The sequence below is a fragment of the Triturus cristatus genome, chromosome 7 (genome assembly GCF_964204655.1).
Source record: "Triturus cristatus chromosome 7, aTriCri1.1, whole genome shotgun sequence".
Lineage (NCBI taxonomy): Eukaryota > Metazoa > Chordata > Amphibia > Caudata > Salamandridae > Triturus > Triturus cristatus.
Genome location: NC_140590.1, coordinates 1,114,737,861 through 1,115,026,218, shown reverse-complemented (window position 1 = coordinate 1,115,026,218; position 288,358 = coordinate 1,114,737,861). Strand labels below are relative to the sequence as shown.

The following is a 288,358-nucleotide window of genomic DNA, read 5'->3' as shown; positions in this document are numbered from 1 at the left end:
AATCCCTGTCTGGCTCTTCTAATCCCCGTCTCAACTATCTATTGGTTCACACTATTCTCTTTTGACTTTATCTTATCGTCTGGCCTTCACTGTCCTCTGCTAGCATTCTCTCGTTTCACAACTGTCCTCCAAAATACACACACATATCTCGTCACCTGCGAGTCGGTCACAAACCTGTTAATGAATTAGTTCTTGGGGAGGGGTGACAAACACAGTTGGAGGAGAGGTCTCTTCGAGTTACCTGATACTTTGTTTTCAAACCTTTTCTATTGGTTCTGTCCTGTTTTCCAACTTTTCTTATTGGCTCTTTCTTATATGTTCTGTGTGTATTTGGTTAATGTATATGTCACCTATGTAGTATAAAAGATTGTGCGCCACGGAGTGAATTGGCAGTCTCCTGAGAACATACCGTGTGTACTTCTAGGACAACTGTACTAGCTGCTGCTAATAAAATCCGATCTTTTACGCCGACAGAGTGTCCCCGTGTCTCTGTGTAGCTGAGCAGGAGAACCTGCTCAGCTACACAGGCGTACCCTGCGCCGCCAGACCCATAAGGTTCTGGTTCTTCACTGCGCTTGCGGGATTAACAAAGACCTGGGGACTGCCATTTCCCTGGGGCACTTTCCATATTAATACAGGCGGGCCCACTGGGCCTGCCTGCAGCCCTGGGTCTGCCATCTCCCCGGGACTATTGAAACAATATGGAGTGGCCTCGCAGACCCCCCCTGCCCTGGAGAATGCAAATGATGCTAGGGGCATCCTCTGACCAGGTCATCAGTGATGTAATATGTGCAATCATAAGCAGTGCACTGGAAGAGTGTGAATTATAGTTAGCTCAAGAGAAACTTAAGCTGAAAGTTATAGTGATATCTCTGGCCGCGGATAATTCTATGTAGTTTCGCAATTGTTCCCCTAAATCCATGCCAACGGGAATGCTCTGATTAGAAGGACATAACCTGAACAGAAAGTTGCAGCCACCATTTTATGCTCGGGAACAGTTCCCAGGGCTGAAAATGTCTCAAAAAGCTAACATGAGGGGTCAGAGTAGAGGTACTCTGACCCCATGTTTGAAGAATTGGGTGTTAGTGACACAAGTTATGTGTCCAAAATAATTTTTGGGGGAGGCGTGCAATATTCATAATGATGCAGCAACCATCAGCGTGGCACCCCATGTGTCATCACGGGTAAATCGCAACTTTCGATCTCATGAAAATTGGTAGAAATATTAAAAAATATATCAGTGAATCATTAATACTCATTGTTATAGAGATATTGAGATTTTGATCAGTGTTTTAATAGAGTTATTTATATAGTGAGTTGTCTACTTTGTTAGAATTAATTATATAGTTATAATTTGTTTATGTGGTGGTGGATTTTCAATTCCTGCTTTTGTTTTCCATTTTCACAATATGTCTGGGGTTAGAGATGGTACTTATACAACTCCCTAGATAAACATGAGTTTAGAGAATAGTGTAATAAACCCCTAGTGAGTAAAATACAGAACTATGTATGGAAATAGGTGTTTTAGACTTTATGGAAAAAGGCACGATCGTTGCAACTACCAACGTTATCGTGATTTCCTCTGTCTTCATAGAAACAAAAAATAGTATTTGAAGACAATTATTCTGGAAAAAACTACAAAAATATGAGTTTGAAAACTACAATAATAAAGCTCTACTGTTAAATATACTGTAGAATATGTCTATATAAATGTTTTACACTTTGATAAAAACCATGCGCGCTTCACGACTGCCAATGTCACTGCAATTATGTTGTTATTCGCGAATATACATTTTTTTGTAAAGGTGGTTTTGTCCTAAATTGATCACAGAAAGAAAAGTTAAAACAATATTTTACTAAATATTTAGACTTAAATTTCATTGAAAAGATTTAAGTGTACTTTTCAGTATGGGAAATACATTTACTGATCACAGATTCTCCACAGTAAATGCGACAACGTTGTGCCAACTCACAAAATTGTTAAAAATAAAACCAGTTATTAATGTACTTTCTGAAAAACACATATAAAATCAAAAAGTGAGTGACATACAATATAAATATAATACAGAATATCCAATTATAGAAAGAAAATACACAAATATTAGAGGTTCACTGAAAAACAAAAAATGTACGGCTCAATTAAGAAATAGATTTTAAAAAAGATGGAATCTGAAAAACCCAAAGGTTACAGGAACATTATAGTTAAGAATTATCTTTTTCAACAAAACATTTGAAATTCACAGAAAAACCCAATCTTACAGGGACATTATAATTAAGAAACATATTTTAAAAACGTCATAGCTAAGCTGGCATTTCACTTGTACAAAACCAGGGAAATTCAGCAGCTATATTTAGCTGAGCTAACTATAACTCATTCCCATGCAATGCACTGGTTATGACCTCACATATTACATCACTCATGACATGGTCAGTGAAATTAATGATGACATCACTGATGACTTCTCAAGTGACATCAGTGATGACATCACTGATGACATCATCCAGTGTCTGTGAGTGTTTCATAAAAGTTTATGAGTGTTAAAGATATATACACCAAAGTATATTGGTGAATCATTGGGTTTATGAATGCCTGTATGGATGATTCAGTGGGTGCGTGATTTACTTTATAAGTGAGTGATTAGGTGCCCCGGTGAATGTATGGGGGAGTGACTATGTTGTGCAAATGTCTGTATTCGTCTGTCAGTTGGAGTCTACGTGGCTGTATGAGTTGGTGAGTAGGTACATGAGTGGTTGTGTGGGTGATTGATTGATTGTCTGAGTACCTGAATGAGTGTCTTAATATCATTCACCCCATGTTTTATATGCTGTTGACGTTTATATCCATTGCAGTATGGTTGATGTAGAAACAGCAATGTGGGCTGTGTTATTCAGGGTTATCAAAACTGAATAACCAGCTCTAATATTTAAGTTGTCCTTTGTGTAATGTTACTTACAATTCAATATTTGTGTTTAGTTATATAATCAATTAAATATATTATTTTTATCAGGTGAACAATTTTATACTCCCCAGCCTTGGCTAATGACATCAATCTAGAATCTACACAATGAAGGTCAAAAGAAATATAATTTGGTATTAACAAAGATGGGAAATCATTGAATGGACATTTTTAATATTTGATACCAGTTTTATATGGTTGCCTCAATCAAGATCGTGTGCAAAATAATTGCAGTATTTGGTACTCATCATAATATTGCTGTCAGAGATCTCTGTTAATGGAGTTACAGCTGAGTGCTTAAAATTTTGATAATTATATAGATTCTAGGGAGGACATGTGTGAAGAAATTACTTTGTTTAAATGTTTTATCCGATTCATAAAGGGTTATCATTTCATTGACGACATTTATATATTTCCAAAGCATATTAATGAACTATGATATGAATGATTTGTAATAAAATATATTGTTCAATATATGTAGCTGATCATTTCTATTAGAGGACATTATAATTTCCCCCTATTTCATTGTTGTGTCTGAAGACAGACACATAGCTGGCTGTTTTTATGTTCATATTTGCAGACCTCATTTGTGGTAACTATTTTGAGAATCATTTGTTTATGTGGTAAATAGTAAAACATATTTGTAGATAAAACTAATGCACCCAGCTCCTATTATGTGTCACTTAATATTTTTATGTAAGATAAAAGGGTGTTTAGCCAAAATATCGAGTTTTAAATTTCGACCTACAATAATATCGTGTTTTTAATATCGTAGGTACAAAATATCGAAGTCAAGAATATCGATGGACAGAATATCGATCCCAAGGTAAGTAATATCGAAGTTAATAATATCGAAGTAATTAATATCGATGTAAGTAATATCGTAAGTAAAAATTTCGATGTCAATAATATCGATATTTATTTAGTGTAATGTCATTTAATATGTATTTTATTTGTATGTTAAAGATTATTGTAATGTATTTTAATACATTTAAAAATAAATGTTTAGAGATTTATAATTATTTTACATTTAATTTAGCGTTTTAGTATCAGAGCGGGTTGTGGGTTTATAGGGGAATAGGGTGGGAAGTAATTTAATTATAATTAATGACTTAATATGTATTGTTTAATTGGTATTTATGATTAATTAATTGGTAATTAATTAATAATTGGTAATTAATTGATTAATTAATTGTTAATTACTTATTAATTGTACAATTATTTTATTAATTGGTTAATTATATACATTATAATTAGTTTATTATTAATATTTATTTATTGTTATTGTTAATTAATTAATTGTTAATTAGTAATTAATTGGTGATTTAATTTTATTAAGTGATTAATTGATAATTAAATTAATTATGTGAATTTTTATGTGTAGTGGGTTGTGGGTTTATAGGGGAATATGGTGGGAAGTAATGTAATTATAATTAATGAATTAATATGTATTGTTTCATTGGTATTTATAATTAATTAATTGGTAATCAATTAATAATTGGTAATTAATTTGATTAATAGATTAATTATTTTTTAATTAATTATTAATTGTAAAATTAATTTATTATTTGGTTAATTATATAAATTATAATTAGTTTATTAATAATATTTCTTTATTGGTATAGTTAATTAATTAATTGTTAATTAGTAATTAATTGGTGATTTAATTTTATTAAGTGATTAATTCATAATTAAATTAATTATGTGAATTTGTATGTGTAGTGGGTTGTGGGTTTAGAGGGGAATAGGGTTGGATGTAATTAAAATAAAATAAATAATGATATATTTTATTTTTTTGTAATTATTAATAATTAATTGTTATTAGTTAGTTAAATATAGTAAATATAAATAATTGATTATTTTATTTTATTTGTTGTTATTGCTAATTAATGTATTGTTAATTAATAATTAATAGGTGAATATTTGTAATTTCGTAGTTAATATGTATTAATTAGTGAATTAATAACTATATTAATTATAAAGAATGTATTATTAATTGTAAATAAGAGATAAATTGATATTTAAATCTATTGTGTATTTTGTATGTGTAGTGTGTAGTGTGTTAAAGGGGGAATAGTGTGGGATGTAATTTAAATTTATTTATTTAAATATTTATTTTACATAATTTGTATTTAATAATATTTTTTTTTTTTAAAACATTCTTAACATGCAATTTTTTTATAAGAAATTATTGAATTGGTTATAATGTTAATAGAATCACTATGCTATCTAGTGCTTTCCCAACTGTTTTACTATCTGGAGTGGGAATAGTAATTTTTACCCCTACGCTATCCAGCGCTTTCCCTACTGTTGCACTCTCTGGAGTTGGAATAGTAATTTTTACCCCTACGCTATCCAGCGCTTTCCCTACTGTTGCACTCTTTGGAGTTGGAATAGTAATTTTTACCCCTACGCTATCCAACCTTTTCTCTACTGTTGCACTGTCTGGAGTGGGAATAGTGAATTTTACCCTTACGCTATCCAACACTTTCCCTACTATTGCACTCTCTGGAGTTGGAATAGTAATTTTTACCCTTAGGCTATCCAACACTTTCCCTACTATTGCATTCTCTGGAGTGGGAATAGTAAATTTGACCCTTACGCTATCCAACACTTTCCCTACTATTGCACTCTCTGGAGTTGGAATAGTAATTTTTACCCCTACGCTATCCAATGTTTTCCCTACTGTTGCACTCTTTGGAGTTGGAATAGTTATTTTTACCCCTACGCTATCCAAAGTTTTCTATACTGTTGCACTCTCTGAAGTGGGAATAGTAAATGTTACCCTTACGCTATCCAACACTTTCCCTACTATTGCACTCTCTGGAGTGGGAATAGTAATTTTTACCATTACGCTATCCAACACTTTCCCTACTATTGCACTCTCTGGAGTTGGAATAGTAATTTTTACCCCTACGCTATCCAACGCTTTCCCTACTGTTGCACTCTTTGGAGTTGGAATAGTAATTTTTACCCCTACGCTATCCAATGTTTTCCCTACTGTTGCACTCTCGGGAGTTGGAATAGATATTTTTACCCCTACGCTATCCAACATTTTCCTTACTGTTGTTTTTGTTGAAGTTGGACTAGTAGTTTTATTGTGTCTGATATTAAATATGTTTTGTAATATTTTAGCTATTGTAATATATAATTAATAATAAAAATTATTCAAATTAAAATTATTGATTATTATTTGCTATATGTAATTATTTATTATTTATTTATGTTATTGTCTTATGTGTATAGATGTATTGGTAATTTAAATAAATATTTAATAATTTATATGTTACAGAAATTATTATTAAAAGTAATTATTAAGTAAGTGTATATATTATATATTATATATATATGTTTAATTAAAGTTTCAGTTAATTATATATATTTATTATAAATTTTACATATTATACAATATATTTAATTATGTTTCTTTGATTTATAAGTATTATTTGGTTTATTTTACATATATTTTTAAACTTAAAAAAAAACGATATTTTTGAATTACGATATTTTTGACATCGATATTAAATTATCGATATTTTTGTACTTACCATGTTGTAGATAGGATGTCGATATTCTTGACCACGATATTTTTGTTGCGATATTTTTGTAGGTCGAATTTTTGTCTTTCGAAATTATGTCATACAATCAGATAAAAGTAATGTAAATACTGAGGCAGATTATTACATCAAACACAATTTTAATAAAAATAAGAGCTATAAATAATTACTAAATAATGTAATATAAATAAATATTCTGCCTTACTAGAACTATATATAACTGTTACCTAAAAAAAACTATGTTTGCCTACTTCATCATTTAATAAAATACTATTACATATCTCTAAAATATTTAAACATTAACACCCCTCTAATCCACATACACATTAACAATATTTAATACGTAGTTATTCTACAACTAGTATAAACTACCCTAATCATAAAAATGCATATGTAAGTACAAAAAAGTAACATAGCTATAAATATACAATGTTATAATAATAAAACAAGAAAGCTAAAATCCGATAATTTAAGGTATTCCATTATTGATGTTGAGCCATTGTATACAATGCTACTTGACAGCCACATAAAATTATCATAATCTGTCTCAATTGTTTTGTAAAACTGTGAATGAATAGCTAAAAATGAATAATTTGCAGAGAGTTTCTCTTTAGCATGAGCTGTTGATTGTGTGACAGATGTGTTTGGGGTGCTAACGTGGGCATGGATGCTCAAGCAGATTGATATGCTCTCCGCTCCACTCTGGTTTTCTGATGTATGGATCCCATGCACATGAATACTCAAGCTACAGATTGAATGCTTGCATACCTGGTTGCTGGATCCCTCTCAGTTGTCTTTCATCTGTTTTCATATTATCTGAAAATAAGTAATATTCCTTTAAAACAATTTGCTTAATTTTCTAATCAACATACAACGTGCATATTGTAGAATATAATATACCTTAATCAGTAATTAAACTGTTCATCCATTTGGTACAGGGCGGCAACACATATGTGTCGCTGTAAGACTCAGCATCTTTAAAATTTGGACCAAATATTGCTTTAAATCACCTGATGATGTTTTCACCAAAATCTATACTACATCTAACAATTGGCTGTTGCATGGAGTTTTTACTGACTCTTACTAGTAATGTCCAAATATATATTCATAGTTGTTGAGAAACCAACATACCTCAGCAATATGAATTAGTTGTGTTTTATATAGCTGCAGAATTTGATTAAGAGCCATCTCTAGGAAGTTGGATTGCTGTGCTAAACAGACTACTGTATATGCTTTTTAATTGGATTCAAACAGTTTATAATATTTCTAGAGGCTGCAGTAATGATTTTAATATTTTTTAATTATTACACATTTTAAATTTTTACAAACTCTAAATAACAGTATATGAACAATAAATTCAAAATCAGACCCATTATTTAAATAAATACGTGTTTTTATACGCATTAGCTTGCCTCTAGAAAACAGAGGTTCGAAGTATGCTGGCCTGTGCATATGAAAAATAAAAATATGATGCTTTTATACATTTTGGCCCTCATTATGATGTTGGGCAGAATCTCTTCTTATCGACAGCCAGTCAGCGGTCCTGACCGCCTTATTAGGAAGTGACTGAGCAATGTTCGTAATTCATGCTCCTATAGTAAAATGGGAGGTGCGGTTCATCCCTGCACCCCGTGGCAAGCACCTCAACGTGCCTGCTACAAGGTGCAGGAATCAACAGGGGTGGCATCATAGGTGTCTCCTCGGCCTCTAACCAGAGGCTGTGCACCCAAGGGGGCCTTGCTGGTGTCCTCCAAAGACGCTTATCGACATGGTTTCTATGTCAGAGAGACCCGCATGGAAACCATGTCAGAAACGTTCATCATAATCACAAGGCGGAATGGCCTGCCCTTGATATTATTTTCTGCATTCTGACTGGCAGACCGGCTCTCAAGGACTGTCAGAAGCCAGGCTGAATGACTGATCAGATTACTTTCCGATCGCCTTCATCAAAATTAGATGGTAAGAAAGGAATCTGACCGGCCCAGTATGATGCAGCTCAGAAGGCTCTGACGATTGGTTGAAGCCTTCCAATCCGCACAGTAATTGGCCCCTTTGTAATATTATCACAGTCAATCACTATAAACAACTTATATGACTTGAAAACAAATGTTAATGTTAATGTTTTAAAGTAGTGCAGGCCTCTTTGAGGAGCCTAGTGTGAATACACACATGGGGCTCAATTCACAAACAGCCTCCACAGTTGTGGGGGAGGCCTCACAGTCACGACAGCAGTCCCACACATTTAATAACAACGTTGGTATATGGCAGTTTAACCCCTTCTATGCTCATGACTGAGCGGTTCCATCATGAGCCATGTTGTGTGCTAATGACCGAACCGCTCTGTCATGGCACCCCCCCATGGGGGAAGCGATGGCGCTCCCCCCATGGGCAGCCCATCTAGCCTCCACGAAGGGGGATGGCAGAGGAAGAGTTTCCGCTGTCACCCCCAACCCCCGGGGCAATCCCATGACATCAGCGTGCACAACATGCGTCAACGTGCTCAGGAGCAGCTTGAGGTTATGGAAGCCATTTGCTTCCAGGCGTCCAGCAGGAAACAGGCGAGTTTCCTTGCTCTGGTGGGGCTAGGGGGGGCAAATCTCTATGCATTGAGGCAAGAGGAAGTGGAAAGAGTTTTTCCTCTCCCCTGTTGTCTTTTGCAGGGCATTTCTGCTGCACAATCGTGCATGACATTGTGATCGTGCAGCAGGGATGCCCCCACTAGATGCAAGGGGTTTCTTTGTCTGTAATGGAAGCGACGCCTTGGGCAACGGTCACTTCCTAAAGGGGAAATATTTTGTAGACTTTTCTGCTGTGTTTTTTTGGCCTTTCTGCCCCCACCAGGGATCTATTTATATTAGGATTGAGGGCAAAGCCTTGGGCTAGGATCGCACTCCATTTATTTTAGGCAGTAGTGGTTGATTTCTGCTTACCCTAGAGGCAGTTTGGCCCATTTTTTAGGCCAATATGCCCCCGGATTTGCTTTTATAGTGTATGGAGGTGATACTTTAGGGAAGGATTTCCCCCTAATTTTTTTATACTTGTGGCAAATTTCTGCCCCTCCTACCCCCACCGGGGGCGGGTCAGCCCTTTTTGAAGACCCATCTGCCTGGGGGGAGTAGAAAATCCACTTGCACCAGGGATGTTTATATATTTATGTTTCGGCGTGGCCTCTTGGATAAGAATTGCCCCAATGGGATGGGGCATTAGTTATTATTTACTTTTGGCCGTTTTTCCATCCCCCTTGGTGGTAGATTGGTCATTTGAGTAGTGACATAGCCTGTTATATTGTTAATTGTTTTATTTCTTGTGAATTGCGATTGTAATGTTTTACTTCTCCCTTTTATTCTAGTTTGAGGCTTTTGATTGATGTTCCAGGGTGCAGTTTCATCACTGGTGGTTCTGCAGTTTGTGGAGTTGCATGTGTTTGGTAAGAAAATGTTTTTTGTACTATTTACTCTAAATAAGTTTCATTTCCCTGCATGAATGTCTTTTTGTAAATGATGTACTAACCGCTGAATAATTAGCTTCTGCTCTATTGACTGTGAAAAACGTTTTGCATGTGTGCTTGATGTGTATTTTGTTGTCTTGTGAGTATTTGGTTTTGTTTTTTTCTTTCAAGTGGAATATTGTTGGTTTTTGCTGTGTCGCTGCAGAGTAGGTGCTGGTGAGTGTAGTTGTCTTTTGCAAGTGAATCATATTGTTTTTGAGTATATAGAATAGTGTAGACCTTTGTTAAAAAGTCCTCTACTAAGTTTCCACACAATTTTCGCAGTCACTCTAAAAGTGGACGGACAACCAGGGGGCTCAATTCTGGAATCTGTACCGGTGTGCACCTTAAAATTAGAGGCACATCCAGTCCAACTGTTACACAGCATATGCATTTTAATCCCATTGCGTGCCCTCTTACTAGGAATGTATTGCCTAAAAACCAAGCGGCCCTTGAACAAGATCAAAGACTCATCCACTGCTATTACTTTTCCTGAAGCATAGATCTCAGAAAATCGATCTACAAAGTGATCAATGACAGGCCAAATCTTAAAAAGACGGTCACAATCAGGGTGATCTTGTGGCAACGCTAAACCATTATCAACAAAATGCAGCATCTGAAGCATAAGCAAATACTTATCATAACTTATGACTGCTTTGAATGTAGCTGTTGCCATCAAGGGACTAGTAGACCAATATGAAACATTGATGGCTTCCTCAGCAAAATGTGAGGTTTGCAAGGGATTCTGGGTAGGGAAAAGTTGGAGGATCCATGCAAACCATACCTCCCTGGACTCCCCCGGGTGTCTAGTTTTCAGAAATGTATGGGCTTGGAAGGTTTCCCTAGATGGCTGCCGACCCCGGGACCAAAACTTCAGATGCCAACAATGTATCCGAAAACAACATGGTTTTGCAAAGGGGGTCACATGAGTTTTTTATTCCCGGGCTTGGCGGCCACCTAGGGAAGCTTACAAAACCCACACATTTCTGAAAACTACACAACTGGGGGAGTCCTGGGAGGTATGGCTTGAGTGGATCCCCCAATGTTTCCCTACCCAGAATCCCCTGCTAACCTCAAATTTTGATGAAGAAATCACATTTTTCACAAATGTCTGTGTGGGAAGGATCACTGGGCTGACACAATCCTAACACCCAGTGTTACCCAGGCCTCCTAAAAAAATGGTACCTCACTTGCCTGGGTGGGTCAAGTACACGCGACAGGCAAGGGTCCAAAACGTATTGAGGAGACATCAAAATGTCCTATTACAAAACAACCTGGCTTTGCTAGGACGGGTTACCTGGGTTTTTGGCCCCAGGCACGGCTGCCATCTTGGGAAACTACCAAACCCACACGTTTCTGGAAACTAGACACCCAGGGGAGTCCAGCGAGGTATGGTTGCGTGGATCCCCCAACATTTTCCTTCCCAGGATCCCCTACAAACCTCAAAATTAACTACAAAAACTAAATAATTCACATATTTTCGTGTGGAATCACCGTGCCAACACAAATGTCCTACCCCACAGGGTTCCCCTCAGTCTCCAGAGTAAAATGGTACATCACTTGTGTGGTTGGGGCAAGGGCCTGTGACTGAGAAGAGCCAAAAACATAGGGATTAAGGGTATAGCACCAAGAATTTTAAGCGCAATTTTTTAAAAATACAATATGTTTTTAGCCAATTCTGCATTGGACACCCACACAAGTGAGGTATTATTTTACTCAAAAGACTAAGGGGAATGCTGTAGGGTAGGACATAAGTGCCGGCACAGTTATTCCACACCAAATATGTGGAAAATGTGTTTTTTTCAGCTAATTTTGAGGTGTGCAGGGCATTCTGGGTAGAAAAACTTTGGGGGATCCACGCAAGCCATACCTTGCTGGAATCCCCTGGGTGTCTAGTTTTCAGAAATGTGTGGGTTTGGTAGTATCCCAAGATGAACCGCTGATCCCGGGGAACAAAACCCGGGTGACCCCCCCTTCCAAAACCATGTTGTTTTGTTATAGGTAATTTTGATGTTTTGGGCCCTTGTCTGACGCGGGTACTTGACCCACCCATGCGAGTGAGGTATCATTTTTATCGAGAGACCTAGGGGAATTCTGGGTGGTAGGAAATTTGTGGATGACTTTCCCACATAGAAATTTGAGAAAAATTTGATTTTTTTCAGCTAAATTTGAGGTTTGCAGGGAATTCTGTGTAGGAAAACTTTGGGTGGTCCACGCAAGCCATACCTCACTGGACTACCCCAGGTGTCTAGTTTTCAGAAATGTGTGGGTTTGGTAGGTTTCAGAAGATGGCCGCCGAGCCTGGGGCCAGAAACACATGGGACCCCCCTTGCAAAACCCGTTTGTTTTTGTGATAGGTAATTTTGATGTCTCCTCAATACGTTTTGGGCTCTAGCCTGTTCCAGGTACTTGACCCACCATCACAAATGACTGCCATTTTTCTCAGAAGACTTTGGGAAATGCGGGGTGGGTGGAATTTTTTAGATCCACGCAGATTCCAGAACTTTCCACCACAGAAATGTGAGAAAAATTTGTTTTGTTTCTTTATACAAAGTTTGAGGTTTGCAAGTGATTTTGGATAACAGAACCTGGTGAAAGCCAGACAATTCACCCCATCCTGGATTTCTCTGGGTGTCTAGTTTTCAAACATGTATAAGTTTGCTAGGTTTCCCTAGGTGCCGGCAGAGCTAGGGTTCAAAATCAATGGCTAAGCACTTTGTTAAACAAGAGCCAGTTTTCACTGTGAAAATGTGGTGTGTCAACATTGCGTTTTGGGCCGTTTCCCGTTGCGGCACTAGGCCTACCCACACAAGTGAGGTACCATTTTTCTCAGAAGACTTTGGGGAATGTGGGGTGGGTGGAATTCTGTGGATCCAGACAGATTCCAGAAGTTGCCACCACAGAAAAGTGAGGATTTTCTATTTTTTTAATAAAGTTTGAGGTTTGCAAGGGATTCTGGGTAACAGAACCTGGTGAGAGCGAGATAAGTCACCCCATCATGCATTCCCCTGGGAGTCTAGTTTTCAAAATTATATAGGTTTTCTAGGCTTCCCTAGGTGCCGGCAGAGCTTGGGGTCAAATTCTACAGCTAGGTACTTTGCAAAAAAAGGTCAGTTTTCACTGTGAAAATGTGATGTGTCTATGTTGCATTTTGCGCTGTTACCTGTTGCGGGTGCTAGGCCTATGCACATAAATGAGGTACAGTTTTTCTCAGAAAATTTTGAACACTTTGGGATGGGTCATATTTTGTGGATCCATACGGAATCCAGAACTTTTCACCACAGAAATATGAGGGGAATATGTTTTTTTTACAAAGTTTGAGGTTTGCAAGGGATTCTGTATAACAGAACCTGGTGAGAGCCAGACAAGTCACCCAATATTGGATTCCCCTGGGTGTCTACTTTAAAAAAATGTATAGGTTTGCTAGGTTTCTCTAGGTGCCGGCAGAGCTAGGGTTCAAAATCTGCAGCTAGGCCTTTTGCAAAAAAAGGGTCAGTTTCGACTATGAAAATGTGATGTCTCCATGTTGCGTTTTGGGCCATTTCCTGTCACGGGCACTAGGCCTACCCACATAAGTGAGGTACCATTTTTCTCGGAAGGCTTTGGGGAATGCTGGGTGGGTAGAATTTTGTGGATCCACGCAGATTCTAGAACTTTCCATCACAGAAACCTGAGGAAAATGTGGGGTTTTTTCACAAAGTTTGAGGTTTGCAAGGTATTCTGGGTAACAGAACCTGGTGAGAGCCAGACAAGTAACACAATCCTGGAATTTCCTGAGTGTCTAGTTGTATAGGTTTACTAGGTTTCCCTAGGTGCCAACAGAGCTAGGGTTCAAAATGTACAGCTAGGCACTTTGCAAAAAAAGGGTTAGTTTTCAATGTGGAAATGTGGTGTGTCTACATTGCGTTTTGGGCCATTTCCTGTTACGGGCACTAGGCCTACCCACACAAGTGAGGTACCATTTTTCTTGGGAGACGTTGGGGAATGCAGGATGGGTGTAATTTTGTGGATCCATGCAGATTCTAGAACTTTCCACCACAGAAATATGAGGAAAATGTGTATTTGTAATAAGTGTTGAGGTTTGCAAGGGATTCTGGGTATTAGAACCTGGTGAGAGCCAGACAAGTCACCCCATCCTGGATTCCCGTCAGTGTCTAAATTAAAAAAATGTATAGGTTTGCTAGGTTTCTCTAGGTGCCAGCAGACCTAGGGTTCAAAATCTACAGCTAGGCACTTTGCAAAAGAAGGGTCAGTTTTCACTGTGGGAATGTGGTGTGTCCACGTTGCGTTTTGGCCCGTTTCCTCTCGTGGGCACCAGGCGTACCCATGCAAGTGAGGTAATATTTTTCTCAGGAGACTAAGGGGAACACAAAATTGTAGAGCAACTGTTATTATATATTGACTTTCAAAGCATGTCTGCCTTCCAAATGCAAGACAATGTGTCAATTTGAAAAATGAGCTATAATTCACATGCTGGTATGAATACCCACAGTTTCGGAGATGTTCAAAAAGCTACTGCTTCTAAACTCCATATTTTGTTTCCATCTCAGAAATACATAGGTGACTTTCATACCAATTCTTCCCTTTTCATTTTTTCCCAAATCAGTTGCTACATACCCGGTACATAATAAAAAACCATTGCAAGACGCTGCTCAGTTAAGGGCGCTGGGTTCCTCGGGTTCTTGGTGAACCTACACGTCCTATATATCCCCACAACCAGAAGAGTCCAGTGGATGTAACAGTATATTGTTTTTAAACATCTGTCATACTTAGTAGAAGTACCAAGTGAAAACGGTGGCACAAATAACAGTTTTTCAACTCATTTCCATTTTTTTCTATTTTCAACTGTTAGTTTCTATACAAAAACCTTGAAGAATCTACACAAATGATCGCTTGCTGAATTAATTTAAAATGTTCTCTATTTTTTAGAAATGCATAGCTTTCCAGGATCCATCATTGCTTTCATATCCATTTGTACCATTAACTGGAATGAGGTTGAAAGCATATCAAATTGCAAAAATAGGATATTTCCCAGAGAATTGCCAAAACTGTGTAAACATTTTTGGTTTTCTGCCAAAAGTCTGCTTGTCCCTGAAAGCTGGAAATATGGTGATTCAGTACTATAACCCCTTTGGGGAAACAAAAGATGTTTTTATCTGTAGACCTTTTTCCCCATTGTTCCCCCCAAAAATTGTGGCTGTATTTTGACTAATTTATGGGTCCCCTCCAGGGGAATCAACAAACCCTGGGTACTTATAAAATCCCCATGGTGTTGGAAGAAAAGGATGCACATTTGGAATGGATACCTTGTGTGGTCAAACAGTTACAGGGGCCTAAGAATGAACTACTCCCAAATAACAAAAAAAAGTCTTAGCACAGGTGGAGGGGGGAGGCCTAGCAATGTAGGGGTTAAACAGCAACATTACACTCTGCAGTGCAACAATGCTTTTCAAAATAAACAATATACACATATCTCTATTTTAAACAATTTAATTTACATAACACATCACACAAATCTTTTTAAAAAATATATTTGTATTGTCATTTGCAAAGTCTTAATACCAGATAGAAAAAATACATTAGACCTTGATTTTCTCTCCACCCTCAATACACCATTAGAACTACAAGAAAACAGACAAAAACAAAAAAGAGAAACAAAAAACAAAAAAAAAAAAGAGCTTAGAGTGCAGTGCCATGCCGTCAAATGTATACAATTCATTTCAATTACTACCAATAAAAGCCATAAAAAATAAGCAGAAAAGAGAGATAAAGAAGATATTCAATATTGCACTACCAACAAACAGAATAGCGAAGTGCATTATATCTTGGTGTGCCTTGTGCCAAACATCAACCACATCTGACTTTCATCCAACCCAGTAGTGAACCCCGCCGCCTCCATCCTTTCTTTTTGTTACGTATCCCCTTCTTTGGAAAAAGTGCCTTCTCTAAGTAAGCAGCAGCCGGTACCCTGGCTAGCCACTGCTGGAACACTGGTGGATTACAATCTTGCCAGGCTGAGGCAATACCTAACGGAAAAACATTCATAGCAATAAAAATCAGCTCTTTGCCTCTTGCTTGCCTCGCATGTTCAAATACTCCCAGGAGAATCACTGCATGGGTTAGCTGTACCTGGATCTTCATTTTTTTTAATAAGAATTCAGTTATCCTAAGCTCGATATTAGATAAGGATGGACAGGTAGCATAAATATGTACACTGTCGGCGCCCCTCAGATGATATCTGGGGCAGCGTGTTCCGTTCCCAACTCCCCATTTAATGATCTTACTTGGGGTATAATATATATTGAAGCATGTTTTGTAATATTGAACATGTAGTTTAGATTGTATAAATGGGGTCTGAGCCAGAGCAAATGATTCCTGGAAGCAGGCATCTGAGATGGACAGCTGTTTTTGTCATCTCTGCGAGTGTTTGTCTATATTGTCCCTCATATGTTTGTTGAGGAAGGAATAGATAAATCCTAATGCGGGTTTATGCTCGGCTATCAACGCGTCCACCAGATTGCACTGCTGAAATCCAATTGTAGGAATTTGAAAAAATCCTTATGACTGAAACCATAATTTTCTCTAATTTCTTGAAACAAATTTATCCCCCAGTGGTAAACAACAGGCCTACCTTATTTAAGCCAGTAATAATCCACCCTGACATATGTTGATCTGAAAAGATGCCTGGGAGAATTGGGTTATCCTTCAAAGGAGTGTAAAAGTTGAGGAGACCTATACACATCAGCTTGCGGACTATAGACCAGATTTCAAATGCATTCCTCAGGGTCTTAAAATGTACACACTTGCAGTAACGTAATTCGATTAGTCTCCACAAATTTCTCCACACCCCCTCACCAATCAGTAACTCATAAAGAGAGGGAAAATAAACTACATCTGCAGGCCACAGAATCCTTTCTTGCAGTATAGGGCCAACGTTCTGAAGCACAGTAGGACAGTAGTATAGCTTTAAATTTGGGAGCCACCACCTTCCCTGATCTTTGGGGAGCATCAGAAATGTCATTGCATGCCTAGGCTTAGAATAGGCCCACACACATCAGGAAATTAAGGGATGGCCCTAAAAAATAAAGAATTTTAGGAAAAAAGTCATTTTAATGAAGTTGCATTGACCTGCCAGAGATAAATGCAGACTATTTAGCCTCATCAGTTCTTTTTTAGATTTTTCAATTAGAGGATCAAATTTGTCCCTAATAATACAATCCACCTCAGGCATGATAACTCCTCCAAAATAGGTTGCATTAGTAGCCGCCAGTGAGTCCTGCCAGGATATCTTGCTAATAATTAAGATTACAGTTTTATCTTTATTTAATTAATATAGCCCAAGATATGAAGAAATGTCCCTGCTTCTTTCTCAATCTCCACCATTGCCAATACGGTCTCGAGCGTCACTACCACAATGTCGTCCGCATATGCAAGCATTTTAGTATCCCACCCTCTATATGTCATCGTACAGATCTTTTCATTGGCTTCTAGCCTATGAATAAACGGGTCAAAATAGAGGGAAAAGAGCAATGGGGAGCAGGGGCAAACCTGTCTTGTCCCTCTTGAAATTGGATATGAGTCTGTAAGGTCCCCAGCCACAAACACCCTAACTTCAGGTTTGTAATAAAGTGTCTTACACGCTTGTCTAAATTCGGGCCCTATATTTACTTGCTCAAGCACGTTCCACAGGTAGCCCCAGGAGACCCTATCAAAAGCCTTCTCAGCATCTAACAGAATTAAGGCCATAGGGTCCCCTGGTACCTGGACAGTATCAAACAGTGTTATTAACTGCCTAATGTGGTCTGTAGTGCTCTTCCCATGTACAAATCCATGTTGCCGCTTGCTTACCACTTTCCTAATTACAGGGGACAGCCAAAAAGCTAAGATTATAGAATATATTTTGGTGTCCCTGTTAATAAGCGTGATTGGCCTATATGATCCAAGTTCCCTGAAAGATTTTTTTTTTTTAGGAAAAACTACTATCTTCGCTTGAGACCAAGAGGGAGGGGGTTTATTACCTTCAAAAAAATGTTTGACTAATCTCACAAGGCAGTCCATAAGCTCCGGAGCAAATGTCCTATATAACTCTGTTGGGATGCCGTCCCAGTCACCATAGATAAAATTGTGGTTAGAATCGCTTCCCATGGGGGGATCCCTTCTAGTTCTGCCTGGTCGTCTTCATCAAATTTCAAAATTTTACTGTCATCTATATAGTTATCAATATCTTCCTGATCTCCCGTAGCAGTTTTAAGATATCATTTCTGGTAACATGTTTTAAATGCAGCTCTTATCCTCTTTGGATCTGAAACAATACCCAGGTCAGGATCCATAATTTCCATAATTTCGTTCTGGGCAATCCTATGCTTTGTCTTATAGCTAATGTGCTCCCCTCATGTTCCCCATATTAGTAGGCTTGCTCCCTGTAGGCTAAACATTTTGCAGCTGTTTTCTTTATAGCAATATCATTAATGGTTGCTTTAACCCTCATAACTCCTACCTGCTCTTCCTGGCAATCACCCCCCTGTTGTGCAGCTTAACTTTTCTCCTTCCTGAGCTAATAAGATATATAGTTCTCGCATATTTTGCTTCTCCTTCCTTACGCTAGTCAACGAAAACTGGAGGGTTTCCCCAAAAATACCAGCCTTTAGCATATCCCAAATTATTTCCAGGGAAGTACTACCCAGATTCTCATGAAGAAACATTCCAATCCAGTTTTTCATATGGGTTACATATTCTTCATTTACCAATTGTGCCCGCTCCAAGCTCCATTGCCTGCCACTACTACGGGGCAACCCCACCTTGATCACCAAAACTAGAGGGTTGTGGTCAGACATGACCTGTGAGAAAAGTTCGATGTCACAGTCTTGTATTATAGCATGTGAGACAAAAAAATATTGGAGACGGGCATGTGATTGATGGGGTGAGGGGAAAAACATGTAGCCATGTTCGGTTGGCTTCCACACGTCCATCAGGGTATGATCTTTGCACAAATCTTTAAGAGACCAAAATACCCGGGGATTCCGACCATGATATTTAAAATGTTCCTCACATGACCAATTGTTGGCTAAATTGATGTTTTAATCTCCTCATAAAATAATGGGTGTTGGCCAAGACACAAGCTCATTGTTCAACCAGTCAAATAGCCCGCTTCATCTAGAATCGGTCCATATAACGAACATAAAGTGAAATTGCACACATTGGACTGATATTCCATCAAGGCCCATCTCCCCCGACTATCGGTATGCATTTGCGAGAAAAACTGATCCCGATCCCTTCTACCTAACACAGGCATCCCACAAATCTGCATATTTTAACATGTGCCCGCAATTAGTTTAAAACCTAATGTGTCCAGTAAAGACTGCTGCGTTCCCTCAATATGGGTCTCTTGAAGACATACAATGTTTGCCTCTCATGCTTGCAACTCCTGGGCTACCCTGGCCCTTTTTTCCTATCATTGAAACCACAGATGTTCACCATGGTATTTCTTAGTTTAGACATTCACCTAGTCTCCTACCTCCCTTACTACACATCTCGCAATTAACCCCTTGCCTAACTACCAATAAGCAATCAGGCCAACAGCCTGAATGATAGCTCCTAACCCATGCCCCCCATAAATGAAGAAAAACATAGAAAATAGAAAAAGAACCGCAAAACAGAAATAAAGTCTCCCAGAGTCCTAAAATCCCCACTAACCCCATTCAGTGAGCACTAAATCATCCTTAGAGCCCCAAGAATGTTTAACTATCTAGTGATTGGTACCACTGATCATTAACCAGGAGTCATTGAGTGGTTATCCCTAACTATTTACAGCTCATATTTACTCCACCTATTTCTTTCAAATACTCCTGTGCTCTGATTTCCAAAGTGAATCTTCATGTTTGTCCTTTATAAGTCACTTTTAGGTAAGCAGGATTTAGGAGAAAAACTTCTGCTCCAAGCTTCTGAAAAGGATTGAACAGCTGTCGCATCCACCACAGCCTCTCCACTGACTTAAGGTCTTGCTCTGCCCAACGCTGCTATTATTCACAGTCCCCAATGTCAAAACAGTCTCTTAGGAGGGAGTATCCTGTTTTCCCACAATTCCTTTTCAGACTTGACAGCTAGAGCTCCCCCTTCCCCCTAACTTGTTTTCTGGTCCATTACCTTGCTGCCACCTGAAAACAATGTAGTGATTAGGGACTGTCCTCGTGCCTCATGTGTCCGAGTCTTCCCTGGCTGGGTCCTGGTTCCATTCTCCATGCTTTTAATATTGGTCCTCCCTTTATCGACAGCCTCTTCCTGGTTTGGAATTTCCCCCCACTCTCCCCCTTACCGGCATCCTGAGAGGAGGAAGGAGGTCCCCCGCACTGCTGTGCTCGGGCCGATTTTCCATGATCCACGGCCAGGCATACTGATGTTCTGGAGCGCGCCGCCGGCTTCTTAGCAACAATGTTTCAGGAAACGTTGAAGCTGTAGTAACAGCGCCGGAAGCAGCACATCATTGAGGAAGCTGCCAGTCAGTGTCTGCGGTCCTCGCTTTGTTGGCAGAGTGGTTTTCAATGCAGGGTGCCTTTTCTGTACTAGCGTGTGAGTTAGGTGCCATTTTGCATTTTTTTTGATCAGTGGAACTCCTGTGTGACATATTTCCTAATCACACAATATACAAATCTAAGTAAGAGATAAAATGCAAAAATGAATGCTACTTGCTTTATATGAGATAAATTGTATTTTCAATGATTTTTCTTGTCGCAATCCATATTAAAATTTGACTGCAGACACAAATGCTTGAATATTTTGTGTGTTTTGACATACATACATTTCTCAGTGTAATATACTGTTCCTGCTTAAAATATTGCCTTGAATATCTATCCTATGTAAGATGTGTTTTTAGATGTCTTTGACTCAAATTGTAACCAAATGTGTAGTCATCATTTTTTATATAAGTAATGAACACTTTTAAGAATACACTCTAAAAATGCAATCTTAAATGCGTGGATCAATATTTAGGTCAATATTAATATTAAAATATAAAGTTATTGTGCATATTAAATATTAAAAAGTAAACACTAATATTACATAATCTCATTCTATCATTTGTAATATTTCTGCACTAACAAAAGTGGCATAATGAATACATGACCATTCCTAGCTATCCATCCATGTGATTTCAGAATAATGCATTCTTCATTATGATTTGCACTTCCATTCCTTTCCTTTGACAGAAGACACCGTCTGCTGTGTAAAGCAATAATATTCATTGCAAAAACAATTATTTTTTAAAAGAATTGCTTATTTTATAAATGGAGCATGATGTAAGAAATGGTAATTACATATATTACTTAACAAGTTTAATTTTTTCAAAACCTTTTTAGGGAGCAATTCCACACACTTATAATAATATTGTATATGGTGACCTTTTTAGATGTGTTGAAAAACATTGGAAAATTTAAATTTCAAGATTATTTTGTAATGCAACTTACCATACGATGCAGGTGTGTCATCTAGATTGGCAGTATGTGTCCTAAATGCCAGCAATCATCTACGGTTCTATGAGTGCTGCCATCTATTTCTCAATTGGTATATATTTCTCATGGATATCTGACACTCTGCTACTTTGAATTGCAGCTGTCTCATTCCTTTCAATGTAATTATCCCACCTGGGAGAGATTGGGTTGTTGGTTGACTGGGGTGTTAGCCCTGATCAAGCAACATCCACAATCCCTGACAGGGCGTAAAGTATTTGTGCAGCCCTTAAAAATTAATAAAGTGAGAATACAACACAGGGAAAATTCCACACTTATGTAGAAAAATAGAGTACATTTTACTGAATTATTCAACATCAACATGACAAACATTCAATTAGTCGAACCGAAGTTATTAATTTTTAATGATCAAAAGGGCGGACAGTGGGCATCCAGTCACGTTAGACCAAGTCAAAGTCAAAGAATATGGCCGACCACAATGGAGCACAAGAAGTGGTTTGGGCAATGTCGATGCTGGAGGACCTGACCTGGCAGTTTGGACTGGACTGTTTCCATGACAAACAGGGTCAAGATTGATTTGCATATGGCTGGGTCCAAATTGAGGTGGCATGCTTGGTAAAAATGATGAACTAGGATGCAGCCTGAGTGATTGCCAGTGGATGAGATTAATTCAACCATTCCATCCATTACATTTACTTTTAGAAACTTTATATTTTCCTACCCTTAGCCATTTGGTGCCTGAAGTCCCCTTTGGGTCACATGATTTGGTGTGGTTGGCAGTTGGGACTGTGTGAATTCCTCCCAGATAGTCACACAATAGCAGCATTAGGTGTGCTTAAATGGAAATCTGGTGACAGGTTGGGGGTGGATCTGGTCACAATTCTACTCACAGCTGAATAGGCTATGCTCTACCTTCACTCAAAGGGCTTGCCACCTCTACATTGTCTTTGCAGCCAGCTTGGAGCTAGAGAAGGGTAATTAGGATGTTGCAAGCATTTCAAAGAGAAACCTCTAGAAAATTCTCCTAAATTCAAAGAAGGTACCAGGGATAAAGATAGAGCCCTCAGACCCACACTTTAGTTTCCTTTGTGGACCTGAGGAAAGACTCTCAGAAGACTGCCTGCCTCTGTTACCTGCTGTGTGCTCAACAAGATTGCTTTACTGCACCTGGAAGGACTGTTTTGCTACCTGGAGCCTGCCTTGAACGCTCAGAGACCAGCCCTGCTGTTTGAGCCCTGCTTTGTCACCTAAACCAAGGAATAGCTGGGTGACTCTGAGGGCTAGTTTTCTAGGCCTGCTATTGAGTGTCACAGGAACATAAAAGGCTCCTACCATCTTAAACCCACACCTGGACCTGGCATGAGTGAGTCCTGAACCCCTATGTGATGTTCCACCAGTATTGGACCCTTGGTTGTGTTTGGTGCTAAAGGTGCCCAGATAGCCAAAATCCAAAATGTTTAGCTCCAAACTGCTCTGAGAACCAAAAGAAGATGAGGACCAACCATCTATTTCATCCACTCAACGTGAATCGCCGGTCGGCCTGTGTACGCAGCTGATTTCACTAAGTTCTTCTCTGCATCAGGAAATCATGTTCAACGGTCCTTCAACAAAGGCGTATCTGACTTCCCCGAACTGTCTTTGGCTACAGCTTCCTGTCTCCAGCCACTGGATAAGTTTGACTTCCCAAAAAGTGATTAAGTATGAACATAGAAACCTTCACCGCAACTTGGTCCCGTACATCGATGACGAGGACACTCCTTCATTGGACTCTGCCTGCAGTCTTGCTTCTCTGAACCTTTGCCTTCTCAAAACATTTTTCTTGAACATTCTTCTAAGTTTGAAAGTAAGCTCTGATTGGCCCCAGTCAACTTCTTGTATGTGACCCATGCTCCATTTCAGTCAGTCATACTTTGACCTCATCTTTGGCAACCAGACTCCACAGTTGGAACTTTGATCTTTAGGTTTTAGTTTTTAGTAAAAAATGTAGATCGTCATAACTCCTTTTCTACTGATTGTATTTCTGTCATATTGTTGCCAAATAGTTTATGACAACTTACTCTATGATTTTTAATTAGTGTGGGATTTTCCTGTTCAGTGTTTTTACTTTTTTGCTGTTGGTGTGCTGCATAACTTCTTTACATGTTGCCTCTTAGTTACGCCTGACTGCTATTTGTACCAAGCTACTCAGAATTAAGCACAGGTTAATTTAGTTGCTTTTTGTGGTTCACCCTGCCAGTGATTGTGGTTGTTACTTGACCATGGCTCACACCCCAGTCAACCAACACCCAATTTCTAATTAGGCGGTTGATATTGAGTACCTTTAAAGGGAATATGGGGGTCTTGTGATCCATGGGGTAGGTGGTCTTCCCCTTCATTGCAACTATCACATAGGGCCCAGTCCAACAGTCCGCTGGCTCCATCATCCACACTTTCTGGCCAGGTTGAAATACTAATATGGTAGCCGTTTGGTCATACCATTGCTTCATGACTTCACGGCTGGCTTCCAGAATTCTCAGAAGCTCACTTTCAGAACTTAGCAATCTGGTTCCTAAGGGCTAGCATATAGCTAACTGTATCCTGAGGAGAATATCGTGGGAGCCTGCTCCCACCCCTCCTTAACCCGACTAAGAGGTCCACTCACAGGGTGACCATACAGAGGTTAAAATGGGCTAAACTCAACACTTTTTTGTGGCTCATCCCAGTAGGCAAAAGCAGGCATGGCAAGAGGTCATCCCACTTCTGCATCATGGTCTCAGGCAGGGCAATAATCTTACCTTTTAGGGTCTTGTTGAATCTTTCAACAAGCCCATTTGTTTGTGGATGGTAGGTTGTGGAGAGCTTGTAAATCACACCGGACTGCCTGCTCATTGACTTCATGTACGCAGGCGTGAAATGCTTATCTGTCCCCAATCAAATGGTAGCACTTAATACATGTAATAGGGCAGCCAAATCCTAATGTTATTCTATAGGACAGGTAGGCCTCACAGTAGTGAAAAACAAAGTTAGGAATTTGTCACTACGAGGACATGAAAAAGTTGAAAGTGCATGTCCGAACCTTTTAATTATCATGAACCCTGCTCAATGGGCTGCCTAGGGCCTTCCTTAGTGTGACTAATATGCAATAAAAGGGAAGCTTAAGGCTTGGAAAGGGAGTTAGGCAGCCAAGTCAAATGGGCAAATTAAACTTTATTCAAGCTTTTCCCTGCTGCCCCAGCAGCTTTGAATGTCAAACATGTCATGCAGAATGCATCTGAGTATATCTTATTCTCAGGCCATTAGAAGTGAGAGACAAGCATGCCAAATGTCTTGTACTGCCACAGATGTCCTGCCAGGGGAGTATCATGAAATGGTCCCAGTAGGATGTCCCAGTAGCACTGGTGCACTACCAAAGCACCATAAAGGAGTTAATTCTCCTAGCATATAAGGTTATCTTGAGCAGTATCAGAATCTGTCTGAGGTTCATCCTGATGCCTTCTGTGCCTTACAGAACTCTTTCCTGGTAGGTCCTCCCTCGACTGGCTATCCGGCAAGTTCAGGTAGGTCACCAAGGGAAGCAATGTCTTCCCTGTAGGCTCCTTGTTCCACTTCTCTGGTGCTCCATTCACCTGCACCATTGGGCATCATTCAGGTGCTAGTTTCCCACTTCCCTTGCTTTTACCTTTCATGCAGGTGTCTGGGCCATAATGCCAGGCTCCAGACTAGTCCTGGGTTTAAAACTCTAACCTGCTCATGAAGTTTGCATAATTCAGTAACTCCAAGTTCTGAAGAGAACCCAGAATTACGGATAAACTCAACACTCCGAAAGGAGCGGAGGTTTTTTTTCGTTAGTGCACTTGAACTGTTATTTTGACTGTGCGGGGTACAATGGAAGTCTTGTCCAGCACTTGCGGGCACCCATTAGATTTTCTAGCTGCCCGGGAGCTCCCGCAAGATTTGTGGCTTTAGGCAATGCCAGCGAATTTTGGCGCTTCTTTTGTTACGTATGCAACTGACAGTAAGTGTAAATGCCACAGTTGCAACCTGGGGAAGATTCACTCCTCAAGACCCTTCTCAAATTAACAGTTTGCGTTGTATTTCGGAGCAAGGAGTCATTTTGTTAAACTTTTTTCCAGGAAGGTAGTGACCAAGAGACTGTAACTTCCTGTTCCTGTCCAGCAGGCTCATACCAGTGCTTTGTCCATTTCCCGGTCACTTTTCTTTTGGATATGGAGCTGGAAGGATCACACTCCTTGTCTGCTGCATATATACCATTGGATTTAAGGATATTGTATTTGAGATTTCACAAGTAAGTTATATAAGAGTGCTGTGTGTTTGATAGAGGGCATGCACAAGGATTTATTTGTATTTTTATTTGATTTTTAAAATGTTTTTCTTCTTTTATGAAGGAAAAATGTTGCACAGTTCAATACATTTTCTTCATGGTATTTTAATAAATTAGCAATATTTATTTAACACACTATGTGGCCTAGTCTGCCAATAGGCCTTCAGGCACGAAGTAGACCAGTACTAATCATAGGTGCATGAAACAACTGTTCCTTGGTGCTTCTTGAATTGAAAAATCAATTAGGCTGTGAATGGCATCGGATTAAATTACACATTGTGTCTTTTTTCCTGCAAACAGTGTATAGGTAGGGTAACATATTTTATGCTTTTGGAAGATGTGTGTTTTAGCCTATTTAATTGTCATTTTGATCATTGCTGAATTAATATTGCTTTTTCTGTTTTACCATGCCTCCTTTGCCTGGCCTGGCCAGTGTGTGAGTGTGATTACCATAGGCCACTGTTTGTCTTTGTTCCCCATACCATATGGCCAGGGGCCATTTTGGTTAGTCAGTGCTCATAATCTTTAAAGTGTTCTTTGTTTTCCATGCCTCCTGCTTGTTGTTTGACCATTTAGCTGGCAACCATTTTGTGTAGGCAGTCAGTGTGCTTCTGCCAAAGGCCTGTACGTGTTCTTTGTTTGTGGCCATGCCTCCTTGCTCCCTGTCTGACCATGTGGTTGGTGGTCATTTTTGTAACCAGCCATTGTGCTTTTGCCACAGACCTACATGTGTTCATCTTGGTTATGGCCATGCCTCTTTCTTGTTGTTTTACTTTGTGGTTGGTCACCAGCCAGTGTGCTTTTGCCATAGGCCTGCATGTGTTCTTTGTTTGTGGCCATGCCTCCTTGCTGGTTGTTGTGACCATGTGGCTGGCAGCCATTTTGTGTAGGCTGCCAGTATGATTTTGCCATATGCCCGCATGTGTTCTTTGTTTGTAGCCATGCCTCCTTGTTGCCAGTTTGACCATGTGGTCGGTGGTCATTTTTGTAGCCAGCCTGTGTGCCTTTGTCATAGACCTGCATGTGTTCTTCTTTGTTCTGGCCATGCCTCCTTCTTCTTGTTCGACCATGTGGTCAATGGCCATTTTTTGTAGCCAGCCAGTGTGTTTCTGCCATAGGCCTGCATGTGTTCTTTGTTTGTGGCCATGCTTTCTTGTTGGTTGTTGTTGTTGTAACCATGTGGATGGCAGCCATTTTGTGTAGTCAGCCAGTGTGCTTTTTCCATAGGTCTGAATGTGTTCTTCGTTTGTGGCCATGCCTTCTTGCTGGTTGTTGTTTTTGTGATCATGTGGCTGGTGGTCATTGTGTGTAGAAAGTCAGTATGATTTTGCTACAGGATTGCATGTGTTCTCTGCTTGTGGCCATGCCTCCTTGCTTCCTGTTAGACCATGTGGTCGGTGGTCATTTTTATTGCCAGACAGTGTGCTTTTGCCAGAGGCCTGTATGTGGTCTTTGTTGTGGCCAGGAGCCGGTTGTATTACAATGTGGCCTTTTTGTGTGGTATGCTTGAGGCCTAGTAGCTCAATGCTCATACTAAAAGTACCGTAGGAAGTGTTTTATATATTATTATATAATTTTTTTGCATTTTTCATCTGCATCCTCCTTGCCTCCCAAAGCCCTGCAGGGTTTTAATTCTCACGGTAGTCCCATTTTCCTAGTACATCAGCAACTATAACTTTTTAATTTTTATTTTGTTGATAATTTATCACATTTTCTTATTTAATGGTATTTTTTTCCAATTGCTTTTTGATTTCTTGCTATTTTTTTAAATCAGTGTTCTTTTCCATTTGTTCCATTTTTTTACTTTTTATCAATTTTGTAATTTTCTTTTATTTTTTTCTATTTTATTCCCCATTTCCCTAACATCCGGCATCAACCCCATGTCTGCCATAGTTGCAAAGCCGCACAACAGCATTCATTTTCTGAGGATTACTCCATTGTCACCTGCACCCCGAAGCACCACATCCTAACTTGATGCACATAAAGAAAACCGCTATATCTGACTGTTGCTGTTGCTCTTTCTTAGCTTTCCTGAATGTGTACATGTAGTTTATGTTTGGTGTGGTTTTACGATTGGATACACAATGTGTTGTTAGTTATTTTTAACTTAATTGACCACATTAAATAACATTGTTTGCACTACTAATTGAAATGCAACAATGCCATGTTTCACTGCTGTTCTTCTTGCTCGTTTGCTTTTAAGTGAACAAGAAAAGAGGCATTACCCACAGTACTGCCAGTCAGAAGCCTATGCATAACGTGATGCGTGACCACACTATAAGGACATATCTTCTCTAGCTTGTGAAGCTAAGTGCCACTGCCAACTGCCAACTTCAAGATAGCAGCAAAGAAAGGTGCTGCCAAGAAAGTGTCCAATTGGGAGGAGAATAAGAATTTGATTTCCACAACTGGCATTCTGACCAGGACTTATTTCAGCAAATGTTTGTCTGGCGTGCCAGCCTCCAGGGAGCAGGTTGGGAGCAGCGCTTCCACATCAATAGCCATACCTCAAGCTCGGCCCAAGCACTCTAATCATGGTAACGCCGATGAGCAGTGACATTGAATTGGACAGCTGCAAACAACAATAGTTATTCTGTCTAAAATAGAAGCACTTCAGAAGATTGAGCTTCATGCTGAGGAAGTAGAAGACACCCCTCTTTCGGAAGATCCATTGTCTTCCACTTTTCCATCAAGAACAAGGAGGGGTAGGGGTATCTCCCGCCTGATGATCAAGACTCCATGCGGATGTTGCTCCACGCAGATGCTACCTAAGTCTGAGACACACCAGGAGAGGCTACTGAAAAGGATGGTTCCTGAAAGCCTTAGAGTTATGGATGAAGAAGAAGAGCATGACGATGAGCTAGTCATCATGGGTATTAGCCCACCCCTGTGGAGATTGACGTTGCCACAGCTTAACCTACTCTGAGAGATGAGGCAGAGGTACCACCACTGCCAGCTTCCATTTTGCAAGGCCCCAGCAGTGACCGACATCCTCAACCACCTCAGTAGAAGTAGGTACTGCAGAGAGGCAAACTTCAAAATGCCCATTTACCGCCACTTTGTTTGACTTTGGCGCTAGTGCCAGAAAGTAGACCTCCCCAGTTTGGGACTTCTTTACGGTTAGCAATAAGGAGCCAAACATTGACACATGCCCATTTGCAGACCAAGTTTTAGTTGGGGTAAGCTTGGTACAAATATTGGACTGGAGCCTAAACAACCCATTTGAGAAAAGAAAAGAAAATCCACTGGAAGGAGCACCTTAGCAGCCAAACAACTGCAACTGGTGCTGGTGAAGGGGGTGGGAGCGGAGAATCTGATCTGATCATGTTGGAAGGTGAAAGTGAAAAAGAGGGTGCCATTTCTGTTACTCAATCTTCCCTGTCCCCAGCAGAGCAGTTGTTTTGCCCACATCAGCAACATCATAATGGCACAAGACTCAGATCGAGCACCAAGACAAGACCATACAGTGACTGCCCCGCTGAGACGCACATTGAGCGTACCACCTTCTGCTCTCTAGAAGTCACCTGCATCAGTGGCACCAGAAAAGAAAAAAATCCAGGCTATTAATCCTGGAATGTTTAGGCAGGAAGGGTAGTGTGAACACAACCACCTAATGGCACGTGTTTTACAATGCGAAGCAGTCTAAAATGTTAGTGCTGGACCTCCTCACTTTTTCTTTTGTGCAAGGAGTAGGCTTTCTTGAATTTGTGATGGCCATCTGCCTGAAATGGAAGGTTCCCAGCCAGACCCATTTTGCTAGAGTTCCTGTTCCAGCACTACATCATCATGTGCTGGAATTGATTGGCTAAGACTTGTAGCAGATTGCTGTTCACATTATCCACCTGAAGACAAATGTGGACCAGTTGCCAAGCCAGTGATTTCATGTGCATCACTGCACACTGGATCTCTTTTGTGGGCATTACAGAAATGATATATGCAGGTGTTGACACTGCTGAAATTATTAACGGCGCTTGGAGGCATGCAACATTAGCCATGTTCGCCATGGAGGAATTTGATTTTGCTGCAAACAGCTTGGATGACTTTAACAACAAGGTCTTTGATTGGCTGCAACCATTTGGGCTTAACATTGGATTTGTTGCCACAGACAATGTTAATAATATAGTTATGTCCATTGCAGATGGTGTGTATTTTAGAGTCTTGTGATTGGTGCACTGCATCTACTTCATTGTACAGGACTTTCTCAGAAAAGAAGACTGAGTAAGCAACTTACTGTCCAACTGCAGAACAATATGCATTCATTTCAGCCATTCTTTTAAAGCCCAGAAGCAGCTGGGGATCATTCAGTGTGATAATAGAATGGCAGTTAAAGCACTTATACAGGTTGTAGCTCAACTTATTACATATTGCATCATCTGTTTGAGCCATACAAAGATGGGTTCCAACAGTGAAAGCATGATCATTCAGATTCACCAATGGTGCCTAGTCAAATGCCTAACAGAGATACTGCTTCCTTTTGAGGTTTTCACATAGGAAGTCAGCATGGAGGACAGTACCATTGGCCAAGCTATCCCATATTTGCATATGCTACAGAAACAGCTAAAGGAGGTGTCTCAAATGAACATATGTGTGAATCAAAGAAAAGATGTGCATTAGTTGGTGGAGAGCTTAATCCTTTGCTTATCTCATAATACAAGGGTGCAAAGAGACATTGTGTCTTTCAAAAATTACATCTGTGCAACAATTCTTGATCCACTGTACAAATAATTGCTGGCTACTTTCATTCCCTTTTCAGATAGAGATGTTTCAAACTAGAAGGTGTGGCTTCTTGAGCAAGCCAGCTACCTAGAAGAAGAATGGCTTGGAATTAGAGTCCCACTCCAGGGCACAAGTTCTGCGGTGCAGCCTTCAACCTCAGAGCCTGAAAGCACTGTTGCTGGCTCACAGCTGCCAAAGCCAACAACAAGAACACAAGCAACAACAGGAACAAGACTATCAGACCCAAAATCTGCATTTGATTTGTTTCTAAAGGAAGTGCTTTAGTCCAGCGCAGAGGCTAAGACAAAATAGTTTGAGCAAGGAGAAGCACCAATGACTATGGAGAGGATAGTCCAGGCCTATCTGGATGATGCAACAGAGCTCTATCTTGATCAAAACCTATTAGAGTATTGGTATGAGAATAGGTGCCAATGGCCAGTGCTCAGCAGGCTGTCAATAAATTATTGCGCTTGCCCGATAGCCAGTGTTTCTACTGAGCATTTGTTGAGTGCAGATGGTGCAGTTGTCAAGTTGAGAAGGACCAGGCTCTCATCCCAAAATGTGGTGATTAACCATGATCAAAATGAGTCAGCACTTTATACAATCAAATTACACCATATTTCAAGTACGACTGGTGGAGGATGAGGGTAATTGGTCAGATTTAGGTTATGGTATTGTGCTAGCTGACCATCTTCTGGGAAAGCACCTGAGTTTGAGGATGAACTCTACCACCATGACTACTGAGCAAGCCTGGGCAACCATAGAACTTTCTATTGTCGAACTTTGGGAACAAAAAGCAAGAAAAAAGGATATAGCTAGGGGAAAATGAAAATTATGATTTTTAGCTTGTTTGTGTCACAGTTACTAATGCAGTGCCAACATTGTAGATACATATATGAATGTATGAGCTGATTGAATTTGGACAAGTGTGTAGTGAAGAATCCTACCCCTTTCCATTCAAGGGCATTGGAGAGCTAACACCTGCCTCCATCGCGTGACTATTCTTTTTTTAATCCCCTAGCAGGACTGCCCTAGAACAGTTGATATACAGGACTGGCCAATGTGCCTTTTGTGAATCAAAGATGATATGCAATGTACCACAATGATTGAATTGGGACAGGTAAGGAATGCACCAATGAGTGATATCATATTGTTTGTGAGTGTTAAGATGATTCACTTGGTGGTAGACAGTGAAAGTGAGTGTTTAACAATCCTTTTTAAGGTTGATTGTGTTTGTGAGGATTTACAATGTTGGTGGCCTAATGGGTGAACTGTTAATTTTTTTCCTGAAGATGAATGTTTCTTTCCCCTTCGACACTTAGTGAGATTTGTTTGCCGGGTCCACACTGCTTTATTTTCTGGTTCACACTCCTTGAAGACCCGATCAGTCTCTTTAGCTAACAAACACAAATCTAGTCTACACAAAAAAGACTCAATTTTTCTATTGTTGTTCATCAATGGCATTGCACTACTGTTCGATCTCTCACACCACAGAAACACGGGACACCATTACAACCTACACACCTGACGTGATGATCATCACTAAAATCTGGCTCACCCACTCATCGGCACCCAACATCACTATTGTGACGCCAGCAGGATACAAGGTGATCTACCACAACCGCCCCTGGAAATGCAGTGGAGGCATCGCCATCATTCACAAAGTCACCCTCCAAGGCTCCACCCAGATGATGACCCTATGCCAATAATGGAACACCTCAACTTTCAGCTTAGATCGGATGCCCAAACAACCATCAGAGGAACCCTCACCTACACACCTCCAGCACCCTGTTCTAGCTTCAGCAAATCGATCCCTGACTTCATCTACCCCCTAGCAATTCACTCCAATAACTATATCTTCCTGGGAGACCAAAACTCCCACCTCAACAAATCCAACGATGCTGACTCTGCCAACTTCCTGGAGAACATGAGCAACTTCAGCCTCTCACAGCTGGACACCACTCAAATATACAGCGCAGGACACACGCTGGACCCTATCTTCTCTACCAGTGACAGAGTCAGGTTCTCCCATGTAACTGAACTGACCTAAATGAACCCTTCATGGCCCACTAGAACCTCTGACCAGACCTCCCACCCACCCTTGCCCAACTGGAACAGAGTCCTGGAACCCCTCTAGATCACAGCACTCAAAGATACCAGGCCCATCTTCTCTGAAACCATTAAACTCAGTGTCCAGAACTTCTCCAATTGGATGTACATAGCTTCCGACACCATTGCCCCCTTGATGAACCCCATCAGCAACAGACCTACCAAACAAGTAATCTGTTCACACCGAACTACTGACGCTCAAACACCACTACAAGAGACTAGAAAGATACTGGCACTCTAGCAAGGACCCCACCAACCTCAGCACCCTCAGAGCCACCCTCAAATCCTATTACCACTACCTCAGAGAGACCTAGAAGGACACCCTCACCAACAGCTTAGAGGCGAGCACCAACCACACCAAGGATCTCTTGAGCATCACCAGGAAATTATCGTGCCCCCTCACCTCCGAAAACATGATCCACACCTTCCAAAACCTCTGAGACTCTCCAGCTGTCTACTTCCCCCACAATATCTCCAACATCTATAGCAAATTTGACTCCTAACCAACTGACTTCATCCTCTACTGCACTCAAACCGATGCTAAATTATCACACCCACAGGCTCACTGACTGGAAGTAGCCCTCAGCTCCACACACCATCAACATCATGAACTCCACCCACTCCGGAGCACCCTTGGGCCCCTGCCCCACCAAATATACAACCTAGGAAAGGAAGATATCAGCAGCATCCTCACAGAAATTCTCAACGTATCCATCACTACAGGCACTATTCCCAATGCACAAGCGAATTCAAGAACTTCCAGACCATTTCACTACTTCCTTTTCCTGCCAAGGTCCTGGAAAAAGCCATCAAGCACCAGCTCACAGATTACCTCAAAGAAAACAACATGCTCAACACCTCTTAATCAGGCCTTTGGCCCAACCAAAGCACAGAGACCACCCTGATCGAAGCAACAGATAATATGAGACACCTCCACGACCTAATAATAATAATAATAATACTGCATTTTATAAAGCGCGAACAGCTACCTCGCTAGGAGGTGTCCCGGCGCTAGGAGAACACAGTTGACCTGGAGGCCAGAAAAGGAGAGCTAGCGGGGTTGGGTGAAGAGCCACGTTTTCAGCAGTTTCTTAAAGCAAGGTTCAGAAGGGGCCTGCTGGATTTCTTGTGGTAAAGTGTTCCAAAGAGAGGTAACGTTTGCCGAAAAAGTCCGTCCGCCTAGTCGAGCCTTTTTCGTACGCGGGACGGCCAGTTGAACGCGGCAATTGGACCGCAGTGCGCGGGTTTGGGAGTATCTCGGGAGGCGGTTTTTCAAGTACTCTGGGCAGGAGCCATGCAGAGATCTGAACGCCAGCGTAAGTGCTTTAAATTTTATTCTGCTAGCAACTGGCAGCCAGTGCAGTGATCAAAGATGCGGAGAGACTGACTGCTTGAGAGGGATTCGCAGTAGCAGTCTCGCAGCCGCATTTTGAATTACCTGAAGTTTTTGTGTCAGGTATTTTGGTAGGCCTAGGTAGAGTCCGTGGCGTAAGCCAGCCGTGATGTAACAGTGGCATGGATAACCGTTTTCCGTCAGCTCTCCGGGAGGAGTCTCAGGATTTTACGGAGATTTCTCAGTTTGCTCAAGCAGCAGCCGGCGACTTGTTGGATGTGGGAGGTGAAGGACATGCTATCGTCCCACCTCACTCCAAGATTTTTTGCCGTGCGGCTGGGTGAGGGGGCTAGGCCCATCAACGTCGGCCACCAAAGTTCTGAGGCGGGGGTGGGGCCTCTGCCAAAGAAGATTACTTCGGTCTTATTGGCGTTTAATTTTAATTTATTCGTGTTCATCCAATGGTCTATATCATGGAGACAGCCTTTGAAGTTCGAAAAGGACTCCTGCGTCATCTCTGAGTACGGAAATACCAACTGGGTGTCGTCGGCATAGGAAATTGCCTTGACATCCCAGTTGGCAATCAACGTAAAGAGAGGAGCGAGGTAGATGTTGAACAAAAGGGGGCTGAGAGCCGACCCTTGCGGGACTCCGCAGCTGAGGACCTTGGGTGCTGAAGAGACCGTCCCTAGTGCCACCTTTTGAGTTCTCTGGGACAGATAGGAGTGTATCCATCCCAGTGCCTTATCCTGGATACCTATCTCGGCCAGGCGGCTGAGTAGTCTGGCATGGTCCACCGTGTCGAAGGCGGCCGACAGATCCAGGCCGACTGATCCTAGGCGAAACAGCTGCCCTTATACTTCACAACCTCTCTGCTGCTTTTGACACTGTCTCCCACCACATCCTCATCACCAGACTTTACAACATTGGCATCAAGGCAATGCTCTCAACTGGATCTCCTCCTACCTCTACTGCCAAACACAAAGGACCCATCCTCCACCCTTCACCGCCGCACCAAAAACCTAATTTGTAGCATAGCCCAGGGCTCCTACCTTAGCCCCACCTTTTTCAATGTCTACATGTTGGAACTTGCTGACATCGCCCGCACTCATGGAGTCAACATCATCTCATATGCCGGTGATACATAGCTCATACTATCCCTCCTAGAAGACACTGACACCACCAGATCAAACTTGCTAAACTCCATGTCCACCATCACCACCTTGATGAGGTCCAACTGCCTGAAGCTCATCTTGGACAAAACAGAGGTACTCATCTTTGGAAACAAGCCTTCCCCCTGGAATGACACCTGACGGCCTACCGCAATCAGGCCTGCACTAACCCCCACTGACCACGCATGGATGCTTGGAATTGTCCTGGACAGCTAACTGACCATGAAGCAACAAATAAATGTCATCTCCTCCATCTGCTTCCACTGTTATATTCCAAATAGGTATCCTGATATAGGCCCAGGTAACATTGTGACCCTTTACCTATATTCTTTCCTACATTACACTTATAACGGTTTACAGGGACTGACCTTTTACCTAGATACGACACTGCATTCAGAATGCAGATTTTACCTAGTCGAAATCTAATACATTATGCATGAGGATTTTTGGAAGCGCAGCAGGACTTCTATCCCCTGTGTAATATCTATGTATAAAGTTCATGCCCAACGCCACCCTAATTCTGAAACAGAAATACAGCAAGGTAGGACCGCTGGGGAGACCTATGGGTATACATACAACATATCTTGCTAAGATATGCAGAGGAGACCAGGACTTCCCGGCCAACACACTGACCAGAGACGCTGAGGTTCCTGCATGCAGATACTACTGCTCGCAGTAATCTAAACACATTCCTCGCAGGGTGTCCAACTCTAGACCAGGACGGGGTCCCACAGTCTCTCACTTCAGGTAATGGGGTTGACTTTATCCTAGTGGAATTCTTGGCTTAACACCTAAACACATGCTAGGTACACTTAGGTACGTCTAGTTAGGGAGGCATTGTAGAAGCACGCATCTTTTTATTGTCATTTATTTTATAGACTCGTATGTATCCATAATCATCACAAAATGGTAGAACTTCACCATCCATTTACTTTTATGTACGACTAATCATTTATATCTTTTACTGTCTAACAGTTGTTGCAGCTCATCTATTTTACACCAGAATAACAACTGTTTAATAATTACTTATTGAAAACGCCCAGCCTGTTTGTTCTCTGTATCTCTCTAAGACAGACTAAATAAGCATGGGTGACTGAGCGAAAAGTAGTATATTGTTTCCACGTCCTCAGGGCTCAGGGTTATCATGTTCGATGGCTGCCAAGAACTATTCTTTCCTTGGTAAGAGGAGATTACAGTGGCACTGCTAGCTAGCTGATACAAGAGGCCAACATACTCGGTGGGGTTGTTCAGAATCAGTTTGACACCAATCCTACAGTGTATGCTGCCCAAACGTGCAGATATTATATAGTTTTTTAGGAACTACACCACACCACACCCTCCGCATGCGCCGTAAGATCTTCTGATGGAGCACCATCTCCACCAGGAACATAGCCTCCCAAGCCCTCGTCTCCATCTGCCTTGACTACGGCAACACACTCTATGCAGAGACCACCAAAAAGCTCCTAAACTGCCTTCAGGTCATACAGAACTCAGCACCAAGACCCATCCTCAACTTCCCCAGAAGAACCAGCATCACTTCTCACCTCAAAGATCACCACTGTCTTATCGTCCAAGAAAAATGCCTCTTCAAACTCTTCAAACTCTTCAAACTCCTCACACATGCCTACAAGTCCCTCCACAATCATGTTCCCACCTACATCAACCATTGAATGACATTCTACCAACCAACCAGAGAGCTCTGCTTCTACTCCCTTGCCCTGGCTCACATTCCCTGCATACATCAGAGCCACTGCAGATGGTGTTCCTTCTCCTACGTCACCCCCAAATCCTGTAACAACCTCCTGCTCCACTAATGCACCTCCCCATCACTTGAAGACTCCAGAAAAAAAGCTCAAGAGTTGACTCTTCGGCCAAGGCTCACAGAAACCTGGAGAACCCCCCGGGTGAAAAGCAGCACTCTACAAAAACCCACTGATTGATTGATTGATTTGAGTAGGGACTGGAATCGTTAAGGAGTTGGACATATCTTGACTCGGAATCAAGAGGATGATGAAAGGACTCAGGGAGTGACTACTTCAATCACTCCAAGAAGTGAGTACAAAGTTCCTCAGTGGGTCAAAGAACACAGTAAGAAAGTTTATGTGATGTCGCATGGATAGGTTGTCCTCCAAGGAGGAGGGTGAATTCCTCCTTTTGGAACTAGGGCCCTCATACACCCAGCAAGCTAGGTGTCATACTTCATCATATGTGCCTGCTCCTCATCGGGTCAGCACTGCAATACCAGACGGGCACCCATAAAGGGGCTCTTTACCGGAGAGCTTTAGTTCCTTGCCGTATAGGTGCCGTGGGTGTAAGGGGCCTAGTAGGTGTAGATGTAATGGTGGATGTGCAAGATAAAACAGGGGAGGGAATCCTCTAAATTAATTGTATTCTGTAAGGATCCCAGCCTGGTTAAAATAATGATAAGGAGAGGTGATTACCTGGCTGTTATGTGTCAAAAAAGTGCTCTACTCCTAAATGGTCGACATGTTTCTCGCCTAGTAGTCAACAATGATCTGTGGCGATTCCGCAGGACCATATGAAAAGAAAAACTATCTACACCTAATGGTGAGGTGAAAAACTACCTACCACGTAGTGTACCTATAGGAACGGTACTCACAGGTATAGAGACCAACCTGTGAAAGAAACAAATATATTTGATAACATAATACATTATTTATGCATTTGTGATCACACATAAGTTCAATCCATAATTCAAGATCTATATGTGATGAAAAGGTGACCCACTCAATACAAGGTGATACCAGTAGTTATCACTCAATAAAATAATAGATATTCAGTGCTATAAATGTGGTAATTATCACACCTGTGACTCTCAATTAAAAGCAACTATTAAAAACAACATCAGTGATGAATACGCTGTGACAACGGTGGTGAAAAGAGTTATCCAAACCTCACCTAATGTTTGTAAGATCGTGCCTCATCAGTTACAGCGGGATACTAGACACATGTAGTGGTGTGTCTAAGAAATTAATAAAGATAAATTAAGGGCAGTGATTAGCTGGTATGTATTAAAACTGCTTGTTGAATAGTCTAGAAACCCAGTTAGTCAATTACAAGACAGTGGCGATCGGTAGGGCAAGGCAATAAGTAAGATAGAATGCCCATCCTCCTTGTATTATTAAAAAAACCCTGCTTCTCTTAGCTTGGAGTAATGGGAGGAAATCACATAGTACTACAGACTAACGAGGTGCCCAGCACAGTCAAGCCCGGAGCTGCAGAACAGGTGAAAATCCCACAGGACCCAGGGGAGTAAGCAACGTGGTTAATCTCGATCACGGTAGGGACTGAGTAGTTCTTAACCCAACCTGAACAGCCCTTGATACCGCTTACCTCCGCCGTTTCTGAAGACTGGGGGAGATTGTCAAAGCATCTTCAATACTAACCTGCTCCAATTAGAAGCTCAGTGGTAGACCTACCCCGCACCACTGCAACCCGGATGGTAATGTCCTTCGCTGTGGGCTCGCTCTTATACCAGCCACAGCTGCAGGCAGGGTGGGGCGGGAAGCCAAATGGTTTCAGCTGTGGGAGAGTGTGTCATGTGTTATTTCTGTCAGGACAGCCGAAATGCTAGTAAATGATGTTGGCCATCTTGGAGTGTCTGGGATGCTCATTAAAGATATGTCAGAGCAAAGAAACAATATGGTGTGACGTATGCCATGGTCTAGAATGGGGCAAAAATGTCCCGAATTTATGAATGCTATGATATATATAGTCATTCATCATAGAAGTCCGAGGTGTGTGACTGGGTTTGTAATGTGATTCTGTTATATTAATCTTTCAATAATTAAATCTGGCAGCCTAGGGTGCGTGTATATGTTTTGATTTAGGCCTACTCGATTTCTCTCAACCCATCGGTTTGAAAATAGTGTGTTGACGTGTGTACATGGAGGATGCAGTCATTATTTGGAATAGATGCTGCCTCATCAATGACAAGGTGGTCTGGCGTTAGTAGCATTATAGTATGGAGCAGTTTTCTCAAACGTGGGGTAATCTCCAATTTCCTTCAGTAAAAAGATTTCTGTCAGTGTGATCAACCCCGCTAGGGGACACTGTGTAAAGCTTGGTTTATTTCTCAGTTATTGGCAAGTGACCCCCAAGGGATTTCATCATTCAGTCCCTGATGGTCTGAGTCCAAACGATGCACCCATCTTTGTTCCATCCTAAAGAGGGCGAAGTGTGTGACCTGAGGGTGACCTTCTAGGGTCACCCACCTTAAGCTTTCTGGAGGATGTTTACAATTTTTTATTTGTGTGTACAATTTTGAGGTGGTTTTTTTGGCAACGAATGTTGCTCTTATGTTCTGTAATTCTTGTCTTTTTATTCCTTATCGTCAGGCCTATGTATTTTTTATTGCATGGCCATATAATCAAATACACACATCGAGTTGTGTTACAATTAGTATGTTTGGTAGTCTTCCAGGTGAAGGAGTCAGATAGAGTTAACTCGTTTGTGGGTTTTGTTTGAGGGTACACCGCACATGAGCCACAGGGGTAATGGCTCTGGACCGGGGGAAGGTCACATAATGATCTCTGTTCAATGGTACTTGCTGGTTTAGGTCTGGTGTGAATGAGCATATCTCTAATATTCTGCTGCGTTTAAAATGCAAAATAGGGTCTGGGTCTCTAGGGATCCTGTGTTTAGAATCCTCCAATATTTGTTGATAACCCTCCTTATTTTATTAGATTCTGGTGTGAATGTGACACATGTTAATGCATCTGAGGATTCGTTTGGTTTGACCTCTAGCAAAGTCTCCCGGTGATTGTTCCTGGCTCTTTTTATTGATAGTGCTACTTGTTTTTGTGGGTACTGCCTTTCCAACAGATTCTTGGATAAGGACTCTGCCTCCTTCTTGTAGTCATTAATAGAGCTGCAATTTCGCCTTACGCACAAAAATTGCCCAAAAGGTAGATTGTCTCTAAGGGCTCGTGGGAGGTGGCTACTGTATAGTAATGAACTATTCCTGTCAGTTGGTTTCTTGTAGATGGTCGTACTTAACTGACCATGGTCGAGTCTGATGGTAAGCTCCAAAAACGGAATGTTAGTGGATGAAATGGTATGAGTCAATTTCAGATATTCGTTCTTTGCATTAATCCACTGGCAAAAGTTATTGCATGTGGGTAAATCACCACTCCAGAAGATGAGGATATCATCAAAGAACCTCTTTCACAATCTCAGGTTATCATTGAAGGGGTTATTGAGATGTAAAATCACCTCTTCTTCAAATGCGCCTGATACAGATCAGGGTATCAGATATATGCCCACTACCACAGATAGAGTAATCTTTACAGTTACACGCACATACATTCATCATACACTAGGGCCCATTTCACTCCATATGCTCCGAAACTCTACCAGCAGCAAACCTGTGGGAAGAAAACTCCTAAACACCCTGCATCTATATCTAGGCGATAGGACCAGTTTTAGTGGCTGTCTAACATAATATAAACAATCTATAAACAATAATCAATAAGTCATCAATAAACAACAAGGAAAGAAACAACCAACACCATATTTGAAAGTTATATTGCTTTATCCGAAATTAGTCAGAATAAAATCAGAATAAATCATTTCTCATAGTTACCTATTCTAACTAGTGTCAGAACGGGTCAGGACCAGTCTCTTGAAAAGTTTTTTCAGGATAAAGTCCTCAGCATCGGTCCTCTGCAACGCAAGTTCATGCAGCAAGGCGACGAAAGAAAGAGTGGGGAGAGCCCTCCCTAAGCTAACATTTTATAATGCAAAATACAATGGAAACCCACATGAATTAATTGTATCACTGAGCAGAACGAGAAGGAAGGGATGTAACTTAGCAACATCCTGAAATCTCCGCTCAAGAAAAGTCATAATACGCAATCCTCGGAAAAGGAATCAAGTTTTGAAACATTTGAGGTTCACTTCCCTCGGCAAACCAGCCTTTGCACAGAGTTCTTTCTTAGGCTCTATTGTTCATCAAGGACGAACATTTCTTTTGGAGATCCTCCAAGCTTGCTGATGTCCTCCCGGAAACTTCCATATAAGGACTACCGTCAGTTTTTCTTTTAACTGAACTCCAGCAGGGGTCTCCCTTGTTACACCATAGATTTCGCCTGCACCACAGCTCAGCCAGGCTTCAAATTATTCTCAGTTATTTTCATAAAGGCCTCCATAGGCCACAATAGACCATCTTCAATTAAAGAGACAAAATAAAGATTACTACATCATAATGATTAGACAGTGTTAACCCCACTAATACCCTTATGTGTATGCATTTATCTAGCTTTGCGACATATAGAGCATTAATTCAGACAGCGTTTTGTGCTCAAAATAAATAGCACACAGCAACGTTTAAATATGGAAAACTTGCACGTTATTGTAAATACAAATACAGCACATACATGCTAACCCTTATGTAACCTTCTCTTGTGTTAAGACAAACAGATTGGTTAATGTGACGCACTTGCACAAAACAAATAATTAGTTGTTCATTATTAATAAATTAATAAAACGCATAGACATGCCAGAGCTTCAAAAGCCCCAGAATTTTCTAACAGAAAACTCTGCTCCAGCAATCCCCCCTTTGGTGATTTTATCACCAAATAAACCCAAAAAAAAAAAATTAGTGAAAATTTAGTCCCATTTTAGGAGAAATCAGAAATGTCTTTTCCCCTTACACAACATTAAACACCAGTCTCTCTTTCATCATCTCTCTTAGTCTCTAAATAAACACTCTCCCTCAATTCTTCTAATTCAATTTCTTCTGGTTCTCTTTTCGAATTTTTCAAATTCTTATTTTTCTTTTCATTTTTCAAAATTTTCTCTTTCCCTCTCCTGTTTTTATAACACACACACACTAATCTCAGTATCAGCACAGCAACAATTATACAAGACAAAGGAAACAATATTCTACCTACAATAGTACTACCTATCTTTGTAATAAAATCCTTAACAGCTATCATCTTATTAGCTAGTTTAGTCCATAAGCTCCCAGTTTCAAGTGGTACTAAATCTTCATGCAAATCAGTAATATTTTTGATATAGACCTTCAGGTCTCTGCTTTCATCAGGAATGTAAGTGCAACAATGTTGAACTTTCAAAATTCCACAAACTCCACCCTCCTTAGCCAAAAGAATATCAAGGGCAAGTCGATTTTGCATAGACATGGCACGTACGGCACTTAACTCCGTATTTACCAAAAGAAATCCTCCTGCGGTATTTGTCGATAAACGATCAACCACTGTGGACAATTTCCGAATTCCATAAGCATTTAAAGAAATTCCCACTGCTGGAATCAAAACCCCAAAAATATCACCCACTATTTCAGACCAAGTTTCTCTCTTAAAACGTTTTAGTACATTAATATCTTCTACATCACTTATTTTATCTGTATGAAAAATCTTAGGAAAAACTAAACCCACATAACATGTGCCATACCAATGGTCAGGCAACCTGTAATAAGCCTTGTTCCCACACACATAGTACACTCCTGGAAAAATAGTATCTTCTCCACCTCTGAAACCCCAACCAGTCGCAACGAAGTATGTATCATGGCACTCACTAGTCCCCACAAAGTATGTATCATATTGGGATTTCCTTCTGGTAATGCATAGTTTACCCTTCTGCGGTGCATCCAAAGCTAAAGTTGGACTAACCCCATTCCTCAACTCTTTTCCCATCTCAATGTCCCAAATTGTCTCACTCACTTCATATTTTCCCGCTTTCTCTTGCATGTTCACTCTCCTTTCCTCTACCATATCCAGGAAAGCTTTCTCCTCTTCTTTCAAACTACAAGTTAAATTATTCTTAAAAATGTAATCTAATGTTAGTCCTTTTTCTTCAATAAAAATCTCACCAAAAGTGTTAGCTTCTTTAGCTGGATTCAGCTCTTTGTTCATTGGCAAGTGCCCAAAAATACTATCTCTGTTAGACATCTTATAATCTACTTTCCCTAACAAATAAAAAACACTACTTAAAATACTACAAGAAATACCATATGTAGCTGGTAAATGGTGATAAGTAACACCTTCTGAAACAGATGCAGGTAATTGCATGCAGACATAGCAATCCCTCACTTCCATTGTTTTCACATATTCATATAACAGTTTAGAAAAAACATTACTTGAAAAATTGTTAATTGACCTATCTTTGTGTATGTAACTACCACTTTTAATTGGGACTACTTTTTGTGAATTCTTCTCTATATCAGTCATGTTTTCTGTATCCATCCCAAATTCAACTTTAAAAGTAACTAATAAAACTAAAACACCCCATAGAAGCATTAATATTCCAGTACAACAGCAGCACATCTTGCACCACCTTTTAAAGAAGGCACATCTATTTGGGTTATTCTCTATGTTAGCCATTCTGCTTTAACTTCTACTCCACTACAGTAATTAGAACTTCAAATCTCCAACGTTTGTTCCAAATTCTTCAGCTTTGTTCAAAGATCTTTCTGTTCACTCAGTCCAAGTGAATCCTTCTTTACTCAGTTTGGATACTCATCACTTTTCACTCCAATTTCTTCAACATCAAATTGTATCAGATCTCCAACACTTGAATCCTCAGTATCTGACTCTTCTCTGATGTCAGTCAAGAGTACTTTCAGGATTTCACCAGTTTCTTCCTCAACCACTTCTCTCAAGACCACTTCCGGATTATCTTGAGTCACTGTTTCTTCTTTTCCTTCTTCAGACAGTGTCACATAAGACCATTCCGGTGATCTGTACTTTTGGTTGGGTCTTTTAACTCTTTTTATTTCCACTGGTTCTTTTGATTTCTTTGTTTCTTCTTCTTCAGCCTTTGAAGTTTGACTGGATACCTCATTCACTTGTTCAGCTTCCGATGTATTTGCTCTTATTATCCTGTATCTCAGTCTTTTCACTCTGTTGTTAGGCCAACGATCTCCTTTCACAACCTTTTTCGGCTTCACTTCTTTAACACTCTTTTCTCCAATCGAAGTTCTCTTTCTCAAAACTCGACCTTCTGTTTGTTCATTTTCATCATCCGATTCTGTTTCAATTGCCTTTTGCTTTCGTTTCTTAGCAGTTTTCTTTTCTTTCACAGATTCTTTCACCACTGTTTGAGACTTCCCTACTTCTGTCCCTCCTCGGGTCTCCGACACGCAATCTTCTTGCTGTCTATTTGTCCCTTTACCTAGCTCCTCATCAATGTTCCCTACTCCTCCTCGGGTCTTCCGCAATCTGTCCCTCTCTATCTTCTTCTGACCCTGTTTCTTCAAGAATAATCTCAAGTGGTTCTTCAATCTCCTCCTCTTCTGATTCAGGAGTAGTCTCTATGTGTTTTCTCTTTTCCTTTCTTTTTCCTCCACTGCTACTTGAAACTTCAGGCTCTTTCACAGAATCAGAATCTGCTCTTCCTTCTGATACTCGCAGTGAATCTCTTGAAGCTCTCTCTGCTTCTTTTCTCACTGATTCTGTATCTTCAGGATCTTCACCATCACTGGAATCTGACTCTTCATAATACTCTTCACCAGTTCCCTCTCTCGGGCTTGGAATTCTCAGAGTATGACTTGCATGTACCCAGTGTCTTACTCCAGCACACTTTACTGCAGTCGTTGTAGTCAGAATAACTTGTCTTGGCCTTCCCCACCTTGGAACCAAGCAATTTCTTCTTCTGTGCACCTTAATCCTCACCCAGTCTCCTGGACTTAGATCATGGGCTTGCTTCTTCTCAAGTGTGGTAGCTTCTTCTCCAACCTGGTGAAACACAGAATGAACTGCGTCAGCCAGGCCTTTACAGTAATCCAAAATCATGTCATCAGTTATTGCCATCAATTTATTCACAGGCACGAATGCATGGCGCATTGCACGTCCCATAATGATTTCATGTGGACTCAAACCTGTAGTTCTATCTGGAGTAGCTCTCATAGTCATCAAGACTAGAGGAAGAACATCTGGCCATTTCATGCCAGTGGCTAAGCACATCTTCCCAATTCTGTTCTTGATTGTGCCATTAATCTGCTCAACCACACCAGAAGCCTCTGGTCGGTATGCACAATGTAGCTTCTGTTGTATTTTTAATGCTTCACAAATTAAACCAATCAGTTCATTTTGAAAGTGTCTACCTCTGTCAGATTCAACTGTGACTGGAAACCCAAACCTAGGAATCAATTCCCTCAACAGTAATTTTGCCACTGTTAATCCATCATTCCTCCTTGTTGGGTAGGCCTCCACCCACCTTGAAAACAAACAGACTACCACTAGGACATACCTTAGTCTGTTCACCTGGGGCATTTCAATGAAATCAATTTGCATTCTTGTGAAAGGACCTCCTTCTCTGCCAATTGTCCCTAGACTCACCACTGTCTTTTTCCCAGTGTTAAACTGCTGACAAATTAAACACCTCTGACAGATGCTCTCCGCAATTGCCCTAAACTTTGCATTGTACCAGGTTTGTTTAAAGGACCTAATCATCGCGTCCCTCCCCAGATGTCCCTGACCATGATACATCCTTGCCATTGACGACAAAATTGAGTTTGGCATCACTGGTCTGCCATCTCTGTAGACCCAAACATGGTCTGTTTCTCTTGGAGCACATCCTGCCTTAACCCAATCCTGTTTCTCCTCTTCTCCTGCCTCATCTTGTAACTGTTTCACTTCATCCCACGTATCGCCTCAAGCAATTTTCCAATCAGCTCAGCATTCTTTATCGGAGTTCCACCCGATGTCAAGAAACCTCTTTGTAGCCACAGTTGGCCAAAATCATGCACCACTCCAAACCCATACTGACTATCAGTCAACACAGTTGTTCTCAAATCTTTCCCAATCTCACAAGCTCTTGTAAATGCCACCAATTCAGCAACTTGCGCAGATTTCACTCCTTTCAATGGTGATGCTTCCATCACCTCTGAAACTTTGCACACTGCATATGCTGCACATAACACACCATTATCATTTCTCAGGCATGATCCATCCACAAACAGCACATGATCATTCTCAGGCAAAGGAACATCTTTGATATCTGGTCTTGGTTTCGTACAGTATTCCAGCACATCCAAACAATCATGATCATCTTCCATTCTTATACCCACATTCTCAATGTCTGGCAAAAGAGTCGCTGGATTCACATTTGTACATCTTTCAAGAGTCACATTCGATGCTCCCAGAATCACTTTCTCATACTTCGTCAGCCTACTATTTGACATATGCTGAGTTCTGCTTCTTGTCAAAAGAATTGCCACATTGTGAGGTACGAATACCCTTACAGGATACCCCATTATGATCCCCTCACTTTGTTCCAGGCTTCTGCATGTTGCAGCCACAGATTTTAGACAACCTGGTAAACCCACAGCTACAGGGTCAAGTGTCGATGAGAAGTATGCAATAGGCCTTCTCAATTGTCCATGTTTCTGGATTAACACTGAAAGTGCACATCCATTTCTCTCACTGCAGTACAGTTCAAATTCTTTTTCATAATCTGGCATACCCAGAGCTGGAGCTTCACACATTTTTGTTTTGAGCTCTTCAAATGCTGCCAATTGTTCTGCATCCAGATCCAATGGATCTGTCATGTCACTTTTTGTCAATTTAATCAATGGCTTTGCTATCAGGGAAAAATTAATTATCCACTGACGACAATATCCCACCATACCCAGGAACATTCTCACTTCTCTCTGAGTTTTTGGAGCTTTCATTTCTCTGATTATTTTGATCCTGTCAGTAGTCACTTTTCTCAGACCTTTCTCAATATTATGTCCAAGATAATGCACCTCTTTCTTGCAAAACTGCAATTTAGCTGGAGATACCTTTAATCCTCCATCTGCCAGATGATTCAGTAAAGCTATGGTATCCACTTCACAAGCTTCACGTGTCTTTGATGCCACAAGTAGGTCATCAATGTATTGCACTAGCACTGAGCTTTCAGGCATGATCAGACTTTCCAACGATCTTTTCAATAACTGATTGAATATCGAAGGACTCTCCGTATACCCCTGTGGGATACGACACCATGCTAAAATACGCTGGCCAAACCTAAATGCAAAAATTGGCTGGCTGTCATGATGCAATGGAATTGAAAAGAATGCATGACACAAATCAATCACTGTATACCACTCAGCATCATGTGGAATTTGATACAGAATCACTGATGGATTTGGCACGATGGGACAACATGCCACCACAATCTGATTAACCTTTCTCAGGTCCTGTACGATCCTGAACTTACCATTAGGCTTTTTCAGTCCCATTATCGGTGAATTACACGGACTACTCAATAATTCTCTCAGGACTCCTTGCTGAATCATTTTCTCAATTATAGGAGTTATCCCTTCAATTATTTCTGGTGTCATTTTGTACTGAGGAATGTTAGGATATGCAATTCCCTCTTTTACTGCAATTTTCACTGGATCTACATTATTCATCAATCCCACATCCTCTCCTGTAAAATCCCAAACTGCTCTTTTCACTGTGTCTCTCAACACTTGAGGCAAATCCTCCGGATTGAACACTGGAAATGTACCAATTAACTCACTTTCTCTATTTTCTAAAGTCATTCTATAGAAAACATCATCATCTGGTGTCTCAAAAGCTATTCCATCTGGTGTACAGAAAATCGTGCAATTCATTTTACATAATAGGTCCCTACCTAACAGGTTCACTGGACTCGTGTCACAGACAATAAATCTGTGCATGTCTGAAAATTTCCCTATCTGTACTTTCACTGGTTCAGTAAGACGTGTTCTGATTTGTGTATTGGCTACACCAACTACTTGGATTGCTTCATCCGAGAGAGGAAGATTTCTAACATCTGTTGACCTGACAGTTGATCTTGTCGCACCTGTGTCTACTAAAAAAGTAACACCCTCTTCATTTATTTTCCCATCCACAAATGGTCCTGCCTGGTCTATTTCTAGAGTTGCACCAAGTATGCACTCTTCTTCCTCTCCTCGGCACCGTCAGTAATCACCTTCAGACTCACTCCCTTCACTTTTTAACAAGTACTGTTGTACCTTGTTAGTACGTCTTTGTTTGTTTACCTGCTCATCATTGAAGAATCCCGAATCCTGACTGTACTTTTGTACCCCTCTATTCTGCGGTAAAGGTGGTTTTGGCTCTTGACTCTGCTGCTGTCTCACAACTTTCTGCTGTTGTTGTTGTTGCTGCTGGTGGTTATTCCCTTCATTCTGCACCTGTTGATTCAAGGATTTACCCTCATTTAATGGTGGATTAGGACATTCAGACCTCCAATGTCCCAGTTGGCCACAGTTGTGACATGGGAACTTTTTCTTTGCTTCCTCAAGACTTCCCCTTCCCTTTCCTGCAAATCTTGGTCTATTTCCTGTATTATTTCCTGGATTATTTGCCTGTTCCACCAACTGTGCCTCCTGTCTTTCTGCAACTTTCACCTGTGCCCACATTGCTTTTTCCTTCAGCTTTCTTTGCTTTGCTTCAATTTCATCACTGAAATATTTTGCATGTCTCAGAATCTCATCTACTTTCTTACTCTGCCAATCCACTGTGTTTCACGAATTCTCTCACCAATTTCAGGTCTAAGTCCATATACAAATCTGTATACAAAATGACTCAAATCCTTGTCACCCAAGTGTTCATCTCCACTGAATTGTTTAAAAGCCAGTATCAGCCTTTCGTAAAAAGCATGAACTGATTCTTTTGCTTCCTGTTGTGTTCGATCTATCTTAACCCAGTCTGTCTCTTTTGGGGGAACTTTACTCTTCAGGTATACCATCACCTGATCGTATTTCCTCATCACTTCTGGATCTGGTGCCCCTGTTCTCGGATCTCTTGGATATTCCTCACTAGGCCAACTCACAACTATTTTACACTCAGTCCACAAGTCTGCTGGAACAATTATATCAAACAGACTATTCAGGTCAACCCACAGCACTTTTGACAATTTCACAAACCTGTCTACCTGCCTATACCACTCGACGGGCTTTTCTCTCAATCGAGGAAAATCATTCGTAAATAATAAAATATCCTGTCTGGTCCATGGAACATGTACATATCCTCCTCCAGGTATTTCTCTCATGGGAAACTGCTCCACTGGTTTCTCTTTTTCTCTCACTGGAAATGCTGAGTAAGTTGTTCTATCTTCAGATTCATCTCTCTTTTTATACCACCTATCCTTCCACTTTTCTACATCACCCCATCTACGCAATAATGCCACCATTTCTTTAATCTGTCCTGTTCTACCAGAATTATTCAAATTCTCTATATCTTTCTCTGTGAAATCCATTCTGTACGTTTTCTGCAAAGCCTTTACTTTATCAATGTCAACTCCTTGCTCATTTGCTATCGCTCTCAGTCTATCATGTGTATTTCTCGCTCTCCATGTTATGCTTTTGCACATAAACAATAATTCACCATCATGGTGACTTTTCAGGATTTCTGTCGGGATTGTTCCTGTCACAAGCTCTTCTAATTCTATGCGTAATTTAACCACATCAACAATTGGTGCATCTTTGTCTTTTTTCTGAAGAACTTTCATCCAGTCATTTAAGTCTTCAACTGTTATTTCTGTTGTCTTTCTCACTGGAACCCCTTTTCTTTGTGGTTCTAAAATTGGCATTCCTGGACTACTAGAATCACTAACATCCATTAATTCACTACCTGTGTCATGTCTTGTTTGTCTCAGGTCATTTCTCCCTGTTCTTTTACCTGATTCTCCTGAAGGACCAGCTGAATTATTTGGAATATATGGAACTACCAGCCCATTTTCACCTGCTCTCTGTCCGTCAATCATAGGAATTATTGGACCTATAGTAACTGGCACTGTAACAGCTTCCATATTCATCGTTAACTCTCTAATTTTCTCAGTCAGTTCTGTTGTCGTCTTTGCTAATTGTCTGGCATTTCTGGCATTTTCCTCTCTAAAAGAATCACTATTTCTTGATTCAGGTGTCATTTTTCCCTTCTCAACTGTATCTCTTGTCGGAGAAACAATTGGTGTACTCTCTTCCGATTCTGATCTATATGGAGGTGGTCTCTTGTACATCATATCATTCAAGACCTCATCCTCATACTCTCCATATCTTCTCCTATCTGTCTCAGAAACCCTTTCTTCTGAAGGAGCAGAAGCTTCAACTGTTCTCATAGGATATAATCCCTCTGTCATACAAGCATCTCGCCATCTTTTCATTCTTTCTTGATGTGTCTCACTATCATGTCTCCTCCCAAACATGTACCTATAGTACCCTCTAGACCTTTGCTTTTCTCTGTCATGAACTTCTTCTTCCCATTCCACTAAAGCCTCGAACTGTGTAGGTCTCGGCTTCGGGTCCAAGCATAACATCTTTTCCCGTAAATTTCTCAACACGGCCATATTAAATGAACCATGTTCTGGGAATGCTAAAACACCATCTTCTTTAGTATACTTAACCCAATTCTGCAACCATATACAGGTATGTAATCCATATTTTGCAACCATGAAGGATGCAGGTGTTTTCGTTGGAGGTAGCAACTCACCCTCTCTTGTCTTAACCTCTTTATCCTTACTAAACCATTTCTTAACCTTTCCAAAGAACGTCTTTTTCTTTTTCTCCTCTTGATAATACATTTTTGCTAACACTTATTAAACTCTCTACTTTTTTTAAAGGTTTGAAAACTTAATTCTCGTTAACGCACCAGTCCTGGAGCGTCTACGTCACTAAGCAGCTCTTCCAATCCCTGCGCGACTCACACTAACGCACCAATCCTAGCGCGAACCCTTCTCTGAGTCACTATCCAATCAGTGCGCGAACCTCCTGACGTCAGCAGCCGCTGCAGTCTCTGTCTCCTGTCTCTGTCAGTCGTCTACCCCTCCTTTACAAAACTCTCAGTAGACTTCGTGTGTCAAAATTTCTACAAAATCTATTAGTCACAACATTAAAACATTTCCATTGTCTGCTTCGCTAACCACAGAATAGGAAAGATAGTCTATTTCTCAAGAGTCAACAATTTTACATACATCTCATAACTATTTCCTCTAGGACGTATCCAAAAGAGTCTTACAATCAATAAATGTATATGCATTCACGCACATTCATACGAGAAAAAAATATAGTACATACACACAGAATCCTGCTTCTTGAGAACAGCGTACAATCTGCCTCTGTACAGAATTATAACTCACAACAACTAAGCAGCTTACCTCTGCCCAGTTCTGCAAACAAGCTCAGAGAATACCTATTACTCCTCCCGCAATAAGCTTTAACGGCAATCCTTACGGATCCCTGGGACTTAAGACCAGAGTTTCACAGATAACCTTCACTACGATACACACTCCTTATATACCAGAAATTTCTAATAGTAACATACAATGTCACTGATTCCGAACCCAGACAATGAACGAACGCGCAACTTCTATTGTCCCACGTAATTCCTTACAATCCCGTCTTTCCCGAGAGCAGCATATACACCTTCCTCTGCCCTACTACGGAACTGCTTCCAGCTTCCAAGTTCCAGAAGCACTACATTTAACTCAACATGACGACTCCAACATTTAGTATTAGTACATATACCAAAACATCAAAAATAAATCAATAATCAATAAGCTAATTTACAAGCAATCTTATCTTATCTTATCAGATCAAGACAACCATCTAAAACCATCCTCTGCTACCAGAGAAATTGATACAGATCAGGGTATCAGATATATGCCCACTACCACAAATAGAGTAATCTTTACAGTTACACGCACATACATTCATCATACACTAGGGCCCATTTCACTACATATGCTCCGATACTCTACCAGCAGCAAACCTGTGGGAAGAAAACTCCTAAACACCCTGCATCTATATCTAGGCGATAGGACCAGTTTTAGTGGCTGTCTAACATAATATAAACAATCTATAAACAATAATCAATAAGTCATCAATAAACAACAAGGAAAGAAACAACCAACACCATATTTGAAAGTTATATTGCTTTATCCGAAATTAGTCAGAATAAAATAAGAATAAATCATTTCTCATAGTTACCTATTCTAACTAGTGTCAGAACGGGTCAGGACCAGTCTCTTGAAAAGTTTTTTCAGGATAAAGTCCTCAGCATCGGTCCTCTGCAACGCAAGTTCATGCAGCAAGGCGACGAAAGAAAGAGTGGGGAGAGCCCTCCCTAAGCTAACATTTTATAATGCAAAATACAATGGAAACCCACATGAATTAATTGTATCACTGAGCAGAACGAGAAGGAAGGGATGTAACTTAGCAACATCCTGAAATCTCCGCTCAAGAAAAGTCATAATACGCAATCCTCGGAAAAGGAATCAAGTTTTGAAACATTTGAGGTTCACTTCCCTCGGCAAACCAGCCTTTGCACAGAGTTCTTTCTTAGGCTCTATTGTTCATCAAGGACGAACATTTCTTTTGGAGATCCTCCAAGCTTGCTGATGTCCTCCCGGAAACTTCCATATAAGGACTACCGTCAGTTTTTCTGTTAACTGAACTCCAGCAGGGGTCTCCCTTGTTACACCATAGATTTCGCCTGCACCACAGCTCAGCCAGGCTTCAAATTATTCTCAGTTATTTTCATAAAGGCCTCCATAGGCCACAATAGACCATCTTCAATTAAAGAGACAAAATAAAGATTACTACATCATAATGATTAGACAGTGTTAACCCCACTAATACCCTTATGTGTATGCATTTATCTAGCTTTGCGACATATAGAGCATTAATTCAGACAGCGTTTTGTGCTCAAAATAAATAGCACACAGCAACGTTTAAATATGGAAAACTTGCACGTTATTGTAAATACAAATACAGCACATACATGCTAACCCTTATGTAACCTTCTCTTGTGTTAAGACAAACAGATTGGTTAATGTGACGCACTTGCACAAAACAAATAATTAGTTGTTAATTATTAATAAATTAATAAAACGCATAGACATGCCAGAGCTTCAAAAGCCCCAGAATTTTCTAACAGAAAACTCTGCTCCAGCACGCCCATGGACACGCAAGCCACACTTGGGGCAAATGTACTCCCCATTGAAGTACCCTGAGACTGGTGGAAGAGTTGCTTCTTTTCTGTTAATGCTAGCGTAGCACACTGCATTATGAATGTGACAGGAGTGGGTGATGCCCACTCGACCTCATTCAGGGTTGTTTCAATGACTGTAAGTGTCTCACGTTGGGGAATATTAGTATACAGCTGTTCCACATCTAGTGTCACCAGTATGTTTATATCATCTGTGTTCCTCAGTTCCCCTAGTATGCGTAGGATGTCAGTTGTATCCTGAATATATGAGGGAGTCGATTTTACCAGTGGCTGGAGGAAATGATCAAAACATTTCAAGAGTGGCTCCAAAATGGAGCCTATGCCCGATACTATGGGTCTACCTGGAACTGGTGTAGTGCCTTTATGATTATTGGGCAAGTTAGAGAAATATGGTGTTCTGGGGTCCTTGGTAGTGAGAAAATCAGCCTCTTTCTTGCTTATCCAGCCATTTGCTTCTGCCTCAAATACTGCACTGGAAATTTCTGTTTCCAATCTAGTGGGTTGGTGGTAATCAGTGTATAGAATTTCTGTTATTGAGTTGGCGTTGGCATTCAAAGTCATAATCTGTAGTTGACTGTATGACTGTCACACCCCCTGTCTGCCTGTTTGACAGTATTGCCACTGTCCTCCATTAGGGACTTGATAGCATGTAGTTAATTTCTGGAAAGGTACTTCAATAACTGCCAGAAGAAGGAGGTTGTCAACTTCATGGAAATTAGCATGTGTATGACTCTAAGAGGCCTACTTAACTCTGTGGACTGTTGAGATGTGCGTTGATTACTTCATCTGAGAAATACTATGCTGCTGAATGTGTTCTGTCTGACTCAAATTTGAAATTATGTGGTGGTTGTGTGGGGGGCTGGTTGTTTTAGATAACTGGAGCTAGACATGTGATGATCTAGGCTACATATTATGAAGATGACCATGACAGTTGCGAGTTTGATCAGCCCGATACTTGTGGCCACTTGTCTGTGATTGTTGGTTGTTGTAATTCTCTCACCAAACTGATCGCACATCAGTCATACAATGAATGATTGCAAAGGACTATTCTCTTGCTCTGCCTCTGAGTCTTCTTGGTGAACTCCTTAATAAGTTTACCTTCTGCTCTTGTCCTTGATTCTAATATATCATTTATTTTTTTCAATCCCCAGGCCTTCTCTTCTCCTGCGCAAACGAATAAAGCACTATAACATTCAAACTTACCTTACCGGACCGCTTCAGCCAGGTACTTAAGATAGACATATAATCCAAGATGAATGCAGATGCACCTCTCAATTTGGCAATACAGTATCATTTTTATTTTTAAAATCATTTTTTGAACTGTTTAATAGTCATTCCTGCATTTCCTTTTCCTCCCACAACGGATTGATGACGGCTGGCTGCTCATCGCTCAGATGAACATTGTCTTTGTGCATTGTTTGTCTTTGTCACACTTTTCCATAAATCCCCATTCCCATCCATTCATCAAACCCCTAACACTCTTCCATTGGGCTGTGTTATTTACAAAAAAGCAATGCACAAAATATAGGGCCTGAGGAGGTTTAAAGACCCACCTGGACCAACTCACCTTATCTGGAAAAGATAAGGTTATCCCACCAATGTCTTAACTCATGTAACACTTTCTTGAGATTTACTTGCAAATTTAGTCATGAACGGCTCCCTTTCTTGAATTTGATGAGCTACGTGTCAGCAGGCATACTTCAAATGGAACTTTAGAGAAAACCAATGGCCAAGAATGCATTGCTAATATATTCTAGCTTTCACCCCAATTCTCTCAGAGATAACTTACCATTTGGACAATTTTTGAGACTGTGGCGGAATTGCTCTAATGCCAAAAAATACAGGAGCCATGCAGCAGAATTACATCTCTAATCCTAATTCCCAGAGGCCTCGATACAATGATCAGCCAAGAGATCCAGGAACAATAACTGTGACTCTCTGCTTGAGGCTCAACCAGCGAAAGAACCCATAGACAGTCTGGTTTGTGTGCATGCTTTCAGCAATAAGTCAAGTCTCATACAAAAAATGCATCAACAAATATTGGAAAATTCTAAGCAAAGGAGCACTAACCTTACCCAGACCCATGTCTGCTTTCAAACAAAGTACAAACCACTGTGATAAATTGTTACACACTAGACCACGGTCCCCAAACAAAAATAAACAGGAAACCCTCCGGGGGTATCCCTCCAGTGAACGGTCATTTCCTGTGTAGGTTATATAACGCATGTCCACAGACGTCCCCATCCATGCATGTCAACATGGACAGAGGCAAACCATGCGAGTTAAGACAACATGCAAATTGCAATTCAGATCCTTTGATCTATCTGATCATTTGTCCATGCGGTTTGAAATATGTTGGCATGACAACAAAAAAGATCATGGATCATGGAACACAAGAGTAATATCCATTTTAGAAAACAAGCCACAAAATTGACAGGACACACTTCTTGGAAAAAAGGCACGATGCTGATGAATTGAAATGGAAAGTAATAGATAAAACCCACAATTCCACAAACAAAAACTAATGTATCCCAATACCTCTTCAAGATGGAACAATGCTGGATCTTTCAGTTACAAAGAGCAAAACAGGGCCTCAATGATGACATCCCTTGGTTTAGTCTTACACCATCAAAGTCCCTTAAGATCACACAACTCAAGGATCATTTGACAAAGAAACTGCCCCATCATACTTCCTACAAGTAAGACACTCCACCTGAACACACCACCATTAATATCCCTCTTACCATACCATATGGTCACACGTATGCATACAAATATACATGGTAGATTCATTGCAAGCCTTTTTCACCCTGCTGGGCTGGGTAGGCATGTCACTCCATGTCTAACTATCAAGTCACAGGCCATTAGTCCATTTGTATTTACTGGCACCATGGACTTTGATATTGTCTGAACAAAAATGACTAATAGCATTGATAAAGTTATAATAACAACGGCATGGAATCTACCATGGTGCTATATTTCCCATGATACTTAGCGCTCAGTGGAAGCATATAACAACTCTTCTTCCACGTTGGCATTAAAACTACAAGTCTGTTGACTCTTGTAGTTCATTTTGGCTCCCACACCGTCATTGGTCCAACCGAGATGGGCAGGGCAGGTCATTCTTCGCAAACCAGTAGTATAAATTACTGTACTCATGAGTTGCTGGTTGTCCTTCCCAGGCACGAACTAGCACCCGTGGCATAGCCCCATTAGAGGTAAGCAATAACAGCATTTTCAATCTTGTTCTTTTTTTGGTTTTATTCACTATCTTTGTGATACTAATAGTCGTGATGACATATCACACCCAACATTGCCCCCTGCACCACATTCCAAAGCACTTTAATTATCTTTGTTGTATCAAGATTTACCCACTAGCTGCAGAACAGTACCAGCTGTGTAAGGCTTGTTACGGGCCCTCCTGTTAGGGTATCGAGTCATTGACTGGCCGTGATTTGCTTAGCAACATATGTTTAGTGAGACCAGAGTGACCCCTGTTCCTATGCTTAACTTTTGAGGACAATATTACCCATAACCTTTTTGATCTGCTCAATATTCACAAAGGCTACCCATCACCTGATCACTGTTACTACATCAGTGATTAATTTCCTCACAAGGAGTTTTCCCCTCTTAACCTACCATATATAACTAGGTTTCTGGTTCCTTGAGTTACTTTTAATCACAAATCGTCTGCCTTTATAATGTGGATGTCACATTCATTATGAATGTACCACTTATCTCCGTCGTGTCCCTCCTTTTTCTAGGACACAGACGCACCCTCGAGTTTGCACCGAGGTAGAGGTACTATTCATGACCTTACACAGTGGGTAAGGTATAATTGCATAAAATTTTAATACGTTTTTGGGTAACAGTTATGTATCCTAAGATTTATGTCCATTATACGGTGTATGTGGACCCACAGACACACAGTGCTTGATGTGTATGGCACATGTATCTTACTTGATGCATTATCTCTTTATAGGCTTGTGTGAATGGCGATCCACTCCAACCACTGGTTCAGTATATTTTTGTATGGCTGAATCATTGCTATGACACAGGCATTCCAACCTATACTTCACTTTGGTCCTAATGAAAGCTGTCAAACCTCCATGGAGGGTATTAGGCTGATACATGACAACCGTCACTTCTCTATGATAGGTTACATTTCCTCCTGTCTGAGAATTGTTTATAGCTCTAACCTACAAACTACCTAATAAAGTTTGCTTGCGTACCTTAGAGTTTGTTTTTTATCACACACACTGATCTTCCCTCACCATCTGTCTCACCACACCCTGCTTATTTATAGATTTTAGGAAACCTCACTTGAACACTGAAAACATCCCTGAGCTCCTCCCTCTCAGTAAGGGGGTTGTAGCCCGTACTGCAGCTAGGTGTGCAGCACTAGGAGGTTACTCTATGATGAAGCATGCCACCTACCCGTGGGTGAATGAAACCATCCTGTAAGAGGGATACTCCAGCACTCTCCCTCTCTATTCAGACCCAGGGCCCTTATGTGCTTTTACTTAATAATTGACACCATTCATTGATCACACCCTTGGTGGGGAAGATATGGTGAAAGAAACACCAACTCAGTGCAGGATCTTCAGTTCTACTCCTAATAGCCTACACTGTCCCCATTTACTCACCCATGCATTAACGGTGGTTAATGTTTTAGATATAGAAGATCATTCATCAGCATCATAATTCAGGCATTGTGTGTTGAATTACGTAAACGCTTAACCATGTACACTCTAGACTTTGAGTCGTCTTCACAATTGATTTAATTGAAATATTAGCTCACCATTGCTCTGAATAATTTGTATTGGGTTTTATATTTTCATTATCAGGAATGTTTTGTTGTGTGTTCTGATCTCAACTGTTTGTAAAGCTATGATATAATAATATATAACCCACACTAACCCAGTTAATGTTTCAATTTAGTTCCCTGTGAAGTATAATCCTTCTGATTCCTTCACTGCACTAGAATGCTGCTACTATCACTACCATGGCAGCTTGGGAAACCCTGCAGCCCTCACTTCATGTATTCAGAAAGAGAACTATGGAGCATTGTTCTAATGAGTTGTAGGCAATATAGGCAATGGCAACCTCCCTTAGTGGTCAATATAGTTGAAGACAGCAGAGACTGGGAGAGTAGTAGGACATGGGTACCACATACTTAATTGTTATCCAGTGCATTTTTAAAACAGTTTGCGCTAAAAGGCAGCAGTGAAAAAAGATTTAAGGCATGAATACTGTGACATAAATCTTTATTACCCGAACAATAAAAACCCACCCCTTCGACTCACCTCAATTGGCCCACCCCTTTTGGCAAATAATTCTCCTGCCACAGCCATCGTCCCAACAAAATGAAAATTTCCAAAAAAGAAAGTCCAAACTGTCTTTGCCACAACTCCCACATTCCCACCCTCCACCCACAACAAGTCCAACCCACCAAAACAAAAGATAAAAAAAGAGGCAGAAGGGCACGACACATGGTGGTCACAGCCCAGAAGCTCTTTTAGATGCCCGTCCAACTGGCTCTGCCAGGCTTCTATCCACACAAGCCTCAACAGGATGCATGTTTGGAAAGTGTAGTCAGAGGAAGGCAACAGCGAAGAATTGGCAGCGGGCGGCTTCCATCGGACTGCAGTGCCAGCTTGGAGGGGCTGGAGGCACAGTCACTGGGGCCTGGCTAAGGCCCTGGACAGCCAGGGTCACCAGCCACAGGTACTCGGCCCATATTACCTCATGCTTCTGCTGGTGCAGCTGGGCTGCTATATCCTGGTGAGATTGACGATTCTAGGACTATCTAGAAAGAAAAAAGACAAATTGTAAACAATTCTCTGAGCAAAAAACATGTTTAAAATTATGTAGTGGGTTTCACAGTAGCAGTACATTAATGGTCCCCTCATACCATTTGATTTGATGTGATTAGAGTCACAGCCATTACCGGGAAACATCCATTACCGGAACATGATACAGAATGTGGCTGCAAGGCTTCTCCGGGGGATCCCCAATTTTCAATCAGAGGGAAAGCACCTTGGAGTCTGCATTGTCTGTCAGTTATATTAAGTTCAAGGCCTTGTGTATTACATATGAGGCATTACAGAGTACCGGTCCTCAGTTTCTGAGGTGGTAACTGCACTGGTACTCACCAAACAGATGCCTCAGGTCAAAGGGGTGAAACTTATTGTTTCTCAGACATTTTCTAAGTCTAACTTGGGCGAAAGATGATTCACAGTGGGTGCTATGTAGCTCTGGAACACAGTCCCCATTACCATTGCCATCGGAAATCTTCCCTTCTTGACATCTTTTCGGAAAGCCATTATGACCTGGTTATTGAATGAATAGTGCTCCAGCTCGCTTCTTGACTGTTAGCGCCAAGATACCATTTGGTATTCGTGTTCTGTATACATTTATAACATAACACATAACATTCATCAGATGAAACTAAAGGCAAATGGCAAATGCACTAACTGTCTGACAGGAATGAAGGCAGAATAAACACAGAAGCACTCCAGTTAAAAAAATAAAACTGTTTTTTTTTTCTTTTGAAGGATTTCCTAGTAAAAAGTACCTACACAGACACATTGTGTGGAAAAATAAAAATAAATTACCTCTCATAAATGAGGAAGGCATTATGTACTATAGTGTACAAGTATTCCATTTCTCTCTCTTGTTGTGCCAAATTAATGAAGGTATGCTAGCTTATCTGGTGCCCTAGTTGTACTAGTTACTTGTACTTTGATAGTCTCTGATGCCTGCAGCTGGTGCAGCTGTAACAGACAACTATCCTATTCCAATGACCCTGCGCTTCTCCAAAATGCCTTTCAATTTTACCCTGAGTACAAGGCAGAATAATATTATGAGTGAAACATATCAAGTATAAAATTAATCAGTCATGCGGACATCCTGTCTGCCATGAGTACATGGTGGAAAAAGAGATGTACTGCAGTACCAGGCTAGTATTAAGGAACAGTAAATAGCCTTGGCATGTTTGTCACAGACTTTCCCATCCACAAATGTCAAGCAAGTATTCATTCTTTATTGCATTGATGCCATACATTCTCTCAACCAGTATTCTACTATAGAAAACCACCCATCCCTATATATCAAACCCATCCATCTAAACATTTCTCCAAAGGAATCTTTCACCTACATCTATATACCCGCCCATGCATGCATTAACCCATTAATACATTATACATTTCACCCACCCAAGAATAGTCTTTCACCCATACCCTTTCATCCTTTCAAGCATGCATCCTTTCACCCATATACCCTTTCATCCATTCTTTACCCACCCATGCTTCTTCCTTTGACCCACCTATATGCATCCTTCAGGGAGAGGTACAGAGACCTGAGAGTATTGTGGCAGCTTTCTCAGCAAACCCCAGAAGAATTTCGTTTTATCTCTACTGAAGAAGGATGAAATCCAGAAACACATGTGTCTAGAGATTAACAGCACTAACCTGCACCAACTTTGGTGAGACACTCTGCAAAATTTCAAGTAAGCATTTAAACTGAACTGCATGTACCAGGATGAAAAGGGGCGAACTGTGCTGGGAGGTAGCAGTGTGCTCCCATCCCCCTTCTGTTTCAAAAAGGCTCCCTTGAGCCACTGGGCTGACGAGCTCATGGGAGGTACCTGTGCGCCAGGGAGAGGTACAGAGACCTGAGAGTATTGTGGCAGCTTTCTCAGCAAACCCCAGAAGAATTTCGTTTTATCTCTACTGAAGAAGGATGAAATCCAGAAACACATGTGTCTAGAGATTAACAGCACTAACCTGCACCAACTTTGGTGAGACACTCTGCAAAATTTCAAGTAAGCATTTAAACTGAACTGCATGTACCAGGATGCAAAGGGGCGAACTGTGCTGGGAGGTAGCAGTGTGCTCCCATCCCCCTTCTGTTTCAAAAAGGCTCCCTTGAGCCACTGGGCTGACGAGCTCATGGGAGGCACCTGTGCGCCAGGGAGAGGTACAGAGACCTGAGAGTATTGTGGCAGCTTTCTCAGCAAACCCCAGAAGAATTTCGTTTTATCTCTACTGAAGAAGGATGAAATCCAGAAACACATGTGTCTAGAGATTAACAGAAACTAACCTGCACCAACTTTGGTGAGACACTCTGCAAAATTTCAAGTAAGCATTTAAACTGAACTGCATGTACCAGGATGCAAAGGGGCGAACTGTGCTGGGAGGTAGCAGTGTGCTCCCATCCCCCTTCTGTTTCACCTTCTTGAAGTAGGTGGTAAATTGCGAGTGTTTTGCGGCTACAAATGCGGTCGAACAACACTAGTACATAGGATGTTGACTCGCTTTCAGGAAGGGACACCCCTTTCTAATAGCGAGAGTTGCAAATGCTATTTTGAGAGTCAGTGGCTCGCAAAACTAGAATTTGTACATGCTATTACCCTTTTTTGCGGCCACAAACAGGAGTTTCTCCCATTTGCGGCTGCAAAAAAGGGTCATACATCTGGCCCTCAGTCTCAACCCCTGTTGATGCGCCAACTCATAGATGCATGCATAATTAAAATAAAAAGAAAGAAAGAATGAAAAAAATAAGTAAAGAAAAAAATAAAAAAGGACAAAAGTCTCTCAAAAACTCAAACAAAATTGAAAAAATTTAAAATACGCAAACACAAAGACACATGGTAAGATAAGAAATCAAAATTAAGAGTAGATAAGATTCATAGGGGTATGATTGATAGATTAAGAAGGGATTCAAAAAGTCGGCCCCAGCACCTTGGACAAAACAGACACAAGTTGGCCATGCACATGCAAACCACGTAATGCCACTCGCACGCGAATTCTGCCGCAAGAACGTCCTTTGCATTACATATGATGTAAAACATCATGTAAGCGGGAGCAACAAGCAAGTCTGTCCACTCACGGAACTCCGATTAGCACTGCAGAGTTTTTTTCCCACTTCGCCGTTCTCCGTGCAGCACGACTATACAAACTCTGCACAGTACTACTCCAGACAGACTTACTTGACCCCCTTTCTGGGCAGTCATAGACCTGGTGGTCACAGGACCCACTCAGGCAACACCAACATTTCCAAGGGTGACCTGAGCTCCATTTCCTTCCAGGCAGCATGCTTCAGATTATTCCCAAACAGACAGTCAACAGGCAGTCCAGGGCTCACAGCAACTTCCAAAAGATCAGAGACTCCCAAACCTAAATGGAATCAGAGGCCCAGGATAGTGGCTCTCCAAGTTGTCTGCTAGTACAATCTGTTAGTATGTATTCCATATCACCTGTTCTGAGTAGTCATACTGGCTACTGTTTCCCTCACAGTCTCCACCCTCTGCCCAATGATTGTTACCCGCTGCCTATACTTTGAAGTATTTGAAGGCATGATGGGGGACATGTTTAAAGGGCTACTCAACTGGGTGGCAAAACAAGTACTACAGGCCCATGATTAGCATTTTTTATAGGCTCGTATTATATGGCATACCACTCTACAAATTAAATGTGCTCATCAGGTGTGAACCAATTTAACCATGTAGGCGGGAGTGCCCTCAAGCACTTTAACACTGATTAGAAGTGGTAAAGTGTGCAGAATCCTAAGGACAACAAAAATAAATTCCATCAAAAAGGGAAACTGAGCAGTGTTTGTGGAGAACGTTAAGCAGCAGGTTGCTGCTGCGTTCGCGGTCGGGATTCAGAATTAGCTCTTGAAATATACTGTTATTAAGTGTGGCTGTCCAGAGCTTTATTCTAACAAACAGGATTATGGGCTGGCCAATCTCCCCTCCAGAACCCTCGGGCAAATACGACATGTGAGGCTGTATCAGGCAAAGTCGATGTAGATCGGTGGCTGAGGGCTGCTCATGAATTGAGGAAGGCACATAGAGTGACTGCAAGGATCTCACTTTAGGAAAGGGCAGCAGTGGCAAAAGAAGCACACACATATTGGCTGTTCAGCAACCAGGTGTTGCATTGGGGTTGAGATTGGGCAGAGAACGTGTCGGGTACAGACACACAGGAAAACAAAAGGGGCCTAGCGCCAGAAGAGCTGTGCAATGTATACCACGTGAAGTCCCAGAGAAAGGTAGGCTGAATGAGGGGTAAATTGATGGATAGACAGAGACATGCAGGCAGGATAAAAGAGACTGATAAGTTTTGAAGAGCACAGTAAGGGACCTTCACAAAGATTGGCAGAGAGCGTCTGCAGGGAAAGGCTGAATCATTCCACGCCCAGAGGCTGTAGACCAAAGACTTATGGCACATATCAATGTGCACACTTTACGCCCCTTTTTGAGATGGAAGCATCTTTTCTCCCCCCGCACAGTGTATTAATCACCAAGAAGGATCGCAAAACTGAGGGGGACAGATTTGGCATCCTGCTTGAAATGTGGAATAATAGAAACTGATAACATCCATATGTTCATGGTCTGCCCTCTAATCATACCATACTGGGATGATGTAGGTAAGATCTTGAGTGACATACTTTGAGTAAATGTCGAGGTAAGTCTTGAGATTATTTCTGGGGATGTCACAAGTACATGAAACTGTGTGAAGAGAGCCGTAGCAGAATGGTTGAATTCTGTTATGTACACTTTTAAAATGGTCACAAACACTAATGGAAAGTGGTTTATTAGTGGTGATAAGTAGAGACCTACCTCTGTAATAAGGCCACAAACACAATAAATGGATCAGTCAAGGTCTCAATAAATTATTCCCTTACTCAACCCCTGGTAGCTGATAACAGGCAGCAGGCTTAACTTTCGAGTCGGGTGTGTAAAGCATTTAAAAACACCAATACATTAAATAATTCAGACACAATACACAATAAAACCAACACCAATTTATTAAAAAAGTTTATATTTTTGTGAACAAATGGACACCATAATGAAATAAATCAAATATAGGAAACTGGACAATAAACTTTTTCTAGTGCTGAACCAAAGCGGAAACGTGGTACATCTGGTCGCTCTTGATGGGGACAAAGTAAAAGCTTGAGACAGACAGCAATTTAGCCCTAGAGGGACACACTAAGTGGGAGACTGTGGTCAAAATTTAACCTTCACACTTAGAAACTTTATTGGAGCCTTTTCTCTTGACGTTGAGCGAGGCTTCTCTTCGGGCCAATTAGTGTGGACATCTTCAGATTGGCTCAGCACACGCCCTCGGTTGACTCCTGGAAGTCTTGAGCTCTGTAGCATTCAGCGGTACGAACCTGTAAAGCAGGTTGGGTTGCAGTTAGATGTAGTCTGCTTGACTCTCGATGTTGGGTCACTCACCTTAGAGAGCTTTTTAACAAAAGTTACTCCACACTTCTGGAACTTCTTCCTGAAGTTCCTCTTGTGGGTTCAATGTGTCCAAAACACCAATTGAAGGGTTCAGTAGCTCTGAGATGGTCCTTGGGTTGTTGGGACTATAATAACTGCAATGCACCTGGCCAATGCATTAAAAGTCCACAGGAGGTACTCCGGGATGGGGACTTCTTGGTGGAAATTATGCAGGTGGGCTTGGTTAACCTGTAACTTTTAGGAAGTCCACTCCTTAATACTTGTGAAGCAAGGCAAAGTCCTTACGGCTGTACTACCAGATTGTGCAGCAGGTGCAGTCCTTCAAAGTGCAATCCTTAGAGCACAGATCAGGGTTCCAGCAGGGCAGTCCTTCTTCTCCTTGTTGTTTCAGGTAGTAGATCTGATTTGCTTGGCAACTCTTCCATACTCCCTTATGTATTCAGTGTTCATGGGCATCAACAGGGTTAGCCCGGACTAATAGGGGGCCGGGCGTCATCCTCAGGTATGACCACTTTATCCAAAGTGTGGCATATTCCTGTCCCAGAAAGCACTATCCTTCTAAAATCTAAAATGGGGAAAGTTTCTTCTGGAGGGTTAGATCTGGGTTGCCAACCCTCTGGTGTGGCTAAGTTTCTCTAACACTCCCCTTCCAGCACCCTCAGTAATCGAAGTACAAGGACTCCTGTGTGGCTGGGAATGCAGGATGTGGGGGTACACCTCTGCTGTCCTAAAGTGTCATTCTCCCTTTGAAGACCAATCGGGCTACTCTACCCCATCCTGTGTTTTACTTCAGCAGCTACCATTCTCCACTTGCATGACATCCTTTGTCGATATAGCAGGCTAGTTCCCACCTTATTAAGACAGCTTGGCTCAGCCTGGCAGAGGGTGACAAATCAGGAAAGGGTAGCTGGAAGGCTAGATTTTGGCTCACTGAAAGAAAGTTAATAACTTCTATTCTGTAATAGTTATAACAAATCTGACAATGGAATATTGATGATTTATTCTATTATTTAAGTCTTTGAGATGCATTTCTAGCTCACTCCTGTCAAACTTTATAGTTACATGACATATTCCCATCTTAGATTATGGAGCTAGTTTTCTACAATGGGAAAACACAAAATTGGCAGTTTTCCCTTGCCAGGGCTTATGCAACATCTTTATAATGTCCCTGCTTATAGTTACAAGTCACTCTACTCATGGGGCACCTAGCAGAGACTGTGGAAGCACCTTTAAATGCAAAATCAAATTTGCATCTACATTTAATGCAAAAGCAGACTGAAAAGCAGTGCTGCCTTTAAAAATGACAGAAGGCAACACAGTGTATTAAGTCTACTGGGCCTCTATACCTATATGACCTATTAGATACTAGGAACTTACAGCTAGGCTGCAAGTGCCAATTGTAATTAAACCCAAATGCCATATACCTTATAATCAGAGCACTGGCCCTTGGCCTTGTAAGCAGAGCCCAAGGCACAGTCAGAGTCTGTTACCACCCGTATCAAGGAAAAAATGGGGGTGATCAAGGCAAAAGGAGGACTTTCCTACAAACACCACTTGTGTAACAAGATCAAGGATATGGGGCACTGCTGATCACATGGAAAGGGGGCAAATATTAGGGGATCAAATAAGGAGGAACAAGGATGTAGCAAAGAGCGACAACTTCCTTCATTATTGTCCTATAGTGACATTCGATATGGATCTTGGATTCATGGCGTGGCAAGAACTAGGTCCATAAGAGTCATAATATTCTTCCTCAGCTCGGTAGCATCAGGACTCCCCAAAAAGACAAAAAGGCCATAAGAGAAAGTGGGAGGCCTAACAAAAACAACTGTTGGAAACAGGCAAAATGTTTGGGGGATGACCACCTTAAGGCTGACAGGTTTAACAGCACAATATTAGTTCTGCATGTAGGTGCTACTGCAATTATTTGTATCAACTTTTATTCTCCTTAAAGCTTCCTAACTGGATAATAATAATTTTGAGGTGCTATACAGATATTGTTCTTGTTTTGTAACAGACAACATTAAAATGTAATTCTCCTTAGTGTAAATTTGTCCTTTTTTTACTGCTCTGCTCTTGCACATCCTTGTTTTCTTGATGGCTACCAGCCTGGATGGTAGCATTTTACAAGCTTTCTATGTTGATGAAACTGAAATATTGGATGAGAATTATGTAATTTTTAAAACTGAAAAGTGACACAAAGATATTTTGTGTACTGTAAAATTGACTCCTGGCACCCAAGTGGGATTTGCATCACAGAAGGACAAGTTGTATTACGGTACATTGCACTATGACTCACAGCTTTGCATCATAGTACACTGCATAGTAAATATGGCACTGCCCTTGTCATGAAAAGTTTTGTAAAGTAGCACAATGTTTTCTGATGCAACACAGCACTCCATCACTTTTGGTAAAGCTGTACCATCATCGTTGTCATTACATGTATTTGATTATGTGTTTTGTTATGTGTTTTACATGTACTCTTTAGATGATTTGTGGGTGAGAAATGTGGCAAATATATTGTCTGTAGTAAAGTCATGCATGATGTCAAACAAACTAGCTCCTTGTAAAAATGTTGGAAAAGTCATAACATTTCAAGTTATTGATTTTCACTTCTCATTTTTTCTAAGGCCGTATTGTTCTACCAATAGTTGTGTCATTGGTAAGGCATTGGTGGAAATGTTGGACTGTTTCAATGTTCATTTTCAAAGAGAGATGCATTGCAAGGTGCATGCCCACAGGTAGAATGATGATACATTCTCCTGTGTTTGCAGTAGGCTTCATATAAGTCACAGAGTGATTCCTATGTACATGGACACCAACAAAGGGTGTGAAAATGTGGAGTGTTTAAAAAAACAATGAACTCAGACTTGATATTCTCAGCTCTACACTATCAATGGAACATTTGAATATGTTCTGTATTCATCTTAAAAATGAGAGCTGCCAAAATTATTATGAGGACTCTCCTTTGGGTTCCTATGCTATTTGGAGTGTCAATTGACCAAAATAGAAACATTCAAAAGTATTTCATCTATTACTATTTTTCTACCTGAGTTTTCTAATGTTGTGCCTTCTTTGCAAGTTCTGTATTTGCATGAATGTCTGTACACACTGATGACACATCCTTTTTTCTTGTTGATGTATGTGATGTCTAGTACATTTAAATTTGTTTTAAGACCGCAATCATTTGCTGTGCGTTTAGTAGTACATATTAGTTTGAGAATTACACTTTGTGGTACCGAAATCTGTATTGTTTGTCTTCACAGATTGATTATAAATGGTATTAACTGAGACGCCACTTCTATATGGATTGTAAAAAAATCAATTTTAGGTAAATTTAATCTAAGAGGGAGGTACACATGCACATTATTAGCATAAACATATTCATGTAGTATTGGTAACTTTGACTTTGGATGAGAAACTTCAGATTTTTCAACAGTTGCTTAGAGCACCTTTGCCGACAACTTGTCCATGAGTGAATGGCTTATGTATTATCATCGGATGTATAAAATAGGGAGAATTCTTTGGAGTAGTACAGCTGGATATACATTTGTTTTGGCTTTCTTGGTGGTAGGTTTATTGTTTGTTCCCTCAGTTGCGGAGGATGAATAAACCATCTTAAGGACCACTGGAGTGCCTGAGTGGGAATAGGGAGTTTGGTGTTGGCTGTGAATTCATAAGTAGCAGTTTCATGGTGTGGCAAGTTAGAGAAGTTTTAGTGTCCCAATTGGCAGCAGATAGTGTTTGTCCACAGAACGTGGATGTTAATTCTGATACTGAAGCAGTCAGAGTTTTGATGGCATCTTGCACTAACCCAGAATGTGGAGTTTTCATGTACAGGTGAAGCTGGAGAAAATCCTCTGGGCTCTCTGCATATCATTCTGGGATCTCAGCAGATTGTTCTGGGCTCTTGGGAGGCCAGTAATCTTGGACAACTAATCCTCTTGCCGCATAGCTGCCCCATCATGTTGTCTGCTATGTAGACCACATTGGTATTAAAACCCAGCAGGTCATGTACCATCACTTCCCAACTGTGTGACTATGACTGGTTGGTCCCAGGTATTGCGTGTCCTGGCTATAGAGGAGATATTGAGTCTGTGGTTGTTGTATGAGCCAGGAAAAAGTAGCCACATCAGTTGTGGAGTTGGTCCACAGAGAGCTTGTGTGCGTACTGATATTTGCAATGGTGGCACTACTCTGATATATGTCCATGATCCACTGTCCTCAGAGAGAGGGAGAGAGCTAGGCATGTGCCAGCCAAACCTCATGGATTTTGCTGGTCACCGATGTCTTACTTCTTGGTAGGAGTGCTGCTGCTCCAAATGAATGCTTGGGATATTGTTTCTACAGACATAGTTGACCATTTTGTAGAATGAGATGGCTGGGATCTTTCAGTGTCACCTGAAAATAGAGGAAACAAATAGATAATTTTGAAATGTATGCTGTGGTAGTTTTTAATTTATAAGTTTCTGTGGTATGCTGTTAGACATTGTTTTTTATTGATGTTTGTAGGTCAGAAACTTCAATAATTATTTAGGCAGGCCACAGATGGAATGGAGGGGTCTTAATTTGAAAACTTTGTAAAGTGAGACAAGTAAGATATCTTAAGAGAACTACTGTTGCAGAGGAGCTATTGAGGCAAAATATTCACTCTTTCACTATCCCTTTACTGTTTGCAGAAGGCCAAATAGCCTGCCTGGTATGGTGGTTCTAAATGTAACTGTTGGCTTTGATTTCTTGCTCAATGTTCCAACAACTTTGGAATTGGCATTTTTTGAGTCACTTATCTAGAGTATGAAGGTAATTCTTTTGATGGGTTTATTTCTGATAATGTGTTTTTTCTTCTATCACATGTACCATTTGAGGAGATTCATGCAAAGGGTATTGCCAGGAAACATAAGATTAATTTGTACTTGAAGAGAATGATAGTAGCACTGTGACTGTGGCGTATTGTGCTCCTAGCCTTTGGTGAGGTAAGTGTGTATTTTGTTATGTTAAGTTGGTGGGGGCTTATCCTTTAGGTAACTTCCATGTATGAGCTTGTCAAGCCAATGTCTTAGTCGAATACATTCTGACATGTCCTACATTTGTATTTCTTGTAGGCAGCTTATCTGTTCTTTGTATTAAAATGTTATATCCCTCATACATTGTTGTTTTAACCATTGTCAGATCCTATTTGGGGGTCCAGAGAGCAGGCCTTTGTTACTGAACTTCGGCTGTGTGGGCTATGATTGTTTACCTCCTCTGCCTCCTCTGTTCCGGGGTCCATCCTACTCCAAGCAGGGCCAAGTACAACCCCACCAGAACCTGACTGACAGCAGTAACAATGGTGAGCAGTCAGAGAATTTTCAAGAAGGTTGTAGGGATATTTTAGACTCAGATTTCAACACACATCCATAAGTCCAATAAAATGTATTATCATGTTATTGCTTGTCATCCAGTAAAGAGACAAACTTTATGACAATGTAAAATGCATCCATACACAAACGTCATAAAGTAGCAGCTATGCAATATGCAGGTGTAAGGCTAACGACATCTAGGTTCAAGCTACCTGCCACTCAACATATCCTTTTTTGTAATATAGGGTATAGTTGGCAAGATGCACAGTAGTGTTGTTTTAGCACTATCCTTCAATTATTAAATAGTCTGTATCTGTATTTTTTACATACTGTCATTCATTCGCTGGGTAGCAGTAGACCACTGTGGACCTTATAATTACAGTTCTCTGCTCACCAGTGTCATGCAGTCTTCAGTGGAGTCACAAAGCTGTATCACTGTGGCCGGCATATGCAAGCCACTTGGCAGTGGCCTGGAGGGACTTATATCTACTTCCCATTATTCCCACCACAAAATAAATGGATTAATAGATGTGCAGTTTCACTGGAATGCTCCAGACAACTTGTAGTTTCCCTCCCCCTACTGAGTCATTGTTATAGATGAGTAGCATGTGTAACCCAGTAGTTTGTTATTGGCTATATTTAATGTGGCACAGTAGTACATCCTTTGGGTTAGTATGGGCTATTTGAAATCTGATAGCACATCTGTAATTACTTACAAATGAGAGTTGTGTTGAGGAGACTTGTGTCACAGAGTGTGGAAATGGTAGATTGCGATAACGTCGGGAATGGTGTGAGTTGTGACACATATCAGGTTGCATATGTGTGTGAATAAGTTATCATTTGTAGAGATGGCTGTGTTAATGAATGGGATCCCAGAGTATGAGAGTATGATAGAGAGACAGGGCCTTGTTTGTGTGGTGAACACCACATTTGCCCTATTTAGAATGAATGCATTTTCTAAACACATTAGAAATTGTGAATGGAACATCTTTTGCCTTTGGGACCATAATCCAAATCCATAAAGCTCTAAATAAGGGTATTTTGATTGCACTTACCACTGTCCACTCCTCCGGGAATTACTTTAATGTCTTCAGTAGGGAGTATGGACAACACCTTCTCCTCACAGAGCATGAGCTTGAGGGGACAGTGAGACCCAACTCCAGTTGTTAGGTCATCTAGCTAGGGAATAGGCTCTCACCTGCTCCTCCTTTTACTGCTTGTAGATGTTCTTTTGTGAGCATCTGGCACTGGACACAGCATTCACCTAGCAAACAATTATGGCCCACATTTATCTTCTCTGGCTTCTGGCTGTTGTCTGCACCAGTGCTCCAAACAACTGGGGATAGACCCTAATTATCTCAATTACCATTATAGTTAGCATTTTCTGTGAATATGGTTCGCCTTCTGCCAGATATATTGTAGGCAGGCTCCTAACATGACCTTCCAAAACTTCTGAGATTTGTGATTGGTAAATGGTTTGGGTTAATTCATCAGCCACTTGTGCAGTGCGAGCTGAAGGTGTTATTAATGAGCTGATTTAGAACTGGTGCATGTTGGAGGATAGACCTCTCAAAATTGACAAGCACATCAGCCATCATAAACCCAGTGCACAATTGCTGTCCCTCCAATCGGCTCCGTCAGACAACTCTAAAAATTGCCAGAATAGCAATGTGCTAGCTTTTTAGGTCTCGCCTTGCTATCGCGTAAGCGATTGCAAAGCGAGACTATAGAATACGGGTTTCAAAAGTGCTCCCAAAAAGCGGATTGCATGGCTAGCACGCGCACAATCACACGCATTGTGCAGCCATGCAATCCGCCTTTTGGGAGCACTTCAAAGGGTCCGCTCCCCCGCCCCCAAGTGCGCGCGCCACGCTCCGCCGGGCTTGTCTTTTTTTTTTTATAAACTTAAAGTGCGAGGTGCGCGTGGGGCCAATGCTTGTTTTCACTCCGCTGCCAGTTCGGACCGCGCACCCTCTTTCATGAGCAATGACTCTTGTTAACTAAGCTGTAACCTACTTACCACGCAAGCGCAGGAGGCGCGTCCTTTTCCTAGTGATGCGGCGGGGGGCCCAGCGTCGGTGCCGTGACTCCCCTGCCCTCGGCAACACGGGACAGAAAAGTGCAAAATGGTTAGTAAAGTGCCACCATCCTTCCGCCAGTGCAACCGGGAGGGTGTAGGGTAGCTTCGATGGGACCGTACCCTACCTATTCTGCGCGGGTGGTGTTGGATTAGGAGAGCAGAGAATCGGCGCTGTTTTCAACATGGCATTAATGGCTGCCGAGTCCAGAGAATTGTGCGCGAGCCAATGAGTTTGAGGGTGTTGTGACTCCATGAACGGTGCAGTTCCTGGCTTGAAAGGGCAGCCGAGCGGCTGCGAAGCCATGTTGGGAAATGGGTTTGTAGTAGGTGGTGCTGCAGGCCGGTAGTCAGTATGGAGTGTACGCTACGCCCAACACTACATTACTGCTGGACGGGACACTACTTCCAGAGCGCTGCTGCCGGGCCTCTGATTCTGCGCTCGGGGTGCAGCGGCACGTCTGTGGAGCTGCGATCCGTGCTGGCATCCGCTGGCCTGTCATGTCACCCTTTATTATACGTTAGCTCCATTCTCTGACACTACGTTTTCTGACCCTACTTCTGGAGACCTGTAATGTGACATGCTGTGTAGCCTTCTAGCGGGGTGTGGTTAGAATCTACGGTCTATAGAAAGGGTAAGACTTGCATTGTTTGGGTGTAGTTCATAGACCTTCTATTCTACCCCTGTGCGGTACCTCCCAAATAACTGAAGTTTGTCATCATCCCCAAGTCGTTGAAGTTCTGCTTGCTTTCCTAGGCAGCAGGAGGTAACCGGTACGGGACTGCTCCACTGTAAAAGTAAACTCGATATTTAAGCGCGAACTAATCACCCCTAAGGGTCTCAAGGCGTTGGGGCCACATACTCAGGTAGAAAAGTCTTGCAATTGGTTTGCTTTGTCAACTGTGTATTGGCGTGTTATTGGTCGTTGAGCACGCGTGGTCGAACAGTCCTTGACAGCGCAAGTGGAACTCGCCATTATCACATTTATGACACTTGATGTGATCAGCCCAAACACTAAGTGAAATTCCACAAATAGGAATACTAATTGGATACTAATTGCTTACACAGCTTCACATGGTTTATTTACTCTGTATTACAAGCGAATTATCGCAGGTACACTTCTAGACGTTTGCCACCCATTAGACGACCACTCACTGCAGTGCAGAGGACTACAACACGCTGGTTCAGCGGCTGCAATCCATATCTTCCCACAAGTGGCAAAGGCGATGTTAAACCATTGCAGTAAACTCATACGCAGAACATACGAAATGCTCAAGTGGTTAATACAGAACGAGTATATAAATCCCGTAGTAGATGGAACAGGGAATTTGCATCACTGCAAAACATACACACGTGCAGCAGATACTCGCTAAACTGCACACCACCACCACGTCGCTGGACGTACAAGCTACTTAAAGAGTAGTCGTTTCACAGCGCTGATTGTATAGCCTTATAGTTCCAGGAGTACGAATGGTAAATAAACATCTCCCGGTGACCGTGCTTTGACTGCTTGGGCCTGGTTAACCACATCACAATAGGTCATTTAAATTCGATTTTGTGATTGCTCTTTTCTGGTGGCATCGAGTTCTTGCATTTTTTAACAGAAAAGTCGGTAGATTTATCTTGTTTAGCTGGTGTCTCTTCTCAGTGCGTTGTTTTTTTTTTGTGTGTGCTCTTTACGGGCATAACTAGACTATTCACTAATCTTTGTCCGCTGAGCCTTGTTTAATGAGTTTTAAGTTATATTGATTGTCAGTCGCGTGAGGTAGGTGCGTGCAGTGAACAAATTGTAGGCTTGACATTAGCAAGAGTGGACAGCTGATGGTTTGTAGTATTCAATTAAAAAAACTTTATTTCGGTCATTATGACCTCAAAAGTACAGATACAATACACATTGATACATAAAAAGATACATCAAAGATCAATTACATATGGTTAAAAGCAAAAAGAAAAATAAGAAAATAAATGATGAACACTATTGGCACACGTGAAGTGAATGGATTCCATGCTCAGTTAAAAAATGCATACAATTCCTATAGATTCACGAAGGGAGGACAAAAAGGAGAGAGGCTCACAGAGGGTTATTCAAGACGAGGAACAAGGATTCACCTTTGGAAAGTGCATAATATAAATAAATTTACTTAAAAAGGATTTCTTAAAAAAAATGACCAATATTCTTCACTACAGATGATAGGTCCTAGCACTAAGAGCCCCCTACAATGCAGGCTACTTTTGCACATCATTTTTTAGGTCTCGCCTTGCTATCGCGTAAGCGATTGCGAAGCGAGACTATAGGGGCTTTTAAAAGTGCTCCCAAAAAGCGGATTGCATTGCTAGCACGTGCACAATCACGCGCTTAGTGCCGCCATGCACTCCGCTCTTTGGGAGCACTTCAAAGGGTCCACTCCCCCGCCCCCAAGCGCGCGCGTGCCACGCTCCGCCGGGCTTGTCCAATTAGCGCCCTTACCAAACAGACCGTGATGGCACTCCAGCGCCACCTCTTTTGTCGGCGTGTGGAGGGGGTGCGGGGTTACAATCACAAATGTCACACTTCGAAGCAGGCGACTCCAAGCGGTAATTCGCAAACAGGGGGAAACGAGATGGCGCACAGAACGCATCAATAGAAGCAAACTGCTCACACTGAGGAGCATAAGAGCGCGCAACCTCTGCAGCCCCTCCCCTTACTCTCATCACTGCAGACCCTTGCTCTCACCTCTGCAGTCCTCCCCTTGCTCTCACCACTGCAGACCCTCACCTTTCGCTCTCCTCTGCAGCCCCTCCCCTTACTCTCACCACTGCAGACCCTCACCTTGCTCTCTCCTCTGCAGCCCCTCCCCTTACTCTCACCACTGCAGACCCTCACCTTGCTCCCACTACTATAGCCCCTTCCCTTGCTCTCACCTCTGCAGCCCACAAGATACCAGTTGATAGTCTTTAAGCTGTGGCACAATGCTAAATCACGTGTGGTATCACGCGAGAGAAGTGTCAATTGGTTTTCCAAAAGCAATGATGTCGTCATCACGCAACACGTAAATATGATGACGCCGCTAAATTTGTCAGCCTTGCGAGGCACCTTATTGAATCGATCCCCACGCGGACTTTGGTAAGAAATTCTTTTGATTTGGCTCCGTGGTGTTTTTTTTATAGAAATTGCTGAGTCGAACTGCACACTGTCATTAGTGTTTTGTTTATGTTGCCATGTTCGTCACAGAACGTAAAATGTGTATTGGGCCAGAATATACATTGCAGAACGGATCACACTGACTTGATGGAGCTACTTCACTTCTCAAACGTGTAATTGATGGCGTACCATATTGTTACTTTGCTTCCTTTTCTCGGAATAGAATCGCAAATCTAGATAGTGTAAACATTCTGTTAAATTGGTAGCAAAAAATGTATATGCAAAAGTTAAGACCCTGATAAAAAAACTTTGGAGGAGTTGTGTTCTGTACCAGTCGCAATATGAGCATTATATGCAATATGTAAATAACAATTTAAAGAAGTAGTTTGTAATACTTCTTCAAACATGCTCGTTATGCCAAAGACGTAAACAGCAATTGTAAGCGTGCTATCCCACCTTAATGGCAATTCAACAACAGGTGATTGACGTGCTGGTGCATAACAGCATATTTAATGCGTCAATAAGTGAAACATACAAGTATAATCTGGTACAACTAAGGCTGACCTTGACATTGTGGCTAACAAGCACATGCAGTAAAGAAAATAGGTAAGACAGCACGAGCGCACAACTACCCACCCATAACTGGCTATTCCTAAAACAAGTGTTTGCACACCACTGAACCAAGACAAAGGTGGAAGAGATCACCACCCTGAATTCCACCCACAGAAAATAAACTCAGAAGGAACGACAGAGTACAATCTTACATTGCCTCTACCATTCCTTATTAAGTTGGGAATGTAAAGGGTTGTAATTGGTGAACACGTGTAGGTAGTGTCTTAATTTGTAGGAAAAAAAATGCCAGAGCCCCAAATGTGTACTTATAAGTAGGGCTCCCGGTTTTATGGTATTTATTTTTTTGCCATTTCCGTCTGTATTTATCCATATTTATTTTTCGGGCATTTTTTCTGTATTTATCCATATTAATTTTTGCCACAAGCAAAAGACGACGCTACAGCTAGTATTTTTCAACATTTATTTAAATTGGCAATGCACACATGCACTCAGTTGTTATTGGTCAACACTATACATCTATACATTCATCTGAAAACTTTTCCATTTGAAAAATGTCCCAAATATACTTAAAAGTGCTATCACAAGCCATTTGTCTCAGAGCCTTGCAGTTTCTGTCATCGGCAGAGTGCCACATCCTCTCCCCCACTGAGCACCATACTGCCCCACTGAGAGAAACTCACACTGCCTTCAGCTGCAACCCAATTGTGCCTGACCAGCACTAAAGCTGTCCATGGCCATCACTATGAGGATTGATGTTTTGTGTGTGCAGAAGAGAAAAAGCATTTGCAATGCAATAGGTCTCGCATTTACGCTAGTTTAAGCTATTGGCATTGTAAATGACAATGCCTTTTATTTATGTTTTAAAAACCAAAACATAAATAAACGGCATTGTCATTTACAATGCCAATAGCTCAAACTCAAGTAAATGCGAGACCTATTGCATTGCAAATGCTTGTTTTTAAATGTCAAATGTGTGAATATTAGGTCAGTTGCTCACTGCGTCACTGGATTTAAGCTAGCCTGGCTGATGAGGGTTGTTACAAAAAATAGGAGGGACCCTGGGGTTAAGATACACCGGCAAGAAATCAGGGGAAAATAGCAACACTGAAATTAGTACCATCCTGCCTGGAAGCTACATTAATTGGCAAAAACACTCGCCTTCAAACTGTGCTCAAAAGGAGTCACACATGAGCCAAATGAAACTGCGCTCACTGACTGTGCAGATAATATGTATATTGATATACATTTCTAGAATATAAATTCTTGAAGATCACAATAATTCAACAAAGAAAATATGCATTCTTATTTTTATTATGAGTATCAAAACAGTCAGAACTAAATACTATATAATCATACCGAGGTAATTAATACAACATGAAAAATAGAGCAGTTCATGGAAAAACAACATCAAGACAGTAAAAACATCAATGTATCTGATCCCACACTTCCACACATAACACATTCATACCACAAACAAATTAGACATTCTAAAAACAGCAACAAAAAATAAGGAAATCTGGAAAGACCAAATCAGGGCACAACCTAGAACATGACTTCTACTTGTACAAAGATAGATAAGTCTCAGTATCTTTGAGTCAAGTCAAGTCAAGTCAAGAACATTTGTATCGCGCACATATCACTCACACGAGTCTCATGGCGCTTGCAGACAGCTCTGAATGAATTGACTAGATCTAATTTCCAAAAAGCCAGGTCTTCAACTTTTTGCGGAAACTGCTGTGTTCTGGCATACTGCGAAGATAGAAAGGCATTTTATTCCAGGATGCTGGTGCCAAAGAAGAAAACGCTCGACCCCCTTGCATAGCAGTGTGAATTCTAAGGGGAGTCAGCAGTGCCATATCACTAGAGCGCAGCATCCTGGACGGTTGATACCAGCGTAAATTTGGCAGCCAGTATTTTGGACCGATTCCATACATATCTTTATGGGTTAGGCCTAGTATTTTAAAAAGGGTTTGTTTTTTCACTGGGAGCCAGTGGAGAGTGTTTAAACATGCTGCTGACGAAGATCTATATGGGCGATTGAGGAGTAATCTAGCAGCCGTGTTCTGTAGAACCTGAAGTCTATTTATGAGATCTTCATTTATTGACAGCAATAAAGCGTTGCCGTAGTCCATTCTATTAACAATCAGTCCTTGTATTAAGGGTCTTTGTGCCTCTAAGGGAAGCCATTTAAAAACCTTTCGTAGGCTACGCATAACACCGAAACAAGTGCCGATGACATGATTGACATGACCCCGCATGGATAGACAGTTGTCCATCTAGAATCCTAGATTACGGACTACGTTCTTAGGGGCAGGACACGAGCCCAGCCTGGGTGGCCACCAGTCTTGCGTCCAATGGTCAATAGCTTTACCAAAGAGCATGATCTCGGACTTGCCCCCATTAAGCTGGAGATGGTTAGATCTCATCCATTTATAAACATGGATCAAACAGTTTTTAAAACGTTGCTTAGTGTCACTGGGGTCTGGGCCTAAGGTGACCAGAATCTGCATGTCATCTGCGTAGGATATGACATCGAAACCATATAGTCTGATCACCTCAGCTAAAGGGGTCATGTAAAGATTAAAAAGGGTAGGGCTCAAGATAGAGCCCTGGGGACACCCTTCTTTACTGGTTTCTCACAAGAAGTAATGTTTTCCATCTTCACAGTAGTTATACGTTCTGATAGGTAGCTGCTGAACCATTTAAGAGCATTCCCTCTGACACCAACCTCCCAAAGCCGTTGTTCAAGAATCTTATGGGAGATGGTGTCAAAGGCGGCAGACAGATCGAGCAAGATGAGGATACCTGATTGATGTTTATCTACAGCTAGTCTAATATTGTCAGTAACCTCGATCAGCGCAGTATCCGTACTGTGCACTGTTCTAAAGCCGGACTCGGAAGTATCTAAAAGTCTGCGGCTTTCAAGATGGTTTACCAGCTGTTGATTCACAAGAGACTCCAGCATTTCCCCAAAATAGGGCAGTAAAGAAATGGGTCGATAGTTTAAGAGTACTTTTGGGTCAGCCGACGGCTTCTTTAGAATTGGCCTGATTCTAGCTGCCTTCCAAATTGAGGGAAAGTCGGCTTCCGCAAAGGACTTATTGAATAGATCGATCAATCCATCTAAAACTGTATGTGCCATGATAGAAATTTTTTTTTAAGGAAAAGGTTCGGCGGGGGAGCCTGATTTTATCTTTATCATGACCGAGGTGACAGACTTGCGGTCACATTCTATAAATTCATTTAGAATACAGGGAGGATCAGGTAAGGGACAGGGAGTAGTTTCTGTAACAGGCAGATGTTTTCCACAGTATTGCTACTTTATCACAATATGGTTTTATCAATTCCCTAAGTAACTACTGTTCTGAGTGGAAATAAATGTATCACTGCAGCAGGCGTTTTATATAGCGATTCTGTTTTTGGTGGTCTCCACAGTGCTCGCTGACGAACGTTTCATTAATGACCTGTCAACGAGGTTGCACCTTCTTCAGGGCACTAAAAACATGGGAGGATCAGGGAGTCTTGGAGTCAAACAGTAGACAGCTTCTGTCCAGATTAACGATGTTCAGTATCAAAGAGTATACATGCTTCTCAAACAGAACAGGAGTAACAAGAAAATAGCCCAGACAGAATGGGCTCCTAGAAGAAGCCTTGTGAGTGGTCCCCTAGATAGTGGTCCTCAGAGTAGTTATATGGAAGCCAAGTGTTGTGACCGCTTGTTACCACCAGCGTCACACCCCATCACTGCAGGAGTTTTGTTTTCTCAGCCGATTTGAACGATTTTGTTACCTATTTATTTAAAACAGCGCCTATTCCACCCTATCGTTGGGAGATATCTTTAGACCTCCTTACTTCCCCACTGAGGCCTTGAATCAGTTTACAACATTATGAACCTTGGCTTCCATATAACTACTCTGAGGACCACTATCTAAGGGACTACTCACAAGGCCTGGTCTAGGAGTCGTTGTATCTGTGCCGTTTTCTTCTAAAGTTTTTCCACCAATTAAAGTCTTGAAGATCACAATAATTCAACAAAGAAAATATGCATTCTTATTTTTATTATGAGTATCAAAACAGTCAGAACTAAATACTATATAATCATACCGAGGTAATTAATACAACATGAAAAATAGAGCAGTTCATGGAAAAACAACATCAAGACAGTAAAAACATCAATGTATCTGATCCCACACTTCCACACATAACACATTCATACCACAAACAAATTAGACATTCTAAAAACAGCAACAAAAAATAAGGAAATGTGGAAAGACCAAATCAGGGCACAACCTAGAACATGACTTCTACTTGTACAAAGATAGATATGTCTCAGTATCTTTGAGTTAAGTCAATTCAAGTCAAGAACATTTGTATCGCGCACATATCACTCACACGAATCTCATGGCGCTTGCAGACAGCTCTGAATGAATGGACTAGATCTAATTTCCAAAAAGCCAGGTCTTCAACTTTTTGCGGAAACTGCTGTGTTCTGGCATACTGCGAAGATAGAAAGGCATTTAATTCCAGGATGCTGGTGCCAAAGAAGAAAACGCTCGACCCCCTTGCATAGCAGTGTGAATTCTAAGGGGAGTCAGCAGTGCCATATCACTAGAGCGCAGCATCCTGGACGGTTGATACCAGCGTAACTTTGGCAGCCAGTATTTTGGACCGATTCCATACATATCTTTATGGGTTAGGCATAGTATTTTAAAAAGGGTTTGTTTTTTCACTGGGAGCCAGTGGAGAGTGTTTAAACATGCTGCTGACGAAGATCTATATGGGCGATTGAGGAGTAATCTAGCAGCCGTGTTCTGTAGAACCTGAAGTCTATTTATGAGATCTTCATTTATTGACAGCAATAAAGCGTTGCCGTAGTCCATTCTATTAACAATCAGTCCTTGTATTAAGGGTCTTTGTGCCTCTAAGGGAAGCCATTTAAAAACCTTTCGTAGGCTACGCATAACACCGAAACAAGTGCCGATGACATGATTGACATGACCCCGCATGGATAGACAGTTGTCCATCTAGAATCCTAGATTACGGACTACGTTCTTAGGGGCAGGACACGAGCCCAGCCTGGGTGGCCACCAGTCTTGCGTCCAATGGTCAATAGCTTTACCAAAGAGCATGATCTCGGACTTGCCCCCATTAAGCTGGAGATGGTTAGATCTCATCCATTTATCAACATGGATCAAACAGTTTTTAAAACGTTGCTTAGTGTCACTGGGGTCTGGGCCTAAGGTGACCAGAATCTGCATGTCATCTGCGTAGGATATGACATCGAAACCATATAGTCTGATCACCTCAGCTAAAGGGGTCATGTAAAGATTAAAAAGGGTAGGGCTCAAGATAGAGCCCTGTGGGACACCCTTCTTTACTGGTTTCTCACAAGAAGTAATGTTTTCCATCTTCACAGTAGTTATACGTTCTGATAGGTAGCTGCTGAACCATTTAAGAGCATTCCCTCTGACACCAACCTCCCAAAGCCGTTGTTCAAGAATCTTATGGGAGATGGTGTCAAAGGCGGCAGACAGATCGAGCAAGATGAGGATAACTGATTGATGTTTATCTACAGCTAGTCTAATATTGTCAGTAACCTCGATCAGCGCAGTATCCGTACTGTGCACTGTTCTAAAGCCGGACTCGGAAGTATCTAAAAGTCTGCGGCTTTCAAGATGGTTTACCAGCTGTTGATTCACAAGAGACTCCAGCATTTCCCCAAAATAGGGCAGTAAAGAAATGGGTCGATAGTTTAAGAGTACTTTTGGGTCAGCCGACGGCTTCTTTAGAATTGGCCTGATTCTAGCTGCCTTCCAAATTGAGGGAAAGTCGGCTTCCGCAAAGGACTTATTGAATAGATCGATCAATCCATCTAAAACTGTATGTGCCATGATAGAAATTTTTTTTTAAGGAAAAGGTTCGGCGGGGGAGCCTGATTTTATCTTTATCATGACCGAGGTGACAGACTTGCGGTCGCATTCTATAAATTCATTTAGAATACAGGGAGGATCAGGTAAGGGACGGGGAGTAGTTTCTGTAACAGGCAGATGTTTTCCACAGTATTGCTACTTTATCACAATATGGTTTTATCAATTCCCTAAGTAACTACTGTTCTGAGTGGAAATAAATGTATCACTGCAGCAGGCGTTTTATATAGCGATTCTGTTTTTGGTGGTCTCCACAGTGCTCGCTGACGAACGTTTCATTAATGACCTGTCAACGAGGTTGCACCTTCTTCAGGGCACTAAAAACATGGGAGGATCAGGGAGTCTTGGAGTCAAACAGTAGTCAGCTTCTGTCCAGATTAACGATGTTCAGTATCAAAGAGTATACATGCTTCTCAAACAGAACAGGAGTAACAAGAAAATAGCCCAGACAGAATGGGCTCCTAGAAGAAGCCTTGTGAGTGGTCCCCTAGATAGTGGTCCTCAGAGTAGTTATATGGAAGCCAAGTGTTGTGACCGCTTGTTACCACCAGCGTCACACCCCATCACTGCAGGAGTTTTGTTTTCTCAGCCGATTTGAACGATTTTGTTACCTATTTATTTAAAACAGTGCCTATTCCACCCTATCGTTGGGAGATATCTTTAGACCTCCTTACTTCCCCACTGAGGCCTTGAATCAGTTTACAACATTATGAACCTTGGCTTCCATATAACTACTCTGAGGACCACTATCTAAGGGACTACTCACAAGGCCTGGTCTAGGAGTCGTTGTATCTGTGCCGTTTTCTTCTAAAGTTTTTCCACCAATTAAAGTACTTTCCCGAGAGGCTAGTACTCATTTCAGTGTTAATGAGGGGTGATGCCCCAAAACTTGTCCGAGGATGCTCGTTTCCAGTCCAGGGAGGACCTGCCTTGGCAGTTTGGGCTGGACTGTTCCCATGAGGAACAGGGTCAAGACTTATTTCCATATGGCTGGGTCCAAACTGGGGTGGCAAGGTGAGCAAAAGAACAATGGATTAAACCCATATCCTGGTGACTGGGGGTGAATGGTTGCATTGTTCAGCATTCTGTCCATCAATAGTTTCTTTCACTCATATTTTGATATGAGACACCATATATTCTGCTGCTAACCATCTCTCCTCTCATTTCTGCGAAGCACCAAGCGAATGACGTCAAAGATAAACAACTGTGTTAGGAAGTGTGTATTGTGAATGAAGCTTTCTTTGTGTACCCAAATTATGATATCTAAGGACTTCAGCTGGAAGTTCTATTAAAGGCATGCTATGAGCCATTGTTTAATAAATGTTTTATTTTTGTGTTAAACTCAGAAGAGTAGTTGCTGAGGAAATAGGTGGAAGATTTCTCTTGCAATATGTTAGTACTAAATATTTAAAATATGATGTTGCTTTTTCTTATGTGCCTATATAACCCTAACCATGATCATACTATGCTGAGTTTGCAGAATCTATTAATAGATTGTGTGAATTGTGAATAACAACTCTTGTTTTTGGAATGATGGAGAGTTCATTTTAAAAGTTGTTTCAAGGACTGCAGTTGCATCAGCTGCTTCTTGGCTGACATTCCCTTTACCTCCGAAGACTCTGTCTTATTTTCTTTCTTATTAGATCAATGGGAGATTTTGGAATCAAATTGATCAAATACAAATTTGGAGTATTCAAAATATTGGGATTCAGGTGATTGTGGAGTTTTGGCACCTACACCAATATGATGGAAGTTTATCCTTCCCTCCTCGACCTTGGCGTATGTAGCTACATCAGCCAAAACCCTAAATAAAGCAACTGCTTGACTGTCGCCTTGATGGGTGGATATGCCCTGCCATTGGCAGAGGAATGACAGCCCATCTGCCAAAATGTAACCTAGGTCCTATGTCCTCTGGTTCAGTCTGCACCTAAAGCTGATACGTAGCATTTATTTATTCATTTGTTATTTAATAAAGATATTTGTATTGTCAGTAAAAGGTGCAACAGAGTTCATAACATAAAACAAGGAAAAAATACAGCATTCTGATTGAAACTCTGAATTGATAGGGTAGAGTCTAAGACTGACCATTGGGTTGTGAATGGTGGCGGGAACATATGGCATAAAGTGGCTGTAGTTGTAGGTTTTTCTGAGCTGTAGATGAGAGAGTAAGACAGTGAAGATTGAGAATTCAGTAAAGGGTCCAACTCTTCAATATGAGTATTGCCTATCAGTTGGAATGGATGTTGCTTACTAATCCAACGGATCAGTATCACTTTTGTATTTTCAAACCATTCGCGTTGACTGATGATTTGAGAAGAAGGTGATGTCTATAATATGCGTATTCTAATTATGGTGAAACATCTGGTATATGGTTAGACTATTCCACTATTCAGCTGTTTGTATGGTTTTGTTATACATCAATTTAGTGTATGCAGCATTTGGATGACACTACTATCATTACTACAATCCTAGACTAACGAGAGCCCGCACTTCTAGAAAGCATTCACATGAAATTATGATAATATAAAATAATACATAACTCCAACATGCAGGCAGAATGCAAACTCTAGACTATCTTTGAAACGGATGGCACTTTTCTTTAAACGTATAGGTTTTTCTGAAGATCGGTATTTCTTTGTAAAGACACTAAAGACATTTAGCTTCTTCAAAGGATAGAGAAATTGAGATGCCAAGTTCTAGCAGTAGGTCTACTCCCAGGTTATTGCATATAGCTTGGTGCCTCAGTAAACACTGCAAAACCATTTTTTATTTCAAAATGCCAAATATTTTTTTTGAAGGATAGCTCTTGTATGGAAATGTTTGCAGATGAACAGCTATTTACTCTAACCTGGCGACTGGGACATAAATAGTTTTGGTTAAGTAAATGTTTTAATCAATGATTTTGAACAAAAACGAAAAAATCACTGAAATGGCAAAAAAGTATAATAACATTCGTGCAATTTAGAAAGCCAATTACAATTGTGAATGCTAAAAATAAGAAACAGCAGTTTATATTAAATTTGTGTAGAATTTTCTTTGGGGGGGTCTTTTAGATGGTGTTTTATAAATTAAAATTTTACCAAAAATTTTGGGATGCCTTTTTTGAAGATGACATGTGTCTAAATCAAAATGTGGTTTATTAACCGAGCAATTATCCTACACCCAAAATCACATATAAATATTGACATGAAACTATTGCAGTTGAAACAAATTTGCTACAACATGTTATAGTGTGATTTCTTGGCTTAAACTAAGTAGCCCTCCTGGCGCAGGCTTACTAGCCCGTAGTTAGGCCTTCTTGATGCCATCTTGTTTAAAATGGCTCCTGCATCATACTGTTTATTATGTTGTGATTGGTTTATCTCTAAATGTCTTTATTCTCGAAAAGGCCCAGAGATTTGTTAATATTTTCAAGGACCATGTGGTTGTATGCAATATTGAATTAATTCACAATTGTTCACTGTTTATGTCACTAGTTTGTTCTGACACCTCTGGTGTCATACGGCTTGCACTTTCTAAGGTAAAATTGTGATTTGTTGGATAATATGAATGATGGATTGGTGTGAGACTGATCCTTAGCACCCCTCAGGATATGTTGGTGTATAGTCATGCCAGCTTACAGTACATTTGCACCCCTAACCCTACAGGGCAACAAATGTTTTTGCAACCTGAGAACATAACATCTCTGATCCCACAAGGCAATCATGGCAACAGATCTAGAACCCATTTGCTCAGTTACTTATGCATACCTGAAGAGGTTCATAAGAAAGACACAACATGCAGATTCAATATTTATTGAAGCATTGTGATTGATATGAGAAATACGTGTGCTGCAATATTCAATAGAAGGAAGCAAAATAATGGTGATAGCATTACAAGAATAATGAAAAAGATGAACAATTCAATCTTTTTGCAACGTACTGAAAATGATATGCTTGCATACAAGTACTGTAATATTGTGTACTCCTACCTAGCACATTGTAGCCTACTGCGCCTAAAGTGAGTGGATCTGCCAAATCTCTATCTGGGTTTTTTGACTCCCCATTATCTGTGGGTAAGTGTCAGCAAGCTTCCTATCTCTTGCATGAGGTGCCAGGAATCAACTGAGCTGGAATTCCGGCCTGGACCAACCTCTTAGTGCCAGTAAAATGTTCCTCAGAATAATATCATCACATTTTTGATTTCATATATGAATTAACATCCTCCATGTTACCATATCAAAATCCCAGTCAGACCGCTATTGATTATTCTATTATGATAGTTCTCTTTTACAGTGAAGCGACCAAAAAACAAATAACAACATCTTGTGTCCTGAACTTATCCCTTGTACAGAATGTTCAAGGTGTCTTGATAAACTGCAGATGAAATGATGTTGTAAGCAAACTGAGTTGAAAGAATATTATCCCATATGTGTGCACAAGTGAATGTGTGTCAAATGTCACTGTGCTAAGGGAGAGAAGTTAACTCAAGAATATGTGCATGTAAAATGGGGATTTCTTAATGGGGCCTAATACCTCCACATGACACCGGATGACATTATGTCAGAAGGGTCAATTCAATATTCATGTAGTGGGTTAGTTCTAAGGTGTTTGGGGTTATATACCAATTTATAATTTGGGTTGTGATTTGTTGAAAATATAAATCTTTGCTCACACTATAATGATTTTCAAGTTGTAATACTTTCTTATGAAGAAAGTGGCTATATAAGCCCTCGTATTTGGGGGTGAGTGAGAAGATGTTCCTGACCTCTAGGGATGCTTCCTATTTCTACCTGATTTTGCTGCACATTTGATACTTAGGGCATTTATTTAATTATTGGCAGTATATGTATTCCGTTGTTAGACCTGGCACCTTGGCGTGAGTCTCCCTTCCACTTTTTTATTGCTCTGCCTCATGTGTTTTGCTGGTGTTAGCTGCTCAGAGCACTGTGCCACTGCCAACCAGTGCCACAGTGCAAGTGCTCCCTATATAAAATGTATATGTTGGTTGGATTCCATGATTGGCTTATTTGGTTTACTGTCAGACCCCAGTAAAGTGCACCAGGAGTGCCCAGGGTTTGTAAATCCAAATGCTGCTAGTGGGCTTGCAGCACTGGTTGTGCCACCCACAGAAGCCGCCTTGTAAAATGTGTCTAAGATCTGCCATTGCAGAACCTGCGTGCAGTCTGGTACTGTCATGCTGACTGGGCAAGTGCACCCACTTGCCAGTCCCTAAACCTTCCCTTTGCTTCATGTGAGTCACCCCTATGGTAGGCCCAAGGGCAGGGTGCATTGTAAGCATAAGGTAGGACAAGCCCTTATGTGTGTGGCATGTCCTAATAGTGAATTACAGCCATTTTCGTTTTTCACTCTTGCAAGGCTACCTGTTCTCCATAGGCCAGAATGAGCTGTTAGAATTGTTACATTCTATGATCCTAACAGACCCAGTGAACATGGTAGAAATTCGAGTTTAGTATGCCTGAACTCAGAATAATAAAATACATCTTTTAGTAAAGTTTATTTTAATATTCTGTGTTTGCAAATACCACTTTTAGAAAGCTGGTATTTGCTTGCCTAACCATTTCAGCTCGCCTCTGCTATGATGTGTATCTGCCTGTCTGGTTTCTGTGAGTGACAGGGCTGAGGAATTCCAGAGGGGCAGGGCTAGGTAGCCTGTTGGTGAATTGAGAGATTGACATCCTGATTGGTGGGAGGCGTGCACCTGGACTCTGAATAGGACTGTGCTCTGCCACCACAATGCTGGCTCCACCTCCTGTGGAGCGGCTAATGTCTCTGCCTTGCACCTTGAATAGAAAGTCAGAGACATGTCAAGAAAGTGCTCAGGAACTGGTTCTGGCTGGGCAAAGGCCCCTCTACCCCAGAGGAACAAATTAATTAGGGGTATAAGTATTGGGATCCTGCTCCCAAGAAATTAGATCCTGCTTGACAAGAAGAACCTCTGCCTGAGGAGAAGGAACTGGGAAAGCTGTAAGGAGGAGTACTGTCCCTGGGGGATTGGCCTGCAGTGGTTGCCTTGCTGCTGAAGGAGAGGAGAAAGACTACAAAAGACTTTATTTCTACTTGTGCTTAAAAGATCTCCAAGGGCCTGAGTAGAGCTGGCCTCCTGTTAAGAAGTCCCAGGAACAAAAGGACTTCACCCCCAGCTTCCCCTGAACTCTGCTGTTTGAGTTCTGCCCCTCCTAGAGTGCTGGAACCAGTTGTGGGGCCTCTGGGAGCTGTGCCTGCTGTTGGGAAGCTGGCTAAGAAGAAAGAACTCAAAGATCTCCACTTTTTAACGCACAGCCGGCTTAGCGATAAAATTTCAGTCACACCGCTCGTTAGCGTGCAGAATTTTATCGCTGAGGAAATCGTCGCAGAGCCTGCTGCCGCTGAGCCCGATCAGTGCTGGGAAATCATCGCCCCGCTTGTTAGCGGGCCAAATTTGATCGCTACCAGCCCAGATCCCGGCTCCGCCCGTTAGCGGGCAGAATTCGATAGCTGCGAACATCGTCACAGAGCCTGCTGCCGCTGAGTCAGATCAGCGCTGGAAAAATCATTGCCCCGCTCGTTAGTGGGCTGAATTTGATCGCTGCTGACATCGCCGCACATCCAGCCAAGATCCCCGCTCCGTCTGTTAGCGGGAAGAATTCGATCGCTGCGAACTTCATCGCTGAGCCTGCCGCTGCTGTGTGAAATCGTCGCAGACCAAGCCAAGATCATCGCACCGCTCGTTAGCGTGAGTAATTTTATCGCTGCGAAAATCGTCGCAGACCCAACCAAGATAGCCGCTGGTGAAATTGTCGCCCCGCTCGTTAGCGGGCCAAATTTTGTCCCATTGCGCCTTAGCGAGTACATTTCTACCGGATAAGCTACACCTTGATTTTCAATGCTGAAGCGCAGCTAAGAACTTTTATCGCATCACCAGGTACTGTGGTTTAAAACTGACGCTAAGGTGAATGATTGTATCGCTAACCTAAGAACTCTTTCGGAAAGCATATTCTTGAAATGTGTATGTCATTTTTGTCGTTATTTGGTCTTGTGCTAAGTCTTTATATAAAAGATCACTATTTTTTAAATAAATCTAGTGTGGTGTCCATTTGTGGTGCTGTCACTGAGTTACTGTATATGGTCACAAATGCTTAACCTATAACGCTCTGAGATAAGCCTTGTCTGCTCGCGCCAAGCTACCTAGAGGGTGAGCAGGGGTTCCGCGCATGGGACATCTATTAGGATGCCTGCACCGGGGAAGGCAGGGGAAGCCCTTCCTTTGCCTCCCACTGCGCCCCCTTCACGTCATCAATGACGTCAGCGCGCGAGGCGCGCTGATGTCATTGGAGGATTCCCTTAGTTTCCCAACGCACTGGAAGCCATTTGCAAGTAAGAGGTAAGTTTTGCCTCGTGGAGGGTGGGGGGTGTATTTTCAAAGGCATCGGAGGAAAGGAAAGGGTTTTCCTTTCCTCCCATGTCATTTGAAATGTTTTTAGCCCCTGCCTGTTGCGGGTACTTGGGCCTCCCACACAAGTGAGGCCCCATTTTGATCGGGAGACCTGGGGGAACGCTGGTTGATGGAAATTTGTGTGAGCCCAGTGATGCCACAACTTTCCCACACAGAAATGTGTGAAAAAAGGGATTTTTTCAGCTAAAATTGAGGTTTGCAGGGGATTCTGGGTAAGGAAATGTTGGGGGATCCACGCAAGCCATACCTCCCTGGAATCCGCCGGGTTTCTAGTTTTCAGAAATGTGTGGGTTTGGTAGGTTTCCCTAGATGGCCGCCGAGTACGGGGCTGAAAACCCAGGTGACCCCCCTTGCAAAACCAGGTGGTTTTGAGATAGGCAATTTTGATGTTGCCTCACTACGTTTTGGGCCCTTGCCTGTTGCGGGTACTTGGGCCTTCCACATAAGTGAGGCACCATTTTTATTGGGAGACCTGGGGGAACGCTGGGTGATGGGAAATTTGTGTGAGCCCAGTGATGCCACAACTTTCCCACACAGAAATGTGTGAAAAAAGTGATTTATTTCAGCTAAAATTGATCTTTGCAGGGGATTCTGGGTAAGGAAACGTTGGGGGATCAACGCAAGTCATACCTCCCTGGAAGCCGCCGGGTGTCTAGTTTTCAGAAATGTGTGGGTTTGGTAGGTTTACCTAGATGGCCGCCGAGTACGGGGCCGAAAACCCAGGTGACACCCCTTGCAAAACCTGGTGGTTTTGAGATAGGCATTTTTGATGTCGACTCACTACGTTTTGGGCCCTTGCCTGTTGCGGGTACTTGGGCCTCCCACACAAGTGAGGCACCATTTTTATCGGGAGACCTAGGGGAACGCTGGATGGTGGGAAATTTGTGTGAGCCCGGTGATAGCACACCTTTCCCACACAGAAATGTGTGACAAAAGTGATTTTTTTCAGCTAAAATTGAGGTTTGCAGGGGATTCTGGGTAAGGAAACGTTGGGGGATCCATGCAAGCCATACCTCCCTGGAAGCCGCCGTGTGTCTAGTTTTCAGAAATGTGTGGGTTTGGTAGCTTTCCCTAGGTGCTGGCAGAACTAGGGTTAAAAATCTACAGCTAGGCACTTTGCAAAAAAAAGGTCATTTTTCACTGCAAAATTGAGGTGTGACCACGATGCGTTTTGCGCCATTTCCTGTCGCGGGCACTAGGCCGACCCGTACAAGTGAGGTACCATTTTTCTCGTAGGACTTTGGGGAACGCGGGGTGCATGGAAATTTGTGGATCCACGCAGATTCCAGAACTTTCCATCACAGAAATGTGGGGAAAATGTGTTTTTTTTGACAATTTTTGAGGTTTGCAAGGGATTCTGGGTAACAGACCCTGGTGGGAGGCACTCAAGTCACCCCATCCTGGATTCCCCTGGGTGTCTAGTTTTCAAAAATTTATAGGTTTGCTATGGTTTCCCTAGGTGCCGGCAGAGCTAGCGTTCAAAAACTACAGCTAGGCACTTTGCCAAAAAAGGGTCATTTTTCACTGCAAAATTGAGGTGCGACCACGTTGCGTTTTGCGCCGTTTCCTGTCGCGGGCACTAGGCCAACCCACACAAGTGAGGTACCATTTTTCTCGTAGGACTTTGGGGAACGCGAGGTGGGTGGAAATTTGTGGATCCACGCAGATTCCAGAACTTTCCATCAAAGAAATATGGGGAAAATGTGTTTTTTTTACTTGTTTTAGGTTTGCAAGGGATTCTGGGTAACAGACCCTGGTGGGAGACACTCAAGTCATGCCATCCTAGAATCCCCTGGGTGTCTAGTTTTCGAAAATATATAGGTTTGCTAGGTTTCCCTCTGTGCCGGCAGAGCTGGGTTCAAAAACTACAGCTAGGCACTTTGCCAAAAAAGGGTCATTTTTCACTGCGAAATTGAGGTGTGACCATGTTGCATTTTGTGCCATTTCCTGCCACGGGCAGTAGGCCGACCCGCACAAGTGAGGTACCATTTTTCTTGTAAGACTTTGGGGAACATGGGGTGGGTGTAAATTTATGCATCCACGCAGATTCCAGAACTTTCCACCACAGAAATGTGGGGAAAATGTGTTTTTTTTGTCAATTTTTTAGGTTTGCAAGGGATTCTGGGTAACAGATCATGGTGGGAGGCAGTCAAGTCACCCCATCCTGGATTCCCCTGGGTATCTAGTCTTAAAAAATGTATAGGTTTGCTAGGCTTCCCAAGGTGCCGGCAGAGCTAGGGTTAAAAAACTACAGCTAGACTCTTCGCAAAAAATGTGTAAATTTTCATTGTGAAAATGTGGTGTGTTCACGTTAGGTTTTATGTTAAAATCTTTTATTGGCATTTCAAAATATACAGTAGCAAAAATCGCAACCAAAGGAAAGAATAGCACCCTGTTCAGTCTCAGGGTGATGCTTAAGTCTCTCAGTTCTGTATTGCACATTGGGACAGGCGTACAACCAATGTGGGAATGCCATAGAGTTCTCCAATAGGGTGCTATGAAATAAAAATAAAATAGTGAGACCCCCCCCACCCGCTCCCCCCCTTCCCTCCCTCAGATTCGCGTCTGTCAAACCCAATCTCTCGTAATTCCAGCAGCGCCCTGACGTCAGTCTTCTTTCTGTGTCTCAGATAGCCTCAGTAAGCGGAGGTAGCGGGGACATGTAACTTCCCTAAACTCGGTGGCCAACAGTGACAGGAAGGGCTTCCACAATTCTCCGTACTTGGATCCCTCCCCGGACAGCGTCAATGTGAGTTTCTCCATGCCCAGGACATGCCACAAGCGATATAACCAGCCCGTGAAAGTCGGCGAGGTGTGGGAGCACCAATGAGTAAGTATATTCTGCGTCGCTGAACCCAGCGCTATGGCCATTAGCCTACCTCTGCGTGACTTAAGTGGGTATGTCAGAGGGTTTCGGGAGACCTAGCAATACATATGCCGGAAATCGCGGGATCGCAGTGTCAAGATGTTTGTCTATTTCATCAAGCATCTGGGTCCATTACGCCCGAACTCCCTCGCAATCCCAAAGTAAATGAGTCAGGGTGCCTATCTGCCCACAACCCCTCCAGCATTACGCCTCCCTCTTCTTATCCATCGTGTGTAGGCGTTCTGGAGTGTAATACCAATAGGTCGCCACTTTTGTAAGGGTGTCTGTGAGTCCCATATGGTACGCGGAATGCCGGGCCCTGTAGTATATACCCTCCCACTCCTCATGAGACAAAGATCTACCTAGCTCCCTCTCCCAGCACATTCGTCCTGCATTGTATGTGTGTGTGAAGCACCTTTGGAGTGTTCTGTAGAGGTCAGTGATCAATTGCTTGTCGGAAGTGCGCGTTATTAACCACCGCTCGTACGGAGAAAGTCGCCTGTCCGCCCCCGGTCGGACCCTTCCGTCCAGTGCCCAGTGTCGGACCTGAAGATAGCGAATGCGTTCCACCTCCGGCAGTCCATAGTCCTGCCTGAATTGCTGGAACGGACGTACCCCCTCAGCGTCATACATATGATATAAGAAGCGGCAACCTGCCGGCTTCCATCTATGAAAGGCCGCCGAATCCATACCAGGGGAAAAATCTGGATTGTCCAACATAGGGGTAAGCGGGGAAGGGAAGGTGGTAAGCTTGTGAGCCCCGTTAGTGCGATCCCAGATCTCTAGAGGGACGCGAGCAATATGGGAGGCATAGAGGTTGGGGGGCTTGTGCTGTCTCCGCAAGAAGGGAATTTCCTGCAAAGGTCTAGCAGCTACCGCCTGATCCTGAAACAACCAATGCTTTTCCGACTCCCAGGGACTCCACTCCACTAGGTAGCGTAGTTGCGTGGCTTGAAAATAAAGTTGGAGATCCGGGATCCCAAGCCCAATGTAAAACATCATGTAAGCGGGAGCAACAAGCAAGTCTGTCCACTCACGGAACTCCGATTAGCACTGCAGAGTTTTTTTCCCACTTCGCCGTTCTCCGTGCAGCACGACTATACAAACTCTGCACAGTACTACTCCAGACAGACTTACTTGACCCCCTTTCTGGGCAGCCATAGACCTGGTGGTCACAGGACCCACTCAGGCAACACCAACATTTCCAAGGGTGACCTGAGCTCCATTTCCTTCCAGGCAGCATGCTTCAGATTATTCCCAAACAGACAGTCAACAGGCAGTCCAGGGCTCACAGCAACTTCCAAAAGATCAGAGACTCCCAAACCTAAATGGAATCAGAGGCCCAGGATAGTGGCTCTCCAAGTTGTCTGCTAGTACAATCTGTTAGTATGTATTCCATATCACCTGTTCTGAGTAGTCATACTGGCTACTGTTTCCCTCACAGTCTCCACCCTCTGCCCAATGATTGTTACCCGCTGCCTATACTTTGAAGTATTTGAAGGCATGATGGGGGACATGTTTAAAGGGCTACTCAACTGGGTGGCAAAACAAGTACTACAGGCCCATGATTAGCATTTTTTACAGGCTCGTATTATATGGCATACCACTCTACAAATTAAATGTGCTCATCAGGTGTGAACCAATTTAACCATGTAGGCGGGAGTGCCCTCAAGCACTTTAACACTGATTAGAAGTGGTAAAGTGTGCAGAATCCTAAGGACAACAAAAATAAATTCCATCAAAAAGGGAAACTGAGCAGTGTTTGTGGAGAACGTTAAGCAGCAGGTTGCTGCTGCGTTCGTGGTCGGGATTCAGAATTAGCTCTTGAAATATACTGTTATTAAGTGTGGCTGTCCAGAGCTTTATTCTAACAAACAGGATTATGGGCTGGCCAATCTCCCCTCCAGAACCCTCGGGCAAATACGACATGTGAGGCTGTATCAGGCAAAGTCGATGTAGATCGGTGGCTGAGGGCTGCTCATGAATTGAGGAAGGCACATAGAGTGACTGCAAGGATCTCACTTTAGGAAAGGGCAGCAGTGGCAAAAGAAGCACACACATATTGGCTGTTCAGCAACCAGGTGTTGCATTGGGGTTGAGATTGGGCAGAGAACGTGTCGGGTACAGACACACAGGAAAACAAAAGGGGCCTAGCGCCAGAAGAGCTGTGCAATGTATACCACGTGAAGTCCCAGAGAAAGGTAGGCTGAATGAGGGGTAAATTGATGGATAGACAGAGACATGCAGGCAGGATAAAAGAGACTGATAAGTTTTGAAGAGCACAGTAAGGGACCTTCACAAAGATTGGCAGAGAGCGTCTGCAGGGAAAGGCTGAATCATTCCACGCCCAGAGGCTGTAGACCAAAGACTTATGGCACATATCAATGTGCACACTTTACGCCCCTTTTTGAGATGGAAGCATCTTTTCTCCCCCCGCACAGTGTATTAATCACCAAGAAGGATCGCAAAACTGAGGGGGACAGATTTGGCATCCTGCTTGAAATGTGGAATAATAGAAACTGATAACATCCATATGTTCATGGTCTGCCCTCTAATCATACCATACTGGGATGATGTAGGTAAGATCTTGAGTGACATACTTTGAGTAAATGTCGAGGTAAGTCTTGAGATTATTTCTGGGGATGTCACAAGTACATGAAACTGTGTGAAGAGAGCCGTAGCAGAATGGTTGAATTCTGTTATGTACACTTTTAAAATGGTCACAAACACTAATGGAAAGTGGTTTATTAGTGGTGATAAGTAGAGACCTACCTCTGTAATAAGGCCACAAACACAATAAATGGATCAGTCAAGGTCTCAATAAATTATTCCCTTACTCAACCCCTGGTAGCTGATAACAGGCAGCAGGCTTAACTTTCGAGTCGGGTGTGTAAAGCATTTAAAAACACCAATACATTAAATAATTCAGACACAATACACAATAAAACCAACACCAATTTATTAAAAAAGTTTATATTTTTGTGAACAAATGGACACCATAATGAAATAAATCAAATATAGGAAACTGGACAATAAACTTTTTCTAGTGCTGAACCAAAGCGGAAACGTGGTACATCTGGTCGCTCTTGATGGGGACAAAGTAAAAGCTTGAGACAGACAGCAATTTAGCCCTAGAGGGACACACTAAGTGGGAGACTGTGGTCAAAATTTAACCTTCACACTTAGAAACTTTATTGGAGCCTTTTCTCTTGACGTTGAGCGAGGCTTCTCTTCGGGCCAATTAGTGTGGACATCTTCAGATTGGCTCAGCACACGCCCTCGGTTGACTCCTGGAAGTCTTGAGCTCTGTAGCATTCAGCGGTACGAACCTGTAAAGCAGGTTGGGTTGCAGTTAGATGTAGTCTGCTTGACTCTCGAAGTTGGGTCACTCACCTTAGAGAGCTTTTTAACAAAAGTTACTCCACACTTCTGGAACTTCTTCCTGAAGTTCCTCTTGTGGGTTCAATGTGTCCAAAACACCAATTGAAGGGTTCAGTAGCTCTGAGATGGTCCTTGGGTTGTTGGGACTATAATAACTGCAATGCACCTGGCCAATGCATTAAAAGTCCACAGGAGGTACTCCGGGATGGGGACTTCTTGGTGGAAATTATGCAGGTGGGCTTGGTTAACCTGTAACTTTTAGGAAGTCCACTCCTTAATACTTGTGAAGCAAGGCAAAGTCCTTACGGCTGTACTACCAGATTGTGCAGCAGGTGCAGTCCTTCAAAGTGCAATCCTTAGAGCACAGATCAGGGTTCCAGCAGGGCAGTCCTTCTTCTCCTTGTTGTTTCAGGTAGTAGATCTGATTTGCTTGGCAACTCTTCCATACTCCCTTATGTATTCAGTGTTCATGGGCATCAACAGGGTTAGCCCGGACTAATAGGGGGCCGGGCGTCATCCTCAGGTATGACCACTTTATCCAAAGTGTGGCATATTCCTGTCCCAGAAAGCACTATCCTTCTAAAATTTAAAATGGGGAAAGTTTCTTCTGGAGGGTTAGATCTGGGTTGCCAACCCTCTGGTGTGGCTAAGTTTCTCTAACACTCCCCTTCCAGCACCCTCAGTAATCGAAGTACAAGGACTCCTGTGTGGCTGGGAATGCAGGATGTGGGGGTACACCTCTGCTGTCCTAAAGTGTCAATCTCCCTTTGAAGACCTATCGGGCTACTCTACCCCATCCTGTGTTTTACTGCAGCAGCTACCATTCTCCACTTGCATGACATCCTTTGTCGATATAGCAGGCTAGTTCCCACCTTATTAAGACAGCTTGGCTCAGCCTGGCAGAGGGTGACAAATCAGGAAAGGGTAGCTGGAAGGCTAGATTTTGGCTCACTGAAAGAAAGTTAATAACTTCTATTCTGTAATAGTTATAACAAATCTTACAATGGAATCTTGATGATTTATTCTATTATTTAAGTCTTTGAGATGCATTTCCAGCTCACTCCTGTCAAACTTTATAGTTACATGACATATTCCCATCTTAGATTATGGAGCTAGTTTTCTACAATGGGAAAACACAAAATTGGCAGTTTTCCCTTGCCAGGGCTTATGCAACATCTTTATAATGTCCCTGCTTATAGTTACAAGTCACTCTACTCATGGGGCACCTAGCAGAGACTGTGGAAGCACCTTTAAACGCAAAGTCAAATTTGCATCTACATTTAATGCAAAAGCAGACTGAAAAGCAGTGCTGCCTTTAAAAATGACAGAAGGCAACACAGTGTATTAAGTCTACTGGGCCTCTATACCTATATGACCTATTAGATACTAGGAACTTACAGCTAGGCTGCAAGTGCCAATTGTAATTAAACCCAAATGCCATATACCTTATAATCAGAGCACTGGCCCTTGGCCTTGTAAGCCGAGCCCAAGGCACAGTCAGAGTCTGTTACCACCCGTATCAAGGAAAAAATGGGGGTGATCAAGGCAAAAGGAGGACTTTCCTACAAACACCACTTGTGTAACAAGATCAAGTATATGGGGCACTGCTGATCACATGGAAAGGGGGCAAATATTAGGGGATCAAATAAGGAGGAACAAGGATGTAGCAAAGAGCGACAACTTCCTTCATTATTGTCCTATAGTGACATTCGATATGGATCTTGGATTCATGGCGTGGCAAGAACTAGGTCCATAAGAGTCATAATATTCTTCCTCAGCTCGGTAGCATCAGGACTCCCCAAAAAGACAAAAAGGCCATAAGAGAAAGTGGGAGGCCTAACAAAAACAACTGTTGGAAACAGGCAAAATGTTTGGGGGATGACCACCTTAAGGCTGACAGGTTTAACAGCACAATATTAGTTCTGCATGTAGGTGCTACTGCAATTATTTGTATCAACTTTTATTCTCCTTAAAGCTTCCTAACTGGATAATAATAATTTTGAGGTGCTATACAGATATTGTTCTTGTTTTGTAACAGACAAAATTAAAATGTAATTCTCCTTAGTGTAAATTTGTCCTTTTTTTACTGCTCTGCTCTTGCACATCCTTGTTTTCTTGATGGCTACCAGCCTGGATGGTAGCATTTTACAAGCTTTCTATGTTGATGAAACTGAAATATTGGATGAGAATTATGTAATTTTTAAAACTGAAAAGTGACACAAAGATATTTTGTGTACTGTAAAATTGACTCCTGGCACCCAAGTGGGATTTGCATCACAGAAGGACAAGTTGTATTACGGTACATTGCACTATGACTCACAGCTTTGCATCATAGTACACTGCATAGTAAATATGGCACTGCCCTTGTCATGAAAAGTTTTGTAAAGTAGCACAATGTTTTCTGATGCAACACAGCACTCCATCACTTTTGGTAAAGCTGTACCATCATCGTTGTCATTACATGTATTTGATTATGTGTTTTGTTATGTGTTTTACATGTACTCTTTAGATGATTTGTGGGTGAGAAATGTGGCAAATATATTGTCTGTAGTAAAGTCATGCATGATGTCAAACAAACTAGCTCCTTGTAAAAATGTTGGAAAAGTCATAACATTTCAAGTTATTGATTTTCACTTCTCATTTTTTCTAAGGCCGTATTGTTCTACCAATAGTTGTGTCATTGGTAAGGCATTGGTGGAAATGTTGGACTGTTTCAATGTTCATTTTCAAAGAGAGATGCATTGCAAGGTGCATGCCCACAGGTAGAATGATGATACATTCTCCTGTGTTTGCAGTAGGCTTCATATAAGTCACAGAGTGATTCCTATGTACATGGACACCAACAAAGGGTGTGAAAATGTGGAGTGTTTAAAAAAACAATGAACTCAGACTTGATATTCTCAGCTCTACACTATCAATGGAACATTTGAATATGTTCTGTATTCATCTTAAAAATGAGAGCTGCCAAAATTATTATGAGGACTCTCCTTTGGGTTCCTATGCTATTTGGAGTGTCAATTGACCAAAATAGAAACATTCAAAAGTATTTCATCTATTACTATTTTTCTACCTGAGTTTTCTAATGTTGTGCCTTCTTTGCAAGTTCTGTATTTGCATGAATGTCTGTACACACTGATGACACATCCTTTTTTCTTGTTGATGTATGTGATGTCTAGTACATTTAAATTTGTTTTAAGACCGCAATCATTTGCTGTGCGTTTAGTAGTACATATTAGTTTGAGAATTACACTTTGTGGTACCGAAATCTGTATTGTTTGTCTTCACAGATTGATTATAAATGGTATTAACTGAGACGCCACTTCTATATGGATTGTAAAAAAATCAATTTTAGGTAAATTTAATCTAAGAGGGAGGTACACATGCACATTATTAGCATAAACATATTCATGTAGTATTGGTAACTTTGACTTTGGATGAGAAACTTCAGATTTTTCAACAGTTGCTTAGAGCACCTTTGCCGACAACTTGTCCATGAGTGAATGGCTTATGTATTATCATCGGATGTATAAAATAGGGAGAATTCTTTGGAGTAGTACAGCTGGATATACATTTGTTTTGGCTTTCTTGGTGGTAGGTTTATTGTTTGTTCCCTCAGTTGCGGAGGATGAATAAACCATCTTAAGGACCACTGGAGTGCCTGAGTGGGAATAGGGAGTTTGGTGTTGGCTGTGAATTCATAAGTAGCAGTTTCATGGTGTGGCAAGTTAGAGAAGTTTTAGTGTCCCAATTGGCAGCAGATAGTGTTTGTCCACAGAACGTGGATGTTAATTCTGATACTGAAGCAGTCAGAGTTTTGATGGCATCTTGCACTAACCCAGAATGTGGAGTTTTCATGTACAGGTGAAGCTGGAGAAAATCCTCTGGGCTCTCTGCATATCATTCTGGGATCTCAGCAGATTGTTCTGGGCTCTTGGGAGGCCAGTAATCTTGGACAACTAATCCTCTTGCCGCATAGCTGCCCCATCATGTTGTCTGCTATGTAGACCACATTGGTATTAAAACCCAGCAGGTCATGTACCATCACTTCCCAACTGTGTGACTATGACTGGTTGGTCCCAGGTATTGCGTGTCCTGGCTATAGAGGAGATATTGAGTCTGTGGTTGTTGTATGAGCCAGGAAAAAGTAGCCACATCAGTTGTGGAGTTGGTCCACAGAGAGCTTGTGTGCGTACTGATATTTGCAATGGAGGCACTACTCTGATATATGTCCATGATCCACTGTCCTCAGAGAGAGGGAGAGAGCTAGGCATGTGCCAGCCAAACCTCATGGATTTTGCTGGTCACCGATGTCTTACTTCTTGGTAGGAGTGCTGCTGCTCCCAATGAATGCTTGGGATATTGTTTCTACAGACATAGTGGACCATTTTGTAGAATGAGATGGCTGGGATCTTTCAGTGTCACCTGAAAATAGAGGAAACAAATAGATAATTTTGAAATGTATGCTGTGGTAGTTTTTAATTTATAAGTTTCTGTGGTATGCTGTTAGACATTGTTTTTTATTGATGTTTGTAGGGTCAGAAACTTCAATAATTATTTAGGCAGGCCACAGATGGAATGGAGGGGTCTTAATTTGAAAACTTTGTAAAGTGAGACAAGTAAGATATCTTAAGAGAACTACTGTTGCAGAGGAGCTATTGAGGCGAAATATTCACTCTTTCACTATCCCTTTACTGTTTGCAGAAGGCCAAATAGCCTGCCTGGTATGGTGGTTCTAAATGTAACTGTTGGCTTTGATTTCTTGCTCAATGTTCCAACAACTTTGGAATTGGCATTTTTTGAGTCACTTATCTAGAGTATGAAGGTAATTCTTTTGATGGGTTTATTTCTGATAATGTGTTTTTTCTTCTATCACATGTACCATTTGAGGAGATTCATGCAAAGGGTATTGCCAGGAAACATAAGATTAATTTGTACTTGAAGAGAATGATAGTAGCACTGTGACTGTGGCGTATTGTGCTCCTAGCCTTTGGTGAGGTAAGTGTGTATTTTGTTATGTTAAGTTGGTGGGGGCTTATCCTTTAGGTAACTTCCATGTATGAGCTTGTCAAGCCAATGTCTTAGTCGAATACATTCTGACATGTCCTACATTTGTATTTCTTGTAGGCAGCTTATCTGTTCTTTGTATTAAAATGTTATATCCCTCATACATTGTTGTTTTAACCATTGTCAGATCCTATTTGGGGGTCCAGAGAGCAGGCCTTTGTTACTGAACTTCGGCTGTGTGGGCTATGATTGTTTACCTCCTCTGCCTCCTCTGTTCCGGGGTCCATCCTACTCCAAGCAGGGCCAAGTACAACCCCACCAGAACCTGACTGACAGCAGTAACAATGGTGAGCAGTCAGAGAATTTTCAAGAAGTTGTAGGGATATTTTAGACTCAGATTTCAACACACATCCATAAGTCCACTAAAATGTATTATCATGTTATTGCTTGTCATCCAGTAAAGAGACAAACTTTATGACAGTGTAAAATGCATCCATACACAAACGTCATAAAGTAGCAGCTATGCAATATGCAGGTGTAAGGCTAACGACATCTAGGTTCAAGCTACCTGCCACTCAACATATCCTTTTTTGTAATATAGGGTATAGTTGGCAAGATGCACAGTAGTGTTGTTTTAGCACTATCCTTCAATTATTAAATAGTCTGTATCTGTATTTTTTACATACTGTCATTCATTCGCTGGGTAGCAGTAGACCACTGTGGACCTTATAATTACAGTTCTCTGCTCACCAGTGTCATGCAGTCTTCAGTGGAGTCACAAAGCTGTATCACTGTGGCCGGCATATGCAAGCCACTTGGCAGTGGCCTGGAGGGACTTATATCTACTTCCCATTATTCCCACCACAAAATAAATGGATTAATAGATGTGCAGTTTCACTGGAATGCTCCAGACAACTTGTAGTTTCCCTCCCCCTACTGAGTCATTGTTATAGATGAGTAGCATGTGTAACCCAGTAGTTTGTTATTGGCTATATTTAATGTGGCACAGTAGTACATCCTTTGGGTTAGTATGGGCTATTTGAAATCTGATAGCACATCTGTAATTACTTACAAATGAGAGTTGTGTTGAGGAGACTTGTGTCACAGAGTGTGGAAATGGTAGATTGCGATAACGTCGGGAATGGTGTGAGTTGTGACACATATCAGGTTGCATATGTGTGTGAATAAGTTGTCATTTGTAGAGATGGCTGTGTTAATGAATGGGATCCCAGAGTATGAGAGTATGATAGAGAGACAGGGCCTTGTTTGTGTGGTGAACACCACATTTGCCCTATTTAGAATGAATGCATTTTCTAAACACATTAGAAATTGTGAATGGAACATCTTTTGCCTTTGGGACCATAATCCAAATCCATAAAGCTCTAAATAAGGGTATTTTGATTGCACTTACCACTGTCCACTCCTCCCGGAATTACTTTAATGTCTTCAGTAGGGAGTATGGACAACACCTTCTCCTCACAGAGCATGAGCTTGAGGGGACAGTGAGACCCAACTCCAGTTGTTAGGTCATCTAGCTAGGGAATAGGCTCTCACCTGCTCCTCCTTTTACTGCTTGTAGATGTTCTTTTGTGAGCATCTGGCACTGGACACAGCATTCACCTAGCAAACAATTATGGCCCACATTTATCTTCTCTGGCTTCTGGCTGTTGTCTGCACCAGTGCTCCAAACAACTGGGGATAGACCCTAATTATCTCAATTACCATTATAGTTAGCATTTTCTGTGAATATGGTTCGCCTTCTGCCAGATATATTGTAGGCAGGCTCCTAACATGACCTTCCAAAACTTCTGAGATTTGTGATTGGTAAATGGTTTGGGTTAATTCATCAGCCACTTGTGCAGTGCGAGCTGAAGGTGTTATTAATGAGCTGATTTAGAACTGGTGCATGTTGGAGGATAGACCTCTCAAAATTGACAAGCACATCAGCCATCATAAACCCAGTGCACAATTGCTGCCCCTCCAATCGGCTCCGTCAGACAACTCTAAAAATTGCCAGAATAGCAATGTGCTAGCTTTTTAGGTCTCGCCTTGCTATCGCGTAAGCGATTGCAAAGCGAGACTATAGAATACGGGTTTCAAAAGTGCTCCCAAAAAGCGGATTGCATAGCTAGCACGCGCACAATCACACGCATCGTGCCGCCATGCAATCTGCCTTTTGGGAGCACTTCAAAGGGTCCGCTCCCCCGCCCCCAAGTGCGCGCGCCACGCTCCGCCGGGCTTGTCTTTTTTTTTTTATAAACTTAAAGTGCGAGGTGCGCGTGGGGCCAATGCTTGTTTTCACTCCGCTGCCAGTTCGGACCGCGCACCCTCTTTCATGAGCAATGACTCTTGTTAACTAAGCTGTAACCTACTTACCACGCATGCGCAGGAGGCGCGTCCTTTTCCTAGTGATGCGGCGGGGGGCCCAGCGTCGGTGCCGTGACTCCCCTGCCCTCGGCAACACGGGACAGAAAAGTGCAAAATGGTTAGTAAAGTGCCACCATCCTTCCGCCAGTGCAACCGGGAGGGTGTAGGGTAGCTTCGATGGGACCGTACCCTACCTATTCTGCGCGGGTGGTGTTGGATTAGGAGAGCAGAGAATCGGCGCTGTTTTCAACATGGCATTAATGGCTGCCGAGTCCAGAGCATTGTGCGCGAGCCAATGAGTTTGAGGGTGTTGTGACTCCATGAACGGTGCAGTTCCTGGCTTGAAAGGGCAGCCGAGCGGCTGCGAAGCCATGTTGGGAAATGGGTTTGTAGTAGGTGGTGCTGCAGGCCGGTAGTCAGTATGGAGTGTACGCTACGCCCAACACTACATTACTGCTGGACGGGACACTACTTCCAGAGCGCTGCTGCCGGGCCTCTGATTCTGCGCTCGGGGTGCAGCGGCACGTCTGTGGAGCTGCGATCCGTGCTGGCATCCGCTGGCCTGTCATGTCACCCTTTATTATACGTTAGCTCCATTCTCTGACACTACGTTTTCTGACCCTACTTCTGGAGACCTGTAATGTGACATGCTGTGTAGCCTTCTAGCGGGGTGTGGTTAGAATCTACGGTCTATAGAAAGGGTAAGACTTGCATTGTTTGGGTGTAGTTCATTGACCTTCTATTCTACCCCTGTGCGGTACCTCCCAAATAACTGAAGTTTGTCATCATCCCCAAGTCGTTGAAGTTCTGCTTGCTTTCCTAGGCAGCAGGAGGTAACCAGTACGGGACTGCTCCACTGTAAAAGTAAACTCGATATTTAAGCGCGAACTAATCACCCCTAAGGGTCTCAAGGCGTTGGGGCCACATACTCAGGTAGAAAAGTCTTGCAATTGGTTTGCTTTGTCAACTGTGTATTGGCGTGTTATTGGTCGTTGAGCACGCGTGGTCGAACAGTCCTTGACAGCGCAAGTGGAACTCGCCATTATCACATTTATGACACTTGATGTGATCAGCCCAAACACTAAGTGAAATTCCACAAATAGGAATACTAATTGGATACTAATTGCTTACACAGCTTCACATGGTTTATTTACTCTGTATTACAAGCGAATTATCGCAGGTACACTTCTAGACGTTTGCCACCCATTAGACGACCACTCACTGCAGTGCAGAGGACTACAACACGCTGGTTCAGCGGCTGCAATCCATATCTTCCCACAAGTGGCAAAGGCGATGTTAAACCATTGCAGTAAACTCATACGCAGAACATACGAAATGCTCAAGTGGTTAATACAGAACGAGTATATAAATCACGTAGTAGATGGAACAGGGAATTTGCATCACTGCAAAACATACACACGTGCAGCAGATACTCGCTAAACTGCACACCACCACCACGTCGCTGGACGTACAAGCTACTTAAAGAGTAGTCGTTTCACAGCGCTGATTGTATAGCCTTATAGTTCCAGGAGTACGAATGGTAAATAAACATCTCCCGGTGACCGTGCTTTGACTGCTTGGGCCTGGTTAACCACATCACAATAGGTCATTTAAATTCGATTTTGTGATTGCTCTTTTCTGGTGGCATCGAGTTCTTGCATTTTTTAACAGAAAAGTCGGTAGATTTATCTTGTTTAGCTGGTGTCTCTTCTCAGTGCGTTGTTTTTTTTTGTGTGTGCTCTTTACAGGCATAACTAGACTATTCACTAATCTTTGTCCGCTGAGCCTTGTTTAATGAGTTTTAAGTTATATTGATTGTCAGTCGCGTGAGGTAGGTGCGTGCAGTGAACAAATTGTAGGCTTGACATTAGCAAGAGTGGACAGCTGATGGTTTGTAGTATTCAATTAAAAAAACTTTATTTCGGTCAATATGACCTCAAAAGTACAGATACAATACACATTGATACATAAAAAGATACATCAAAGATCAATTACATATGGTTAAAAGCAAAAAGAAAAATAAGAAAATAAATGATGAACACTATTGGCACACGTGAAGTGAATGGATTCCATGCTCAGTTAAAAAATGCATACAATTCCTATAGATTCACGAAGGGAGGACAAAAAGGAGAGAGGCTCACAGAGGGTTATTCAAGACGAGGAACAAGGATTCACCTTTGGAAAGTGCATAATATAAATAAATTTACTTAAAAAGGATTTCTTAAAAAAAATGACCAATATTCTTCACTACAGATGATAGGTCCTAGCACTAAGAGCCCCCTACAATGCAGGCTACTTTTGCACATCATTTTTTAGGTCTCGCCTTGCTATCGCGTAAGCGATTGCGAAGCGAGACTATAGGGGCTTTTAAAAGTGCTCCCAAAAAGCGGATTGCATTGCTAGCACGTGCACAATCACGCGCTTAGTGCCGCCATGCACTCCGCTCTTTGGGAGCACTTCAAAGGGTCCACTCCCCCGCCCTCAAGCGCGCGCGTGCCACGCTCCGCCGGGCTTGTCCAATTAGCGCCCTTACCAAACAGACCGTGATGGCACTCCAGCGCCACCTCTTTTGTCGGCGTGTGGAGGGGGTGCGGGGTTACAATCACAAATGTCACACTTCGAAGCAGGCGACTCCAAGCGGTAATTCGCAAACAGGGGGAAACGAGATGGCGCACAGAACGCATCAATAGAAGCAAACTGCTCACACTGAGGAGCATAAGAGCGCGCAACCTCTGCAGCCCCTCCCCTTACTTTCATCACTGCAGACCCTTGCTCTCACCTCTGCAGTCCTCCCCTTGCTCTCACCACTGCAGACCCTCACCTTTCGCTCTCCTCTGCAGCCCCTCCCCTTACTCTCACCACTGCAGACCCTCACCTTGCTCTCTCCTCTGCAGCCCCTCCCCTTACTCTCACCACTGCAGACCCTCACCTTGCTCCCACTACTATAGCCCCTTCCCTTGCTCTCACCTCTGCAGCCCACAAGATACCAGTTGATAGTCTTTAAGCTGTGGCACAATGCTAAATCACGTGTGGTATCAAGCGAGAGAAGTGTCAATTGGTTTTCCAAAAGCAATGATGTCGTCATCACGCAACACGTAAATATGATGACGCCGCTAAATTTGTCAGCCTTGCGAGGCACCTTATTGAATCGATCCCCACGCGGACTTTGGTAAGAAATTCTTTTGATTTGGCTCCGTGGTGTTTTTTTTATAGAAATTGCTGAGTCGAACTGCACACTGTCATTAGTGTTTTGTTTATGTTGCCATGTTCGTCACAGAACGTAAAATGTGTATTGGGCCAGAATATACATTGCAGAACGGATCACACTGACTTGATGGAGCTACTTCACTTCTCAAACGTGTAATTGTTACTTTGCTTCCTTTTCTCGGAATAGAATCGCAAATCTAGATAGTGTAAACATTCTGTTAAATTGGTAGCAAAAAATGTATATGCAAAAGTTAAGACCCTGATAAAAAAACTTTGGAGGAGTTGTGTTCTGTACCAGTCGCAATATGAGCATTACATGCAATATGTAATAACAATTTAAAGAAGTAGTTTGTAATACTTCTTCAAACATGCTCGTTATGCCAAAGACGTAAACAGCAATTGTAAGCGTGCTATCCCACCTTAATGGCAATTCAACAACAGGTAATTGACGTGCTGGTGCATAACAGCATATTTAATGCGTCAATAAGTGAAACATACAAGTATAATCTGGTACAACTAAGGCTGACCTTGACATTATGGCTAACAAGCACATGCAGTAAAGAAAATAGGTAAGACAGCACGAGCGCACAACTACCCACCCATAACTGGCTATTCCTAAAACAAGTGTTTGCACACCACTGAACCAAGACAAAGGTGGAAGAGCTCACCACCCTGAATTCCACCCACAGAAAATAAACTCAGAAGGAACGACAGAGTACAATCTTACATTGCCTCTACCATTCCTTATTAAGTTGGGAATGTAAAGGGTTGTAATTGGTGAACACGTGTAGGTAGTGTCTTAATTTGTAGGAAAAAAAATGCCAGAGCCCCAAATGTGTACTTATAAGTAGGGCTCCCGGTTTTATGGTATTTATTTTTTTGCCATTTCCGTCTGTATTTATCCATATTTATTTTTCGGGCATTTTTTCTGTATTTATCCATATTTATTTTTGCCACAAGCAAAAGACGACGCTACAGCTAGTATTTTTCAACATTTATTTAAATTGGCAATGCACACATGCACTCAGTTGTTATTGGTCAACACTATACATTCATCTGAAAACTTTTCCATTTGAAAAATGTCCCAAATATACTTAAAAGTGCTATCACAAGCCATTTGTCTCAGAGCCTTGCAGTTTCTGTCATCGGCAGAGTGCCACATCCTCTCCCCCACTGAGCACCATACTGCCCCACTGAGAGAAACTCACACTGCCTTCAGCTGCAACCCAATTGTGCCTGACCAGCACTAAAGCTGTCCATGGCCATCACTATGAGGATTGATGTTTTGTGTGTGCAGAAGAGAAAAAGCATTTGCAATGCAATAGGTCTCGCATTTACGCTAGTTTAAGCTATTGGCATTGTAAATGACAATGCCTTTTATTTATGTTTTAAAAACCAAAACATAAATAAACGGCATTGTCATTTACAATGCCAATAGCTCAAACTCAAGTAAATGCGAGACCTATTGCATTGCAAATGCTTGTTTTTAAATGTCAAATGTGTGAATATTAGGTCAGTTGCTCACTGCGTCACTGGATTTAAGCTAGCCTGGCTGATGAGGGTTGTTACAAAAAATAGGAGGGACCCTGGGGTTAAGATACACCGGCAAGAAATCAGGGGAAAATAGCAACACTGAAATTAGTACCATCCTGCCTGGAAGCTACATTAATTGGCAAAAACACTCGCCTTCAAACTGTGCTCAAAAGGAGTCACACATGAGCCAAATGAAACTGCGCTCACTGACTGTGCAGATAATATGTATATTGATATACATTTCTAGAATATAAATTCTTGAAGATCACAATAATTCAACAAAGAAAATATGCATTCTTATTTTTATTATGAGTATCAAAACAGTCAGAACTAAATACTATATAATCATACCGAGGTAATTAATACAACATGAAAAATAGAGCAGTTCATGGAAAAACAACATCAAGACAGTAAAAACATCAATGTATCTGATCCCACACTTCCACACATAACACATTCATACCACAAACAAATTAGACATTCTAAAAACAGCAACAAAAAATAAGGAAATCTGGAAAGACCAAATCAGGGCACAACCTAGAACATGACTTCTACTTGTACAAAGATAGATATGTCTCAGTATCTTTGAGTTAAGTCAATTCAAGTCAAGAACATTTGTATCGCGCACATATCACTCACACGAGTCTCATGGCGCTTGCAGACAGCTCTGAATGAATGGACTAGATCTAATTTCCAAAAAGCCAGGTCTTCAACTTTTTGCGGAAACTGCTGTGTTCTGGCATACTGCGAAGATAGAAAGGCATTTTATTCCAGGATGCTGGTGCCAAAGAAGAAAACGCTCGACCCCCTTGCATAGCAGTGTGAATTCTAAGGGGAGTCAGCAGTGCCATATCACTAGAGCGCAGCATCCTGGACGGTTGATACCAGCGTAACTTTGGCAGCCAGTATTTTGGACCGATTCCATACATATCTTTATGGGTTAGGCCTAGTATTTTAAAAAGGGTTTGTTTTTTCACTGGGAGCCAGTGGAGAGTGTTTAAACATGCTGCTGACGAAGATCTATATGGGCGATTGAGGAGTAATCTAGCAGCCGTGTTCTGTAGAACCTGAAGTCTATTTATGAGATCTTCATTTATTGACAGCAATAAAGCGTTGCCGTAGTCCATTCTATTAACAATCAGTCCTTGTATTAAGGGTCTTTGTGCCTCTAAGGGAAGCCATTTAAAAACCTTTCGTAGGCTACGCATAACACCGAAACAAGTGCCGATGACATGATTGACATGACCCCGCATGGATAGACAGTTGTCCATCTAGAATCCTAGATTACGGACTACGTTCTTAGGGGCAGGACACGAGCCCAGCCTGGGTGGCCACCAGTCTTGCGTCCAATGGTCAATAGCTTTACCAAAGAGCATGATCTCGGACTTGCCCCCATTAAGCTGGAGATGGTTAGATCTCATCCATTTATCAACATGGATCAAACAGTCTGGGCCTAAGGTGACCAGAATCTGCATGTCATCTGCGTAGGATATGACATCGAAACCATATAGTCTGATCACCTCAGCTAAAGGGGTCATGTAAAGATTAAAAAGGGTAGGGCTCAAGATAGAGCCCTGTGGGACACCCTTCTTTACTGGTTTCTCACAAGAAGTAATGTTTTCCATCTTTACAGTAGTTATACGTTCTGATAGGTAGCTGCTGAACCATTTAAGAGCATTCCCTCTGACACCAACCTCCCAAAGCCGTTGTTCAAGAATCTTATGGGAGATGGTGTCAAAGGCGGCAGACAGATCGAGCAAGATGAGGATAACTGATTGATGTTTATCTACAGCTAGTCTAATATTGTCAGTAACCTCGATCAGCGCAGTATCCGTACTGTGCACTGTTCTAAAGCCGGACTCGGAAGTATCTAAAAGTCTGCGGCTTTCAAGATGGTTTACCAGCTGTTGATTCACAAGAGACTCCAGCATTTCCCCAAAATAGGGCAGTAAAGAAATGGGTCGATAGTTTAAGAGTACTTTTGGGTCAGCCGACGGCTTCTTTAGAATTGGCCTGATTCTAGCTGCCTTCCAAATTGAGGGAAAGTCGGCTTCTGCAAAGGACTTATTGAATAGATCGATCAATCCATCTAAAACTGTATGTGCCATGATAGAATTTTTTTTTTAAGGAAAAGGTTCGGCGGGGGAGCCTGATTTTATCTTTATCATGACCGAGGAGACAGACTTGCGGTCGCATTCTATAAATTCATTTAGAATACAGGGAGGATCAGGTAAGGGACGGGGAGTAGTTTCTGTAACAGGCAGATGTTTTCCACAGTATTGCTACTTTATCACAATATGGTTTTATCAATTCCCTAAGTAACTACTGTTCTGAGTGGAAATAAATGTATCACTGCAGCAGGCGTTTTATATAGCGATTCTGTTTTTGGTGGTCTCCACAGTGCTCGCTGACGAACGTTTCATTAATGACCTGTCAACGAGGTTGCACCTTCTTCAGGGCACTAAAAACATGGGAGGATCAGGGAGTCTTGGAGTCAAACAGTAGTCAGCTTCTGTCCAGATTAACGATGTTCAGTATCAAAGAGTATACATGCTTCTCAAACAGAACAGGAGTAACAAGAAAATAGCCCAGACAGAATGGGCTCCTAGAAGAAGCCTTGTGAGTGGTCCCCTAGATAGTGGTCCTCAGAGTAGTTATATGGAAGCCAAGTGTTGTGACCGCTTGTTACCACCAGCGTCACACCCCATCACTGCAGGAGTTTTGTTTTCTCAGCCGATTTGAACGATTTTGTTACCTATTTATTTAAAACAGTGCCTATTCCACCCTATCGTTGGGAGATATCTTTAGACCTCCTTACTTCCCCACTGAGGCCTTGAATCAGTTTACAACATTATGAACCTTGGCTTCCATATAACTACTCTGAGGACCACTATCTAAGGGACTACTCACAAGGCCTGGTCTAGGAGTCGTTGTATCTGTGCCGTTTTCTTCTAAAGTTTTTCCACCAATTAAAGTACTTTCCCGAGAGGCTAGTACTCATTTCAGTGTTAATGAGGGGTGATGCCCCAAAACTTGTCCGAGGATGCTCGTTTCCAGTCCAGGGAGGACCTGCCTTGGCAGTTTGGGCTGGACTGTTCCCATGAGGAACAGGGTCAAGACTTATTTCCATATGGCTGGGTCCAAACTGGGGTGGCATGGTGAGCAAAAGAACAATGGATTAAACCCATATCCTGGTGACTGGGGGTGAATGGTTGCATTGTTCAGCATTCTGTCCATCAATAGTTTCTTTCACTCATATTTTGATATGAGACACCATATATTCTGCTGCTAACCATCTCTCCTCTCATTTCTGCGAAGCACCAAGCGAATGACGTCAAAGATAAACAACTGTGTTAGGAAGTGTGTATTGTGAATGAAGCTTTCTTTGTGTACCCAAATTATGATATCTAAGGACTTCAGCTGGAAGTTCTATTAAAGGCATGCTATGAGCCATTGTTTAATAAATGTTTTATTTTTGTGTTAAACTCAGAAGAGTAGTTGCTAAGGAAATAGGTGGAAGATTTCTCTTGCAATATGTTAGTACTAAATATTTAAAATATGATGTTGCTTTTTCTTATGTGCCTATATAACCCTAACCATGATCATACTATGCTGAGTTTGCAGAATCTATTAATAGATTGTGTGAATTGTGAATAACAACTCTTGTTTTTGGAATGATGGAGAGTTCATTTTAAAAGTTGTTTCAAGGACTGCAGTTGCATCAGCTGCTTCTTGGCTGACATTCCCTTTACCTCCGAAGACTCTGTCTTATTTTCTTTCTTATTAGATCAATGGGAGATTTTGGAATCAAATTGATCAAATACAAATTTGGAGTATTCAAAATATTGGGATTCAGGTGATTGTGGAGTTTTGGCACCTACACCAATATGATGGAAGTTTATCCTTCCCTCCTCGACCTTGGCGTATGTAGCTACATCAGCCAAAACCCTAAATAAAGCAACTGCTTGACTGTCGCCTTGATGGGTGGATATGCCCTGCCATTGGCAGAGGAATGACAGCCCATCTGCCAAAATGTAACCTAGGTCCTATGTCCTCTGGTTCAGTCTGCACCTAAAGCTGATACGTAGCATTTATTTATTCATTTGTTATTTAATAAAGATATTTGTATTGTCAGTAAAAGGTGCAACAGAGTTCATAACATAAAACAAGGAAAAAATACAGCATTCTGATTGAAACTCTGAATTGATAGGGTAGAGTCTAAGACTGACCATTGGGTTGTGAATGGTGGCGGGAACATATGGCATAAAGTGGCTGTAGTTGTAGGTTTTTCTGAGCTGTAGATGAGAGAGTAAGACAGTGAAGATTGAGAATTCAGTAAAGGGTCCAACTCTTCAATATGAGTATTGCCTATCAGTTGGAATGGATGTTGCTTACTAATCCAACGGATCAGTATCACTTTTGTATTTTCAAACCATTCGCGTTGACTGATGATTTGAGAAGAAGGTGATGTCTATAATATGCGTATTCTAATTATGGTGAAACATCTGGTATATGGTTAGACTATTCCACTATTCAGCTGTTTGTATGGTTTTGTTATACATCAATTTAGTGTATGCAGCATTTGGATGACACTACTATCATTACTACAATCCTAGACTAACGAGAGCCCGCACTTCTAGAAAGCATTCACATGAAATTATGATAATATAAAATAATACATAACTCCAACATGCAGGCAGAATGCAAACTCTAGACTATCTTTGAAACGGATGGCACTTTTCTTTAAACGTATAGGTTTTTCTTAAGATCGGTATTTCTTTGTAAAGACACTAAAGACATTTAGCTTCTTCAAAGGATAGAGAAATTGAGATGCCAAGTTCTAGCAGTAGGTCTACTCCCAGGTTATTGCATATAGCTTGGTGCCTCAGTAAACACTGCAAAACCATTTTTTATTTCAAAATGCCAAATATTTTTTTTGAAGGATAGCTCTTGTATGGAAATGTTTGCAGATGAACAGCTATTTACTCTAACCTGGCGACTGGGACATAAATAGTTTTGGTTAAGTAAATGTTTTAATCAATGATTTTGAACAAAAACGAAAAAATCACTGAAATGGCAAAAAAGTATAATAACATTCGTGCAATTTAGAAAGCCAATTACAATTGTTTATGCTAAAAATAAGAAACAGCAGTTTATATTAAATTTGTGTAGAATTTTCTTTGGGGGGGTCTTTTAGATGGTGTTTTATAAATTAAAATTTTACCAAAAATTTTGGGATGCCTTTTTTGAAGATGACATGTGTCTAAATCAAAATGTGGTTTATTAACCGAGCAATTATCCTACACCCAAAATCACATATAAATATTGACATGAAACTATTGCAGTTGAAACAAATTTGCTACAACATGTTATAGTGTGATTTCTTGGCTTAAACTAAGTAGCCCTCCTGGCGCAGGCTTACTAGCCCGTAGTTAGGCCTTCTTGATGCCATCTTGTTTAAAATGGCTCCTGCATCATACTGTTTATTATGTTGTGATTGGTTTATCTCTAAATGTCTTTATTCTCGAAAAGGCCCAGAGATTTGTTAATATTTTCAAGGACCATGTGGTTGTATGCAATATTGAATTAATTCACAATTGTTCACTGTTTATGTCACTAGTTTGTTCTGACACCTCTGGTGTCATACGGCTTGCACTTTCTAAGGTAAAATTGTGATTTGTTGGATAATATGAATGATGGATTGGTGTGAGACTGATCCTTAGCACCCCTCAGGATATGTTGGTGTATAGTCATGCCAGCTTACAGTACATTTGCACCCCTAACCCTACAGGGCAACAAATGTTTTTGCAACCTGAGAACATAACATCTCTGATCCCACAAGGCAATCATGGCAACAGATCTAGAACCCATTTGCTCAGTTACTTATGCATACCTGAAGAGGTTCATAAGAAAGACACAACATGCAGATTCAATATTTATTGAAGCATTGTGATTGATATGAGAAATACGTGTGCTGCAATATTCAATAGAAGGAAGCAAAATAATGGTGATAGCATTACAAGAATAATGAAAAAGATGAACAATTCAATCTTTTTGCAACGTACTGAAAATGATATGCTTGCATACAAGTACTGTAATATTGTGTACTCCTACCTAGCACATTGTAGCCTACTGCGCCTAAAGTGAGTGGATCTGCCAAATCTCTATCTGGGTTTTTTGACTCCCCATTATCTGTGGGTAAGTGTCAGCAAGCTTCCTATCTCTTGCATGAGGTGCCAGGAATCAGCTGAGCTGGAATTCCGGCCTGGACCAACCTCTTAGTGCCAGTAAAATGTTCCTCAGAATAATATCATCACATTTTTGATTTCATATATGAATTAACATCCTCCATGTTACCATATCAAAATCCAAGTCAGACCGCTATTGATTATTCTATTATGATAGTTCTCTTTTACAGTGAAGCGACCAAAAAACAAATAACAACATCTTGTGTCCTGAACTTATCCCTTGTACAGAATGTTCAAGGTGTCTTGATAAACTGCAGATGAAATGATGTTGTAAGCAAACTGAGTTGAAAGAATATTATCCCATATGTGTGCACAAGTGAATGTGTGTCAAATGTCACTGTGCTAAGGGAGAGAAGTTAACTCAAGAATATGTGCATGTAAAATGGGGATTTCTTAATGGGGCCTAATACCTCCACATGACACCGGATGACATTATGTCAGAAGGGTCAATTCAATATTCATGTAGTGGGTTAGTTCTAAGGTGTTTGGGGTTATATACCAATTTATAATTTGGGTTGTGATTTGTTGAAAATATAAATCTTTGCTCACACTATAATGATTTTCAAGTTGTAATACTTTCTTATGAAGAAAGTGGCTATATAAGCCCTCGTATTTGGGGGTGAGTGAGAAGATGTTCCTGACCTCTAGGGATGCTTCCTATTTCTTCCTGATTTTGCTGCACATTTGATACTTAGGGCATTTATTTAATTATTGGCAGTATATGTATTCCGTTGTTAGACCTGGCACCTTGGCGTGAGTCTCCCTTCCACTTTTTTATTGCTCTGCCTCATGTGTTTTGCTGGTGTTAGCTGCTCAGAGCACTGTGCCACTGCCAACCAGTGCCACAGTGCAAGTGCTCCCTATATAAAATGTATATGTTGGTTGGATTCCATGATTGGCTTATTTGGTTTACTGTCAGACCCCAGTAAAGTGCACCAGGAGTGCCCAGGGTTTGTAAATCCAAATGCTCCTAGTGGGCTTGCAGCACTGGTTGTGCCACCCACAGAAGCCGCCTTGTAAAATGTGTCTAAGATCTGCCATTGCAGAACCTGCGTGCAGTCTGGTACTGTCATGCTGACTGGGCAAGTGCACCCACTTGCCAGTCCCTAAACCTTCCCTTTGCTTCATGTGAGTCACCCCTATGGTAGGCCCAAGGGCAGGGTGCATTGTAAGCATAAGGTAGGACAAGCCCTTATGTGTGTGGCGTGTCCTAATAGTGAATTACAGCCATTTTCGTTTTTCACTCTTGCAAGGCTACCTGTTCTCCATAGGCCAGAATGAGCTGTTAGAATTGTTACATTCTATGATCCTAACAGACCCAGTGAACATGGTAGAAATTCGAGTTTAGTATGCCTGAACTCAGAATAATAAAATACATCTTTTAGTAAAGTTTATTTTAATATTCTGTGTTTGCAAATACCACTTTTAGAAAGCTGGTATTTGCTTGCCTAACCATTTCAGCTCGCCTCTGCTATGATGTGTATCTGCCTGTCTGGTTTCTGTGAGTGACAGGGCTGAGGAATTCCAGAGGGGCAGGGCTAGGTAGCCTGTTGGTGAATAGAGAGATTGACATCCTGATTGGTGGGAGGCGTGCACCTGGACTCTGAATAGGACTGTGCTCTGCCACCACAATGCTGGCTCCACCTCCTGTGGAGCGGCTAATGTCTCTGCCTTGCACCTTGAATAGAAAGTCAGAGACATGTCAACAAAGTGCTCAGGAACTGGTTCTGGCTGGGCAAAGGCCCCTCTACCCCAGAGGAACAAATTAATTAGGGGTATAAGTATTGGGATCCTGCTCCCAAGAAATTAGATCCTGCTTGACAAGAAGAACCTCTGCCTGAGGAGAAGGAACTGGGAAAGCTGTAAGGAGGAGTACTGTCCCTGGGGGATTGGCCTGCAGTGGTTGCCTTGCTGCTGAAGGAGAGGAGAAAGACTACAAAAGACTTTATTTCTACTTGTGCTTAAAAGATCTCCAAGGGCCTGAGTAGAGCTGGCCTCCTGTTAAGAAGTCCCAGGAACAAAAGGACTTCACCCCCAGCTTCCCCTGAACTCTGCTGTGTGAGTTCTGCCCCTCCTAGAGTGCTGGAACCAGTTGTGGGGCCTCTGGGAGCTGTGCCTGCTGTTGGGAAGCTGGCTAAGAAGAAAGAACTCAAAGATCTCCACTTTTTAACGCACAGCCGGCTTAGCGATAAAATTTCAGTCACACCGCTCGTTAGCGTGCAGAATTTTATCGCTGAGGAAATCGTCGCAGAGCCTGCTGCCGCTGAGCCCGATCAGTGCTGGGAAATCATCGCCCCGCTTGTTAGCGGGCCAAATTTGATCGCTACCAGCCCAGATCCCGGCTCCGCCCGTTAGCGGGCAGAATTCGATAGCTGCGAACATCGTCACAGAGCCTGCTGCCGCTGAGTCAGATCAGCGCTGGAAAAATCATTGCCCCGCTCGTTAGTGGGCTGAATTTGATCGCTGCTGACATCGCCGCACATCCAGCCAAGATCCCCGCTCCGTCTGTTAGCGGGAAGAATTCGATCGCTGCGAACTTCATCGCTGAGTCTGCCGCTGCTGTGTGAAATCGTCGCAGACCAAGCCAAGATCATCGCACCGCTCGTTAGCGTGAGTAATTTTATCGCTGCGAAAATCGTCGCAGACCCAACCAAGATAGCCGCTGGTGAAATTGTCGCCCCGCTCGTTAGCGGGCCAAATTTTGTCCCATTGCGCCTTAGCGAGTACATTTCTACCGGATAAGCTACACCTTGATTTTCAATGCTGAAGCGCAGCTAAGAACTTTTATCGCATCACCTGGTACTGTGGTTTAAAACTGACGCTAAGGTGAATGATTGTATCGCTAACCTAAGAACTCTTTCGGAAAGCATATTCTTGAAATGTGTATGTCATTTTTGTCGTTATTTGGTCTTGTGCTAAGTCTTTATATAAAAGATCACTATTTTTTAAATAAATCTAGTGTGGTGTCCATTTGTGGTGCTGTCACTGAGTTACTGTATATGGTCACAAATGCTTAACCTATAACGCTCTGAGATAAGCCTTGTCTGCTCGCGCCAAGCTACCTAGAGGGTGAGCAGGGGTTCCGCGCATGGGACATCTATTAGGATGCCTGCACCGGGGAAGGCAGGGGAAGCCCTTCCTTTGCCTCCCACTGCGCCCCCTTCACGTCATCAATGACGTCAGCGCGCGAGGCGCGCTGATGTCATTGGAGGATTCCCTTAGTTTCCCAATGCACTGGAAGCCATTTGCAAGTAAGAGGTAAGTTTTGCCTCGTGGAGGGTGGGGGGTGTATTTTCAAAGGCATCGGAGGAAAGGAAAGGGTTTTCCTTTCCTCCCATGTCATTTGAAATGTTTTTAGCCCCTGCCTGTTGCGGGTACTTGGGCCTCCCACACAAGTGAGGCCCCATTTTGATCGGGAGACCTGGGGGAACGCTGGTTGATGGAAATTTGTGTGAGCCCAGTGATGCCACAACTTTCCCACACAGAAATGTGTGAAAAAAGTGATTTTTTCAGCTAAAATTGAGGTTTGCAGGGGATTCTGGGTAAGGAAATGTTGGGGGATCCACGCAAGCCATACCTCCCTGGAATCCGCCGGGTTTCTAGTTTTCAGAAATGTGTGGGTTTGGTAGGTTTCCCTAGATGGCCGCCGAGTACGGGGCTGAAAACCCAGGTGACCCCCCTTGCAAAACCAGGTGGTTTTGAGATAGGCAATTTTGATGTTGCCTCACTACGTTTTGGACCCTTGCCTGTTGCGGGTACTTGGGCCTTCCACATAAGTGAGGCACCATTTTTATTGGGAGACCTGGGGGAACGCTGGGTGATGGGAAATTTGTGTGAGCCCAGTGATGCCACAACTTTCCCACACAGAAATGTGTGAAAAAAGTGATTTATTTCAGCTAAAATTGATCTTTGCAGGGGATTCTTGGTAAGGAAACGTTGGGGGATCAACGCAAGTCATACCTCCCTGGAAGCCGCCGGGTGTCTAGTTTTCAGAAATGTGTGGGTTTGGTAGGTTTACCTAGATGGCCGCCGAGTACGGGGCCGAAAACCCAGGTGACACCCCTTGCAAAACCTGGTGGTTTTGAGATAGGCAATTTTGATGTCGACTCACTACGTTTTGGGCCCTTGCCTGTTGCGGGTACTTGGGCCTCCCACACAAGTGAGGCACCATTTTTATCGGGAGACCTAGGGGAACGCTGGATGGTGGGAAATTTGTGTGAGCCCGGTGATAGCACACCTTTCCCACACAGAAATGTGTGACAAAAGTGATTTTTTTCAGCTAAAATTGAGGTTTGCAGGGGATTCTGGGTAAGGAAACGTTGGGGGATCCATGCAAGCCATACCTCCCTGGAAGCCGCCGTGTGTCTAGTTTTCAGAAATGTGTGGGTTTGGTAGCTTTCCCTAGGTGCTGGCAGAACTAGGGTTAAAAATCTACAGCTAGGCACTTTGCAAAAAAAAGGTCATTTTTCACTGCAAAATTGAGGTGTGACCACAATGAGTTTTGCGCCATTTCCTGTCGCGGGCACTAGGCCGACCCGTACAAGTGAGGTACCATTTTTCTCGTAGGACTTTGGGGACCGCGGGGTGCATGGAAATTTGTGGATCCACGCAGATTCCAGAACTTTCCATCACAGAAATGTGGGGAAAATGTGTTTTTTTTGACAATTTTTGAGGTTTGCAAGGGATTCTGGGTAACAGACCCTGGTGGGAGGCACTCAAGTCACCCCATCCTGGATTCCCCTGGGTGTCTAGTTTTTAAAAATATATAGGTTTGCTATGGTTTCCCTAGGTGCCGGCAGAGCTAGCGTTCAAAAACTACAGCTAGGCACTTTGCCAAAAAAGGGTCATTTTTCACTGCAAAATTGAGGTGCGACCACGTTGCGTTTTGCGCCGTTTCCTGTCGCGGGCACTAGGCCAACCCACACAAGTGAGGTACCATTTTTCTTGTAAGACTTTGGGGAACATGGGGTGGGTGTAAATTTATGCATCCACGCAGATTCCAGAACTTTCCACCACAGAAATGTGGGGAAAATGTGTTTTTTTTGTCAATTTTTTAGGTTTGCAAGGGATTCTGGGTAACAGATCATGGTGGGAGGCAGTCAAGTCACCCCATCCTGGATTCCCCTGGGTATCTAGTCTTAAAAAATGTATAGGTTTGCTAGGCTTCCCAAGGTGCCGGCAGAGCTAGGGTTAAAAAACTACAGCTAGACTCTTCGCAAAAAATGTGTAAATTTTCATTGTGAAAATGTGGTGTGTTCACGTTAGGTTTTATGTTAAAATCTTTTATTGGCATTTCAAAATATACAGTAGCAAAAATCGCAACCAAAGGAAAGAATAGCACCCTGTTCAGTCTCAGGGTGATGCTTAAGTCTCTCAGTTCTGTATTGCACATTGGGACAGGCGTACAACCAATGTGGGAATGCCATAGAGTTCTCCAATAGGGTGCTATGAAATAAAAATAAAATAGTGAGACCCCCCCCACCCGCTCCCCCCCTTCCCTCCCTCAGATTCGCGTCTGTCAAACCCAATCTCTCGTAATTCCAGCAGCGCCCTGACGTCAGTCTTCTTTCTGTGTCTCAGATAGCCTCAGTAAGCGGAGGTAGCGGGGACATGTAACTTCCCTAAACTCGGTGGCCAACAGTGACAGGAAGGGCTTCCACAATTCTCCGTACTTGGATCCCTCCCCGGACAGCGTCAATGTGAGTTTCTCCATGCCCAGGACATGCCACAAGCGATATAACCAGCCCGTGAAAGTCGGCGAGGTGTGGGAGCACCAATGAGTAAGTATATTCTGCGTCGCTGAACCCAGCGCTATGGCCATTAGCCTACCTCTGCGTGACTTAAGTGGGTATGTCAGAGGGTTTCGGGAGACCTAGCAATACATATGCCGGAAATCGCGGGATCGCAGTGTCAAGATGTTTGTCTATTTCATCAAGCATCTGGGTCCATTACGCCCGAACTCCCTCGCAATCCCAAAGTAAATGAGTCAGGGTGCCTATCTGCCCACAACCCCTCCAGCATTACGCCTCCCTCTTCTTATCCATCGTGTGTAGGCGTTCTGGAGTGTAATACCAATAGGTCGCCACTTTTGTAAGGGTGTCTGTGAGTCCCATATGGTACGCGGAATGCCGGGCCCTGTAGTATATACCCTCCCACTCCTCGTGAGACAAAGATCTACCTAGCTCCCTCTCCCAGCACATTCGTCCTGCATTGTATGTGTGCGTGAAGCGCCTTTGGAGCGTTCTGTAGAGGTCAGTGATCAATTGCTTGTCTGAAGTGCGCGTTATTAACCACCGCTCGTACGGAGAAAGTCGCCTGTCCGCCCCCGGTCGGACCCTTCCGTCCAGTGCCCAGTGTCGGACCTGAAGATAGCGAATGCGTTCCACCTCCGGCAGTCCGTAGTCCTGCCTGAATTGCTGAAACGGACGTACCCCCTCAGCGTCATACATATGATATAAGAAGCGGCAACCTGCCGGCTTCCATCTATGAAAGGCCGCCGAATCCATACCAGGGGAAAAATCTGGATTGTCCAACATAGGGGTAAGCGGGGAAGGGAAGGTGGTAAGCTTGTGAGCCCCGTTAGTGCGATCCCAGATCTCTAGAGGGACGCGAGCAATATGGGAGGCATAGAGGTTGGGGGGCTTGTGCTGTCTCCGCAAGAAGGGAATTTCCTGCAAAGGTCTAGCAGCTACCGCCTGATCCTGAAACAACCAATGCTTTTCCGACTCCCAGGGACTCCACTCCACTAGGTAGCGTAGTTGCGTGGCTTGAAAATAAAGTTGGAGATCCGGGATCCCAAGCCCCCCGCTCTGGGGAGTAAGAGTGGACAGTCATCTCTTCATGCGGGGCTTCCGTCCACTCCAAATGAATTGGGCCAGCTCCGACTGCGTCTGCTGGATCCAGCCAGCAGGCGGGTACGGGGGTATGGTGCGGAAAATATAAAGGATCTGCGGCAGGATGGTCATTTTGACCACCGCAATCTTGCCTAACCACGAGAGGGGATAGTACTTCCACTGCCCAAGCTCTCTGCGAATCTTCTGACGCAGGGCAGCATAATTGAGGGTCACCACCCGGGAGAGCGTAGGGGCCAACTGAATCCCCAGGTAGGGAATCGAGTCCGTTGCCCACTGAAAGGGGAGCAAAGCTTCTAAGTACTGACATGTGGGGGGAGTCCGCGAGAGGTCCAGCGCCATTGATTTGTCCGCATTAACCTTGAACCCCGCCACCTGTGCGAAGGTGTCCAGATCCGCCATACACGCCGGTAGCGCCTCCCTAGGATTTGATAGAGAGAGTAGCACGTCATCTGCATATAGGCTGATGGTATGGGTGTATCCCCCGAACTTAATCCCGGAGATTCCCGGATTTTGCCTGATTTTCTGAGCCAGGGGTTCCATGTATGCAGTGAAAAGCAGCGGCGACAGCGGGCACCCCTGCCTCGTGCCCCGCATGATGGGGAAGCTAGCGGACGTGTGTCCGTTGACTCGGACCATGGCTGACTGGAATTTATAGCAGTTGAAGATGTGGGTGCGGAATCTCTCCCCCAACCCCATCCGCAGCAACACCTGCTCCAGGAAGGGCCAGTGGACCCGATCAAACGCTTTTTCGGCGTCGATCGCGAGGAACATATATTCTCCCGACGTGCGAGAGGCCTTCTCGACCAGATGCATGACACGTTTCATGTTGTCTGGGGCTTGCCGTTCCGGGATGAACCCCGCCTGATCCGGGTCGATTAGGTTGGGCATGCAGGGTGCTAATCGACTAGCCAGGATCCCCGAGAAGAGTTTAAGATCAACGTTCAACAGGGAGATGGGGCGGTACGCTCCACAGCGAGTCCGGTCCTTCCCCGGCTTGGGAATCACCGCTATGTGAGGTCCGGGGGAATCGCTCCCATGACCGACAAGGAATTGAAGAGCCGGGTAAGCAGGGGCGCCAGGAGAGTACAGAATTTCTTATAGAAAATGGCGGTAAAGCCATCAGGCCTGGGGCCTTCGCTAGCTTCAACCGGGAGATAGCGGCAATCACCTCCTCAGGGCGTATGTCTCTGTCCAGCTGGTCTGCCTGGAGCCCAGTCAGAGTGGGGAGCTCGACGGAATCCAGAAAGGCCGCCCCAGCGTCTGCTGCCGACCCCGACCCGTCGTATAGGGCTGCATAATAAGCACGGAACGATTCTGCTATGTCCCTGTCGTCCGTGACTCTTGTGCCATCCTCCCGGCGGATCTCACGCACCCCCTGGCGCCTCCGGACTTCCCGAAGTTTGTGTGCGAGTAAGCGTCCGCACCTATCACCCCCCATATAGTAAGCGTGTTTTAAACGGAGAGCAGCGTATTCCGCTCTATCCTGATCAAGAGCCGTCAGCTGCTGCCGGATGGCTCGCAGTTGCCGCCACGTCCTGGGGGCACCTGTCCTCTGATGCATTTGTTCCAGCTCTTTGGTTTTTTGTGTGAGATCCTCCCGCTTTCGCTGCCGCTCAACATTGTCAGCAGCCGCAATGGCAATAAATTCTCCCCTGAGAACCGCTTTCAATGCCGCCCATTGCGTCGCAAGGGTCGTGGCAGTGTTGTCATTATGCGTGAAAAAATCTTCACGTTAGGTTTTGAGCCATTTCCTGTTGTGGGCACTATGCCTACCCACGCAAGTGAGGAACCATTTTTATAGGGAGACTTGGGGTAGTTCAGATTTGTAAAGCAACGGTTATTCTATTGATATTTGATGCATTTCTCCCTTCCAAATGAAAGACATTGTATAAAAAAAAAAGTCATTTTGAAAAATGACCAATAATTCTCATGCTAGTATGAGTATTCCCAATTTCGAAAATGTGCAAATATGCACTGTTTCTAAACTCTGTAATTTGTTCCCATTTCAGAAATACATAGGTGTCTTTCATACCGATTTTTCCATGTATACATTTTCCCACAATAATTGCTATATACCCGGAACATAATAAAAGACCATTACAAAAGGCTGCTAAGTTTTTTACTCTGGGTTTGTTGGGCTCTAGGTGAACCTACAAGTCCTATATATCCCCAAAACCAGGAAGGTCCAGCAGATGTAACGGTATACTGCTTTCAAAGAGCTGTCATAATTAGAAGAAGTTACAGGTGAAAACGTTGACACAAAAGGATGCTTTTTTCAACTAATATTTAATTTTTCCTATATTTAACTGGTAGTTTCTATAAAGAAACCTTGATGGATCTACACAAATGACCCCTTGCTGAATTCAGAATTGTGTCTACTTTTTAAAAATGTATAGCTTTCCAGGATTCATTATTGCTTTTGTACCCATTTCTACCATTAACTGGAAGGAGGTTGAAAGCACAAAAAATAGCAAAAATAGGGTATGTCCCAGAAAAATGCCAAAACTGTGTAAAAAATGTTGGTTTTCTGACAAAATTCTGTCATTCCCTAAAAGCTGGAGAAATTTTGATTTCAGCCCCACAAACCCTTTTTTAATACCATTTGCAGGGAAAAACCCAGACGCTTTCATTTGCAGCGCGTTTTTACCATTTTCCGCAAAAAAAAACAAAATGTTGCTGTATTTTGACTAATTTCTGGGAACCCTCTAGGAGAATCCACATTCCCTGGGTACCTTTAGAATCCCCATGATGTTGCAATAAAATTTGGCGTGGATACCTAATGTGGTCAAAAGTCACAGGGGCCTAAGCGCGCACTACCCCAAATAGCCGAAAAAAGGCTTTGCACAGGAGGGGAAAAGGCCTAGCAGCGAAGGGGTTAAAATCAGGCTGAGCTTAGTTTTTATCATAGCACAGATCACCGTGATTAAAACCCTTTGACGGACCTAAAGAGTAAATTCCATTGGAGGCAGACCTCACATTCCACCCTCCTGATTTAGATGGGCAGAATAAGGTCACTTTTCACTGCCCATCACCACCAGGAATACCCTGGCAGTAAGGGGCAGTGAAAACTCCTAAATGCTTCCGTCGCCATGGGAGAGGATTCCCATGATGAGGGGAGCATTTTCTTTTTAATTTTCATCCTGCTTTTTGATTTTTTTTTTTAAATTAAAAAGAAAACAGTTGGGTGCATAGCTCCATCATGTTGATGGAGCCTCACCCAACTTCAAAAAGCATTGACTGGAACTACTGCGATGATCATTTTTCTCATTCTTTAAGTAATGTCTGCCTGCTTTGTGATCATTCCTCAATTTGGTGGGGGCACCTCTGTCAAGTTGACAGAATAAATGACTCTATCTCCCTGATGGAGAAATTGTCTGCCCTAAGCCTATTTTTACTTTTGTATTTTATACTGGATTGTTCTTTTTACTGGGCGCCTTCATGGAAAAGACCTTTTTCTTTTAAATGAGAATATTGCTGCATCTGCATTTTAAATGTCTGTATTATATCCTTTTGAATATATGTATTAAACCTTCATAGTTTTTCTAAACTCCACTCCACTCTGCTTCAATGTCAGAGGTGAACTTTGCCCCCAATCTACCAAGTCCTGAGCATGTTATTAAAGTGTAATATTTTAGAGTTACAGCACACGCACACCTTAATAGACAACGGAAGTACTAGAGAAAAAACAGATCTTTATATTCCAGAGAAAGATGTAATAAAGGTTCACAAGAATGGTACATAAAAAGCCACATGATTATAAAAGTTTTGAATGCGTCCTTCCGGGAGCAACATTATCTTAAGTTAATAGACGCCCTTCTGTTAAGTACCGTGATCCATCAACTATAGATTAAATCAAAATAGTTTAAGGATCTTTAGCATTTAAAAATGTAATGCGTATTAACCTATATTTTGAATCAAACTTTGCAAATCAAACTCTGTGCTCTCTGATTGAATCCAATTCCATCACATTGATTTTTTGGCTCTTCTTAGAGTGATCACAATTAGTGATAGCTCTAGAAGAGACAGCTGTTTAAGGCCACTATCAATACATAGAAGTGCAAAACAAGTTAATATTTGTTATGCAGTGATAATTACACACTGTCCCAAATCTCCTTCATGAACATGGTGGTGTAAATTATAAAAAAGCAGCATGAAAATCAATAAGTAAACCACCATGTTTATTAATGTTTAGTCCTATAGTTTGTGTGCAGACTAAATACATCGGGTGGAGTCCATATTGATATCTTAAATGCATGTTGCTTAAAAATAATGTTGCTAGTCAGCGGTAATTAAGGAAAATAAGCTGGTCTGAACATTTTTATGTAAAATGTCCAACCCACTAGTCAATTTTCTTGACATCAGTGCAAATTCTTTCACTTTTTAAAACACCTTGATCAGTTAGCTATGTTGTAACATGCTTACACAGTGAATGAAGCATACAGGTTCAGGTGTATGGACTAATATTTTGAGCATCACTGGGTATTTCTGATGTATTCCAATTTACTTTTTACATTGTAAAATAACAGGATGGTTTCCAGTTCTTAGAATATTGGACAAAGGACCTATGGTAGGTCACAATATTTGCTATAAATCAAAGATGAACTCACAAACAATATTTCCAAATACAGAGTGCATTGTTGATTCAAGAATTATTTGCATATTTATTTCAAAACTGCAAGCATGCTATCAAACTGTTTAAAATCTTCTTTAAGAATTCTATTCTTCATTCTCCTCCATGATACAAAGCTTGTCTGTTTCTTTCAAAATATTGGATATGTTGTATATCTCTGCTTTAGTTGCCTTTCCATTACTTTCTTTTAATTGAACCAAATATTTCAGAGCCTAACTGAGGAACGTGTTAGCCAAGTTTCCAAAGTCAATTGTGCTAGAGTTACAATTCCTTACTAAGTTAAGTATGTATTTGCGCATTGCATCTGAAAGTACCTCCTGCATATCTGCAGTACAAATATAAAGACAGCTTTACATTTTGTGCAAAAGTTTGTTTAAATAATGAGGACCATATAATATTTAGCAAAGAAGTTGAACATCTATACTTTTCTGATGCAGCTTATGTTGTGAATTTGCACTCCTTTTCTATTGAGAAAGCCTTACCCACCACCACCACCAGTGGAAACCCTTGACCTGGAAATGAGACCTGCAAGTGAAAATGCAGACATATTTATCACAAGCCGGTGTGAAAATGCCTACACGTTGGGGATATTTTATTTTTTTATTTTTACATTTATGTGAAAATGCTTTTGGAGCCCGGAATAAAACAAAAAAAACTCTTCAGAGTGGGACAAGCAAAAGTAATATCTACTTTGTCTTCAGAGGGACCAGAGCACTAGAAATGATTCTGAAAACTTAAGGATGCTGGCCAGCTATGTCTGGATCTCTATATATGACAGGCAATCCTTGGCCAGGGTAAGGCCACAAATCAGCATTTTAATGACACTGAATATCATTGGATCATAAAACATAATCAATGCCGGATATGAAACAAGTATATACACATGTGTTTGCCTCTGAGCCCATAAATCACCACGTTATTTTGACTTTCAGTCCTTTTTATTGACTGAGAAGCTCCACAACGACGAGGATGCGGAGAGAACGAGCGGCAAGAAGATGAAAATCGAAGATCCCCTCTCTTCCGGAAAATACCGGAAATCACAGGAATAGATAGAGCGGAAGCCAGTACGGAATCGAATCAGCATTCCCTTCCACTCGGAATACAGCTGGGACAAAGGATATTGCCAGTCCAAGACAAACTTGCACAATAGAAAACACGGAGAAAGATATCCACCCAATAATACAACAAGCCCTGAAGAAGACCTTACCAAGAAATCGCAGGTCCATATACAAAGGTCGAAACGCGTTGGCAACAGATAAGCAGAGAACCTGAAAATACAGGGAAAGTTTACAAAGTGTCCCTGCTTCCCCAGAACAGGAAATATAACAAATCTAAGGTTCCCTCATAAAAGCATCTTAACGAGTGTTTCTGACCCTGCTTAGGACCAAAAAGACTAAGAAATTTGAGGACCAATCTATTTAAGGTCCCTAAGGTGTAAATAGTTGGATATTTATGTACTGTATTGTGAAGAAAAACAAACCAGTGGAGATCTAATTTGCACAAACGTCACACCAATAAAAAGGACTGAAAGTCAAAATAACGTGGTGATTTATGGGCTCAGAGGCAAACACATGTGTATATAGTTATAAAACTGATTCCGGCCTCTGTTACCCTTATTGAATCAATCCCCCCATTCTTTATCAAAGGATATGAAACAAGGGCATGAACCTTATATCCTGATGATATTAACCTAGTAAACTAATATAAACCCACAATAAAATTATATAGGTGGTAAAAACTTTCCTTTGTCATTCAATGAGCTGAAAAGATTAAGCCAATAGTCGGATAAAGTACTGAGACACAACAAGAGGGCAGCTTGAGTATATCATTATTAAATCCCCACTTAAGAAACTCAGATAATATTTCTTAAAAGCATTTACAGCTATTTTACCTATCAGATTAACAGAGAGTTGTTGAATCATGAGTCATTGATACAGATATCATTACCTGCACCTGAAATAACATTTCTGATGTACAAAAGGGGAAAGAATAGCATTTAAATATCCAATTGCATATACCAAAACTGATTTCCCACTTGCCCCCACAAAAGTGCCAATTATGGCTAAAGCTAGTACTTATTTTTTCACATTAACAGATTAAATGGTCATGACTATATGTTAAATTGAATTATTGGAGACAAAGGTGTAGAAACATTTCAAAATAAGTGTTTGAATAGTTGCATATTTGCAAATTCAAAAAACTTATTATCCAAAATCTCAATCAAAAGTATTCAACAAATATATTAAAATCCACAAGTGTCTTTTTAGCCAATCTGAGTTTCACTTAAGAACATCAGGTAAACATTGAAAGTACACCCTGCTAAGGCGCACCAAAAAGCTAATATGACTGCTGCTGCTAGCCCATATTCTATCATCTTTTGGAAGCTATGTTTTGCTTTCATTGGTACATGAAGCGTACACTTCTACATATCGGAATCAATTTACAGGGAGTCATCATCATAGTCATCAACCAACTTTATTTGCACTTCAATTAAAATGCATACAATGTCATTTCATTACATGTAAAAGCCAAGCATTGATTTTAAGTAAATACAGTAAAAAAGACAAAAGGAATTTTTCCATTTCAAGGTAAAATAAAGCCATATAGCAACAATCATAAAAAGAACAAATACTTCGATTAAAACAATGATCTTAAGATGCGATAGCTGTTGTGCTAAAAACCTTATGGGTTCTCAGGGCAGCCTGTAAGAAAGAAGCCAGTGCATAACAAATAAACACAATTTATAGTTGGTGAAATAGAGAAAGGACTGGAGCTAAAGAGCGCAAGGAGAATTTATTTCAAAGTGGGACAACAAACTTCTTCCTCTCTGCTCTATAGAGCGGACAGAAAAATAGGAAGTGTGAGGTCGATTGAATTGCCTTGTTGTCACATGAGCAAGATAGTAAACTGTTTATAGAGAATAGGCTTTTTGGGTACCCCAACAATAACGGGATTAATTTAGTCAAAATCTAATCAGAATAAAACAATGCAGTTTATTCTTGACTAATCCAATATAGGAGTGGGAATCATTGGGTATCTGCAGTAGACTTTCATAAAACTTTACAGATTGTTTCTCTCTATGACTGTCCCGCGTGTTGCAAATGTCTTTTATTAGGAAAATGTCTTTCAATCTGGATTTAGGGAAATGTTCAGAAAGGGTTGGGGTGTCATATAGGTCTGCAAGCCCCAGCGATATTAAAGTTTGTCTAACATATGATAGCCAGGGTATTTTATGAGCTTGATCCAGGTTCAGGATATATTTCAAAACCTTATGGTTCAAATCCACAATGCCCTTTTTCCATATTGAAAGCCAAAGGGAGAGTGGAGCTAGTTTAATGGCATCAGTATTATAAGGCAGGCTAACTTCATTATGTACAACAAAGATTGTTACATGCTATTTGGGCTGACAACAATCTTTTAATACATGTATCTTCTATGACTTGAAGAACCATCACGTCTGTTATCCCCCATTTTGCTGCCCCATATATGGTCATTGATAAAGTTTTGGCCAAATACATTTTTGACATTTCTGTTATTGGCATACACCCCAATTCTTTAGAGAATCTAATTATAGCAGTAATTCTTTGGGCCATTAAATTAGATTGATTCAAGAACATCTCCTTCCAATTTTGTTTGTGATTAAAGAGCACTCCTAAATAATTAAAATATTGTACTTGCTCTGTTTTTTCCCCATCTAGGTGATATCTCATCGGCTTCTTTCTATCGCCACTCATTGCCATAATATAAGTTTTGGCTTTGTTTACGTGTAGGTTCAAATCAGACATAAAAGCTGTGTAATGTGCAATGAAGTTTTAAAATGACAGAGGATTCCTCACCAATAAAACTGCATCTTCTGCATAAAGCAGGATAGGGAGGGGAGACTTCATTACTTGTGGAGTATCTTTGGAGGTATTGATCAGGGCATTGTTTAGATTATTGGTATAAATGGCAAACAAGAAAGGGGCCAAAATGCATCCTTGTCTGATGCCCCTTTCAATTTTAAATAAGTTTGTACATTCGTCATACCTCCCGTAGTGTACCATGGTGGCGGAGTCCAAATAAAGCTCCCTTATAAAATGTATTGGGTCATTCTCTTCCATGCCCTTCAAGCTATACCAGAGCTTGCTATGTACCACGCAATCAAAAGCCTTAGACAGGTCCATAAACGCCATGTATATTTGGGCCTTTTTTTACCATTGTGCACTTTCCTAATATCAATGTCAGATTAAGACACTGATCTAAGGTATGCCTACCCTGTTTAAATGCATACTGAACTTCAATGTGGATTTTCGTTTCCTCTGCCCAGACTTCCAGTTTATTTAGCAATAACCTACCCATACGTTTGGCAGTACTATCGAGCAATGAGATAGGGCGAATTTTGGCAGTGATATATTGGAATTATAACATATTTTTTCCAAGAGGGAGGGGGGACAGTCTTAGCTATTGCATTAAAAACCACAGATAATAGTGGGGACAAAAAAGGATGTCTGTAAGAAAGATTTCAATCGGGACCCCATCAGGCCCTGGTTTTTTCAGAGATAGGTCAAAGCAAGTTTGATTTCCTTAAGATCTAAAGAAAGGTGAGTGAAGGCCTTTGTGTCGGGACATGTATCTAAGCTATGGGTTTCCCTGGTTTTTGGAAGATTTCCTGAAAATACCTTATTCACGCATCTTCGTTGATGTGTGCATGTAGGGAAGGACCGCCATTATCTTTCAAAAGATGCGAATAGGTTACCTTCCAGAAAGCAGTGATGTCAATAAATCAATCAATCAATCGATCAGGGGTTTGGAAGCGCGCTACTCACATGTGAGGGTCTCAAGGCACTAGGGGGAGCAGCTCCACTTCAGTTGAAGAGCCAGGTCTTTAGGCTCTTCCTGAAGGTGTGCAGGGTCGGGGGAGCACCTGATGTTGACTGGGAGATTGTTCCGGGTCTTGGCTTTGATGAGGGAGAAGGATCTCCCTCCTGCTCTTGTTCTGAGGATGTGTGGGGTCTCTGCCAGGGCAAGATCGGCAGAGCGGAGGTTTCTTTAGGGTATGTGGAAGGAGACTCTATTGTTGAGGTACTTGGGGCCAATGTTGTGGAGGAATTTGTAGGAATGGGTGAGAAGTTTGAAGGTCACTCTCTTCTCAATGGGGAGCCAGTGGAGGTCTCGTAGGTGTTGTGTCATGTGTTCTTGTAGTGGTGTCCCGAAGATAAGTCTGACCATGGTGTTCTGGATGGTTTGGAGTTTGTGTAGAAGGGTTCTGTTCATTCCGGCACAGAGGGCATTGCCGTAGTCCAGTCTGCTGGCTATGAGTGCGTGGGTGATGGTCTTTTTGCATTGGGGGGTATCATTTGAAGGTCTTTCAGTGGATGCGAAGGCAGTTGAAACGTGTGGAGGCGACGGCGTTGATCTGGCGGGTCATGGTGAGGGAGGACTCAAAGATGATTTTGAGGTTCTGTGCGTGGTCTGTTGGGGTGGGTGGGCTCCCGAGGGCCAAGGGCCACCAGGTAGTGTCCCAGGCGGAGGTGGAAGGTCCAAGGATGAGGACCTTAGTTTTCTCCAAGTTGAGCTTCAGGCAGCTGTCCTTCATCCAGGCCGTGACGTCCTTCATTCCTTCTTGGAAGCTGAGTCTGGTGTCTTTGGGGTTCTTTGTGAGGGATAGTATGAGTTGAGTGTCGTCGGCGTATAATACTATGCTGAGCCCATGCTGTCTGACAATGGCGGTGAGGGGGGCCATGTAGATGTTAAGAGCGTGGTGCTGAGTGATGATCCTTGGTGTTCCCCACAGTTGATCTTTGTGGGTTCGAAGATGAAGGGAGGAAGTCTGATCCTTTGGGTTCTGCAGAAGAGAAAGGAGCGGGTCCGGGTTGAGGGTGGTTTCTCGTATCCTGGCGTCATGAAGTCTGGCTGCAAGTGTGTGGTGTGAGACGGTGTCGAAGGCTGTGGAGAGGTTGAGAAGGATGAGGGCCACAGTGGGTCCCTGGTCGAGTGGCATGCGGATGTCATCGTTGGCGGCGAGGAGTGCGGTCTCGTTGCTGTGGTTGCTGTGGAATCCGGACTGGGAGGAGTTGAGGATGGAGTTTTCTTCGATGAAGGTGGTCAGTTGTGTGTTTACGAGTCTCTCAGTGACTTTGGCAGCGAAGGGGAGCAGAGAGATGGGCCGCTAGTTTTTAAGGTCCGTCGGGTCAGCGGTGGGATTCTTGAGGAGGGGGTTGACTTCTGCCTGCTTCCATCGTCTGGGAAAATGCCAGAATTGAAGGAGACGTTGATGGTTCATCCTAGTTTGGGTGCGATGGCTGCGGCGGCCCTGTGGTAGATGTGCGGCGGGCAGGGTTCCATGGGGGCTCCTGAGTGGGTGTTTCTCATGATCATGGTGATGTGTTCGACGGTGGGGAGATTCCAGGTATTGTTGGTCGGCTTGTTGTCGGCAGTGGGGAGGGGGGTGGTGTCCAGTGTCTGTTCTCTGAAATTGTTGTAGAGGGCCTTGATTTTCAGATGGGAGTAGGAGCTGAGCTTGTTGCAGAGTTCCTGGTATGGTGTGATGTCCGCGGCTTCACTGGGGAGTTTCGTGAATTGCTGTATGACTTTGAAGAGTTCTTTGGCATTGGTTGCATTGGTGTGGATTTTGTTCTTGATGAAAGTCCGCTTGGTGTCTCTTATGTGCCGGTGGTATTCCATAAGGTCGTCCTTGTGGTTGTTCAGGTGTTCTGTGGTTTTCCGGTTTTGCCAGGTTTTCTTGAGGCGTTGGCAGGAGCACCTGGCTTCTTGGAGTTCGGTGGTGAACCAGGCTGCCTTCAGGGGGCGTTGTTTGGCGTGGTGGCGGACGGTTGCAAACTTGTTGGCGCAGCTGGAGATCCAGCTGTGAAGTTCATTGGCTGCGGAGTTAGCATCGTCATGGTGATCGGGGGGTTGTGGAGGAGGGTGGGGTTGAGGTGTTCCTCTGTAATCTTGCTCCAGTTCCTTCTTGGTGGGCGTGGTGTGAGTTTGGGTGCAGTGGTGGTGTTGAAGGTAAAGTGTATGCAGTGGTGGTCTGTCCAGAGGGGCTGTGTGATGTGGCTGAAGTGGGTGTTTGTCCCTCCTGTGAAGATGGGGTCAAGGGTGTTTCCTGCTCTGTGAGTGGGGGTGGTGACGAGTTGCCCCAGTTCGAGGTTGAAGAGGTTGTCGAGGAGGGTGATGGAGTCGGGGTCGCTGTAGTTGTCGAGGTGGAAATTCAGGTCTCTGAGTAGGACGTAGTCCATGGAGGTGATGGCATGGGGTGCGACGAGGTCAGTGATGTAGGTTGGAAGGTCCTGGGGGTCTATAGGCGAAGGTGCTGTGTAGAGTGGTCTTGGGGCTTGTCTGGATCTGGAAGTGGAGGTGTTCAGTGTTGGGGTGGGGGTCGTTGGTGCTGGAGGTGGAGAGTCGGAGAGAGGTCTTGTGTCGGATGGCGAGTCCTCATCCTGGGTGGTGGGGGTGGTCCTTTCTCTGGATCTTGTATCCATCAGGGATGGCTGTGGCGATGTCGGGGCTGGAGGTGGCGTTGGTCCAGGTTTCTGTGAAGAAGGCGACATCAGGCGAGAGGGTGTCGATCAGGTCCCAGGTTTCTATGGCTTGTCTGTGAAGGGAACGTAGGTTGAGGAGGATGCAGGTCAGGGCTTCGTTGGTGTGGGCATCCAGTGACCCTTCAGTGGCCATGGGGGCGCTGTTGATGGTGAAGGATTGTTGGCAGTGCCTGCAGGAGAACTGTCCGTGGGTGGTGTTGGGTGCAGATCTTTGCAGTGTCTTATGGGGTTAAGAGCGTGGCAGGCATAGGAGTCGTATCAGCGGGGCATCGGGGATCAAGGGTTCCTGGCGCTGATCGCTGTCGGGTCACAGACGGGGGCAGACAGGCTTACCATTAAGTAGGGGAGGGGGAGGGACATGTAGTTGGGAGGCGGGAATCAAAAGCAACAGAATACCACAGCAGAGGGATAAGTGTTAACGGTGCTAAGTAGCAACAATAAGGGCACAATATCAATAAACAAAGTAAGAGCAAAACAGAGGGATAAAATAAAATTAAAATGAAAAGGGAGGTACAGCGTTGAGTATACTACAAGGGGCACAATGCGGGGAAGAAAAGAAAATACCGTCACAGGCAGCACCGAGGCGCAGTCTCAAATCCTACCTGGGTGGTACTGCAGGCAGAGCTCAGCACGGCGGAGCTGCTGGGGAAGAGCAGATCTCTGACAGCGGGTCAGGGGTCTTTCTTGCACTCCCCAGCAGTGGTCACCATTAAGTAGGGGAGGGGGGAGGGACGTACAGCTGGGAGGCGGGGGCGGGTTATGGCAGTAAACAAAAGCAACAGAATACCACAGCAGAAGGATAAGGGGTAATGGTGCTAAGCAGCAACAATAAGGGCACAATAACAATAACAATAACAATAAACAAAATAAGAGCCTGAATTTTTGGCACTTCTTACCTCATAGTATCGTTCTCCTCCCAGCTGGATGATACATGAGCTAACCACCTATATGATCTCATCTGTTTGTCTTGTTACCCTGACCGGAATTTGCTAGTGGAATATTGATGGAATGAATGTCTGTTTTTATGTAAGTGTGGAGTGACGTGTGGGACATTTAACAACTTTTATACCATTATTGTGCAATATATTTTTGTCTTTTTCATTATTTAATGAGTGTATTTGTAAAAATTCTATATATATATAAAAAATATTTGGGAAAATAAACAAGAAAAATATACTTTCCCTTTTACATGTTTTGTCTGGTGCTTTACTTTACTGTTCTGCTTGCTCAGCTCCAGTGTAGTGTTGCTTTTACCTAGGGACCTATACCTTAGGCCCGTGTACATACCAATTGGGTGGGTGTTTCTCTTGATAGTGTTTTGATTGATTTACCCCGCTCTGACCCGCCCTATATATTTGCATATTAGGGGTCCCTTCTCTCTTAATTGTTTTTTTTATACTACAAGGGGCACAATGCGGAGGATCAATCAATCAATCAATCAATCATAGCATTTGTATAGCGCGCTACTCACCCGGAAGGGTCTCAAGGCGCTGGGGGAGAGGGGTCCATTACTGCTCGAAGAGCCAGGTCTTGAGTTGCTTCCTGAAGGAGAGATGGCCCTGGGTCAGCCAAAGGTGGATGGGGAGGGAGTTCCAAGTCTTGGGTGCCAGGTAGGAGAAGGATCTTCCTCCGGCGGTGGCTCTGCGGATGCGTGGTACGGTGGCGAGGGCGAGGCTGGTCGATCGTAGCTGGCGGGTGGGCGTGTAGAAGGTCAGGTGGCTGTTGAGGTACGTGGGGCCCAGGTCATGGAGAGCCTTGTGTGCATGGGTGAGGAGCCTGAACGTGATCCTCTTGCTGACGGGGAGCCAGTGCAGGTCTCTCAGGTGGCCGGAGATGTGGCTGTGTCGGGGGATGTCCAGGACGAATCTGAAGTTTGGCTGTGGTTCTGGCGTAGAGGGTGTTCCCGTAGTCCAGTCGGTTGGTGACGAATGCCTGGGTGACCGTCCTCCTGGTTTTGGTGGGGATCTATCGGAAGATCTTATGGAGCATGTGCAGGGTGTTGAAGCATGATGATGAGACGGCGTTGACTTGTCTGGTCATCGAGAGGGAGGAGTCCAGGATGAAGCCCAGGTTGCGTGCGTGCCCATTGGCTTGGGAGTGGTACCCAGGGCAGGGGGCCACCAGGAGTCGTCCCAGGCAGAGGGCGATGATCCCAGGATGAGGACTTCCGTCTTGTCTGAGTTCAGTTTCAGGCGGCTGTTCTTCATCCATTCGGCGACGTCTTTCATCCCTTCCTGGAGGCTGGTTTTTGGCGGTGGCGGGGTCGTTGGTGAGGGAGAGGATCAGCTGGGTGTCGTCGTCGGATAAAGAGAAAATATCGGCAGCAGCGAGGTGCGGTCTTGAACCCTGACTGGGTGGGACTGCAGGCAGAGCACAGCACGGCACAGCTGATCTCTAACTGAGTCTGACCCTTTAAAGCAACATTCGGACCCTAAAATAAAAAATCTCAAAAATGCCACATGCATCAATCCTAGTCTTGGACTCTGCTATTAACAACCTAAATGGAACAAAGAGATGATGCTTGCTTTAAGCTGTCCCAGGCCTCAGATTTAAGCTGCCTCAAACTGCCTTCTCTTGCTAGTTTATAAGCTTTCCTCAAGGTATGAAAATGCTCTTTAGCTCTAGGTTATACTTTAAGGGCGTTAAAAGGTTTGTAGAGGTAGGAGAGCATTTCTCGTCAAACCACACATGCAGTTGTTATTTCTTATCGATATTGTGCAAATCAGTTGTGATTTGATGTAGTTTAATAGGTTACTAAATGCTACAGTTACCTGCATTTGGTTTAAAGATGGATCCAGATGAAATTTCAAGTCCTCTTGATTTGCCGCTATAAAGTTCATAAAAAAGGTGGTCTCATCAACCTTATCCCATATTAAAATAAAACATTATTTCTTGCTAGGGTTAGTTTAGGGATTATAGTGTCTTTACAGGTGTTCTAATCCTGCCGGATGTATGTCGTTACAACGCACACTTTTACAACGCATGCAATTACAACGCATTTTTTACAACGCAAAATCCATTACAACGCACTACACTTACAACGCATGACACTACAACGCATTTTTAAAAACTACCTTTACAACGCATTCCATTACAATGCATACTACCTTTACAACGCATACCATTACAACGCATAATATTAAATTGCATTTAAGGTAAGTATTAGATAGTATAGGGGTAAAAATTACTTTTCTAACTCCAGGGGGTGCAACAGTAGGGTAAGTGTTGGATAGTATAGGGGTAAAAATTACTATTCTAACTCCAGGGGGTGCAACAGTAGGGTAAGTGTTGGATAGTATAGGGGTAAAAATTACTATTCTAACTCCAGGGGCTGCAACAGTAGGGTAACTGTTGGATAGTATAGGGGTAAAAATTACTATTCTAACTCCAGGGGGTGCAACAGTAGGGTAAGTGTTGGATAGTATAGGGGTAAAAATTACTATTCTAACTCCAGGGGGTGCAACAGTAGGGTAAGTGTTGGATAGTATAGGGGTAAAAATTACTATTCTAACTCCAGGGGGTGCAACAGTAGGTTAAGTGTTGGATAGTATAGGGGTAAAAATTACTATTCTAACTCCAGGGGGTGCAACAGTAGGGTAAGTGTTGGATAGTATAGGGGTAAAAATTGCTATTCTAACTCCAGGGGGTGCAACAGTAGGGTAAGTGTTGGATAGTATAGGGGTAAAAATTACTAGTCTAACTCCAGGGGGTGCAACAGTAGGGTAAGTGTTGGATAGAATAGGGGTAAAAAATACTATTCTAACCCCAGGGGGTGCAACAGTAGGGTAAGTGTTGGATAGTATAGGGGTAAAAATTACTATTCTAACTCCAGGGGGTGCAACAGTAGGGTAAGTGTTGGATAGTATAGGGGTAAAAATTACTATTCTAACTCCAGGGGGTGCAACAGTAGGGTAAGTGTTGGATAGTATAGGGGTACAAATTACTATTCTAACTCCAGGGGGTGCAACAGTAGGGTAAGTGTTGGATAGTATAGGGGTAAAAATTACTATTCTAACTCCAGGGGGTGCAACAGTAGGGTAAGTGTTGGATAGTATAGGGGTAAAAATTACTATTCTAACTCCAGGGGGTGCAACAGTAGGGTAAGTGTTGGATAGTATAGGGGTAAAAATTACTATTCTAACTCCAGGGGGTGCAACAGTAGGGTAAGTGTTGGATAGTATAGGGGTAAAAATTACTATTCTAACTCCAGGGGGTGCAACAGTAGGGTAAGTGTTGGATAGTATAGGGGTAAAAATTACTATTCTAACTCCAGGGGGTGCAACAGTAGGTAAGTGTTGGATAGTGTAGTGTAATATTATGCGTTGTAATGGTATGCGTTGTAAAGGTAGTAGGCGTTGTAATGGAATGCGTTGTAAAGGTAGTTTTTAAAAATGCGTTGTAGTGTCATGCGTTGTAAGTGTAGTGCGTTGTAATGGACTTTGCGTTGTAAAAAATGCGTTGTAAGTGTAGTGCGTTGTAAAAGTTGAGTTGTAAAGGTTGTTCCCCAATCCTGCCATGATAAAGCACAAAAAAGCCTGGCATGATCACTAAATTCAGTAAATTTAATCTGTAACTTAGTTAAGCTTGATCTAAGAGTGTCAGAAGAGATGATATAATCTATGAAAAGTAGGGGAACATTTTCCCGTGAGTAAATCTATATCGTTCTGGAGCACGAATTGCCATTTCAATAAAATACTGTTTATAACATTCCCCTGAGGATTATGGTGGAAATGGGAGATATAAACATTCCTATTGTCTACGATTCTACATAAAAAAAATAGAACTTTGTGAGCATGCCTTTATATTCAAATCTACCAGCCAAATAACTTGTAAAGGTTTGGGATGAGACTTTACTAGGTCCCCAAATAGGTTATCTAAATCAAATGCTGGGGTACCACCTCAGAGTTTAAAAAGTTGCTATTATAGTAATTCACTAATAGTAAATCCCAAATATAGTTGCCTTTAATTACTAAAATATGAAAGTAGGGGGATGTGTTTATAAAACTTAAACCATTAAATACGACTACGTTGGAGGAGGAGCCTAGCACGCAACCAAGATGGCCGCGTAGGTGCGAGGCTCCCGAGGACCTCCGCGACCTCCTGCATAAATCCTGACCGAATCCTGTCCTAGATGAGGGGACTGTGTTTGTGAGCCCGAGCTGAGGTGACGCCCGTTTTCCGTTCTTAAATCGGACTTCGGACACCGGCGGGAGCACCGATTGAGGTTTGCGGCCTTCTCCACACCGGCCCCCCGTACTGGAGTTGTGGGGCGATCCGGAGACAAAGTGAACAACAGCGGCGGGCAAGGCTGGGCGACTCGCGTACCCCGCACTTTCACTTTCGCTTTTGCACCCTCCTTGCTACCAGGCGAGGTAGGGTTGCGGGGCGGTGTGCGGTGGTGTGGCCTCGTTGGGGTGCCCTGCCGGCCCGCCGGCTGAGGTCCGTCCTGCGGAGCGGTGGTCGCTCTCCCCCGGAGCCCTTGAACTGGATTGTCGGCCCCCCTTTTTTGAGGAGATTGGCACGATTTGGGGACTGAAACCATGTCCACAAAACAAGATGGCGACCGGGCTAAGGTGAAATCGACCCGTCGTGGCGCGGCCCATCAATCCAACAACATGGACCGCTACACCCTCCAGAAGGGATCTCCAGAGGCGCTGCGTAGGTCCCCTGCGGGCCCGACTGATGCTCCTGCTCTGCCCACGGACCTGACCCTCCGAGACGTCATGGGCGCCATCGCCGAGATGAAGGCCTCGGTGGACCAGCGCTTTGACACTCTGGCGCAGAAGATCGACTCGGTCCTCGTGGACGTGGGCCTTGTGAGGGCCGATCTGTCCAAAACAAATGACCGGGTCGATTCCTTGGGCCACACTCCCTCGGGCCTCATGACGGACGTGGCGGCCCTCCAACAGGAGGTGCGCAGGCTTGGCCAGGCGAGCGCCCTGATGAATCGTCGACTGGAGGATTCCGAGGGTCGGGCCCGGAGGAACAACGTCCGCATTATCGGGGTGCCGGAGGGACGTGAGGCAGAGGCGGCGGATCTGTTTGTGGAGGACCTGATTCTCACCCATCTCCAGCCTCGGGGGCTGAGTAAATTCTTTGCGGTGGAACGTGCCCACAGGGTCCCCGGAGGTAGGCCTAAGGCCGGAGCCCCTCCGCGGCCTCTCATCGCCCGGATCTTCAATTTTCGGGACAGAGACGCTATCCTGCAGACTTCTAGGCTACAAGGACCGGTCAGACTTGACAACATGGATATAAATTTCTATCCTGACTTTACTCCGGCGGTCCAAAAGCAGAGACTTAGCTTTCTCGGAGTCAAACGTCGCCTACGGGACCTGAATCTCAAATATGCGATGCTTTTTCCAGCTAAGCTGAGGGTGGAGGTGGATGGCCCACGCACTTTTTTGATCGTCCCGAGGCGGCCGGGGACTGGTTGGACACTTTGCCCGGAGATCGGGGCCGGGGGGTGGGGGGGGAGCGGTTGGTGGGGAGGGCCCGCCGGATCAGGACTGAGGGATTAATGGTAGGCCTTGCTCTGGACTGCGTTATTGTCACCATTGACTGTTAGGGTAAGTTCCCCTCCTGTGGAGGTCGTGCGGGGTCTCTTGGGGGATCTCCCTCCTCCTCTGGGGGACTATTTAGTTTTCTTATCTATGGGGCGACAGGCACACTGCACTTTGGGGGGGCTGTTTGGGCTGATGCAGGGGTGCAGGGTGGGGGGAGTTCTGTTGGGATGGGTGGGTTGGGGTGGGGTGTTGTTCGTTTCTACCGCAAGGCAAACCCTTTATTGTATTGGTGTTTTTGAGATGTTCTCGGGGGGACAAATGTTGGCTTCCGTATGTGATGGGGGGTAGGGACCTGACTTTGTTGTCCTGGAACGTTAACGGACTGGGTGATAGGATTAAGCGGGGTGTGGTCCTGCAGTATCTGAAACGGATTTCGCCTGATGTGGTCTTTCTGCAGGAGACACACCTCATTGGTAACTCCTTTTGTGCCATGAATCGGCGTGGCTATCGTTTGGTGGCCCACTCGGGCTTCACATCAGGCTCGCGGGGGGTGGGCATTATGGTCAAGACCTCGCTCTCGCTAGAAATAGACGAGGTGCGCCATGATGAGAGGGGACGCTACACTGTCTTGGTGGGGAGAATGGAGGGCAAAGTTGTCGTTTTTGTATCGGTGTACGTCCCACCGGGGTTACAGTCCACCACTTTTGCGGACCTGGGACGCCTCCTTCTTGATCTTCCGGGGGGGCTTCTGGTGGTTGGGGGGGACTTCAATGCTGTGGCTTCGGGGACTATGGATCGTTATCCCCCTAGGGACCTCCCCCGGGCACAGGCGTGGCTGTCTGGCCTTTTGGACACACTGGGATTGGTGGACTGCTGGCGTTTAAAACATCCCACGCAGCTGCAGTACACCTTCCATTCGGGTGCCCATGGTAGCCTTTCGCGGCTTGATCATGTCCTTGTCCCTGCGGCCTATGCGGGGAGAGTGGGAGAGGTGCGCCATCTGGCGCGGGGTATTTCAGATCACTCCCCACTACTGTTGCACTTTGATGTCTTCCCGAGGGGGGAGGGCAGGGTAGCTCCAATCAATGCCTGGTACCTGCGCGACCCCACTATTCGTGCTGACTTGATTAAATCCTTGCAACGGTATTTTGAGGAGAATGTGGGGTCTGTCCCGTCGGCTATCTCCCTGTGGGAAGCCTTCAAGACAGTTCTTAGAGGGGAGGCCCTCTCCTTTATTTCCCATGCCCGGAGGCGCGCACAGGAGGAGGTGACCCGGGTGGAGGCCAAAATTACTGAATTGGAGGGTGATTTGGGGAGTGGGGTGACTGACGCTGCGCTGCACGTTCTACACCTTAAGCAGGCGGCCTATAGGGCCCTCGTCACAGAGGCGGCCAGGGGCCTTAGCAGAGAGCAACAGGGGCGACTGTATGATGTGGGTGATAAGGCTGGCAAATTGATTGCGTGGTTGGATAAGAAGGAGAGAGCTAGTCGTGTGGTCCCGCTGATTGAGAGGATGGATGGTGTACGTGTCACTGAGCCGGAAGACATTGTCTCTTGCTTCGCGGATCATTTCCGCGAGGTGTATTCCCCGGTTTCTCCCTGCTCGGAGGAGGATTCCCATGCCCTGCTGCGGGACATCGCGCTGCCCTCCCTTTCAGTGGAGGACAGGGAGTCGTTGGATGCCGCTCCCACCTCGGACGAAATTGCCCTCGCCATACGCTCGGTCGCATCTGGCAAGGCCATGGGCCCGAACGGCATCCCTATCGAGTTGTATAAGCTGCGACCGGATGTACTGGCGCCCCACCTCCGCGCAATGTTCCTGGCGGCCCACTTGTGGGGCTCCCTCCCGCCGGACCAGCGTCTGGCGACCATCGTGGTTATCCACAAGGAGGGGAGACCACGAGACCGGGTTACATCCTATCGGCCTATCTCGCTCTTGAATGCGGAGCCTAAAATCCTCGCCAAGGTGCTCGCCAACCGGCTGGTCGGCGTGGTGGGCGATCTGGTCCACCAAGACCAGTCCGGCTTTATTCCCCATCGCAACACGGCCCTTAATCTGCGGTGCTTGCACGGGGTGCTCGCACGTGTTCCGTTCGTGCGGGAGCCGGCCATCTTGGCGTCCTTGGACGCCACCATGGCGTTTGACAGGCTCGAATGGCCATACATCTGGGCGATGCTGGCAAAATTTGGATTTGGACCGGGATTCATCAGCTGGGTCAAATTGTTGTACTCGGACCCATTGGCGCAGGTGGTGGTAAATGGTCGAGTCTTGGCCCCATTCGTGCTGGGACGGGGCACGCGACAGGGTTGCCCCCTGTCGCCGCTCCTGTTTGCACTGGCCTTGGAACCCCTGGCGGAGTGGCTGCGGTGGCACCCCTCTATCCGTGGTCTCCGTTAGACCCCCGAGTATGAGGACCGCGTGTCCCTCTACGCTGACGACATCCTTTTGTACTTAGCCTCTCCGCGCAAATCACTGATTGTCCTGGTCGATGTTCTGCGCTCCTTCGGCCGTAACTCAGGCCTTGTCATCAACTGGGCTAAATCATGTGTCTATGTGCTTTCCGGGGAGGCTCCCGTCCTCCCGCGGGGCTGTCCGATCCAGATTGCCTCGCAGGGGTTTCGCTACCTGGGTGTCTATATTACGCTGGACCCGGTGGCCCGCTACGAGCGGAATTTGCTTCCCCCCCTCCAGCGCTTGAAGGAGGACGTCGCGCGCTGGCGGCGCTTGCCGCTTTCGCCGCTCGGCCGGGCGGCATTGTTTAAGATGATGTCGTTGCCGCGCTTTCTGTACGCCCTCCAGAACACTATGGATTTGGTCCCGGCGCGCTACTTCCGTGAGGTGGAAAGTTTACAGCGCCGCCTGTTCTGGGACGGGAGGCCGCATATAGCCCTGGCAAAGTTGACTCTCCCATGGTACGACGGGGGGATTGCCCTCCCGGATATTAAGCGGTATTACTGGGCCTCCCAGTTAGCTGCAATTAATCACGGCCTTTACGGGCCCGCCTTAAACCCGGCATTTGAAATGGATAAGATGCTCCTGCCCGGTGGCGACTACAATCGAGCGCTCTACTCTAGCGTGCCCGATTCCCGCTTGACGGGACCCACGCGTGTCATGGTGCGAGTATGGCACGCGGCTAATGCAGCTATGGGATGGAAGGACCGTTTGACCCGGGCGTCACCGTTGTATGCGTCTGAGAGGTTGGGCTCCCTGTGGACCTCGAAGGGCTTCGAGAGGTGGGACACGATAGGCATCAGTACAGTGGGGGATCTCTGGACGAGGGGAGGATTCAAAACATTCGAGACGCTGCAGGCGGAGTTTCAGCTGCAGGGCAGTGAATACTTTCGGTACCTGCAGGTCCGTCACGCACTGGGTTCCGTCTTCCCAGACGTGGCCTCCATCCCGGAGTCCTCCCCCCTGGAGGATAGAGTGCTAGATGGCCACGTTCCGGACAGCACGATCTCCCTCATTTACAAGAAATTGATTAATGACCGCTCGGGCTTACGGATTGGCCTCCGCGAGGCTTGGGTTGCCGATGGGCTGGAGTTGGACGACGAGGACTGGATTTCCGCGGTGGCCTCTCCGAAGGAGGTGGCCATCCCGGCTCGCCTTCGCTTCGTCCAGCTTAAGATACTCCACCGGGTGTACATGACGGGGCCAAGGCTTCAGCGTATGGGCTATGCCGAGGATGGATTGTGTAAGCGTGGGTGCGGTGCTTTGGCGACTTTTTTGCATATTCTGTGGGAATGCCCGAGGGTGGAGCGATTCTGGCGTGGTGTGCATGAGGTCCTGCGAGTGGTTACGCATGTCGCGCTGTTGCCTGAAGCGAGGAGATGCTTTCTGAATGTGTGGGAACCAACTGATTACTCGGTTCCGCAGACGCGATGGGTGACTCTGGGGTATATGATAGCTAAACGTGACATCGCTCAACTGTGGGGATCCCAGAGGCCCCCGGCGGTATCGGCCTGGAAAGAACACATGGATTGGTGCATGTTCCGAGAAAAGGTGGTGTATATGGCGCGGGGTAAGCCTGGGGCATGGGTGAAAGTATGGGGCCCCTGGAACGCCTACCGCGGGGGAATTTGCGAGCCGCCGTTGCTGCCTCCCGCCTCACCAGCTCCATCCCCCTAGTTGACCCCCTCCCTCAGCCCCGGGCACAGTGTTCTCCCAGTCCCGGATCTGTTCCCCTTCCCCTCTCTGGATTTCTGTGTATGGTTGGGGTCCCCCATTTGAGGAGCACGTGTTGTTACTTTCGACTGCGGGTTGCCTTGCAGGTGTGGTTTTTTTGTGTTGTTGTGTTTGTATAAAACGAAACCGTATTGTGAGCTCAGAGTCATGTGGCCCACGTTGTTGTTACCTCCTGCTTTAGTGTCTCTGCAAAGCTAAGTGCCTTATTGTATGTATGTCATGTGCTTCTGTCACTTTAGCGGCCGGCCGGAAGGTTGTAGGCCCATACCTGTATATATTTGAGATTGCAATAAACGGTTTTAAAAAAAAAAATACGACTACGTTAGATATCAATGTAAGTAAGAAGGCCTACCCCCTGCAGAGGGCAAAGCAGATGTTTGGAACGATCAATATCGGTTAATAAAAATTGGTGCTATATCCCAAGTTTTTTGCATGCAGATAATATGGAAATCAGCCAGGGCAGTGAGCCACTCCTCATTATTCCACTTGCTGTTGTAGCCTGCTATATTCCAGGATGAGAGAATAAACTAGAATATGTGCACCCGGGATATGTTCCTTGATAGCCTCGTGGGATGGATCCAAGGGGTGGGAACCAATACAACTCAGCTCTTCTCTTTCTCCCTGAGAAGACCATATTACACCATTAGCCTCAGCCCCATCTCTCTCTATTTGGGATAGCCTGTGGGATTTCAGGTTGTTAACAACTTGTCAATCGCAAGAGCCCTGGCCTGATAATGGAGCAAACCTATTCTAAGTACAAAGGTTTGTGTAATGATTTACAATGGGCTGTTACCATTTATGAAACGATCCAAGGCTCTGATTGTGACCTTTTCATATTGAGAACTCTGTGGTTTATAGAAATAACCCAGGGGTGCCGAAAAGACGTTGGCCACTTTCATAGAAGCTAATGGTGGTTAGAAAAGTAAATCCCTTACGAGTTGTAGTTTAAAACAGTACAATCGCCCTCATAAACCTTTAGGGATGGACCAACCCATGGAGCTCTCCTCACCATTGTAAGATGTTTCTAGATTAGGTGCCCTGATCTGGTATAATTGGATAGCCACTGACCGATATCTCCATTAACTGAATGGTAGATTGTCTTTGTAATTGTTTAAGCACTGGAGCATTTACCAAAACTAGGACAAGAGGACAGGCCGCTTGCGGAAGGTTGAGAGTTTTGGGTTTGAACTCCCTTTGATTCTGCATGGGTAAGGTGTGGTTAAGCTCACCAAAACCCTGCAATGGATTATTAATAACTAATCTATCCTCACACGTGGTTAAAGGTAGAAGGCCTGCCAATGTTTCATTAAAGGGCATTGCTGTTAAGGTCAGATCTCCCCCGCCTGGTTGTGTCGTACAGTTATACTGTTGCGCTGTGGCTATACAAGATGCCTTCTGCAAGGCAAGCCCTGCTTTACCAGTAAATGAGGCCCTGCCAGTCTGGTAGTATGAAGTACTAGCAGGTGGGGGATTATTAGTGGTATGTGTAGATTGATTATTGGAGATGGTTGTATGTTTGTGGGCTCTGCAAGAATTTAATACCTCTTGAAGTTTCTATTCAATGTTGTCCATACGTAACAAGATAGGGTGTATGTTAGAAATGGGGGTCTCTAGTTGACAAGGGCTTGCACCTTTGTCCAAGTAGGGACCCTTCTTCCCAGTCAGGATAAGGGAGTTATACTCCTAAAATTACCCCTGCTCACCCCCTTGGTAGCTTGGCATGAGCAGTCAGGCCTATCTTAGAGGCAGTGTGTAAAGCATTTGCACATAACCCACAGTAATACAATGTAAGCAATACAAAAGGACTCTACACCAGTTAAGAAAAATATCCAATATTTTTATATACTTAAGACAAGACCAAAAACAATAAAAAAAATCCACAATACAGTACTTTAAAAATAGATAGCTCGCAAGACGTCTTTAAATTGCAAAAATACATTGAAAACACATCTCGTATGAGTCCGTAGCTCGGTCCAAGCCTACGGTGATGCGGAAAATAACAGAGTCTCACAGTTCCAGCTGACTGCATCAGTACGAGCCAGCAACAACGTGAACTGACTCGGTCACAGTACCTTTCTTATTGCGGCTCACAGGGCAGTGCGAGCCAGGCGTGCAGTGCAGACAGCGGCTCGGCAACGATCGTCCAGATGGCGTTGGTGAGACCAAGGTGTGCGGTGCAGGGTGAGATGGTGCTCGATGTGGTGCTGGCTGGTTGCGATGCAAAGTAGAAGCGGTGAAGGGCAGGGTGTCCTCTCGATGCGGTGCAGGCAGTGGCTCGGTGATGATCTTCCAGACGGCTTCGGTGAGAGAAAGGCGTGCGGTGAAGGGTGAGACGATGCTTGATGCAATGCTGGCAGGTTGCAATTCAGGCGACAGAGCCGGTTGGTGAGAATTGGCTTTGGTCGACCCGGGCGGCTGTGCGGGACGAGGCGGTCAGGGGTGTTGTGTCAGAGGCGCCCGTGTCGGCGAGATCAGGCCAGCAAAGTGAAGTGAGGCGGTGCGGACTGCGGTGTACACAGGTTACGGTGCAAACAGCGGCTCAGTGGGGGCAGCATCGGTCGTTGTTGTCGGTGAGACCCGGGTTGCGGTTCAAAATGTGGACGGTGCGGATTGCGGTGCCTTCAATACACAAGGCCAGCGACAGAGTCGGTGACAGAGTCGGTCGCGGTTCCCTCTCCTGTGTGGCAACTGAAACAACGGTTCCAGGAGCGGTACCGAGAGGTTGGTGAAGCCTTTGCAATCCCTGGAACTTCAGAACAGGAGGCCAGCTCGATTTCAGGCCATTGGAGATACTCAGCACAAGTAGAGAAAGTTCAGTCCAGTCCTTTCACTGCCCAAGGTAGAAGCAGCAGCTGCAGGCGAACCCAACAAAGCAACAACACAGCAAAGGGGCAGCACTCCTCCTGGCAGCTCTTCTTCTTGGCAGGTTTCTTGATTCCAGCAAGTTTTCTAGTCAAATCTTGGAATATGGTTTACAAATTCTTTGAAGTTGGGTAGGCACCTTGAGGCACAGAAAATAAAAGCACAACTGGTGGTATGTGGGCTGAAAAGATTCAGTCATAGTTATGGAGATATGTCCCATAAACTCCTCTTGACGGCCTATAAAGCAATGATTGCCCCGCAACTCCAATACGGTTCAGAAATGTTCTGTATCGATGGTAAAAGCTCCTGGGGTAAGGAGGAAGGGAAATGTTTAAAATCATTATTGTCCCTTCCAAGCTCGACAATGATCCAAGCAATTAGACTGGAATCGTGCCTGACAGCGTGGAATGTTCAGGTGCAACAAAGTTTACTTCGATTTTAGAATCGTTTAGGACTTGGTGAGGTCACAAAGGTATCTCAATGGTGTATGAAAGAAATTCAAGTTAGTGAGCTAAATGGGCGAAAACCGCAAGAAGTAAACTTCAGTCCATTTGTGACCACCTGAAGGTGAAAATAGATCTGAAGACATTACAAATCAATGTAATAAAGAGTGTTCTTAAAATGCAGGGAAAAGAATTGTCTAGAGCAATAGACCGGGAGTATCTGAGTAAGAACGACTAGGTAAAATTTATGAGCAATAGCTGGGAGAAAGACATAAGCTATCCTTACTTAGACATATTACCGAATCGAAGGTTAAGAATGGAAGTTCTTAGGAAAAGAATTGGTATTAATCTGGCTGTAACAAATAGTGCAATAAAATCTGAACTATTGCAACCTGATGGTAAATGCATGTGTAAGATGGGGATGAAATGTAACATTCTACACATTTTATTGGATTGTCGAAAATTTTATAATGTACGTTAATTATTTCTTCGCCCGATCTTTTTAAAGTATGATGTAAAGGCGCGCTTGCAAGCATGGGAGCTTCTTGCGGATATTGCGATAGCCATTGGGAAATATATGCAGGGTGTATATAAGTTCCCAACTTCATTAGAGACATAAATGCAGAAAAGCATATAGCAATCTAAAATGAAATATTATTGTGTTTTAAAACTGTTTGGAATGAAGTTTTAAGGAAAATATGATTTTTAATGTTAGGAATAAGATTTTTTAATGTGTAAACGTTTTAGATGACAATGTATGAGTTGGGGTTTAAGGTCCAAATGGTCTAAATAAACTTCATGTTTGAACTGAAGTTCTCTAGTCTTGGGGTTTGGGCCAAAAAATGTATACTATCAAATCCTTTGTCCTCTGAAGGCAGAGGGGCCTGTACCTAGTTCAAACCAGTTCTGGGTGCATTCTGCCAGTGTGAACCTTCTTCCTTTATCAGTGTGGCCCAGGGTCATCAGACGCACCACAGGAGGTGAAGCCAACATTGTGGTAGGTAGTCACAGCCCTATTCAAGTGCTACTCCTCCCACCCATCTATGTGTAGATATGTCTATTCAGCCCTGTGCTGACTCACCCTGTCTCCTGGAGTCTCCCCCAGCCCCTGTCACTCACACACCAGACAGACAATACACAAGCTAGCAGAGGCAGGTTGGATGATTAGGTAAGATAATACCTGCTTTCTAAAAGTGGTATTTTCAAACACAGAATGTTAAAACCAACTTCACTTAAAGATGTATTTTATTATTCTGAGTTCAGGCACACTAAACTCTAATTCCTAACATGTTCCCTGGGTCAGTTAGGATTATAGGATGTTATAATCAACCTGCCCATTCTGACCTATGGGGAACAGGTAGCCTTTCTATAGTGAAAAACGAAGTAGGCTGTAATTCACTATCAGGACATGCCACACACACCAGGGCATTTCATACCTCTCACATACAATGCACCCTGCCCACAGGAGTACCTTGGGCCTACCTTAGGGGTGACTAACATGTATAACAGGGAAGGTTTAGAGACTTGGAAGTGTGTGCACTTGCCAAGTCGACATGGCAGCCCCAGGCTGCACACAGGCTCTGCAATGGCAGGCCAGAGTTACACGTTTTGGGCTGTTTGTGTGGGTGGCACAATCCAGTGCTGCTGCCCACCAACAGCATTTGATTTATAGGCCCTGGCACTCGCAGTGCGCTTTACTAGGGACAGACACATAAATCAAATAGGCCAATCATGGAAACATCATTCCATAACAAATTTTATAACAGGAGCTCTTGCACTTTGCCACTGGACAGCAGTGAGGAAAGTGCACAGAATCAATACACCAGCAAAAACCGAGTCAAAATCGGGAGGTTAGAAAGCAAAAACAGTGTAACATAGAGGATAACTTAGCTCAAATGTCCTCAAGAGTGGCCAAAGACTGTGACAATTCAAGATTGTCCACTCCAGGCTCTAAACTAATCTGTAAAGGTGTTGATTTCCTTGGTTTCTTTGGTTTTGAGGAGGGAGGTTCTTTATAAGGACCTTTCTTCATCTTGCCACTTGTGGTCAGTAAAGAGGTATACTTCTCTAAAGTGGGAAAAGGCCAAGAGAAATGGGGGTGTCTTTGGAGGCTGCTGTTGCACTTAATGGCGAGCTACTGCACTCTAATACACCCTGGGTTACACTGTTAATATTAGGCTCAGTAACTATGGCGGCACACATACCTTCAGTCCCCTCATAAGCACCAACCCCCAAAGAGAGTCTTCGCTCTCCAAGGTGATCTCTATAGAAATTGCGTTACTGGCTGTTGTTAAAAATGAGTCAAGAATGGATATGGTTACCCCTGGGGTTGATGCAGTGATTATCTTCTTCTTGCCCATCACGATCCTGGTGTCAAACACAGCACTGGGCAGGTCGGTTGCCAGGAGTTAGGGAGGTGGCCCAGCCCAACCTCTGGTGGGCTCCAACAGGCAAGGAGTGGCCCGCCCATGGCCCAGGCTTTGCCCAGGCGCGTCCCCGCATGCGCCACATGCCATGGGACAGCGTTGCACTTTTATATACAAGTCCAAGAAATAGTGGTAGGAGGTGATGGAAGTTTTAGTCCTCTAGCCAGCGGTGCTTGGTGGTGCATGGCTCTCCCCTCAGCTGGAACTGGCAGACAGGTACAAGTAAGTGGGGGACCATGTCCCCCTTTCATGTGTGAATCCAGAAAATATGGCAAGAGGGGATGGGAGTTGTAGTCCTCTCCCCTGCGGTGCTTGGTGGTACATAGCTGTCCCCTCAGCTGGAACTTTGTAGTGATTTTCAAAGAAAAAAGCGAATGTGTAAAGGACCACATGCATGTCTGCACTGTGTTATCAGCATAAAGCCCATTACACAGTCCATCTTCTGGTAGGGTTACCCATACTGGCTTACAAAAAATCTGTCACACATGCTTCATAGTTAGAGAATACCACTGTAGATGGGTTGTTGAAGAGGATAACTGCTGCAGGGGTGGCAATGACTGTAAGAATGCTTCTCTGCTCCTTCAAGTTAAGTAAGATAAGATGCTAACAAGAGTAAATGCCACTAGGGTGCCTATTATTGAACTCCACAAACACTACTCCTCACAGGGAGTCATAAGTGCAACTAGCTCTCGTTGCATGATCAACAATTGAAATTCTATAATAAATGACACTAAAGGGCTGATTTCGCACCTCCTTAGGATGTGACCGAACACTGTTCAGTCGCATTCCTATATTTCACTATGGGAGCATGCATTATGGCCGCAAACCGGCCATAATGCATGTTCCCATAGTGAAATGGGAGGAGTACCCCGTGGTAAGCACCTCAATGTGCCTGCCACAAGGTGCAGGGATCAAGAGCAAGGCACCATAGGTACACCCACGGCCTCCAACGAGAGGCCGTGCACCAAGGGGGGCCCTGCTGGGGGCCATCAAACATGCTTTCTGACATGGTTTCCATGTCAGACAGGCCAGCATGAAAACCATGTCAGAAATGTGCACCATAATTTCCAGAGTGGAAAAGCCTGCCCTTGAGATTACTGGCTGGCTTCCAACTGGAATTCAGCCAGAATGACTAGACGATTTACTTTCCAACCACCTCCATCATAATGAGGTGGTCGGAAAGGAAACCGCACGGCCCATTAAGATGCGGCTCCGTAGGAGCCTATACGGGCCACATCATAATCAGCCCCTCTGTATTCAATCACAATCTTACTAAGAAAATAGATTGATTTCCTCTCATGGTCGTTTACTAAACTCAAAATGTAATAGTCTTTTGAATGTAATGAATTCAGTACTCATACCTTAGGTATTTGATATTTAAGAGTAAGTATTTTCTCGGTTCACTAGGAACAGGATTGATGGTTTTCATTAATAAACTGAAAAAACCAAAAAGATTGATACTTGTAAATAACCCACCACAATAAAGGAATCACTCTATGTAGAGATGAATTAAGATCACCACCATTGCTCAGCTCTATCAGTAAACTAATGTCCTACATGCTGGGTACTTGTTGTATCCTACCTAGATCGTACCCTTGATAAAATAGGTGTAATTCCCCTTTTCTATAACAAACTCCGGCATATGTATTTTTTTGCAAGCAAGTTTTAGGTGTGTGTGCTTATCAGAGTTTCCTTTTCTTCCTAATTTGTCTTCAACTTTTACTTCATACAAAATGGAGCAAAGAAGTGGCATGTGAGGCCACAGTAGAGGGTTTCTGGCTGTTGACTTGTCTCTATCATCAGTCTCATGAGGAGTGTAATATTTCTTTATTTATTAGTCATTATTCAGAGTTATTTTATTGTAATATCTTAATAATTTACCTTTTGAGAAGAATCTTTCTTAGTTTTCTACATCTTATGAATTGTATTTTATGGACTGATTACCCCACCATTAATAACACTTTTCAACTGTCTCACAGGCCTGATGGGCTTCTTCATAGATTTCTGTAATTCTAATATGTCACAATTTGATATTGTAGGCGGTATCCAGGAAGGATGCAATATGGGTTTTCTCACTTTTGAAGCTTCTGTTGTGGTGACCTCAATCACAATGGTTAAGAGGTACTTTTTTTTTATTCCTTAAATGTGTTGAAAATTTGGTTTACATCATAATAACCTAACTAATATTTTGATATTCTCAAAATGATTGATAATGGCTGCAAATGAAGGGTAGCGAATATCTTGTACAATTGTTGGTCTAATATTTCTTTTTTTCCTGTGAAAAAAACTGCAAGAAGAGAAATTTGGGATGGCTCACTCTTCAGCTTTTTGTCAATTACTTTACAGTTGAAATAATTGTAAGTCACCACATCACTCTTAACGTCTGCACGGTCACAGGCCAAACACCATCCCTGTTTCTTTCAACATACAAAGAGGTGCAGAATATGAAACCTTTGCTGCAACAGAACGTTTCAACTAGGAAAATAATATGAAACCAATTCAAACATGTTTTTAAAGTAGTCAAAAGATTATGTAACCTTCTCATTTGATTATAAGTAACTAGAACAAAAGTGTGAAAATTATAATGACCTCTCTATGATGAATATAATGCAGTTGTATCCTCTGAGCTGTCACAAACGTTACTGCTATTATTCAAGCAATATCCTCACATTCAATGGCCACATTCTTTACCTTGCTCTCTTCCACAGAACAAAATGAGAGTACTCCTTGGACCTGGGTCTACAGCCTCAATGCAAAAAACATGGCCTATGCCTATGTGCTTGGCCCAGCCAGGGTGCCACTCAAACCAGCATTGCATGACCTGTGTTCATGCAGAATGTTTTCTAGGTTAGGGTTCAATGTTCTTGACTCTGGGGCTGCACCAGCTACCTTCCAATCAGATCAAGCTGTGCAAGGCCTTCAGTTATCTTCAATATTACCTTTTTATTCAGTCATGTGTATTATGCCCAAAGTATGTTTGACATTGCATCCAATTCAAGTGCCCACAAAACTCATGATTTTACAGACCACAGATTTTGTAACTCACACACTCTTCATGATAGTACACTCTCCTTTGTGGAGCAGTGATATATAAGTACTCTTCAGCATATGAGGCTCTGTGTCAAATGAGATTAAGTTATTATGGAATGTTTCAAAACTTCATGGAATTATGGAATTAACAAGCACTTTTCCAAAGTCATCTGATATTTACTTGACCAAAGGTAAGTCAAAACAAGTGCTAATAATACAAATAAATGATCATTTAGTACATAATCCAAAATTGTAAAGGCAGTGAGTATCAATGCTCAACTTCGTATTTTGTGATGCAACAAATTGCCTTACAGAGAAAATGCTGGGAATGGTTGCTGTTGGTGACATCGTAATCCAGCATTGTGGTCATCGTGAGAGTATGGTCCAGTGGTTTTGACAGATTTGCAGTGACAAGTATCATATATGTCAGAAATCCTTAACAAAAATGGAAGTCTCATTTCAATTTAATTTGAGCTTAAGAATAGTTCTCTGTCAGTGCAATCTGGGAATATTTTGGTAATTGATGGCAGGCATGCTTGAAATGTTTACATTGTATTTGAGGAAACAGACCTTAGCTTTGCTTAGCAAATTATGTTATGTTTTATATTGTTTGGATGCTGCCCGTTTCAGTTTGGATAATGGTGTCTTGGACCCATTTGTTTAAAAGGCTTGAGGTTTAGTGTCCTACTAGGAACGTTTTGCATTTTACATTACTGTTTATCTGGAGTATATTTCTGTTGATGGCTCTGGATACATTTAAGCATATCATTTAGATTAATGGAGCTGGAGCCATGCCTTAAATCTCTGGTGTACTTGAAAACCAAACTCACGGTTCTCTGACACCCATGTGGAGATGGCAGGAGTGCCAAATTTACACTGGTGTTGACTCAGCTGTGTCCAGTGGCCAAATGTCTGACTTGACAGACTGTCAGGCATTAAGCAGAACAAACTTAACACCCACTAAGCAATATTGTGCATCTTCTGTGGAGTTACCACACTGGTGGCTCCACTAAAGACTCAAATATCTAACAATGGTTGCCTTGGATCTCTACATTTGTAGTGCAGCCTTCTGCCTAGGGAGAGAAAGCCATCACCTGCCTAAGTCCAAATGGCACCCTTAGTCCTCATCTGGTTCTACTGTAATTACAGATGGGAGAAAGGGTGTTCAGTGTAAAAGTAATGGGGATAGTTTGTGTTTGCTTTATCGTTGCATACAATTTTGAATAGTGGAACCATGGTGTGAAATTATTGGGGGGATAAATTGCAAATGAGTGGAATGATATGGTGTTATTGTTAGCTATGTTCAACGGACAGCATTTTGTGTGATTTATGAATTTGCCACCAAATGTATTTGTAAGGATAAAAACATAAGATAGGGAAAGCAGACTTGCTGTGTTTTGTTGTGGTCAGGGTTTTAGCTTTTGCACAAATAATTGAATTTCTCCTGAGATTAGAGGTCCTTCTTTAGTCTTGGATTTTGGGCCCTCCAAGCACCTGGGCTAGTAAAATCATTGCTACTGTGACCCCGTATTGACTGGCCCTGAGAGTAGTTTTGTCATTAACTAATGTCAGTTGTCTCTCCATGTTGACAAATATGCAATAGGGGGATTTAAAATTTTAAAATATATTTACAGGACTGTGAGGAAATGCCTCTTATTGCATGCTCACCCACACATTTTTGGACTTATGCTGCTAGTTTTTTGACTCTGCTAATGCACTGAGGTCTGCTCACCAGACCTCAGTGCCAGTAGTCTAACCCCTTACGAGCATGTGAAATTGGTTATCCCCAATTGGGAACTCCTGACTTACTTATAAGACCTTAGTATATGACATCCATGGTACATAGGGCAAGAAAGGCATTGTGTCCACCTAGGGCTGCAGCACTGATTGCGCCACTCTGGTTGTACCAGAGAACAAAATGGCTCCTAGTCTTCCACTGCAGACTGGAAGGGCAGTTTTACACCTCCAGTTCGACTTTGCCATTAAAACAAATGGTAAAGCCGCCACTTCATTTAACAGTATTTGTAAGTCTCCCCCGAGGAAGGCCTAGAGAGTCCCATGTCAGGGAGCCGTATATTATCAAGTATATACCTATATTACCCCCGGCGGGTAACTCCACTCCGCCAGCGGATTTTACAGAGGTTTGCGTACTCCGTGCTCCATTGCTAATGAGGAGTTTAGGGAAAACTCCTACTCTGTGGCAGAGCGGGGTTAGCCGGCCCCTCTACCCTCCCTAATTAATAAAAAATTTATGAAACAGTCACTTACCTACTGTGGCTGCCTCTTCCTCAGCATGGTCGCTCTCCTTTCTTGACTTTCCAGTCCATTTCTATTGGAAACCCCTACGTTGTACATGTTGCGCGTGCGCATGCGCACAATCAAGACGCACAACATAGGGATTTCCAACAGACAAGGAACGCGAGGACGATGAAGGAGAGCAGCAATTGTGAGAAGAAGGCAGCCACAGCAGGTAAAAGACTTGTTTGTTTAATTATAATTAATTAGGGAGGGGGAGGAAGCAGAGTTCCACAGTTTTTTTCCCAACTCCATGGAACTCTGCATAGAGGCACTACACCAGCTCTGCCCAGGCTTAACTTATGCATGTCTTAGCATGAAAAACTCCAAATTGTCATTTTGCTGTGAAAAAGATAGTAGCCACATTGGCTAATTCAGGGTTATCTGCTAGCACCCCAGCCTCATTAAATTTTGAATTGGACTACCTAACTAGGTACTGTAAAATAACAAATTAATCATGGCATTAAATCTGACATGATGCCCAGGTTGACCTTAATGTCACTAATAAAATAATACATCTTTTAGAAAGATGCCACTCTGTGACCCAACTAGTCCATTAGTCTCACACTGACACTGGCACACAGACAGCTTTATGCCCACCTGGGGATTAGTGTGAACAACTCCCAGACTTGGAAACAATAGGTGCCACTTCCCCCTTGCTTGAAGCCACTCAAGGTGTGAGGCCAAAAGATATGCTTCAAAGGGAAAGCCGCCTTGGTGGGCAAATGGTATTCACACACCGAGGGGGTGCATTTGGTTCAGGGAGACAAGCAGGAGACAGGGACAAGGTACAGCTAGTAGTCCACATGTAGCCACCCCTCTAGGTTGATCTATCAAGCTCCAAACAGCCAAGAAAGGGTGCTGATATCTTGGGAGTGAGAAGAAAAGTGCACTTTAGGATTGTTAGGTGCTGCATATTGCTGGAAAGTCATCACCAGAACTGGGTGCCCATTGACTTGTGACTGCGTGGCTCCCCTTGGGACTCTTTCTGGGATAAATATGGCACCCCTGGTACCTTGAAACTTCGATCACATTGGAACTGGAATGAGGACCGAAGAAGGACTGCCTTGCTGCCCATGGACTATGCAGAGGCTTGCACCATCCTCTGGACTGCACTTGCTGCACTTTTGGGATACCAAATTTAGGACAGTGTCTGTGGCTCTTGGCATTGTGAAAAGACATGCCGTAGCCACAGACCAAAGCAGCAACTCTAAGGATCAGTTGGATGTTCTCTAAAACCATCTCCAAGGACTAAACAACTCAAAAATCCCAAATCGGCAAGTTGGTAGTCACTTCTGCAACCTCGTTGCTGACTGCCACTGGATACCCCAAGAGACTGATCTTTGATGTTGATGATCTTTGAAGTTGTACCCCTAGTACACTGGACGCGGGAGTGTCATCTAAGTCCACATTTGTCATCCAAGTAGGACACTATCCCACACTAAATGTTACTCCAAACACTGTACCCAGAGACCACAAGCTGCCACTGCAGCAAAAAGATGGCTTCATGGGACCCGGACCTCAGTAGTTAAAGTTTCCTCACATTACTGGTGGACCAAGGAACCACCACAAAGGCACCCCCATTGTCCACCCAATAACCGGAGCATCTTTAAGCAACTTTTCATCCTGCATCCCCAGCATCAGGACCACTATATTAAAGTCTATGGCAGTTGTGCTTTAAAGTCTTGAACTGGACTGGAAAATGATCTACTGGTCAGGTAACTGTTCAACTCTACCACATTGGGCCCTCAGACCTTCATTTTGCCAGATTATGTCACCAAAGCCAGGCTGGATTATCCAAACACACTTTTACAAACTTTTGAAAAGTTTCCAAGCTTTTTGTTGACCACTGCTTATTTGCATTTGAAATTAAAGGTGATAACATATTAGAAAATTCACATTTCTGGAACCTTCCAGTAGATGTTGCTCATCTTGGACTCAAACAATTTGTAAAAGTATACTCAGTTTTTATAAATTGATGTTGTATTTCTTTTGTGTTGTGTGGCTTATATATTCCATTATTTGGTGCTGTTAAATGCTTCACACTAAGTTCCTTTGTTCAAGCCCTGTTGAGTGAAAGCCATAGCTACCCAAGGTTAAGCTTAACTTTGTTCAAAGGAGACAGACTGGATCCAAGACCCAAATCTGAACAAGGACGTACTGAAAGAATTCTCTATGGGATATCCATTCTCTGCTTGGTGGTGCTAATAGGAAACACATAATGAAAATGCATCGACTGTATAGTACTTCTCATGAGGTTTCTGCACTATGTGGTGAAAACAATTGTTGGCTGCTCTGTTATTTGGAGATTTGATATCTCACACTTCACTTGAGACAGGATATAGAAGGTGTTGTCATGTAGCCCATTATCACCAATATGAATATTAAATCTGAGATGTTTCTATTTAACCCCTTCAGTGCCCGCCCCTTTCCCCGCCCTGTGCCGGCCGTTGAATTAGCGGGCGGGGTCTATGACGAGCTGGACTCGTCATGGGCACAGCGCCACCGCGGCCCATGACGAGTCCAGCTCGTCATGGGCACTGAAGGGGTTAAGAATCTGTTGATCTCAATTTGTAACTGATATTGGTCCTTCAACTGCTGAGAAAGAGGTGAACTATCCTTTTTTATTTTGTAAAGCACTGTGATTAAGAAGAAAAGTATGTATGCCATTCTGCTCCCTCTTTTCTGTTTACAGTAAATGCGGAGATTATAATTGACTTGTAAGATGGTGTTACCTGAATGCTTACTAGCAGAAATGCAGATAGAGAGTGGGTGAATTATGGAATGGGTGGGCAGGATTCAGCCATGGTGTCAGAATTTCAGCAAAGAAGCAAGTGAGGATGGGGTCTCAGTTTCATTTCCAAAGCTTAAAATCTGCACTCATAATGAAACCATGCCGGGTAATAATGCGTAGTTTTACTGGCTCTCCATCCAGGGTTAGTTTAACCACCTGACATTTCATCCCAGACCTTTTTTGTTTTCTGCCTTCCTAGTTCTCCGTTTTAGGCCAAACTCTGTTCTTTTATGTCTAGACGTTGATCTTGTTGTTCCCATGTTGTTTGACTACCATCTGTGTACCTTTTTTCGAAGTATTCCCCACTCCTTGGCATTCTGTGGATCGGTATTGCTATTGTGGTTGACGTTTGGTCTCATGGCGGTTTAATTTGCCCTGGTTCAGATAATGGTTTTAGGTTGTACAATGGTATGTTTTGTATTCCAAATGTGTTAACTCTCTGATACTTCTCATCTGTATCCAGAAATCACTCAATCTCCAACCTGAAAGTCAGCCTAAAGACGAGTCCAGTAACCAAAGCCACTGCAGACTTGGTCTTCTCCATCTCACATCACCATATCAAGCGTTACAATGTTTTGTATTCTCTTTCCAGGGTTCTCCTTCTTTCTGTTAATGTATTTCAGCTCTTGATTCCTCTGGAGCAAAATGGAGATTGCAAGGATCCTCAGTACATTCACGGTTGGGATCACTTAGTGTAGAGGCAAGATGTGTTTTAGGAGTATATTTTCTAAATCAGTGTGCACTAGTAGTTGATATGTGCATTTATTTGTTTATTTATTTACTTATTTGTTATTAAATAAATGTGTATCTTCAATAACAGGTGCAACATAGAACTTCATATGAAACCAGGAATAAAAACACAGCATTCTGATTGAAAACATAGGGTAGGGCATAAGACTGATTATTGGGTTGCGAATGGTGGTGGATATGCGGTATATGTGGCTATGGTGATTTGTTTTTCTGAACTGCAGTTTGAAAAGTAGAGAAAGACAAATCAGTAATGAGGTAAACTCTTCGATATGGTCACTTGGTCTGGCAGTTACTGACCATGTGAGATGTTAGTATTCATGACATTTGCATCGAATGCCGGTTTGGGCTGAAGGTAAGAGGAGGATGTCTGGAACATTCTCATTTTGATTACATTAAGGATTCTGTTATGTGCTTAGATCATCCCAGTATTTAGCTGTGTGTGTCAATATTTGACATGGACCACACTTTCCTCTAAACTAAAGGGCTGAGAAATAGTGACGCCAAACTCTCTTAATAAGTCTGCTCTCAGATAATTGCATATACCTTGGTGCCAAAGTGCGTCTGCAAAAGTATTTGCGATTTTGAAAAGCCAAATGTTTTTTAGAATTGCTCCAGGATGGAAGCATTTGACGATGTTCAATTCTTTATCATAATCTTGCTACAGGAAGATAAACTGCGTTGGTTACCTGAAAATTTTAAACAATGTTTTTGGTAGGAAAAATATATAATTCTCACTTAAATATAAAAATATGCAATACCGCAGGAACAATAACAAAAGCAATTACAATCTAATTTATAAAGATTCAATTTACATAGAATTTGGATATGAAATGATGTTTTTAGAATTATGAAGAAGCTCATCCATAAATTTACACTTGACATACAAATTTAATTTGCTGATTCCTTCATGAACATAGGATGTGCTTGATAAAAAATTATGACTCCATATTTTAGAGAAAGATTTCTAACAGGTGAAAAATAGTGGTACAGAAAAACGCATATAGGTATAGAATTGTGTAAAGTTTCTACTGCTACACTCCAAAAACTATATTGTCTTGAGTCAAGAGATCTCATTCACAAAGACCCTTGATCTATCAATAATAAATATAACACATTATTTTTAAAGATATTCAGCAGAAAAAAACTCATATAGGAGCCATTTTTTTCACGGCAAACTTGTCAAATCAAATTCTGTGGTCTCTAAATCCGATTCACCAAGAGTTATTCTTTGGGCATCCTAGAATGAAGACCACTAGTAAGGGCTCTATTACACACCATTGCTTAAGGCCACTACCAACGTATATCGGTATAAATCAGGACCATAATTACTATCTGTCAGAAATTTCCTGATCTACCAATTTGTTTACATGGAGAGCAAGAGCCCAAAAAAGCTGAGGAGCACCAGGAAGGCTTACATGCCACCTCATAGTCCATCACCTGTTTTTCAAGCTAAAACCCAGGGGGAAAAAATAACAACAACAAAATATTAATTTAGTATGCCTTGACTGTCACTGGTTAGGGCATACCTCCCATCTCCAAGGTGCCAATGCACACTACATGACTTTTGGGGCACTACACCACTTGTTGGACACTACAAATGTGGAGATTGCATTGTTGAACCTACACTATTTAATCTAAGAAATCTGTATATAAATATGTAAGAACTGTTTACACACATTTCTCCAACTGCAATGGTCAAAACGTAATCTATGCAATCACCTGGTCTTGCAATGTGATTTACATTTGTTAAACCACGCAAAAAATGATGATAAGGATATGCCAATAGAAAAGCCGCCTCAGGTTGATGGGCGTGGCTTGGGAGCCATGAATGGCAGAGGAGTGAGCCTACAGCTCCTTGCCAGCCCAACACTTATCCTGCTGAAACTCAGCTCCTACCCATGCTGCCCGAGATCGATACTGCAGCTCGGATGGGGAAACATTGCTGCACCGGCAGAGATGCTCAGCAGTGGGGATAGAGGTAGTGAGACAGTGTTACGTCACCCTGTCTGTCCCGGCACCTGTGTTAACAAAATGACTGCCACATTCGGCAGACGCTGAGCCACGGGCCCCCAGCTTTGCTGATGTGTCACAGATGAAGATCAAATGGCTGAGGCCTGTAGATAAGGCATGAGGGTGCAATGGCGGATGCAACTGACAGCAGATGAGACATGGCCCCTCCTCCATACTGGCAGTGGGAGGCTGCGCCCTGCATGGGCCTGGATTGATTGTGGGGCTAACTGTTTGTACCCTGTGACTCCTACGCTCTGCCCGGGATCGGATTGAGAGTGCAGGGGGTCCGAACAAGACACAGGCTGTATTGTGGGAGAGGCGAAAAGGGTGTGGGCCTGCAGCTGGAGTGCACTCCCAGATTCAAGATGAGGGAGACAGTGAGACTAGCCTTCCTGACTAGTCCCTGCAACATCAACTGTGGTGGTTCATTGGGACACGGTGGCTTAATTTGACTTATCTTATATAGCAAAGCTTCCACCACAATTGGAGAAGCTATACGCAAAATCTCAGAAATGTGGATGCCTGCCCGAGACCATTAAAGATGCTCTGGTCATCCCCCTCACCTAGAAGCCAACACAGGAGGCAAAAGTTACAGACTTCCGACCACTCTCCATGTTAAACATGTATTTTAAGATCCTTAGTAAAATCTTAGAGCTCCGCCTGCTACCCTACATGTCAACCCTGCTCCATGCCGTAGAGAATGGATTATCCCAGCCCAAAACACCTAATACAACCTGCGAAGGATGTACTCAGTGCTATACCATGCTGATGTCTACCATTTATTTCATGCAGCCGTCTTGTCAATAGACTTCGAGAAGGCCTTTGATACTGTGAGATGGGATTACCTGCTTGAAACTATGAGACACATGGGCCTAAGAGAAAGCTGGGTAAACTGGGTGAGGCTGCTATATTAACACCCCACGGCTTGGGGATGGACCGGGAAAACAGTGTCTCCATGACATTGTCACCCCTGTTGTTTGCTCTGGCAATGGAACCATTGGCAGCCTTATTCTGACAGGGCGGTGAGGAACTGGGTATCACGTTAGGGGGAAACACTCATATCTTTACACTATACGCTGATGATCTACTGAACTATCTCAATTATGTAACGGTGGGTAGCAAGACTGCTTTGCGACTGATGGAACAGTTTAAGTTGTTGTCTGGTCTCAAAGTAAATCACAGTAAAACTTACCTCTTTCTGGTCCTGACCTATGAGACTCCCCCTTTAGACTTGATGGTGGGCATTAACTGGGCCCCCACAACCTTGGTAAACCTGGGGATCCAGGACTCCCACTCGCTGGAGGATCTTGTTGAAGGCAACTTGGGCAGGGATCTCCAGTCCTTGAAATCAAATGTCTTATTCTGGTGCATGCTTCAGTTGCCGATAATGGCCCGGGTCTCTCTTGCTAAAATGGTCATGCTGCCACACCTACTTTATTTTTTTTCTAATCTCCCCATAACTGTCCCCGCCTCATGGTTACGACAACTAGATGGTCTGCTACGAGATCTGATATGGGAAATTGGGAGGTGATGAGTGACCCTGTCGTCTCTACAGCGCCCTTCCTTGGAGGGAGGACTCAAAGTACCTAACTTTGAGCTCTATTTCTTAGCCTCTCAGCTGCAATGGTTGACACAATGGTTGGTGGATACAGGCCCAGTGGGTACTGACCTAACTGACCAAGTGGTCCATACAGACAAAGATGCTAGATGCGGACATTGTTTTCCCTCACTTATCCTTTTGCACACCATAGATCTACGCAGTTGGAGGTGCTGTCATTCTAAGACTCTACTAACCTTGACACTGTTGAAACTCTGGACCGAGGCCGGGCTGGAAAAAGTGGGAGACTGCTACCAACAGGAGACCCTGGCTCCATTTGAGGACCTGCTTGAGAGCTATGACTTGCAACCAGGCCACTTCCTAACCTACGAGATAATACTATGTACCTTCAGAGGGCTGTGGAGGGAGGTAAGAAGAACCTAAGCCACATGTGATATTACATTCACTTTTCACACTAGGCACTGCAAGGCATCAGGTAAAATGGTTTTATATATCGCAACTGGAGATGACCCGTACACTCCGAATGAAACTGCGTACTTGTTGGGAAACTGCTCTGGGTAGAACTGTCACAGTCATGGAATGGTCTAAAGTCCTGGCATACCCTAGAAAAGTCTCACACAATACTAGATTGAACTATTCATAGTTCAATTCACTGAAAAAACCATAGGTTTCAGGGCTGTTATAGTTAGCTGGACATTTCACTCGTACAAAACCATTGAAATTCCTCCGTTATAGTTAGTTGTACTCACTATAACTCGAGCGCCCGCAATCCACTGCTAATGATGTCACATACTACATCATTCATGACATGGTCAGTGACATCACTGGTGACATCCCTGATGACATCTCAAATGACATCACTGATGACATCACTGATGATATCATCCAGTGAATGTGGTTTGGTTAGTTAGTTAAATATGTATTATATATATAGCAATCTGCATTGAAGAATGAGTAGTTATATTATTATTATTATTATTATTATTTATTTTTATAAAGCGCGTAGTCACCCGGAAGTATCCCAGCGCTAGTGAAACCCTAGTTCAGCAGACCTGAGGAACGGGAGCTGAGAGCAGAGGAGGGGAGGGGTAAGGAATCAAACACGGGGAAGTATGAGAGCTAGGGAAAGAGATGCGTCTTTAGCAACTTCCTGAAGCGCAGATATTGAGGATCAAGACGTAGGTCGCGGGGGAGTGAATTCCAAAGACGAGCAGCTTGTACCGAAAAGCGTCGTCCTCCTGATCGGGCTTTCCTAAATCTTGGGGTATTAATGAGGTTTTCTGTGTTAGAACGGAGGGATCTGGTGGTTATGTAAGGAATGATGAAGTTGCTGAGAACTGGGGGGCCTTGGTTATGCAACGTTTTGTGGACGAGGCACAAGGCTTTGAATTTGACTCGCTCCCTTATGGGGAGCCAATGAAGGAGTCTGAGAGCGGGTTTAGCAGATGATCTGGCCGGGGTGTTTGTGATGATCCGGGCAGCGGTGTTCTGAATTCTTTGAAGTTTATTCAGGGTCGCTTCGGGAGCGGCGAGATAAATCACATTACTGTAGTCTAGTCTCGATATTACGAGACCTTGGATTAGTAATTTCTCGGATTTAGGGGGAAGAAGGGGCAGGACTTTCCTCAAAGATTTTAGAAGGCCAAAGCAGGTCCCTGCTACCTTCTTTGCTTGCGAGGTGAATGAGAGATCAGAATCGATCCATACACCCAGACTTTTCACCTCTGTTTTTGGATCAGGGGGAGGACCTAGACAGGCTGGCCAGCTGTCCAGGGGGAGTGCGGTTCCTTTCGGGCCAAGTATAAGGACCTCGGTTTTTGTCCCATTTAGCTTTAGGGCTGATCTATTCATCCAGCGATGGACCTGCGTAAGGCAGTTGAAGAGATCAGCTTTCTGTTGTTTGGGATGGGACAGAGACACCACTAGTTGTGTGTCGTCAGCGTAGCTGACGACGCTCACTCCGAATGGGGTGATAACCTCCTCCAATGTGGACATATAGATATTAAATAATGTGGGGCTCAGGGAAGAGCCCTGAGGCACACCACATTGGAGGGGCATTTCGGATGAGCGGGCGTTCTTCTCCCAAATCTGATAGGACCGTTGGGCCAGGAAAGATGCAAGCCAAGATAAGGCTGTGCCTTCCACTCCAACTCCTGAGAGTCTTTCAATAAGGAGTTGGTGGTCAACGGTGTCGAACGCCGCGCTAAGGTCGAGGAGGATCACTGCCACTGATCCTCCCCCATCCAATAGCGCTCTGGCCTCCTCTACCGCTGCCAGGAGGGCGATGTCGGTGCCCTGCCCTGGTCGGAAGCCCGTCTGAGAATTTTTTAGTTTGTTATTGGCCTCTAGGAACTGCGAGAGTTTCCTATTAACTAATTTTTCCGCGATCTTGCTGACTCCTGGGAGTAAGGAAATGGGCCTGTAGTTCGCCAGATTCTCAGGGTCGAGAGAAGGCTTCTTCAGTAGGGCTTTTACAACAGCCTTCTTCCAGCTCAAAGATACAACTACTTGTTGGAGTGAGGTATTGATCAGATGAGTAAGGGAGGGGATGATAGTGGGGGCTACCTCCCTAAGGATCCGCAGAGGTGCAGGGTCACTAGGGGAGCCGCTCTTCATGGAATTGAGCGTATTTCTCACTTCGTCTATCGTGACCTGGCCCCAAGTGGACAGACACGAGGCGGATGTCGTGTGTGAGAAAGCGGTTTCTTCCCCCGGGCTCAAGGGCGGGATAGAGTCCAAAATTAGACGGATTTTGTCGTGGAAGAAATTAGCCAATTGTTGGCATTTCTCCAGGTCGGCTTTGGGGTCGGAGGGAAGACCCAGTCCTTGTTCTGAAGGTTTTAAAAGCTCTTTCAGGATGACGTATGATTCCTTACTGGAGCATCCCGCTTTCTCTATTCTCTCCTGATAAAACACGCTTTTGATTTTGCGAATAGCGTTTTTATAGGTTAGAAGAGAAATACAGTAGCTGTTTTTGTTGGTACCTGATTTGTCGCGTCTCCAAGAGCGTTCGGTTTTCTTACACTCTTGGCGCAGAGCTTTAAGCTCTGGAGTATACCATAAAGCGGGGGATAATCTTTTGGGCTGTTTGAAGGTGGTGGTTTTCGGGAGTATCGTATCTAGAGACGAAGTAATCCAATCACTAAATTGCTTGTCAGCCGTATTGGAGTCAGAGGAAAGTTCGGGAATGGAATCAGCAAGGGAGGCAGCCCATTTCTCAGGTGACAATTTGCGCCATTGACGGTCGGTGACCTTAGTTTTAGGGGTTGGGAGGATAGGTGTGTTGATTTCCCAGGAAAAAGGGACCAGGTAATGGTCCGTCCATGGGAGGGTCACTGGTGATTTGGTAGTAACTGTTGCTATATTGGTGAGAATAGGGTCCAATAGGTGGCCCTTCTCATGGGTAGGCTCGTTGTTCACTAGATGGATCTTTAAAGATGTTAGGTCGTGTTTAAAGTCCGAGGCTCCTCGGTCCGTGGGGTCCAAGAAGTGAAAGTTCAAATCACCTAGCATAAGGAAGTTGGAGGTGGAGGAAGCTAGTTGTGATACAAATTCAAATATTGAATTGATAAAGTTGCCAGGGGCACCTGGGGGGCGATAAATCAGTAGCCCTGCCAGGGTGAGAGCTGGGGAGATTTGGATGGAAAATTGGCCACTCTCGCAGTCCTCGATACAGGCGTTAGTTGTCCTACAAATGAATTGTTCCCTGTGAATTATAGCTATCCCGCCTCCTCTCCCTTTAGGTCTATTTAGGGCTTGGCAATGATACCCTGTGGGGAGGGCCGCGACGACATCCGGGTCGGTGTTGTCGGATAGCCATGTTTCCGTTAGGAACAGTAGGTCAAGATCCTGATTTTGGACCAAAAGATTAACTTCGGTAGCATGTTTGGGGAGGGAGCGGCAGTTAAGAAGTCCCATCTTCAGAGCGAGTGTGGTAGATTTCAGGGAGGGAGTCGGGTTGCATCGTGGGCAGGTCGAGAACGCATTGCCTGCGGTAAACGTGTGGTAGCAGGTAAGGATGTTATTAGGTCGTAGTGCGCGTAATGTATCTGCCGTATACATCACTCGCTCCTGAGGGCCACCAGGGAGAGTAACGGGGCCTGGGGCCGTCTGGGCCCGGACGGGCCCAGACGGGCTTGCCTTTGGCGCGCCTTCGGCGCGCTGACAGCGCACCCGCTGCGCCCATCCGCTGCGCGTCCGGTGATTGCACATCTTTAAAGGAGGAAAAAGGGGCGTGTGGGCGTGGCCTAATGTAGGCGTGGCCTCACTTCCTCGTCGTGAATGGCGGCGAGAAGTGCTTCTCTCGCTTCGTACGTTGCAGCGAAGGGGTCGCTGTTAAAGCGTGTCTCTAGCCCGCTGCTGAGGTGCTTGCTGGTTGAGTGCGCTATAAAATACAATTTTTAAATGGTGACACAGATAATAACAAATTATTTAAAAAGATCGGCGGTCTCCCGGCTTCCGCCTCAGGAGATTTCCAAGGGTTCTGAGTGCTTCACGCTGTCGGCAGCGTATTTATACTGTGAGGGGGGCGTGGCCTAATGTAGGCGTGGCCTCACTTCCTCGTCATGGATGGCGGCGAGAATTGCTTCTCTCGCTTCGTGCGTTGCAGCGAAGGGGTCGCTGTTAAAGCGTGTCTCTAGCCCGCTGCTGAGGTGCTTGCTGGTTGAGTGCGCTATAAAATACTATTTTTAAATGGTGACACAGATAATAACAAATTATTTAAAAAGATCGGCGGTCTCCCGGCTTCCGCCTCAGGAGATTTCCAAGGGTTCTGAGTGCTTCACGCTGTCGGCAGCGTATTTATACTGTGAGGGGGGCGTGGCCTAATGTAGGCGTGGCCTCACTTCCTCGTCGTGAATGGCGGCGAGAAGTGCTTCTCTCGCTTCGTACGTTGCAGCGAAGGGGTCGCTGTTAAAGCGTGTCTCTAGCCCGCTGCTGAGGTGCTTGCTGGTTGAGTGCGCTATAAAATACAATTTTTAAATGGTGACACAGATAATAACAAATTATTTAAAAAGATCTCAATGCCCAAAATGCGACACTCTCGTGCCCAACAGTACCTGTAGTTGCGATAAGGTTCCCAAAAGCTATAACAAGGAAGATGGCAAAGGCGATGCGATACTCCTGAGATATAAATATAAATATCTGGATGGAGGATTTAGTAGCAGTGTGATTGACTGTTTACTTGACTAATTTATAGTGTTTCACTAAATATATTGCATAGTTACAAAACTGTGTGAATATCTGTATCACTTTGTCAGTTGTTGTTGTGTAAACTGCTGTACCAGTTGGTTACTAGCTATGTGAAAGTCTATATTAGTTATTGATTAGTTAACTGAGTATTTGTATGGGAAGGTGAATGTGTGTGTGGTTCGGTGGGGGGGGTGTGACTGCCAAAAGATGTGTGAATAGTTGATTCAGTAGGTATATGAGGTATACATAAGACTCAGTGATTGTATGAGTGACTGTATGGATAATTGTATACTTGTAATTAAGCCTGGGCAAAGCACTACGCTACGCTCTAGTAGTTTGCGAAGTTCACGCTACTTCGCACTACGCAAATTGCACGTAGCACAGTGTGAACACGCGTAGCGTAGTGCTGTGGTCATTTTTTGCTTGCTCGCGGTCCTCAACGTCAAGTTGGCGACCGCGAGCAAGCAAAATGACATCCCTGCGAGACTTTTTCCTTGTTCGCGATCAGCAACATCAAGCTGGCGATCGCGAGCATGGAAAATAAACCTCCCGGCGAGATTCCCAACGCGTGGAGGTCAGGTTTCTCATTGCGAGTGGTCGCGTATGCTCGTGACCGCTCGCGATGAGAAACTACCAGTTCGCGTTGAGAAAGCTGCCGCTTGAGTAAAAATCTACTCGAGCAGCAGAAAACTACAGCTCGCACTGTTCAAGATGCCATTTTCAATGATTGCACAGTGCCGGTTGCTTGTCCGCACTGTGCAATCATTGAAAACGACATCTGGCACAGTGCGAACAAGGTACTACGCAGTTCGCGAAGTTCTACTCGTAGCTCGCGTAGTGCGAACTGCACTTTGCGTAGCTTCGCGAAGTGCTACTTTGCGAACTACGCCCAGGGTTACTTGTAATAGTGATTTTATAACACACTAAGTATGAGTTACTATCTATATGAATAAATGAAGTGGTGTTTGTATAAGTGTGTAGCTGAGAAAATGTAAGTATGATTCATTGTTTGCATAAATGAGTAGGATGACTGCATAAGTGAATAGGATGTGTGCTGGTGTGTAATGTCGATATAGGTGTATAAGTATATTTGATAGTGTTCTATTGATCATTGACAGCATGCATGAGTGAATCTATAGGTAAGTGATTAGATGTGTGTGTAGATCTAGGAATCACTGAGCGGGTTTTTAGAAACTTGTATTGGTGTGTCAATGGATTCAAATATGGTACTCTGTATTTTACAGTGAGTGATGAAAGGTTATACTAGTGTATGATGCGTTGTTTCTGACTGTCACGTGGATGATGTCGTCAGTGATGTCATCAGTGATGTCATTTGAGATGTCATCAGTGATGTCACTGACCATGTCATGAATGATGTAATATGTGACATCATAAGCAGTGGATTGCGGGCGCGAGAGTTATAGTGAGTACAACTAACTATAACGGAGGAATTTCAATGGTCTTGTACACGTGAAATGTCCAGCTAACTATAACAGCCCTAAAACCTATGGTTTTTTCCAGTGAATTTCTAAGGATTTTTAAATGCTAATTCCTAAGTATAACATGTCTGAAACCTATGTTTTTTTCAGTGAATTTCGAAGGATTTTTAAATGATAAATTTTAAATGTAATAATAGTTATATGTATTTTTTTATACTGATTTTCTACAGTTTTTTAACTGTTTATTTTTACATATTTTATTTTTTAAATTACATTATAGATTTTTAATATAAATGGAAATAAAAAAAAATTTTAAATATTGAAACTGAAATATAGTTTTTTTGTTGTTGAATGTATAAGTGCAGAACTATAAGTGTGTTGGTTAGTTAGGATACTGCATGCATAGTGGATAGGGGTTTGAGGCAGTCCATGTGCTAATGCCTGGCTTGCTGCATGAGTACTTGGATACTGACTGAATGATTAGAGTACTACAAGGATAGTGCCTGGGTGAATTTATAAGTGTTAGAATTACTTCTCAGGATCAGTACTGGGCTCAAAGACGGAGCACTGAAGTCTCTCCATGTTCACAAGAGTACTATTAAGCAGGAACAGGGGTGGGAGCACACCGCTTTATCTCCCAGCAAGGTTCGCCCCTGGCATTGTGGTAAATACAGTTTCAGTTACTTGCTTGCTTCAAGAGTGTTCGAGTGTTTCGCCACAGTTGGCGCAGATTGTGCTGATCTCTAGACATGTGTTTCTGGTTCTTTAACTGTCACCAGTAGAGATTACAGTCTTTGAAATTTGGAGTTTGCTGAGTAGGCTGCCAACATCTTTGTCTGGTCAGGTACCTCTCACAGGCATGCGGGTGCTTCATCCATGAGCTCGTCAGCTCAATGACTCACAGGTGTACTATTAAACTATTAAACAGGAATAGGGGTGGGAGGCAATGATATCCTATGGAAGGAAATTCAAGTTACTGGTAAGTACGCTTAGAATTACTTTTCAGGGTCAGTGCTAGTCTAAAAGATGCAGCACTGGGTTCTCTCCTGATAAAAGGTGAGTAAATCGGAATTCTTAGTTCGGCTGATTTTAGAGGAATATTTGTACGTTTCAAAAATCGACACTTCAACTTTTCTGCTGAAAAGCGCAGAATGGATTCCTATGGAAGGAAATACAAGTTACTGGTAAGTACGCTTACAATTACTTTCCAGTGTCAGTGCTGGGCTAAAAGAGGCAGCACTGGGTTCCCTCCTGATAACAGGTTAGTAAATCGGAATTCGTAGTTCGACTGATTTTAGAGGAATATTTGTACGTTTCAAAAATGGACACATTGAAACTTTTCTGCTGAAAAACACACAATGGATTCCTATGGAAGGAAATACAGGTTACTGGTAAGTACGCTTAGAATTACTTTTCAGGGTCAGTACTGGGCTAAAAGATGCAGCACTGGGTTCTCTCCTGATAACAGGTTAGTAAATCGGAATTCGTAGCTCGGCTGATTTTAGAGGAATATTTGTACGTTTCAGAAATGGACACAGAAACTTTTCTGCTGAAAACCACACAATGGATTCCTATGGAAGGAAATACAAGTTACTGGTAAGTACGCTTAGAATTACTTTTCAGGGTCAGTGCTGGGCTAAAAGATGCAGCACTGGATAATCTCCTGATATCAGGTGAGTAAGTCGGAATTCGTAGTTCGGCTGATTTTAGAGGAATATTTGTACAATAGTGAAGGAAGGGGGGGCGGTCTGAGGGGACGTGTGCAAACATGCCCTGTGGCACGTTTTAAGTTGGGGAATTAATTCCCCAACTAGCCCTCCAGGTACCTCCAGTATGCGCCAGGGAGCTGCGTTGCAGAGAGGTGTTCAGAGGCCATGCCCCTTTTTACAACACTCTGCAACGCAGCTCCGTGGCGCTTACTGGAGGTACCTTGTGGGCTAGTTGGCCCCTAGAGGACCTCTGGATTGAAGAGGAATTAATTCCCCAACTTAAAACGCACCACAGGGCGTGTTTGCACACATATCACCTCAGGCCCAGCCCCCTACCTTCACCACTGTGCAAACAAGCCCCGTGGTGCGTTTTAAGTTGGGGGATTAAGTTCCCTTGAATCCTGAGGTCCCCTGGAGGCCAACTAACCCACCAGGTACCTCCATTAAGTGCCACGGAGCTGCTTTGCAGTGAGTTGTAAAAAGGGGCATGGCCTCATTACACCTCTCTGCAACGCAGCCCACTGGCACATACTGGAGGTTCCTGGTGGGCTAGTTGGCCCCCAGGGACCCCAGTATTCGAAGGGAACTTGCTGAGTGGTGTAAGGAGGGGGCGTGGCCTCCGGCCCAATCCCGTCTTTTTATTTTTTTAGAAGGGGTGCTGTGTAGCCCCCCTTCTTTTTCTAATGTATTGGCCCTGGGGACCCCATCCCCCAGGGCCTGCCCCAATTAGTATTTTTAAATTTAAAAAAATCGGGAAGGGGGCGGCTTGGCCCCCCTCCCGAGGCCATAATTTGCCCCGGGGACCCCATCTCCCGGGGCATGGCCCTTTTTAAAAAAAATAATATTTTGGAGGGGGGCTGCCTTGCCCCCCTCCTGTGACCACTTATGGCCCCGGGGACCCCATCCCCTGGGCCGTTTTTAAAAAAGTATTTAGAAGGGGGGCTGCGTGGCCCTCCGGGCTGGATGTATGATTAAACAACTACTGCCTAAACAACGAATTCCTTAACAACCAAGGCTAAACCACGAGCAATCCCAAACCACTACATTGTTAACAGCGAGTTCCTAAACCACAACAAATATTCAATTTGCTCATTACTCAAAAAGCGAGTGATCTGTGATCGTACCAGCCCAGCCTTAATCAATAAGCTTACTGGGGAGGGAAGTGGCCTTTTTTTAATACCTACCTTTCTTCTTTAGGGAGGTGGCAGAGGGCAAACCCATTGGGGAGGCAGAACCTACCTTTTTCTAAAATCTTTTTCATTATAATTTCTAAGCCGGAAGTACTGTAATATTATATTTTCCATTCTTGAATTATGTTATCTTCCCAGCCCCTGACGTCAGTAAATTAATGCTGATCAATTTAATTTCCCTAAACAAATGTGCAGTGCTTTCCCGTTATATTGTAGTAGCTATTTCAATCAAAAGTGCAAATAATCTTAAAAACCGAGCTAGCTGCACGCTTCTATGACTTGTAAATTGTGGATCAAACAGCTTCCAATTTAGTACAGAAATAACAGTTTACCTCTGCTAATTGCTATTTCAGAAACACACGCTTTAAATGTAGATATGCAATGCTCTCTGGGCAATACTAAAGCATTAGAGCCCATGCTTAGGACAATACGGGTCATTAAACACCCTCTTTTACATCAGAGTTGCAGGTAAGTGCCTGTAACCAGGGAGAAGGCCTTTAAGAACTGTTGTAGGTAGTGTACGGGCCTTCAAAAGCACACTCTTATTCTTCTGACTGTTAAGAAAAATCCCTTCTCAAATGGGGCTACTCATATTTCTGCAAGAAAGGTTTGAGTTTGTAAGAAATTTACATGATGTTTTGGGAGCTATAGATATACGTTTTTTTCATTGTAATTACAATAGCGCCATCTATTGGCCAGTCACGAGGTCGTTTTTTTCTTTGTTTATGAGAGTCGTTGTTCGTGTAAGTCGTATTTAAGGATGCCGTGGTTAACAGATTGGTCGTTGTTTAGGATTCGTTGTTCAGGTTAGTCGTTTTTCAAACTTCGTTATTAAGGCTGTTTCCCTTCCGGGCTACTACTAGCCCCGGGGACCCCATCCCCCGGGGCTGGCCCTCTTCGTTGGAGGCCGTGGGTTGGTCCCCAATAACCCCACAGTCCCAGTCGGCTACCCACCTCCTGCGGGAGCTGGCATTGCTTTTCCATATGGGGAGCAGCTAACATGCTCTCGCTTCAATGAAGCAAAGCAGTTTGCAATGACTGTCATTGCAAACAGCAGTGTCCCGGGAGTGGGCACCCCGGGACAGTGCCCTGGGGGGGGGGCGGTCCCCACGGCCATCAAGGGCTCCAGGAGAGGGGTCGCGCGGCCCCACTCCCACTTAATTTAAAGCATCGGGGGTCGTGGTCCCTGGGGCTTGGGGGTCCGTAACGCGACCCCCTATGTTAAATAATTAGTGCCCCGGGGAGGTGGTGGTCCCCGGGGCGTGCGGGGGGTCTCAAGCCCCCCCACATAGGTTATTTTTTTTAAAAAAAGCCCCGTGTGGTGGCAGACCCCGGGGCAGTGGGGGGGCAGGGAACCCCCCACATATATTATCACAAAGCCCCGGGAGTTGGCAGTTCCAGGGGCTGGGGTGGCTGAGAGCTCACCCATAATTCAGATAAGCCCTGGGGGTGGTGGTCCCCAGGGCTGGGGGCCCCTCTTGGCCCCCCATTATAATATACATATTGCCCCTGGAACTTGGCCCCTAAATAAAAATGAAGCGTGGGACCCCGCGCTTTGTTTTTTTTTCGGCAGCGGGATGCGCGGATCCTAAGCGCATACCGTGATTATTTTCCCCCAAAATTTTTTGGGGGGGCCAATGGGGTCCTTGTGGGACCCCCTGAGCAGTCCTGGGGGTCAGGGTGTGTCTACCCTGCCCCCTTTGCGTGTTTTGCGTGTTTGTTTTCTGCTTTCTTGCGCCTTGGTTCTACCAGATGGCTGCCAACACTTCCTGGTTTGAAGTGTTGACAGCCAATTAGCATAAAGCTCGTGCACAGGAGGATCCGCGTCACTAGATATATATATGATTTTCTCAGCTACTACTGAACGGATTTACACCATTTAAGCAAAAGGCACGAGTCTGAACTAAGAACTACCTCTGTGCCAAAATTGGTGTAATTCCGTTCAGCAGTTCAGGCTGTAGCTGCGGCTAAAGGTCCTATGGGAAATTGCATGGAGAAAACATGTTTTGGGACCCCCCTTTTTTCTCAGCCCCCGCTACACGAATCTTCCCGAGACTTTCAGGATAGGAGCAGACCGGAGCTGGCCAAAGGTTTTGAAAATTTCACGAAGATTCGTCAATCGGCAACAAAGATATTCCAAATAGAATGTTGCTGATTTCCTATGGAAAATAGTTCCTAACTATAACTATCTACTGGCGACCGCCAGTAGATAATACATACATATATAAACATAAATATAATCTGCATATCTATATAAATACAAATATAAATGCATGCATACATTTACATATACATATATGCATACATATGCATGTTATCTACATGAAAGTTTGAAAAACACTAATACCAGCAAAGCTAAAAAGCCACCTAATTACAAACAGAATTGCTTTAACTTAAACGAGGGCGAGACCTATTGCATTTTCAATGCTTGCTTACTTTGGTTCCATCAAGAAGGCATTCAGATGCGTCACACATTTGCCATACATTCTGAATGTTAGCACACTAGTTGCTCATTAGATCACTTTTGTAAAGCTACTGCTCACCTGGGAAGTCTGCTGCTGGTATTCAAAGTGCATGTTTCAGTCTGCATGTCAGAATTTTTTAATGAAAAAGAAGAGGATTTGGGAAGTCAAAATGTGCCCTAATTGTTCTTTCTGCAGCACTAATCATAATTTCTATGGCAAAATGAACCCCCTCATTTTGTTCCTTTGCAAATTAAATGTCTTAAGTGTTACTACTTTATTCCAATAAAAAATGGCTTCAGGTGTGCCATACTTTTGTCATAAGTAAGACTATTGGTGCTCTAGTTGTTCTTTAGAACACTCTGGAACATTCTGTCATTGGGTGATATTTGTGCTACATTTGGGCTCTTTTGTCTCTGGTGGCATCTTGGAAGTCTTATTTGTTATGAAGGGAAGTCTGCTGCTGGTATTGAAAGTACATGTTTCAGTCTGCATTTCAGATTTTTTTTTTGAAATAGAAGAGGATTTGAGAAGTCACTCACAACGTGCCCTAATCATAATTTCTATGGCAAAACGAACCCCCTCACTGTGTTCCTTTTAAATTAAACTACTCACTCTCTACTACTCACTCGCTACTACTCTCTACTACTCTCTACTACTCACTACTACTCACTAGCTACTTCTCTCTACTACTCACTCTACTACTCTCTACCACTCACTCTCTACTACTCTACTACTCACTCTCTACTACTCTCTCCCTACTACTCTCTCTCTACTACTCACTCTCTACTACTCGTTTTCTACTGCTCTCTAGTGCTCACTCTCCACTACTCACTCTCTACTACTCATTCTCTACTACTCTCTACTAATCACTCTCTACTACTCACTCTCTACTACTCTACTACTCTCTACTCTACTACTCTCTCTACTACTCACTCTCTACTACTCTCTACTACTCACTCCACTACCCTCTACTACTCTCTACCATTCACTCTCTACTACTCTACTACTCACTCTCTACTACCCTCTACTACTCTCTCTCTACTATTCACTCTCTACTACTCACTCTACTACTCACTCTCTACTGCTCTCTCTCTACTACTCACTCTCCACTCTCTACTACTCACTCTCTACTACTCACTCTGTACTACTCGCTCTCTACTACTCACTCTCCACTACACACTCTCTACTACTCGCTCTCTACTACTCTCTACTACTCTCTCTACTACTCACTCTCTACTACTCTCTACTTCTCACTCTCTACTACAGACTCTCTACTACTTGTTCTCTACTACTCGCTCTCTAATATTCTCTCTACTACTCACTCTACTACTCACTCTACTACTCACTCTCTAATACTCCCTACTACTCACTCTACTACTCACTCTCTACTACTCACTCTCTACTACTCACTCTCTGCTACTCTACTAATCCCTACTACTCTCTCTCTACTGCTCACTATCTACTACTCATGCTCTACTACTCTCTAATACTCACTCTCTACAGTCTCCTCAGTAGGAAATACTTTCAGTTTTTTACTTTGATTCCATCAAGAAGGCATTCAGATGTTTCACACATTTGCCATAAATTCAGAATGTTAGCACTCTAGTTGCTCATTAGATCACTGTAGTAAAGCTATTGCTCACCAGGGAAGTCTGCTACTGGTATTGAAAGTGCATGTTTCAGTCTGCATGTCAGAATTGTTTAATGAAATAGAAGAGGTTTTGAGAAGTGACTCAAAATGGGCCCTAATTTTTCTTTCTGCAGCACTAATCAGACTTTCTATGGCAAAATGAACCCCCTCATTTTGTTCCTTTGCAAATAAATGTTTTAAGTGTTACTACTTTATTCCAATCAAAATGGCTTCAGGTGTGCCATACTTTTGTCATAAGTAAGACTATTGGTGCTCTAGTTGTTCTTTAGAACACTCTGGGAAATTCTGTCATTGGGTGATATTTGTGCTACATTTGGGCTCTTTTGTCTCTGGTGGCATCTTGGGAGTCTTATTTGTTATGAAGGGAAGTCTGCTGCTGGTATTAAAAGTACATGTTTCAGTCTGCATTTCAGAATTTTTTATTGAAATAGAAGAGGATTTGAGAAGTCACTCAAAACGTGCCCTAATAATAATTTCTATGGCAAAACGAACCCCCTCACTGTGTTCCTTTTAAATTAAACTACTCACTCTCTACTACTCACTCGCTACTACTCTCTACTACTCTCTACTACTCACTACTACTCACTCGCTACTTCTCTCTACTACTCACTCTACTACTCTCTACCACTCACTCTCTACTACTCTACTACTCACTCTCTACTACTCTCTCCCTACTACTCTCTCTCTACTACTCACTCTCTACTACTCGTTTTCTACTGCTCTCTAGTGCTCACTCTCCACTACTCACTCTCTACTACTCGCTCTCTACTACTCTCTACTACTCACTCTCTACTACTCATTCTCTACTACTCTCTACTAATCACTCTCTACTACTCACTCTCTACTACTCTACTACTCTCTACTACTCTCTCTACTACTCACTCTCTACTACTCTCTACTACTCACTCTACTACCCTCTACTACTCTCTACCACTCACTCTCTACTACTCTACTACTCACTCTCTACTACCCTCTACGACTCTCTCTCTACTATTCACTCTCTACTACTCACTCTACTACTCACTCTCTACTACTCGCTCTCTACTACTCGCTCTCTACTACTCTCTACTACTCTATCTACTACTCACTCTCTACTACTCTCTACTTCTCACTCTCTACTACACACTCTCTACTACTTGTTCTCTACTACTCGCTCTCTACTATTCTCTCTACTACTCACTCTACTACTCACTCTCTAATACTCCCTACTACTCACTCTACTACTCACTCTCTACTACTCACTCTTTACTACTCACTCTCTGCTACTCTACTACTCCCTACTACTCTCTCTCTACTGCTCACTATCTACTACTCATGCTCTACTACTCTCTAATACTCACTCTCTACAGTCTCCTCAGTAGGAAATACTTTCAGTTTTTTACTTTGATTCCATCAAGAAGGCATTCAGATGTCTCACACATTTGCCATAAATTCAGAATGTTAGCACTCTAGTTGCTCATTAGATCACTGTAGTAAAGCTATTGCTCACCAGGGAAGTCTGCTACTGGTATTGAAAGTGCATGTTTCAGTCTGCATGTCAGAATTGTTTAATGAAATAGAAGAGGTTTTGAGAAGTCACTCAAAATGTGCCCTAATTTTTCTTTCTGCAGCACTAATCATACTTTCTATGGCAAAATGAACCCCTTCATTGTGTTCCTTTGCAAATTAAATGTTTTAAGAGTTACCACTTCATTCCAATCAAGATGGATTCAGGTGTGCCATACGTTTGTCATAAGTAGGACTGATAGCGCTCTAGATGTTCTTTAGAACACTCTGGGAAGCTGCAGTAGAACACAAAGGAATCAACTGTCAGTCTCTACCCTTGTTGGATGTACATGTTTTACTGAGAATATTAGACTTCATTTCACATGACTGAGAAAGATAATGTGAATTTACAGAAAATATGCTCTCAGTTTAGCTTATAGATCACCTTCCAAACCTCTGTGGGAAAAGCATGAGAAAATAGTTTTCTCTCAAACATCATTCATGATATCCCAGCAAAAGGCTTTTTCACATGGTAAAATCACCTTAGAATACACCACAATTCCTAAAATGAGTATGGTACCATCAACAAATGATTTATAATGTAACTAAAGTCTTAAAACCTTCTATTAACTGCAGTGCTTTTAATGAGGTTCTATCATGTATATTGGTCCCAAGATGGCTGCCAACACTTCTTGGATGAAGTGCTGACAGCCAATCAGATCTCACGATGAGATGTGTGGTTAGGCTCAGCCCAGATATATATGTGATTTTACTTTAGATTTTCTCAGGAACTACTGAGCGGATTTACACCATTTAACCAAAAGGCACGAGTCTGAACTGAGGACTTCCTCTTTGCCAAATTTCGTCTAATTCCGTTCAGCAGTTCGGGCTGTAGCTGCGGCTAAAGGTCCTATGGGAAATTGCATGGGGAAAACACGTTTTGGGACCCCCCTTTTTTCTCAGCCCCCGCTACACGAATCATCCCGAGACTTTCAGGATAGGAGCGGACCGGAGCTGGCCCGAAGTTTTGAAAAATGTGCGAATATTCGTCAATCGGCGCAAACGTTATTGGGAATAGAATGTTGCGGATTTCCTATGGATAATAGGTCCTAACTATAACTACCTACTGGCGACCGCCAGCAGGTAATTACATACACATGACCTATATGACACCTCATATACTCCAGCTCGCCCTTGGAGGCATCGGATTCAAATGCCAGAGATGCGACCAAGTAGATGCATACTTCAAACACATAACTTAGGATTGGGCCCCTTTGCGTTGGTTCTGGGAGGAGACATCAACTCATAAGTGTAGCAGTGGGGCACACATTAGAAACAACAATGGAGATATGCCTACTGGGGCTCTTCCCTCGCCCTCCTAAAAGGAAATCAGATCATAGATTCCTGGATTTAACTCTGGCTCCAGCCAAGAGAAGAATAGTGTTGGCCTGGAAGTCCCTTTCTGGACCAGCAGTACAAGCCTGGAAGAGGTATGTCACTCACTGGGCTGGGGCAGAGGGTAGGCTCCTGATGAGGGAGAAGGTGCGAGGTCTGAGTATACGCCCTATTGCTGACCTCTGGAGAGAGATACTGGAGTCATGGGAAAACCCAACAGATACAAGAGTTACGAGGAGGGGAGTGAGGACAGGGCACAAACGAGCGGCGAGGATGATCAAAGGGGGAATGTTAGAATAACAACACTGGGCGGACCTGCACAAACCTGCTGCTATAAACGGATCTTGACACACTGCTCATCTCTGGCTAATTAGGGGGACTGTATATATATGGCTTTTATATCCACACTGGGGGCACTACAGGCCCACCGACTAGCAGGTGGAAGACGGCCTACTGACAGGGTGGCTCACAGTGAGCCCTACATAATCTCTTGTTTTTTATTGGCATCATCAACAATAGGGGGCCCTAGGAAAAGATGGTCACCACAGTTTCTTTGTCAACTCCAGTAGTTATGGGCTAGCACACAAGCTAGGATCCAGTCCAAGATGGACACCAAAACCTCTCCCTACCCAGTTCTATTTCAATTTCTTCAATCTCCCATGGTGCATGCTCTTCCGGTCCCATGGTACATTCCGAACACTATCATGCAGCCAACTCAACATGCAGCTATTCTACCAGCAATTAGCACAGTAAGTTCTCCCCATTCAGTTAAACGGGTTGCTAGTGGCCAGAGGGGGCAAGTCTAGCTGCACACTCGGTATGCAGAGGTTATTCCTTAATGTGTACGCTCACCAACACAGTTATTTACAGTCCTCCAGATTGATATTTTGACCCCCATCTCTCCGTACAGAACTTGATACATTTTTGACTCACAGAATTCCCTGCACCTTTTGGCCAATTGTGACCGCTGCTTTAGCAGAGAGTTACCACTCTGCAGCTTCAATAGTGACTAGGATAATCATATACTAGCTGAACCTGCGGCTTGCATAGGTTATTCCTCACTGTTTATCCCTACTGTGTAAACATACTCTCATTACAGCCTTCCAACAATGGGTAATGATTGGTGTCTGTACCATTCATCTCTGTTGATAAGTTGAGTACTTTTTAGCTCACGGATGTCCACGCCAATTGTGGAATTTTCAGACAACTGTCCTGGCCGAGATTCGCCACTTTGCGTTATCAACTATACGCCTATGTCATTATACACTATCCCCACTTAGTTTCAGTTACCGACTGGGATCTGCATTTTGACTTATATTGTATTCCCTCCGTTCTCTTAGACATTCACTTTGATATCTTCATGGTAGGACTATTGGACACATATTCAGCACATGTTGGTTGAAAAGATACCTACCCATTGGCATTGAACGGGTCATTTTAAAGCATTGGGCTACTTCCAGATCGGCAATTCAGTTCCTGGTCCAAAAAGTGACCAGCCCTCTTGGTTGGCACAGGTACCCTCTACTCCTCCATTCACCTTCTCTTCATGACACCTGCAACTGTCAGGCTCATACAGTTTCCCCTTTTGATCATAGGTTATACAATTCTACAGTCTTGCTGTCCTCCCCCTCCTCCTGAGGGAGACCTCAAAAGGTTAGCAGGTCTATGTTTTTCAGTATTTTGATAAGCATTATTTTCCCTACACTAACATGCATGAGTGATGTTCTTGTACTGCATCACTGTCACCGTGAAAGCATGCCTGGATAGAGACCACTTCCATAGGCACAATATGCATGTTCCCTTTTGATTAGTGATTCGAAATCTAGTTTCACATGCTCCTCTAAATCTGAAAGCTTTGAAGATTGAATGAACTTGTAGTGAGTTCTCTCTGAATACGTACAGGCATTGTTAAGTTAGCATAACCACGTTAAATGTTAGAAAGCCATCTTTTTGCTTTTGCACACGACACTGAGTTTATATGTTATTTCTTAAAACAAACTGCTGACTCGAGACTTGCTTCACACAAGAGCAATCTGTTGTTACCATCCCAGGCTCTGCGCAGCGACCTTGGTCTGTACACGGTGTGACAAATAGTCTGGATTATTACACAATGCATGTTTTTCACTCTAGGTTGATCGGCCCACTATTTAGCCATAACACACGCGCAGCTGCAAATGCCTGAGAGTTGGTGCTTTTAATATCACAGACATCATGTTTATTATTCAGACCGAAGACGAGCCTTCCTGCGAGAAGACTCCTGATGCTCCTGTGATGTGATTTCACTAAGCTGATCTTTGAGGTATGGGGTCCCCTATTCAAGCCTAAGAGACCTTCTATTAGCATAATAATAATATTAGCTTCATAGTAAAGGGAAGGTGGTAGTATCCACTGTCATTATAATATGATCACCCCTTTTATATTCTATGGTATTGTAACTATGTTGCTGGTTTTGATATTAATCATTTGTCTGCTTGTATTAGCCAAAGTACTGCATCTTAGGACACGTGGTCTATAAAAATAAACCCCTTTTATTTACAACGTGTCTCTGTTGATTATTGTTGTGGACTGATGTGAGAATAATATACGAACAGGTATTTCCGATTCCCACCATTCCTGAGTATGTACTGAGTCGCTTGTTCTGGGTTGTCTATTCATTGGGACCGCCGAGCTAAATCTCGGATAACGAATGGGACACTTATGCTAGCCGGATACTGGGTTCTGGGTTCTGAGGTGAGTTTCTGGTACACCACAATTCACTGAGGTCCTGGGGTTCTTCGCATAGTTCTGTGTATCAGCAGAATCCCTGCAACATGGCGCACCCAACGTTTGGTCTATGAGTTGAAACGCCTTAGTAGTGCTTACATTTAGTCCACAGCACCCTCATTCTTGTTTCCGGATAACAAGTCTGACGGATTTAAACCTACCTAGTTCTATTGATATAGGTTCCTTCAAGCTTGATCATTAAAAAGGTTATTGAACCCTTGTGCTACTGAATACTTGAAGTATAGCTTGTCCTTATGGCAGTAGACATTGCGGCGCACAGCCGTGCAGCTCTGAAACGTCATTTGACGCAGTATGGGGTGCCGGACACGGGCATGGACGTCATCTTTGTGGTGGGAGCCGATGCGGCTCACCCGTTTGAGTTGTTCTATTCCTGGGTGACGATTCCGGCAGTCAGTGGGGATGACGATACCTTTCATTCTTACACTGCTACTGCCGTGCCTGCTAACTATGCGCCGTATAGGACACAGGAGATACCAATATCTGCTTGGCAACATCAGATTTGGTTTAATGGCGCCCTCCCCCATGTGGTTATACCGCCGAGAATGGGCCCTTTATCAATTGCAGGGGCCACTTGGCCGGTACTAGCCGGATTTACGCCTCATCCCCGTTACCTCACGGTGACGGTGGCTGAATTGCGTGTACTACACACTGCCCTTATATCAGTATATAGGGCGTTGGTGCAGTATGTGTCGCGCACTGTACAGGCGGGGGCGCCTGTTAGTGCGGGACAACCTAGTGATCGTCACGCGGTGGTCATTAGTCCTGTTATGGTCAATTCTGTTATGGGCAAGCGCCCCCTCACAAGGGATGATTATCCTTTTTGGCTTGCTGAAAAATTTGACCAAATAGAGGCGGTTTATCCGCATACAACTCCTGTGGAAAAACACAGGATCCTCACCATTAGTTTGCCTAAAGACTTAGTTCCCCATATAGATGATTGTGTATCCTGGGGTAAGATTTTTGCTGCGACGTACGCGCAGTGCTTTGGCACTCCGTCTATGTTACAGCTGCCCTCCATAATTAAACAGGTTCAAGAGGACCATGGAGCGGAGTCTGCGATAGAATTGGGGATGCGGCTCCTCGGAGATTTTGGCCTGGTGGCTACCATGATAATGGGAAACCTTAAGGGTGATGCGTTGCACTTTCAGGTTCGAAATGAACTGAAGAAAGTTGCTGAAGAGGACAAGCCGCAGGAATTTGCAAAAATAATTTCAGAAGCATATCGTGATTTGGGTCGTAGCTCTTTAGGAGTTAAGCCTGTGATCAAAAATCCCGATTCTAAGCAGCAGGGTAAGGCAGAAACTTCTGGTAAGGATGGTCGGCCAATTTTTCCAAAACAACCTTGGCGGACTAAACAACAGGGAAAGCAGCAGCAGAAACAGGGCTCTCGGCCTGCCTCTCCCATACAGTCAAGTAGTGAACGCACTTATGATCTGCGAGATCGTGCTACTATTAAGTCTCCTGATAGATTTCAGGTTTCTGAACCGCGCTCTCCTCGTTCTTCACAGGAATCATCGGCTACACAGTCTGGTGGCGGAGGCGGTGGCAAAGGTCGGGGTGCTCCACAACAGCGTGACCAACCCCGACAGACTGAGGGTAAAGGCAAGCAGGACGAGTTTGCTCGACAAAGACCCCCGTTTCAGAAGAAGAAAGTGGCGGCTCTGACGGCAAAATATGCCTCAGATAGTGCGGACACAGCTTCAGAACCGGACATGGGCGCTGACGCTACTGGACAGCGCAGCAGAAATTACCATAGTCCGTCAAGCTCTGCGTCCATTTCTGGCGGCGACAGCAACTGATGTATTGGTTACTGTTGAAACAGCTGACACCAGAGTGGCTTCCCCTGATAGACTTTATGAAATAGTCTTATTAATAGAGGGTGACATACAACGTACTATAAAAGGGATTTTTTGGGATAATCTGACCACCACCTATGATATCCTCCTAGCGGAGGCAGATTGGCCCCCAGCCTTCATTTTGGAAGCTCCTAGAGGGGAGGAGAAAATCCTCCCGTCCTTTGCGCACACGGTGCCTAAGGACCAAGCTGAAATGTACGCTGGTGAGTGGGCACTGGCGCTTGCGCCAGCGGTATATCGTACTCAGGTGGGTTGGGACCGGTTGTCCCCCTGCCATGAGATTCCATTGCGGTCTATGCCCCAGCCTCAGCCCCAATATCCCATGCGTCGTGAAGCTAGACCTCACGTCGCGGCGATCCTTGAACAATTGGAATATCAGGGTGTAATTGAAACTTGTGTGTCCCCTATGAATAACCCTTTATTCACTGTAACGAAGCCTGACGGCTCGTACCGTTTAGTTTTGGATTACCGGCACCTAAACTCCCATTGCCGGACCTGCGCGGTACAGAATACACATAGCTCGGCTCTAGTCGACAGTCTCGTGCGTAAACGGTTTAAAACGACACTTGACATTTCCAATGGCTTTTTTAGCCATAACCTGTCCACACTGAGTAGCCAGTGGACAGCGTTTACTTCGGGCGGTAAACAAAAACAGTTTACGAGATTAGCCATGGGCTACAAAAATAGCCCTGGCGTCTTTTCCGCTCGCGTGGTTTCTCTCTTAGAAAGAATAGACCCCGAGGCATACTCCTATGTTGACGATATCTACCTCACGGATGACGAGCTGTTGCCGCATCTGTCTCGAATCGACAATATTGTAGTGAGTTTTGCTGACTATGGCTACAAATTCAATTTTGCGAAGTCTCACATCGCGGAATATACAGTGTTGTTTTTGGGCTACGAGCTCAATAATGAAGGAAAGGGGTTAGCTCCCCACTTTCTGGAGAAGTGCGCATGCTTGAGTGCGCCAACGACACTAAAGAAATTACAATCTCTGCTGGGCTTTCTGAATTTCGGCCGTACGTACATTCCTGATTATGCCCAGCGTATCAAGCCGCTTTACGCCTTGGTACAACCCACATTTTCGAAGTCTAGCTGGCAGCTGGAACATTCTAAAATTTTACAGTCTTTACAGGCTGACCTTCTTGCTTCACAATATTTGCTGACACGTGATAACCGCACTAACCTGGTAATAAGAATAGTGCCAGGCGCCGTGGGTTTCACGTATTTGACGTTTAATGAGGGCGATACAGTCCCCATTGCGTACAAATCCCACTTGTACACCTCTGCTGAATTACGTTTTTCCGCGGTCGAAAAAGTTCTGACTGCTGTACAGATGGCGATCCTTAAAGAACGCGCACTGTCACATGGGAAACAGATTCTGGTTGTAACACCCTATCCTGCCTTAGAAGCGGTGACAAAGGCAAGTGTACCAAATTCTAAAGCTTTGCATCCTCGGTGGATACAATGGGCCACAACACTGACGTCGCCAGACGTCACCTACATCTTTGATGCCTCATTACAGACTCAAGAGTTCTTGCAGTATGAATTCGTTCATCCGGCTCCTCTGTCTTTGCGCCCGCTCGAAGAATACCATTGTGTCATATACACTGACGGGTCTGCGCAGCCCGCAATTGGATCAAAGCACGCTTATTCAGCGGCTTGCGCAATTGTCGTAGGTACTTTCGTAAATGGTGAATTCCAATCTGATGCAGTGCATACGCAGTCATTGGGCGATTGTACCGCGCAATTGGCGGAGCTTCGGGCTCTAGTGCTTGCACTAGAGTTTGCTGATCCCCGAGTCACTACTCTAATAGTGAGTGATTCTTTCTACTGTGTCCAGTCCTATAATGACAATTTACACTTCTGGTCTCAGAATGACTATCGAGACACAAAAGGTGGCACAATTAAGCATAAAACGCTTTGGGTTCGAGTGGCAGACTTTAAAGAACGTCTCCCTCTCGTGAATGTTATTCACACTCTTGGTCACCAGCGACTTGGTGTCCATGCTGTCGGCAACAGCTTGGCTGACGAGGCAGCAAAAACAGCAGTGGCTACATACTTAGTGGCAGCAGTTACCAGATCAAAAAGTAAGATTGATGATGACATCTTGGCAGCTATTGCTGCTACAGAAAAGGGAGGCGATTACCCGAAGGGTTTTCCTTCTCGTTACATTTACCATTTAAGTCCTGATAATGTCCCATTAGTGAGGATTAACGACGTTGGTGACAGAATTATTCCCAACGCGGACTGCAGACCCGCACTGATTCTGGCTGCTCATGAGGGGTTGGCGTCTGCCCACGCCGGAGTGTCAGCCACAATATCTCTGCTACAACAACGTTACTGGTGGTTTGGTTTATATAAACAAGCGCGCGCTTATGTTCTTGATTGTGACATTTGCCAACAGATTAAACCTTCTACTGTTGCGCGCCCATCACAAACACAGTTGTACATATCCAATAAACCATTTGGTTGTGTTTATTTGGATCACTGCGGTCCTTTTTCTTCTGATACTGCGTACAAGTACATCTTGGTTGCAGTGGATTCGTGCACACGTTTTCTGTGGGTATGGCCACAAAGGAGTGCTGACTCGCGGACTGTCATCAGAGATTTGCGTGTCTTTGTGGGAACTTTTGCGTGTGGTACCTTCCATTCTGATCAGGGCCCTGCGTTCGCCTCTAAGGCTTACAAGGAGGCTATGAGAAATTTGGGGGTCCTAGTCAAATTTTCGCCCCCCTACCGACCTGAGGGTAATAGTGTGGTGGAGCGAATGAACCGTGACTTAAAGCAATCATTGACAGCCCGTGTTTTAGGCCCAGGCCGGAACTGGCTAGCCCATTTGTATAACGTCCAACGTGCACTTAATAATCTCCCTAGAAGGTCTCTGGGTGGGCGGACCCCGTACATGATGCTCTTCGGAATCAGAATGTTTGTACCAGACCTTGATGGTCTAGACATGGCGGCGTCGGCCGCACCCTTTGACGTAGATGATCACTGTGCTGTTTTACAGACTCTACAAGAAGCCAGAGACACTCTATCGAAGGAACACTTGCCCTCCACATCTGAAGTTGAAGTTCAGGTTCCGGTAGTCGGCTGGCTACCCCGAGTTGGAGATCTGGTCCGTGAGAAGGTGGAGAACAAGAAGGAGTTCGGCCCCTCTTATCGTGCACCAGTTCCAGTGCTTGGAGTGCAGGGTACAAGAACAGTCATTTTACCTCCACTTCCTGGTCGCAAAGAAAACAGGTACATCTCTATTGACAATGTCAAACTTCAGCGAGTGGCCGATACTTCTTAGTATGACTCCAGCAGTTTCATGCCAGACGATGCAAAGAAATTCAATGTTGACTCTTGCTTCTAACACCTTGCCTGATGTTGCCATCGAGATGCAATCGGTTACTGATCCCTTGTTGATACCATCGGCTGGTGGTTTGCCCGAAGAGACTGAGTATGCTTATCCTACACGTGGTCCCTCGCCTGTTTTACAATCTACAGCACTTGGCCAGTCCCGTTTCTCCTTTGACACTAACTCATTGCCCTCAAGCCCCCCATCAAACATTGCTGTTTTTTTCAGCTGGTTTAAGAGACATTTTTTGATTGCCCCTTGGACATACATTTGGCTGTTGCTTTTCAGTGTTTTTTTGTTTATGTCCATTGGATTCGTGATAGTTTTTTTCCGTCTTGTGGATGGCCACTATCTGAGTGAGAGATCGACAATTAGACTTATCAATGGAACTTTGGCCCCCCACTCCTCGTCCCACGTCATGAAGAGGGACCAGACTTTTGTGAATATTACTGCCTGGCCCGTCTTGGATGGAATCGCATGGGATGCTGTTAAATTCCAAATTCATGGGCCTACAGAGGTCATTAATGTGCCAAATGTATTTCGTGTTTCTATGGGTGATGTGGTTAGGCAGAACATACGTTCTGATGATTGGGATGTACACGCCATTGAATCACTGTTTTCTGATTTGAAATATTATGCCGCTTTTGATGCTGAAGATTTATACGAAAATGCGGCTAATTATGCGGAACAGTTTTGTTTTCAACATTATGGCAATCATTTCCTGCATAAAGCAAATACATTTAGAAATTTTGTAAATTTTACCCAATGGGAACACTGTCCCACTCCCGAATTCGGAAGTTCACAAACACTAGTTAACAAGTATTCATATTTTACCGATTTCAGTGTTTCCAACCCGGCAGCGTTTTATTTTAAGGTGCTGCCTGAGTCTCCCGCAAAGGTTAGACTGACACACACAAAGTTACTTTATTCCAAGTCCTTTATGGACGAGTTGTCAATCAAAGGTTATGATGTGTGGAAGGCTACTATTGATCTGAAATCGGTTTGGGGTTCCAAGCCGTGGCAGGTACAGGGTACAGAGGCTTTACATCGTGCCTGTCTTATACCAAATCATATTTTATTTTTAAATTCATCCATCTTCCAAACCACCTGTTTTGGATTGGCTACTTCTAAACAATTAAAGTCACCTTCTGTGCCGGATCTGGGCGCTTATCCCAATTGGGATAACCACACAGATCTGTCCCTTGCTGCTTTGCGATCCTTAGTTTCAAATACATCTTTCAATATTTCGAAAGTTAATAGTGAGGGTTGGTTAATTTGGCAAAGCAGTTCAGATATCTGTCAACGACGTTTTCTGGGACTGAAACCGGGGTATACTCAGGAACGCGTAGACCCTCGGTTTGAGTCGTCACATACTGTAACTACATACTCTGTGGGCAAGTTATGTCAATCTTGGCTGCGACATTCCACTTTGGCGTCTGTCAAAGTTCATTTATCACAATTACATGACAAAATAGATTTGAATGATTTTGTTAAGGGTCCTGTGGGTGGCAGAACCAAAAGGTGGGCGTATGCTATTTACAACGAAGTCTGGAAGTTGTCGCAGATTGAGGCGGCTTCCAGATTGAGGGCTATTGACCAAGCCAACATGGAAAAGGTTTTAGCCGTTATAGATAACAGCATTAGCACTCTCTCTTCTAGGATTTATACATTAGATAATATTGTTTCATCAGTTGTTGATATTGTGCATGATGATATGTCTGTGTTATATCATGGTCAAAACCAGTTGCGTTCTGTTATGCAGTTTGCATGGACATTGCAGACGTTAAAGGCAGGGAGAGTCCCTTGGGACTATCTTAACACTACATCGTTATTCCTTCCCTTTAACCTTACTGACAAGCAGCGATTTATATCCATGAAGGATGCTACATATTCATTGTTGCATATTGAAAAGTTAGAACCGTTGCCTTTCTCAGTAGCAGAGATCAATTCGGCTACGTGGCTAGCACACGGATTGATAACTCTACCTTTTGCGCTTTTTAAGTTTACGTCTTGTATGAAACATTATGCTTTGGGTAGATATGAACCGCTGGGCACCGCTTTCATACATGAGGTTTGGTCCCTCCCCTTTACGTATCGATGTACTAGGGACGGGACTGAGGTTTATTTGAAAGGCGAGGAATGTACCACGTCACCAGACCATTCCTTGGTATGTAGACACATTCAATTACACGGCGCATGCAATGTACAAGCACCGAACTTAGCCTGCGTCCTACGAGGTATCCCAGTGCCTGTGATTACGCCTTCTTTCACGCTGCTTGCAAACGGTAGTTATTTAATTTTGAATAATGAAGCTTGTTGTGGGATGTTGGTGGGAATCCCGTATATAGTAACTGTTTCGCAGAAAGTTGTCTGCTGCAATAATGTTCTCTTTCCACCCCCGCATGGGCGGCTGGATGCTTCCATCTGGCCTTCGATTCCAACCTTGAAAGCAGAGTTCAACAAGTTGAGCAGAATAAGAGCCCTATTGTCCCAAAAAGAGGTGTCTTTGACTTCATCTCGTGAAACATTCGTCCTTCACGTTGCTAATACGCGCACTGAGGTACAGGCGCTTCTGAATACTGACCTCCCCCTGCATTTCGGCTCTTTGATCCAAACTATTTTCAATGCCTCGTCCACGACCGGCCTGGCTCATTTTTTTAAACTTGTGGGCTCGGGTCTCGTGACCTCTTTCCAAACTATTTTTGGTGTGGTTCCGGGATTTTTTCATTCACTTTTCTCGAGCATCTTTGGAGGTGTTCCGCTGCTTCTGGCACTAGTGGCGGGTGTGCTGCTTTTCCTTTTCATCCTACGGAATGGCTGCTCCTTCTGTGCCACACGTGCACCTGTCCCGCCTGCATCTTCTTCGGGATAGGATGCTTGACTTTTATGGAACTCTGCCATTGGCGACCTTAAGCCTGGCATATGGATTATCCTTCCGGTATTGCTACTTCACCTGCGTGCAGCCTGTGCTTCACTGCCTGGATTGTCCCTTTGAATGGCCTTTGGATTTGTGCTTGACCAGCCTGGTGTCTCCGGTGCCAGATTTCGATCGCTTGATGAGGCCCTTAGTGTCTCACGAGTTGACCTGTTCTGGTGTCCGGATAATGGCTTGTGGTGCTGCACATGGGATCCTGGGTAATTGGGACATCTCTACAGCTGCCTACAACTTCTTGGCTATGAGCTATTTGGAGGAACATTCCGGGTGCCCTCTGATCGTGCTGGAAGCTCCGATGATTGAAGAACACGTGTGTTCCTTTTCGTTGATGGATTGGATGGCTGAGACTTTCGCTGGCCCTGCAAATGATTTGTTATTGGAAGCAGTTGCCATATATGCTGCCTATACATTCATGGATTGACTGCACTGTCGTCCTTGGCGCCTGACGCTCCTGGACAGCACCCTGCCGCGGCATTTACTTTTTTCTTTTTCTGCTTTTTCTCCCTGATGGTTGTTTTGAGTTTTTTTTAATTGATTATATTTTTTTTCGGACACCACTGTTTCCCCTTTTGCTTTTCAATTTTTCCGTTTCAGACTTTAACTCATTCTGAACCTTTGGATTGGTTACGCCTTGTTCTGCTCTGACGAAACTGAACTCTGCGTTCTCTCTTTTCTTGCCTACTAAATAGTGCTTCGATCAAGGGGGCGTGTAGTGAGTTCTCTCTGAATACGTACAGGCATTGTTAAGTTAGCATAACCACGTTAAATGTTAGAAAGCCATCTTTTTGCTTTTGCACACGACACTGAGTTTATATGTTATTTCTTAAAACAAACTGCTGACTCGAGACTTGCTTCACACAAGAGCAATCTGTTGTTACCATCCCAGGCTCTGCGCAGCGACCTTGGTCTGTACACGGTGTGACAAATAGTCTGGATTATTACACAATGCATGTTTTTCACTCTAGGTTGATCGGCCCACTATTTAGCCATAACACACGCGCAGCTGCAAATGCCTGAGAGTTGGTGCTTTTAATATCACAGACATCATGTTTATTATTCAGACCGAAGACGAGCCTTCCTGCGAGAAGACTCCTGATGCTCCTGTGATGTGATTTCACTAAGCTGATCTTTGAGGTATGGGGTCCCCTATTCAAGCCTAAGAGACCTTCTATTAGCATAATAATAATATTAGCTTCTTAGTAAAGGGAAGGTGGTAGTATCCACTGTCATTATAATATGATCACCCCTTTTATATTCTATGGTATTGTAACTATGTTGCTGGTTTTGATATTAATCATTTGTCTGCTTGTATTAGCCAAAGTACTGCATCTTAGGACACGTGGTCTATAAAAATAAACCCCTTTTATTTACAACGTGTCTCTGTTGATTATTGTTGTGGACTGATGTGAGAATAATATATGAACAGGTATTTCCGATTCCCACCATTCCTGAGTATGTACTGAGTCGCTTGTTCTGGGTTGTCTATTCATTGGGACCGCCGAGCTAAATCTCGGATAACGAATGGGACACTTATGCTAGCCGGATACTGGGTTCTGGGTTCTGAGGTGAGTTTCTGGTACACCACAATTCACTGAGGTCCTGGGGTTCTTCGCATAGTTCTGTGTATCAGCAGAATCCCTGCAACAAACTTCAGGAATAGAAATGAACAAAAACATTGTTTTACAAACAATTCTCCTTTCTTTTACTTTTTCCTTATCTTCACAGGTGTTAATAGTCTTATGACACCATTGAGTTATGACTTAGGCAAATAACATGTTGTCCTGATGATTATCCCAGATTTTTAGGAAATTGAAACAAAATTTACTCACACTCTGACCTGCTCTATTGTACATAAACGTCATGATAGGGTGCAGAAGTGTTTTTCTGTTTAAATAAGTGACCTTGTACCTTTACAGGTCACAATTTGTTTTTCTTGCCTATATATCTATTGTTTTGTCTGTTTAACACCTATTTTAGAACTACCCCAGTGGGGGTATACTCCTTACTTTATTTTTTACCTTTCTAATACAAATTATTTATTGTCATTGGAAAAAATATTGGGGACTATTATGTTTCTCTAAATATTTTATGTATATTAATTAACTAGGGACCATTGCTCACCGTATTTAATGTTGAAACCTCTCAGGACATGGCAAGCCACACAGCTCAACACTGCATACAGGAAGACATAAGAGGATGAAGGACCATCAACATTAATTGCTCCAGACCATACTAGCTGGTATAAAGATAGTGCTTATCATCAAGAGGCAGACTCCTTTTAGCAAGACTGACATCACCTCTATGAGTGCATTGCACTCTTCTGCATGAATTGCAGTATATTTGTTTTGGTAGGACAGCAAAGTGCCCTAGCCAGGGACTAGTTCTTGACTACATAAGAACAAGTGTGCAAAAGGAAGTAGTATTTTTTTTTTCTTAATGGATCCATGTTTTGATGCCCCTTTTAAAAAAATGTTTTTGGTCCAATTCTCAACAATTTTTAAAAAGAGTTGAAAAACCGTGTAAGGAAAACAAAGTTTTTGTTAGAACCACCTTTCTTAATTAAATGATAGTGAGAGACATTTTGTTGTTTGTCATGTCTGTCTATTCATTTTTTATACATACTTATAGTGCACCACAGCAGGCTACACTGACCATTAAAGCCCTACTCTACTAATACTGGTCCAAGCTGAAGGCAAACACTTATAACAATAGATTTTGGACTCTAATAGCTAGAGAAGCCTGCTACTGCAGACTAAAGAGGTACAATAGTATCCTACTTTTTGATAATAAAATGAGCGTCTGTATCTTTGTAGCCTGTGTAGTAGCTTATACCGGCCATGAAAGGCCCACTCCAGAGTAAAAGCCCAATCCTAATCTGAGTACTTATAACAAAAGAGTGGGCCTTTAATAACCACTATAGGCCTTTGGTCATGACAGTGTGGTGTTGGGCACAGAGTCTGGCATGAAGTTAGGTCCTATACCTAATTCTGATAGGTAGCAAACATCCCCTATGCCACATGACCAAAGGTGGCGGAGGGTTTCACGCAGGGTTTGCCTCGGGCCAGGGCTTGCACTCAACTCCGTATGGTCATGTGTAGCTTGGTGTTGGGCACAGCAGGCCAGATCCTATGTCCAGTCCTTGTTTGTGACCAACCCCCACTGCTTATGGCTAAAGCCAACATCTGATGGGTAAACAACCCCCTGCAACTCACATCCTCTGACCGTGCCCTGAGCCCAACTACTCACTGGCAGCCTAATGCCTCATACCTTCACCCCGCATCTTTCATACTTATTCGTTAAAATGTCTTTTGCTGTACCCTGGTACTCCCACAGTACCAATGCTCAAGAGTCTCCCCACACTTGTGCAAGATCGTGCAAGCTTTAGATTGTAAAGCTTGCATGATCTTGCTGTACCAAGGCTTCCACATGTTAATCTTGCAGGGTCCCTCTATGCCCGCCCAGAATCACTAGGTGTCAGAGTACCTCTACTCTGCACTATATATTTTTACTAATTTATTTGCAGGACACTGTCTGGGGTCCCCGTGGCATGTAATGGTGGTCTCAACATTTTTCTTCATGTTGTGACCAGCAAATCTGGGGGCTTGGTCCAGCATGACAGGTAACAGTCTGGAGGGATCGAAAGGAGCAACAGGAAAACAGGGTCTCTCAACCAATTAGTTTGCTTTATTTGTTTAAATTTACAGTACTGTTAAAGTACCCTAGTGCTTCCGCAGGACCAACTGCCAAGATATAGTTATTTTTGTAATCCCTTCATGACCACCCATAGCATATCTTTAAATGTTCCTTTTTTGAAACAGTAGGACTCGACGGAACTCACAGAGTTTCACTCTGCAGAATTCCAGAGAGTTACAAAAAAACTGCTTGAGATTCTGCAGAATTTTGTGAATGGGCATATATTGGCATTTCTCATTGTGATTGAAAGCTGGTAGCTCATTCTGTGTTGAAAAAAACAGTGCAAACAGCACTGCATGGAGCACCAGAGGGCCAAGCTGATTTTGCTGTTGCTCAAGTGGATTTTCTACTTGAGAGGCAGCTTTCTAAACTCTCATGACCTCCTGCATTGTATTATGCTAGAGGATTCCAAATCTCACTGAAGCTTGACAATTTACTGTTTTCGAGACATATGTGGGAAAGAACTCTGCCAAGGTTGTGGGAATTTGCCCAGAACTCTGCGTTACAAGAGGAATGCGAAGTGCCAAAATTCTACCACAAATTCCGCCAATTCCACCAACTTAACAGCTGAACTAATTTACATTTACACAAAATCACAAAAATCAGTAAAGATCTAAATTTCTGGCAAATTTTGTGTTAGTTTGTTCAGCTGTTTTTCTGTATCACTGCTATGATTAATGCAATAATACCCTTTTCCCCTAGTGTGTGTGTTTTGGATCATATTATTTTGTACTTCATAGAGCCCTATGATGGGTGAGTTTTTCTTTAACTTAATTTGTATGTTTCCATTCCAGTTGTCTGTTGTCTCTGCTGCCCATTTCAATTTATGATTTAATGACTGTTTTGCCAGTGGGTGGATCTGTCATCAAAGTCATCATTGTTTAGTGACCATTAAGATATGACTAAGAGTTTTGCTACTTTAAATCCATACTATTACCACATTTCTCCCTTAGACATGTTAAAACATTATTTTCTTTTCACAAGCTACCTAGTTTTTATTATAGTAGATGTTTATAAAAACGTTTCATCTTTGTTTGCACACTTTCTTGTTTTTGTCATTGCAGTAGATGCACAAAAAGATTAGTCCAGGGTTAATCCCTTTCAATGTGGCCAATGTTGTCACTCTGTTTCCTCCTCTTTTATTTTTTTTAACTATGTTAATTGCACAAAACCTTAGTTGTAGCCAATCACTTTCACGTTTTACTTTAAATGCCTTACCACTAGATTGTTTCTAGCAATATTTCTGATGGCTGTAGTAATTCACACGTCGTGCTTCTCACATAATTCAAGTTGTATGTGCATGTCAACATATATAATAAAAATTTAATTTTACATATCACTTTCTTGTCTATAGTTACTCTATGCAGCTTAACATACTTTACAATTATTTCAAATCCCAATTTCTTTCTGACTGTTTAACCATCCTGAGGTGTGCTCTTCTTTAAAATGGTTCTCTACTAATTTATCTTGAATATTTTTTCGTCTCCGGAAGGTCACTGCAAGTGTAGTATCTAGAGATGTATATACCATTGAAACACTCTTTAAGATATACCAATTACTTCTTAAAATTATTTCAATTTGCTTAGCTTCTTTTGAGAAGTTCAGTATCATTCTTACTTTATTCTTGCCTACTGTTGTATCCTTTGCAGTTCTTTACTTTTTCACTAACACGTCTTGTTGATTATGTTCTGATGTTCATCAAGACCATTTTTCAAATGTTTTCATTGAGTATCCTCTTTGCAAAAACAATCTTTTGTCTGTGTGTTCAATTTCTCTAATTATCTACAAAGTGAACAACATTGTTTTATCCTTGCAAACTTACTATACAGGATACTGTTTTTTAGATTCTCCTGATGGAAGCAATTCACATACAAGAAATGCTAAAAACATTGTTTGACATTTCAAAGTTGTTGACTCTTCAATAAAAATGTCAGTGAACAAAGAAAGATTATTCGGTTGTTTGTAATTTCAGAGGTAAAAATGAAGTTGTGATCTTTTTGTTTTAGTATTAAGTGGTAATTCCTTTCTTGTCGCAACTCATATTGTTAGCGCTTCATCAATATATCATAACCTAATTATAATGAAGTCCGCCCGCCATCCTAATGGACCCCTAAAAGAGGTGGGCAGACCTTCAGTTTGTCAGAGAGGTTACTCTGAGCCAGATCCCATTAAGGGAACTTAGAGAATAACTGGGTGTCAGGCAGAAGCCAACAGCAGGGTCCAGTCAAGGTCCATTTATCAATGGTCAGGTAGGCATTTGCAAGAAAGACCTCTTGTAGCTTGCTGTTTCCCTATAGCTTGAATGAGAGGTGATCTTTATGACCCTTGGAATCCACTCTTTGGCCTGGGCATAAAAGGGAGAGCAGGTCCAGTCTTTTGGGGTTCTTCTGAGATCTTAAAAAGCAGGTTCAGTGCTCTGCCACTGGTCCAGGAATGGTCTGCTGTGGGTGACTGGAGATGCCCCATTTATGCCTGAAATGAGCTAGTAGGTGTGAATGACCCTTGGGCACATCCTAATCAATGAGGTGATGGTTCTCAGGCAAACACTACTCACTTTGGGCATTTTCAAAAAGTCTTCAGCCACACTAAAATTGGGTTTTGAGAGCTCAGGGTGTGTGGGGGAAGTATAGTATGGCAATTCTAGGGTCTCCCTAAATCTAGCACTAAAATCCATTCTTAGGCAGTCCCTGCACCCCCAACAAACTCAGAGAAAGAAGTCTGATAGGACAAAGCTGAGCTTTCAACAACCAGACAGTGGATAAACACAAATTGCTTTGGCATTCTGTTTCTGTCCTTTGAATTTTATTCCCAAAGTCATACAAAAAACCCCAGCAGATCTGTCAAGCAGATCCTTACACTCCAGCAGGGTCCAACACTGTGATGTTCATAGAGCATTTCCGGTGAGGGAATTCAGGGAGGGTGACGGTGAGTTTTTAAAAGTCAGCTTTTTCAAATATCTAATAAGATTCTTACTTTAAGAGACAATTTGGCTTTTAATATATATTTAAAATGTCAACAAATTATATTTGCAGCTGTTTCCTAGGCATAGTTTACATTTACATACTTAGGGGTCGATTACGATCTTGCTAGGAAGGCCTACGAATCGGATTTGGCTTTAACGGATCCGATTGGTAGACCTTTTTCCCGACCGATTTATACACTGGTCCGAACGACCAAGTACGATGTGAGGTTCGCATACATGTCGAGCAAATTGTCTCCCAACCCGATCCAGTCCGTACGACTCTTACGCAGATGCTTCGTACAGCTCTATGGCCTCTGTTTCCAATCGAGCAAGTACGATTCACAATTCGGGCAGCCTTCACGATTCGGTATGTCTGGATCAAAAAAGCTGCTGGAATCATTCTTTTGGGGCTTGTAGCAGGCCCACCACCACCTGGAGCCTTCCGATTCAGACCCGTGGGGGTACCCATGGGTCCCCCTTACCATGCTTGGAGAGTATGGTGGGTAAAACGGGGTCCCCGCCACAGGGTGCATGCTTTTCCCCATTCACCCCTTTTTTGCTATGGGAGCCTGTGCACGTGTCCAGTAAACAGGCTCCCATAGAGTTCAATGGAAGTCTGAGTGAAGTGAGTCCTAAGCATAAGAATGCATTGTATGCGCTCATTCTGGCTCCAGTTGCATGAATTGCTCGTAAAGCCCTACGGATCTGAATTGTACGGATGGCTTTACTAGCAAGATCATAATCAGGCCCTTAATATTAAGTCTGGGTGGAGTTCACTACTCGGAACTCCGCAAGCGGTGGAGTGTTTTAGATAAATTAAATTTGCAGTGATTTTCAGTGCCAGGTGCTTGTCCACTCTGTGCAATCATCAAGAACGGCACCATGCACTGTGAAAGCGGGCGCTACTTCCTTTCTTTTTTACTTGAGCAGCAGCTTTTCCAACGCGAACAGAAAGTTTTTCAACGCGAGCGTTTGCGAGCCTACACAACCACATCCAATGAGAAATGTGACCGCCCGCGTTGAGAAATCGCGCCAACTTGATGTTGATGATCACATGGCAGGCAAAGCATCTCAGGTAACTTATCTTGAGCGACATCACCCCAAAATTACTATTAATTTATTTTTTGAACACATAATTTATGGTTCACTGACAGAATACATATGTTCAAAATATAGTTGTTCAAAATATTGAGGAAAAAATATAGAATTCAAAAATATCAACCCCCTATACTTAAACATGTAAGTCCAAAAACATTGAAAATAAATATCAATGTAAAAAATATAGTTGTACAAAACTGGGTGCACAGCAGAGGTCAGACACCTCTGGGCAGTGGGAGTGGATGGGGTACATCAGCCTGGGTGCACAGACGCGGTCAGACACCTCTGGGAGGCAGGAGTCAATAGTGTGCAACAGCCTGAGTGTGCAGGCCGGACAGACACCTCTGGGCGACAGGAGTCAATGAGGTGCAGCAGCCTGAGTGCGCAGGGGCGATTACGCGTGTGCAGTTGTATGTACTCTGCCATCACTGTTTCTATACTATGTTTCTGATGACTAAACTTGAGGGCTGCATTATATCCCTGCATGTGGTTGTAGACACACCGGTGGCAGAAAGGTGAGCTGTGAAGATTTTCTCCACAGTGTCAACACTCACTCTCCCTCTCCATCTCTTCTTTTCTGTCACTCACACTCTTTCTCTCTCTTATTCTCTATCTCTTCCTTTCTCTATCTCACACTTTCTCTCTTTCTCTGTTTCTTCCTCTCGCTCTCATTCTTTCTTTCTCTCTCTTCCTCTCTCTCACTGTTTCTCTCTCTCTCTTCTTCTCTCTCACACTGTTTCTCTCTTATCCCTCTTCCTTATATCTCACTCTTTCTCTCTTTCTCTCTCTCACTCTTTCTCTATCTTTCTCTCTCTCTCACTTTCTTTCTTTCTCTCTCTCTTCCTCTCTTTCACTCTTTGTCTCTTTCTCTCCCTCTTCTTTGCTGGACACATGACGCACCATCTTATCTTTCTTTTTGTCTTGCAGGCTGTGAATCACAAATTGTAGAGGGATGACACGCCATACCTGTATCTACTTTTATTGTGTTCTTTTGTTTAAATAAAATGTTTTATATGTAAGTCCATACATGACTAAGGTTTTTATTTGTCCAACCTCACAAGCATCATCTATTTAATAATTGTACGACATTAGCCAATTTTTTATGTTCCAGATTCCCTAACGTGACTGTCACATTTGTTTTGGGGGGGTGGAGGTGAGGGAGGATGGCTGACAAGGAGCTGCTGCTGGGGGGTGTCGGAGCAGTGTTGGGTGTCTGACCTGCATGATCTTTGGCTTCATTGCATCTGTTCTCAGAGACTTGCAAGCCGGTGGGCTGGCTCGTAGATGAAGAGCAGCAAGCCGACTGGCTGGATCATAGAGGGAGAGTCGCAGCCCGTCAGTTCGCAGAGGGAGAGCTGCGGGCCTGCTCACAGAGGAACAGCTACGGGCCGACAGGTATAGGGAAAGGTGCAGGCTGTCGGCTTCCAAAGGGATAGCTCAGGAACAGTGATGTGGGGAGAGAGAGCGTGAAGGAGGAATTTCGCAGAGAGAGACCTGCGGTATATTTCCAGTCTTGGCTTCACAGATACAACTGCTGATGTGGGGAGAGGCATCATGAAAGGGGTATCTCGCACAGACAGAGCTCCGGTATGTTTTCAGAGTTGCCTCGGACAGAAGCGAGCTGACGGACTGAAGCAAAAAATGGCTTTTCAATGCTCATATAGTGTGACTTATCAACAGTTCACACCCAGGCTCGCAAAGGGACAGCTGCAGCCCATGGGCTTGACTCGCAGAGGGAGAACTACGGGCCGTCTGCTCCCAAAGGAACAGCAGCGTACTAGCTCGCAGAGGTACAGGCACAGCGGCCTTCCTAGCTTGCAAAGGTAGAGAGTTGCAAGCCGACGGACTGGCTTATAAAGGCATTGCTGTGAAGTGGTGATGTGGGGAGAGGGAACGTGAAATGGGAATCTCGCACAGACAGAGCTCCGGTATATTTTCAGTATTGCCTCACAGAGGTAGAACTATGGAGAGATATGCGCTGACGGACTGAATCACAAAATGGCTGCAAACACTTCCTAGTCTCAACAGTTCGCAGCCAATAAGCTGCAAGCTCGTACTCGTAACGCCTCGACCAATCAGATGACAGAATTCTCAAATATCGATATCTGTACAATATGATATTTCTCAAAAACTACTGTACGGATTTACCCCATTTAAACAAAAGCGTGCTTTCTGGACCACGACCTTTCTCCCTGCCAAATGTGGCGCGTCTACTCGCAAAGAGGCACAGCAGCGTGATAGCTCATAAAGGTAGAGAGCTGCGAGCCGACGGACTGCCTTCTAAAGGCATAGCTGCGAGCTGGTGATGTTGGCAGAGTGAGGGTGAAAGGGGTTTCTCGCACAGACAGAGCTCCGGTACATTACATTTCCCCCTATCACCTTTGTTTTATATTTTCACTTGATGCAAGGCAGAAGATGGCTGCTGACACTTCCTGGTTTGAAGTGTTAGCAGCCAATCAGAGGACACTTCCTGGTTTGAAGAGTTAGAAGCCAATCAGAGGCAAGCTCGTGCTCAGGAGTTAGGGTCTGCCCAGATATATATATATATATATATATATATATATATATATATATATATATATATATATATATATATATAACCAAGTCCTCTGTACAAAGGCAAAGGATGACGACGCCGTGTCCAGGTTCAAAAAGATATTTATTGCTTATACAGCCGGTTTGGACGCGTTTCGCCTGACCAGCAGGCTTGCTCACCAGCTGGAGCTCCTTGTCAATGAAGTCATCAGAGTCGAGCCACAGCTGTTTGGAACATTGGTCAGACAGACCAGCATAGCCCAAAAAACCAGCCTGTGGCAGAGGATCGTCGATAAGGTGAATGCTGTTGCGCTCATCTGAAGGACCAGGCATGAATGCCAAGCCAGGTGGTACGATCTGCGCAGGGCAGTCAAGAGGAAGATGAATGAGGAATACGCCCAGAGTAACATCACTGGAGGCGGGCTGCCCCGCAGACCCGTCCATTACCATCCCTGGGAGGAGAAGGTGATGGCCACGCTTCTGCCGGTGGGAGTACACGGAGTCGAAGGAGTCGCAGAGCCTGGTGAGTACACAAACAACTCACGTAACATGGGGGGAATGGCATCCACACCCCAACTACAACAAATGCACGCACCTACCCCCAAGCCCTCACCACACACAACCACACCCTACAAACCACCCCCAGCCACTAACGTCTCCATGCCCCATTCACAAATAAAGGCAATGCCATGTCCCAGGCCACACCAACCACAAACCCAAGACTGGATGTCCGGGATGCTGGGAGGGTGGGGCTCACACAACACATTGTGCAACTCAGAACCAGACACCAATGCCCACAGCTCACATGGCCTAGGTACATACCCATGCACCATGCCCACTGCACAGGGACTGGCAAAGTAATGACAAGGTAGCTGTCACTTGGCCCTGCTGTAGGCAGCACAAGGCCCTCCTGTGACCACTGTACACTCAAACAACAACTCCACTAGCTCACATACCCAGCACAGGAACTCACACACACTGTCATGCCAGCATGCACCATGAGGGGACAGACACATCACCTGGGAGACCCAATGACAAATCAAACTACACACAACAACAGGTCTGGTCACACCCCCCCCCCTCACACAAGCACACACCCCCGGGGCAGGCAACGGATTTACCCACTCTCACAATTGACATGTGACACAACAAGACAATCCATAGCCAAATAAGCATCCCAGCAAAAAAACTACTGGCAAACACTCAGGAGCACATACCAATCTGTCCCCCGCAACATACCCATCCCCAAGTGGACATTGAGAGGAATGCTGGGCACATCCAACCACCTCGAGGAACTGTGACTACTTGAATATGTATGAATCATGGATGTGGCATGAAACAGCATTAACATTGTCTCTCTCTCACACACAGGGCAACGTCATCGACCTCCCCCCAACAATGGGGGGAACAATCACAGTCCCAGGCTCAGCTTGAAGATGACCCCACCGGCAGCGCCGACTCTCACCACTCCGTGGATGACCCCGACCAACCTGGCCCCTCTGGTGCCCAAGCCCCTGCAGCACCTGTGTCAGGTACATCTGTGCCAACCACCACCCCCATTCCTGCCACATCCCAGGAGACACCCAGGAGCCCTGCTCGCACCGAACACAGCCAGTCTGACCAGGAGGGACAAGGTTCTCCGGGCACCCAGGAGGAGGCAGACGACCACGCTAATGCCATCCCTCAGGGGTCCAGTAGACCCGATGTGCCCACAATGGCAGGCCTGGCTCGTGTGGGCAGGGGTGGTTGGAGTGGAGGCAGGCGGAGGCGAGAACCTGACCAGCCAGCTGAGGGAACCGGTATAGCACACATGCGCCCCATCCTGGACACATACCGGCGTGACACTAGGGGCATCAGCCAGGTAGTGGCGACCCTCAACGAGATTAAGAACCTGCAGGCCGAGCAACATGCCAGTCAACAACAACACCAAGGTTGGATGGAGGCAAGACTGGCTGAGCTCCAGGCGGTACAAACGGACATGAGCCGTTCACTCCGTCGGATTACCAACAACATGGGCAACCCTCCCTGTGACATAAGGCGAAGACCAGCACCAGCCACAGGGAGGGAGGAGGAGGAGGAGGAGGAGGAGGAGGATGATTCCTCCGACGAAGCATCACAGACATCGTCAAGGCCTGCATCTGAGGGTCCCCAGAGGAAGGTGGGTCGTCCACGGAAAAGACCGTGACAGTCAGCGGACCATCCACATCTCCCATGTCACCTGGCCCTCTGGCGCAACAGCACCACCTCACCCAATGACATTCTCTGCCACATGGACTTGCTGGTCACAGTCTGACCAATGATGACCAACACTGTGGTCTGGACTCTGATGACCCCAACTGACAAGGATGCCATCTCCCCCTGTGAACTTTGGATTCTATGCACCCGGTAGAGCACCTTACTTCATCCACCAAAAGACTTACCCCACCAATAATAAATACTTAAGTTTGTCATGAGATGTTGCTGTCATTTGGCATTATTCACCAACATATTTGTGTGTAAATGTCAAACTATGCCTGAGTGTTGAACTAACTCCACACATCCATACCCTGGGAACGGAGTCTGGTACAGGACACACATGGGTCACAATGTATCATTCAATGCAGACATGGAGCACAATACTCACCTGTGATGGCCTCAAGCTGCTGAGCGGGTGCTAGGGAAACTGTGAGGACACACCTAATTGGAAGAGTAACATTAAGGCGTAGAGGTCATGCCTCATTTGGAGGTTCCCGGGGAGGGAGTTTAAGGTATGTGTACCCAGGTGGGAGAACTATGTCCTGCATGCAGGAGTACGGTGGATCAGACGAATGGTGGCCAGGTCAAGGTTGCATGCACGGAGATGGCACTACGGGGTCTCAGATGACAGTGGTACAAGGTTGGTTTTGGGTCAGGGTTGTGGCCTGCCTCCTGAGTGTGGGTGAGGAGTCTGAAGGTCATCCTGCAGCACACAGTGATCCATTGCAGCTATCTCTGCTGGACGGTGATGTGGCTGGGGCGCGGGATGTTGATGCTGAGGTGTGCAGATGCAGCCTGGATGTGGACAAGTGTCCCTGGATTTTGGATGTGGCTGCTCTGTAGAGGGCAGGGCAGTATTTGACACGGATGTTGTCGTTTGACCTGGGGGATGGTCCGTCTTACCTTGGAGTGGATCTATCTGGGGATCATTTGCATAATGCTGAGGGTGTTGCAGTGTGAGGTACAGATGCTGGTGATTACCATGGCAAATTAGAGCAAGCAATCCATGATGCACAACATCTTGTGTGCGTGGACACTGGGTGCCTGTGCGGGGCCTCTGTCGGTGGGACACAAGCAGTTGAGCCAGCTGTAAGGGGAAAATCCTCAGATGTTGACCTCAGTCCTGTACAAGTCCAGCCTCAGGTGGCTGCTGTTCTGCCATTCATCTATGGATCCCATGCAATCTTGGATATTGGAACTGGAAATGTCTGCGTCCTTGGTGAGGGTGAGGAGCGCCTGCCTGTAAATGGCATATGAGTTGATGATGAGGGCGTGTGCGCATGTGATGGTGGATAGGGGGGTCCTGGACACATTGTAGATTGACACGCTGAAAGATGATACCTGTGCCATGTGCCTCACGACGAAAGCACACTACATGCAGAAGCCTTGAGTCCCACTCCCATGGCCTTGCAGGGGTACAGATCCGGTGGGGACTAGGAGGGACATGACCTGGTAGGTGTGACAGGTCCTGGAAGGCGTGGCAGCACTGTGTAGGCAGTCGGAGTTGCACACTCATCATGCAAAGGTGCTGTGTGTGCGCTCAGTGCATGCCTGAGAGCAGGCGGGAGATGTGTGGAAGGACCTTGCTTGGAGGGTGGCTGCAACATCACACTGTAGTGTGATGTGGGTCATGCAAGGACATGAGGGTCGTGCAATGTACACTTTGCATGTGCAGACAGTCCAGCCTTTGGTAGCGCGTGACCGCAACTGTGGCACAGACAAGCCGAAGACAGCCAAATTAATGTGTTGAGGGAGGAAGGGAGGAGCACCTTTGATGTGTGTGTGTTGCCAAATCTGGAAACTACGTGTGCCCTTGCTGCAGTGGCTGGAACAGCAGGCGGCATGTCCTGGGAATTATGCCACAATATCCACACAAAGACTAGGATGTCAGAAAGGACTAGTGCAACAGGTGTATGTCAAGGAAGGAGTAACCGGTTTGCAATGGCAAAGGAGAATTTTCACCATGTCCGTGCATGTAATGCTGATTCAGCACACTTTTCATTACTCATGAGGAATAGCAGGAGCACAACGATGTCACAAGCAGACAGCATGCGCAAATACCTGGGGATGAGAGACACACAAGAAGTCAGGGAAAACATAGTCATCCGCATGCATGGTCATGTACTCTACATGAATAAGGTTGACACCATGCCAGTTGTCAATTGAGTGTGTCAGCTAAAATGTGTGGAATGACATCAGCACTCCAGTGACACTTCAGCACACACCTCAAAGTCACTTAGCATACAGTCAGCTGGACACACACATTGCAACACATGCCACACAAAGCTCAAAGCGTGCACACTCAGACCCAGGAACTTACCATTATGAGAAGAAGTTACGTATGAGCTGACTCCGGATGTCCTTCTCCTCCTCCTCCTCCTCCTCACTTGCCTCGTGACCAAGGCCGTCATCCTCCATGGGTGGATGTTCCTGCTCATCGGGATCCAGGATGAGTGGCACAGCTTTCTCCACTGCCATGTTGTGCAGCATGCAGCACACGAGGAAGATTTTGCAGACCTTCACCGGTGCATATGGGAGGGACCCGCTGGTCTTGTGGAGGCATCGGAATCGGCTCTTCAGGAGGCCAACCGTCCTCTCAATCACTCGCCTGGTCTGCCCATGGGCGTTGTTGAAACGGTGATCTGCAGCTGTTCTCGGGTTGCGGAGAGGCGTCACCAGCCATGGCATGTTGGGATAGCCAGAGTCCCCTACATGGAAAGATCATGTAAAGAAGTGGATCAGGAGGTACCGTCACATACTAAGATAACGCTGAATACTGGACAAACAGAGTCTACTCACCAACAAGACATGCTCGATCGTTGTGTAGCTGCAGCATCATTTCTGGCACCCAGCTACGCCTCATGATGTAGGCATCATGTGCTGACCCTGGAAAACATGCACAGACATGGGAAATCACCATGTTAGCAAGACACACCACAAGGGCATTAATGGAGTGGTAATGTTTACGGTTACGGAAGGCTACCTCCTGTGCCCGTGGTGGTACCAAAGCCACATGTGTCCCATCAATGGACCCAATTACATGGGGCATCCCTCCCAGGGCATAGTACTCACCCTTGATACCTGTCAACTGCTCACGAGTTGGAAAATGGATGAATTCATCCAGGTGCTCCAACATGGCTTCCAAAACATCATGCAGGACACGGCTGAACATGGTCTGAGACATGCCTCCCACATCAGCAATGGTCAATTGAAACGTACCGGTGGCAAAGAAATGTAGGGCTGCCATCACCTTCATCTTGGGGGTCAGCGCAGTCGGATAACTGTGTCGCGGTTGGAGGTGTGGTGCCAGCCTGTTTGTCAGGTCCACAATTAACCGTTGGGGGAATCGGTAGCGGCGTATGCAGTCACGTTCCCTCATGGCAGCCAAGTCTGGCATTGGTCGGGGGAGAGGCGGTGCCCTGCAGAAAATTGGAAGGAATAACGAAGATTGAGTACATTACTACACCAATGTCAATGAACTGAGCACATGTTCAACAGCTAATTCACATATGCCACATACAGAGTCTGGTCTGTGCAATACATCCTGCACACGTATGCCAGCCAGGTGCTACTCCTACCAAGAGCCAGCTACAAACATGGATTGTCAAGGTCTACATGACATGCCATGAAAGTAGCTGTGGGCCAGTGTGAGTGAAGAGCCAGACACATTATAGGAGTGACATACATCCACATATGTGCATTTGAAGGATGTCATCTCATACAGACAGCTGCCGGCAAGCTAGATGCACAGGTCACATGTAATGGAAAAAGGACAGACCACACACCTTGCCAAGAAGGGGTACATGTCAAATATGATCACACAGACATTGAGACTATGCAGATATGTCCTAAGCTCACAAGTCCCTGTTAGATGCATACAGACACACGTCACGTGTTATTCCACATGTGTCCTGGTGTGCGTAATAGTGTGACATGAGCATCTACACACAGACACATGTTGGATGCAGCTACAGCAGATGCCGTTGACAGAACACCAACAGCAAGATCATGGGAACACATGACACACACATGACATAGTCACATCGTGGCACGCTGGTAGTGAGATGTCAAGTGTCATCATCCGTGTACCTGGCATCAGGGGACATTTGCGGGTGTTGGGGACTGTGCCATCCAAGTGATGCAGTGCTTGACAAGTTTGAAATACATGCACACATGTAAAAGGTGTGAAGGGGAAGTGCGCCACATGGTGCCCCATCACACATGACATGTGTACACAGGTCATCACAAAACTATTGGGTTAAAACATGAGGCGACATGTGCCAGCTCACTGCCTGACACACCTAGGCCCTACACATGATGCACTGCACTGACAATGACTTGATGTCCATCCTTGTGCGAGTCATACACCTTTCCTGTGCGCCTCCTATCACCAGGGTAAGCTGTGAAACGCACCGTACACACGCTCTGAGGGCGTGTGTACGGTCGTATCACAATATGGGGTTTGGGTAGGAGTACGCGTGTGTGCAAGGACCGTACACACTTACGTGTACACACTGGTCATATCCCCATGGTAGTGTTGGCGTAGGCGTACGCCATAGAGATACGGCTCATGCCCGCGTATGTACGTCCCGTAGCACTATGGTGTACGCCTACGGCAACACTACCCTAGTGCTTCGGGCTCTACACACGCGTGTACGGCCCATAGCACTAGGGTAGTGTTGGCTTAGGCGTACGCCATAGAGATACGGCTAAGCCTGAGCAAAGCACTACGCTACGCTCGTGTAGTTTTGCGAAGTTCGCGCTACTTCGCACTACGCGAATTATACGTAGCACAGTGTGAACACGCGTAGCGTAGTGTTGCGTAGTGCTGCGGTCATTTTTTGCTTGCTCACGGTCCTCAACGTCAAGTTGGCGACCGCGAGCAAGCAAAATGACATCCCGGCGAGACTTTTTCCTTGTTCGTGATCAGCAACATCAAGTTGGCGATCGCGAGCATGGAAAATAAACCTCCCGACGAGATTCCCAACGCGAGGAGGTCAGGTTTCTCATTTCGAGTGGTCACGTATGCCCACGACCACTCGCGATGAGAAACTACCAGTTTGCGTTGAGAAAGCTGCCGCTTGAGTAAAATCTACTCGAGCAGCAGAAAACTACAGCTCGCACTGTGCCATTTTCAATGATTGCACAGTGCCGGTTGCTTGTCCGCACTGTGCAATCATTGAAAACGACATCTGGCACAGTGCGAACAAGGTATTACGCAGTTCGCGAAGTGCTACGCGTAGCTCGCGTAGTGCGAAGTGCACTTTGCGTAGCTTCACAAAGTGCTACTTCGCGAACTATGCCCAGGGTTAGATACGGCTTGTACCCGCGTATGTCCGGCCCGTAGCACTATGGCGTACGCCTACAGCAACACTACCCTAGTGCTACAGGCCCTACACACGTGGGTACGGCCCGTAGCACTAGGGTAGTGTTGGCGTAGGCATACGCCATAGAGATACGGGCCGTACATACGCGGGAACAAGCCCTATCTCTATGGCGTATGCCTACGGCAACACTACCATAGTGCTACGGGCCCTACACATGCGGGTATGGCCCGTAGCACTAGGGTAGTGTTGGCGTAGGCGTACGCCATAGAGATACGGGCCATACATACGCGGGTATGAGCCCTATCTCTATGGCGTACTCCTACGGCAACACTACCGAAGTGATACAGGCCCTACACACGTGGGTACGGACCGTATCCCTGGAGTAGTGGTGCCCTAGGGGTACGTGTGGAACGCACCGTACCTGTGTGTGGATAGTGAAATTACATAGGGAACACATGAGGGACAAGTATAAGGGCCTAAATGCATGCTGGTTGTCATGGAGACTGAGTTTCCAGTTCAAATTTTTGCATCAGGTGGCCAGCAAAAGTCGGTTGGAGACAATATACTATGTTGCAAAGTGGTTGTTGACTTGACATCATGCTCAAATTTTGAATCATGCAAAGGCCCTCACTGGGGTAGGTTTAAAGGAATTGGAGGAAATGTAGGATGCAAATGAGATTGACCAATCACTCTGAACTCCTGTAAATGAAACAGCCCAGCAAGGGAGATATAAGGCAGCCAGGACCCATGAGAGAGCACTTGCCTGCACAACCTTTCATTCCACACCACTGCTGCTGCTCGTGATTCCTCTGGTACCATGTCCAGGTCTGTGGAGAGGGCCCAGCCATTCACCCAAGAGGAGAATGAGGCGTTGCTGGACGTCATCCTCCCACAGTGCCCCTGCCTATATGGGAGACCAGGGGAGCAGGTGAGTGCTGACTCCACTAGCTGTGACTGTGCCCCTTTTTTGTGTCTGTCACTTCTGGAATTGTGTCCAGGTGTGACAGACATGCAATGTTGTTCATGGTGAGTCCCAGGGGGGAATGCCTTATGTCTCCCATGCAGAGCCTGATGTGGTTCATATCTGCACTCCTCACTTGCATTGTGCTTACTGTGACTATCACTGCATGGTGCATGCCACATTCAGCCTGGCTAATCCCCTTGGGAATGTCATTTCCATAGTCCTGATGTGATTCTGTGGTCCCCCAGTGTGACAGGTGACAGGTGACTGTACCCACAGATGTGTGTGAGTTGAGTGTACCTGTGGTGATAGTGTCCAAATGATGTGTACGGCCCCTGGACATTGGTGTGTGTGTACGTCCCCTGTCATGTGGGTGAGTGTCTATGTGGAGTGTTGCACCCCAGCTGCATGGAGGATGCATATGCCCTACCCATCTGATGTGAGCAGGGAGCCGTGCTGTGTGTCTGACGTGCTGAGCTAGGCCCACACCTGTGACTCCCCCAGTCAAGTGGCACATGTGCAGAGTGATGTTTGTACCCGCAGTTGCCAATGGCAGGTGATTGTCCTGTGCCTGTGTGTGTCTGTGTACTCCGCTGAGGTTGCCTGGGGCATGTGACTGCTTTGAGGTGCTGTCCATTATCCTGGTGTTGCTTGTGATGCACAGTGTGAGCCATGATCATTGATTCTGTCGCACCCCTCATGCCACCTGTGTACTTTAAATGCCACGTAGTGCATTTGGCCTTCCCCAGAGGATAATGTCCCTATGACAAAGGTGCAATGAGTTTGCTGCATACTATGCCCTGTTCAAACAAGCCCAATTGTTCTAATGTGTGTGACATGGAGCAGGTGTATTGATGTTGTCTCACTTTGTCATCCTCACAGGTAGCCACCTATGCCAAGGGGGGGATTTGGAAGCGGGCCGTCAGGGCCGTGAGGTCGGTGGAGGGTCGCAATCGGCGCCTGGTCCAGGTGAGAACACGCTGGCAGGATATCCGGTGCTGGACCAGGAGGATCGCCCGGGTCCTGCTGGGGGACTCTCCAGAGGACAAGAACCGCGGGCGCCGGCGCTTGACCCACCAAATGAAGCATGTCCTGGCGGTGGTCTTCCCTGACATGGATAGGCGGCTACAGGAGAAGCAGCAGCAGGAAGGGGGTAGGTACATGTGTGTTTGTTGTGTGTCACCAGCTTTTGGAAGTGCTCAGTCGCCTGGATACACTGCCAGGGTTTATATGTGCAGTGCATATCCTGTTCCCCAAAGTCAACCGGTCCTGTTCTTCCTCCCTTCCCCTCCTTGACATGTGTTCCCTGGTCTGTGTGTACTCAATCTTGCACAGGGTAATCTAGGCTGGCAGTTAATCCAAGTGCCCAATGCTTGCAGCATCATGTGTGGGGGTGGTCTGTGACATGTGTTGGGACCTTGCCTGTGCCCTGTCCAGTTCAGTCATTTGGGGGTCCATGATTGTTGCCACTGATGCAGTCTCAACATAGGAGTGTGAGGCTTAAAATGAACTGCCTTGCAGCATGCATGACCGATGTTGTGGCCTCAGACAAGATGTGCATGAGGGGGAGATATGCATAGTGTGGGGACGGTTGCTCCTGTTGCAGTCAGATCTATCCAGGACCATGGAGCAGTGTGGCCATGACAGTCCCCTGAGACACCTTTTCCTAGGAATCATGTGTGTTATCCAACACTGTGGACATTCTCTGTGTCTTCAGCATAGGTTGGCCTCTGTGGCATTGTACCCTGGGCTCATTTGTATTTACGTAAAGTGTGCTACATGTGTACACTGTACAGGGTGACCCAATGTGGCTTGTGCATCCTCACACTGGCCAGTGCCTGTGTGTCTGTGTACAACTATCTGATGATGGTTGTTTGTCAATAATGTGTGTGGTCAGCCCCACGAGGGGTAGTTAGAGTGCAATTAGGCTTTAAAAGGAGCCCATTAATGTGATCCCTGATTATGAGGTGTAAGTCCTTCCTCTGTCTCAATCACATTGTCTCAGGTAGGGGGGGGTTTGTGCGGGCAAGGCCTACATGTCCAAAGCATATGTCTCCTTGCCAGGTCTGGCCTGTGTGTGAGGATAGTCGGAACAGACACTCAACAAGTATTGACCCAGTCATGTTGTGCAGAGTTTAATGTTTGTGCTTTGCAGCATGTGTCAAACGTTAAAAGACATGGTTCCTGCTCATCCATTTTTGGCAACAGTGTGTGGTCCAGATGCTGTGCTCAACTGTCCCCCGACACTAGCTTCTCTGTATAATTCGATATCAAGTTCTTTGCTGTTGTGTCATGCTCTCCATTGTTTCAAAGTGGCATGGTGGCTCAACCAACTGTGTAGTGCATGGCCTACATATGTGCGTAGTATTGTAGATGTTACTCATGATGCTTTTCATATGTATACAGGTGTCTGATTATTTCCTGTCTCTTCACCTTGCCCACAGCATCGTCGGGGAACACCGAGGGAGACACCGGCACGGACGTGGAGGAGGGATCCAGCACCGGTGCCACCAGTGCTGGGGGTCTGGTGCAGCAAGTGGCACGGAGGGCGAGAGAAGTCAGGCGGAGGACCTGTCCAGTCCCAGCACCGACTATGACGCTGACGGGTCCGAGGCTGAGCTCCCAGAGGGGGCGGAGGCTGCACCCACAGCTGAAAGCAGCAGTACATCTCTCGCCGCCCCCTCCATTCCCATCACCGCCCTCCCACTTGCTCGGGTCCCTTCTGTCCGTGCTAGGCGACCACATGTCTCCTTCGTGCCAGGCACCGCACCCCCTGCCCCTGTCTCCCCTGCTGCCGTCAATGCCGAGTCTGTGGACATCCTGCGGCAGGTGCAGGTTGGTCATACATCGCTGCTTAATGTCCTCCATGGCCACACCAGACTGCTGACACAGATGGTGTCGTACATGGAGGGCATGTCATCAGCGATGTCTGACCAACGGATGTTGCTGAGGTCCATGGACTCATCACTGATGGCAGCAGTGGGTCTCCTGCAGCGCTCCGTCCCCCCTACCCCTGCCCCATCCACACTTCCCACTCCCATACCTGTCCCAAGCACACCCAGACATCCCCATGCACGCACCCCACCAGACACAGGCAGCACACCAACAGGGAAGGCCAAGCGCACTCCTCCAGTCACGCACACACAAGGGGAAGTAGGCACACCCACTGGGTCGGGGGGCAAACGGCAGCCACGCAGCCACAGTGGGAGTCCGCAGTCCTCACGACCCACTTCCTCCAAAACCACTCCCCTTAGCTCCCCTGACCAACAGTCGGACGCAGGTTAGTCGCTGGCAGACCTTGCAACCATGTGCAGCGCCATCCTAACCACCACCTTTGGAGCTGCCCCACCCCCTGTGGTGGAGTTGTCCGTCCCTGTACCCACAACACCTACCCTTGCCCCTCCTGTCCCTGCGGTGCCTGGTCCTTCCCCCCCACATGATGCCCCCCCCTGTGGATGGAAAGGAACTGTGAACTGTGCATGCAAGCTAGGGGAGATACGTCCCAATGTGCCCCCCCCCCCGAATTCGCATATGGACTGGCCTATGGGCCTTGTATATAGTGTACATTTCAAATCCAATTTTTTTTATGCTGAATAAAGCATTTTGTTTTTCATTTGCACACAAATGCTTTTCTGGTATTGCTCTTGGTGCTGCTGCTCCCTGAGTTGGGGTGGTGACTGGTGATAATGTGTTAGGTGTCTGGGAAATGTTGTAGTGTGCTGCTCCTGGGAAGGACCCTGGTATCTGCGTGCCATCACAAGGTCTCTGCAAATAATCTTTGGTCATGTAAGTGTTCCTTCCTCTGTGGCACCTGCCTTCTTCCCTGCAGGGTGTTTCCCAATTGTTGTGCTGACCTGTGTCTACAGTTCCTTGCTGTGTGAGGGATCCCTTCAACTTTGCCCATGCCTTCTCAGCAATGTCTCCGCCTGCATCTTCTTTGCCATCCTTGGTAGTCACTGTACTTGTGTATGGAGTATGTTGCCATGGCTTAATGTGGACATGGTCCCTTTTCCGCACTATGCATGTGTGTACTCCCAGCCTAGCACACATGTGTTACTTGTTCTGCAGGGTATTTGGGCACCTGACTGACAATTGTGGGCATTGTATCTGTGGGTACTCCACCCTTTTCCTTCCATGGGAGGCAGCAACTGTACATTCCTATCAGTCCTGGAATGTGGGTGACAGTGTGTGTTCCCTTAGGCTCTCTTAGTTTAGTGGGGTTTCACATGAGGATACAGTCTTGTTGCATGATGTTAGAAGTGAGGGTCTCTGGTTGATGCAGGTGCGTACCCACAACAAGCAGGGACCCTTTACTTCTTGTCAGGGCGAAGGATGACTCCCCAGAATAACCCCTGTTCACCCTCTAGGTGCGTGGCGCGAGCAGTCTAGGCTAAGTCTCAGGTGTACATGGTTAAGCAAGTGCAATTACACATACAGTAAACCCCTTGCATGCACCACAAACGGACACTATTCAGGAAGTATATAAAAATAAGCTTTTATGTAGATTCAGCAGATACAAATACAAGGCCCAGTAACGTTAAACTGATGGGGCCACAACTCTTGAAAATACGGTAAAGTTCTCTTTGTTACGGAAAGTTCTTTAGGCGGGCACAAGGTAATTGTGGGCCTCAGCGCACTTCGTGCTGAAACGGCGCCCGGGAAGCACAAGGCAGATGAAAGGGAAATCAGAACGTTGCGGACCCTGGATCCGATGCGAGCTCGCGGTCGAGTTCGTAAGTACAGTACCTTGTTTCTTAACGCGAAGGCGGGTGCGGGATTTCAGCGGCTCTTCGACAGAAGGGCGAGGTGGCGTCCGGGGCTCCCACACTTCACGATGGGGGTCTGATCTTCAGGCTCACGACAAGAGCGGGGTGTTGCAGGTGGCGGGTGAACAAAGCGGGGCAGCCGGCACGCAGGTTATGTCCGGGCCGTCCGAGGCTTGGAGATGCTCACGACGCCGATTCCGGCGGGAGGGTGAAGATGCACAGCGAGCCTCCAGCGAGCGAGGTGACAGGGGCAGCCCAGCACAGCGTAGGGGGAGCGGCTCCGATCGAGCGAGGCTCTTCCCAAGGCGGGGGCGGCTAAGCAGTCCTGGTCACGGCTCAAGGAGGGACTGGGGCACGAGGGTCACAGCTCTGGCGAGGGAAAGGACACCACAGTCCAGCGGCAAGCGAGTGAAGATCAGGTAGAGCCCAATGGTCCTGGGGCTCAGTTCAGGGGGCAAGCTCAGTTCCAAGCCCTTGGAGATTGTTTTGGAAAGCACAAGTCTTGAAAGTAAAAATAAAGCAAAGTCTTCAGCAAAAGGTTCCTTTTCTCTACTTTGGCAGCAAGGTCACCACTGCAGGCCAGTCCCCCAGGATAGGGACAGTCTTCCTCCTTACAGCTTTACCGGTGCCTCCTCCTCAGGCAGAGATTCTTCTTGGCCAAAAGCGGATCTAGTTTCTTAGGAGCAGGGCTCCTACATTCATACCACAGATCTTTTGTTCTCCCAGGCCAGGGGGGCCCTTGCCTAGTCCAGTCCAGTTTCTGAGCACTTTGTTTACGCGATGCAGGCTTCTCCTTACTGAGTGCAGGGCAGAGTCATCAGACGCTCCACAGGGGGCGGAGCCGGCATTGTGGAGGCAGAGCACTGTCCTATTCAGAGCCTAGGAGTACTCCTCCCACCCATCTACCTGTCGATCTTTCCATTTACCACCAGGCTACCTAGCCCTGCCCATCTGGGTTCCCCCAGCCCTGTCACTCACACCAGCCAGACATCAGATACACATCACGCAGAGGCGGGCTGAAATGTTTAGGCAAGCAAAGGCCAGCTTTCTAAAAGCGGCATTTGCAAACGCGGAATATTAAAATAAACCTTGCGAAAAGATGTACCTTATTATTCCGAGTTCAGGCATACTAAACTCGATCTTCTACCATGTTCCCTGGGTCGGTTAGGATCGTAGGATGTAACAATCCTAGCCGCCCATGCTGGCCTATGAGAACAGGGTAGCCTTACAGTAGTGAACAACAAGATGGCGGTAATTCACTACTAGGACATGCCACGCATCCAGGCTTGTCCTACCTTATGCTTACAACGCACCCTGCCCGTGGGCCTACCAGAGGGGTGACTAACATGAAGTTAAGGGAAGGTTTAGGGACCGGCAAGTGTGGGCACTTGCCAGTCAGCATGTCAGTACCAGACTGCACGCAGGTTCTGCAATGGCAGACCTTAGACATATTTTACCGGCCGCTTCTGTGGGTTGCACAACCAGTGCTGCAAGCCCACCAGCGGTGTTTGCATTTACATGCCCTGGAGCTCCTCGCGCACTTTACTGGGGTCTGACAGTAAACCAAACAATCCAATCATGGAATCCAACCAACATATACAATTTACATAGGGAGCACTTGCGTTGCGACACTGGTTGGCAGGGGCACAGCGCGTTGAGCGGCCAGCACCATAAAAACACATGAGGCACAGCGACAAAAAGAGGAAGGGAGACTCACGCTAGGGTGCCAGGTCTAACACATGATCTCAGTGTGTGTATTGTGCTGCCACCGCCAGGGGTGGGTATGCATGTGTAATTTGTCATCACACCCACATGTGGTGTGTCATGCAGTGGGGGAAGGACATCCATCCTCATGGGAGTGGGACACTGCTGTCAGTGATGTGTTGTCATGGCACTCTCAACATAGTCACACATTGTGGATGCCTTCATGCACCCATGGAGTTTTGCTAATGGGAGGATGATGTACACACCCCCATGTCTCTGTCAACTGCTGGGAGGCCTCTGCACCCACCCCTCATTTGTCTGGGCACTGCTGGGGGTCCTCTGCACCCACCCCTCATATGTCTGGGCACTGCTGGGGGTCCTCTGTACCCACCCCTCAAATGTCTGGGCACTGCTGAGAGTCCTCTGCACCCACCCCTCATATGTCTGGGCACTGCTGGGAGTGATAGGCACCCACCCCTCATATGTCTGGGCACTGCTGGGAGTGATAGGCACCCACCCCTCATATGTCTGGGCACTGCTGGGGGTCCTCTGCACCCACCCCTCATATGTCTGGGCACTGCTGGGAGTGATGGGCACACACCCCTCATATGTCTGGGCACTGCTGGGAGTGATAGGCACACACCCCTCATATGTCTGGGAACTGCTGGGAGTGATAGGCACCCACCCCTCATCTGTCTGGGCACTGCTGGGAGTGATAGGCACCCACCCCTCATAACTCTGGGCACTGCTGGGGGTCCTCTGCACCCACCCCTCATATGTCTGGGCACTGCTGGGAGTGATAGGCACCCACCCCTCATATGTCTGGGCATGGCTGGGAGTGATAGGCACCCACCCCTCATATGTCTGGGCACTGCTGGGGGTCCTCTGCACCCACGCCTCATATGTCTGGGCACTGCTGGGAGTGATAGGCACCCACCCCTCATATGTCTGGGCACTGCTGGGAGTGATAGGCACCCACCCCTCATATGTCTGGGCACTGCTGGGGGTCCTCTGCACTCACCCCTCATATGTCTGGGCACTGCTGGGAGTGATAGGCACCCACCCCTCATATGTCTTGGCACTGCTGGGAGTGATAGGCACCTACCCCTCATATGTCTGGGCACTGCTGGGAGTGATAGGCACCCACCCCTCATATGTCTGGGCACTGCTGGGAGTGATAGGCACGCACCCCTCATATGTCTGGGCACTGCTGGGGGTCCTCTGCACCCACCCCTCATATGTCTGGGCACTGCTGGGTGTGATAGGCACCCACCCCTCATATGTCTGGGCACTGCTGGGAGTGATGGGCACACACCCCTATGTCTCTGTCCACTGATGTGGATCGTAGCACGACACCCACCCACCCGCCCACACGCTCTGAAGCCCTGGGTACAGGCCATACCACCATTGTTGGGGTGACGTAGGGGTACGGCCTGTACCCATGCTCTTCAGGCCTGGGTACGGGCCGTACCACCATTGTTGGTGTGACGTAGGGGTAGGCGTGGTGCAACCCGTACCCACGCTCTTCTGGCCTGGGTACGGGCCGTACCCCTACGTCACCCCAACAATGGTGGTACGGCCCGTACCCAGGCCTGAAGAGCGTGGGTACAGGCCGTACCACCATTGTTTGTGTGACGTAGGGGTACGCGTGGTGCAACCCGTACCCACGCTCTTCAGGCCTGGGTACGAGCCGTACCACCATTGTTGGTGTGACGTAGGAGTACGTGTGGTGCGACCCGTACCCACGCTCTTCAGGCCTGGGTACGGGCCATACCACCATTGTTGGTGTGACGTAGGGGTACGCGTGGTGTGACCCGTACCCACGCTCTTCAGGCCTGGGTACGGGCCGTACCACCATTGTTGGGGTGATGTAGGGGTAGGCGTGGTGCGACCTGTACCCACGCTCTTCAGGCCTGGGTACGGGCCGTACCACCATTGTTGGGGTGCCGTAGGGGTACGGCCCGTACCCAGGCCTGAAGAGCGTGGGTACGGGCCGTACCACCATTGTTGGGGTGCCATAGGGGTACAGCCCGTACCCAGGCCTACAGAACGTGGGTACGGGCCGTACCACCATTTTTGGGGTGATGTAGAGGTAGGCGTGGTACGACCCGTACCCACGCACTTAAGGCTTGGGTACGGTGCGTACCACAATTCTTGTGGTGACGGGACGCATCCACGTCCACTTCCGTTGTGGCGGGACGCAGGCCTTGGTGGACATGCCCCCCCCCCGAGTGACCAGTCCCTGGAGGTACGGTATGTACAGGGCATGTGTACATTTTGCCTTGGGTGGGGGTTATGTTTCCTGCCCCTGCCCCCCACCTATGGCCCTGGGTGTTGTTCTGACCTTCTGCGGCGTCTGCGTCGGTTCCTGTGCACCAGGTCGTAGGCTATGAGGGCCGGGATGACACGTAGGATGGGGTCCATGGCTGTCCGTCGCGTACAGGTGCTCCTTCCTCGCGTCGTCCTCAATTTCCCGGCAGTTTTTGGCTCCCGTAAAAAATGCTACGTGCGGAGTGACGTAGGCACGAATCGTACTTGCTGGTTCGTAAAACGCTGCCTGACTCCGTCCGGACATCACATACGCGGTGTCCCGGATTGGAATTGTGGGTGTATTTTAGCCGGTCGTTTTTTTGTACGAATCGTACGGAAATGGTATTTCTGTACGAATCATACTTGCAGGTTTGTAAGGTGGTTTTCCCGGGTACGAGTCGGACGGAGAAAACGCTCCGTATGACGGTTCATACCCGGGTTTTACAGGATCGGAATCGGCACCCAAATATTAACAACAAAAATATTTAAAAACAAAAATAAATAATGAATATATAAATATGTTAAAAATTGAAATACACATATATTACATATTAAAATGTAAAAAACATTGCATATTGTAAATACATATTAAAATTTAAAAAAAAATCAAACAAATACATATTATTCATTAAAAATATTTAGAAAAAAACTATAGTTATTACATAAATGTACTTCTTTTATTCCCTACCCTGTAATATCACACTATTTACAAACCACATCAACACTTTTTTAAAATGGATTTCCATAATTAACAAAATTATTTACCAATTAAACAAATATTATTCATTAAAAACAAATGAAAACTCATAAAAATGTATTACTTTCTCACAAGTCCCTATGATCCCCACAACACACAGCTAAAATTAAACTGTAAAAAATGATTAACAAATTCAAACTTTTTTCAATTAAAAAACAAATAGTATCCAACAACTAATTATAAAGTAAGTAAAATTAATTTACTCCCATCCCTTTACCCCTATAAAAATACAACCCTCACACAAATACCCTAATTAAATTTCAATTAATTAATTAATAATAATATTAAACAAATTAATAATTGATTAAATAATGAATTCCTTTCCACCCTTTACCCCTATAAACCCCACAACCCACACCTAAAATTAGTTACTAATTTTCCATATTTAATATTCAATTAATTAATTATTATTAATTACAATTGATTAATAATTAATTAAAAGTAAAGTACTTCCCACCCTTTAACCTAAAAATCCAACAACACGCACCTAAAATTAATCACACAATTTCCATATTTAATTTACAATCAATTAATTAATATGAATAATCAACTACTTATTTATTAATTAAACATAATTTACTTCCCACCCTTTACCCCTTTAATCCCCACACCCCGCACCTAAAAGTAATTACACTATTTCCGTTATATTTGTTTTTATAAATTAATTAATATAAATTACCAACTAATTATTAATTAATCAGAATTATTCCCACCCTTTACCCCTATAAACCCTACAACCCGTAAATAATTTTTCTTTACTCAATTTCCATGAATAATTACCAATTAATTTGTATTAATTAACAAACAATTAAGAATTAATTACAAATATATTACTTCCCACAATTAACACTATACAATCTCAATAAAATAAATATTATTAACTAAAAACAATTATCATTAATTTATTATAATGAACTACTTCCCCTTTATATCCACAACCCGCTACGGAACTAAAGAACAGAAAATGTATTTAAAATAAATTGATAACTACTAAACATTTAACACATATTTAAAAACACATGAACAATACTTATACAAAAAACATACATCACATACATTTAAAATATAAACTAAAATACATATCACAAATTAAAAAATCAATATTTTAAACAACTATATTTTTGCAAACAATATTGATATCTATATTTTTGAAAATTATATTTCTTACCTTAAATTCGCTATTCTTGACCACGATCTTCTTGCTGTCGATATTTCTGTGACACAATATTTCCCACTCGATATTTGTTTTGGTGGACATTTCTGTCTGCATACCACAATTTATGTAAAATAAATAGGCTGTCCGATTTTAGGATTAAACCTATAATTACTGATAAAACCCCACTGGAAGGGCAATAGCACAACCACAAACTAAATGCCATACAAAGAAAGAAAAAGGAGAGTGAAAGAGTCATTTTTAATTCTTCCTATAGGGGCCAATACAATGTAACTTTGTTATATGAAGTAGCAGTAAGACAGACTGGGCTAACATTTTTCTGTTTGAGTTTTTTAGTTTATGGATGTCACTAAAATATTGTTTCTTCCATCTTTTTTCAGTTTTGTGGTATTCGGTCTAAAGATACAGGGATTTTAAGCATGTTTTAGGTGTTGTTTATTTATTTTATAAACCGTAAAGGATCAGGAAATATCAAAATCATATTTGATTTTTGGCTACATTTGAGTCTTTCACTGATAGGAAAAATGCAGGTTTCATAAGAACCTTTACCAATATGTACCATCACATTTACCCAAAGAGAATGGTTAAAAACCCTTGATTCATGAGCCCTCTTATCTAGTGAGTCAGAATTGATAGTAGGAGAATTGCCAAGCACCCCAGGCTTTAAACATTCAATGCAAGGTATAGTGACAGGTATATGTGAAAAGAGTGCACAAAGCGTCTGGGATACTGGTGAAAACATGACACCAGACTTTTGGAAAACATGGAACGCAGTGTCACTTAGAATGTAGCTGCAAAAAGTTCTTATCAAGTTCAACAAAGAATTCAGTGATATTTTTTGTATTTGCAGTGATTCAGCAACGTATACGAAAAAGTTGTGTGATGACCTGTCGCAATCGATACCTGAGCTGAAGTGCTTCCCTGTAAGAGATCCTTGACACTAGCTAGATGGTATGCTAAAAGCATCTTTACGATCTTCAGAGTTAATGAAGAATGCTGTTGACTTTTTAGTCCATTCTGCTGCACTGGTACTCTGGAGTTTCAAAAGTGCTGCCTCATTTTGGACCGCTTCATTAACTCTGAGGGCATATGCACCCAGTTCAACGCATATGTTGCAGAACCTGTCACAGAGGTTCACAATTTTCAGGTGCACCAGTATTGGCATGGAAAGCTATGTCAGTGGCCAGAGTTAGCAAATTGTATACCGGCTAATTTGGCATTGCCTGTCTCAAGTGCCAATGCTGAGAGGGCCTTTTCACAGATAAAAGTTTACATGGGAAGGAAAGAGCAAACGTGCATGGCCAAAGACTCACTGAAGAGGTATTGTATGGTGTACTATGATGAGTTCGGTTTGTAAAAATGCATTTGGACCTCATTTACACTGTACATACACTGTCTATAACCATGCACTATCAGTGCAGAAAGCAAGCAATAATAAAGGCAAAAAGTTCCATAAACACCGGAAAAAAACTGCTTCTGTAGTTTTTAATGTCGCGAAAATGTTTAGCCACTGATAACCACAGTTTTTTAAAGATATTGAAATCACTTGAAAACACTGAAAAAACCCCACCAGAATTTACCAAAAATAGAAATTGAAAACAGGAAAGCCTAAAAATAAATTATCCTAAGTACAGATGGATGAAATGAAGCTGTGTTTTTTTTACTTTTTAACTTATCATGTTTGCAAGTAATTTTGCTAAAAAACTGTCAACATTTGTCAAGCAGATCTCTTATAACTATATTAAATTGTTGTTGATTGTTGTTGTAGAAAAGGTCATATATGTTATGTTATATGAAGCTGATATTTATCCAGATACTGAGGACCTATCTCTTTGCTTTTCATCACATAAACATGTGTTTGTTTTACTGAAAGCCAAAGAAATAGTAGACACAACCAGAACTGACTAAATGTTCTATTGCTATTAACTGTTTTTGACACAAACAGTTTACATTGCTCATAAAAATCCGAAAACAAACCTTTTGATTTTGTCTAAAATACCACCTCTTTTCAGCTTCTGGGTGTATATTTAGTGAGGATGTTTAAATACAGAAGCTGGTTTAGGGTTCAATAGTTATTAGAAACCACATTTGCAACATAAGATACAAGACAGGAGAAGGCATAAACTCAACTCATGCCACCCATGAAAACCTAACTAAGTGCATCATATCCACTAGCTTCTTACTGGTCAGTGGGCCAATTTGGTAAATCTCTGTTGGAAACAGTTATGACTCTGGCTAGCTCCTCAGCTAATTTCACTCTCCTTGGAGATATTAACCTTAACTTTGATGATCCCTTGGCATCTTCAGTGATTGAACTGGCACAAGACCTGATGCCATGTTAACTTCACCAGAAGGTCTCCCAAGCAATTCATATTAAAGGTCACCTTCTTGATCCAATTTTTTCTAACCTGGTGGAACTTAAAGGTAAAGCCCCAATCCACATACCATGGTCAGCCCATTTTTTTATTCTGTCTGTATGGGCCCTATGACTCCCATTCTGCACACTCAGTCAACTCGAATACTAATCCATTCCTGGCCCTAACTCCCGGTGGAAGGGTGAATCCAGGAAATGGAAAATTCAAATCCGAATCTGGAACTTAACCCAGTCACGGAGTAGCAGAAGTTCGCACACTGGATTGAGGAGTCACTGAACCCGGTGCTCCCAAAGAAATCAATCTAGAAGAGGCAGGTTCCACCAAATCTGCATGGTTCTCTCCTGAGCTGCACATTTTAAAACAACAATGCAAAAGACTAGAGAGGACATGGAGGAAAGATTTCTCACATATTAAAAAACAGGAATATAGGGCAGCTATCGGAAAATATGAGGCTGAAATAAAATGAGCCCAGGCCACTTACGATAAGGAATGGATTACAATAGCAGCCAACTCCTCCAGAGAGACCTTTCTGATTGCTAAAAATCTTTTCAAAGTCCCTGATCCCCCAGCGGCACCTGATCCTTTGGGATACCGCTGTAACAAACTCGCGGAATACTGTGCCACCAAAGTTCATAATATTTTCAAGCATCTCCCACAAAGAGACAATAATACACCTGAGCCAACTGCCATGGGCCAGCATGGAAATAAACACCATCTGGAGACTTTTATTCCGCTGACTTAGGAGTCATTTTTAGCCACCTTAACTTCGGTCAAATCGGGGTCACCATTGGACCTTGCACCATCCAACATTTTTAAACTTGTAGCACCTACAGTGGCCCCCATTATGACCAGCCTGATCAATGACTCCCACTCATTAGGGAGAGTCACCCCCGAATGGAAAAGGGTAATGGTAAAAGCTCTGCTAAAAAAACCTAACCTGGACCCTGCAGATCTGGGCAATTACCGTCCTATCTCGCTCCTCCCGGTAATTGGCAAAATCACAGAGAAACATGTTAACCATACAATTTCCACATTTCTTGAGTCCAATAACCTGCTCCACCCCTCACAAAGGGGCTTCCGTCTTTGCCAAGGCACTGAGACCGACTTATTAGCGGTGGTAGAGGAAAAAAAATCCTAGATTCTGGAGGTACGGCAGGCATAATATTCCTCGATTTAAGTGCTGCCTTTGATACAGTGAATCACCGTACCCTGGCTCACCGCCTCAGGAATATAGGAGTATCTGGCAAGGCATTAACGTGGCTCTAATCCTTTCTGGAGAACAAGTGCTTCCAGGTGTTTGAAGGTGACATCTTTTCTAAACCTGTCCCCCTTAGGTGTGGCGTCCAACAGGGCTCATCCTTGAGCCAGACCCTTTTAATGTCTATATGCATCCACTGGTGGATAGTGTTTCCCCCCTTGGGATTCATATAGTTACATATGCCGACGACATACAGTTGGTTGAGGCATTCACCCAGGTCGACCATACGCCCTCTGATCTCCACGCTTGTCTTGAGGAAGTCACTAAGTGGATGAGCCTGTCCCACGTAAAACTCAACGGTGATAAAATGGAGCTTTTGCTGCTTGGCAACCAGTTAAATCTCAAATCTAATACCATGTGGCCAGCCTGTATGAACACGGTACCCATCTAAAAAACTGAGATAAAAAACCTGGGTGTCTGGTTGGATCAAGATCTCACATTTAAAGCAAAAAAAATGCTGGTCCAGGCACTCATCCTCTCTAGGATAGATTATGGTAATGCCCTCTACATGGGCGCCCCTAATGCAGTCATCACAAAACTGCAGGTTGTACAAAATTCCGCTGCAAGACTGCACACGGAAACCCATAATCGCTGCTCAGCAAAGCTGGCATTATGCACTCTCCAATGGTTACCGGTGCAGGAGAGAATACATTTTAAGGCCCTATGTGTTGCCCATAAGTCTTTAGGAGGAAATGGACGTCCTATTATCAAATCCATGATTAGCCCTTACGAGGCCAACAGAAGCCTTCGCACAGATGAGATTTACCTAGTCGTGGTACCAAGGATTAAGAAGGCCAGAAGAAATGCGCATGCGTGACACGCGCGCATGCGCAGTTTTCGCTTGGATTAGAATAAATGTTGACAAAGAGAAGGAGGGAAGCCCTGTGATGCTGCCTTACAGGTAAGTGGGTTGTAATTTATTTGTAAGTAATAAAATTAATTGTTAATATTGGAGGGGTGGAGGAAGGGGCTGGCCAACTCTGCTACACTGCAGAGGGTGCGAAGATTTTCCTTCTCCGCGTTCTCTGCGGAATGCAGGGAAGGCAAATCTCTTCATATTCCGTGGGCGGAGCGGAGGTCTCCGCCCCAGCCTAGTCTAAATTTTTAATTTCTTCATATTTCTAGTGTACTATAATTTTCAATCAAGAAAACATTGATAGTTGGATCACTTGTGGGCACTGATCACTTTGACTCCCTAAATCAATGTAATTATTTATTTGTCTATCACATAAATGCCAAATCTAGCTGTAAAATATCATATAATTCAGAGAAATTTGTTATAAAATGCATAGACAAAGAAACATAAAAACAGAGAAGCAGAAACAAGGATTACCACAAGATCCCTAACTAAGCTGGAAATGTCACAAATGTGCCTAATAAAGTACTATACCATCATTTAAAAGCCACTGTCAATTAGTCAACACAGGCTCTCAGCCTCACAGCTGATTTAAAAAAATTAAGAACAAAGAAGACAGTTTCACCGGACAATTGTAAATAAACAAAGGCTGGTTACACCTGTTTAAACTCCAGTCTTTTTAAAATAGGGATAATAAAAGTTTTTCGGGGAGTCACATAATACTTACAAAACATTAAAACATTAAGGGGCCGATTCCGATCCGGGTCGGAAGGGCACCGAACGCGATCCGGCCGGAAAAACTATGAGCCGGACGATTGTGTTTTCCGCCCGACTCACACAGCTGTACGAGCGAGCAAGTACGATGCGAGTTACATGAAATTTACCGACCGAGTCGTTTCCGGTTTTTGAACCGCTCCTTATGTCTCGGTCGTAAGCTAACCGTGGCGTGCAATGGATGTGATTCATGACCAAGCCAGTACGATGCACGTGTCGGACAGCCTGTGCAAGCCGGAGTGTCCGGCTCGCAAATTGTCTGGGTCGTTGCCTTAGGGGGTCCGCGTCGGACCCACTGTCACCCGCAGCCCTACGACTCGGACACAGGGGGAGACCAAGGGTTCCCCCAACACAGGCTTGTACGGTGCAGATGGCACCAATGAGTACCGACTGTAGGGGGCGCCCTTGCACGAGACGTACTCATTCAGTCAATGGGAGCCAATGTACGCGCCATACGACCAGCTTCCATTGACTTCTATTGGATTCCGACCGAACCAAGTCTGGCAGCATACGGCCGCATCGTACTCGCTCGGTCAGACTGCAGGACTCCAGCTCAGTCAGAAAACACTCCGGATCCGGCTTGGTTGGAGTGCTTTCCGACCCGGATTGGAATCGGCCCTTAAGCATGTCCTGTGGAGACTTACCGTCGAACGCCACAGGACTCTAAAATCTAACCTCTAATACACTCCCGTGGCTGTGCCAGCAAGAGGTAGAAGAGATCAAAGTGAAACCTGGCCAGTAAGAAATGCTCATATGTACTGAGAGGCCCCAGAAGATATCACTCAGTCAATTGTACAGTTTTCAAAATAATGAATTTACAGACACTAAGCGGCCGATTAGGACGGCATGGAAGCGGAAAACAACCGCCTGCCGGTACCGTGGAAATTCGGTGGCCAAATTAGGATCATCTGCCAAAAAACACCGACTGTGGCGGAATGGGGCCAAGAAAAAACGTTGGAGCAGGCGGAAATGGTCAAAATCCGTCCGTGGCGTTCGGATCCACAGCGGAAAAACACCAACCCGCTTCAAGCATAGCGGAGACACCGCACGGGAAATTAGGATATCCCCAATGGTCCCGCGGTACGTTCTGCTGTTTCTGACCTGTAATGTCTTGCACAACAACAAAGCTACACCACCTAGGACAAATTCCATTCATCTGCACCACACACACACAAAATCATGTCTCACAGATCAAACATTCACTCACTCCCATTCACCCCAAATGTAGCTAGCAACATTACCATGGGGGCATGTGCACAGGTAGCCAGCACTACTGCTCCCATTAGGCCCCCTGTCCCACACCTCAGCAGGATGGAGCACTCCCCAACCCAGAAGCAGGTGGAAGCCATTGCAGTACACCAAACAAACGTACAGGTAGGTAGCCATCCTCCCTGGGAGGGTGTTTGTGGGTGAGAGCCCTGCACCAATACTCCCACCATGCTCCCTGTCTCACACCTCAGCAGGATGGAGCACTCCCCCACCCAGAAGCATGTGTCATCCATTGCAGTACACCAAACAAACTTATAGGTAGGTAGCCATCTTCCCTGGGAGGGTTTTTGGGGGTGGAAGGTCTGTACCACTACTCCCACCATGCCCCCTGGCCCACACCTGAGCTGGATGGAGCCCTCCCCCACCCCACCCAGAAGCAGGTGGAAGCCATTGCAGTACACCAAACCAACGTACAGGTAGGTAGCCATCCTCCCTAGGAGGTTGTTTGTGGGTGGGAGGCCTGCACCACTAATCCCACCATGCACCCTGTCACACACCTCACCAGGATGGAGCACTCCCCCACCCAGAAGCAGTTGGAAGCCATTGCAGTACACCAAACAAACTTCCAGCTAGGTAGCCATCCTCCCTGGGAGGGTGTTTGTGGGTGAGAGGCCTGCACCACTACTCTCACCATGCCCACTGTCCCACACCTCAGCAAGATGAAGCACTCCTCCACCCAGAAGCATGTACCAGCCATTGCAGTACAGCAAACAAACTTACAGGTAGGTAGCCATCTTCCCTGGGAGGGTGTTTGGGGGTGGGAGGCCTGTACCACTACTCCCACCATGCCCCCTGTCCCACACCTCAGCAGGATGGAGTACTCCCCATCCTAGAAGAAAGTGTCAACCATTGCAGTACACCAAACAAACTTAAAAGCTAGGCAGCCATCTTCCCTGGGAGGGTGTTTGTGGGTGGGAGGCCTGTACCACTACTCCCACCATGACCCCTGTCCCACACCTCAGCAAGATGGAGCACTCCCCCACCCAAAAGCATGTGTTGGCCATTGCAGTACACCAAACAAACCTACAGGTAGGTGGCCATCTTCCCTGGGAAGGTGTTTGTGGGTGGGAGGCCTGCACCACCACTCCCACCATGCACCCTGTCCCACAGCATAGCAAGGTGGAGCCCTCCCCCACCCCACCCAGAAGCATGTGTCAGCCATTACATTACCCTCATCAAACTAACAGGTAGGTTGCCATCTTCCCTGGGAGGGTGTTTGTGAGTGGGAGACCTGTACCACGAATCCCACCATGCCCCCTGTCCCACACCTCAGCAGGATGGAGCATTCCTCTCCCAGACGCATGTGTCAACCATTGCAGTATACCAAACAAACTTAAAGCTAGGTAGCCATCTTCTCTGGGAGGGTGTTTGTGGGTGGGAGGTCTGTACCAATACTCCCAACATGCCCCCTGTCCCATACCTCAGCAGGATGGAGCACTCCCCCACCCAGAAGCATGTGTCAACCAATGCAGTACACCAAACAAACCTACAGGTAGGTAGCCATCTTCCCTGGGAGGGTATTTGTGGGTGGGAGGCCTGTACCACTATTCCCACCATGCCCCCTGTCCCACACCTCAGCTGGATGGAACACTCCCCCACCCAGAAGCATGTGTCAGCCATTGCAGTACACCAAACAAACTTACAGGTAGGTAGCCATCTTCCCTGGGAGGGTGTTTGGGGGTGGGAGGCCTGTACCATTACTCCCACCATGCCCCCTGTCACACACCTCAGCAGGATGGAGCATTCCCCTCCCAGAAGCATGTGTCAACCATTGCAGTATACCAAACAAACTTAAAGCTAGGTAGCCATCTTCCCTGGGAGGGTGTTTGTGGGTGGGAGGCCTGTACCACTACTCCCACCATGCCCCTCATCCCACACCTCAGCAGGATGGAGCACTCCCCCACCCAGAAGCATGCAGCAGCCATTGCAGTACACCAAACAAACCTACAGGTAGGTAGCCATCTTCCCTGGGAAGGGGTTTGTGGGTGGGAGGCCTGTACCACCACTCCCACCATGCACCCTGACTCACAGCCTAGCAAGATGGAGCCCTCCACCCATCCCACCCAGAAGCATGTGTCAGCCATTACATTACCCTCATCAAACTAACAGGTAGGAAGCCATCTTCACAGTGAGGGTGTTTGTGGGTGGGAGGCCAGCACCACTACTCCCACCATGCCCCCTGGCCCACACCTGAGATGGATGGAGACCTCCCCCACCCCACCCAGTAGCAGTTAAAGCCATTGTAATACACCAAACAAACTTACAGGTAGGTGGCAATCCTCCCTGGGAGGGTGTTTGTGGGTGGGAGGCCTGCACCACTTCTCCCACCATGCCCCCTGGCCCACACCTCAGCAGGATGGAGCACTCCCCCACCCAGAAGCAGGTGGAAGCCATTGCAGTACACCAAACAAACTTACAGGTACGTAGACATAATATTCTGTATTGTGACCCCACTGAGCAGGAATTAAGCCTCCAACATGCACACACAGATGTGTTACATAACAAAGCCAAATGTAAGCACATAACAGTTAAGTAGCCAGTACGTGCACACACACATTCGTCACAAACGAAATGGTGCCTTATGACAACACCGGCCCTCTCATTGCACAAATATGCACACTGACCACATTGCCACGCACAGTGTGCACACAAGGTAAGCAAAGGAAACTGTCACAGCTACCAAAGTGTGACACACCAATGCACATGTAGAAGAAAGTCTGAGCACAATCATGCACAGCACCTATTGACATGTGCAGTGCCAAGGGGCCAGAGCAACAAGGACCATTCGAAAATTAAGAAAGCGTGTTTGGTGGTACAAATCAAGATATAAGTAAAGAAAGAGAGAGTTTCCCAGGTTTAGCCAAAAGGGACCGGGTATGTAGAGTTTTTCAAAAATAAAAAGCTTCCCTTTTGTATTTATTCCAAGTTCTCCAACAAATACAGTCATATACAATGTATTATGAACCCAAAGACAAGAAAACTACAAACTATAGCACCATAGGGATAGAGTATGATAATTTTATTCAAAATTCCTCTATTGCAAACTGTTTTACACTATTGTATCCAAGACTATTCAATGTCTTTCAATCACCATCAGCAAATAAAATTCATATAATCACAATCATAAATATCGTTCACAGTATTTCATATTTAACACTTCTAATCAACAATAATAATTATTGCACATAATGAACTTTAGCAAAAATAAAACATTATGAATAAAATAGACAATACAATAAAGATGAAAGTATAAAAACAGCAAATACAATTGTGTCCTCTTGTCGACGCGTTTCGGTGTAATGTCTAATGTACAACACCTTCTTCAGGACCAACACATTAAAAACAGCTCTCACTATTGGTTAAAATCAATATAGAAACAGGGCTTCTTACTCATTGTCCTAGATAGCCATGGGAGAGTGTCTCAATTCACTTCATCCCTGTTGTTGCACTAGTTTCTTCTAATGAGGATTCATCAATTCTTATTTAGATTTATACGTGCAAGGCGGTTAGTGCTTCATACACCCGTTGAAACGGAGATTTGGGGTTTATATCATTCCAAATCCTTGCCAGCTGTCATTCCGTGTGGTACTAATCTTTTGGGCTACTTCACACGAAGTCAATGGTTCTCTCACTGTTGATATAATTCAAGTGGAGGCACGTATCTGGTTGGAGCGCACAGCGTCTCGTCTCACGGGGTTCATGGATGTTTGTTGTATCTAGGACAATGAGTAAGAAGCCCTGTTTCTATATTGATTTTAACCAATAGTGAGAGCTGTTTTTAAGGTGTTGGTCCTGAAGAAGGTGTTGTACATTAGACATTACACCGAAACGCGTCGACAAGAGGACACAATTGTATTTGCTGTTTTTATACTTTCATATTTATTGTATTGTCTATTTTATTCATAATGTTTTATTTTTGCTAAAGTTCATTATGTGCAATAATTATTATTGTTGATTAGAAGTGTTAAATATGAAATACTGTGAACGATATTTATGATTGTGATTATATGAATTTTATTTGCTGATGGTGATTGAAAGACATTGAATAGTCTTGGATACAATAGTGTAACACAGTTTGCAATAGAGGAATTTTGAATAAAATTATCATACTCTATCCCTATGGTGCTATAGTTTGTAGTTTTCTTGTCTTTGGGTTCATAATACATTGTATATGACTGTATTTGTTGGAGAACTTGGAATAAAAACAAAAGGGAAGCTTTTTATTTTTGAAAAACAAATCAAGATATACACATGACAGGACAAAGGTATGCAGGAGATGACAATGGGCAGTCCATGTCCAGATGTGACGTCTGCCAGGTCAGACAAATCAACATAGAGTCCTCAATGAAATAACATGCTGTGCCAGTCCCTAGATGTCAACAGGTCCCTGTAATCATAAAAAGTGAACGTGGCGCATGGTATGTATTGACACCTCACACCGTTGATAAGTAATGAACATACCACGGCATCATGTCAGGGGGACACAGTAGTGCACAGTGGAAACAATGTGATGAGCAGTCAATTGTGAAGTGTACAAACAGTGAATGACACAGAGCTAACACAAAGCATGCAGGGTGCACTACAATGATCATTTCACATCTGACCCACAGGTGACCAAGACCTCACTGCAAAGGACAACACCAGCAACCTGCAGAGCCAGTCTCCCCCCGGTAAATGGACTCTTGGATGTTGACTCCCGAGATTCTCTGGACAATGAGCTTGAAGCAGGCCAATTTAGTGTGTCAGGGAGCAACAGGTCCCAGGACACCATTGTCCCCCCCACCACATCTGCTGCAATAACAATGTCACTGCAGACCCCTGCTGTTACAGCCTGTGCATCCACCGCCACCACCACCACCAGTGCTGCCTGCAACACCCTCCCTGTGCCAGAGGATGACCACCCCACAACACTGACTGAGGAGGGCAGGGAGAGGATGTGGGTGCCCACAGTGGTGAAGCAACAGGTCCGTGGCAGCAGGTTAGGTGGGAGGGGCAGGGTCACCCACAGACACCATAAGGCTGGGACCAATTCCCTGGAACACATCACCAGAGTCCTTGGGGCATATTCTGATGAGGTCTATCGACACACGCATGGGACAAATTGTGGACCTCTTGGGCCAGCAAGTGGTGGTACTGAGTGACAGGCCTGCGCCACAACCAACACATCCGCCTCCCTCTGGTGGGCCGCAGGATGACAGTTCACCATCCTCCCCTGTGCCAACAGAGAGGAGTGAGTCCTCAGACCCCACTGGCCCTGAAGAAGGGCCCCCCTGCCAAGCGACAAAGGGGCCGTCCTATGAAAACCCTGGGAATAGCTGGAGGCAAAGCACCTGCCAAACGCCAGTCATGGAGCCAGCCATAATGGAAACCCTCTTCACCACTGCATTGACTTTTTGGACTGTCCTTACCCACACTGCCTTGTGAATGGCATCTGTCTGTTGGACTGGGTCACCACATCAATGTGGTGACTATTCGATTATCTCATTTACCATTACAGTCAACCCACTGCTCCACCAATCACTTCAATGCAAATGTTCACCCCCTCACATGTCACCATTGTAAATAAAAACCCTTACACACATGTTGTTGTGTCTGCTCCGTCTTTATTCCAGGATGTACAGTCTTCAACATGATCACAATGTACCAGGAGTATAGACTGTATGTAGGCAAGGAACAGAACAACATTCACTGGTCTGGGTGTGGCATCACAGACATCACAAAACACCTACCATCAAGATAAGCCAACATGTACACGTCACAATGGGCAACAAGGGTCAACATACACATCCTTTAGATGTTCCTGAATCACCTATCCCAGAAACATTGCTAACCACCACTGAATTTACAACTGGCTGCTGTTACAATTCTCACATACCCCTTCACGACAACAGCAACCTCATCAGACAATGGGTACGTTGTACATTGTCACCCACTTTCAAGTGAAGTAGTGGGTAATGAGCTGTTGACGCAGGTCAACACCTTCCTCCTCTCCACTGTCCTCATCACTGGACACGTGTTGGCTTCCAGGTGGGGGCCTTGGTTCCTCATCATCATCCAGGAGCAGGGGAATCTCCGTGTGAATGCCAAGGTTGGGAAGCATGCCACTACAATCTGACACACCTTCCCATGCGAGTATGCCAGTGCACCTCCGGTCTTGTCCAGGCAGCGGAAACATGACTTGAGCAGACCAAAAGTACGCTCCACCACGCAACGTGATCTCCCATGGGCCTCATTGTAGCAGACTTCAGCCAGGGTCCTGGGATTCCGAAGTGGGCTCAGCAACCAGGGACAGTTGGGATATGTAGAGTCACCTAGGTATGACAAACACAAATAGACATTGCAATGTCGCAGAGGCAGTGGGCAGTAGACAACACACACACAGCATGCCGCATGACTAGGCATACTCACCCACAATCCATGCACGCTCTGGAAGCAGATTAGCCATCAGCTGGGTCACAATACTGTTCCGCAGGATATAGGAGTCATGGGCTGAGCCTGGGAATTTGGCACACACATGGGAGATGATCATATCTACCAAGCACACCACTTGCACGTTTATGGAGTGGTAATGTTTGTGATTCCTGTAAATGTGCTCACTTTCCTGTGGTGGCATGAGCCCAACATGGGTTCAATCAATGGCACCAACAAAATGGGGGATGTGTCCAAGGGGATATAAGTCTCCCTTCACAGCTGCCAATTCTGGACCCCTGGGGAAATGGATATATCTATCCTTGTATATCATCATGGCGGACAGAACATCATGCATCACCATGCTGAACATCGGTTGTGACATCCCACCAGCGCTGGCCACTGTCTGCTGGAACGATCCACCTTATAAGTTGGGGTGAAAGCTGTTGGATATGTCCTGCAAGGCTGCAGGTGGGGCTCCAACATGTCACAAAGGGTTTTTAGGGTGGCTCTATCCAGCCGGCATTTCCGGATGATCGCCACATCCTCCATGTCGTCCAGCAGTGTCAAGTGATGAGTCAGATTTGGCCTCCTCCTAGTTGAGATGAAAGAGGACACATGTCAATGCAATGCATCATGGGATGGGCACAGCATCTCACGTTCTGGAAGACACAACGACAACAATGACTGTCATAAAAATTGAGTTACAGAGCAGCTTACATGTAGGGACGCCTTCAGCTACACAAATGGCACACCTGTCAACTTACAAAAAAGAAGTGCCTCAAACACCACCTCGGTCAATGTGAATGCACATAGGGATATGGCCACATTTACCATGGGCGAGCCTGGGAGTATTGCATCCAGCATATGTGTAACAAATCAACCACATTGTCTCATACCTAGCTGCTGTACCTGACACACCTTCATGCGTAATTTGAAACTGGCACACATCCACAACACAATGCCCACAGTCAGAGCAGAAATGACAATTGTGTGCATGATCAGACATAAGAGGACATGCAAAAAAGATCATCATTCATTGAGATGAACATTGCTGTGATTGTCACTGCACCTCAACACATTGAGGGAGTACAGGCCAATCAACGAAATGACATACAAAAACATGGCATGTTCAGCCACCAGTGGAGTAAATGGAACATTGTCATTGTGTGCACAATGATGTGCCATTGACCATGTGGGCACTGTGCACTGTTGATGTTTGCAAGAGGGCCATTGCCATTGTATGGCACCTATATTGTGGTAGCGACTGCCTGGCCCCAGCGGTGTGTCACCAGTACCCCCATTCACACAAGTGCGGTAGTCATAGGCATGGAGACATGCCCAAATGGCGGTGGGCATGCTCTCCCACCCAAATCACCGTGCCTCGTGTCAATGCATGGTACCCATATCGTAGTAGCTACCGCCTGACCCCAGCGGTGTGACACCAACACCCCCCATTCTCACAAGTGTGGTGTTGATAGGCATGGAGACATGCCCAAATGGCGGTGGGCATGCGCCGCCACCCAAATCGAGGTGCCTCGTGTCAATGCATGGCACCCATATCACGGTAGCTACCGCCTGACCCCAGCGGTGTGTCACCAACACCCCCATTCACACAAGTGCAGTAGTCATAGGCATGGAGTCATGCCCAAATGGCGGTGGGCATGCTCCGCCACCCAAATCACGGTGCCTCATGTCAATGCATGGTATCCATATCGCAGTAGCTACCGCCTGACCCCAGCGGTGTGACATCAGCACCCCCCATTCTCACAAGTGTGGTGTTGATAGGCATGGAGACATGCCCAAATGGCGGTGGGCATGCTCCGCCACCCAAATCGAGGTGCCTCGTGTTAATGCATGGCACCCATATCACGGTAGCTACTGCCTGGCCCCAGCGGTGTGTCACCAACACCCCCATTCACACAAGTGCAGTAGTCATAGGCATGGAGTCATGCCCAAATGGCGGTGGGCATGCTCCGCTACCCAAATCACGGTGCCTTGTGTCAATGCATGGCACCCATATCGCGGTAGCGAGCCTGGCCCCAGCAGTGTGTCACCGCCATGGAGCATGCCCTAGAGCTAATGGGAACCTTGATTGCGGTGGCATGATGCAATTTTGAATATCGCAGTAGGCATGCCTCCCCACCGCGAAGGCGGTCATTGGATGCATTTGAAAGATGCACCATCGCGGTAGTGCTCACCGGGCCCCAGAAGTGTGTCACCGCCATAGAGCATGCCCTTACAGCCAATGGGAACCTTGATTGCAGTGGCATGATGCAATTTTGAATATGGTGGTAGGCGTGCTCCGCTACCGCGGAGGCGGTCATTGGATGCATTTGAAAGAGGCAGACCTGGACCACCAATTGCTGCAGCTTGGCACCTTTGAAACGACCCCAGGGGGCAAATATATGTGATGGAAGGAGCCTCACATTTCCACTGCTCCCAGAGCCTGCTGCCAGAGACCCCTCGCCTGTTGATGCCTCCAGTGACTGCTGCCTGAGACCCCTCACCTGCTGCTGCCTCCAGGGACTGCTGCCTGAGACCCCTCGCCTGCTGCTGCCTCCAGGGACTGCTGCCAGAGACCCCTCACCACCCAATTCCGCAGCTGTTGTCTCATGTCCACAGTGATAGCAAGGACAGAGAAGATCCGTGCCAGTCCCTTCACAAGCGAGGAGCTGGAGGTCCTGGTGGACGAGGTGCTCACACAGTACTCAAGGCTATTTGGTGCCCCAAATGTCATGGTAAGTCCTCAACAGTGGGGGGGGGGGGTAAAGCAGGGGGGGCACACATGTAGTTGGACTGATGCAGTATGTGCCTGAGAGTGTGGGGTTGTGTCATGCACTGCATAACATGCTGTCTACAGGGGGAAGGTGTGTGTACCCAATGCCACAAGTTTCCCTGCCTGCACATGTATGTATAAGCGACCTGTGTTGTGTTGTCAGCCATACAGTGACGCAGAAGGTTGTTCATGCAGGAGTCAGGACAGTGATTGCATGGCTGAATGGCTGTGTGTGCCCCTGTTGTCCATCTCAGTGTGCGCCCAGCTGGCCAGCACAGTCCCTGCCCACAAAGACAAGGACACATAACTTCACTTACAGAGTATTACATCAGTGTTTTCTCATTGCACTCCAGTTATTGAACATCTCAGGACTGTAGATTGCACACAACCGGCCTTGTGATGAGGACTTGTTAGATCACGTCCCTCAATGTGACATCCATTACACAGTTATCTATTCACAGGGCAGGGACATTGAGGGCTGCACAGTGAGTCCACCCCCAGACACAGGTTTATATGTGATGTATGTGTTGCTCAACCCAACAATGGACTGGAGATGTGGGCAGGCTACATAGGGGTTTCAGTGCTGGCATCCTGCATGTGTGTGAGATGTGCAGAGACTGTGTTCCCCCTCACACCTGCATGTATTTACATCAGCTTTTCCCATGCAGTTGTACCATGTGAGATGTGCTCTAGTCTCTGATAGACACATCGTTGGATATGTGATGAGTTTGTATCTTGCTGCTAGACTGATAGATGTCGGTACATAAAACTGTGTCACTGATCATTTCCCCCTCTTGTCTCCCATGTCTGCAGCTCAAGGTACACCAGCGTAAGGCTGTGTGGAGGGCCATTGCAGCCAAGGTGCGAGCTCTGTGGGTCTCAAACCAACAGTACACCCACTGCCACAAGAGGTTTGATGACATCAGCCGGCTGGCAAAGAACGTGGCGGAGATGACCTTGGGGCTGATTTCTCGCACTGGGTGTTTGGCACGGCGCAGCATGACACCACTAATGAGCCGCATTTTGGTGGTGACATAGCCTGAGCTGGATGCACGTTTGAAGGAGCATCAGCAGTAAGCCAGGGGTGAGCATTTGGGGAGGGTGACTTTGGCTGGGAGTGGCTGCAGGTGTACAGAGCCTGTGCCAACGCTGGCCTATGTAATGTTGCTAGTATGATGCAGTGGCATGTAAGTGGCTGCTGGGCTGGGTGCCGGTGTCACGCATTTGTCCTACCTGTACATACAAAGGTAATTTGAATGCTGTGCATTCCCATCGCATTCTGAGTTGTGCTCTTCAGGTTTCTTCTGCAATGGGGTAGTCTGGGGAATCCCATGGGAGGGAACGGCAGTGTGCCCGATCTGAGTGTGCCTTCATCAATGCGTCCATTGCATGCACCCAGATTGGGGAGACCTAGACATGAGACAACAATGTACACCAGTCTTTGGGCCCCAAATACAACATGGTGGGTGGCATGGGCTCATGGCCATTGTGGACTGTCATGTTGTAGTCTGTGTCTGTGTTGTCCCCACCTGTTCCATTCAGATCTGTCAGTGGCAACAAGTAGTGTGCCCCCATCATGTCCCTAGGTGTGCTCAGAGCTAGTTGTGTGTCTGGTTGAACAGAGCCACAAATAGGGTGTTGTCCTGTGTGGTCATCACATGTCACACTCATGCCTGAATTTCCAGTTTCCACGCACTGTTTGAGTCTACATAGTGAGTTGGCACAATGTGATTGCACAGGGTGGTGTGCAACATGTAGATTTGGTCATCTTTTGTTATGCAATGCTTGCATATGTTTGTTCTGTTGCTGCCACTGACCTGACCCTACATCTCTCTCTGTCATGCAGCATCTCCTGTGGTCATGGAGGGACAGGAGACGGACACCAGTGGGGGTGAAACCAGCACAGCAGCTGGACAGGAGCCCAGTGACACAGATGTCACCATCACCCCAGAGGGGGACAAGAGTCTGCTGGAAGAATCCCAACCTGAGACGCAAAGTACCACATCATCTGATGCCAGCAGGGATGAATCCATGTTAGCGGGCACAGGGAACGGGGACTCTGCATAATCTTCCACCACACAGCGGCCAGCGCCCTCCCTCCCAGCCACTTCCTCCGGTGTGGCCCGTGTCTGCCTCAGTAAGAGGGGAGGAGTGTCCTTCACCCCTGGCACCGCAGCCCCTGCCCCTGTCCCCCCTGCTGCCATCAGTGCTGAGTCTGTGGACCTTTTGCGCCAGTTGTGTGTGGGCCAGACAGCTCTCCTCAATGCCTTCATTGACCACGACAAAAAATTGGCACAGGTGGTTGCGTTTATGAATTGGGTGGGCTGCACCGGATTGTCCAGGCTTTGTCTTCCACAGTGACGTCTGCCCTTCAACAGGTGCATACTCTCAGTCCAGTTCCGGTTCCTTTGTCCACCCCCTGGCAGTGGCCACGTCTGACGATAGTGACAACGGTCCACATATATCAAAGTCACGATACGGCACACAAAGCACACAGAAGCAGCAACCCAAGCGGTCCCGGACACAGACACCATCCCCACAGAAGACCAAAGCCACCACAGAGCGCAGAGAGAAAAGCCCGTCAGGCGACACCAGGGGACAGAAAGCAAAGCAGCAGAACTCAGGCACACATTCCTCAGAGGCATCCTCATCCAAGGACTCTCCTGTCCCTAAAGCATCTCGCAAAGAGAAGCATACGGTTTCTGTGCCCACCAAGGAGGTGGTGCATGCCAAGGGTACACCCAGGAAGGGCTCCAAGGCAGATTCACCCAACACCTCGACTCCCATTCAAAGCCCAGTGAAGCAGGGGAAGGAGTGCACTGTAGGGGTGACACATATTAAACAGGGGAAGGGGGGCAGAGGCGAAGCCAGGTAAAGCATTCCGCTGGGTCCAGCACATCACCAGAGGCGGTGCCAGTGTCTGCACCTGATGCAGCTTCGGTGGAGAGTGTTCCTGCTGTGTCCACACCACTTCCCATTGATCCAGAGTCAGTCAAGCCATTTAGAAGTGGAAAGTCACCCCTCCACAATCTCCCAGCCACACCGTGTCTCCAGTCTACATGACTCTGCCTCCACGTGCCACTACACCACCTGGTCCAAGGAGCCCTCTGACTTGCCTAGCCACTGATAGCTCTACCTCAGCTGGTCAGCTCTCCACCCGGTCAAGTGCCCCGACAGTCCCGAGACACAGCCAGCTCCCAGTACGACTGATAGCCAAGTCTGTTAGTCACCCTCACACACCTGTCTCACACACAGGTGGGCCTGTACTGGCTATTGTTACCCCCTGACTGTGTTGCTGACCATGGTACAGTCACACACAATCCCTGTGCAGCCTCTCCTAGACATACCCTGCACTTTGATTTTGCCACTGGCCTTGTTGCTCTTTGCTGTGTTCAAGTTTTCCCTGTGCAGCTTGTCATGGCCCTACTCTGCACTGAGCCCTGGCTCCCAGGCCTTGTTGTTCGCTGCTGTTTTGCCCTTGCCTGTACAGCTGCTCATGGACCTACCCTGCACTTAGCCCTGGCCACTGGCCTTGTTGTTCACTGCTGTTTTGCCCTTGCCTCTGCAGCTTCTCATGGACATACTCTGCACCCTGGACTGGACACTGGCCTTGTTGTTCACTGCTGTTTTGCCCTTGCCTGTGCAGCTTCTCATGGACATACTCTGCACTTAGCCCTGGACACTGGCCTTGATGTTCACTGCTGTTTTGCCCTTGGCTGTGCAGCTTCTCATGGACCTACTCTGTACTTAGCCCTGGCCACTGGCCTTGTTGTTCACTGCTGTTTTGCCCAGGCCTGTGCAGCTTCTCATGGACATACTCTGCACCCTGGACTGGCCACTGGCCTTGTTGTTCACTGCTGTTATGCCCTTGCCTGTGCAGCTTCTCATGGACCTACTCTGCACTTAGCCCTGGCCACTGGCCTTGTTCACTGCTGTTTTCCTCTTGCCTGTGCAGCTTCTCATGGACACACTCTGCACTTAGCACTGGCCACTGGCCTTGTTGTTCACTGCTGTGTTGCCCTTGCCTGTGCAGCTTCTCATGGACATACTCTGCACCCTGGACTGGCTACTGGCCTTGTTGTTCACTGCTGTTTTGCCCTTGCCTGTGCAGCTTCTCATGGACATGCTTTACATTTTGTACTTTGCTATTGCCTTCTCATGGTGCCTATCTGTGCAATATGTGAATAAAGACAGTTTCCCCTGTTGTCTATTTTGTCAGTGTCCTTACTGAATAAAGTTATTTTTCTGTGTGTATATGGTCTGTGTGGCACTTCAACATAGTCAATGTTTTGGCTCACTTACTCAATTGTTTGCAGGGGTGACAGGGACTTCAGTGCTTCCTGACCCAGATACTTTTGGGGGCAATCATGTCAATTTGTAATGGAAAGCAGTTGTCATTTCACCAATGTGTTCATATTGACTATATTGTACACATGTCAGGTTGGGGGGCACTGTCAGCACAGAGTGGGATTCTATACACAGTATTGCAGGCAGGCTCTCCAGGGTCATCATGTATGTGTATTCTTCCTTTATGTGTGCCCAGTGGTGTATGTGTGTGGTCATCATGTGATGGACAGTCATCCTAGTCCCATGGCTTACTTTCCATGTGTTCTCTTGGATGGTCAGGAAGTGTGCAGTGTACAGGGGGTGAGCTTGTCGGGAGTGTTGATGTATGCATGCCCCTGCATTGTCAACTACACAAATGTGTCACCCAGGAGTTGTATGCCTGTTGTTTTGATTGCTCAGTCCTGTGGATGTGGTTGTATGCACATGTATGAGTTATATGTTGTGCACTGTGCAGTGTGTTGGTGTGTCCTTGCAGTTCTGTCTGACTCCTACTTGTTGTTTTTGTCACTTGTGAGTATGCAGAGTGTATGACTGCAAGTCAGTGTTGTGTTTTGTTGATCATCCATGTGTCTTGTTACTGTTTGTGGTGACTGTGCAGACCTGCTGCTCCACACTGACATTGTGGTTATGTTTTCTCATGCATCACTGTCACATGGTGCCTTCTTGCCTCCAGTGTGGCATGTTGTGTGTGGTGTCATACCATCCCCTATCTGTGCTTCAGATGCCTACCCATTGTGGCTCTGCACTCCCTCTATTTGTGTATGGTACACTCCTGCCATGTCCCCTACTGACATGCAGTACACTTCACTTTGATATCAGCTTTTCCCTTGGTTTACATGTGTGTTTGCCTCCCCATCACTTCATTTGTAACACTGCGCTTTGTGGTGCAGTTCTTTTACCAGGATCAATCTGTCACTCAGGCCATTTACGCAATGGGTTGTATGTGATGTTCTTGTGCTGTTTGGCAATCATGGTTTCTCATATGCAGTTCAACTGTGTGTGCTGCCCAGTCCTCTGGTCAAGTTGTTTCTACCTATGTGTCTCAGACTTGTGCATTTGTCGGTGTTGTGTTGGATGTATGTGTGTTGGCTGCGGCATTGCTTCTCTTCCTGGGTGTGCTGTTGTGTTTGTGCTGTGCTGATTGGTGTTGTGTGGGTTGATGTTCTGTCACTCATGTCTGTGTGTGGCTGGTATGCTTGGTATGCACACACTGCTTGTTGTGCATGTAGTGTTGTGTGTGTGTGTTGCCTTATCATTGCCTGGTGTGCATCCCCTGATGTCCTGCTGTGTTTGCTATGTGATTTGTTTGCCTGTGCATCTGTTGTTTGTTTGATGTGGCTGTGTTATTCTGAGATGGTGCACTTCTTGTGTGTGTTGTGGTATGTTGTCTGTGCATTGTTCCTGAGTGATGAGGTTGTGCACTCCTGTTGTGTCTGTGCTCCCATTGCCTTTCCACAGTTTAGTTGCACAGGGCTTGTCTGTTCTTGTTGTCGTTATGTGTGTGTTTCTGTTGGGTTATGTGTTTGTCTGTTGCTTTTGTTCAGACATTTGTTCTGGCATCCCTGTGTGTATGTGATGTTTGTGGCTATCCCCAGGGTGTGTGATTATTTGGGTGTGTAATTACTGGCAAGTATTGCCAGCCTTCAGTGTGTTTGACACTGGTGTTGTGTGCTGCTGGTGTGAGGGGGGTATGTGTGCAGATTCCTACTGGTGTTTGGCAGTCATGGAGTGTGTCAATGGGCCCTGTGTGTTGTACTGCTGGTGTACTCCTGTGAAGTAGTTGTATACATGAGTGGCTGTTTACAGTTTGATTTGGCCTTCCTTTCATCCTTTCATCCTTGTGCCTATACATTATTTGCCTTGCTGTCTATCTGTGTTGTTGCACTGTGATGTCTCTGGTTTGACTTTACTGACTGTAACAGCCATGTGTGATTTGATAGTCTGAGGGTGTTGTTCTCTGTTCCTTGTCGTGCATGTGATGTACACATGCTTGTTGTGTCTCCATGGCCTTCCATTTGTATGCAGCCCACTTTGGCTTTCCTATTTGCTGTGCTCCATTGCTGTTGGCATGTGGGGTGTGTATGTGTGTCAGTCTGTGGTATGTATGTGTGACTATGCAGGCTGTATGTCTATTTGGATGTTTGTTCCTTGTATGTGTCATTTGGTGCTGTACTCATTTTTGTTTCCATAAGTGTGGTGTTGTTGTGGTGTGTGTGTTTCTCTGGCCCTGTGCTACTGTGTTGTGTGTTCCTGTGTAGCCATTCCTGCAGTGCCTGTCTCCCGGGTTGTTTGTTGTGTGGTGCAGGGTGTGGATTCACCCGGCTTGTTGTTGTGCATGGTGGTGCACAGAAGGGACACATGGCATGTGCCTTCATGGGGTGTGCTAGTGTGTGGTGGGAGGAGGTGTGGCCCTGTGGTCTTTGTGACCTGCCCATGCCTGGCACTGCTCCTGCATTGTGCCCATGTATTCCCTTGTGTTCACCACTGCGGTGACGTGACCGGGACATTGCTGCATGATTGCGGAAGATGTGTGTACAGGATGCAGAGAGGTGACTTGGTGGCAGGTGGGTCATGTGTGGGTACCCTTGTGGATGTGTTCCTGTCCCCACCAGGGTGTCTGCTGTGGATTTGTACCCTGTGTCAGCCCATGTGTTGTGTGTTGTGTCATTGCGTACCTGCGGCAGCGTCCGAGGTGGTCCATGAGTTGCTGGTGATGTAACAGGTACAGCACCGGGAAAACGTGTAGAGCTGGCTCCATGGTGGTCATGACCGGGTGGTGTGGCCTGGGACTCTGGTTTCATGCTCCGCTGTGGAGATTTCGCAGTCTCTGGTTGTGCACTTTCTCCGCTTGTTTGGGGCTAGGGGTGGGCGGAATTTGCGGAAGCGACTTCCGAAAATTATCGCGAAAATGTTAAAAATCTCCGCAAACAAGCAGAAATATCGCGAAGATGCGGAAGTTTTTTTCCGGCATGTTCGCGAGATTTTCTGCATGGTTGCGGGTCGCCAACTTACCCATGTGTTTGCTTGCGGGCGCGGCCATCTTGTTTTCAGTTGTCTCGCGGTGCATGATCGCGAGAAAAAAGACGTGATCGCGCGACGCATGACGTCACTGCGGACGCGAACTGTCGCGAGACAGCGCAAATGGCTAAAACAATACAACATCTCATTGAGAACGCGACCGGATCGGGAAAACTTGTCGGCGAACGCGGGGATTCAGGTAAGGCGATCGCGCACGCGCGAGAATGTATTATTTTACAGCGCGAGCAAGAACCAAATTATCGCAAAGCTGCGGAATGCGGAAATTTTGACATTTCCGCGCTCTCCGCGGAACGCGGAAATGCCAAATTATCGCAAATTCCGCGAACGGAACGGAAATTTTGCCCAGGCCTATTTGGGGCATCCTAGTTTGTTGAGCGAGGCAGACGTCATTCCGCACGGTGGTGAGTCTCCATTGGCTCCCACCGTCGTGGTGGCGGGTGCACTTTCATCGCGGTGCGCGTCGCACTGTGGCAGACAGGAAATGGGCTATGTTTGGCCATACTAATATGGCGGACCTGAGGACCGCTGCTCGCGGGCGGAAAAATGCATTTTTCCGCACCGCCAGCACCGTGGTGGTGCCACCGCCCGACATCCTAATAGACCCCTAAGTTTGCTCAGTTTGCATTCTTACCTTTCTAGTGTCCTCCGTTTATGAAAAGTCTCCCTCACCCATCCCCAGTCTTTCTTTTATTACTGTGTCTGGGTTAGTAAATACTTTGGCTCTTCCTAATCTTTCAAAACCTCTCTTTATAAAGTTAAGCCATGGAATGTGGTGAGCATGGTCAAGAGCCATACCCTCTTTCAAAATCAGTTTACTTTAAGACGGACTTTCAGTCAACCAGGTCTTCAACCATACTATTAAGGGGCAAAGAGCCAACACATCGGAATGGTAGGGCACCTCCAATATTTCAAGTACCACCATTATAGATGCTCCCTAGGGCACACATAAAAGGTGTTTCAAAAAAGTATTCTATGCCACTTCTAGCTCATCCATAACAACATAATCTCATATTTGGCTTCCACAGGAAGCTTTGGTGACACATTTAGCCTGATATATCTGTAGGAGTACAGCAATAATTCTCCTACCTAATCGTGAATCGAAATTAAAAATAGCCGTATTAGCACGCACTATGTCTCCCTTTCTCTCTTTTAGTTTCACGCATTTCATCTTTTCATCTATCAGTACCCCAGGGTAGGAGAAAACATCTGTACGTGGAACTTTGACAGATCCAACCATGAACCGATAATGCTTTCTGGAGCGGTTTTCCACCTGCATCACATAGGATTTGGAATTGTTTATTGACAGAACAAATCCACCATAAAAGAGGAAAAAGAGTTAAGCAGTACTTGCAGCCCTCTTATGGTCTGAGACATAAGGACCACATCATCTGCGTATAATAAAACCGGTAGGCCACGTCGACCTACCTAAGGGTAATCTACCTTTGTCTCTAAATAAAACTTTTTCCAAATTGTTAATATACAAATTGAACAAAAAAGCGGCTAAAATACAACCTTGATGTACTCCTCTTTTCACTGCGATCTGGTGAAACACCCTGAGATATTGTGAATATCTAACCTCAGCCTTTGTGTCTCTGAGGAGGTTCTCCAAGAAATGAACAATATTCCCATCCACCCCAATGGCCAACATGATCTGCTAAAGCTTAACTGTGTGCATGCAATCAAACACGGATGACAGATCCATGAAGGCCAAATAAATGGTACTGGGGCAGGCTACCGTATATTTATTAAGAATAAAAAATAAATTAAGGCACTGAGCTATGGTGGACCGCCCAGGACGGAACCTGTACTGGACGCCAGTGAAACTATCATTTTCCTTTGCCCAGCTAGTTAGTCGATTCGATTCATAAACTTTATTCGATTCAAAAAGAAAGAATCATAAAAGTATACAGAACACCACTAGAAAATCATTCTACAATTTGTACATTAAAAGAATAAAAAGAAAAATGTGTACAATTTTACATCATTTGTCAGAAAGCAGTGGAAACCATAAAAGGTTTTTAGACCAAACTAGCTATACCGTTTCCTGATCTGGAGAGACAATCTTATAAAACTTAACATAGCACAACATACTCCAGGAGATGATAATGATAACAAGTAGTCATAGCCTTCTTTATAATTACATGGTTGCTGTTCTTTTAGAATAGGCTTAATAAACCTACTCCTTGGTTCCTTATATAAAGGACAAAAAAGAACAATATGGATAGTACTTTGACTAACTTTGTTAATACAAGTACAAGGGGGCAGCCTCTCACACCAACCCCCTTGTTTTGGAAAGGCAAAAAGAAAATGAAGTGTGTTTAGTCTAAACCTTGTCAGGTAAAAACGCCATTGCACATGAGTGGTAAATGTTAGATAAAATTGGTGCTGTAGTTTGCCCAAGCAGTTTATTGACTGGTCTAGACATAACATGCTTAAACTTTTACGATAACTTGTTTTAATTAGAGTTTTTATGTCTCCCTGTATTTTTTCGGGGTTGTCATAAAAGTGGCCCAGACCTATTCTGTGCAAAGTATCGCTGACGTATGAAAGCCATGGGATCTGCATTGCATGGTCAAGATTTTTGCAGTCTTGGAGGATATCTTTAGAGAGCTGAAGGTCTGCTGATAGCCATATTTTACCCCATAATAATAAGGGTGAAATGCGAATGATGTCAGTCACATATTGCATTCCCATCTCAGTGTGACAGAAACTGTTAGATGATCCTGATTGGATTGACAACAAACGCTTCATAAATTTGTTTTCCATGACCTGGATCATGGCTGGGCTTTCAGTACCCCAGACCCCTGCCCCATAAGTGGCCACAGATAAGCATTTTGCTCTATACAAGCTTTTTAATTGTGCGACCGGTTTTTGCCCTAGTTTACTACAAAAGCGAAAAAGACCCTCTATGGATCGACTAGTACTTTGTACTCGCACCTTCATCAAGGGGACCCAACTCAATTTACTGTTAAAAAGATTTTCCAAGTAATTAAAATTATCCACTTTTTCAATGGTGTTGTTGGTTACCATAAACGTACGGGTTTTTGTCCCTTTTGGACCACAGACCATTACGAAAGATTTTGCAAAGTTTACCTTCAGGTCCAGGTCCAACATGAAGTTATTAAATGCATCCAGACAAGTCTGCATGCTATTTGCTGTGAGGGTCATTAATACCGTATCATCGGCATAAGATAACATAGGTATCTTCTTGCCGTTTACCTTTGGGAAATCAGAGCAATGATCCAACAAGTACTTTTCCAAGCCATTTGTATAATCTAGGAACAAAAAAGGCGCTAAAATGCAACCTTGTCGCACACCCTCAGTTGAGGAGATAGATTTTGTTTTTTCCCCCCCTGGCCCAAACCTTATTGCCACGGTTGTAGCTGCATGTAATCTGCGGAGCAGGGTAACCAAGGGTTCCTCAAAACCCATATCCTCCATCATTCGCCATAATTTGTTTCTGCAAACAGTGTCAAAGGCACTGGATAAGTCCATGAAGGCCAGATGAACAGAAGAATTCCTGGCCTTCATGTACTTACTCATAATCAGTGCCAAATTTAGACACTGTTCGATTGTTCCCTTTCCTCTTCTGAATCCATATTGGGAATCTACAATTAGGCCCACAGAGTCTGCCCACGTCTCCAATCTAATAAGGATTATCCTTTCCAGTAATTTACATGATGCGTCAATTAATGATATTGGGCGATAACAACGAGGGTCGCTCTTATCACCCTTCTTGAAAATCGGCACCACCACTGCCTCCTTCCAGGATAGGGGAATACGACCAACAATAACCGCTTTAAATACATTTAGCAGCAATGGGGCCCATACAACAATGTTATGTTTAAAAAAGTCCAATGGCACTGCATCTGGGCCAGGGGCTTTTAGTGGGACACCTTTCCTCAAGGCCTCTTCAACTTCCTGCAATGTAAGCGAAGAACTAAGCAAAGAAGCTGTCAGCGAGAACTCCATATCCTTTGTTTCATCCTGCAGTCCTAAGAGCGCTAGTGAATTGGGATTAAAAATTGCCCCAAAATGGGCCTCCCATTTCTCACCTGTTATCTGCATCACCATATTATCCTTATCATTGCTAGAAAATAGGGGGCGATTTACCACTTCCCAAAAAAGCTTGCTGTCTTTTATTTCCGAGGCCTTCTCTAAATCATCCCAAGCGAGGTTTTTTAAGTCCAACTTCCGTTTTCTAATTGCCTCTTTGTAGGCACCTCTCGCCGTTTTTACCAGCTCCTTATTCCTTGGTTTTTGTTACAGCATCAAACCATTTAAAACCCTTGATCTTGTCATTACCAATTGGTTTTTTAAGATACTCTGCCACATTTCCACATAGGATTTCAAAGATAGTAATAACAATTTCAGGGTCAGTTGTTGGTAATAAACAGGACTCAATTTCGGAGCTATTGGCACTTAAAACCTCCGCCTCTAACCCAATTGCGCCTACTTTTCCCCACTTCAAGATAACACCTTGGTTCCTATTATATTTTATCGGTTGGTCCCAGATTGGGTGCCTTGCGCTAACTGGGGGGCATAATGTTAGAATCAGAGGGTTGTGATCGCTTGCCGGATTTGCAAGCGTCTCAAGTTTATCAATGTATTGAGAATAACCACTGGACACAATGGCAAAGTCAATAACACTCATCGAGCCTCTAGTTCCCTGGAAAGTTGGTATTGGGAGGGAATTTGGGGCAACCCATGGTTCCATTATGCATAAATCGTTAATTACAATAATGTTATTTAATGCATCACCATGGGGTGTGTGCTTAAAGTGTTGCACAGGGTGTTCATTTAGATCTTCCAAGCCACATACATTTGACCCACCAAATTTACACAATGAACAATTGAAATCACCAACCCAAATGATAAAAAGTTGGGGTAAATCGCTACGCACCTTGGATATAGCTTCCTGCAAGCTCACACTTACAGATATTTCATTTTTATCAAAGACATTGTGATACCAATTAATCAACAATAAGGGCACAGGAAACAGAGATTGTAGCAAGAGTAATTGGTACCAGGGAGTGTCCACTATTTTAGATGTTGTTAAATTATTCCATTTTAGGGAAAGTGCAGTCAGTATCCCACCCTTTGCCCTGCCTGCCTGTGAAGGCACAGCTAGTACACTAAAGGACTGAAAACCGTCAATATCCTGATCAGTTCTACTCCATGTCTCCTGGAGACACAAGATATCATGGCTACCCGCATAATCCAGCCATGCTTCATCTTGTAGTGTCCCAGAAAGGCCTGTAATATTCCACGAAATCAGGCGGAACCTTGTTTCCCCTGACGGATTACCTGGATGTTCGATACGGGTGGCCCCATACAACCTAGGGGCAGGCAAGGTCAGCTCATAGTCTACAATATCACAAACCTCTGATCCCAAGAGATTATCCCGTTGTACATTACAAGTTAATACCACCTCATTAGTATTATTCCTCGATCCATCATAACTATGCTCCACTAAGGAACTAGCCTTTTCGCTGAATAATTCAATAGGCTTTTTACTGGTTGGTAGTCAGTCTATCCCCTCCATCCCCATGAGTGGGTCAAAACGATTACTTAGGGCAATATTATTTGGCATCCACCCAAGGTATTCCTCACCCCGAAATCTCATTCCGTGATGATTTCGCGGTGGTTGTAAAGGAATATTACTTGGTGTCCACCCAAAATATTTCTCACCCTGGGGTCTCATCCTAGGATAATTTTGGGATTGTTGAAAAGCAACATACTTTAGATTGGGGTAAAAGTATTCTAAGCCTATACATTGTATATCCCCCAATCTACCAAACCTTGGTTTACAACAAATAAAATCTTTAACCCAATTGTCCCTAAAGTTTATGAGGATACAATCCCCCTCCAAATCTTTCTCACTTGGCCCCACCCAAGGAACCCTTCGGACACTTAATATTTCTGTTCTAGAGGCAGGGGGAAGTGCCCTATTTTTATTGAGCCAAAAGGTTACTTTATTTCTAAGATCCATGTTTGACTCCAATTGATTTGGCCTGACTCCTGGGAAACCTGTCAAAATTGCGATAAAAGGAGCGCAGTCAGGGGGTAGATCTACACAAACCGGCTTCTTTAGTGGAGCTTTTTCTCTATGATTTATAAGTCCCTGTTGTGGTATTACCCTAGGCCCAGAAGTGACTGCCTGCTTGGGTGCGGATAACTTTGATGTGGATGCAGCGGCCACTACGGGCTTTTGCTGACAACCCATAGCAACCACCAAAGTAGAATTATTTGAGGTAGTTTGTAAGGGTACTTTAGCAAGAGTAGCAGTTCCGGCCATTTGCGACACTGCAACTTGATTTTTTGGTCCCACTTTCTTTATAGCATTGGGGTTACCCCCCATGGTTTCAATAGGTTTACTGTTCTTAGCCAATTTCTCAAGATAACGAGTATTGACCGATATAAGATGTTCTAATTGGTCCAGTTTCAAATTTACTATTTGCGTTCTTTCTACAAGAGGCGTCAGAAGCCATTTAACCAGCTTTTCAATATTAAGCAATAATTCATCATTATTTGGGCAGGAATGATTTGTATGTACATAATCCCCAGATGAAATCCCCCTTTGTTTTGCTGATTTCGATGTTACTCTTAGAGTATTTATTTTTACTGTTTTGGCTCTACTACCCTTATTGTGACCCCCTCCTTTTTTCCGTTTACTAGTTTTTATAATTTCAATTCCTACTGGCTCGGGTTCTAAGACCTGGGGTTGTGATAATGTGGGCACTATAAGGCTCAAATTACAGTTTTGGATGCTATCCCCACTAGCAGTGCTTGATGATATACAGTCTTCGTTTGGGCAGTCCACCAGGTCAATCGAAGAAATTAAATAAGAATTAGAATTTATTACAGGAATTGGGCTATCTACCAGATCATTTACTAAACTTTTTTCAGGGGTAATTATAGAACCAATACGTCCTAGTGAAGAGCGTTTCCCTGTTACCAGATCTATTGAGAGGCGCTTTTCTGTAAGAGCGATTTCTTTTTCCAATATCCCTGTTGCCCGAAATATAAATTCATCCAAAGTTCCAGTTGCTTTATCACTACTCGTTTTCAATGTAACCTGCCTACCCTTTCCGGAAAGTAAGGCCATCATGGGGAAATTCTTTTGAGAGGAGTAATACAGGACAAGATCCCAACTGAAGAAAACAACCTATAAATCAGACCATTAAAAGATAATAATAACACTTAAAAATATTAAAACAAATACTTCAGGTCTGTGGTGAAAGAGGATAAGCCCGGCCCGTCCTTATTCGTCCTTGGACGGCCTTAGACGGCCCGCCCTTTGCCCGGGCTTAGCCCCGGGCGCTCCCGCGCGCTCCCGCGTGCCGGGCCCGCGTCCTTCTAAAATAGCAAAAGGAGGGAGTGATGGGCGGGGGGGCGTGGCCAGCAGGGAGAGCAGCCCAGGTGAATCAGATTGGGCTCGCAGGGACTCCTGGGCGATGGAGTCCCTGCTAACGTGCTCGCAGCCCTGCCAGCAACAACACGCCCCAATTCCTAGCACAAGAGACCGCCCCTCTCCCGACAGCAGCTCCCGCTGATGTCACACGCGCTGCGGGACCCGCGGAGTGGGTCCGGCGAGTTGCTGTGACTTTTCCAAAGGGCAGAGGGTGAAGAAAGAAACAGCAGCAGTCCGGTGGCAGGTCCAATCAAGGGCAGGTAAGCGTACAACGAACAAAGTCCTGGAACCTGTTTTTACTCCATGGGCGGGGGGGCGGGGCCAGCAGGGAGAGCAGCCCAGGTGAATCAGATTGGGCTCGCAGGGACTCCTGGGCGATGGAGTCCCTGCTAACGTGCTTGCAGCCCTGCCAGCAACAACACGCCCCAAGTCCTAGCACAAGAGACCGGCCCTCTCCCGACAGCAGCTCCCGCTGATGTCCCACGCGCTGCGGGACCCGCGGAGCGGGTCCAGCGAGTTGCTGTGACTTTACCAAAGGGCAGAGGGTGAAGAAAGAAACAGCAGCAGTCCGGTGGCAGGTCCAATCAAGGGCAGGTAAGCGTCCACTAGTTAGTCTATCTAGGAGAACTTGACCACAGAGTCCAACAAAGATATTGGTCTGTAGCAATGAGTACTATCTTGATTACTGTTTTTGAGTACTGGCACTATGGTGGAAATGGCCCAGGAATCAGGGGGGCCAGTTTTTACTGCTGCATTAATGGCTGCTGTGAGGACATGTGCCCAAATGTTTGTGTCAGATTTATAAAGATCTGCTGCAATGCCATCTGGGCCCGGGGCTTTATTGTTTGACAATCCGACAATACCTTTCTTACCTCCTTCTACTTTGAATACCAGTACTGAGTTCCCAACCTCACATCCATGGAATCTGTTTCAATCAGGAGAACACTGGAACATGGCTTCAAAGTGGAGGACCCAATCCTCCTCTGTGATATGGGTGCCCACTGCGTTTCCTACATCTTCATTCAAAAACGGGATATTTATTATACTCCAAAACCTTCTGCACAGTACTAACCTCAATTAGCTCCCTCCATATTTCCACCTTTGACGTTGCCCTGCATCTGCTTAATTCTGTTTTATACTCCCTTTCGACAAGTTCTAACTAAAGTGGTATCTCTTGGACTCTTGCTTAGTGATTCCTTTATATCAAATCATCTAGGAGCCTGAGTAACAGGTTGCCGTGCAGGAGCACTAAGAAGGTCTCTTATATTAGCAGAGATAATATTAAATGTTTTAATAAACATGTCCGAAGCCATTAGTGGTGCTATACACAGAATTAACTCATTAACCCACAAGGTGGTTTGTGATTCATAGAGTGACTCTTTGGTTATCTGGGCCCATTTTAGCCTTCTTCCTCCATCCGTCGTTTTCAATACCCCACTCTGTGAGCTAGTAAAGGCCCACTAATGGTGACACACAAAGGGTTATGGTTACTGTGTATGCTGGCCTTGATGGTAAATGCAGAGATTTGCTTGAGGAGAGGCATTGACACCAAAATGAAATCAATAAGAAAACCACCCCCCCTCTCATCGAAAGCTGGAGTGAGGGCCTTACTGGAGTACCAATTGTGCCCATAGCCGAAGATAAATTGAATTCATGTACACAATCATTAACTAGATCGCTTTGTGCAGTATGTTCAAAGTGAATTCCCCTCTCATGTGGGCAAACCAAATGTATCAGACTAGTAATCCTCAGGTCCCCACAAGAATGAATGTTAAATTCTGCAGCAATCACAACATTATTTGACACTACATTAAGCTGATTCCTTAAAAAGAAGCTCAGCAGGGAGATGTTACACACACCCATTGCATTATAAAAATTCAAGAGCCCCAATTTAAACGACCCCTTACAAAGCAACAGCGACTGTAAGCACGGGCTCTTGGCGGACAACATTGATATCTTACATTCTATTGCTAGAGAAACATAATTTGTGAGGCCACCCCTGGATCTTCCTAAGGTGGAAGGAGTAGCCGGGACAAAAAAGGACTTCTAACCCTCCAGAGGGAAACTATTCCCAATCACCCATGATTCTTGCAAACAGGTGACGTTGAACTTTTTATAAATAGGATCCATGAGGGTCAAGGAACTTGTTAGCTAAACCAGCAACATTCCAGGAGATAACATTACAGGTTATTCTATGCAGGGTCCCATCGCTGTATGTTTAATAGCCCTGTTTCCGCATGAACAGCCCCGCTAAGTCAATTGCATGTGTCAAAGGCACCCCAGGGTGAAAAGCGATTTGATAGCTCCATAAAAGGTGCTGCAAATTTCTGCCCAACTTGTGATGTCCATTAAGTATAGTACAAGTTCAGGTTTCTAAGCGTGGAAGGCAGGAGAGAGGGCATCTGCCTTCCAAAGGGACTGCATCCCATGCCTTGCTATGGCACCTCTCTGTGGGCAAAGAGTAGGCATGGCAAGAAGATGTCCTACTTATGCCTCATGAGCTCAAATAGGCACATACTCATGCACTTCAAAGTCTTGTTGAATCCTTCAACCAGACAGTTTGTTTGGGAATGATTGGGTGTGACGCAAAAAGGTTAAGGATCCCCCATCAGAGCTCTAGTCACCACAGGTGCAGTCTTTGTCCACAGATAATTGTTTCTGGGTTGAGTGTGATTTGGTCAACCAAAACCAGGATAAACCTGTTGCCTAAGTCTTTCTTAGGATCCAAGGGTCAAATTATATCAATATCCAAAGTTTCAGAGGTGGGGGCCAATGAAGGGAAGTAGGGTTAGGGGAGATTTCAGCTTTTTCTGATTTTCAACTGGCCTGGCCGCATTTTTCTGAGGCTGTCTTCATTATGAGCATATAAAAAGGATGATTCAAACCTGGTGCAGGACTTGTATTGAGCTAAATGTTTGGCTAGGGCTATGTCTTGATCCCGACCAAGTAGGAATGTCTATAACCCAGGAGGACCACCAGCACAAGGGCTGCCCCAGTAGCAGGAACTTTAGGCCTGCTTAAAGGAGATCATTCTCCCAGTAGATTAGGTGATCACCAGAGGCTTCACCTGCTGCATGGGTTGAGGCCTGTCACCTAAAGCCCTCAAGTGTGGAACACTCTCCCTGCACTTTGCAGCATTCATCTCTGGTGGGCCCATCCTCACCTTGCCAGCCAGCAAGTCCAGGTAGGTCACCCTGGGCAGCAATATCCTCCTCAGTTGTTGCAGGGTCCTCCTCTTTAGGGATCCCATCAATCTCCAATGTAGGAATTTCAGGGGCTTGTTTCCCACAACCCCCTTCCCCTCTCTCTGGCAGTTGTCTGTGCAATAACTCCAGACTCCACACATGCTTGACTCCTTTTCAGGGGCAGCCATGGAAAATGTGATCATACAGACCAACTCAGGCAATCCCATCATCTCCAAGTGAGACCTGAGTTCCACATCCTTTCAGTCAGTGTGCTTCAGTTCATTGGTCAACAGACAATCCACAGCAATTGCAGGGCTCACAGCAACTTTCAAGGAACCTTAGCCCTCCCCATCCAAAGGGAACCAGAGCCACCGGTAGATGGCTCTCTTGTTTGATGGTGCGTATAACTTGGTGGAATGTGTTCAGTAGGACCAGCTCTCCAGATACCAGCTGAAACTCGACAATAGTCGTGCTGGCTCCTTTTGTCTTGCAGAGCCCCCACCTGTTGACCATTAATATTGTCCCACTGGCTATACTTGCAGGTAGTTTGGCACCATTTCTCTATCCCCCAGGGAAACTAAGGTCATCTGTGTCTGTCCCTCCAAGCTAACTGGGACCAACTCGTTCCCAAGCACTCCACTCTCCAACCCAGGTGTCTGCCCACCAGTTGGGGGCGAGCCCTTGTGGCAATTTGTAATCACCCTTATTGTGCCCATATTTGTAGCACTCTGTGCATTGAGTTACAAACCTTCCTGCCTTATGGTCAAAGGACCCTTTATTTTTAGAACCAGACTGGGACTGGTTACCACTATTATTCCCTTGGGAATTATTTTTGGGGCCTTAGAGTACTCCGAATTTTTAAGTTTTTCACTGCTCTCTTTCTTCTGTTGGGAACCCTTTCCACACTTGTGGGAGTCACCCTCCAGGTAACTTTGTGGACACTCTGGTGCTAGCCCAGAAGTCTGCCTTCCCAGTAACATTTGCTGGGGTGAGTCATCTTACTTTTCATTAGGTGATATCACAACCCATTAAAATCACTCACTTTGCTGCCCCTCAAACAGCCATTCAGTGCCTTACTGGAGTAATCAACTAAATCTACCCAGGACTGGATGGAGAGCTTCTGGCTGACCCTGCACCTTTGGTGATACTTCTCAGGTGTCAGGCCAAACATGGCAATCATAATTGCCATCATGGGGATATACTTGGTTTGGTCCCAAACCTCTGCTGTTAGGAATGTGTCCCTCCCTAATGTAGGCATGTATTTCCACAGACCCGCCCCATCCTTTGCTCCTCTGGAACCCTATGTACCTTCAGTGCAACTTCATAAGTGGAAAACCTCTTATCATTGTCAATTCCTACAACATGGGTACTCGCAAACATTTTCTCAAGGGCCAAAACGTTTGCTCTGTGATGTGACCTAGGGCCGCATCGATGCCAGCATGGTGGCGATCCGGGAGAGGAGTGATAAGGTTGACATATGGGAAGCAAAACATATACATCTAGTGGCTGAATTGCAAAATGAAAACTTGACATTATTCCCAGTGTCCCCAGATTACGTACATATGTGTGATCCTAGGCAAATCTTTTATTTCACTCCCCCCTTTTTCTTTTATTATCACATATAAGAGCTCCTTAAAATACATGTGAATGCTCATAGGTATGATTAGTATGCTGGGACATTAGTATGAATGTCAAGTATGTTAGTGTCTGAGTTTCAGTGTATGTTAGAGTCAGAGGATTGGTTACACAGCTGAGTTGCGTTCTTTTCTGTAAGGGTGATACTCTGTTTTTATAGACATTTTTTTTTAAAATTTTTCTTGAGACAATGGCTTTGTCACAGTACATAGGAATTGTTGAAATCTATTTGTAGACTTATTTGTAAACTGTTTTAATAAGTATGCTGTTTTTAAATTTACTAATATAGAATATGAGACATTTTGGAAAAAACTTGAAAAAACATAATAAACTTGGTCTTCTGAAACATTTTATATATGTAAATATCTAATTATAAATGGAACAGAACTAACAGCACTATACAGTTCACGTGGGTGCTCTTCTTTTCCATTTAAGTCCCTCTGCAGGGATGGCAAGAGGGGCCAATACCAGTTTCATAAGCCCCTTCCCACCTTCCTGGGACATGCAAATACCTGTGGCCACCTAGGCATAGTAAGGGCGCCGCTTTCAATTGGAAATCTTGAGCGCAATTGGACCCTGAGGCCTGACCAGAATCTACTGGGGCCCACTTGCTCCTGCAGCCTGGAGTCCCCCAGGTCTGCTTGATGTACATTTGAGGCAATTTCCACGGGTTGCTACATAATTCTGACGAATTTCACCAGTCATCTGAACCTGGTTGCATGTTGGCCAGCTTACCCTGTGTGCCACTGGCCATAACCTGTCTTTAGTTGGGCCTGTAGACCGATGCCTGTCTTTGCACAGTGTTGGGGTCTTCCAAGGGACTTATTAATAAATGCTGCTCTCCACTTGCATTCTCTCTGCTATGCCCTTGTTTGAGGCAGTCTACTGGCACTGGGTGGAGACCTTCCACTCTCTCTCTACACTTATTGTGTTGCGTACCTTAGGGGCCTTACTCTCAACTTGCAAAACTTAATTGATTGGCTTGGTCCTGTGGCCCTTCGCTGGGAGTCAGCACATCAGCCTTCCTCCAGATATGGCCACTGTGAGGGGGAAGAGGGACAAAACCCTCATGGGCATGCTCCTTAAGATGCCTGAGGCCCTGCCCAGAGACACCACTGCAACTTTGAATGTGGATGAGACACCGGACTCTGGGAATTCATAGTCACTGATCGCCCTCCCCTTGAGGTGCTTTTTCCATCGGTGCGAGAGAATCTCCAATCCTTTAAGAAGGAACTTGCAGGTAAACTCAAGGAGGTTTGACGTGACATAGATGGTCTGAGGAACAGAGTATCGACCCTCGAGGATCTAGAATTGGGAAGGGGCAAAGAAACCAAGCAACTCCAATAAAATATCCTTCACCTTAAAGATTAATATCTACAGGCCAATGCCAAGGACCTCGAAAACAGGCCATGCCACAACAACATCTGGATCTAAGGCAGTTCCTCTGGGCAGAGGGCTCAGATATCACCTCCTTCATGACAGAAGTCCTCCACTCGATCTTGGATGCACCCCCAGACATGGACATCAGGCTGGATCATACCTACAGATTTGGCCCCAAGAGATCACCCACAGCCCCTCTTGACATGTGTCCATGATTTTCCCTTAAAGGGACATATACTTCAGAAGCCAAGAGAAAAACATCCCATTCAGTTTCACGGTCATAACCTAGTTCTCTATCAGGAACTTGGAGCATTAACCCTCCAGCAATGCAAAGCCTTTCGACCCATCACCATTTATCTTAGAGTGCTGGAGTGCAGTCCTCTTGAGGGTATCCCTTTCATCTGGTCTTCTGCCTTGAAGGGAAAATTCATCAGCTCCGGGCACTGGAGGAGGCGTGTCGACTACTGGATGTTAAGGATCTCTCTCCAGAACGTTCCCAGGAAGAGCGCCACAACTGTGATAAACTAAGAATATCAGCCAGAGGAGCACAAGATCTTCCCTTGCTGAACATCTCCCAGATCCAGAGACTATTGCTAAAGAGAGATGCACTATTCTGGTCTCACTGGCTGGAGACCCAAGGGGCCCAGAGGAGGCATAAAGCAGCTCAAATCCTCTCCTTTTTCTGATGCTGCACTTTCTTTTCTTCTTCTCCTTTTCTCCTCTGGAGACTCTGGTGTGAAAAGGGGGACATGGTCACTGACACCCTTTTTTGATAAGTACACCTTGGGACTGTATACCTTGGACTTTAACAAAGTTTACAATGTTTTACTTTATTGTGTGCTCTGGCACACAGGGCTACTCACTGTTTTTTCTTATTGGACCCGGGTGTAGATCTCATAAGCCCTTACCACTGTCACTCAGGACTCTCTAATACATCCCTGATTGTTTTATTCTATGGGGTGGTGGCACGATGTAGGGGGGTTCAAATAGCTGTTCATTATCTGATGTTCCAATGACTCACCAATTAGTGGTTCTCACCCTCAATGTTAAAGGCCTCAACCACTCACTGAAGAGAAGCTCTATTCTCTCTTATCTAGAACAATCTGGTGCACATGTCTGCTTATTACAGGAGATACATCTTCTCACTAAGGATGAGCACAGGATCCGCTCTAAAGCCTTTCCCTACCAGTTCGTCTCATCCCTCCCTTCTAAAGCAGTGGGAATAGAAATTTTAGTTTCCAGTACCTTAGGGGGTAAAATAGGTTCTAAGCGGGTTGAAATAAAGGGCAGGTTTCTAGCATCCTCGTGGTCAGTGGGATCTCGCAATATCTCTATGGGCACTATATATTCTCCCAATGAGGAGCAGGAACCCTTTCTCTGCAGAGCAGTGGCAGAGGTGTTGGGCTCTCAGGAACTAGTCCTTATGGGAGGAGATTTGAACTTAGCACCTAATAATGAGATGGATAGATAGGCGCAGCGCCGTGGCCAAGCTGAAGCCCTCTCCAGAGAGGGATTGTGGTGGTTAATGGACAAGGGCCTAGTTGACATCTGGAGATCCACACACCCAATTTCTCGAGATTACATGGTTTACTCACGTGCACACATGACCTATGCTAGACTAAACTATTTTCTTGGTTCACCTGGGATCGCCACTATAGTCTGGACCGTGGGGATTAAACCATGCTCTTTATCTGAATACGCAGCCATGACTGTTGCCCTCAGAGTCCCATCCCCTAGCCCATCCTCTATAATGTATGTCCAGCTAAGCAGCAGTGCAGCTCAGTCCTTTTAGCAGCACAGCATTTCTTCAACCTAACAAAGTCATCATAGGTCCAGAAGTCCACTCATTAGGTCCCTGCTGTTCCTGGCCTGGCTCAAGACTCACTACTGGGAGTTATGCAGCTCTTTGTGTGGGCTCAGGCACGTCCCTTTTTGGAGGCAAAAGTCTGCTCCACCCTCCCTTCCAGCCACGGAAAACCCATCAACCTGGTGATGGGCCATCATGAAGTTTATGGCCCATCAAGCCCACCTAAGCTCCCTTTGTGTGTTGCTATCTAAGGGGGAATGCACAAAGCCCTGCTGTCACCCACCCAGGATGTGTACTGGAGACAGGCAGAAGGCACATAGTGGTTTAAGTAAGACAAATGTTCACTTTTTAAAAGTGGCATTTTTAGTCTGGCATTTTAAAATCAAACTTCTCCCTAAGTTGTTATTTTAAATTTTGAGTCCAGAAACACTAAACTCGAAATATCTACATTGTCTCAATTGGACATTACAATTATAAAATATAAGATAATCCTGAAATTACCTATGGGACAGATAGGCTTTGCAGTAGTGAGAAACAAATTGGAGAGCGTTTGTCTGCCAGGACATATTAGGTTTAAAAGTACATTTCCTGTCTTTTAAGTACATTGCATCCTGCCCTCTGGGTGGTGTAGGGCCTACCTTAGGAGTGACTTATGTGTATGAAAAAAAGAAGGCTTAGGCCAAGAGGTTTATCTTCCCATGTCAAAATGGCTGAGTAACCTGGACACACAGGCTCTGCAATGGCAGGCCTGAGTCATGGGTAGAGGGCTACTTAAGTGGGTGGCACAAAGAGTGGGGCAGGCCGACAGTTAGCATTTAATTTAAAGGCCCTGACACATGTAGTGCACTTTACTAGGGACGTTTATGCAAATTCCATTTGGGGATACACCAATGTTACCATGGAAATGGGAGAGAGCACACGCATGTTAGCACTGATTACCAGTAGTAGATCACCCAGAGTCTTAAAGCCAGCAAAAACGAGATCAGAAACAAAGCAGCAAAAAGTTGGGCGGAAGACCACCCTAAGTGTGTCAGGGCTAACATACCCCAAAAAATTATAATGAACTATGAGCAAGCCATGATTCAAACCCTTTTTAGAGATTTACCCCACACAGCCATACAAGGCTTCTACTATCATTTCAATCAAAGAATATGGAGACACATCTAACAAGATGAATAGTCTACAAAGAATCAATTTGTCTTTGAAATAAAAAAAAATAAAGCAGTTGCCTACCATCTCAGATTCAGGAACCAACCGACTTGCAGTCAGCCGTTCTGCCCGACCAATTAGTATTTGACCGAACACTGTTTGGTCGGAGTCCCATTGTTTCCTATGGAAGCTTGTATTCCCCTGACAAAACAGGCTCTTGTGGGAAAATGGGGTGTGTGTGGAAAATCCCTGCACCCTGTCACAGGCACCCCACGGTGCCAGCCACACAGTGCAGGGTTTTACAGGGGGGTCCCTTAGGTACCCCTTCGGCCCCCAACTTGATAAAATAAAAGGGGCCCAGCTAGGGGCCCCCAAAGTCACTTTCCAATAGCCTTTTGGTGTCGGACAGGTTGACTTGGAAAGGCTTTTGGAGATCGACATCGTAATCGGTCGGTCCGAAACCCTGTTCGTAGAGGTGCACAATGTGGTTCCGACCGACATGATACTATGAGAGCCAGTTGGGACTGATTCGGAATAACTACGTGGTTTACTTTCCGACCGCAAACATCGTAATCTATTGGGTGGATTGTAAACTGACCTAGTTGGTCAGAAGGGTTCCGACATGGTCTGGGAAATTCCGACTTTCGGTAGGAGACTATCTGGCCAACATCATAATGAGGCCCTAAATGGGTAAAAAACACTAATCCTACTATACATTAAATTCACTTGGGGACCCTTTTGGAAACTAAAGGGGCAGCATTTACTATTCCTATTCTAATCTAAACTAATTTGGGGAAAATGTTGTACAGGAAAAGGGTCTCTCCAACCTTTACCAATTTGGGAAATGTGTTGCAAAAAAAAGAGTAATATTAACTGTTCCCACTCCAATCGATGCCAATTAGGGAAAGGCGTTGGGCACTAAAATAGTGACATTTACTTTTCCCACTGTAATCTAACCATATTTGGGGAAGTTCTTGGACAATAAATGGGTGGCACCCACATCAGCACAACTTGGCCTCAACATCCACAGGGAAAAAAACAAAATCCTGAAGGCTAACGCAGCCAGCACAATTGCAGTAACTCTTGCAGGTAATGCATTGGAAGAGGCTGAGGCTTTCACCTACCTGGAAAGTGTCATAGACAAGCAGAATGGCACAGATGCCAACATCAAGGCAAGAATCAACAAAGCAAAGGCTGCCTTCATTCAGCTATAGAAGATCTGGAGACCCAAGGACCTAACACTGCAAACCAAGATCAGGCTTTTAAATACCAAGGTAAAATTCGTCCTTCTGTATGGAGCAGAAACCTGGATGACAACAGTGATGGTCCGAAACAAAGTTCAGACCTTCATCATCACCTGTCTCAGTAAAATCCTCCAAATCTGCTGGCCAAACACCATCAACAACAATGACCTGTGAAAGCAGACTTTCCAATCCCCTGCTGATGAAGAAATCATGAAAAACATGAAGGCTGGATAGGTCATACCCTCCGCACGTCTGCTTAAAACAACTCTAGACAAGCCCTCACCTGGTACCCTCAACGGAGAAGGAAAAGAGGAAGACCAAGAAACACCTGGCATTGAGGCCCCGAAACTGACAGACATTGCTGAAGAGTCCTGACTGATGGACTAAGAGGCGTGGGAGGCATAAGTAAGTAAAGGGGTGACATTTACTATTACCACTCCAATCTTACCATACTGGGGGAAGATGTTGGCACTAAAAGGGTAAAGCAAACACAAGGAGATGAGGGACGGAGCGCTGAAACTTTTCAGACACTCACTGACAATCACAGATCTGGGTTACATTCATCATCGTTCTTTAACTCACTTGGCCACCCCAGTTCAGACAAAGCTATATGCAAATAAGGCTTGACCCTGTGCCTCATGGTAACAGGCCAGCCAGCCCGAACTGCAAAGCCATCTCTTCACTGGACCAGAAACAAGCATCCTGGGACCGGTTTCGGGCTAACAGCCCTCATAAGCCAGGGTTGCTTGAATCCAGTGGCAAAGTGAGCAAGGGACACACGTCTGGGCATACCCTGCCAACTTAGGGTGAACAAAGCAAACACAAGGAGATGATGGATGGAGCACTGAACCTTTTCAGACACTCACCCCCAGTTACAAATCTGGGTTGAATCCATCATCGTTCTTTAGCTAACTTAGCCATCCCAGTTCAGACACAGATATAAGCAAATCAATCTTGACACTGTGCCTCATGAGAACAGTCCTGGCGGAACTGCCAAGCCATGTCTTCCCTTGACCGGAAGCAAGCATCCTGGGACTGATTTCAGGCTAACAGCCCTCATCGGCCAGGCTAGCTTGAATCGAGTGGCAAGGTGATCAAGGGACCCACTTCTGGGAATACCCTGCCAACGTAGGGCGAACAAAGCAAACACAAGGAGATGATGGACGGAGCACAGAAACTTTTCAGGCACTCACCCCCAGTCACAGATCTGGGTTGACTGGGGGAGAATGTATGAATCATTCAGCATTCTGTCCATCATTTGTTGCAGTCACACTTTTCGCCCCAAGTGGGACTGGTATGCCCAGACGTGGGTCCCTTGTTCAGTGCGCCACTGGATTCAAGCTAGCCTGGTTGATAAAGGGTGACATACCCTGAAACCGGTCCCAGGATGTTTGTTTCCGGTCCAGAGAGGACCTAGCTTGGTTGTCAGGATAGGACAATGCAGTTCTTTTTTCCACCCCCAGGCTGTTTGTAAACAAAAGAAGGTACTAAATTATCCGTGGAATTGGCTTCACCAATTCACCTCATTGAAGCAGTGCAGAAGGTTTCAGGCTCCATTAAATCCTACCCAAAATGGCTGCCACAAGTTGTCTCCCAGTGGCTGAGTTAAGTTCTAGTGTATCTCTAGGGAGAAGTGTCTGGAATTTGTGCGCACCCGTCTTGTGAGCTGCGCACTTCAACGGTCATTTTTGAGGAGTACGCAGCATTTCTGTGTTGCTCATTCTGTCCAAATATTTGTTCAGGGGAGTAGCGTATATTTTAGCATTGCTCCACCCGACACTTCAGCCTGTCTAGAGAACTCAGCAAGAAGTTCTGAATCACCCGTTTGGTGACAGAATCTAAGGTCCCAGTCAGCAGGCTTAAGGTCAAAGTATTTTGTGTGTTTTGGTACAGAAAGGCTTCTTGTGATGATGATTCAAGTAAGCTATTATGGTCAGTTCCAACTCAAGAGCACAAACAGAAGTTAGAGAGAAATTTTGATTTAGTTTTTGCAGTGCATAGACTGAATCAGTTGAAGAAATTACTTCAGGCAATTCGTTCACCAGAGAAAATTCTGCAGTTTAATTCCTGCGCTTCAGCAAAGTATATTGGTTATGCAGGACTCAATCTAGGAGACTTTTAGGTCTACAGAGTCAGAAACACACAAGAAGTCACCTTCTTATTAATTCAGTATGTAGCAATATATATAAATATATATGCAATTACTAAGCCTGGGCGTTAAACTACGCTCCGTTCGCGGAGCTTGCGGAGTTTAGGCAACTTTGTGATTTGCGTAGAGCGCGAAGTTGCAGATTGCTACGCAATCTAGTGCGTAGCGTAGTAGTTTTGCTTCCTCGCACGCTCAATATTCATTCTCACGCACGCGGTAACGTCTTACCGTGATCCTGCTATCGCCAACTTGCTTTTCTGTCCGTTCGTGAGCGCCACGAGATTTGTAATATGGCTGCCCAAGCCCGCAAGAGTGTGCGAACGCGAACACACCATTCGGGCGCGCGAGCTGACTTCCTGCGGCTGTCTTGGTAAGATCGCGATCCCGAACATGCAAAAACTACAATCTGGCGAAGAATATCTCTCGCGCTTCATAAAACCTTCTCTAAAATGATCATTTTGCTAAGAAAAACTCCTCAGATTGTGATTTTGCTGTAGTCTTTTGTGTAAGGAGGAGTCCTTTAATTTTTTTAACTCTTTTTTTCAAGAGGAAGGAAGTGCCCCTGAGTCTGCAACTTCCTGTTCCTGTCCGGCAGGCTCCTCCCAGTGCTTTGTGCATGTGCTGTTCACTTTCATTTGAATTTGGAGCTGGAAGGATCACTTTTTGTGTCTGTCTGCTGCATCATACCATTGGATTGGATTTATTTGAGGACTTTTTGATTTGAGATTTAATTTACTACAAGTAAGTTGGAGAATTGGTGTGTTTGTTTCATTAGGGCTTGTTTGTACCTACATTTTTCTGGGATTTTCATTGTTTTAAAAAATTATTGTTGTGGCGGGTGGCCTGTACTTTCAATAGGGGCCTAGTTGTTTTTCTCTGCAATTTCAGCCAGTAGGGTACCCATGGGTCCATGTTTCGTGGTGTCTGTAGAATTTCAACATCATGTAGGGCATGGATGGCATAGGATTGAAATGCTAAAAGTGGCTGTGGTGTATTTCACTGTTGGTGTGTGTGTGTGTGTGCGTGTGTGTGTGTGTGTGTGTGTGTGCGTGTGTGTGTGTGTGTGTGTGTGTGTTTGTATGTGTGTTTGTGTGTGTGTGAAATACCTTTGTTGGATGTGTGTGCTTGATGTGTAACTTCTTTCCAATCCTTTCGTAGCCCTGTTTCATGTTTGTATTAAAGCTGTGTTGTTTAGCAGGCCTCCTTTGTCCGGTCATATATAGGCCTGCTTCGGTTCATTGTTTTCCATGGCCTGTTGTAACTGTGAGTGCCCATGTGGCTTGTGGCAATTTTGTGATGGTAGTTTAGTAGTGTGTGCTTCTTTTTCCATAAAGGCCTGCATGTCTTTTCTTTGTTCCCCTTGGTTTATGCTTGTTGTTGTTGTGTCCTCCTGGCCATGTGTGTGGCGGCCATTTTGTGAAGGCAGGCATAGTGCTTTTGCCATAGGCTTACATTGACTATTCCAAGCTTTGGCCTAGTCTGCCAGTAAGCCTAGAGGTAGTCAGCCTCAAATGTTGGTGTGTTATTTAAATGTACAGTTTGTGTTGTCTGTTGATTTTTTTTTACACCATGGATGGCTTTGGATTTCATTGCAAAAGGTGTTTTTTGGGGTGGAATAGCAGTTGTTGGGTGTGTGTTAAATAAATAGGGCTTTTCAGGCAGTAGGTAACCCTAGGGATTCAGCTCGCATACTTTCGGTAACTCTGCACAGCGCGACAACGCGGACTTACAGTTTTTGTCATTTTCGCGCTCTCAATATGCGTGTTCGCGCACGCGATAAAGCCTTTTTGTACAGTTCGCAATACCAAATACGCAGCATTTGCAATCTGGCAAACAATATCTCGCGAGCAACATAAATTCTTCTCGAAAACGCTGATTTTGTGCATTTTGCTAAAAAAATTCTCAGGTTGTCATTCTGCTGTAGTTTTGGAGCACGGACTCACTTTTATTTTTAAAAAAATATTTTTAGGAGAGGAAGTAAATCCCACAGAGACTACAACTTTCTGTTCCTGTCCTTTGTAATCACTTTTTTGTTATTATTGTGGTGGGTGGCCTGAGCATGTGTGGCGGCCATTTTGTGGAGGCAGGCATTGTGCTTTTGCAATAGGCCTGTATTCCTGACCTTTTCTTGTTTTTGTGAGTGGCCTGGCCATGTGGTGGCGGCCATTTTGTGGTACCAGCCACTGTGCTTTTTCCATAGGCCTCCGAGCTTGTGGCCTAGTCGTACAGTAGGCCCAGGGGTACTACTCATCAATCATCACAGGTGCATGGAATTTAAACAACTGTTTTTGTGTTGTGCGTTAAATTTCAACATCATGTATGGCTTTGGATTGAATTGTAAAATGTGGGCTTTACTTTTTTTCGGGGGTACATTTCACTTTTTGGGTGTTGTGAATAAATGCCTTTAGTTTTATGTGTATATGTTTGATGTTGTTGCTCCCTGATGCTGCATCCATCCCATAAGATGCACACATTTTTATTTAGGGCAAACAGGCTACACTACATTTATGTTTTTGTTCTTTGCTATTCTTCTTCCTGAGTGTACACAGTACAAGTACACCAGGAGCCCTGGCCTTGTCAGTCTAATAAATGGCTATACTGTTGTTGTTCACTGACTTCATAAAATTTCATAATTGTGACCACCCACCAGACACTAAGAAGTTATATATTATATTATTGATCTTTTGACTGATGTTCTTCTGGCTTTTTTGCTTTTAGGTGCACAAAAGACAGATGAGGTGTGTCATCATCATCGACAGTTGTGGTGCCAGACCGATGTCCTGCTGCTGTACACGACGTGACGTGTGAGTGACCTGACCAGGCATCTCTGCAACTTGTGCAACTGAGCGCTGTTTTGACACCTGAAGAAGATGCCCCCAAAGAAAGCAGGTAGCAGGTCCTCCGGTACCAAGAAAGTTGCCATGGAGAAGAAGGAACAGAAAAAGAAGGAAGTGTTACTGAAGTCTGGTGTGCCTCCCAAAACCTTTTTTGGGACACCAAAAATGACGCCTGTAGCAGCGGTGTCGGGGGGCCAAGCTGGGGGCAGCACCTCCACATCAGTGGGCCCAACCCACCAACCCAGGCCCAAGCAGATCAGTGTGGAAGAGGTAGCCAGCCTTATGGTGGAAAGCAGTGATGCTGAGCCTGAACTAAACTTATCGCTATCTCAAAGTAGTACACAATCAACGCAGGATGGAACACAGCAGATAAGTGGTCAACAGCCGCAACCACCACCCGCAATAGTAGCTGTAGTTCCTCCCGAAGTAGGGGCAGTTCAGGAAATTGAGCCTCATGCAGAGGAAGAAGAGGAAGCCACTCCTTTAGAAGTTCCATTGGCTTCCAAATCCCCAGCAAGGAAAAGGAGGTTTAGTACATCAAGTTCTTCACCAAGCCCCCCTTCTGATGATCTAGATGCCACTTGGAAGCCACAAACTGAGTCTGAGAGGGAAACACGTCACAAGAGCAGGCATGGGAAAAGGAAGGTTCCAGAAAGCCTTACACTTATGGAGGTTGATGTAGAAGAGCAGGATGATGATGATGATGATGAGCCAGTCATCACGAACATCACTCCCGGGCCTGAGGAGATGGAGACCAACATTTTTACACTTTCCAAAATGGCTGCGAGGGATGTAGCACACATACCTCCAACACAGGTAACACCAACACGACCTCCAGCTTCCATATATTACATTAGCAAAGGGCCGGCAGAGTCCTACATCCAGCACAAGCACCACCTCAGCAGAAGTAGGTAGTGGTACTGCACAGAGTCAAATTCAACACACAACCTCCAGTTCATCCGGCATTGGAAGTGGCACCTCCAGCAGTAGACAAAAGTTAAGCTCCCCAGAGTGGGACTTCTTTACGGTTAGCGGAAAGGAGGAGAACATTGCTATAAGCTCCGTTTGTCATACCTCTGTTAGTCGTGGTAAGCTTGGTACAAACTATGGTACCGGAGGCCAAATGACCCATCTGAAAAAACACCACGCAATCCAGTGGGAGGAGCACCTTCGTCGCATAAAAACTGGAACCATTGCTGTTGGGGATAAACGAGTAGAAAGTCCGCTCAGGGTGGAACAGATAGAAGAAGAAGAGGGAGACATTCTCTGTGGTAGTGGTACACTAAGTAGCCCTGTCCCCAGCACTGCAGTGGTAACACCCACATCCTCAGCAACATCTCAGTGGCACAAGAGCAAGAGTCAGCCTGAGACACCAAGGAGTACTGCTTTTAAAAAAAGTGCGACGTTGAGCACAGGAAGGAATACCATGCAGCCTACCATTCTTAGCATGTTTACTAGGCCGGAGGGGCAGTACGAACACAACCACCCAATAGCACGTTTGCTCAATGCGAAGCTGGCTAAAATGTTAGCACTGGACCTTCTCCCTTTTTCTTTTGTTGAAGGGGTGGGTTTTCTTGAATTTGTGACCACCCTCTGCCCAAAATGGAAGGTTTCCTGCCGCTACTATTTCGCAAGAGTTGCTGTTCCAGCACTACATCACGACGTGTGTGGAAATATGGATTTTCATGATCAGTTATGTCCCCTATCTTGGACCCCAACGGTTCTATGTGCATGTTACCAGTACATGTATGTTCCCTCCCGTTCCAGTTTCTAAGACGCAAACACATGTGCGTCCACCGTCAACATGTCCTCTGTCAGATCCGCCATGAATGGGCTGGATATTCGATTCCTAAGTATGAAAGGCCACCGACTTTATATGGCTCAGTTACTCCATTTTGCAGTTCAGGCGAGTAGGCCCTGATTCTGCCATCAAGCCTTTCCTTGTTCTCTGCCTCTGACAGCTTCAGCTTGAGCTCGCATCTGTATCCATGAACTTTGTCCTACTCCCTGTGCGGCTAACGGTGCCTGCCTCGGCCGGTTTCGCCTGCCTGCCAAGAAACCGTATTTCACCTTCGAATTATCTTCTTCGCTCCTCAGCCGATGCATTCCTGTCTAGTAGTTTAGGTAAACATTTCCTTCAGCTACCGAGCAAAGGGGCCGGCCTCTCTGTCCTCATGCAAGTAATTCATAGCCCCGTTACCATGGAAAGTTTCTGCCCCTTGCATCTCATATAGACACTTAGACGCTTGTACACGCACACACAGTCAGTATAGAATAGATTCTGTCCGAGAGTCCTTCCTTTGTGGATAACATAGTTCTTTAAACATAGGATGTTAGATATGATCTGGGATTAGTTTGACGTGACCCCCCAGACTTCTTGTCTCCACATGTAGAGCTAAATGTCAAGTCCCCGTCACCCCCTAGCTGCACGTCAATCACACGTCATGCAGCTGCGCGCGCATCTATGCCAAGTATTACCTTATAGATCCACCTATATATGACATCATATAACCTCATAACCAATTATGTTTCTTTTTACTCCTCATTACGCCCATTTTTGGTTACGCATGTAAATTGTCACTTTTCTTATCAATTGTTACGCCTTCTGCATTTGTCTCATTGTAATGTACATTCTATAAAAACGATTGACTGTCAATAAAATATTGTACTTCACTTCCTGAACCCCCGTGGTGACGGAACATGAAGGCCGCGACTCGAGTCGGCCATTTTGAATAAAGCCCATTCAGAAACCTCTTATACCACGGATTCTGCCTCTTATTTCACTGAGCTGTTTTATTTAGATTCCGTATTAAATTCAGTCCCGGTAATAAAATATTTACCACATGATTGGCGCCCGAATAGGGACACTTTCTCATCTCACGCGCCGGTGGTGCGTTGCAGGCCCGGTCTCCTGCCACAGCTGGACGGACCATAACGCGTACCAGCAGGATTTCCTGTAGCTCCCTCCGGTCAAGCGGGGGCGACTGAGGCTGCGATCAACCCAGACGAGGCGGTGAGAAGTGCGAAGTATCCCGACCAGAGCCTAGCAGAGAGAGAGCAAGATCCGAGGTATACAGAGGCCCACCAGATTTCGAAGTCCCGACGTCCAGAGAGTTCGATGTCCGCAGTGTCGAGTCCAGTCCAGTCCCATTTCGAGGCTTTCCGTTCCGAGCTACCCGGTGAGTACCATTGCTGGGGAGGCGTTCTGACGTGCACTTAGGTTGTGCCGGTCAAGACGGATTTGTGTACACAAATCCGGTCTGCACTGTTTTAGCAGTGTATCTGTACTGTTTAGCAGTATATCAAGTATTCCGAAGTATCTAGTTATTGTCAAGAATTCTGCTTGGTGATTAGTTATGCAGACGATCATCATTGTTGGTCATTTTAAAGGTTAAAAATGTTTAATGTTTAAAGTTTAAAGTGTTAAACGTCTTGCATATTGTGGTATGAATGATTGTTCATTGTTGTACTTTTTGTACTAAGTGTGTTCAAGTTCAAGTATCAGATCAGTTGTCAATATGCCGCTCTTTTCGAAGTTAAGACAGATCACTACGAGAAAAGGGGTACTTGAAGAAGCAGTTCCTATTCCTCCTAGGGACACTCCAGGGCACTTCATGTATCACAAACATGGCTTAGATGCCATATTATTTCTTGATTTATGGGTGGACTACACCAAAGAATTACCAGAAAGTCAGAGATGGCCCGTAGCTGGGACCTGGGATGCAGAATGTATTATGAAAGTAGAAGAAGAGTTGTGGAAGAGGAAAGCTAGACAGTCACAGAAAGACGCTGTTGAGTTATGGCGTAAAGAATCGCATAGACGTACCGAGAAAGCGCTAAGACAGGAAGAGAGAAGTAAAGAAAGTGCAAATAAAGTCCGAGAAAGTTTATTGATTGAAGAGGGTACACGAGTAAAAGCAGAGCAAGCCGATAGGCAAAGAAATGCCCTTATGAAAGGTATGTATCCCCTTCTGGCCGAAGGATTACCTAAGGCTACTACGGAGATACCAAAAGACTTGCCACCCCCATTGTTTCCAATAAAAGTACATCCTAAAGGACATCCCAGAACCGCAGAAGATGTTTTTCTTTCCTCGTATTTAGATGACGCAGCTCCCGAGTATGCTAACCCCGCACCACATAGACCGTCTGCTGGGGGGGCTCAACGTCAAGATCAGGTATCTGTCTCTGTGCAACAACAAACTCCGACACAAGCTTCGGCAAGCACATCTGTTTCCGCATCTGTCTCCGCAGCCGATTCTACAGTTGTGTCCACACCTGTAGTTGCTGTAGCACGTTCAACGAATCGTTTCGCGCCCAGTACCCCAGATGGGGCTACCGGAGGTGCTACTAGCATTTATTCTACGCCACCCCGAATAAGTAAACTTACTTTTCAAGAACCAGTACATACACGTACGCCCAAACTTATAAATACTCGCATGCTTAAGGACCTTTTAATAGATTGTAGATATGACCCGGTGCCCGGCAAAGAGGATGAAATGGTCATGGCATCATTACGTATCAGAAGAGCTGCAGGGTTTTTAGGGAAGCTACCAGGAATGGCTATGCACCTGGATAACATATATCACTTTGTCCAAACAGGGAGAGATCCTGAATGCATTAACAGAGCTATGGAATATCAGAAAGTGGAGATACAGGGGGAATTGCTACGTTTTCTCGTAAATTGTGTGATCAGAAATCAAGACCGACCGGGGGTGGACCCGGAAATAATGCAAACTCTTACGAGATGGAGTCAGAATATATCAGACGGAAGACATGATAAACAAGGAAGTATAGTAGCCATGTGTCGAAAAATAAGGAAAGAAATAGAACGTATACATGAAGAGAGATTGGAGACAGACGAGTTTGAACAAAACGAGGTGCCCGAATCAGGGGATCCCGTAAGACAGTCAGATACCATAGCCTATGTAGGTAGAGGAAGGTCCTGCAATAATACTAGATGTTTTACTGATCCGATTCATTCGATATGTCCAGTTAATGACAGAACTTATCCGACACCTATCATAAATCTGAAGTCTCCCGAACATTCGTTTCAAGCTGCTGACAAAATACTCCGAGAACGAAGGGGTTACCACCTCCTCGATTCTATGGATGAGCAAGAATTAGCTAGGTCCGCCGTTCATTGGATTGATAGTCCCGGAAAATATGGTGATGACACAGTAGCACACACGTTTTTGAACCTCAGTCCAGATGAACAGCGTTTAGCTGGAATTTACATGATTCAGCAACTTCTTATATTATATAAGAACCAACATTCCGATCCTGGTCCTTTACCTGACATATTAACTGAATTACTCACGAATAGATGGAAAGGTTCAGGTAATAAGTTAATCAAAGAAATACTCGTATCCAGAAAGCAGTACATTCTCTTTGTAAGCCCAGATCCTTTCTCGCTGCCTCACAAGGAAAGAACGCCGTATTACATGGATAGACAGAATCCTTTACGAGAAGTGCACCCAATAAAAGGCGAGGATAATCAGTTTCACCGTGTATTTGTATATACACCCATATCTAAAATGGAATTGTTGGAAATGAAAAAGGTGGTACCCAGTCACGACAAGGATCCAGCGGGTTTCCACCGAGAAATTAAAGACATGTTACTGATGGGAGAGTATACCTATCCTGACATTATGACGATATTAAAGGTGCTAATGCCTGCTGGCATTTATGAAAAACTTAAGGAAAAAGAGTGGGAAGTGGGGGACCAAAAGATAGACTGGACAGCATTAGAAACCAAAGAAAGAGGTCGAACTGCAGGTTCAGGGCTTGGGGATAAAGTTAAAGCACTACCAGGTTTGCTAATACAGGTACTGCCACGTTTATTAGCTACGAAAAAGGAAGATTGGGGTGCAATCTCAGCCTGTAAACAGAAACAAGATGAAGACACTAGTGATTTCTATGCCCGATTTGAAAAATGTTTTGGTATAAATAGTGGGATAAAAGCAAATAGTGAGTCATATCCACATTTATTCGTGACAAAACTAGTGGAAAATTCCTTGCCTCAAGTAAAGAATAGAGTATTGAAATTCGAGAGTACATGGCAGGGTAACACTCCGTCACAAATGTTGCAAATGTTACAGTATCATCACAATAGAATTAGAGATGAACAAGAACACGAACAAAGACGTATGAAGGACACTAAAATGAAAATGCTAGTTTCCCAGACAGTACCAGCGGATGGTCACAAAAAGGGTGTGACACATTCCGGAGATTCAGCAGTTCCTGTAAAAGGGACATGCAATTATTGTAAACAACTAGGTCATTATGTACACGATTGTCCAGTCCTGAAGCGTAATATCGCTGTAGGTATTGCAAAAGAAAGACCACGGCCACTCAGACAAGATCAGAATGAACAAGGAGCTCCGCAGCATGCACAGGCCATGCCAGCCGCACAACAGCCAATACAGTTTGTGCCAGCTGCACCACCGTTGCCTGTTGCTGCCACACAAACAACAACACGACAAATGTATCAGACCGCACAGTATGAATATCCTGAGTATCAGCGTTACGCATGAACCAGCCTAGAGAGGGAAGTTGACTTACCCCTTATTGAAATCCCAGTAGATCAAGAAGGACCTTATGTGCACAGTGAATTATTAGGTCAAGACAGAAAATTCTTACTTGATACAGGGGCAAGTCGAACAACAATAAAACGTAGCGAAGTTCCAGGGGCACCCCTCTCAGGCTCTCAAAATGTTTCCCTTGGTTTTTCAGGAAAACCTATTGTTAATGAAGTATCACAGCCACTTCCACTTACGATTGGTCCCTTGACACGAACTACAGATTTATTGCTTACCAAATCATGCCCAGAAAACTTGTTAGGTATAAAGACATTGAAAGCCCTAGGGGCTATTATATGTTGTTCTCCGGAAGGAGTAAGATTGTTTTTACGAGATTTCAAAGGTCACTATGTGTCCAGAGACATGGATCACCGATTACAGACTTTACCCGCACATTTATGGGCACAAGGCCCTACTGATGTTGGTTGCATGAACATTACACCATATCGAGTCACACTGAAGGCAGGAGTGGTATTACCACGAATGCGACAATACAAGTTACCACCAGATGCTGTAGTGGCTTTACTGAAAATCATTGATGAGCTCATTGCCCAAGGAGTGGTAGTGGAAACCGACTCCAATGTATGTAATTCCCCGATAATTCCGATTCTTAAACGAACTGATCCGAAGGCCCCGCCAGTATATCGACTGGTTATTGATCTGCGCGAACTAAACAAATGCATTGTGCCACAGTTTCCTGTGGTCCCCGATATCTCATCATTACTGACAGCCATTGATTCACAAGCTACATTCTTTACAGTAATTGATCTCAAGAATGCCTTTTTCAGCGTCCCAATAGATCCGGAGAGCCAATATCTGTTCGGATTTAGTTTAAATGGACGAAGCTTTAAATTCACCCGCGCTCCTCAAGGATTCACAGAAAGCCCCAGCATCTATAGCCAGGCACTGAAACGAGAACTTGACAGTATACACATGCCAGCTTGCACTGCGCTGCTTCAATATGTCGATGATCTGCTGATCACCGCCCGAAGCGAACCGGAATGTGAAAAAGCATCACTGACGGTTTTACAATTTCTAGCCGAAAAGGGGCACAAGGTATCACCTTCTAAGCTGCAATTCTGTGTACAGCGAGTTGTTTATCTTGGTCACTCGCTGTCCAAGGAGGGAAGGCAGCTCACACCCGACCGCATTCAGTTAATTGCTAACATGCCAATACCCCAGACACAAAAGGAGGTGCGGGCTTTTATAGGCCTCACTTCATACTGCAGGCAGTGGATCCCTCAATATGCATTTCTAGCAAAACCACTCATTCAGTTGACAACACAGGAGGCGGCCACATCGGCTGTCCTCCCTTGGACTCAGGAACACACACTAGCTTTTGAAAGCTTGAAGAAAGCTCTATGTCAAGCACCTGTTTTAGCGACACCATGTTACAATAAACATTTTACACTCTTTGTTACAGAACGTGAAGGTACTGCTTTGTCAGTGCTCACTCAGGAACAAGCAGGATCACGCAAGCCATGTGCTTATTTCTCTAGTACATTAGATCCCGTAGCTCAGGCTTTGCCTGCATGCCTGAAATCAGTGGCAGCAACAGCTTTAGCAATAAGACAAAGCGATGCCATAGTGTTAGGACATCCGTTGACAGTACAAGTACCACACGCAGTAGAGGTTCTTGTGAACCGAACGCAAACACAACACTTGACCATAGCAAGACTTACAGGGTATGAACTGACATTGTTTCAGCCACATATAGAAATCCGACGTTGTAATACATTGAATCCTGCCACACTTTTACCTGTAATAGGAACAGACCCACTAGCTCATGATTGTGTTGAAGTTATTACAATAACAACGAAACCCAGACAAGACTTGACAGACGTTCCATTGCTAGATCCAGACCTTACGTTGTATGTAGATGGATCATGTATGAGGACAGGTACAGGAGATTTAGTGGCCGCGTATGCAGTCACGACAGATACTGAAGTCATCGAAACAAACTGTATAGATACTTTGTCAGCTCAAACAGCAGAGCTTATTGCTCTGACACAAGCCTGTATTCAAGCCACAAGTAAGAAAGTTAACATATACACAGATTCACGTTATGCATTCGGAGTTGTACATGACTTCGGGGTGCTTTGGCGAGAGAGAGGTTATTTAACTTCTCATGGCACCCACATTCAGCACGGGTCCCTCATTCATGCTCTGTTAGACGCAATTCATTTGCCCACTGCTATATCGATTATGAAATGCAAAGCACATACGAAAGTCACTGATATCATTTCTCAAGGCAATGATTTAGCTGACAGAACAGCTAAACAGACTGCTCAGACTCGCACATCCGACATGACAAAGCCAATAGTTCCGACACCAACACATTGTATGACGATTAAGGATCCCGCACTTGACATAATTGACATACAGACACATGCTACCGCAGACGAAATAAAGAAATGGACGGAACTAGGAGGGATCCAAACGGACCAGGGATGGATGACGAAGGAGAAATCTGTATGGTTCCTTCCTGATTCTATGGTCCAGGCTATCATAACTACAATTCATAGTCCGGCACACTTAGGGGAGAAAGCTATGCTAGACAGCATTCAACACATTTGGTTCAACAAACATTTACGAGCAGCAGCTAAGCAAAAAGTCCGTACCTGTATGATATGTTGTCAGTTTAACCCAGGTAAAAGCATCCCCGTAGAGCAGGGTGGATTTCAGCCTCCTGATCACCCTTTTGAAGTCCTCCAGATGGATTATATCCAGATGGAACGATGTCGAGGATTCAAATATGTTCTCGTAGTTGTCTGTGCTCTTTCCCGTTGGACCGAAGCCTACCCAGTATCAGATTACACTGCCCCGACTACTGCCAAACAGCTAGTTCGAGAATTCTTCCCACGGTACGGGTTACCACGTGTTGTCTATTCAGATAACGGCCAGCCCTTCTCATCCGAACTGATGAAACATGTTTCACTCTTGCTAGGATATCAGTGGAAGTTTCATTGTGTCCGACACCCCGAGGCAGCAGGTCTCGTGGAACGACATAATCAAACTCTGAAAATCAGATTGTCCAAAATATGTAGGGAAAAAGGGGTTGATTGGGTAGTAGCCTTACCAGTTGCACTCTTTTACATGAGAATGGTAGCACACTCTCGAACAGGGCTATCCCCTTATGAGGTGATCTTTGGAAGACCACCTAATATGTGGGGGACGCCTATACCACGCAAAATAACTGATGTTGACTGTAATATGCTGACAGATTACCTGGCTTCCTTGATGTCTGCACTACAATCTTGTCGTTCACAGGTAGCTGCAGCCTTTCCCGACAATACTGAGGTGAAACCCCATGACGTAGTTCCGGGGGACCTTGTGCTTGTGAGAAATTTCGACCGAAAGACTCAGCTGGAGCCCAGGTGGGAGACACCCAAGTTGGTCTTGCTGACCACAAGGACAGCCGTGAAGATCGAGGGCAGGAAAGGATGGGTGCATTCAAGTCATATCAAGAAATTTCATGGACTTCCTTCAGATGTAAACAGCCCACCTCGTGTGTCCTCACCTATTGACTCAAAACTACCTTTGGCTGAGGCTACCAGTAAAGAACTCTATAAATTAAAACTTAGGCCCAAACCGTCGGACGATTTGATTGTTTAAGTCCTCTCCAAGGTGAAGCGGTTGAATCTGTCTCCGACATGTATCCCTTAGACCTGAATCATGGAAAATCGCGAAAAATGTTGAAACGACATGAGTATTGTAAATCACTGCGTAGCCACTGTATAGTGACGTTATTAATTTTGTTTTTCTTGAGTTTTATAATAATGACTGCAAGTATATTGTTGCATGTATATTATCCTATTTCTAAACATGTTTTTAATATAACTGATGAACATTCTTTTAGTGACCTACCCCCGCATGAATTGTCCTATAGACTTGCGCTGCGCAATAATACTTTCATTAGTATGTTGCATCATTCCCATCAGACTAGTAATGCCACTAATTGTTGGGTGTGTGGCCGGCTCCCTCCCTATCAGAATTTTAAGGGAGTTTTGCCTTTCTTTCCACATCCATTTACACATAATGGCTCCTGTGGAACATGGTTTAGTTTAATAAATTCCATAGACTCAGACACAGCAGTTTACCAAGATCATTGGGTATGGGGAAACCTGAACCTAGCTTTACTCAAGGTCTGCTACCCTGACAAGGAGGGTCGCCCCAAAAGAACAGGAACTGATCTAGAAAATGAAGTATATGGATTAGGTAATTTTACACCTAATCTCATGATTCTGAATGTCGAATCCGAAGTTGAACTAATTTTGCCCACCATGTCAGTATTCCCAGTAAAGGGTGAATTATGTGTGAGAAAAATTGGTTCCATACATATGGGCCATAGTAAATGCACTACTATAGTAGAATTCAGTGATCAAGGCAAATCTTCATTTAGAGCTTCTCGCCATTCCTACTTTGTATGTGGTCAGACTGCATATATGCGTTTACCTCTAGATTGGGATGGTACCTGCTACATTGCATTCCTTTTGCCACCTGTTTTCCTAGCTCCTCCTGATTATTACAGAAATATTCATTTAGTACACAATAGAGAGCGGAGAGATCTCCCAATTGTCGATTACACTGAGACGGCATGGGACAAGTATGTAGATTTTAATAAAGGCATCTTTCCCTATATAGGTACTGTTACTAATAGTAAGCTGATACGTAGATTAACTAGAACCCTTGAAGCTGTAGTGAATGAAACTATTGCCGCCCTAGGCAACTTGACAGAGGAGCAATCTGCGATGAGGATTGTTGTTCTTCAAAATCGTCTTGTCCTTGATGTCATCCTGGCCGATAGGGGCGGAGCTTGTAGGGTCATCGGATCAAGCTGCTGCGTATTCATACCAGAAAATTCGCCATCTGTATATAAAGCTATAACTCGCCTTCATAAGATTGTGAGCCAGATACACCAGAATCCAGGCACTTGGACTTGGTCTGGGTGGTTTTGGAATGTGATATCAGCCTGGGGATGGAGAGTTCTATCCTTCCTAGGTATTGGCCTTCTTATACTATTCAGTTGCTGCTTATGCCTGCAATGTGGACCAGCGATTTGTGGCCTGTGTGCCACATCGTGTATTCCACATCAAAGTTTTCACTCAAGATCCCGGAAGAAGAAAGAAGAAGAAATGATGCTCCATGAACTAATCGATGGATTAATGAAGATTGATGTCTCTTGATGGGCAAGTAGGGGACAAGGAGGGAATGTGGAAATATGGATTTTCATGATCAGTTATGTCCCCTATCTTGGACCCCAACGGTTCTATGTGCATGTTACCAGTACATGTATGTTCCCTCCCGTTCCAGTTTCTAAGACGCAAACACATGTGCGTCCACCGTCAACATGTCCTCTGTCAGATCCGCCATGAATGGGCTGGATATTCGATTCCTAAGTATGAAAGGCCACCGACTTTATATGGCTCAGTTACTCCATTTTGCAGTTCAGGCGAGTAGGCCCTGATTCTGCCATCAAGCCTTTCCTTGTTCTCTGCCTCTGACAGCTTCAGCTTGAGCTCGCATCTGTATCCATGAACTTTGTCCTACTCCCTGTGCGGCTAACGGTGCCTGCCTCGGCCGGTTTCGCCTGCCTGCCAAGAAACCGTATTTCTCCTTCGAATTATCTTCTTCGCTCCTCAGCCGATGCATTCCTGTCTAGTAGTTTAGGTAAACATTTCCTTCAGCTACCGAGCAAAGGGGCCGGCCTCTCTGTCCTCATGCAAGTAATTCATAGCCCCGTTACCATGGAAAGTTTCTGCCCCTTGCATCTCATATAGACACTTAGACGCTTGTACACGCACACACAGTCAGTATAGAATAGATTCTGTCCGAGAGTCCTTCCTTTGTGGATAACATAGTTCTTTAAACATAGGATGTTAGATATGATCTGGGATTAGGTTGACGTGACCCCCCAGACTTCTTGTCTCCACATGTAGAGCTAAATGTCAAGTCCCCGTCACCCCCTAGCTGCACGTCAATCACACGTCATGCAGCTGCGCGCGCATCTATGCCAAGTATTACCTTATAGATCCACCTATATATGACATCATATAACCTCATAACCAATTATGTTTCTTTTTACTCCTCATTACGCCCATTTTTGGTTACGCATGTAAATTGTCACTTTTCTTATCAATTGTTACGCCTTCTGCATTTGTCTCATTGTAATGTACATTCTATAAAAACGATTGACTGTCAATAAAATATTGTACTTCACTTCCTGAACCCCCGTGGTGACGGAACATGAAGGCCGCGACTCGAGTCGGCCATTTTGAATAAAGCCCATTCAGAAACCTCTTATACCACGGATTCTGCCTCTTATTTCACTGAGCTGTTTTATTTAGATTCCGTATTAAATTCAGTCCCGGTAATAAAATATTTACCACACGTGCTGGAATTGCTTGAAAAAGCCTTAAAACAGAGTGCTGTTCAGAGTATCCACCTGACAACAGACATGTAGACCAGTTGCCAAGCCACTAATTACATGTGCATCACTGCACACTGGGTCTCTTTTTAGGGTGTTAAAAATAAGATATCTGAAGGTGTTGTTGACACCGCTGTGATTTTTAAAGACACTCGCAAACATGCAACTGTAGCCATGTTTGCTATGGAGAAATCCCATACTGCTGCAAACATTTTGGATGAGTTTGACAGCAAGGTGTTTGAGTGGCTGCGACCAAGAGGGCTTAACATTGGTTTTATTGCCATGGACAATGGCAGTAATGTAGTTAGGGCCATGAAAGATGGTGGCTATTTCAGGGTCCCATGTTTGGCACACTGCATTAACATTGTTGTTCAAGACTTTCTGAAAAATGAAAGCAAAGTCAGCAGCTTACTGACCACCTGCACAAGAATATGAACACACTTCAACCATTCTTTTAAAGCCCGGAAGCAGCTGAGGGTCATTCAACGTGAGCATAAAATACCAGTCAAAGCACTCATCCAGGAGATGCCAACACGTTGGAACTCAACTTATTACATGCTTGAGCGTCTGTTTGATACCACGTAATGCTTATGTCATGAAAAGGTCAGGAGATCCTACTGTGAAAGGCATGACCGTTGAGATGGCCCAATGGGACCTCGTCAAATGCCTGACAGAGATGCTACTTCCTTTTGAGGTCTTCACACATGAAGTGAGCAGGGAGGACTGTACTATGGGCCAAGCTATCCCATTGTTGTACATGCTAGAGCAAGAGCTGAAGGAGGTGTCAGAAATTTACGCAGGTGTGGATGACAAAGTAGATGCATATTATTTGGCGGACACCTTAGCCGCTCGCTTATCTGACAATACAAGGCTTAAAAATGAAATTGTGTCACATCGACATTACATTACTGCCTCAATTTCGGATCCATGTTACAAATTATTGCTGAGCAGTAATGAAGTAATTCCTTTTTCAGAAGTGGATGTTGCCAAGTACAAAACTTTGATAGCTGAGGAAGCCACTGACTTTGAAAATGAACGGATCTTAATTAGAGGCCCGCCACCCCAGGGCAGAAAAAGTACTGCAGGGCACCCAGGGTCAAGTTCTACTTCAGAGGCCGAGAGCAGTGCGTTTGCCTCCCAGCAGTCAACAACACTGCCAGCAATAACATCAACAGCACCAACAGGATCATCAGCCACATTTAAAAAAACGGCAGGTGATTGGTTTCTACGGAAAGGGTTTTGTACGTCCATGACTGATGCAAAGGCAAAAGAGGCCAAGCAAATCGGAGCCCCCCTGAACATTGAGCGGATGGTTCAGGCCTATCTAGATGACACAACAGAGGTCTTCATGGAGCAAAGCCCATTGGTGTATTGGTATGGGAAAAGAAGCCAATGGCCAGTGCTCAGCAGGCTTGCGATAAAGTATGTGGCTTGCCCTGTTGCAAGTGTCTCTTCAGAGCGTGTTTTCAGTGCTACTGGTGCCATTGTTACTGTTAAAAGGACCAGTCTCTCGCCCAAAAGCGTGAAGAGGTTAACCATGATCAAAATTAGGGGTGGGCGGAATTTGCGGAAGCGACTTCCGAAAATTATCGCGAAAATGTTAAAAATCTCCGCAAACAAGCAGAAATATCGCGAAGATGCGGAAGTTTTTTTCCGGCATGTTCGCGAGATTTTATGCATGGTTGCGGGTCGCCAACTTACCCATGTGTTTGCTTGCGGGCGCGGCCATCTTGTTTTCAGTTGTCTCGCGGTGCATGATCGCGAGAAAAAAGACGTGATCGCGCGACGCATGACGTCACTGCGGACGCGAACTGTCGCGAGACAGCGCAAATGGCTAAAACAATACAACATCTCATTGAGAACGCGACCGGATCGGGAAAACTTGTCGGCGAACGCAGGGATTCAGGTAAGGCGATCGCGCGCGCGCGAGAATGTATTATTTTACAGCGCGAGCAAGAACCAAATTATCGCAAAGCTGCGGAATGCGGAAATTTTGACATTTCCGCGCTCTCCGCGGAACGCGGAAATGCCAAATTATCGCAAATTCCGCGAACGGAACGGAAATTTTGCCCAGGCCTAATCAAAATGAATCAACACTTTATACCACCGGAGTACAAAATACGTGAATCACAGCAGGAAGAGGAGAGCGACTTCGATGACATAAGTAGTGGGTTGTTAGACGTACCTCTGTCCGAACCACCAGAGTTTGAGGACGAGCTCCTCTTCCCTGACAACTAGGCTTTCAAATTGTTATCCCTTCCTTCATTTGTGTGTGACTGTGTATCTGTTTTTCTGATTCAAAATCTAATCACAACACATCCATCAACAGTCTTCTCTTTTTATTTCCCTATTGGAGTTGCACGTCTGTGCATAACTGTCCACTCCACTCTTCAGGGTCCTGCTCCATCTTCCTTACTCTCCCTAAATACATTTCAAGCAAGCCAGACATTGGATGGAGATGGAGAATAGTACAATACATGTTACCTCTAACAGTCCCTCCATAAGAAGTGAAACGTGACTACAGCTATATTCCGTTTTGTTTCCAAGCCGAAAGAAACTCATCACTGACTGTCAGAAGGCTAGGCAGGCATCAGATCTGACAGCCAAAGAGAACAGCAAGACAGGTAATGAGTGATTATTGTGACTGATGGCATGCATTGCATTGGATGCTGGCTGACTACGAATGAATGTGCATGAAGTAGAACTATACTAGTTTATCGACAAAGTAAAAGTGACTCAGGTCAGGTGACAGTTAATGTTTCCTTGTTGTTTAATAACCACATTGTACTCCTACCACTGCAGGTGGTGGCCAATATCCATTGCAATTTTGTAATATGGAATATATTATAAACTTAATCAGTCACTACAGACTGAGTTGGTGTTGGAGAACACGCACCACACGGTCATCATGATGCTGCTGAGCAGCATACTATCTTTGTACACAGTCAGTCAGTTGGATCGGAGATAATTGATGGAATAACTGCGTTTCATGGACTGACTTAAAAGGTAAACAGTTTGAACAAGAACCACAGCAGACCTAGGCTAGATGTCCGTGTAGTGGTGTGGACTGGAGTAGAGTGTAGTGGTATGAGGGAAAATGGTCACTTCATTTGGAAAATGCTAGGTTGCTGCAGTGCATATGCCATTTGTCTGGCTCGGTCAAAATGTAAGGTAAGGGGTAGGGTGCCTGGCCTGTGCCGCGGTTCTCCTGTTCTGTGGCTGTGCTGGCTCCTGAGTCCTGTCCCGTTGTTGTTGTAGCTTAATGCTGTAGAGTACACGCTATGTATCCTATTCAAGCTGCCTCAGTCTGAAAGTGTTCTCTCAAGAGTCTTGTCTTCTCTTCTTGCACTCCACTGTAATTGAGTTTATTGTTTTAAATGCTGTAATTTTTCAATACCCCTTTTGTTTTTCCATCTACACTTACAGGCCAGCCTTTAACCTGTGCTATAGTGGGAGAAACAACTCACACTTACCTTACCAATCCGCATCAGGCAGGCAGTGGTACCCAAGATTGATGTGCGGAGTGTCCATGGAAGGGAGGACCAAGAGGAATGACGAGAATGATGCAACTCCCCATTTGGACCAGGATAATACAGTAACTTTAGTATCATTCATCATTCGTCTTTAAATTTATTTGATTCCTTTTTTCTCTTCAATCATTACGACTGTGTGTTGTGGTTTGTTTGGTAAGTGTTCCCTACAACTATTTTTTCATTTCCTTTGCTCGCTTGAAAAATAAAAGTAAGCCCGGTTCAGCATGTAATTTGGTTCGGTCTGAGCTCTGAGGGCAGCAGACAGGCAAGGCAAATTTCATATTAATAATTTCTTCCCTGTACTGTCTCATTGGGTAGTAGTAGTTAGTAAGTACAACTCATTATCATTAACCATCATGTTCTCTTCCTTAGCATGCATGCATTTCCTTTTTCTCACTTTATACTTTGATTTCTTTGATAATGGATCATGGTCGTCTTACAATATTGTGTTTTACTTTTGTTGCGTCCATGCATACTGTCTGTTTTTCTTTCTCAAATCTTTCTCAAAACCTCACTTCCCATCCATTCATCAATCCCTAACCCTCTTCCCCCGGGCTGTGCGATTTATATTGAGGTGTGATGTGACTACATTAAATGTACACCAACAATTGATCACACGCTTGCTGGGGCAGATGTGGTGAAAGCAACACTAATTGAATTTCAACTAAGGCAGGGCAAGGATCTTCTTCTGCTTGCCCACCCATGCTGTAGTTTACTTTGTTCTACTACTCCTCCCACAGTCTCTCAGTCAAGTGACTTTCTCTTTCTTTTTTCAAATGCTATTGCCAGTGTCTACTACTACCACCACAATAATGGCATCTTCTCCGTTCATTTGGGAAACCAACCATGCAGCCATCAGTGTACTGAACTTCATCATCGTCAATCACAGGTAAGATAAGTTTGGTGGGAGGTATGGACTAGGAGGAGAGACTGACAGTACTATTATGACAATTAAGAATAACTCAGTGAGGGGTACTGCATCTATTGGTTTGTGTGTTACAAAATCAGCAGATCTTTTAAATCAAACACTGGCTGTGGGCATGCAGCAGCATGGAAAAAAGGTAACAAACCATGTAACTTAGATTGAATTCGGAAATAAGTAACCCACCACAAAACATTAACATTGTAGTAAATAGTATAACATTTAATATCCCCTAACAAAAATAAACTATCCCACTCTGACCTAACCCAACCCTCCCTAACCCCAACCAATGTCCACAACTAAACGAAAGTCCAAGTCCCAATGTTCGAATGAATCCCCAACGCCCAAAAACCCATCCACCAACAAAAGGAATTAAGAAAGGGGCAAATGACAAGGTCCTCTATAGTCGGCGCGACTTCAGGTGTTTATCTACCAGGATTTTTACCCGCTACTCTAGGTTCTCGTCTAAGCGGGCCATCCGGCGGAGCAGCTGGCAGCGAAATGCCCTGCAGTTACATGCAGGGTGGGGGGCAGCAGTGGTCGAGATGGAGGCGCGGCGGCGGGCGGCTGCCGGACCACGGCACCGTGAAACTGGAGGCAGGGCCTGACTGGGGCCCGGGGCATTGGAGGAGGCTGCAGCTACAGCCGCCTCCTCCTCCTCCTCCGCCTGAGCCACCAGCCGGCGATATTCTTCGCAAATGGCCTCCAGTTTACGGCGCCGGGCCCTGGCGGCCAACTCCTTCCTAGATGGTATTTTGGTGTGGAATCGGATGTGGAAGGAGTATCTATATCAAGAAAGAAAAAGAAAATGATGTAGCCAATACTCTTAGCAAAACAGAAACACTAAAATCATTCAACACATAGTGTCACAGTATCACTAGCAAGCACAGTACATAACATTTGTGATTTGGTGGTAAGTATCTCTACTCCTTCTTCCTTGGACTCTAACATTTGTGGGAGTTTCCGACATTATAATCGTACTATGTACTCCGGTACACCAGTCGTGTTGTTCTTATTTGTAGTTTAGCGCAATTACATAACCTTGTTGTAGCCAGCATGCCAGCTCAGTCAGCTAAGCTTGCACCCAAGAGAAACAGATATGAGCCACATGATGCAGACTCACGTTAGTTTTATTTACTACTATTGTCTGCAGGTGGGGAAGCTCATATTTTTGTATGACGCCTTACGGCCGGTGGCACTGGCCATACTTTGTCTGTTACATGAGGGCAAATGAACAATTTCACTTAAAGCCTGCCCTGGGTACTACAAAAAGGCTGATTATGTGTCTGATCCAATGATCATTGCTTATATTCATATTATAGATGGTAATACGACATCAGGTCAGTAGCGGTCGGTGGTGGGAGTGCTGCCGGGCGGTGACGTAGGAAGGTGCAGGGTGGGGATAGTAAACTATGGATTAAGGACAATCACAGGTAATTAAACAATACATTTCGGCGATGCAGTGCGCACAATGAAAATAATTGTATTTATTTTTATGCTGATTACCTGTATTTGGCCGCAATACACAGTTTACTTGCCAGTGCCACCCACCCTGCCCCTCCCCATGTCACCGCCCGCCAGCACTCCCACCACCAACCGCTACTGCAGAGGGTATTTTGATTTCATTGATTTTGTAACCATAAACAACAGATAGGCCACCCTTTGCAGGCTGGCTGACCCAATCGAAAATACAATAGGTAGGGAGTGGTATCCGCTTGATAAGATATATATATATATATATATATATATATATATATATATATATTACCTACTGGCGGTCGCCAGTAGGTAGTTATAGTTAGGACCCTCTTTCCATAGGAAATCCGCAACATTCGATTTGGAATATCTTTGGCGCCGGTCGACGAATCCTTGCGAAATTTTCAAAACTAATGGGGCGCTATGCTCCGCTCCTACCCTGAAAGTCTCGGGGGGATTCGTCAAGCGGGGGCTGAGAAAAAAGGGGGGTCCCAAAACGCGTTTTCCCCATGCATTTTTCCATAGGACCTTTAGACACAGCTACAGCCCGAACGGCTGAACAGAATTACTTGTAATTTGGCAGAGAGGTAGTCCACAGGTCAAGGAAGTGCATTTTGTAGGTCTGGTGTAAATCTGTTCAGTAGTTCCTGAGAAAATAGCATTTAAATCAATATATATATCTGTGGCAGCGCTCCGTGCGCTTACCGTGCGCTTACGGTAAGCTTACCGTACGCGTACGGTGCCGTGCGCGAGCGCGATTCTGATTGGCTGTTAGATCTTAGTAAACATTCGAATCGGTCGAAACCAGGAAGTGTCGGCCGCCATTTTCTCTCTCGCACTTGGAGGGGTGGAGGAAAAACAACGGTGGATATCATAAAAATGGGGCAGGCTAGACAGCTCCAAACCACCTAGCCTTGGTTATGGTGTGCCAGAAGGCCATGCAATGTTTTTTTTTTCGAAAAAACGGCGAATACGCTTACCGTACGCGTACGGTAAAAATTTTTAAAAAATCCATACTTTCCCCCCTCCGTGTGCAAAAGGTGCCCGCAGCGTACCTTTTGTGCATGGCATATATCACATAAGAGAACAAATAATAGAAAACTTTTCAGAACGAAGCGCATAATATGTCCTCCGTGTGCGGACGGTGCGCGAAGGGCATCGTGCGTACATGGCCCATCCAGCCTAACGTGGGCACGCGGTGCGCGTAGCGCACTGCATGCCCACAGTGCGTGCACGGCACTAACTGCGTTAAGTGGGCGCGCGAAGCGCACCGCGTGCTCACTGTGCGCGCACGGTGCGCGAAGCCACGGTGGCCATCATTTGTTGCAGTGACACTAAAAGGGTGGCAGTTAATTTTTCCATTTCAATCTAAGATGCTAAATAGGTGACATTTTTATTTTCCATTCCAATCTAAAAAAAATTATTCAAGGTAATACAAATTAAAAATCTTGTATACAGAATTAATACACCATATTCACACACAATTAAGTAACATTAAAATAAACTAAAATGTATTCTAAAAACACATTAAATATGGGACATAGCTAATATAGTAGGCAAAATGAAGAACTCTAGTTGGCGCTCTTTCCTGCTGAATTTTAACACCATTTGCCTGCAGGAAACTTGGAAGGTCTTCAATAGTTTTAGATGGGTTTAGCTTGTTATCTCTGCTGGCAATTTCCTTACAGGGAGGTGAGATGAAGGGGAATCTTCTGATTTTGATTGTCTTTTGACTCAATTGTAATGTCATGAGAGTGAATAAGTACTCAATATAATCTAGCTGTGGTGTTATTACTGTTTTCTAATTCACACAGGCTGTTAGTTGTTAACTTCTATAATGCTTCTAGTTCCCAAAGCTCTGATTTTAATGCTTGCTCATGCACCTGTTTTCTAAAGAAGAACATTGCTCTTGCGATTGCTTTTATACCACTAATATTGGCGGGCAATTTTAATCTCCATCCCTGCTCCATCTGCACTTGGAAGGAGGAGGACTTGTTTGATATGGCCTTACCTTACAGCTTGCATTTGAAACATATTCCACCCGTGCACTGATGATTTCTATAATTATTGATTTTAATCTCTCTCTTTTAAAGCAATTATGCTAAGCTATTGGGAGCAATTCAAACACATCTACCTTTACTGGAAGAGGGTATTACAATGTAATTGATTATATTCTTGTTCTGAATGCCTACTGCAGTGTAGTGTACAGTTGAGTTTAGTAATAACTAATAACTTGGAATGCGTATTCAGAGCCCATCTCACTCCCATTGCCTGGTCTAGCCTCGTCTTACCTTTAGCAGATGCAGGAGCCTGGCAGAGCTCGCACATTACTGCGCCCACAAACAGAAACAGAGTCCACAGCAGGCTTCAGCTCGCTTGACTGTGCGGCTGTAACTGAAGGAGCCAGCAAGAAAACAGAAATAAAACAGTACCCACCGACATAAGGACATGCATTGCATCCTCCATAGCTACCTATTTCTTTACAGCCACTTCTGCGCTAGTACAATCTGTAATACATACATGTTGTGCGTCTCCCAAACCCTGGCCACAGTGAGCATGGTGGAGGAAATCAAGAGCTGATGCTGCCCCTCCTTCCCCACAAGGGGTGGCGTAAGTCTGTCTCCAGGTACTGCCTGTCTGTACTGTCTCTCAGCCAAGCTCAGCTCTGATGCTTATTCATTCTCGCATTCTTTCTTAAATGATTCATGTAGTGCCAGTTTTTGGGGACGCTGAATATTGGGAGCAGGGCTGTGCCAATAGACCCGAGAGGTGCAAGGTGACGAGAGCCCCCTGCATTGCTCTCACTCAGAAGTACAGCTTCCCCTTGCATCACACCCACTCCACATGGCTCTGCACCCACTTAACACCCCCCTTTCCATCTGCACACTTTTGGAACATTGGTAGTGTTACCTCAGGCATGTAATGTTACCCCCTGGCATGTTGTACTCTCACCGTTGTAATGGTACACACCTAGCATGTGCCAGCTCTTGCATGTCACATTCTGGGCTTGTTACACCTCTGGCATGTTGTGCAGTTTGGCAGCCCTCCTCTATGCTTCCTTGTTCGTAGGTATACATGGCTGCTGGTTAGTGCTTCGATTGGTAGTGTGGTAAAAATGTAAATCAGAAACATATAATCTGTCAAAAGTTTCTTTTCTGAGGAGTGCTGATAAGCATTGACTCACTGTCCCAGGGAGATTTGCAGAATTACCAAGCTTTGTTGCATTTTTCATTTAAATTTTATAGTGCTCATTTTTGGGAAGGGGTGATGGGTTATTGTTGAAGTTTACTTCCCGTTCCTTTTTTCTGAAATTCTTTTGTTGTGGTTATTTGTGTTGCCTTTCTTTCGTATCAAGGTTGACTGACAGCTCATGGGGGTTGAGGGCCCAGGGAAGCAGATGAGAATAAAACCTTTTTATTTTTAGTGTTGGATTTAAATAAACAATGTCTAGTTTTGCATAATCTGCCTATTCTTTTTCTCCTTTATGGTCATTAAGTCTGCCTCAGTGATGGAGCCTTATTTCTTTGCTGCTCATGTAAAGTGCTTGGTGGAGGGAGTGTCTTTCTTGCAGGCTATCCGGTGGCATAGCAGCCGATTGTACGGTGTTGCTTACTACATCCACATCTCTTATTTGCCTAGCTGGGCCTACTAAAAGTACTAACACCAATGATCCAGTGCGTGGGAAATGCCTATTGACATTTACACAGCGCTCTAAAACCAATCAGCTTTTGAAATTTGCCAACAAAGTAGGTGCTAAAAACAGTAATGACATTCATGGACTTCTCACCTGTGAAAGAATGGAGCTTGGTGTTTGTTATTGATACATCTGCTGGTGCTGCTATCCCTACAAAGCTCGCTCTATTTTGGTCTGAATTGTCTCCCACAAAAGAGAAACTCAGGTGGGCCTTAACTCCATCTTTTCCTACTTGACGCTATTTCCTGTAGGATTGTACACTGCAAAGTGATATACAGCCTGTCTATCAGCCATGCATTTCCTCACTTGACACTATTTCTATTATCATTGTTTAGTGCTATGGATGGGCAGTGAACGCCGCCACACTGAAGTAGTTGAGGCTTTTGGAGAACTCTGTGATCTAAGCGCAGTGTGGAGAGGGCAAACTCTATGAACTCCCCTGGCAGAGTGGAGTTTACCACCCACCCCTAGTTATGGTGAGGGTGTTGAATGCACTAGGCACTTTAATATTCAATAGGGTATAAGGGAAGGTTGCATTTTAATGACATTTATATTCATGATTTATATCAATAAGCTAGAACAATGTTTGATCAATGAAGGGCAGGATATACCACTAGCGAGTAGGCAGCCCATACCAAAATAACTTTATGCTGTGGACATTGTCCTTATATCAAGGACATCGCTTGGACGCCAACACCTTCTTGATATGTTTGTGAGCTTCATGGACACCTTAAATTCACCATATAAATGCATAAAAGTTAGGTAGCAATAACTGAGGTAACAGTGAAAAGTATTATATGTAATAGGTGAATGTGACAAAAATATTAAAACTGCTCTCCCATGAATATAGGCTCCAAATTATAGTTTTACCACAATCTAATGTTATAGTACATGCAAGTGATTCTAATTGCAGTAAGAAGGCTTAACGCACAGTATTGTCATAGGCTACTAAAGGTGAGTTGATTACCGTTTGTTGAAGTTTGGTTGTTAATGGCATTGCATCATGAACAGAACTTATAAACAGATATCAAGAACTTCTCCTCTACAAATAAATTTAGCCTACATGTTTTCAAAACTACATAAATCTAGAGGTAAAAAGAAGATATGAAAATGCCAAACCTTTTAAATATAATATGTAATTTGCAACTATACCATCTATACGTTCTTTATCCTTATATAAGATTAGGCATTAGAGAACAATTGTTGAGTCGACTAAAATGGGCCCATGTTATACTAAAATGGGCACATGTTAGACTAAAATGGGCCCATGTTAACCAACCTAAAACTACAATGGCCCATGTTAACCAACCTAAACTGATTATGAAAATTATATCTGCTACACTTAATAATATAGCAACATGTCTAGATCCTGAGACCGAAGTAGACAAAATGGTAAAGGCGTTTTGTGATCTCCTAGAGCAGGCAAAACTGACCCTTAAACGTTCTAAAGATATTAATAAGAAATCTGAAAGGGGATGGTTTGACTCACCATGCGGGATTTATCGGGCCGCGCTCACGCTGTTCACTTCCTTCTTCTCTGGTTGAGAACTCCACTTCATTGCAAGATATAAACAAGACAACTC

At 44.4% G+C, this 288,358-nt stretch overlaps 1 long non-coding RNA gene across 1 annotated transcript; it reads left to right on the top strand.

Annotated features, from left to right (window-relative positions):
• Nucleotides 1-102,455: 102,455 nt before the first annotated feature.
• On the top strand, nt 102,456-230,289 carry LOC146811177 (uncharacterized). The gene is made up of 3 exons (XR_014965787.1): nt 102,456-102,539; nt 150,879-150,960; nt 229,383-230,289. It is a non-coding gene; the product is annotated as an uncharacterized LOC146811177 (long non-coding RNA).
• Nucleotides 230,290-288,358: the final 58,069 nt, after the last annotated feature.